The sequence below is a fragment of the Leptodactylus fuscus genome, chromosome 5, assembly GCF_031893055.1.
Source record: "Leptodactylus fuscus isolate aLepFus1 chromosome 5, aLepFus1.hap2, whole genome shotgun sequence".
Lineage (NCBI taxonomy): Eukaryota > Metazoa > Chordata > Amphibia > Anura > Leptodactylidae > Leptodactylus > Leptodactylus fuscus.
In genome coordinates this window covers 130,383,466-130,651,116 of record NC_134269.1, presented here as the reverse complement: position 1 = coordinate 130,651,116, position 267,651 = coordinate 130,383,466, and the positions used below count along the sequence as shown (strand labels likewise).

Sequence of the window (267,651 nt, the reverse complement as noted above, 5' to 3'; positions counted from 1 at the left end):
CACAACAAAAATGGGAGAGGCCTTTATAAAAGGGCATGGTTACATATATCCAGACCCCATATATTAATCTTAGACCCCAGCTTGTAAGTGGTTAATTAAAAAACAATTGCACCACTTTGATTTAAGCCATTTAGTGATCACTTTAAATAAAGCAAGCAGGACTTTTCACTACACATTTTTCAGGCAAAAACCCAACAGACCCCATTATAGTCTACAGTATGTGGTCTATGGGTAACTGCTTTGTCAAAAGTAGCCTATGTGTTAATCAAGGTTACAAACTATCTATGTGCCAAATTTCATCCAAATCTGTTCAGCTGCTTTTGCATGATCGAGTAACAAACATCCGAACTTACACATTATAATAATATTAGTTGGATTGGATGGATTAGTTGGATGGATTGGATTGGATTGTTGGATGGATTAGATTGGAATGGAATTGGAATATGTTATACAGTTATTGTATAATTAATTAGATACATAATGTCACAGATGGGGTCTTACACAAGATATATCTACTCATTGTATACTAATTCTATAGGGTATCAGTACACCTTACCACACACGTGATCATAAAAAGCGGTACTCCACTTCCACACTCCCTTCCTGCTCATCTGTCACAATAGGCTACACAGGGGTGACTCAATCTTCTACACACATCATCAAACAGAACTGCCAACACTCGGTAAATGAGACACCAATATAACCAAACCATGAACAACTGACAACCAAAAAGTAAACATGGCTAAGCAATATTTACTCTCTTCAGAATTATAGGGATGTTTAGAATCAAAGGACAATCTTATTAAATTTTAGCTTTAATATACACAAAAAGTACAGTGCTTTAACAATAAAAAGATGTAATTAGAGGCGTGGCCTAACCATAACCACGTGAAGATGCTCATTTCAGCAGCTCCCGGACCCCAGGCAGTTCCAACTTACCTTACGGTGGTTCTGCCTTCATCTGTACCCCTCTTCTGTGATGGTCCGATGCCTGAGCCGCAAGGGAATCGTCTCCTCCCGTGTTGAGCTGCAAATCGCACGGTTCCTGCTTTCCTGAGCCTCTTCTCCCATCACTGCCAGCAAATCCAAGATGGTGCCGGCACTTGCGAGTGCTGCTGCTGAAGAGCCGCCTCCCCTGCAACAGCCGGCGTGTCCTCTGCTCCCTGGCTCGGCTCCTGCCTCTGAACCCACACAGTCGGTACCTCCGCAGCTGCTGTCTGAGGGTGGAACGCCCCCCTCGCTTCAGGTACCGGTCTCCCTCCCTTCTACCTCTTAAGATGACGGCCAGCATGTGAGTGAGGTGCAGCATCCTTCCGCCTCAGCTAGCAACAGCTAGCACCTGCACAGCAGCCCTTCCACGCTCCCGCAGTGTCCCTGCCGGGAGGCAGTGCTGTTAACCCCCTGCTGACGGCTCCAGGTACCCTCTACCTCCTCAGCTTTGCTGTGCCACTCAGCTGCCCAGCCTCTGCCTATGAACTCCCTGTCCATATGGGGACTTCAATTTCTGGCCCCAGCAGCTTCCTACCTAATACCTAGCTCCCTCCTGCGGCCCTCCCTTGTCAACTTTGGGGGGGCCCTGGTGTGGTTCCTCCGGCCCCAACTTTAGTCCTGCAGTCTGGCCACCTCCAGCGCCCATTTCTGCCTGGCACCCCTGGTGTGACCTCTGCAAACATGGTCCAGGATTTCTCCTCCACCCCGGCAGCCCATCGTCCACCCCCCTCCTCTGACTTATCTGATGCCTCGGCGCAAGTCGCTACCTCACTGTCTCACAGTCAGTAGCGCCCCAAATTGGTGGATGCATTGGATTTACTTCGCACTATGCCTACCAAGTCTGACCTAGAGTTGATTGTCCGTAGAGTTGAGGAGAAGCAGGAGAGATTCATGTCCAAGTTTAAGTCCAAACTCCAATCCTTGTCCGCCCAAGTTACGGCTCAGTAACAACACTCCGCTTTCATTGATCAACGCCTCACTGCTGTGGAATGCTCCTTGGCCTCCCAACATGACCTCAACCGTCACATTCTCCTTCAGGTGGATGACCAGGAGAACCGGGGTCGGCGCAACAATATTAAACTAAGAAGCATCCCTGACTCAGTTCCTCCTGCTGAGCTCCGCACTGTCGTCTCCTCCATCTTTAACAATGTCCTCTCTCACCCCATGGATACTGAAATTACTCTGGATAGAGTGCGTGTGCTGGGCCCTCGCCGCTCGGCTACTACCGAGCCACGGGACGTCCTGTGTCGTGTCCATTCAAGCGGCATGGCGGCATGGGCCTGTCTCTTTCATGGACAATCCGGTGCAGTTGCTCCCTGACGTTTCCCGTCGAACATTGGCCATACGAAGACTACTCAAACCAGCCCCGCAGGCTATTCTGGACTCTGGAGTGACTTACAGATGGGGCCACCCCTTTCACCTCCAAATTCGGTACAATGGTGCGCCGTTTGTCCTGCATTCTCCTGACCAGGCTGCTTCCCTGGCACAGTTCGTGGATATACCTGACCTGACCCTGCCGGACTGGTGGGACTACCCGTTGCCCTCTACTCCTATGGCTGGGCGCTGCTCCTCCCCTCCTCTGCCATGCCAGGTGGAAGATTCCTCTTCTGCCCCCACCCAGGGTTGATATCCTTTTGCTGTAACCTTGTTGCTGGGACTTTGACCTGTTACTGGACTTTGCTGTGCCTTACTGTGTAGTGCTCCTGTTTTGACTTGTATTCTAAGTGTTCTGCCCTGTCGGTGGCGTTGCGGGCTTTGGCCTGCGGTGGCCCCTGGTAGTGTATGCCTCCCCCCCATCCCTGGTTTGGAGTACACCGTGGTGAGCTGCCCCTTTGTTTTTCTCCTCTCTGCTTCTGCTCTGAGGCGGTGGTAGAGAGCGGTTTTAGTGTTGCACGCTCTCTTATTTCAGTTTGCCGGCCGTGGTGTGGTCCACCTGGTTTATGCGAAGGGCCCTGGGCGTTTTGCTGGTTCCTGCTGGCTTCTGCTTGGAATTTCCCTTTGCCCACCCACTGTCTGTTCTTTACCTTTCTTCTTCCCACCCCCCCCTTTTTTTTTTTTTTCAGGCCCCAGAACCCGTCCACTGTCTCCTTTCATTCTGCTTCCATTGCTGACAACGGTCTCAATATTATGAAGGAACATTCCTCCCTGACCTGCCTGCTTCCTGGTCTACCCTCTTTCGGACCACCGCCCCTTTTTCCTGATATAGTGGGAATCGGACTTGAACCTTTCTTTCACAAACTTGCACTGTGCCAGATCTCTCTAGTTTGCTCTTAAACTCTGTATGCCCAGTAAGCCCCAGGAGGCAGGTTGCAAAATCTTGACACGGTGGTATCGAGCTCCGGCTTCATAGTGTAGGATCTTCACGTCCTCCTCCCTTCTTTGTTGGTGAGGGGCAGTCTTTGGACAATGGAACAGTCCTACATTTGCTCTCCTGGGCAGTGGTTTCGAGCTACCCCAACTCATCCATCTGTCTGCTCCCTGCTTCATCAACCAGCCCCCTCTCTTTGCTCCAGGTGTCCTGAGGGCAGGAGGTGCCATGTAGTGACGTTACTTACATTGCGCCTGTTACTCCTTAAAGACTCTGGGAACAGAGAGAGGCGTGAACAGGGAAAGGTGAATATTAATATTAAGGTTTGAAGTGCGTAGTATGGAGAACCTGTTGGATGGAGAGGAACCAAAAAAGAAGTCAACTTGAGGGTTCACCTCCTCCACAGGTACCATGGTACTCATTCATCCCATATTTACTTCCTTCATTAGACTTGTTCGGGGGCTCTTTAGCGACAGTCTCTGGGATCAGATTAGGGTGCTACTGGAAAATCCAGTCAGGTTGTCTGGAGAGCTAAGTAAGAAGGAAGGCATGCTATTAGCAACCTGCTTGTCTTCATCAACCCATAGACAAATCTGAAGATCTTTGACATACATGTTCGGGGCACAGCCACATGGGGACCCCATCTCACCAAATCATCATAGTCCCACATTTACACTTTCCTATACATTTTCCAGGCTGTGTGTCACAGCTAGAAGATCAGTTAGCCCTGAGCCCCTTAGGTTTGGTGGGTCACTCAAGGCATATTTATCATTTGCATCATCATAACAGTTATCATTACATGTTACAATTTCAGTCCACAGACAACTTTACATTTACAATTAGATTCAGTACAATCAGTAGGAGAACACAACAATTTATTATCATCTAGTTCTACTGAGGGGAAAGGTTCTTCAGCCACATATTGGTACACAAAATGTCCAAGATTAGTCCCCAGTAGGACTTTAGTGGAAATATCCTCTGACAACCCCACTTCAATTAGCCCCCACCCCATACCCCAATCAAGATACAACCGGGCCTTACGGGTAACTGTGAGGGTAAGTTCACACAGGTGTATTTTGGTCAGGATTTTGAGGCTGTATCCGCCTCAAAATCCTGACCAAAAAGATGACTTCCATTGAAATCAATGCTCATTCTTTCAGGTGGATTCGCCTCGCGACATCCGCCTGAAGACACTCCCTCCTGACTAGGCCCATTCATTTGGGCCTAATCCGGAGTGGAGTGCGTGACTGGATGCCGCTTCAGGTTCCGATCCAAAAAACCCCATGTGAACTTACCCTAAGGGTTTTTTCCACGATTATGTCCTCAGAAGTCACAAGTTCTGGACGGATCAGGGTTATCTGAGCACTGATAACGCTAAGCCCCCAAGTGACAGCATTGCCCATTGTAACAAAATGGAAATTGTCATTAGGTTTCACAGTCACCCACAATCTGTGCTGCTTGGGCCACATCGTTGGGCTCCTGATCCATTATTAAGTGTTGTACTTCCAAGGGCAGACCTGCAAAAACTTGATTATAAGGTCTCCCAAATCCTCAAAGGAAGTAATAGATAATCATCCGATCCACTGTAGTAGAAGGGTCCTGAGGGCATCAACTACATCCATGCAGCTGTTAGTAGGTCAGTGTTGTAGAGCCCAGAACCTTTTGCTATATACCACCATTGAGAGGTTGTGTTACCAGATTAATGCTTGTTAAGAGCATCATAATCCTCATCCTGGTATAGGGATACAGGTGAAAACACTTCCAGGGCCTTGCCTGTTAGACTTGGTATCAAGTAGCTAAGTAATTTGGACAGTCTGCAAGTCCTTCAAACCCTACAGGTTTAAGCCCAGGCGAGGTGAAAAAAAAAATAAAACGTTCATACTCTCCTTCCGTTACCTTTTTTTTTTTTTTTTTTTTGGTCTGCTTGTGACTGGTATTCTCCTGGTTACATTCGGCACTCTCCTTTGACATTTGAATGTTTTTTTGGGTTTTTTGGGGGGGGGGTTTCTCACACCTTCCATTGGCCTACACCTATGATACTCTCGGGCTCGAAGAGACCCTAGAATTTAATAATGTCAATTTTCAGTTTGATATAACTTCAGGTGTTTTTTTTTCCATTGAGAGCTAGAAATGGAATGGATAGATAGGTTCCTAGGAGACCTATGAGTATTCTACAGTATGTTTTAAACCAATTTAAGGTGTGTTTCTCACCATACTTGTTCGACTGAAAATGAATCAGGGACCTGGGCCTCTGAACCCGAACACTAGATGAATCTTGAGAGATTCACTCATCTCTTAGTTTAACGCATTCATAGAAGCCTGCTAATTGTGTTTGTTGACTCTTTTAATTATAAAATGGTAGAGCTCTTAAAGCAGAAAGCTACACAACTACATGAAGTATCATGCAGCAGTCTTGTTCTTTTCTTAGGCTCATGCCACAGATAAAGTAGTTAAAGGGGTTCTCTGAGTAAAACATCATAGAAATGTATCCTTAGGATAGGTCATCAACGTCAGAAGATAAGCTGTTCCCAGGAGCCAAAACATTGCTGATCTGATATTGATGACCTGCCTTAAGGGTAGGTCATCAGTTTACTTATCCCAGGAAAGCCCCTTTAAACAAGTAGTCCAACTAAAATAACCTGTTCAACCTATAACCTGTTCAATATCATGCGTCAGTATTTTTTGACAGTAAAAACAACAGAAACCTCAGCAGAATCTGAGGCCCTTCTATTGTCCATCATGCAACAATGCTGACAAATCCTATCTAAGTAGCATCCATAATACCGTAGTGAACAATCCCATCGCAATCATGATCTTTCAGTGTGAATTTTGGTTGAAGTTGGAATTGCTCATTTACTGGTACTTGGATCATACAAAGAAGCGAGTAAACTACTAATTCGGTGCATATTACAGACAACCATGGAAATCTGTCTTATTGACCTAAAAAGCTACTGTATATGCTTCTGAAACAAACAAAGTGCAGATCAGGGACCGTGACCAAGGAGATTTTCTGATTTAATACAGCACATTACTGTTTGTAATTAAGCTTTAGACCGTATCTCCAGTTTTGTAATAAAATATTCTGAGAAAATAGGTTATAGAAAATTACAAAACTACTCTATGGGCTCTGCTGTTGTAGATTTTCAGAATAATGATTCACTCTTCTGTATGTATTGAAATTTTAAAGCACCAGTAAGTACACTCAAAGCTTTGTTTGATGTAGCGTTGTTCCTGTTTTATCAGCAGTAAATTTGTCAAGGGTAAATTTAGTTTGGTTCCTAAAGTGGTTGTCTAGTTTAGAAAATGCATCTTCATATACGTTAGAGAATTTCCTTAGGTGAAGTCACCAATATTTCATCAGTGGGGGGTCTGACACCAAGAATTCCTGCAAATTAGTTGTTTAAAGAGGCCATGGAGCTCTTCGAGCATTGCAGCCTCTATTTATTGCTAATGATCTCACATTTATCTGTCACATGGTACAGCAGCAGCTTGATTCCATTCAAGTGTGGGGCTCAGCTGCAACACCAAGCACAGCCACTATGAAATGTATGGTGCTTTGTTTGGTATTCAGTGGAGAGGCTGTAGTGCTCATCCTGAACACTACAGTTTCTTCAACCAGCTGATCAGTGGGGATCCCGGGTGTTGAACCTACAACAATCACAAATTGAGGACCCATTCTAAGTCTCAGAAAACCCCTTTAATACAAGGGATAATCCTTTGTTCAGAAACTTTATTGCTTGAACAGATTGGTTAGCAAGAGTATCTCTTGCTCTAAAAGACCTCTTCTGTGCAGTCCTACAATGTACAACAACCTCTTGAATAAAATGAACTCTGTGCAATGTTCAATAAGCACAGAAGAATAATTGCTGGTCGGTACCAACAAGAGAATATTTTGTGATCAGCTTATTGTCGAAGAGAATACTCAAAAGGGACAACCCATTTAAAGAGATTTTTCCACCATAGTGTTTTATGCAATATCAAAAGAAGAGACCCCTAATGATCGAGAGTTATAAAAAAAACATGTCATTGACAACATGGTAGATCAACTCCTAGATCCTTTTTTTTTCCCAAGATGTCTATGAGCGGCTTTCTCTCCATGTGTTCTCGCAGCACTGGGGCGTCCCAAGTGCTGTGAGAGAACTCTCCAGCGACAGCTTCTCCTTCCTCTGGAACGCCATCTCTGCATCGTGTTCTTTGGTTTGCATCTTCTGGAAATTAAATGGGACACTTGTGCAGTGGGCTCTGCCATGCCTGCAGCCATTTTCTTGTGGCCGCTTACACGAGCGTACTGTGTAAGCGGCCACAAGAAAATAGCCGCAGGCATGACATAGGCGACCGTGCATGTGTCCCATTTAAAGCCAGAAGAAGCGATCCGAAGAACATGGCGCAGAGAGGGCGTTCCAGAGGAAGAAGAGGCCGTCACTGGAGAGTTCTCTCGCAGCACTGGGGACGCCCCCAGTGCTGTTTGAGCGCTGGGGATTGCCCCCAGTGCTGCGAGAAAACAAATTTGCATACCGATGAAAACCAGATATCTACAGAACGGCGGCACTGAGAAGACATCTAATGGTAGGAGAAGAATAGCCTTTCTTAAGCCTATTCCTTCTGTTATAAAAGTAGGAGAAGAATAGAATTTCTTAAAGCTATTCCTACATGTTAGTGAGAAAGTTTTAATGATAAAATCCCTTTAAGCAGTGCAGGCTTTATATCTGCTGGACACAGCAATCTATAAGTTTTTTTTGCCCACAGCACCCTACTAAACTGTCTAAGTAGAGAAGAATGGGGAAAGTGGAGTGCTTATTTAATTTTACAAGAAAAGTTTGATTGATGTACATTTTATGTTCTCTATCCTATTATTATTTATTTATAACGCACCATTAATTCCATGGTGCTGTACATTTGAGGGTTTAAATACAATACAAAAAAACACACAAAACAAGTACAATACTAACAGTGACCACTGGAACGGTGGGATAGAGGACCCTGCCCGCAAGGGCTTACAATCTATGAGGGAAAGAGGATAGAGACAGTAGGTGAGGATAGAAGCTGATCATATAATCTTTATGTGTATGGTATAACAATTTAACTAAAACTCTGGTAAACTGTGGAATCCAACCTCCATCTGTTGAGACATTGCCTCTTTTCCACAGTATTCAAGTCACAAGGGTTTCAATGCAAAAGGGTTCCTTCACGAAAATTTCTGAAATTAAAAGGGTTTTCTTGTCGTAGTGTATTTTCTTAAAAACCTATGTAAGGACAGGCATGACCATCTGGCATAGTTTTTAATACTTTATTTTTTGATCTTATCGTTCCTGTGTTTCCTTCTTACCTGTGTTTCCTCCTCAATGTTTCTGTCTATTACTGTTCTTCCTGGTTCACATGTAAAGATTACAACCTGCCCCCACATGACTGTTGCTATTACTTTTTCACACACTCTAGACAACCATTATAAGCCACTCTCTTATAGGGAAATAGGAACCCTGAAAATGTCTTCAGAGTCCGTGACCGTTTTGCTTATAAACTGCAGGTAATCTCCATTCATTCAACAATTAGCTTACTGATAACATGACATAGGCGACCGTGCATGTGTCCCATTTAAAGCCAGAAGAAGCGATCCGAAGAACATGGCGCAGAGAGGGCGTTCCAGAGGAAGAAGAGGCCGTCACTGGAGAGTTCTCTCGCAGGTAATCTCCATTCATTCAACAATTAGCTTACTGATAACATGTCTGGGACTATCTGCAGTGATCAGCAGATACTTTTATACTTCCTGTGCTTTGCATGGAGGAGATCTTTATCTTTTATGCATCACAGAGGCTGTGATAGCCCCTGACAATCACTGCAGACAGTCCCAGAGTATGTTAGATACTGTAACTAAATTAAGGGCCGGTTTTAGACAAGTTGGGCCCTGGACAAGTTTACAAATGAGGCCCTAAATTCTAAAAAAACACTCAGTGGCTGAACTACCACCATAGCAGTTGCTATAGGGCTTGTAACCATAGGGGACCTGGTAGGAACCTGTTGCTTTTGTTTTTTTTTTTAAATAGGTCATTAACTGCTGGAGTTACTCCAGCAAGTAAAGTGCCCTACTTACTTACTGACCCACACTCCAGCCCACGGCCTCCCCGTTTCCCCTTGAGCCCTCCAGGGGGCCCTGTGCATCCCATATCATGTTGCTGACACTGACAGCATCAGGACGTCACTGACCATGACGTAATATGGAATGCACTGGAACCATAAGTACAGGTGCGGTATTTGGTATTTGTTGGGCAAACCTTGCAAGATCTGTTTTGCGAGGTTTGTCTGGCAGTTTTGCTCCAACAAACTGCTATTATTATACTCTGGGGTCAGAAAAGATAATGTTCAGGTGCCCGGCAGAGGTTACTAAAAAAAAACTGTTCTACTTACCTCTCCTGTGCTCCAACTCAAATTCCTGCTGTCTTCAGCCCTCTTCAATGATGTCACAGATGGCACATGGGTCTGGCTAGCGGCATTGACACACAGTGACGCTGACGTAACCCACATCTATGATGTCATTGAAGAGATCTGGAAGTAGCACAGGAGAGGTAAGTAAGGCTAGGTTCAAACCTGCGCCTGCACTCCATCTGGGGATTTGGTTCCCCATTCCGCTTTAAAAAGGTGGAGAGAAAAGTCCTGTAAGCAGAGCTCTTCTCTACTCATTTTTCGGCCTTTGACTATAGGGTCCGTGGGTTTCTGCAGATAACCACTTTTTTAGGCAGATTAGGTTTCTATTTGGAGTATCCCCAAGCGGACCCCCCAAACAGAAACCCCCCTGAATGTGGGCCTCAGAACATTACACTCTGGGTTCTGAAAAGACCCCAGAGTATAATATTAGTTCATGTGTTGTGATCACCAAACATTTTTAGGTTCTGCTGAAATCAAAATTTTTGTAATACTCGCACCAAACATGGTAGGGGACATTATACTCTGTGAAGGGGGCACTATGGGACATTATTCTGTGTAGAGGGGCTTCTATGGGACATTATAGTGTGCGGAGGGGCCACTATAGGATATTATACTGTGCAAAAGGACCGTTATTGGATATTACACTGTCTGGAGGCCACTTTGAGACATTATAGTGTGGGTAAAAGTTGTGTTATGCTGTGTGGGGGACCAAGTCAAAAGTATGCTATCGGGCCCAGTGTTTGCTAGTTACGCCCCTGCCTCTGAGATATACTACCTGAGAACCACTGACTCATCTTTAAAATGATACCAATATCTTCATGATAGGCCTTACAAATCCTGAGCAATTCACAGCTGAAAACTCTATTCAGCATTAAGACCCCATTGCAGATCTCAATTCTTGACAGCATTTTTAACAGCAATTTTCTCTGAAACTTCAAATCAAATTTTTTTGTCCCTAACGCGTAGGAATAGCCTTAAGAAAGGCTATTCATCTCCTACCTTTAGATGTCTTCTCCACACCGCCGTTCCGTAGAATTCCCAGTTTTCGCCGGTATGCAAATGAGTTCTTTCGCAGCGCTGGGGGCGGGCCCCAACGCTCAAACAGCACTGGGGCGTCCCTAATGCTGCGAGAGAACTCTCCAGCGCCGCCTCCATCTTCAGGAACGTCCTCTTCACGCGTCTTCTTCTGGCGCAGACGGTGAAATATGTAGGCCTCCGATAGAGCCGACTGCGCATGCCCACAGGCCAGAAATAAATGGCCACTTACTTACTGTGTAAGCGGATATTTTTCTTGTGGCTGTGGGCATGTGCAATTGACTCTGCCCAATGCCTACAAGTTTCACTGCCTGCGACGGAAGAAGACGCATGAAGAGGACGTTCCTGAAGAAGATGGAGGCGGCGCTGGAGAGTTCTCTCGCAGCATTGGGGACGCCCCCAGTGCTGTGAGAGAACTCATTTGCATACAGGCTACAACTAAGAGGATCCATTATCCTCAAAACGCGTCAGCTGGTCGCTTTTCCCAGTACGATGGAATTACAGCAATAGCATCAGTACATGGACTTTTTGGATTTTAATCAGTGCAAATAAAGGCTAAGTTTTAAGGAGTTTGAAGCGGTGCTGGATTTTCCTTTGTTGTATTTTCTGGACATATCCCAAGCCGATGGGTACAATATCCTGGCATCCTTCTTCCTAATCAAACAGACATACACCTTGCATGGACTTTGTCTTTGGAAGGTCACGTAAGCGGGCTGTGATTTCCCTCTTCCCTTATCCTTTCATTTTGCTTAACCCCTTTAAAGAGGTTGTCTATAAATTGGAGTCACCACTTAGGCCACAAGGGAGATGTAAAAATTCAAAAAGAGTACACTCACCTGTTCCTAGCACCCCGGTGTTCCTGCTTGTGTCTGTTTAGTCTCATGGCAGTGCCTCATTTTTGGAAATCCTGTACCTAATTAGTCTAAGGGTCCATTCACACGGCGTAAACACGCGCTCACTTTGGCACAATACACATGTAAAGAATACACGTGTAAAAAGACTCCCATTGACTTCAATGATATTTTTTTTTATATGTGTAAAAAAATTGTCAATGGGAGTCTTATTTTTACACATCTATTCTTTACATGTGTATTGTCCCAAAAATGAGCGCGCATTTACTCAACAGTGAACTGAACAGTCACATGAGGTGCAGGACTTCCAGCACAAGACTGAATGGATACTGGCAAGAGAACGGCAGGAACAGGTGAGTATGCTTTTTTTTTTTTTTTTTATTATTTATTGTATACCTCTTGCTTGCCACATTTTAGGCCATGAACCGTAAAATAGCAGATTTGGTTATGTCTGAACACTTTCCCTTCCTTGTAGATGTTAGGGAGACATATTCAAAGGGTAGGGACTAGAGATGAGCGAACACTAAAATGTTCGAGGTTCGAAATTCGATTCGAACAGCCGCTCACTGTTCGAGTGTTCGAATGGGTTTCGAACCCCATTATAGTCTATGGGGAACATATACTCGTTAAGGGGGAAACCCAAATTCGTGTCTGGAGGGTCACCAAGTCCACTATGACACCCCAGGAAATGATACCAACACCCTGGAATGACACTGGGACAGCAGGGGAAGCATGTCTGGGGGCATAAAAGTCACTTTATTTCATGGAAATCCCTGTCAGCTTGCGATTTTCGCAAGCTAACTTTTCCCCATAGAAATGCATTGGCCAGTGCTGATTGGCCAGAGTACGGAACTCGACCAATCAGCGCTGGCTCTGCTGGAGGAGGCGGAGTCTAAGATCGCTCCACACCAGTCTCCATTCAGGTCCGACCTTAGACTCCGCCTCCTCCGGCAGAGCCAGCGCTGATTGGCCGAAGGCTGGCCAATGCATTCCTATGCGAATGCAGAGACTTAGCAGTGCTGAGTCAGTTTTGCTCAACTACACATCTGATGCACACTCGGCACTGCTACATCAGATGTAGCAATCTGATGTAGCAGAGCCGAGGGTGCACTAGAACCCCTGTGCAAACTCAGTTCACGCTAATAGAATGCATTGGCCAGCGCTGATTGGCCAATGCATTCTATTAGCCCGATGAAGTAGAGCTGAATGTGTGTGCTAAGCACACACATTCAGCACTGCTTCATCACGCCAATACAATGCATTAGCCAGTGCTGATTGGCCAGAGTACGGAACTCGACCAATCAGCGCTGGCTCTGCTGGAGGAGGCGGAGTCTAAGATCGCTCCACACCAGTCTCCATTCAGGTCCGACCTTAGACTCCGCCTCCTCCAGCAGAGCCAGCGCTGATTGGCCGAATTCCGTACTCTGGCCAATCAGCACTGGCTAATGCATTGTATTGGCGTGATGAAGCAGTGCTGAATGTGTGTGCTTAGCACACACATTCAGCTCTACTTCATCGGGCTAATAGAATGCATTGGCCAATCAGCGCTGGCCAATGCATTCTATTAGCTTGATGAAGCAGAGTGTGCACAAGGGTTCAAGCGCACCCTCGGCTCTGATGTAGCAGAGCCGAGGGTGCACAAGGGTTCAAGCGCACCCTCGGCTCTGATGTAGCAGAGCCGAGGCTGCACAAGGGTTCAAGTGCACCCTCGGCTCTGCTACATCAGAGCCGAGGGTGCGCTTGAACCCTTGTGCAGCCTCGGCTCTGCTACATCAGAGCCGAGGGTGCGCTTGAACCCTTGTGCACACTCTGCTTCATCAAGCTAATAGAATGCATTGGCCAGCGCTGATTGGCCAATGCATTCTATTAGCCCGATGAAGTAGAGCTGAATGTGTGTGCTAAGCACACACATTCAGCACTGCTTCATCACGCCAATACAATGCATTAGCCAGTGCTGATTGGCCAGAGTACGGAATTCGGCCAATCAGCGCTGGCTCTGCTGGAGGAGGCGGAGTCTAAGGTCGGACCTGAATGGAGACTGGTGTGGAGCGATCTTAGACTCTGCCTCCTCCAGCAGAGCCAGCGCTGATTGGTCGAGTTCCGTACTCTGGCCAATCAGCGCTGGCCAATGCATCCCTATGGGAAAAAGTTTATCTCACAAAAATCACAATTACACACCCGATAGAGCCCCAAAAAGTTATTTTTAATAACATTCCCCCCTAAATAAAGGTTATCCCTAGCTATCCCTGCCTGTACAGCTATCCCTGTCTCATAGTCACAAAGTTCACATTCTCATATGACCCGGATTTGAAATCCACTATTCGTCTAAAATGGAGGTCACCTGATTTCGGCAGCCAATGACTTTTTCCAATTTTTTTCAATGCCCCCGGTGTCGTAGTTCCTGTCCCACCTCCCCTGCACTGTTATTGGTGCAAAAAAGGCGCCAGGGAAGGTGGGAGGGGAATCGAATTTTGGCGCACTTTACCACGCGGTGTTCGATTCGAACATAGCGAACACCCTGATATCCGATCGAACATGTGTTCGATAGAACACTGTTCGCTCATCTCTAGTAGGGACCATCTATGTTGCTTTCCATCAATATTAGCGAATAGCTGATCCAGCATTGTTCTGGAATACCTTAGAGGACTTCTAATTTCTCATGTATCAGCACTGAAAAGTAGAAACTGAAACTCAGTGGCAACTTACGAGTGCACGACTCCGTGTAGCTCACACTAGTTTTCTGAACACTGCTAACCCTACTACCAGCAAGTCATGACAGTCTGCAAAAACTAACTATAACACTTGGTGTGAAAGAAATGCAGTTTTCCATTGATCATAGATGAAGTCCCTGCTCTTTCGTTATAGCAATAAGGCAGGTTTGCTGCTGGCCAGATTAGTCAGAAAGCCTTTTTCAGCCTCTCATATTATACAATTAGGCAAAACACAGGGCACACTCCATATCTTGCCCACAGATATTCTTCATATCTTGCATACATATTATTCTGACTTATGTACTACAGATTCTACTAATCCCACTTCTATCCCTGATGCTATGATGGGGATCCATCTGCCCCACCTGACAGTTAGCAAATATAAAGCTTCACTTTAACCAGTGTGCAGGGACTATGTGCAGCTGACAGTCTGCACAGAGAGTAGAAGTATGTTTTTATTCTCCTGCACCTGTCAATTCAGATGACTCCAGGGGAGGAGGTACCGTGGACTTTTGTTCATAATATCACTTCCTCCATTATCAATCAGAAAGCTTACTTACCATTTACCCCCTTAGGCCCCGTTCCCACGAAGTAACACGCCACTCATTTAGACATGTAAACACATGTCAGAGCGAGGTGCTTCAAACAGATCATAAAAGTATAAACTGCTGCATCTAGCCCACATATAAACTTGGATGCAGATTTACTGTGGTTGCACGGAGCAAGCCCCGGACTATATGAGGCTGATAAACATCCAGCATCCACAAAAATGCATCCAGCAAACCGACGTATAAAATATAACTTTCATTATTCAGATAAAAAAAGACATCTTACATATTCTAAGAACAAAGGAAGAAGATCAATGAGAGGTGTTATAACCCATTGATTTCAATGTGTAGCGTGCGTAAGCCAGCACCCATTGAAGTCAATGGGATCTGTTTTGAAGCACCTTGTTCTGACACGTGTTTACGTGTTTAAATGAGCGGCGCTTTACTCCGTGGGAACGGGGCCTAAGATGCTGCTGCAGAAAAACGTAAAAATAGACTTTTTTTTCCTTGTTAATGAAAAAAAATAACATAAAAACCACAATTGGTATCACCACATCTGTAATGAAACCTAGAATAAAATTAATACATTGTTTAATCTACTTGATAAAATGCCATAAACCTTAAAATTCATACGCCAAAATTCATGTTTTCTATTCATGTCACTTCTCAAAAAGAAAAGGTAATAAAAACTGATCAAAGAGTGTTATGTCTCCACATAATACAAGGTCTTGTAAATCTACATAGAAATAACATGCAAAGTTCAGAAAGCTGAAATGCTGAGGTATAAAATTTTAGTGGTCTAAGGCTAAAATACATTAAATCACTAAAGGGTTAAAATGTATATATGGCAACAATATTATTTGCCAGCTATATTTATTTCGGCTATAAATTCAAAATCTGAAATTAAAAACTGACATTTATGGGAGTGTCTTAATATGACAGGGGTAAAAATTGATCTTGCATTCCCACTATAAGAAATGAAATGAAACGATAATTAAAAGATACTATTTTAATTCTGTTTCCTTTGCTCCTTTTGGTAATTATACCACATTTTGTTATTCATACACAACATATTCTTAATCCTCTTTGATTATCTTTCTCTGTTTACTCATAGTTTTTGTTAACATATTCCCCTGTACATTATTTCTCATTACAAGACGTCATTTTGTGTACATGTAAATAACCATATTTATATTAATGTGAACAAAGAATGAGGCCACTACTTGGGTGTGTTAGAAAATACATAGGATGTATTTATTCCAGCATACTTGTAAGGATTGTGTTTACAAAAATAATAGTTTTTAAAAATTATGTTTCCATTAATGATTATTCATGAATATGTATACACAATATGCCATGTGTTAAGGTGTGTGCATGTTTCAGTAATTGTTAGTTACTAGCAATAAAGCCTGTTGTGTATAAAAAAAAAAATTCACTGGACTCTAGAAAACTCATCCTTCTAATGTGGCATGTAGTTGTGTCATTAATGTCACATGTATTCTATCTTAAATGAATAAACATAAGAGTGTGTGTATGTATGTATAAGCCAAGTTTTTTAGCGCAGTTTTTGTGCTGAAAAAGCCCCCCTCGGCTTATACTCAAGTCAATCAAAAAAATATATATATATATTATTGACAAGTTGCAATTGTAATGTATAGAATCTCCCATAAAATGGTGAAAAAAAGAAGCTTTAAAAAAATATAATAAAAAAATAAAATAAAAGTTCTAAATCACTCCTTTCCCTAGAATACATATAAAAGTAGAAAATTACTGTGAAACACATACACATTAGGCATCCCTGTGTCTGAAAGTGCCCGGTCTACTGAATATAGGGTGTCTGCAGTGTTCCTGTTCTGTTGGGAAGGGGTTAATAGGAGCACTGCAGATACCCTATATTCAGCCAGGCTGAATTCCAAGTGGGGGGGAAAAAAAACCCAGTCCTCAAGCTCAGGGAAGGGGCAGACAGACAACCAAAACACCCCGTCCCCTTCCCCAGCACCCAGAAACTACTGCACCCAAAAACTCCAACCATTTTAATTTTTGAATTTTCCAGTCCCTTCCCCCGGCTTTTACTCGAGTCCATACGTTTTCCCAGTTTTTTGTGGTAAAATTAGGGGCCTCGGCTTATATTCAGGTCAGCTTATACTTGAGTATATACAGTGTGTGTGTGTATATATGTGTGTGTGTGAATATATATATATATATATATATATATATATATATATATATACACACACACACACACACACAGAAAAAGTATAGCAGCACTCTGACACCGCACACAGGATGTAAAGAACAGAGCTAAAAACTGAATTTCTACTATTAGGCACATAAAAATGCTAACATGGTCTATAGACTAAATATATAAATTTAAGGTTGTTCGTTGTATATATTTGATCAAACAGTAGGAAGTACACCTGCCCCTACAAGGCAATCTCATTAAGGTAGGACCCTCCAGTAATACCTTTCTTGGACCCAAATATGAGTCTACAGTATGAACACAGGGCAATAAACATACTTCTCTTGGACCCAGAACAGGTCTACAGTGTGAACACAGGGGAAGCAGGATCCAGTGCATAGTCTCATAGATTGCAAGCCTTTATGGGCAAGGCCCTCTATCCCACTGTGCCAGTCGGTCGGTCTCTTTATATCCATTGTGCTGTGTCAGTGCTGCTATACTTTTTTTGTTGTTATGTATTTTACCACAGTAGCTTGCACCTGTTCACATTGGGAGGTGCTGTCTGAATTTTCTTGTATATAGGTAAACTTACACGTATATGCATTCATGTATCCGCATTGCCCATCACATAATACATATTATACATCATCAGAGAGTGTACTAAGCATGAATGAAAAACTGCTAGGAGGTGCAGTTTTCGGATGCTGAGAAGTGCTGCTTTCAAAAGCAGTGATATTCCAGGAAATGTAAACCAGGAAGCATCACAAGAGACTGAAAATATGAGTAATGGTAAAGATGGCTGAAATGCACATAAAGGTACCAGTTGTGTTTGTTCATTCGTATAACAAGCATTTCCTACATTTTGTCCAAATTTCTTAGTCCCGGATAACCCCTTTTAGGCCTTATAGTGTGTAGTATTTTGTGTCAGTTGGATAGACCGAGATGAGGGAGAAAATATAGGGAGGTGCAGCACCATGGAGAGTTTTGTGGATGAGGGTGATAAGTTTATATAGTGAATAGGCAACCAGTGCAGTCAGTGATGTTCCGGTAACTAAAGTCTCGTGGGCCCCAGTACAAACTTTTGTCCATGGTCCCCTATCCACTCCCTAGAGCAAATTCTTAATAGTGACGGGTAATTGAATGGGATACAGCTTTAGTAACCGCAACTGCAGTTATCAAGCATATGGTGAGTGAGCAGCAGCAGTAAATAATACTGGGACAGTGTAATATGCTCTACAGTGACCCACACCTAGTATAAAATGTTCCACAGTGGCCCCACACAGTATTATATGCTCTACAGTGGCACCCATACAGTATTATATGCTCCACAGTGGCTCCCACACAGTATCATATGCTGTACAGTGGCCCCTACACATAATTATAAACTCCACAGTGGCCCCCATACACAGTATGATATGGTCCCAAGAGGCCCCCCCCCCCCTGAAAATTTAGCATTTCCTACATAGATCACGCATGAGGAAAGTTGGATGACTGAAACATCCCATTACCAATTGATCTATCTTTCTACTTTACACATACCGTATACTCGATTATAAGCCGACCCGAATATAAGCCGACCCCCCCCTAATTTTACCACAAAAAACTGGGAAAACTTATTGACTCGAGTATAAGCCTAGGGGGGAAATGCAGCAGCTACTGGAAAAATTCAAAAATTAAAATGGTCGGAGTTTTTGGATGCAGTAGTTGCTGGGGAAGGGGAGGGGGTGTTTTGGTTGTCTGTCTGTCTGCCCCTTCCCTGAGCTTGAGGACTGTTTTTTTTTTCCCCCACTTGGAATTCAGCCTGCCTGAATATAGGGGATCTGCAGTGCTCTTATTAACCCCTTCACGATGGAATAGGAGCACTGCAGATCCCCTATATTCAGCCAGGCTGAATTCCAAGTGGGGGGAAAAAAAAAACAGTCTCAGGGAAGGGGCAGTTAGACAACTTTGTTTTCCAGCTACAGCGTTTACCATACACGAAAAATATTTTTATAGATTGGTAGAGCGGGCGTTTTCGGACACAGGGATACCTAATGTGTATATGTTTCACAGTATTAGTTTTATATGTGTTCTAGGGAAAGGGGGGGGGTGATTTGAATTTTTTATACTTTATTTATTTTTTTACTTTTTTTTTTGCATTTATTAGACCCCTAGGGGTATTGAACCCCAGGGGGTCTGATCACTAATGCAATGCATTACAATGCTAATGCATTGCAATACATTGCAAAAATCGTCATTTCTTTTGCAGGCTGCATAGAGCAGCCTGCAAAAGAAAAGCACTGCAGCTGGGGAGCCTTTACAGAGGAGCTGAGGGGAATCCCCGGACGCAGGCAGGAGCATGGACCTGAAGGAAGACCTCTGCCGCCGGACCTGAAGGGGAACTGTGGCCGGCCACCGGCAAAAGCGCTGAGGGGAATCCCCGGCAGACTCCGCTGCCTGGATTTCCCCTTAGCACTTCTGCCGACGGCCGGCTTTTCTTTTGCATGCCGAGGTCTTCAGGTATGTGCTCCTGCCGGGGATCTCTCCTTCAGCTCCGGCGGCCGAGGTACGCGCTCCTGCTGGCAGCCGGGGATCACCCCAGCGCTACAGGGCCGCATTTGAGAGAGCGGTCGCGTCCGCTCTCTCCAGGGGCATGGCGGCATCTCCACTGTAACTCCGCCATTACCACTGTAAGAGTTACAGTGGAGGTGCCGATTCTAATGGTGACTGCTCTGGAGCAGAGCGGTTGCCATTATAGCTACAGACTACGCAGCACAGACCCGGCATCCAGACACCGGGGCAGGTGTCAGGCCCGCAGCATCGCCACGCTCCTGGCAGCACAAACTACAGAAGTACTTACGGTACTTCTGCCAGGAGCGTGGCGATGCTGCGGCCCGGCACCAACCCCCATGTCTGTATGCCGGGTCTGTAACTACGGTATTACCGTAATGACCCGAATATAAGCCGAGGCAGACTTTTTCAGCCCAAAAACTGAGCTGAAAAACTCGGCTTATACTCGAGTATATACGGTATATGCCTTGTAAGGGTGTGAACCTAGAGGGCACTATAGAGCGGCCCAAAACAGGGTTAAAAAGGACTCTGACCACACCCATAGCTGAGAGAGGGGCTCCACTCCAGAGTGAGTGCACACAGCAAGACAGTCCTGTTATTGGCCTGCAGGGAGCAGGTGCACTGTGGACCAGTTGGAGACGGGCAGGTGGCCTGTGCCAAGAAGACTGGATTCCAGAAGGAGCCTAACTCCAGAGAGAGAGTACAGATTGTGACCTGCAGACACAGGTGGACCTTGGACCAGTTAGAGACAGACAGACGGTCTGTCCCAAGAGGACTGGATTTCAGAAAGGACTTTGAACCAGACTGGTGAGATGAAATCTCAGAGAGTATCTTGCCCTTGGTAGAATAGACCAAGGCATCTTTTTTAAATCACGTCTTTTTCCTTACTTTTGCACTATTTGTGTTGTGTACTATTCGTTTTTTATATTATGTAGAAATAAAGGATTAATATAAACTGAAGACCCTGGAGTGCTGCGAACTTCATTTCTCTCAAGTGTTTGCTTCTATTGCTGTATGCTCCCCACAAGTCCAGGGACGGAGTTTGGCACCTCCAGCAAAGGTCATTTTCAAGGGGTAAGAAACAGTCTGACTACTTTTTTTACTTATGGTATTCAAGAAGTGAGGTGTTGCCCTGTGTGTGGGCTCAGCTGTTTGTTGTTTTGTTCCTGTGTAAGCTGAATAAAGCCGCTTATTTTGGATTGTATCACCTGATCTGTTTATTTGGCACCCAGCGCCACCAACACCTCTGTAATCCCAGGAAAACCGCTTACCTTTGCTGCTAAATAACCCCAACTATCACAGCCTTTATGTCCATGGCGCATCAATTTTTGTTGTATCTACAATAAAAGACTGCAAAATTAGAGTGTGCAGCAGAATTTTCTTTTTGGATGTCGACAGGGGCGGAGGACCCTATTTTTGCTTGCACTTCCATTTCTACACGGGATTGTGTGGTATCATTGTTATTTTACATTCAGACGAAACTTACGGCTGACACCCACAAGGCAAAGTGTGCACACAGTTTATGTGTGTGTACTATGATGCAGCTGCTGTAATACTGCGGCGGTTTCCGGGAAGTCCTTTCCGGCAGCGCCATACTATTACGGCGGATGTCAGGAAGCGGTTAAACAATCCACAATCTGTAACACGTGAGGCAACAGAGCTATGTAGATACAAAAAAAATAAGACTGACACTAGTACAGATATGAACTCATGGAATTGGGAAAACTATAGTCTGGCATGAACCAAATTTAAGACTAAGGGGGCGTTCACACTACCGTCTGTCCGACAGGTAGTGTCTGCTCCTAGTGTCCGTTCAAAATCTCGCACGGACATTAGGAGCGGACACTAGCTGTGTCCGTGACACTTGTCATTCATTTAAATGGACATCGGGTGCGTTCTTTTGCACTCCGTGCCCTTCCTTCCCTGTCCGCATGTAAAGATGTCCGACTTTTCAAGCGGACAGAAAAAACCTACATGTCGGGTTTTTCTGTCTGCTTGAAAAATCGGACATCTTTACATGCGGACAGTGAAGGAAGGGCACGGAGTGCAAAAGAACGCACCCGATCGCTATTTAAATGAATGACAAGTGTCACGGACACAGCTAGTGTTCGCTCCTAATGTCCGTGCGAGATTTTGAACGGACACTAGGAGCGGACACTACCTGTCGGACACAGATGCTAGTGTGAACGCCCCCTAAGGCTTAATGGAATGCTATAATAGGGTTCCATAGATAGTAAAACAGAGTTTGGAGGGTATATGAAATATGACTGAGACAGGATGTATGTCCCCGCCTTCTTTTAATCACTGCACATGCGCCGGGGGCCCAATGACTTATCTCATTCAGGCCACTTCAGTGCTGAGTGCTGCCCACGAAAGTGGTAATCAAGTCTAATTTTCTAAATTGAAGGGGGGGCACAATTTCAATTCTTGCCTCAGACAGCAGAAAAGCCAGAAACTATTGGAAATGTTAATATCAACTCTTTTTGATTTCTATATGTGCAACTGATAACTAAAATGAAATAATGCCTATATGAGAAAACACAGATCAAAATCCAGAGTTTTGCTAATACATATACAGAGTTGGACTGGTCCTCCAGAGTACCAGAGGATCTATAGGCCCAGGCTCTAACTCAATAATGATCCAGCAGAATAGACCTAAATGTGAAGGGTACTATGGTCTATTTTCTGGTGGATGTTTATCTGGTAGTCCAAAGAAACCTCAATCAGACATTATCCATATCAAAATAAGATATATCCAGACATCCAGGGGAAGAATATCAAAGTAGTCAAGTGAACAGCTCCAATGCAATTAAATCCCATACCAGGAAAAGGGCAGACTCTCAGGAAAAAAAAAATAATCCATCAATCAAGACAATAGGAGGTTTATAAAACAGGAAAAGCATCATGAACAGAAGCCATCTTGGATAATTGTAACTAATTAAAACCACAACGTACTGTATATCAAAAAGGGAAGGAAACCAAGGACCAAAAGGACAAGGGCCCACCATCAGAGATAGTAAGTGAATATCTAAAATGAGAAAAGGTTAAAGAAATTGTAATTCCCGTTTTTTTTCCTTTGGTTTCAGGATGTTTGAGGAGCATTTTGGTGATATGCTTAATGTAATGGATTTGAGAAATAAGTAATTTGCCAGTAATGGAATTGCTGATTAACCAGTTTCCAAACACTCTGCAAGACCTGGCAGATCAAAGATAGCAAGCAGAACAAGTTATATATAATCTTAAACCAGTCTTGCTGATAGAGTCAAAGCTACCCCAAAGGACTTGACCAAAGCTAGCTGCAAGGTGTGATGCACTCAACCAACAGGATCCCAGGTTACCAGTTCAAGACTAGTGTAAGAAAATAAGTGCACTTGAAGACCAGACCAGCAAACCTACAGCACAGTAAAGCACACAAGCGAGGAGATCATAGTAGTATCCACATCTATAGCAGAAGATTAACTGTGTCCAAGCCAGGGTTGAGTCCAGGAGTTCACTGATAAGCCAATTGAATAAGAAAATGAATAACCATAAAAGCAAGTCAAAATCAGTAACCAAGGAGTCAGTAGATTAACAGAGGACACAAACCTAACTATGATCCATTACAGGCACCTGAGTAGTCTCAATAACGAATGCAAAGGGGTTTTCTGGTGCCAAATCAAATTCTCATAATGATAACCTATCCACAGAATAGGTCAACAGTAGGAATTGGTCATCATCAGTATTAACATTTACTTTGGGGACAGAAAACCTCTTTAAAGGGGTATTCCCACCTCACATACTCATCAGTCTTTACTGCTGTAAAATCTTCTTTCTTCCTGGTTTCTTGCATCATTTGGTGGGCGGGGTTTCACATGCAACCTGCCGTTTAGCCCCACCCCCAAATTCACGTGTAGCCCCGCCCACCCATATTGGACTATGAAGTACAGGCAGCAGCAACTCCATTCTGTGTTACATACAGAGACTGCCTGTCTCTGCCATAATGAACACAATTGAATTAGCTAGCCTGATTACTGGGAGAACAGAAGAAATGAAAGCAGCTCCTCTCCTCTATCTGATAGCAGGACCTAGGTCACGTGGTGTAGACACAGGAATAGCTAGAAACACAGGCTGGCTCCTGTTAACTTAGCCCCTCCTCTCTCTCCCCTGAGAGCAAGCAGATACATCACTTGACTCATGAGCAGCTAAGTCAGGGCTGTGTCCACAAAGAATTGAATAAAGTAAGATAGTGGACAAACAAAGAAGTTTTGCTGAAGCAATGTATTTAGGAAAAGTCTTACATCCACATTAACAAGCAGTATAGATAGGATCCTTGTGATGGGACAACCCCTTTAACTGCCCTGCCTCAGTTTAGGATTGGAGAATTTGGCAGCCTTCCGTTTGGCTCAGAGTCTCAGAGCTCTGACTGGCTTCTGACCCTACCAGAGTTTCTCTTTTAAGCAGAGCAACCTTAAACGATGACTGTGAGCAGTCTCAGCCTTCCAAATACCATAACTGTTATTTTTCAATTTACCAAGTTGTATGAGGGCTGAAAAGAATTCAGAATGGGGTGAAATTAGTGAAAAACTGTGCTTGCATTATTGCGACCTTTGTTTTTACAGAATTCACTGTGCAGCCAAAATGACATGTCTGTTTCATTACGGTGATACCAAATTTATATTGTTTTTGTTATGTTTTAATATCTAATATGTCGGGTAGGGTTTAATAGAAAAGAGACTCTAAAAAGTTCTCGGCAGCAATATTTTAAGGGTCAGTGCACACCTTTTTTTTTTTTACGCTTAATCTGCCTCAAAATCTGCCTCCAAAAAAGCCTCCCAATAGAACTACATTGAGAAAAATGCAGGAAATTCATTAAACCAATGTAGGAAATCATATGCAGGTATATTACAATACAATATACAATAAGCCCATAATGCAAACTTGCCAGGATAGCACGCGCCACAACTGGATTAATTTTGAGGTCTCAGCTTTTTTTGTTGCAGATTTTGCTGCAGTTTTTTTGACCCAAAGACAGGAGTTTATTGAACAGGAGGTAGAAGTATAAGTACTTCCTATATTTTCCTATAGATATTTTCCTCTGGTCGGCATTTTGTGGGTACCTTGAGGGGCACTATTGTATCTGTATATCTTTTTTTTTAGCCTCCCAAGCATTGATAATTTTGGTCGTTGCATCTAATAAATGAGTGGTCAAAAATATTGATACCGTTTATGAAAATGCATTTTCTGGTCATCTTTCCTGACATCTTTGAATACTATAATTCTTTTACTTTCTAGAAGAAAATATTTTCTCAGGTGTCTTTTTGTGGTGAAGTGATAAGGTTTAGCTTTTCAGTGGGTGCAGCACATTTATGTTTTCAAAATTCCAAATCTGTTCTTATTTTCCTCTGCAAAGATTGTGACGTGCTATCTTGCAAAGTTTTTCCAATTTTTAATTTTGTTTTTATTGTAATAATAGATACTGTATAAACAGTTTTCAAATGCTTGGACAGTTTTAAGACCTGAAATGCAGTTATGATCGTGGGCACAAATTAACCACATTAAATTCAAGAAGAATAATAGTTAGAAGTGATTTTGACAACTTGCATTAAGGTTAAGCCCCACACTGTGGGAACACTTTTTTTTATTTGAAATTTTGCAGAATTTTTTTTTTTTTTTTTTTAGCCAAATCCAAAAGTGGCTACAAAGGGAATGGGAAATATATATGAAGTTTCTTATACTTATATATATTCTTATACTTCTCCCTACTGCTCAATACACTCTTGAAGTTTGTCACAATAAACTGCCGCAAAATCTGTAATGGAAAAAAGCTGCGTTTCGGCAATATGGAGCCTCAGCCTGAAACAGTATTATAATATGTGTTTTACCTGCTTCCCATAACCTGCCACTTGACATTAGGATTTGCAAAGGTGGTGTATCTGCTCCCCTTTCAGAGTTGGAGTTCCTCCGCTCTCTCTCTCTCTCTCTCTCTCTCTCTCTCTCACTCACTCACTCACTTTACTCATGTACAGACCCAATAGTGAATAATGAGCACATACAGTTAACCCTTTAAATGCTGTTATCTCAAACAATTGCAGCATCTAAGCTGTTTCACAGTTGTACTGTCATCCCATCAGCCTCCCATGATGCAATCTTACGCTAGGTTGGCACCTATGTTCAGGCATCTGTTTGGGGGATCCGCATGGGGACTCTCTGAACGGACATCTAATCTGCTTTAAAAAAGCAGATACTCACAGATCCTATAGATTGTAATGGGGTCTGCCCGGTCACCAACCGGTTTCCGCCTGAAAGGGGCAAAAAATGCGGAGAGAAAAACGCTGCTTACAGGACTTTTCTCTCCACATTTTTTAAGTGGGTTCGAGCATGAAAACCCTGAACAGAGTTCAAGTGCTGGTGTAAACCTAGCCTTAAAATTGGGAGGCAGCGTCTAATAGGCTCTTTGTCAGTGTAAAACCAATAGCTGTTATACACTGCAATACAGAACTACAATTATATGTTTACATCTCCATATGGGACTAACAAGATTTTCTTAAAAATATCTTAATTATTTGAAGAGCTCAACGGAAAAATGGCCTAAGTCCACATTTTGTCATATTTCAAATTATTACCTAGAAAGCTTCTTTGTACCTCGTTCTATGCATTGGGTTTACAAGGTACCTAGGATTAATGACCTAAGTCCATATATTTCAATGCAGAAGAATTTACATTCAATGGAATAATGGCCTAAGTCCAATACAAACTTACTTACTTCACTCTCGTTGGTCATTTTTTCATTGAAATCGTGACTTCCGGTCTGTTGTTTATATTAGTGTAAAAACTTTTTCTTATTGTTTAAAAGGCTCTAACTTTTGCACATATTTAGCGCCGAAAAGGGAGGCAGGTAATTATTATTCTTCATCGTTTAATAATTTTTACGGTATATTTGACGATATTAGCATAAGATTGCACTTAAGCCGACTGCTGCGGCAACCATAAAGATACGTGTATATATATTAACGGTGTTCATTAGCTGATTACATTGGATAGATATATTCCACAATAATGCCCGTTTGCTTTAGGCTAAAACTTTAAATTTCGTTTTTCTCACAATATTGATTTTTGGACTTAGGCCATTTTTCCATTGAGCTCTTCATTTATTCTGGCAAAATAGAAAAGCTAGGTACAAATAATTTCTATCACCATACCCATAAAAACCTGAACTATACAATTATCATGATATTTAATCCTCACAGTGAATACATTAAATTAATAATAATAAAAAAAATCTATGCCAGAATTGCTTTCTTTTGTCCATTCCACCTAAAAAAACAAAACAACTGAATGATATATTGAAAATGTCAACTCACCCCTCCAAAATAACGGGAAAAAAGGCTCCATCATTGGAAAATATGGTTCTCAGAATATGGTGGTATAAAAAGAAATTATTTAAGATATTTAATTTTTTTTTTTTTTTTAAAGAGGACCTTTCATGGTTTGGGGCACAAGCAGTTCTATATACTGCTGGAAAGCCGACAGTGCGCTGAATTCAGCGCACTGTCGGCTTTCCCGATCTGTGCCCCAGGTAAAGAGCTTTCAGTCCCGGTACTGTAGTTCTTTACAGTCAGTAGGGCGTTCCTGACAGTCCGTCAGGTACGTCCTTCTTCAAAGCAGCGCCTTTCGCACTGTACTGTGTGAGCGGGGAGGAACGCCCCCTCCCCTCCTGATAATACTCGTCTATGGACGTTCCTCCCCACTCACACTGTACAGCGCGATAGGCGCTGCTGTAAAGAAGGACGTTCCTGACTGACACTAGGTTCACACCTGCGTTCTGGTCTCCGTTCTGTGCTTTCCGTCTTCTACATGCCAGAAGACGGAAAGCACAGACCGGGTCCGGCCGTGAGCGGCGGTAAGCGTTTTATGCTCGCCGCGAAACCGGATTTTAAAATCCGGACACAGAGTACTGCATGTCCGACTCTGTGTCTGGATTAAAAACCCGGTTTCGCGACGGAGAGCATAAAACGCTCACGGCCGGACAGCTTTCTCACCCATTCAAATGAATGAGTGAGAAAGACTCCTGCAGGTTTCCGTATCCTGCTCTGTTTTATGCAGGAAACGGAAACCTGCAGAATGGACACCTGGGCGCAGATGTGAACGAGCCCTGACAGTAGGTCAGAACACCCTTTTGACTGTAAAGAGCTACGATACTGGCACCGAAAGCTCTTTAACCGGGGCACAGATCGGGAAAGCAGACAGTGTGCTGAATTCAGCGCACTCTCGGCTTTCCAGCAGGGTATAGAGCTGCCTGTGCCCTAAACCATGAAAGGCCCTCTTTAAGGGAAAGGATTGAATCAGCCACAAAGATGCTGAGAGATTTGCATGTTACTTATTAATGTTATGTTGTAACCTTATTAACCTGAAGTATTAATTGTCACTGGAAAATAAATCAAATTCCCATAAAATAATGTACTGCATATTATAATTCAAGACAAATTCCAATACTACAAAGGCAAAAACAAGTTACATTTTAAATCCATTACTGATTAACAACAGCAGATGGCAGTACTGAGAGTGTTCATAGCTAAAGGAAACAATAAGAAATGAGTGAATGAAGTATTCTGACAGCATTAAGATTGCATGTACATGAGACTAAAGGAAATATCATTGTGCATCAGGGAGACACAACCTACAGTCTGCTACAAATGCAGCCCTGGATATAGACTCTGTACCATAGTAGCTCCAAAACAACAGTTTGGTGTCATTAGAGTGTAGCTTATGTATTTCTCTATAGGCAATACCCAGCAAAGCTGTGATTCCATAAAATTTAGCTTTTATTTCTTCAAACTGACATTATAAAATTCAAAAAAAGAACCTGTGATGTTTAAAAATTCCCCATATGTTGTTGAAAAAAACAGCTGACGCGTTCGGAGACGGTCTGTATGTCTTCTTATTCATAGCCATATTTAAGCCCTTGGTATAATATAGTATGACAGATTCATTAAGCTAAATACAATAGAATTCTGGCTCAATGTGCACCAAAACTGACATACCCTCTTTATACTAGTTTTAGATAAATTATGTGAACTTGACAAAGACTAAGGCTGAAACGAGTTTGGGGTTGTTGTAAGTGTTTGGCTATTTTTATCATGATTTCTTAAAGCTGGTATGTTTTATGGAATCTGGAAGTCTCTTTAAATCTTGGAATTGTTCTCTGGATTCATCCATGCACTGGTAACTTTTCTCTTTGAAAATAGTTTTTTTGTAACATTGAATGCGGTATTTAGTAGTTGTGACTTACAGTAGGCAATATTTTGATGGTCACTGTTCTTTCCTTGGTACTGTTTCCATCTGGTCCCAGCCTGGATTGAGTTCCCTGCACCGCTCTATTACAAGTCATGCCTTCTTATACTCTGGAACAGGTGAGCTGGTATTTGTATTTTATACATTTACTTGGACTAAATTTAAGACAGTATTAATGAATCTACTTCAGCATATCAATCCTACCCATACCTTTTCAAGGAGTATTTTCATTAGAGACATTTTTCTAAGTCAACAACATTTTATTAAAGGGTCAAAGAAAGGGCAGAAGACATCAAAAAATAGGTGGCCCCAAATAGAAGAGGTCCACCCAATACAACACAGATTGGAAACTGATACAAAAGCCATACCAGCCAGACAGGAGAGATTGTGTAACAATGTCAAGATAGACAGAAGAAAGACAAAAAAGGGGGGGACACCGAGCCGATCCTGAGAGTGAAATATTATAGACAGACAATAGTCTGCTCACCTGACGGGGTTGTGAGAGTGTCACAACAACCCAAAGCACAATCAATAACTGATCCTGGGAAGGTAAACCAGATGGAGGGCAGCAGCTGAAGGACATCACAGGGACGTATCATGTAGCAACAGGAAAGGACCAACCGACCGGATAGGTCAAGGACAGCGCTCACGCAATTATTAGGAACCTTCTTTAATGAACAACACTCAAAGGGAATGGCACAACGCGTTTTGGACCCATAGGTCCTTTATCAAGTGCAAATGTACTGGCCTGGGATGGCTTGGAACTTGAGCCATCCCAGGCCAGTACATTTGCACTTGATAAAGACCTATGGGTCTGAAACGCATTGTGCTATCCCCTTTGAGTGCTGTTCAATAAAGAAGGTTCTTAATAATTGGGTGAGCGCTGTCCTTGATCTATCCGGTCGGTTGGTCCTTTCCTGTTGCTACAAGATAGACAGAAGAACCACAAATGTGATAAAAATATATGAAATTTTATTTAAATTAACATATAAAATTTATAGATATATAAGACAGGGGATCAAAGCTTCAGAGATGTAGCTGGTGACAATGGTAATAATGACTACAATATGAACAAAGGGTCTATGGCGTAAATATCAATACGTCAAAAGACCCATAAAGCTGTGTTTGCATAAATAGGTGAACACCATACGGTTACAAACAGCAATATTGTCACAATATAACACATATAATATAGATATTAGCCAGGCCCTGAGTAAAAGTTTTATAATAACATGGACAACCTACCACCAGCAGACGCACCCCCCAGGAGAGATTGGTGTCAAATATCTGTAAAGAATAGGTCTGAACTAAAGTCAAAATGGCTACACGGAGAGAAAAACAAACAAGAGAAAGTAACAAGTAATGGACAAAACCAGCCTAGGCAAATTCTAAATAAAGAGCATATAAGAATGCCTCATGAAAAAGGAAACAAATTATACCAAATCATGGAAAAATAGTACACAGTAAACCATAAACAACCGGCGTGCCCCCCTTCCACCCACAGGACCACCCCTGGGAACGCCATACCAATATGCGCATACACTCATACCCATCCAAACAGAACCGTGGGACAAACACAAAGTATTTAGGCTGAGACAGGGTATGAGGGGAAACTATCCATTTGTCGCAGGCACCGTAGAATTTAGTCTCCCTATGCTTAAATATCCATTTTTTTAAGTGGAAAAGAGACATTCACACATCTGATCCATTCACGCAGCATTGGGGAGCAGGAGGATATCCAACGGTGGGCCAGAGTCTTATGAGCACAATACAAGGATTGATTAAGAAACATTCTCTCTGTGGTAGAACAGAAACTCTCCGGATCCACATAGAGTAGACATAGTTTGAGGTCATCTGGGACAGTTACCCCCATCTGATTGTGCAAGAACTTTCTTATTTGCTCCTGGAAACCCTGTACCACAGGGCAGGACCAAAGAAGATGATAGAACTTACCTCGCGACTCCTCACACTTGGGGCAAAGATCCCGAAAACCAGGCTGGAACCTGCTGACCTGAACAGTGCTCATATAAGCACAGTGCAGAATATATACCTGGGACATTGGTTCCCTAGGTTAGGACACATGAGCTTTGGAGTCTCAACTGCTAACTCCCACTCCTCATTAGTTAAACGTCCCACGATGAGGATGAGAGTTTGTTATACAACATGCTGCTCTCTTCATTGTAGTTTATGGGAGCTGGAAAAATGCCCAGTGTTTTAAAGCACCTAATTTTTTATCATAGGCTATCCCAGATGGGGAATATTTCTTACAGTTATTTTGAATCTTGGGAGAAGCATAATCAACGACAACGCAGCCATTAAACCAGAAAAGGTTGTGTGCCTTTGTTAAACAGTTTATGTATATCCATACAATCTCAAAAAATGGCCATTAGATGTTAACAAAATGGCTCTGCAGGACACAGTAGAACTTACATATGCCTGTGTGAGACCACCTGGGCATTACTTGTGCACAGCATCCATCACTAGAACCCCTACTAAAGTTGAGTATTTTTGACTAGTATCTAGTGTGTAGTAGAACTCCGTAGAACTATTTTTGTTCTGTTTTTGTGTAATTTGTGAACATGCATGTCAGTGTATTAGGGCTCCTTCACACGGAGTATACGCTCACTGATTCTGAATGTGTAAACGTTCTGAATCAGTGGCATTAAAACAGATCCCATTGCTTTCTATGGAAACCGGCATACATCCGCTCCCCATAGAAATGAATGGGCTGCTTTATTCTCTATAGCTTTCAATGTGATACGCGCGTAACCTCTTATATATCATGTGTACTTGACGTTTATAGCTCCTCTAATAAACTCTTTACTGCACCATAACAGCTTTGCATGTTATCATCTTCCTATCTGATATTGTACTAGGGAACATGTAGCAAACTGAGATCATTGGTATTAGAGATTAGGGTTTATCATTGGTGTTGTATTTAGAATTCTATAAATGCTTAGAATTCTAATAAAAATACACAGTTTTTTTCAGCCCCTGCTTTTTGTAGGCCATGTTTTCCTGAACAAGTGGTTATATTTATAGCATCAACAAATGAAAACCAGCGTTTTCATCATTTCAATGGTGTATGCAGTTGTTCCAAATTTGTTTACTACCCATTTATGAAAATTGCCTTTCACAAGCATCTCTAAACAATGTTTTGGTGGCCACCAATTCTGACAATATGTTTGTATCTGAAGAATTGTTATGATAGGTAACTAACTAGTCCATTTATTTACAAGTGTATTTTCCAAGTTTAGCTAAATACTTTACAAGGGTTAAGTGTTATATCTTTGATATATAAATCTGACTTTGTTTCCCCACAACTTTAAAGGAGTTATCCATTCCTAAATTTTGATGGTCTACCCTTAGAATAGGTTGTTGTCAATATTACATCTGCGACCCCTGCAGATCAGCTCCTCTGGGAGCTGTGCTTCTCATTCTCCATTCCAAGTGAAGCGGTGGCTTTAGGTACTACACCAGTTTCTCATAGACCTCAGAATTTCGGTGCTCCAGGACAGATGATCTGTGCTGGTACCAGTTATTGTACTCTCACAGCACCTATAAGGCAGCTCTATCCTTGGAAGCCTGGGGCCCAGACAGACTGCTTTAAAAATTTGTTGCGTGGCACCTGTCCTGGGTTGGTTTAGAAGTGTAGGCAGGGGAGGAGAGAGGTTGGTAGCCATGTGGAGACAGTGCTGTACCTGCAGCGTCCGATAATGTTTACTCACCTACCCAGGCCTAGTTTCTGTCTCTACTCCTGCCCATTTTTTTTTGCAAAGCAGTGATTGTAGAATAAAACCACTTAAAATTCACATTTCTTTTTTTTTTTTTTTTTTGCACACATGGCACTACCAAAATGTGGGACTTTCTGCCAATTGTCATACCAAATTGAACAAATATGCCATGTGGTATTACTCCTAAATTTTATATATTGCTGTTTTCTATGCCTAAAATCAACTTTATTGCTTGGAGGCTGATTTTGAGGAGGATTCAAATTGACCCTAAGTGGGCTATTATAGGGGAAATTATTATATAAGGACGGCTATTATAAGGTGAAATTATTATATATAAGGTGGACTATTATAAGGGAAAATTATTATATATAAGGAGGGCTATTATAAGGGGAAAATATTATATATAAGGAGGGCTATTATAAGGGGAAATTATTATATATAAGGAGGGTTATTATAAGGTGAGATTATTATATATAAGAAGGGCTATTATAAGGTGAAATTATTATATATAAGGAGGGTTATTATAAGGTGAAATTATTATATATAAGGAGGGTTATTATAAGGTGAAATTATTATATATAAGGAGGGTTATTATAAGGTGAAATTATTATATATAAGGAGGGCTATTATAAGGGGAAACATATTTATAGGGTGGCTATTATTAATAAGAGAGGAACTATTTCTAAGAGATATATAGATAGGTGGTCATTTGAATTGTTTGCGGGCATAAGGGGGGGTGTTTATTACTATTTTGGGGGGGCAGAAAGGGGGCATTATTAAAGGGGCTGCCACTGGAAGTGCTGCAGCCGCCTTCTGAATTCACTGGATTTTGCCCGGGGGCACAGTTTCCTGTGTGGCTTGTGTCATTTAGTCCTGTTCAAGTGACAGGATGAACTACAGTCATAGACAGTTGTTCTTAGCAACACAGCACTGTATCTGGGTAAATGATGAACAGTAGGTGGCCAAATTAATTAAATCCCCTGAAAATGCAATGTTCATGGGTACCTCTCCATAGTCTTAGATACTTGGAAAAATTACCAAACGTGCAGCAGCCTATGTACCTCTATCCTTTAATATAAATAGACATGCATATTTATGGGGAGGTCAATGGTGTGTCATTAAACTGCTATCATATCTGTATTTTTATCAATCATAGCCTGCTTGTTTTTGAAAGAAATGGAAAAGTGGAGTTGAAGATGTAAATGGAGAATAGCTTTTTAATAGGTGGTGACATCAACCATAACTACAGTTGGTACTAGAGATAGAAAATTTCAAGTGCCCTATAAATAGACAATACACTTTAGTATATATAGTTTGTTCATTCATAATAATTGACTCAGAATCAACAAGTATGTAGAAAAGACAATTATTGTGAAAGACTCTCAAGAACATATTGTCAGGAAAAAAAGATATAAGTGAATATAGTGTGGCCATCGATGCCATAGATAGATACATTTTGTAATATGATTTTTACCACATTTGCTTTTAGGAACATTACTATTCAATACGTAGGTAGACCCTGCAATAGCATAGCAAAAGTAGTGTGAATGAATGTGCAAAACAGTGCACATCCTATTGACCTGCCCACCATATTACAAAGGCAAACACATCATTTATTTTACAGCATAATGTATAAAGCTGATACTTGCCAAAATAAACAGTTATAGAGCTCATTCAACACTCCCAATCCAAAGCAGGTCAGCTGCCACATTACACATAAACAGCAATAAACTGTCCTAGGTCATCTGCTTGTGTAATGTTATGGGCATTGTGTGACCTGAGACCAGTTTGACCTTCTCACTTACCATAAGGTCCATTACCTTATGCTGATCCAAATACAATATGCCTTGGGTAATGAAATCTGATTATAATTGTTTGCAACACACCCCTTTCGTGTTACCTAAACAGAATGAGAGGGAGTGGAAGAAAGAGGGAGAAGAGGAGGAAGATATGAAGGACTGGGCTGCCTCCCTGCGCTTAGCTCTTCTTAACCTGGGCAGAGTCAAGGAGGCAGTGACATCAGCAGGCTAACAGAATAAGGTGGGTGAGCAGCAGCAGGCACAGAGTGGACTTACAGAGCCAGGACACAAGGCTGTGCCTGCAGCAGCCAGCAGCACCCAGTCACCATGCAGAGGTCCCCGCTGGAGAAAGCCAACATCTTCTCCAAGCTCTTCTTCAGGTATGTGTTCTAACCCTGAGTCTGGGAAGTAAGAGTGCATGGCAGCATTCCTGTATGTGCTGGCACTGCCTGCTGTCACAGGGCAGCACGGTGCAGGGACCTCAGACTTTACTTTCTAAACCACACTTATTTCTTTCACCACAAGCACTTATGAGAGTAAATGAACAGGAGACAAAAGCTATTTGGCAGTGAAAGCTTCTTTTCTGTCTTAGAAATGAGACTATACTGTAGAAAGCTTAGGTTGCACCTGCAACAACAGTAAAGCACAGGACAATGACAGGAGGCATGCTTCTCTGCATTCAGGCTAGCTTCATATAAACCTGGAACACCTTGTAAGTACTGCACATAGACGACCTTTGCTTTTTTTTACTTCTTCAACAGATCTTTATGATCTTTCAGGAATAAGAATAGATAATACGAGTTACAGAGAGAGGACAAAGCTTCTAGCTCTATCATTGTCTAAATGACAATACAAGTGTGTGCAGGCTTGTGATCTACTGTATAGAAAGGAAAATGGGAACTACAGTGCTCTAAGAGTCACATAGTGATATTAATGTGGATGAAAGGATAATCTTGTTATTAATCAGAATGTGTTTCCAGGGGTCATGTGCTGCCACTGCTGATACTAGTGTAGAACCAAGTGTAGGAGAGCAGCTCTCTCTGTGTATCTATAATGGTTAGTGCTTCTAAACACAGTGACATGAGTATCTACCTGAGTCTGATGGTTTACTGTCATAACACACAGCTGTATTTGGGAATATCTTTCTTTTGTTTCTTCTGTGATGTTAGTTAGTGTTTTATGATAATACAAGCTAGCAGCTTCCTTGTCTCTTTATTAATGACATTATTTGTTGTTGTTACTAGAGGTTATATAAATAGTAATAAGTATGTTGAATATAATCACAGAAGGACTTCCTTCCCATTAATTCACCTGTTCAGGCTCAACAATCCGGAAGAAAGTTTTGGTACACATGTATATATATATATATATATATATATATATATATATATATATATATATATGTGTGTGTGTGTGTGTGTGTGTGTGTGTGTGTGTGTGTGTGTGTGTGTGTGTATATATATACCTAAAAAATACATCCATTTGATGGGGTGGTAGTAATTAAATGAGTTTGTATACTCTTTGTATTCCCTAATACTGTCATGTGCATGGGGTATTACAGTCAGATCACTTTTGGCTCAAATGTGAAACCAGAGGTGCCCCAGGGCTGATAGCTCAGGTATAAACATAAGAGAATTTTTTATGTAACTTGTGCCAGTTTGCTAGTGTAAATGAATGGAGATATTTGTGACTTTTTTAATTTTTGTGCAACTCCTGAAACTTTTTAAAAACTGGACAGGGCTTAGAGAAACTGCCAACAGCTAGACAGATTTACTATAATATGAGCCAGAATATGGTGTAAATTATAGCTTGTAGCCGGCGTGATGCAGGGAACATGGAAAAAAATGCAACTAATTTATTAAGAGTCCTATAAATTTGTTACATCTTTACACAGTTTGGACTAAGGTCATCATCTGATATTTTGTTTGTTTCTGCTGATTTTCGTGACTTTTCATGAATGCATTGTAATATAATGTCATTCATATAGTATCCACATCTACATTGTAGACTCCACAATTCATTTAATTGGACAGCATAATATTAACAGCAATACTGCTGATCATTAAAGGGGTTGGCCACTTTCAGACCAATATTGACTATTGACAAAAAAATGTACAATAAAAAGATATACAATTTTCCAATATATTTTCTCTATCAATTCCTCCCGGTTTTCTAGATCTCGGCTTGCTTTCATTCATTCTGTTACTTCTAGAGGATAAAACTCTGACCATGGTCATGTGATTTACGGTCCATGGTCATGTGATGAGCACACAGGTGCTGCTCGTTATAGTCACAGCACAGTAATCAGACTTCTGCCTGGTAACGAGCTGTTCACCTGTGTGCTCATCACATGACCATGGACCGTAAATCACATGACCATGGTCAGAGTTTTATCCTCTAGAAGTAACAGAATGAATGACAGCAAGCCGAAATCTAGAAAACCGTGAGGAATTGATACAGAAAGTATATTGGAAAATTGTATATCTTTTTATTGTACATTTGTGTGTCATTATTGGTCTGAAAGTGGCCAACCCCTTTAACTGAACCATAAAGTACAGACTATAACCTTAATATTCGCTAAATATATATTATTATATTGCACATTCACTAAGCCAAGTTTCCTTCTGAAATAAGAAAGCATGTTTTTTAGAATGAAGTTGGCCTGAATTTTGTTAGGTTCCTGTAGGACTGGCCTCGCTGTTCCCTAAGCCTGGGTTCACATGGGGTTTTTGGTCTGACTTTTGACGTGTGAATCCACTTCAGAATCCGGTCCAAAAAACGCCTCCCTCAGCTAGCGCGTCCGTCGTGGCCTTCCGACAGTCGCAGCATTCACGTTCCGGATTTGACCCAAATCAAACGGCCTAGTCGGGAGGGAGTGTCACGCCACGAACGTCCGTGGCTGAATCTGCCGTGGAATCCATGACAAGAAAGGACAGCTTGCTTCTTTTTTCCGTGAGTGGGAAGAAACCACTTGTGGAAAAAGGAAGTGAATGGCTCCCATTGAAGTCAATGGGAGGCGGTTTTTTGAGCCAGATTCTGAGCCGGATTCTGTGTCAAAATCCGGTCCAAAAAACTCTGCATGAACTCAGTCTAAGGATCCTATCATTGCGGATGGATCTGCATGCAGCATTCCCTCAGCAATGTCCGCTACATGGAAATTACTGAGTTACCTGAAACCTGTTAAAATAATGTAATACATGATTGTATTGAGTCTGATGAAGTGGGAGCCTTTCTTTTCAGAAATTTCCCACTTAGAGTTATCAGAGGTTGTAATTCTGAAAGAACGTTTATAAATTTGCTGTGTCCTGAGCTACAGTAAAGTCTTTAAGATGTCTAACTATATTTTGTTTGGGAGGTCATATATATGCTATACACATACACATTAAAACAACATCCCTGATATTGTGTAGTTCCCCTTTTTGCCATCAAAATAGTTTCGACCTGTCTCTACAAGACCTCTGAAGGTGTCCAATGGTATCAAACACTAAGACATTAGCAACAGGTATTTTTTAAGTCCTTTAAGGTGTGAGGTAAATGAATCAGACTTTTTCTTAGTACATCCAATTGATACTCACATTGTGAGTTAGTGAATTTAGAGGCCAAGTCAACGCCTCTTTATCATACTCTAGTACAGAGAATGTCAAGTCAAAATGACAAAATTGCAATACTCAAATCAACCAGTCTGAAAAATATTATGTTCTGAGTACAAACGAGCCTGCAACCTGCTGTAAACATTTAAGAGGATGCAGCGTCTTCTAAAGGGGCATTCACACGATGTAATGCGGCGTTGATTCTGAAACAATAACTCGTGTCAGAATCAGCGCTGCAAAGCAGAATCCCATTGACCTCAATGGGTTCCGTTTAGCACGCGTAATGCATTGAAATCCATGGGAGGCTTCTTAACCCATTGCTTTCAATGTGTTACACGTGCTAAACGGAACCCATTGAAGTCAATGGGATTCTGTTTTACAGCGCTGAGTTATCGTATCAGAATCAACACCGCGTTACATCGTGTGAATGCCCCCTAACAGTTGATGAGAATTTCTCTTCATCCTTCAATATAATTTAATATTGGATATACATTAAAGGGGTTGTCCAGAGGACCAGAAGAACCAACAAACAGATGGCTAAAATAGCAGACACCAACGTAGCCCGACGGAAGACATTTACTATAATGGGGCCATCAGTTGTTTTAACTGAAAGCACTGGATGAAAAAGTAGTGCTTGCAGGAAGCCTCCAACACAGATGTGAACTCAGCCTTAGGGCTAGTTCACACGTGAACTGCCCGCGCGGGTTTTGACACAGAGAGAGACGTGGCGAGCCGCGTCTCTCTCTTGTCAAAACCCGCCCGCCGCGACCATCGCTGTCGCGGCTTAACCCTCTGCTGTCGGCTCAAATGAATGAGCCGACATAGGAGGGAGCTGCGGGGGGCGGAAGCCGCGCGACTGAGACAGCGCGGCTTCCGCCTGAAGAAAGGACATGTCCTTTCTTTTCTCCGCTAGCAGCAGCTCGCCGCTAGCGGAGAACAGAAGCCCGGCGGTCTCCATAGACCACCATTATAAGGGGAGGTTTTGGACGCGAAATCCGCTGTCAAAAACCTCCCCTTATACTCACGTGTGAACTAGCCCTTATCGTTATTAGATTGTTATAGGTGGGTTATTCATACAGGGATGGATTCTGATTACTATATGTAAAGTCAGAAAGGAAATGTTTCCCTAAGAAAAGAAAAACTGGCCTTTGCCTCATAGGGTTTTTTTTTTTTTTTTTTTGCTTTGCTCTGGATCAATATTTCACAATGGACTTATGCCTTTTTTCAGCCTTAAAACTTTGTTACTGTATTACTATAAAAAAATTATTTTCCAGATATTGTTTTTGCTCCAATGATTATACTTTAGGCTAAGAGCAATGTATTTAAAGATGACCTTTCACCATTTGGTGTACATGCGGTTTAATACACCGCTAGAAAACCAACAGTGCGCTGAATTCAGCGCACTATCAGCCTTCCCTTCCTGTGCTCCCGGTGAAGAGCTATCGGTGCCGGTACCGTAGCTCTTCACAGTCAGAAGGGCGTTTCTGACAGTCAGTCAGGAACGCCCTTCCTCACAGCAGTGTCACAGTAGCGTTGTACTGTGAGAGGGGGCGTTGCTTACCACCTAGCCATGATGCTGATAGGTGAGGAACACCCCCCTATCTCTCTTTTCACAGTACTTGTCCATAGACGAGTACTTGGGGTGGCGTCTGCTTTCTAGCGGTGTATTAAACCGCATGTGCACAAAATGGTGAAAGGTCCTCTTTAAGAGGATTTCTGGGCTCACCAAGAGAGTTGTATCTTTTTAAAAGGGCATATTCACATTCCCATACTTCCATTCACATTCCCATACACACCTTTCAAAAGACAGAAAGAGGGAGAGCATGTGGTGCTGTGTGTGCTGCAAAAATTTTTGCCCCATCCACTTACACTCAGTGCCATCCATTTCTATTTGTGCCCCCAGATAGTTTAATGCCCCTTCAGTCATATTAATATCATCTTCCTGGTGCCCCACAGTTTAATGTCCCCCTCCAGCCACCACACAGTTTATTGTCCCCTTCCAGTTGCCGCAATTTTAATTTCCGCATCCAGCTTCCCTGAGTTTAATGCCCCCCTCCATCTGCCTCCACAGTTTAATGTTCCTCTCCTGGTAACAAATATAAAAAAACCTAATACTGCCTAGCTCCAATTCCCTTCTCTGAAGTCTCTGCTCGCGCCATCACATTGCGCCTACAGCTCCTGGGACTGGAGCACACAGGAGCAGAGTGGTGAAGTGCAGAGTAGATGACTCAGATGATGCAGATGAGCTGAAGCCAGGACAGCAGGACAGGACCTAGAATCGGGAACAGTCCCACTGAATCTGGGATGGTTGGAAGGTATAACATACCAACTAGGCTCTTTTCCAGCATTGCAGCTATTGTGACTGCTACAGACAGTCACTGACCTCAGCGGTCACATGTGTAAGATTGTTGACAACACTACAGATAGGTCACCGGTCTTGTATGTGTGACCACTGAGGTCATAAGACTCAGGAAATTGAAACAGATGGAACAGGCTACATCCCTGGCATGCAATGTTGGAGGCAGGTGAGAATGTTTTTATTTTTCATTTACTCCTCTCACATACATGGGGCAAGTAATCAGAACAACAAAATGTTTCCTGTCACAGTGCTAAGAGTTCGGCATAGGCAGGGGAGTACAGCAGTTTGATTTACATTTCTCTTATGTTCATTCACTTAATTTAGTTAATTGACAAAAATAAAAGGTTTGCAGCAGACTTTCCATACCAGCCTTTTACACAACACTGTATTATATTGTATGTGAGAAGGTTACTGTCAAAGTGTTGGAGACCCGCTATATCAGCCCCAGATTCCTGAGGTTCAGTGCGGATCTGGAATAGGTTTCAGCCCCAGATGTGGGTCCTAAGGCTCGTTACTAACTCATAAAAGGTTGCAGAGCCTGCACTTCAGGGCAGATCCTGGAAGTGAGGAAGTGGCTGGGTCTGTTCTGTAACCCTGAGTCTGAGACCAAATTTTTTTTTTTTTTTTTTTTTTTTATGTAGATTGTGAGCCCCACACAGAGCTCACAATGTACATTTTTCCCTATCAGTATGTCTTTTTTGGAATATGGGATGGAAATCCATGCAAACACGGGGAGAACATACAAACTCAAAACTAATCAGAAAGATACATAGGTATTTGTACCTAAACTGTAAACCCACAAGCACTATATAAAGGTACAATAAAATATAACTTTTATTAATTATTATTAAAAGCTGATATAAACCGCCTAGATAATAAATAAAGTTTTAAAGTTTAAAGGGTAGAGTGTACTAGGTGATTGCATAAATAGCTCGTGAAGGTATACCAATAGGTGCAGTCTAGATAGTTATACTTCACTTCACTTCTGACATGCACCCAAAAAGGGTTAACAACCATACACTTGCTAAGACCAGTGGGGCACCGCTAAAACCCCAGCTGATCACTAAACTTGAGGGCTCCTTTTTGTCCCCCGACACTAAAGCTAACAATCACCTAAACAAATCATTCACACCAAGGAATAGGTCGCACATCAATTAAGATCCCTATATAGTCTGACGCGTTTCTGCTAGTATATCTTTCCTAGCTCATCAGAGACAAAGCGGGTAGACGCTTAGGAGCGGTGATGGTCCGACTCCCAGCTAGTACGACGATGTGATATGCATGCTAGCCGGCTGTAATGTATAGCCGCAATACTATACATCTTCAGCAATTGATGAATGTGCAGGATCTCCAAGTCCAAATGTAGATAAATGTGCTTCAGGATACGGAAGTTGTAAGCCTCCATGCCCAAACATGTCTCCCCTAGCCTAGAGGCAACCGAGCAAGTTACTAGAGTTGCTTTTAATTGTATACAGAGAACAGTGAAATTCAGTGAAGCTTTGCTTCGGCTATGTGTTGTGGGGACAGAAGGATGGAGAATGGAGAGGTGTCTGAGGTAGGTGTCTGCCTTAATTCTTCTCCATTTGCCACCGTCTCAAAAGGCCCTAATAATTAATTAGCCTCACATATTGTTTATGTAATATACATATATATTATTTATAAATGACTGGTGTATGAATATTTAGATGCTAAGACTGCATGGGCTATGGTGATGTGATATGGAGTAATGGTGGAAAGAAGAAAATGTAATAGAATAAAAATGTTATAAAGCTTTCCTCTGTCTGGTGTTGTTTGTTTGCAGGAGTATCAGTGCCAACTGAGTCTCTTAACAATCAGTTGACCTGCTTGGTACCTTGACAAACTCACGATCCATCAACAGTATGGATCCAACAAACTTGATTTTGTAATTTAGCCACAGTGTTATTAACAGGTATATGTAACTTCAGCTTAACATTTATCTCTTAACAAAAGAATCTCTACTAGCAGGTTTTCATATAGACTTATATTAAAATAATCAATCTACATTTCACATAACAGATAGCTATGTGACTTTAAGGTTACCTGACATTTAATTTGCCTTGTCAGGATAAGGTGTGTTCATGGGAAGTAACACTATTTCTGACCATTAAATGACTTAGAGTTTGCAATTTTTAGCACTTTTTAGCACTTTTCTAGGATCTATCTGTAGTTTTCAGTTTTATCTGAGTTGGTGAGTGGAGACTGGCTCCCATATATCAGAAACAGCCCAAAGACCATGCAGGACATATTTAAAAATGTATTGACATATATTGATGTCAATAAAGTATTTTGGTTGTGATGATCTTTTTCTGCTTCTGTCTTTCTTTTTTTCTCTCTATTAGAGATGAGCGAACAGTGTTCTATCGAACTCATGTTCGATCGGATATTAGGCTGTTCGGCATGTTCGAATCGAATCGAACACCGCGTGGTAAAGTGCGCCATTACTCGATTCCCCTCCCACCTTCCCTGGCGCCTTTTTTGCTCCAATAACAGCGCAGGGTAGGTGGGACAGGAACTACGACACCGGTGACGTTGAAAAAAGTAGGCAAAACCCATTGGCTGCCGAAAACATGTGACCTCTAATTTAAAAGAACAGCGCCGCCCAGCTTCGCGTCATTCTGAGCTTGCAATTCACCGAGGACGGAGGTTTCCGTCCAGCTAGCTAGGGCTTAGATTCTGGGTAGGCAGGGACAGGCTAGGATAGGAAGGAGAAGACAACCAACAGCTCTTGTAAGAGCTAAATTCCAGGGAGAAGCTTGTCAGTGTAACGTGGCACTGACGGGCTCAATCGCCGCAACCCAGCTTTCCCAGGATCCTGAATGGAATACACTGTCAGTGTATTCCCGTATACCCGATATATACCCCGATACCCGTTCCAACGGTGTGCCCCCCCACCTTCACCCCAGAAATACCCTGCAAGTCCCCTAGCAATAGAATTGGGGCTATATACACCCACAATTTTTACTACTGGTATACAGTGCCATTGTCTGACTGGGAATTCAAAGAATATATTGGGAATACAAATACCCTCATTTCTTGCTACTGCCATATAGTGCCAGTTTCTGACTGGTAATTCAAAGAATATATTGGGGTTACGTGCACCCACAATTTTTACTACTGGTATACAGTGCCATTGTCTGACTGGGAATTCAAAGAGTATATTGGGAATACAAATACCCTCATTTCTTGCTACTGCCATATAGTGCCAGTTTCTGACTGGGAATTCAAAGAATATATTGGGGTTACGTGCACCCACAATTTTTACTACTGGTATACAGTGCCATTGTCTGACTGGGAATTCAAAGAATATATTGGGGTTATAAATACCCTCATTTCTTGCTACTGCCATATAGTGCCAGTTTCTGACTGGTAATTCAAAGAATATATTGGGGTTACGTGCACCCACAATTTTTACTACTGGTATACAGTGCCATTGTCTGACTGGGAATTCAAAGAATATATTGGGAATACAAATACCCTCATTTCTTGCTACTGCCATATAGTGCCAGTTTCTGACTGGGAATTCAAAGAATATATTGGGGTTACGTGCACCCACAATTTTTACTACTGGTATACAGTGCCATTGTCTGACTGGGAATTCAAAGAATATATTGGGGTTATAAATACCCTCATTTCTTGCTACTGCCATATAGTGCCAGTTTCTGACTGGTAATTCAAAGAATATATTGGGGTTACGTGCACCCACAATTTTTACTACTGGTATACAGTGCCATTGTCTGACTGGGAATTCAAAGAATATATTGGGGTTATAAATACCCTCATTTCTTGCTACTGCCATATAGTGCCAGTTTCTGACTGGGAATTCAAAGAATATATTGGGGTTACGTGCACCCACAATTTTTACTACTGGTATACAGTGCCATTGTCTGACTGGGAATTCAAAGAATATATTGGGGTTATAAATACCCTCATTTCTTGCTACTGCCATATAGTGCCAGTTTCTGACTGGTAATTCAAAGAATATATTGGGGTTACGTGCACCCACAATTTTTACTACTGGTATACAGTGCCATTGTCTGACTGGGAATTCAAAGAGTATATTGGGAATACAAATACCCTCATTTCTTGCTACTGCCATATAGTGCCAGTTTCTGACTGGTAATTCAAAGAATATATTGGGGTTACGTGCACCCACAATTTTTACTACTGGTATACAGTGCCATTGTCTGACTGGGAATTCAAAGAATATATTGGGGTTATAAATACCCTCATTTCTTGCTACTGCCATATAGTGCCAGTTTCTGACTGGTAATTCAAAGAATATATTGGGGTTACGTGCACCCACAATTTTTACTACTGGTATACAGTGCCATTGTCTGACTGGGAATTCAAAGAGTATATTGGGAATACAAATACCCTCATTTCTTGCTACTGCCATATAGTGCCAGTGTCTGACTGGGAATTCAAAGAATATATTGGGGTTACGTGCACCCACAATTTTTACTACTGGTATACAGTGCCATTGTCTGACTGGGAATTCAAAGAATATATTGGGGTTATAAATACCCTCATTTCTTGCTACTGCCATATAGTGCCAGTTTCTGACTGGTAATTCAAAGAATATATTGGGGTTACGTGCACCCACAATTTTTACTACTGGTATACAGTGCCATTGTCTGACTGGGAATTCAAAGAGTATATTGGGAATACAAATACCCTCATTTCTTGCTACTGCCATATAGTGCCAGTTTCTGACTGGGAATTCAAAGAATATATTGGGGTTACGTGCACCCACAATTTTTACTACTGGTATACAGTGCCATTGTCTGACTGGGAATTCAAAGAATATATTGGGGTTATAAATACCCTCATTTCTTGCTACTGCCATATAGTGCCAGTTTCTGACTGGTAATTCAAAGAATATATTGGGGTTACGTGCACCCACAATTTTTACTACTGGTATACAGTGCCATTGTCTGACTGGGAATTCAAAGAGTATATTGGGAATACAAATACCCTCATTTCTTGCTACTGCCATATAGTGCCAGTTTCTGACTGGTAATTCAAAGAATATATTGGGGTTACGTGCACCCACAATTTTTACTACTGGTATACAGTGCCATTGTCTGACTGGGAATTCAAAGAGTATATTGGGAATACAAATACCCTCATTTCTTGCTACTGCCATATAGTGCCAGTGTCTGACTGGGAATTCAAAGAATATATTGGGGTTACGTGCACCCACAATTTTTACTACTGGTATACAGTGCCATTGTCTGACTGGGAATTCAAAGAATATATTGGGGTTATAAATACCCTCATTTCTTGCTACTGCCATATAGTGCCAGTTTCTGACTGGTAATTCAAAGAATATATTGGGGTTACGTGCACCCACAATTTTTACTACTGGTATACAGTGCCATTGTCTGACTGGGAATTCAAAGAATATATTGGGAATACAAATACCCTCATTTCTTGCTACTGCCATATAGTGCCAGTTTCTGACTGGGAATTCAAAGAATATATTGGGGTTACGTGCACCCACAATTTTTACTACTGGTATACAGTGCCATTGTCTGACTGGGAATTCAAAGAATATATTGGGGTTATAAATACCCTCATTTCTTGCTACTGCCATATAGTGCCAGTTTCTGACTGGTAATTCAAAGAATATATTGGGGTTACGTGCACCCACAATTTTTACTACTGGTATACAGTGCCATTGTCTGACTGGGAATTCAAAGAGTATATTGGGAATACAAATACCCTCATTTCTTGCTACTGCCATATAGTGCCAGTTTCTGACTGGGAATTCAAAGAATATATTGGGGTTACGTGCACCCACAATTTTTACTACTGGTATACAGTGCCATTGTCTGACTGGGAATTCAAAGAATATATTGGGGTTATAAATACCCTCATTTCTTGCTACTGCCATATAGTGCCAGTTTCTGACTGGTAATTCAAAGAATATATTGGGGTTACGTGCACCCACAATTTTTACTACTGGTATACAGTGCCATTGTCTGACTGGGAATTCAAAGAGTATATTGGGAATACAAATACCCTCATTTCTTGCTACTGCCATATAGTGCCAGTTTCTGACTGGTAATTCAAAGAATATATTGGGGTTACGTGCACCCACAATTTTTACTACTGGTATACAGTGCCATTGTCTGACTGGGAATTCAAAGAATATATTGGGGTTATAAATACCCTCATTTCTTGCTACTGCCATATAGTGCCAGTTTCTGACTGGTAATTCAAAGAATATATTGGGGTTACGTGCACCCACAATTTTTACTACTGGTATACAGTGCCATTGTCTGACTGGGAATTCAAAGAGTATATTGGGAATACAAATACCCTCATTTCTTGCTACTGCCATATAGTGCCAGTGTCTGACTGGGAATTCAAAGAATATATTGGGGTTACGTGCACCCACAATTTTTACTACTGGTATACAGTGCCATTGTCTGACTGGGAATTCAAAGAGTATATTGGGAATACAAATACCCTCATTTCTTGCTACTGCCATATAGTGCCAGTGTCTGACTGGGAATTCAAAGAATATATTGGGGTTACGTGCACCCACAATTTTTACTACTGGTATACAGTGCCATTGTCTGACTGGGAATTCAAAGAATATATTGGGGTTATAAATACCCTCATTTCTTGCTACTGCCATATAGTGCCAGTTTCTGACTGGTAATTCAAAGAATATATTGGGGTTACGTGCACCCACAATTTTTACTACTGGTATACAGTGCCATTGTCTGACTGGGAATTCAAAGAATATATTGGGAATACAAATACCCTCATTTCTTGCTACTGCCATATAGTGCCAGTTTCTGACTGGGAATTCAAAGAATATATTGGGGTTACGTGCACCCACAATTTTTACTACTGGTATACAGTGCCATTGTCTGACTGGGAATTCAAAGAATATATTGGGGTTATAAATACCCTCATTTCTTGCTACTGCCATATAGTGCCAGTTTCTGACTGGTAATTCAAAGAATATATTGGGGTTACGTGCACCCACAATTTTTACTACTGGTATACAGTGCCATTGTCTGACTGGGAATTCAAAGAGTATATTGGGAATACAAATACCCTCATTTCTTGCTACTGCCATATAGTGCCAGTTTCTGACTGGGAATTCAAAGAATATATTGGGGTTACGTGCACCCACAATTTTTACTACTGGTATACAGTGCCATTGTCTGACTGGGAATTCAAAGAATATATTGGGGTTATAAATACCCTCATTTCTTGCTACTGCCATATAGTGCCAGTTTCTGACTGGTAATTCAAAGAATATATTGGGGTTACGTGCACCCACAATTTTTACTACTGGTATACAGTGCCATTGTCTGACTGGGAATTCAAAGAGTATATTGGGAATACAAATACCCTCATTTCTTGCTACTGCCATATAGTGCCAGTTTCTGACTGGTAATTCAAAGAATATATTGGGGTTACGTGCACCCACAATTTTTACTACTGGTATACAGTGCCATTGTCTGACTGGGAATTCAAAGAATATATTGGGGTTATAAATACCCTCATTTCTTGCTACTGCCATATAGTGCCAGTTTCTGACTGGTAATTCAAAGAATATATTGGGGTTACGTGCACCCACAATTTTTACTACTGGTATACAGTGCCATTGTCTGACTGGGAATTCAAAGAGTATATTGGGAATACAAATACCCTCATTTCTTGCTACTGCCATATAGTGCCAGTGTCTGACTGGGAATTCAAAGAATATATTGGGGTTACGTGCACCCACAATTTTTACTACTGGTATACAGTGCCATTGTCTGACTGGGAATTCAAAGAGTATATTGGGAATACAAATACCCTCATTTCTTGCTACTGCCATATAGTGCCAGTGTCTGACTGGGAATTCAAAGAATATATTGGGGTTACGTGCACCCACAATTTTTACTACTGGTATACAGTGCCAATTTCTAACTAGGAATTCAAAATGCGCAAGGCTCCCGGAAAGGGACGTGGACGAGGCCGTGGGCGAGGTCGGGGGAATGGTTCTGGGGAGCAAGGTAGCAGTGAAGCCACAGGGCGTCCCGTGCCTACTCCTGTGGGGCAGCAAGCATTGCGCCACTCCACAGTGCCAGGGTTGCTTGCCACATTAACTAAACTGCAGGGTACAAACCTTAGTAGGCCCGAGAACCAGGAACAGGTCTTGCAATGGCTGTCAGAGAACGCTTACAGCACATTGTCCAGCAGCCAGTCAGACTCTGCCTCCTCTCCTCCTATTACCCAACAGTCTTGTCTTCCTTCCTCCCAAAATTCCGAAGCTTTACAGAACAATAACCCAAACTGTCCCTGCTCCCCAGAGCTGTTCTCCGCTCCTTTCATTGTCCCTCAACCTGCCTCTCCACGTCACGATTCCACGAACCTAACAGAGGAGCATCTGTGTCCAGATGCTCAAACACTAGAGTCTCCTCCATCTCCGTTCGATTTGGTGGTGGATGACCAGCAACCCACCCTCATCGACGATGATGTGACGCAGTTGCCGTCAGGGCATCCAGTTGACTGGCGCATTGTGCGGGAGGAGGAGATGAGACAGGAGTTGGAAGAGGAAGTGGTGGATGATGAGGACACTGACCCGACCTGGACAGGGGGGATGTCAAGCGGGGAAAGTAGTGTGGATGTTGAGGCAGGTGCAGCACCAAAAAGGGTAGCTAGAGGCAGAGGCAGAGGTCAGCAGCTTAGGCGAAGCCAGGCCACACCCGGAATCTCCCAAGATGTTCCAGTTCGTACCCAGCCCCGAAAAACTCCCACCTCGAGGGCACGTTTCTCGAAGGTGTGGAGTTTTTTCAAGGAATGCGCCGAGGACAGATATAGTGTTGTCTGCACAATTTGCCTCTCGAAATTGATTAGGGGCTCTGAGAAGAGCAACCTGTCCACCACTTCAATGCGCCGTCATTTGGAATCCAAGCACTGGAATCAGTGGCAGGCAGCAACGGCAGGACAAAGGCCGCCTGCCGTTCACGCCACTGCCACTGCCTCTGCCTCTGCCTCTGCCACTGCCACTGCTGACTGTGCTGGCGATGCACTCCAGAGGACGAGCCAGGACACCACTTCATCTGCCTCCGCCACTTTGTTGACTTCTACCTCATCCTCCCCTGGTCCTGTCTTATCTCCTTCTCCTGCACCATCAAAGGCACCATCAGGCGTTTCTTTACAACAACCCACCATCTCTCAGACATTGGAGCGGCGGCAGAAATACACTGCTAACCACCCACACGCGCAAGCCTTGAACGCCAACATCGCTAAACTGCTGGCCCAGGAGATGTTGGCGTTCCGGCTTGTTGAAACTCCCGCCTTCCTGGACCTGATGGCAACTGCGGCACCTCGCTATGCCGTCCCTAGCCGTCACTACTTCTCCCGGTGTGCCGTCCCCGCCTTGCACCAGCACGTGTCACTCAACATCAGGCGGGCCCTTAGTTCCGCGCTTTGCACAAAGGTCCACTTGACCACCGACGCGTGGACAAGTGCATGCGGACAGGGACGCTACATTTCACTGACGGCACACTGGGTAAATGTAGTTGAGGCTGGGACTGCTTCCCAAACTGGCCCGGTGTACCTCGTCTCCCCGCCTAACATTCCTGGCAGGGACACGAGAAGAACACCCCCCTCCTCCTCCTCCTCTACCGCCTCCTCCTCCGCCTCCTCCTCCGCCACCGCCTCCTCCTCCGCTGTTAGATTGACCCCAGCTACGAGTTGGAAACGTTGCAGCACTGGCGTTGGTAGACGTCAGCAGGCTGTGCTGAAGCTGATCAGCTTGGGGGACAGACAGCACACTGCCTCCGAGGTGAGGGATGCCCTCCTCGATGAGACGGCAATATGGTTTGAGCCGCTGCACCTGGGCCCAGGCATGGTCGTTTGTGATAACGGCCGGAACCTGGTAGCAGCTCTGGAGCTTGCCGGACTCCAACATGTTCCATGCCTGGCCCACGTCTTCAACCTAGTGGTGCAACGTTTCCTAAAGAGCTACCCCAATGTTCCAGAGCTACTGGTGAAAGTGCGGCGCATGTGCGCCCACTTTCGCAAGTCGACAGTAGCCGCTGCTAGCTTAAAATCTCTCCAGCAACGCCTGCATGTGCCACAACACCGGCTTTTGTGCGACGTCCCCACACGCTGGAACTCAACGTTTCAGATGTTGAATAGAGTGGTTGAGCAGCAGAGACCTTTGATGGAATACCAGCTACAAAACCCTAGGGTGCCACAAAGTCAGCTGCCTCAGTTTCACATCCATGAGTGGCCATGGATGAGAGACCTTTGTGACATCCTACGGGTCTTTGAGGAGTCCACAAGGAGGGTGAGCTCTGAGGATGCGATGGTGAGCCTTACAATCCCGCTCTTGTGTGTTCTGAGAGAATCCCTGATTGACATCAGGGATAACTCAGATCACACAGAGGAGTTAGGGATAGCATCCGATCCGTCACAGCTGGAGAGTAGGTCCACACATCTGTCCGCTTCACTGCGTTTAATGGAGGAGGAGGAGGAGGAGGAGGAGGAGGAGGAAGAAGAGTTGTCCGATGATGTGATGGTGATACAGGAGGCTTCCGGGCAACTTCGAATCGTCCCATTGTTGCAGCGCGGATGGGTAGACATGGAGGATGAGGAGGAAATGGAGATTGAACTTTCCGGTGGGGCCAGAGGAGTCATGCCAACTAACACTGTGGCAGACATGGCTGAGTTCATGTTGGGGTGCTTTACAACCGACAAGCGTATTGTCAAAATCATGGAGGACAACCAGTACTGGATCTTTGCTATCCTTGACCCCCGGTATAAAAACAACATCTCGTCTTTTATTCCGGTAGAGGGGAGGGCCAATCGCATCAATGCTTGCCACAGGCAATTGGTGCAGAATATGATGGAGATGTTTCCAGCATGTGACAGTGGCGGCAGGGAGGGCAGTTCCTCCAGTAGGCAACCAAGTTCTCACCGGTCCACACAAACGAGGGGCACACTGTCTAAGGTCTGGGACACCTTGATGGCACCCCCTCGCCAAAGTGCCGCCACGGAGGGTCCTAGTGTCACCAGGCGTGAGAAGTATAGGCGCATGTTGCGGGAATACCTTTCCGACCACAGCCCTGTCCTCTCCGACCCCTCTGCGCCCTACACGTATTGGGTGTCGAAGTTGGACCTGTGGCTTGAACTTGCCCTATATGCCTTGGAGGTGCTGTCCTGTCCTGCCGCCAGCGTCCTATCTGAGAGGGTGTTCAGTGCAGCCGGTGGCATCATCACTGACAAGCGCACCCGTCTGTCAGCTGAGAGTGCCGACCGGCTCACTTTGATAAAAATGAACCACCACTGGATAGAGCCTTCATTTTTGTGCCCACCTGTGTAAAGCACCCCAACATGAAACTCCATGTCTGTACTCAACCTCTCCAATTCCTCCGCATCCTCATACTCATCCACCATAAGCGTTGCACAATTCTGCTAATACTAGGCTCCCTCCAACATGATTTCCCCCAACTCTGCTGGTTAGAGGCTCCCTCCACCCTGATTTCCACCAACTCTGCTGGTTAGAGGCTCCCTCCACCCTGCTTTCCCACAACTCTGCTGGTTAGAGGCTCCTTCCACCATGAATTTGCCCAAACTGGGCTGTTTAGAGGCTCCCTCCACCATGAATTGGTCCAAACTGGGCTGGTTAGAGGCTCCCTCCACCATTAATTGGTCCAAACTGGGCTGGTTAGAGGCTCCCTCCACCATGAATTTGCCCAAACTGGGCTGTTTAGAGGCTCCCTCCACCATGAATTTGCCCAAACTGGGCTGTTTAGAGGCTCCCTCCACCATGAATTGGTCCAAACTGGGTTTTTTAGAGGCTCCCTCCACCATGAATTGGTCCAAACTGGGGTGGTTAGAGGCTCCCTCCACCATTAATTGGTCCAAACTGGGCTGGTTAGAGGCTCCCTCCACCATGAATTGGTCCAAACTGGGCTGGTTAGAGGCTCCCTCCACCATGAATTGGTCCAAACTGGGGTGGTTAGAGGCTCCCTCCACCATTAATTGGTCCAAACTGGGCTGGTTAGAGGCTCCCTCCACCATTAATTGGTCCAAACTGGGCTGGTTAGAGGCTCCCTCCACCATGAATTTGCCCAAACTGGGCTGTTTAGAGGCTCCCTCCACCATTAATTGGTCCAAACTGGGCTGGTTAGAGGCTCCCTCCACAATTAATTGGTCCAAACTGGGCTAATTAGAGGCTCCCTCCACCATGAATTGGTCCAAACTGGGTTTTTTAGAGGCTCCCTCCACCATGAATTTGCCCAAACTGGGCTGTTTAGAGGCTCCCTCCACCATGAATTGGTCCAAACTGGGCTGGTTAGAGGCTCCCTCCACCATGAATTTCCCAAAACTTGGCTGTTTAGAGGCTCCCTCCACCATTAATTGGTCCAAACTGGGCTGGTTAGAGGCTCCCTCCACCATGAATTGGTCCAAACTGGGGTTTTTAGAGGCTCCCTCCACCATGAATTGGTCCAAACTTGGCTGTTTAGAGGCTCCCTCCACCATGAATTTGCCCAAACTGGGCTGGTTAGAGGCTCCCTCCACCATGAATTGGTCCAAACTGGGTTTTTTAGAGGCTCCCTCCACCATGAATTTGCCCAAACTGGGCTGGTTAGAGGCTCCCTCCACCATGAATTGGTCCAAACTGGGCTGGTTAGAGGCTCCCTCCACCATGAATTTGCCCAAACTGGGCTGTTTAGAGGCTCCCTCCACCATTAATTGGTCCAAACTGGGCTGGTTAGAGGCTCCCTCCACCATGAATTTGCCCAAACTGGGCTGTTTAGAGGCTCCCTCCACCATGAATTGGTCCAAACTGGGTTTTTTAGAGGCTCCCTCCACCATGAATTGGTCCAAACTGGGCTGGTTAGAGGCTCCCTCCACCATGAATTTCCCAAAACTTGGCTGTTTAGAGGCTCCCTCCACCATGAATTGGTCCAAACTGGGCTGGTTAGAGGCTCCCTCCACCATGAATTTCCCAAAACTTGGCTGTTTAGAGGCTCCCTCCACCATGAATTGGTCCAAACTGGGCTGGTTAGAGGCTCCCTCCACCATTAATTGGTCCAAACTGGGCTGGTTAGAGGCTCCCTCCACCATGAATTGGTCCAAACTGGGTTTTTTAGAGGCTCCCTCCACCATGAATTTGCCCAAACTGGGCTGTTTAGAGGCTCCCTCCACCATGAATTGGTTCAAACTGGGCTGGTTAGAGGCTCCCTCCACCATTAATTGGTCCAAACTGGGCTGGTTAGAGGCTCCCTCCACCATTAATTGGTCCAAACTGGGCTGGTTAGAGGCTCCCTCCACCATGAATTTGCCCAAACTGGGCTGGTTAGAGGCTCCCTCCACCATGAATTGGTCCAAACTGGGTTTTTTAGAGGCTCCCTCCACCATGAATTTGCCCAAACTGGGCTGGTTAGAGGCTCCCTCCACCATGAATTGGTCCAAACTGGGGTTTTTAGAGGCTCCCTCCACCATGAATTTGCCCAAACTGGGGTGTTTAGAGGCTCCCTCCACCATGAATTTGCCCAAACTCTGCTGGTTAGAGGCTCAATCCACCCTGATTTTCAAAACAAATGTTGGTGCCAACCTCAACTTACTACAAGGGCCAAATTCACTGCTGGTGACAAGCTCTCCTCACTGCAAGTGCCAAATACACATGTTTCAAGGTGTTTTCCTACTGTCAGAGAGGTGGTATTGAGTGTGTAAAGTGTGTAGTTGTTAGGCTGTGATGTTGGGGTAATAGAGGGTCTTTGGTGTGTTAGATGCCCCCAGACATGCTTCCCCTGCTGTCCCAGTGTCATTCCAGAGGTGTTGGCATCATTTCCTGGGGTGTCATAGTGGACTTGGTGACCCTCCAGACACGGATTTGGGTTTCCCCCTTAACGAGTATCTGTTCCCCATAGACTATAATGGGGTTCGAAACCCGTTCGAACACACGAACATTGAGCGGCTGTTCGAATCGAATTTCGAACCTCGAACATTTTAGTGTTCGCTCATCTCTACTCTCTATCACTCTGCTTGTGCTTGAGATTTCCAGAGTGAAAGTTCAGCATAGAGAGGTTTAGAATGGAAACTGCCTGATAAAAGGAGAGAAAAGGCATTTTCTCTGATATATTATATGTTATAGGTAACTTTATAACATATAAGTTTTTTATAAGCTCTTTTGATGTATGTAAGGTTTGTTGAAATAACAGTGCTTATTTAAATTATAGAATTGTGAGGGGCACAAAAGTGTTATATGTGGAATGGTTTATCTTCATGTAAAATTCATTTAGATTATGCCTTATGAAGGACAGCTTTTCCCTTTTGAGAGTAAAAGAGAGAACAGGGCGCCGAGCCGACCCTAGTGTAGTAATTTCAGCAGAAGAAATGATTTAATACAGGCAGATTATAGCCGCTCACCTTAACAGGTTGTGTAGTTCACAACAACCCATAAGCATAAACATGTGTAGAATTCAAGGGGGTAGCAGTTGTAGTATCGTCAAAGGACGTAGAGAAATCAGCTAATGAGGACCTCACTCTTCAGAAAAGAATGCAAAAGGCAGCGCTCACCCAAAGACAGACTTTATTAAGCACGACGCGTTTCGGGCTTCTCAGGCCCTTTATCAAGTGCAACAAATTTCCTGTATGCATAGTCTTCTTTCAAGTCTCATATCCTGTGAATGGAGGGGAGTCCAGCAGCAAACCGCAACACTGTGTCCTCCTCTGCTGCTCGCCAGAACACGCAGCTCTCCAGTCACATCGAGCACACGGCGGTGTCCGGGGCCTAAGAGGCGGCGGCGATGATGGTGATGATGATGGTGGTGATGATGATGATGATGGTGAGCCGGTCTCCTCACACAGCCCTCCTGCTCAGCATCCCCAGCTCTCCCCGCCTGCCGCTGCTGCCACTGCCGCTCATAGCCCGGTGCAGAGATCCCACACAGTCCGCTGCTGCTACTGCCACTGGAGCTGCCACTGGGTGAGGAGGAGGCGGCAAGCCTGCTGCAGAACCAGCGTTGATTTTCCGCAGGCTCGTCTTTGCTAGCCGGGAGAGCTGGCAGTTTGCGGTTATGAGGAAACTGACTCTCTTTCTGCTAGGAATGAATTGACCAGCATTGATTGGCCAGTGTACAGCATTCAGCCAATCAACGCTGGTTCTGCCGGAGGCTCGTCTGTGAGGAGGCGGAGTCTAAAATTGGACCACAATGGAGTCTGCTGTGGTCCGATCTTAGACTCCGCCTCCTCACAGACGAGCCTCCAGCAGAACCAGCATTGATTGGCCGAATTCTGTACACTGGCCAATCAACGCTGGTCTATTCATTCCTATGAGAAAAAGTAAGCTCACCCGTAACAGCAAGCTGCCAGCTCTCCTGACTAGCAAGGACGAGCTTGCAGCAAATCAACGCTGATTCTGCAGCTGGCAGCTTGCTGTTATGAGGGAGCTGACTTTTTATTAGCACAACTGCAAGTGCTGTGCAGTTAAAGCGCACGGTCCCCATAGACTATAATGGGGTCCTTGCGCTTTAACTGCATAGCGCTCCTCCTAAACACTCTCCTCCTGCTATTCGTGGACTTGGTTACTCTCCTTTAGTCGAATAGTGGTTTCCCCTGAAACGAGCATTTTTCCCCATAGACTATAATGGGATTCGATATTCGATCGGGTAGTCAAATATTGAGGCTCTACTCGAAACGAATATCGAATCTCGAATATTTCACTGTTCGCTCATCTCTAATCCTATCCACACATTGTAGAAAAAAATCCACAACAGACTCACTGTGATTTAAAAAACCGTAGCATTTTTGTTAAACGCCAGAATGTAAATCATACCTGTGGAAATGCCTGCAGTTTTTGTATAGATATAATGAAAGCAGAAATTCCGCACAGGAAACTGCGGTTTTTGGCTGCAGCATGCTACATGGGGCCTTAGCCTTTTCCATGAACATAAATATATTTAAATTTGTAGCGAATTAAAAGTTAAACTTTTTTTTCTCTATCTATGTCAGTGGTGACGGTGTATTGTCTTCATTGTCTGCATTTGTTACATAACCAGCCATGATTTTCTTATTGTGGTCAGGTTATCTTCTCATACATGTAGTGTCCCTGTACGATATCCTGTCCTCAATAAGGAGATCATAGCTGGGTTTCTCACAAGTCCCAGAATATAGAAAGCTCCTTCATTAATGGTTGTATAATTTGGCAACTGATCGAGATAAGACTGTCACCACTAACATGGTTAGAGGAGATCTTTAAAAGTCTGTAAAATGTTTTTAGATTTGCAAAATTGATTAACTCTTTAATCCTCTATAAAACGTACTGCTGGATTTACCAACAATATTGTATTTTTCTGGATATCTTGGATATAACTGTTGCTAGCAAGAGATCCAATATACAGACAGTGACTATATGTTTATGCTATACTGTAGAAGGAAAATGCTTGACATTGTTCTTCTTATTATAGCAAATTATTTTTGAATAAAAAAAAAAATGGAGGTGAGATCAAGGTTCTAATTTAATTCATTTGCATTGATTGAAAGTTATTGCAATTCCTTTCATTCCATGTCCATTTACTAAGCTAAACATGGCAGAATCCTGCTTCAAATTATGGGAAAAATCTGGCATACATACTTTGCATCATTTTTATCATTTTATTAAAGCACTTATTTGGCCTCACTTTACAAAGTAAGTGTGAGTTAAAGTGTACTGATGTGCACCAAAATTGCACCACGATTGTGGAACAAAGTGAGCCAAAGTGTAGTGGAAGATGAATGCTACCAGAGGAGATTGTCATTGACTTTCTACACTCTCCCAGTTCAGAACACACGCACCATTTAAACATGAACGTGTAAAGGGAAGTTGGGCTAGATAGAGGTCGGAGGAACACACTATAGGACAATAACGGTCTATGACTTTAGTTCTGTCAAAATTTTAGACAATATTAGTGAAACTTTTCCATTATGTTTTTCTACATTTTTTTGTAAACTGTTTACTGCAAGCACCTAAAGCAATAAAATCTTGAAAATAATTTAGTATATTTATCTGAACATCCCTACATGGTTGCAATTAATAGAGGCAGCAAAATATCAGTTTAATTGAGCACCCAGTTTCTTAATGCTGACACTGTACAGTATGCCATGTGACCATTGTATGCATAGAAATATAATACATTTTGGTCATTCTACATGCAATAACAACCAATCTTTAGGAAGTTGTTTTTTTTCTAAGTATAGCAGGGACTATTGTGCAAGAAGCAACAGCAAGTTACCAAGGATTTAAAACTAAAAGTTTTAAAACCCATATAAAGGACAAGTCAAAATCTAGATTCACCTTTGGATGGAGAATGCTTGGTTATGGATAGATGGCCAGGCCTTGTTATGGGTAAAAACACTAGAATCCTAGTGCATGATCAGCAACACTAGTAATTCTGTGTAGTGTTATTATCAGCAATTACATAATTGTCAAAACAGTCCCATTGCGTTAACAATATTCCTTCATTTTAATCAGTTAGTTATGTGCCCACCATGCTCAAGCTGAGAGAATTGTATGTAAAGTAATGAAATATTTTTCTACAACAAGTGAAACATATGTGTTGAGAACACACACTGGGTTCCTAGCCGAGCTCTTCAAGACAAGGTCAGGGAGCAGTATTTGAGATGCTTTATGTTTTGAGTTGTCATTGAAGTTTAAGCACTTTCTATGAAGTTTATCAGGGTAGTAAAAACAATCACAGATCAACAGATCACAGTCAATAAACATAAAATCAATGGGTAGTAAAAGAAGGAAACCATTGCCATATTTATGTAACTATCAGATCTGCTCTCTCCAAAGCTTTTGTGTAAACACTGAAGACAATCTGACAGACTTACTTTTGTGGAATCCAGTAACATATTCATACATTGTGTTGCTATCAGAAAAAAATATTACCCTATTCAACAGTTGATTTACTGAAATCGAGAAACAAATAGTAAAAGTGCAGCCAAATTATTCTCAGGAAAATACACTTAGAGACTGTCTCACGTTGTGAAGAAATGCAGTGCAAAAAAAATACGCTGCATTTTATAGTACCTGCACAGTGAATGAGTTTCTGGCTAATCCCATCCACATATTGCAGCAAAGAATCCACTGCAGAAAAGCAGTGTCATCAAAAACACCTGTGTTTTTGAAAATCGCAGCATGTCAGTTTTGCCTGTGGAAAGACTGGTGTTTTCCCTGTAAGTTTAATTAGGGAGGAAAATCTTCTGGGAAAAACTCAGCGAAAACCCGAGAAAGGGTGCATTCACACTGAGTAAACGCTAGCTTATTCTGAACGTAAAACACGTTCAGAATAAGCGGCGTCTAAAGCAGCTCCATTCATTTCTATGGGAGCGGGGATACGAGCGCTCCCCATAGAAATGAATGGGCTGCTTCTTTCACTCCGTGCAGTCCCATTGAAGTGAATGGGGAGTGCCGGCGTATACGGCAAGCTCTGCTCATGCCGGAGCGTACACGCCGGCACTCCCCATTCACTTCAATGGGACTGCACGGAGTGAAAGAAGCAGCCCATTCATTTCTATGGGGAGCGCTCGTATCCCCGCTCCCATAGAAATGAATGGAGCTGCTTTAGACGCCGCTTATTCTGAACGTGTTTTACGTTCAGAATAAGCTAGCGTTTACTCAGTGTGAATGCACCCAAAGGCTGCAGAAAAAAAATCATAATTAATTTCCTCCATGTTTTTAATGGAGCGTTTTTTTAACTTTGTTTCACTATGTGGAGCCTTAGCCTGAGTTACATTATGCATTAAGATTGTGTACATTTATTACAGTTTGTGTAAACAGGACTTTCGGTAATGATAATTTGTAATGACTTGTGTTTGGCCAGTATTAGGATGTTAACTTATCTATTTTTATAATTCCCTACTTTGTCTGGAAACAAGTTGATCCCATCCATGGCATTAGACTTATGGATCCTTTAGCAAGTAATGTTAAGGCAGGCCTTTCATCACCTCCACCAACTCCGGTTCTTAGCTTCTGTTAATGGTCCAGCTCCACTGATTCTGGCACAACTGGATTTTTTTTCCCAACCTCACTAGCCTCACCAGTTCTGTTATTTATGGTGCTTGTTATGCTACTTACGCTGGGTTCACACCAGCGACCGATCTACGTTTTCAGGTTTCCGTCTTCTGAGACAGAAGACGGAAACCTGGCAGACTGTGTCCGGCCGTGAGCGCCGGTGAGCGTTTTGTGCTCTCTGCTGCAAAACCTTTTTTTTTTTAACCGGACACAAAGTCCTGCATGTCTGACTTTGTGTCCGGTTAAAAAAAATGGTTTTGCTGTGGAGAGCACAGAATGCTCACGGCCAGACACTTTCCAAACCCATTCAAATGAATGGGTTTGAAAAATTACTGCAGGTTTCCGTCTCCTGTCCATTTTCGGGCAGGAAACCTCCAAAACGGAGACCGGGGGCACAGATGTGAACGAGCCCTTAGGCTCTGTACTGTCAGGAGGGCAGTGTCAGGCAGAAGCAGACAAGGGATGTGATTCTGAGCTCTGACACTGGCTGCCTCTGATTGGAGCTCTGAATCACAGCCCTCTAACTGACACTGCCCTTCTGACATTACAGAGCCTAAATAGCACATCAGACACCAAAATGTACTATGCTTGTTGCTCAGGAATGTTGTGGACAAGAGAGAATATTGAATATCAGTCTAGACACTACAGCGATGCCTCCGGTCTGTGCCAGTCACTACATTGGCTTCCTATTCATTACAGAATACAATATAAAGTTATCGCCCTCATCCACAAGGCTCTCCATAATGCTGAACCTCCATACATTTCCACCCTCACCTCTGTCTACTGCCCAACCCATGCTCTACGTTCTCAATGACCCTTACAATGACCCACTCAATAACACTTACATCCTCTATTATCAGAACTTCCCAAGCTCTTATACAAGACTTCTCCTGAGTTGCACCACTTCTCTAGGTGCTCTATCCCAGACAATCAGATTAACTCACAATTTCTACAGCTTCAAGCACAAACTAAAGACACATCTTTTCAGACAGGTCTATCACAATTCTTAATGTAAACCCTTCTGTACTGTAATTAGAATCCCTAAAACAAACCCTCCAGGCACCATCCACATGTTAAAGGACACGACTGGTGATGGCTCATAAAGTTTTATGTTTGTGTAATGACTGTAACCTCTATTACAAAATTGTCTGACCACTGTATTATCAATGCCGCCCCTGCTACCTCTTGTGTCGCCCCCTCTACCTCATAGATTGTAAGCTCTTGCGAGCCCCTTCCCACCTCAGGCATTTTTCAATTTTCATTTTTGACTCACTGCCTTCAAAACCATAATTTCTTTATTTCTCTATTCACAGAGCCATGTTATGGCTTAATTTTTGCGGGACATATTGTACTTTGTAATAGTAGCATTTAATATAATGTATGATGTACTGGGAAGCTGGGGAAAAAAATTCCGAATGGAGTGGAACTGGAGAAAAACTGTGTATGATATTCTTTCGAGCTTTTTTTTTTTTTTTTTTTTTTTTTTTTTGGTGTTCACTGTACCAGCCAAAGACACCCATAAGAAATTTATATTTCCGTTTACGGGAATGCAAGGTGTCTTTTTTTGCCAACCCAGATGTACTTTTTAGTTATATGCTTGTAGTCTGGGTGTTTTTGGAGGCAGGTATGTATAATCTGTTTTTCTTTATTTTTATTTCAAGAACTATTTTATTAGTCCCCCACCTGCAGGGGGCTTGAACTTGCAATCTTTAATTATTGAGGTCTACGAGAGTTTTGTTGCATAGCTACTGAATCTGGTGGTTTCCTTGCAATTTTTCTTTCAGAGATACATTAAGGCTGAGTTCACACTGATTTTTTGGTCAGGAATTTGGTCAGGAATCTGCCTTCAAAATCAGCCTCCAAAAAAAAGCCTCCCAATAGAACTCTATTGGAAGACTTTTTTGGAGGCTGATTTTGAGGCAGATTCCTGAACAAAAAACTCTGTGTGAACTCAACCAAAGTCACCCACAAGACAAAAAGTAAAATATGAGATCTGTATAAAAAGTCCCTCAGGTGTAAGTGCATACCACAACTGATATTTGTTAGATACCATATATTTAATATATTAGATCATGATCCTTCATGACCAAGTGTGTTCAGTCTCTAGTGCCTACCATAAAAGTATTGCATCATACCCCCTCTTAGACTGACTTACAATATATGAGCTATTAACCATCCCTGACCTTGAGGAGCAAACATTCTAGCCACAGATCAACTCAAGCCGTAGATCTTGTCTAATAAAATAATGAAAGATGTGTAATCAAAGATCCATTACACCACAGGGAATATTAAGCAATATACTCTTTCCATTCACATGAGTGGTTGTATTTGTTATACAGGACAAGACACTCTTTATAATCAGTCTGCAATCTGGTCAAGATCTGAGGATCCTGAACAGAGAAGTCCTGTGTCAGAATTCACTAGGAGAACTTTGAATTAAAAAAAAAAAAGATTCACTAGGAGGGTTATTAAAATGGGTTTGTTTAACCAGACACCCCATTTAGGCTAAGGCCCCACGTAGCGGGCTGCAGCAAAAATGCGATGTGGCAGCAACACGTTGCAGTTTTTCCCAGAGCGCTTTTCAAAGAAAGTTCACAGACATTTCCTTTGCAAACTTACTTCTTCCATTATAACCACCGGCATTTCCTTAAGTATAATGGATATACTGCAATTTCCAAAACCACAATGTTTTTGGAGATTGCACCATATCTGCTGCACATATTTTTCCACAGGATGTTAATGGAATTTGCTAGATTTGCATCCACATTGCAGTGATTGTAAAAAGCTGTGTTTTTTTTCTGCTGCATTTTCACCTCATTTGCATCAGCCTTAACGTAGTTTATGGGCAATAAGTCATTTCAGCACCATGAAAAGATGCACACTGTTGTGTCAGAAATAAGAGCAGGTTAATCCTCAAGGATATACACTAAACAGTGTCAATGTACTGCTCAGCCTCCTTGAGGAGTGAAGGGATTATCTGTGCCTGGACGGGAAAAGTGTTGTGAAATATACCAATGTAGTCATTGTGCAAGAAAGTAATGTATGACAGCTGGCTATACACACAGATCTATATTATAATACAACCTCTAACAGGAGTTATCTCCCAATAAACACTTATCACTTATCTACTGCTGATTGTAGGGATTTTCACCGCTTGGATCCCCAATGATCATTAGAATGGGGGAACCAAGGCCCTCCCTGTTTCAATGATTTATTTATTTCTCTTACTTGTCTAACACCATCATATTAATACTGTTGCTGACATTCAATATCTATGGGTATATTGGATGTTGCCAAATGCTGTACTCCACCTCTTCTTCTTCTAGGTCCTAGGTCACTCTAGGTCAGCACTGATCTGTACATGTATGTGATCCCTTTCATTCAATGGGAACTGTCAACGTCAACAGTATTATCCCTGGGTAGCATTAGAGTATACCCTGGGGCAGTATGACGCTCTTCTTGAAATGACCCTCGTACCACAAGATTTTTTACTTTGATCTCATAATTATGTAAAGACCTGACTGTATTGTTTATCTGAGTTACCCCATACTTATGGCATTGACCTATACACTTCAGTGACCTTCATTAATGGTATGTCCTAGCTGGGCAGTGTGAAAACAGAAATACAGTCATTAGGGCTTGTAGTGTTATATTCATTGTATGAGTGATATCTGGAAAAGCTGTGTAACAACCAAAATAGCCCCATTGTAGCCCCCTTGGAATTGCCACCCAGCTTTCCAAGACCGCTGCCTATTTGTACAGTGACTCTTCTTCCCAGTCCAGGTGCACAGGTGTTAGGGGCACTGAGTAAGTCTGGGTTCACACACCATTGTTAATGTCCGTTACTGTGAGGCGTTGTGTGGTGCATCTCTGGCGTATTTGGGCTAGAATTTTCTGACATGCTTGACGTGGTTGTGGATTGTCAGAAAAAGGGATCGTGGTTTAAATGCACCACAATGCGCCAAAATAGTGTAAAAAAAAACTTCTGACAGAAAGTAAGCCAAGGTTGAAGTTTTCAGCTCCTGTTTATCTAGTGAGTTTTGTAAGGGTTACTTCATACAGGTTTTTTTGGATTGGATTTTGATACGGAATCCATCTCAGAATCCAGCTCCAAAAAACACCTCCCATTAACTTCAATGGGAGCCATGGCTTCTTTTTTTCCGCTAGCAGTTTTATGCCGCTTGTGGAAAAAATAAGTGAGCTGCCCTTTCTTGCCACGGATTCTGCGGCAGAATCTGCCACAGAGTCCACGGCGTGACACTCCCTCCTGACTAGGCCCATTCATTTGGGCCCAATCCGGAGCGGAATGCCACCACTGGATGCCGGTGCACTGCAGTGGCATCCAGTTGCGGCTAGAAGTTTTGTGGACCAGATTCTGAGGCGGCATCAAAATCCAGTCCAAGAAACCCTGTGTGAACTTACTTTAAATGTCAAGCAATTGAAGCAGCTGCTTCCCATTGAAATGAGTGGGTAGCAGAATTTTTGCAGTGGATCCGTTGTGAGAGTTCCACTCTGTGAATCTAGCCTAAGAATTAGGCCTCATTCACATCTGCTTCAGTAATCCGTTCAGGGGAGTCTGCATGGGGAACCCCACCCAAAAGGACTACCGAACGCATTGGCAAGCGGTGTACAAAGAAAGCACATGGACCCCATAGACTATAATGGGGTCCGTGTGCTTTCCACACTGTCTCTGCATGGAACATGCAGACAGAAAAGTAGTTCACGATGGAACTGTGAATAAACACAATGAAATCAATGTGTTCTCAAAATGGCCATGTGATGGCCATCACATCAGATTATTATACAGTACCTGAAGTATAGAGTACATTATTTAGAACACAAACCACCAGAGTAAGAGCTTATTCATACATAGTATGGCTGTGTGGCACCTGAGATGTGTGAAAATAGAATATGCACTATTTTTTTGCGGATTGGACTATCAGGATTGTTTTCAAGGACTTTACCTATTGATATGAATGGATCAGTGAAATAAATGGGTGATGCACAGATCCTGGACTGTACATTGCTGTACCTGCATTGTATTTGGTCAGTAAGGTGAATACAGGATTACCTATTATACAGTAAGTATTTCACATATTGACAATGAGAAATACAAGTGGATTTCAGTCCTATAAGTTAATTAGGAGGGTCACTCACTAATATCAGGAAGTACTAAAAGAATATAACTTTATTTAAATTCACAATAAAACTATTAACCTCAAATAACAGAACACCTTAGTAGAGAGAACAACTAATTTATCCCATGCCTTATCCAGTTCAAGACCCCATAGGACAAAAAAGCATTTATTAATGTCAGAAACCATCAATGTCCCATTAATGCTTAATTCCTAGATAGCAATTCCACTACAATAGGTCACTCCCTAGCCCCATTTAAAAACAGTAACACAAGTGCGCAGGGGCGCTTTATCTGAATTCTAGTAAAGCCTGCTTGCTAGTGACAGAGCCAAGCCATCCAGCAGTTACTCCCCACCGTAGGGACAGTGTATAGTCTTCTCAAAAAAAGACCTCACAGAGACACAATCACTCCCCAACGTTCAGTATAATCCTATTCCTGACATATACAACGCGTTTCTGATGTCGGAACACATATTCAGAGGTAAGTGTCTAAACTGAAAAGCTAAGTACCCGGTATGTTTTAGATTTCTTTTGTAGGCAACAACCTTCCCCAACATACACCCCAGCTCCTCCATCGGCACTGATACACATTTTTTAATACAAACTTTTAAACTTATATTCTTGATTGGCACATAACACCTTTGGATTTTTGTTCTGAAGCCTGCAAAGATCTATATACTTCTCTAGACCATAATTGAGACTATATTCAGGCTTAGTAAAAAAAAAATATATATATTGATTTAAAAATTGACTAGATAGATACTAAAATATAGGTTACATACAGTAAAGAAACTAAAATGATGTCCAAAATACCACCCCATAAGCAGACATTATTTACTCTACATTAGGCTACATGCAATATGAATGTGCTGCCCGGGCCCACAGAATTGTCTTGAGTTTTGCCCCAGCTTCACTGATAATGCAAGGGCATGAGTATGGGGGCATAGAGACAAATGGGTCAGTATACGACTTGTGAAAAACACAACTAGCACACTGCCAAAGTACATGGTTGTGTGAATAAAGCCTAAGATGTCTGTTTACAGTTCACAGTAGTAGGTAAATAGAAAAAAATGGAATGTATTAGGAGCGCCACTGAATGGAGTCCAAAGGAAGCCAAAAATAAAATAAATTATTCTTTTATTGGTTCCAAAAAGGCAGCTTCTCACCGCCCATTGCGTGGGTGTCCGGGTAGGAGCTGACATTGTATTCATCTCATCCTTTTCAAGGAATACCACTGGGGCACTGGGTATTTTTAGTTTTTTATTTACAGTTCACAGTTTTTTCCAAAATTGCTCAATTATTTCCTTCTAGCTTTTACATTGTCAAAAATCTTTCCTATTGGTTAGTTTATTTCCATACGTGCATTTCATTATTTCTTCACTCATAAACCTGTTCTACTATAAACTTCATTGGGTTTCAGATGATATTGTCTTGTACACTGTTGAGCAGTGTTGAAATCTGCCTGTGCTGATGAAAGTTGTTTCACAACTGACACAGCTCATAGGAAATGGTATGCATTGATTAAAAGTTATTGTGTGAATGTCATTGTGTAGCTGTAACGTGATGCTTAAAATAAAGTAATGAAGTAATCAATCTGCTGAACATAAGAGTATTAGGATCTATGCACTACAACAAAATCCATTCACTGCTCCATGTTAGTACACAGTTCACCACTACCTAAGAAGTATATATTTTCGCAATACAATGTGGAGCGGCTGAGCAGATTGAAATATAATTTTGTTGGAAAAGATTCGGTATAATGAGGGGAATTTAGTAAGACTGTTTCCTAGTCTTAATAAAGGCCCGACTGGTGCCAGGCATGCCTGAATTATCAAGGGGATCCTGCTTTTTAATAAATCAGGCACACACCCATGTGCCAAAATGGAAATCTACACCATTTAGTAACTGTTATACATTTCCTATGACTCCTGTTTTCTGGCATGAGTTATATGAAATATGTGGAGTCAAGGCATCTTCACCCCAATCTGCCACAAATTTTGCCCCACTCTGCCTACATTCGCCAATTGTGTTGAGCGACACATAGAATGGTATATGTGGTGTATTTTTGATGCAAGGAAAGATTGTATGCCAAAGATGCACCACATTATCACCCACCTACGCCAGAAAACAGTTGTAAATGGGTTGATAAATTTCACTTAAATTTATTCCTTTAAACACCTGAGCCTAGAGGATTAGGAGTCTACAGGGTGGTCCTATTCAGTGACTGACTGTGGATACAGAGATAACAGTCAGACTGGAAGTGCTTGAAATTTAACCTAAACCGAATACACATCAATATTTTTATTATTTCCATAAAAAACATATATTTTCTGAAGGACAATCTCTCACCCTATTAATAAACTGAACTATCAGTAACCTATGTACAAGCATCCACCCTGTGGCTTTCTTTGGCTATCAGCTGATGGGCTTGATAACTTTAATATACAACAAGATACAAGTTACAAATGATCTTTATTAGCGTTACCAAAGAATAAAACATTTGGTGTTGCCAAAGCAAGAAGGAGGTTGGGGTGGTGGAGGGGGGTTGGCACGGGGTTCGTGGGTTGGGGGTTTGTCCTTAGGGTCTCGTCGTTCTTGTTTGGGGCGTGAGGGTTTTGGTGAGTATGGGGAATCCCACTTTGGCTGGTCTGAGTAGGTCGCTGGGCCCCAAACCTCGCAGCCATAGAGAAGGATCGGAGCGATGACTGCATCAAATATCTTCAGCCAGACCCTCACTGGTGGTTTGAGGTGGTACAGTTGTCTTCTGATGGCGTAGAAGGTTCTGCAGGCTTTTGCTTTCAGGGTTTCTATTGCTGTTTTGAGGCTTCCTGATTGGCTGAGCTCCAGCCCCAGGTAGGTGTAGCTGTTGGTTTTCTCCAGTGTGGAGCCATTCAGTGTGAATGGTGGGGTGGGGGCTTTGTTGTGGCCCTTCTTCTGAAATACCATGACTTTGGTCTTCTTCTGGTTGATGGGTAGAGCCTATGTGGTGCTGAATTTTCCCAGCACTGACAGGCTTTCTTGGAGGTCTTTCTCAGTTGGGGACAAGAGTAGGAGGTTGGTGGCGTATAGCAGGAACTTCATTTTACGGTCATTCAGGGTAATGCCTGCTGTTAGTGAGGCCTCCAGGACTGTAGCCAGTTCATTGATGTAGATGTTGAAGAGCGTTGGGCTCAGGCTACAGCCTTGTCTGACCCCTCGGGCCTGTTGGAAGTATACTGTCCTTTTCCCATTCACTTTCACACTGCATTGGTTTCCGATGTAGGAGCTCTTGATGACATCATACGTTCTTCCTCCTATTTCACTCTCTAGGAGTTTTAGGAGCAGACCTGGGTGCCATACTGAGTTGAATGCCTTCTTAAAGTCCACAAAACAGGCAAATATCTTGCCTCTTCTGGTGTTGTGGACATGGGTCTTGATGAGGCTGTGCGGGGTGTAGATATGGTCTGTGGTGCGGTGGTTTGGCATGAACCCTGCTAGGCTCTTGCTGAGGACCCCGTGTTGTGTGAGGAAGGTGAGGATTCTGTTATTGATGATGCTGTTGAACAATATCAACAGCATATTCTTCTCATCATTAACTCATATGTATTACAATCTACCTTCTGCACATTTAAAAAAAGGGAACAGTTAGGGAATTGCATGCTACAAATCATATACATAGAAAGATTGTTGTAAAGAGTACGCATGAAACTTTCTAACATATATAACAGTCCTAAATGTAAACTAAGTCTATATATCTTATCTTGTATTATAAAATCCATGAATGTTTAACTGTGTTTGATGACATTGTCAACAGAACCAATGACTGTTTTAGGCATTTTCATGACATGAAAACATTTCAAAATTTTGTTTCATTCCAGTTGGACTAAGCCAATTTTAAAGAAAGGATACAGGCAGCGATTGGAATTGTCAGATATTTATCAAATTCCTACTGAGGACTCTGCAGATAATCTGTCTGAACGACTTGAAAGGTACCTAGATGAGCAATTTAGTAATTTTTAAAGGGGATGCCAACTCAAAAAAAATAAATTCTAAAAGTATTTTACCCAAATGAGTCTACAAGTTTTGGCTTTAAGTTGTCCCATGTTCCTCTGTCAGGAACCAGGAAGACCTTCCTGTGATGGCATGGGGTCCCATCTGCTGATCACATGGGTTACTGTCCTGTAAGTCACACCACCTCAAATGGTACTGCAAGCAGCACTTTTCTTTCCACATAATTTGTGCGGACACCGTGTGGAAAACACATGGACCTCATTACAGTCTATGGAGTCCGCGTGGTTTCTTAACTAACTACTTTTTAATATATTTGGTATTCCGTTTGGGGGGTCCTCAAGCAAACTCCCCAAACGGAATAACAAACACAGATGTGAACCAGGCCTAACTGTCATAAGAGGCAGGGCAATCATGAGAGTAACACAAATATTACCTTGAGGGGGAAGTGTCCTGCCATCGGAGGGATGAGACCACATGACAAAAACAAAGTGGTGCTTCCTGCTACTTTCCTGTTAGTCCTGACCCCTTAAAACTTTAACCCTGAGAGGGTAGGGCTTTCAGAAGATATAAACCCATGCAATTGCCAGATTAAATGTCATACCGTCATAAGAAGTTGTGGTTTATTCCTGTCACTATTTAGGGGAACAATGCAGAACTTAATGCCAAAATTTGAAATAGATGCCTATGCCTGAGTCTACCATCATTGGGAGAAGCCACCAAAGACAAGAATCCATGTAGCAATGACCATGATGGGTGTTAGGGGTCATTCACACGATGTAACGCGACGTTGATTCTGACACGTAAACTCATGTCAGAATCAGTGCTGCAAAACAGAATCCCATTGACTTCAATGGGTTCCGTTTAGTGCGCGTAACACATTGAAATCAATGGTAGGCTTTACGCGCGCTGAACGGAAGTGAGATTCACACTATGTATGACTGTGACTTTCTCCCCTTTCTTCATTCAGAATACATACACATACACACATACATAGAGATAAACCATATAAATAAATATGTTTGCCTATTCTTAAGCCGGGTGATCAGCATTAGGCTATCAGGGTCAGAAATGAAATTCATCTGTTTTTCAAGGACCCTTAGACATTAAAAATTTAGAAACATAAACTAAAAAAATGAATGGACTTGAACAGCGGATCACACCACTTGCAAATGAACATGGTTGGTACTTTCCGTGAAAAATACCTAAGGCAGGGAAATTTACACTTCTGGTTCTGACCAAATCCAACTTTTGGTCAAACCTAACTTACCCCAAATTTTAACACAATGTGAAAGGGTCCCTCAACTGTACTCCCTTTATTACCCATATAATGCACATATAGTTAGTTGTCTCATAAAGACTCTTCCTGAGTGTGCACATATTTTTTTGCACGTACTGTTTACAGATATTTTTGGGCACACATGTTTTTCTAGCTTTCCCGTACATTTTACCTAAGGTACTGTATGTGCTGACAGGTTTGAGGAATGCTGCTTCCTTTATCTATATCATCTGGAACTATGTGCTAGTTTATGCCATCTGTCACAATATAAAGATGTTTCACATTGAGAAACATAGTCACAATAAGAACGTAAGAAAAGTTCTGATTTGCCTCATGTCTACATGGATAGATAAGATGTTATTCTGTCAACAAGTCAGTATTGTCTGTATTGTTACCAGTTAGAATAGTCTGTCTTTGTTTCCATGTCGCTGAGTACTGGATGAACTCCAAAAACTTTATTTGTCTATTATTTTGCATTGGTCGTCAGATGGTTGGCAGTTTTTTAGGCATAGAATGTGACCTTTACATGAATTAACTCCCTACCATGAGATATATAGTCAGGTACCTAAATCTGTCAAACACATGAATGAACTGTCCCAGCACTTATGTTTTCCTGGTCATGAATAATAGATGCTCTGGTATTCCAAAGCTTTATTTTTATTGCCATCTTGACTTGACCTTAATGAGTTTCCCTGGAAATACCTGGAAATAAGGAGGAATGTTACAAGTGCAAACGGCGGCATTTGATAGATAACTATCTTGTTTTGTGCTTTCTTTCAGAGAATGGGACAGGGAATTGGCAACCTCAAAGACCAATCCCAAATTAATCAATGCACTGAAACGTTGTTTTTTCTGGAAATTTCTTTTCTATGGTATCCTACTATATCTTGGGGTAAGAAGATTCTAAATATATAGATATCTGTGCATCGTACAGTATTTATGAGTCTGTACAGGATCAAACTATTGACATTTTTGATGTCTATTTGTTAATGTACTGAAACATGCTATCAATGACTCGCTAGCCAAGTATTTTTTTTCTACCAACTTTTGACATTTGCAATTATTTTCATCACTATACTGTATACCACAGGATTTAATAATAGGCATTGCTCCAATACTACAACAGAGCACTATAGGCAGTTGTCTATATTCAACATCACATCCTTTGTCTTCCTGTTTGTCATATATATATATATATATATATATATATATATATATATATATATATATGACAAACAGGAAGACAAAGGATGTGATGTTGAATATATGTACTGTATATATTTTACTTCTGGGAGATTCAGTGTGTAGGGAAGCAATAAAGTACTATAGGATCCTTTAGGCTCCGGCTCTGACACCATAATGGGCCTCCAAAAAATCTACAATAGACAACCTCATATGGAACTAACCTTTACAGCTGTTTCTTATTGGTTGATACACTTACTATTAAAAGTAAATATGCATAGATCTTTTTGACAGATTAAGAATGGGTCCTCAAAACTATTATGTTAGGTACGTCTATGGAACCATGGTCTGACACTGACTATGCTCATTGGCCATGAGGGGAATGGGATTATCAAGTATACTAGATATATTCAGGATCAGGAGGTGGCTGTCAACAATCAGACACATTAAACAATGACATGCTAAGTCCTAGAATACTGTACTCTACAACATATATACCATAAAGGCCATGAGTCTTCTATACCAGGCTTGAGTACCACTTTAAGCATGTTCCATTCTTCTACAGGAAGGAGTCATGTAACTGAGTCACTGAGCAAGTTGTCTACTGGCCACCATCCAACTCATCTTTCCATAAATGAAAGTCATTAAGTAAAACTGGGCAGTAGAACAAGAACCAGAAAATGACGGCCAGAGAGTAGCTACAACAGAGAGTATATCATCTTACTCTCCTATACAATGGCATAACCTTCTTGCAATGTCTGTATGCTTTATCTCAGGAAAACAATTACTTATAACTCATAATGAAGAACTACCTCATGTTATCTAATTTAGTGAATATTAACTAATATGGTGTGAATATGAAAAAGATAATATTAATAATGCACTTCTTATCAACTTTGTTCTCAGGAAGTCACCAAAGCTGTGCAACCACTTCTTCTTGGAAGAATCATAGCATCCTATGATGAAAGTAACACTCATGAACGATCCATAGCTTATTACTTAGCAATTGGCCTGTCTCTGTTATTTGCTGTGCGAATGCTGCTTCTACACCCTGCCATATTTGGCCTCCATCATATAGGAATGCAAATGAGGATAGCAATGTTCAGTTTAATTTATAAAAAAGTAAGAATCCTTTATTCCCCATCATTTGCTTATGTATAGCATATAATTACATTCATATATTCCTTACCTTCTTTGGTTACAAAAAAATCTATATTTATTTTGCCTTTTTGTTCCTACAGACCTTAAAACTATCAAGCAAAGTATTAGATAAAATAAGCACTGGACAACTTGTAAGCCTTCTCTCAAACAACCTTAACAAATTTGATGAGGTAAGATATCACGTTGCGTCTATTTAGTAAGTAAGATTCTCTTTACATAGGCAGATTTTCTGCCAGTAACAAAAATGATTGCTGCTCATTTAGCCACATTATGGGTGACACATGATGTATCTCGATGTGGCTATTTTGTCCCTGGCCGCTGGTGTAAGTGGAACACCAATCAATTAACTAACTTAATCTAATTTAATTAGTGAAATATGGTGGACACATAGACTGAGTTTCATGGGTGAAACTGGTTTGTCTGAATCTAGCCTGGGATAAAAACACAAAATGCAAAGTAAAGACTCGTTTACCATTTACCTTGTAGTAACTGCAAGTGTGGATACTTTTGTTTCTTCTTTATAACCTTGAGGTTCGTCTCCTTTTCTATTCAGCCTCTTTATTTTGGGAAAATCATGGCTAAATATGACAATAAATATTAAACACAGCTGCTGGAGAAAAACATTGCCACTGTTTCCTTCTTGCCTAGTAGTATTAATTGTAAACCATGGAGAATAACAGCAGGTTATTTCTATATGCAAGTCTTAAAAGCAGTTTTATTTATTTTCTATAAAATGTGTTTCATTTTAAAATTAAAAAATCAAGTCATGCAGTGCATTATACTAGTGTGGCCAAATATTCACGTAGAAATGCAGTGAATCACTGGGGTTATAATAAAACACATAGGTGGAGAAACAATCATGTCCTGATACAATCCTAATATAGCCTCAGATTGTGACACTTAAATGATAACAATAGGCATAATAAGCAACTATCACATAAATGAGGATGGCCGTATGATACAAGAAGGGTATTATCTTGCATATGCCACAACACACTGAGGTGAATAGTCCAAAAGTATCACATATTCCCCACAAAAATCCTATGTACACAAGAAAAAAGTCCTGGCGTGTTTCCCCATGTACTTGGTTCTTCATAGGACAACAGGATGTACATGCCAAAGGCAAAAATTATGTCAGAATGACTTCATAACTTCAGACTCAGGTCGCACATTACAGAAATGCAACATTTTGTTTGTTGCAGAATTTGCTGCGGTTTTGTGAGCTACAGATAGGAGTGGATTGAGCAGTATAGTTTATACATAGTGCCAGTACTTGTTTCTATGAGTTTCAATACACATGCCTAGAATTTTCTCTGAATAGAATGATTTGGATGTTGATTCATACAACACTCATGCTGAAAATTTAGATGTCAGCTGACTACTTATTGTATAATATGAAATATAACAGCCTGGGGAATAGTATGGCAGATTATCTGTGTTCCATACTGCAGACTATACAGACTACAAAAGAACAGTTCAGCATTTTAACATATTTACTACGGTAAGTTTATCTACAGTTTCCTCTTCCCTAAGAACGTCATTGAACCAGTTACTGACAATTTACATGGATGATAATGATGTACTCTGTTGTTTTGGGTGAATTGATAAGGGTAAATTGTACGCAAACTGCAGATTTATGAATTGTCATAAAAATGTCAACCTGTAATGTCCCATGTCACTAGAAATACTCTCCATGATGTATGGTGGATTATGTCTTTTATGGTCCACAACTCTCTGACCCACTAACATACAGGTAGTATTTCACAACAGCAATACAGTCGTTCTGTTGTTCTCTACCACGTCTAACATTCTCTTAGGCAATCACCGTATGTAAATAATGATGGGAATAGTTTGTTCATCCTTTTTCTTTGTTATATTGGCTGTATATGATGTCTATTAGCAGTTACCACTGAACCAACAGGATGTCGTGACTGCCTACCCCTTGTCCTTCCTTATTCTAGATAAAAACAATCTGTGTGCAATATATGTCCTAGAGAGAGTAAAGCTGGGAGAGTCAAAGGTAGGGAATGACCTGGGTGTACTTGTAGATCATAGATTAAATTACATCATGCTATGCCAATCTGTTGCTTCTAAGGCCAGCAGGATACTTTCTCGTATTATTTTATATTTATACTATTGTATTATTGACTCACGGGACGCGGATATAATATTATCATTTTATAAATCACTGATGCATGCCCATCTGGATTATTCAGTTCAGTTCTGGACATAGGAAGGATGTCATAGAGTTAGAAAAGGTTCAATGGAGGGCCATAAAATTGACAAGGGGCATGAGAAGAGATTAAAGGAGATAAAGATTTAAAACAATGGCAACTGATGCATGAAGCTCACTTGATATGTATCAGTACTAGATTATATTGTTCAGTGTATACATCATTAGTCAATATAGTGTTTATACATGTGTCATCAATATACTACATTGGTATCTGTGTTGCGGTTAATTCTTGGGACTGGTGAAGAGTGAGGTCTTTCCTTCCTGTGAGCACAGGACCAGACTTCCTGCTGTTTTATTACCGAGTCTGGCAGCAAGTTCTTTGAAGTAATAAAGGCCAGGCAGCTTCATGGGTTATCAATGCTATGTCACTGCCATACTCACTCTCACCTAAGAGAGGAGGGAAGTTGTGACTGCAGTTAACCACAGAGGCCACCAGGGATACGGCTTTCCAAGATGGAGAAAGAACAATTAATGCCCTAACTTTTCCAGGAGCAGATGAATTAACTCATCCCTCACCTCAGGGAGTAGGAGGAGTAGAGCACTCTGGCAGGAGGCATGGTTAAGGACAAGCTAGGTGATTTGCCTTACAAAGGATTGGGAATACCTTGGGATTTTTGGCACTTTTTGGTGCCAGCGACAAAGCTGGATGCAGGGGTGAACCTGCCCCTTTCGGTGCCCGAGGCGAACGACAGAAATCCGCCCCCCCCGGAGGAGGGGGAAGAGCGAAGGGGAGGAATGAAGTGAAGGGGGCGGGGCTTAGCGGTGTTCACAGGCAGAGAGCAGGCAGGGAGAGGACCCTGGGACGTGAGGGGAGGCCCCTGGAGCAGCGCTTCTCCAGCATTCTCCCCAATCCACCGCTTGGTGCTAAGCCAATCCAGGACAGCTTGTCCTAGACTGGTTTAGGTAAGCAAAAATGCCGCCCTCCCTGGGGCCCTGGCATAGCGCCGCCTGAAGCGGTCGCTTCAGGTCGCCTCATGGGAGGTGCGGCGCTGGCTGGATGTGCCCAGTTCATCAGAAAAGATCCTCCAAGCTCCATGGAACTAAAAGGACTTTAGGTTATTAAGTTTATTCTGTTTGTTTTCCCAGTTATTTTAAAACTATTTATTTGTCTTGTTATCTCTAATCTTTTTCATATATAGCACTGAACCCTTTGAGTATTATATCATTAAATTTAATTATACTTTGTGTTTGCTCTATGAACCCATTACCTTTTTGAAGTGTGCTTGCATCGGACTGCTGGGAGCAATAACTCGTGTCCGGCATTCCTATTGATCCTGATTCTGAATACAATAGGTTGTGGCGGAGTGTATTTGAGATATGAGGACTGTTTAGAGGTGTCATTTACTCTCAGTTTGTAGCCTAAGTAAAGGGTGAATGCAAGATTGAATGAGTGGAATTGACCCCTGACAGCCCTACCCACATTACTCTAGCATAGCCCATACGTGACAGAAACAAAAGCTTCTCTTGAATACTTTACGCTATAGATAGTTCATAAATCATTACAGAAGATATTTAGATTACTTAATATTATACCAGCAAGGTAATAATTGTTACCAAAAGTATATAGCGATATATGATTTATTTATTTTTATCTAAATCATAAAAGCATTAAATTATCAGGTCTTATCAAATGCTTTCAATATTTATTTCCTTGTATTAATCCGTAGTATTTACCTTACCATTGCTGATAAAAGGATACAGATTACCAAAGTAAATGTGAAAAAAGGAAACATGAAATAAGACCTTAGCAGCGTTTCCAACTAGTGACTTTGGGCCACATCTTCTATTGGCTCCTTAGCATGTAGTTCTCAGATTGGTAGCATCTGTAGCTGTGGATGAAGACATGTTCTGTGCAGTCTTTTAGTAGTGTTAGCACTGGACACTTAACAGCATTCAAGGAACTATGACTAGACCAATACCACTAAATATAATACTAAATATAATGCTAACAACTATTTTATTGACAGCTCTTTTGTAAGTAGCTGGTTTTCAATTGGCTCTATATTTAGCACCAAAAGACTAGACCTTTTTTCTAATACAGTGTAAGTGTCTTTACATGCATTTTAAAGCACAACATTTAGTTCACTTTTTGACTTGATTGGGTATAAATTTTTGATTCATTTGATTTTGACCAGTACGGTCAAAACATTAAATATCTGTAGCAGAATTTGTATTTTTTTTTCCCCTGCAGGTGTTTTCCCACATTTACCACCTACAGTATCCACAGTAGGATCCTCACTGCTTTTTTACTAGGTAACGTATGTCCGGGAATGGCCCCTATTAACTTACCTATCCCCACTCCTGCTCACTGCAGTCTCCAGGAAGCCCCTATGTACCGCACATTATGTCACCATGACATGATGTGTGGTGCACAGGGCCCATTGAAGGCTTAAAAGGGAAGGGGAATTTGTGACCAGGAGCAGGGATAGGTAAGTAAATGCAGCTTGTTCTCTGCAGTTCTGCCGATGCAGCTGTTAAAAATACAACTAAATTGCAGAAGCAGGAAGAAGGGGCTTCCCAATCTGTTTCTGCTACTAGTAAATTAGGAAGTCACATGCTTCGACATGTAGGCCACAGGCCACATTAAGTCTGTGGCCTGCATGCTGAGTACCAATACTTACCTGTCTGCTCTCCAGACAGGTAAGACATCGCTCTTTTGTGATGTTATATGCCCAAAACAAGAAAAAGTGAGACTGGGGAGCAGACAGGTAAATAATGAGCTAATACTGTTGTAAAGGGGACCATTCAAGGGGCCACTGTATGCCCCATACAGTGACCCCTTCACTATTCTCCCCCATACTGTAGCTCCTTCACTATTTCTCCCACCCTACATGCTGGCCACTTTACTAGTCCCCCCCCCCATATAGTGGTTTCTTCACTGGTCCCCCATACTGTATAGGGAAAGGTGATGGAGCCATTACATTTTGTGGAAGCAGTGATGGGGGATAATGTCCTGGGGGGAACAATAAAGTGTTTGTGTGGCATTAGGATGAACAGTAAAGAGATTTGTTCCTGGCTTTACTCTCTTCAGGCTATCCTCAGGATATCCCATCAGCTGTATGGAGCCACTTCTAGCCCTCATCCTATACACAATACTGGGCCGCAAGCAGAAAATTCAATCAAAGTAGAGAGCACCTTCACTTCATCCCAGCACTTATTGAAGTCAGTGGGAGCTGAGCTGCAGTGCCTTCACATGACCACTATACAGTGGCTATAATTAAAATGAGTCCTGAACAACCCCTTTAATATTCCCCCCTAATGTATCACCCCACAGGATATTAGCTCCTATCACTGCCACGCCTCAATATAATGGCCCCATCACAGGTCCCCAGTATGGGTGGCCATAAAAAAAATTAGGCCCAAACAACACCTTTGAAGAGGTTGTCCATAAATTGGAGCAACCTCTGTGGTGGCCAGAGATGTGTAAAATTAAAAAAATAAATAAAATCATACTCACCTGTCCCAGTACCTCATTGGCCTCACCAGTGTCTGTTCGGTCTCATGGCAGTGCCTCATTTTTGGAAATCCGGTACCTCCTGTACCTAATTGGTCTCATCGGTCACATGAGGTGCAGGATTCCCAGCAAGAAGGCTTTGGCACAAGACTGAATGGACAGGCACTGGGGCAGGGGAGTATGTTTTTCTTTTTTTTTTTTTTTTTTACACCTCTTCGTTCTGACACATGGGTTGCTCAATTTCCTGGACAACCTCTTTAAAGGGTTTATTCACCTTTGTAATATTGATGGCTTGTTCTTAGGATAGGCCATCAATATTACATCTACAGGGTCTGACAGCCAGGACCTCTGCATATCAGCTTTTTCAGGACAGGTAATGGTTTCAGGAGCCATGCTGCTTGCTTGCCGTACAGAGTGTAGCGGTGGGTTTAGGTAGTGCACCGGTGTGCATTGTACGGTGGATGAGCAGCTTGGCTCCAGACATATTACTACCTGTCGCTGTGCTTTCTTGGTACAGTTGATCTGCAGGGGTTTTGGCTGTGAGTGATAGACCCTGTAAGCCGATGGCTGGTCAGGTAATGGAGAGGGTGTACATCTCACCCAGACTACTCAGGTGGGTGAGATGAGAAAACTCCAGAAAGAACATTTCTCCACAGATAACTGTTGTCTGCTGAGGGTTATTTCAAAGTTCCAGTTACTGGGCTGGATTTTTAGGAATGGCAGTTAGGATTGGTAGTGGGACCTTTCATTCCACCCCCCCTCCAGAGAGTCTCCCCCCCTCCAGAGAGTCCCTCCTCCAGCAGTAACACTTTGGCAGAGTTTGGCTGGAGAGCCAAAGAGAAAGGTCATATTTTTGGAGCTGTGTCCTGAATGATTCTACTGGCTTTTGGATTTCTGTTACTCTAGAAACTGGACTTGTGTGTCTATGCTACCCCACCTAGCAACCCCAGACCCTGACAACCCCTAGAAATAATTCCACTGAAGGGTCCAGTTTGACACTGCTACTAGGGACTCCACTGCTTGAAACCTCAAGTAAATCACTAGAATGAGTGTCCCAAGCTCACTATATCTCCTTACTGTAAGATCATAATACAGAGATTTATGAATAGAGCGCTAGTCATGCATGTGCCCTTCCACTGAGTTTAGTAAATTGGGGGCTGACGAAAACAGTTGAGCACTCACGCAATGTCTGACAATCTAATATATGCCTATTACACAATGAGTACTTTATAACCAAGCCAAGTGTGACTTGTTAAATGCAATAATACATTCTGTTTCATGTAATCCTGTTCTGTTTCATTCAGCTTGTAATGTTAGAATGTTATGTTGACTGGAACAATGGTAACTAAGGGCACAGCATAATTACCCATCAAACAGTGCCCAAGTGATAAGAACTCCAACAGGCTCAAATGTGCACAAATAAAAGTGGAGTGAGACTTATTGAAACAGCTAATGCATCATGTTATAGGATTTGCTAGTTAGTGAAACTTGTTATTGAAAATTATACTGTTTCCTTGCTGTCTGGTTTTAGAGTTGTTGTTTCTAGTAGATATTACAGTTTTGCTATATTAAGATATGTAGTCTGAGATTAAAGATTTAAAATGAATGTATCTGAATATAATATTCATTACAAACCTTATATAAACCCTTCCTGCAGGTGACATTTTTCGATTTTGGATTTGACTCCCCACCTTCCAAACTCCATGACTTTTTTTTTTTTTTTTTCTGTTCACTGACCCATATGAGGACTTCATGTTTGCGGGATAAATTGTTCTTCATAATGGTATCATTTTTTGTTTTGTTTAATGTACTGGGAATCTGGAAAAAATTCTGAATGGGGTGGAATTGGAAAAAAGTCCTTTTGTGCGAGTTTTGTACAGGCTTTTTTTATAGCATTCACTATGCGGCCATATTGACATATCACTTGTATTATATGTTTCAGTATGATTCCAGGGATTCAAAATTCATGTAGTTTTATTTACATTTTAATTCCTCAACAAACTTAAAACTTTGCAAAAAACATTTTTTCTAAAAGTCGCCATACCCTGACACCCGTAACTTTTTTATATTTCTGTGTCCACATACATATGACATCTTATTTGCAGACCAGGTATACGTTTTAGTCAGGGCTCGTTCACATCTGCGCCCGGTCTCGGTTCTGCAGGTTTCCGTTTCCTGCACAAAACAGAGGCAGGAGACGGAAACCTGCAGGACTATTTCATACCCATTCATTTGAAGGGGTTTGAAAGATGTCCGGCCGTGAGCGGCGGTGAGCGTTTTATGCTCTCCGCCGCAAAACTGTTTTTTTTTCAAACCAGACACAGAGTCGGACATGCAGTACTCTGTGTCCGATTTTTAAAAAACGGTTTTGCGGCGGAGAGCATAAAACACTCACGGCTGGACCTGATTTGACAGGTTTCCATCTTCTAAATGCAGAAGAAGGAAACCATAGAACGGAGTCCCGAACGCTAGTGTGAACCTAGCATCACTGCTTTGGGGAATGTCTTTTCCTTTGATCACTTTTTATTAAAATTTTTAGCAGAGGCGAAACTGCAAATAAATGGTGGTTCAGCACTTTTTTTTTGCTACTACAGCGTTTACCATACAGGAAAAATATTTGTAGAAAATCGTAGATTGTCCATTTTTGAACACAGGGATACTTAAAGTGTATATATTTCACTGTTATTTTTAACTTTTATATGTATTTTTGGGAAAGGAGTGGTGATTTGAATTGTTAATTCTTTTTTTTTTTTTTTTAATTCTCTTAACTTTTTTTTTATATTTGAAAATATTAGACCCCCTATGGATATGGTCGCTTATCAAGGGCACTGATCGCGGACATTAGTGCCGGGTCTCTGCTGTTTAATACTACTGTATATAATGCCATAATAAATAGTTATGTTATTCACGAATGAACAGGAAAATATCACAAGCTTAACTTGTATTTTCATAGAGAATAGAAAATTTCTATACCATATATTTCTATATATTTTTATATATTTCTATACCATGTATTCTTTTTAGTAGCACACTGTGCCAATTGATAGGAGCAACAGTATACAAAAGAAAAGCCTATAAATAAAAAAAGACAATTAAACGTAAAAAGAAAGGCCAATATTTTCAAGAAAACTGGGGAAGGACAGCTGATGGGAAGAGGCAAGAGGGATAGGGTGTCACTTGAAGTGGTACCAAATATCTGTCTAGAAAAAGTAGAAAGAAAAGTATTACAATAACTAGGTATAACTTATCACCAAATATCAATCAAGATAAAACAGTTTGAGACTCGGGTTTCTTTTTTTTTTTGTATGCAGATTGTGAGCCCCATACAAGGCGCACAATGTACATTTTTTTTCCCTATCAGTATGTCTTTGGAGTATGGGAGGAAATTAACGCAAACACAGGAGAACATACAAACTGCTTGCAGATGTAGTCCTTGTAAGGATTTGAAACCGGGACTCCAGCGCTGCACGGCTGCAGTGCTGACCACTGAGCCACTGTGTTTTGGATAAATGAAATGAATGGAAATTTTAATGGGTTACTGATGGTTCAGCTACTGTCCATTGCTAAAATCATGTAATAGACAATAGCTACGGACACTGCTGATGGTTACCAATGGTAGTGTGAACGTCCCCTTTACTGGCTGTTGTTTTTCGGGTTTTTTATATTTTTTTTTAAACTAGTCTCATAATGGTGGGTGGGAGGAGATTTTTTTTTTTTTTTTTTTGGGGGGGGGTGCTTTCTTTAATTGTATATTTGTTTATTTTTCTATATATTAAATGTTTTAATAAAGAAAATTAAAGTAAAAGTAAAATTAAAGTAGAAGAAAACTTTCTGCTGTTAAATGAAGCCAATCAGTTATATTAATTGATTCTAGTAATAAAAAATAAATGACCTAATTTCTATTTCACAGTTTCCATATACTATAAATAAACATGCGTTCAAAGATTAGCTAATGCCTTTGCAGCATGTTTTATACTTTTTTAGTGTCCACATTAAAAAATTATAAACGGAAATGAAGCTGCAAAGTACAAATACTGAGAGGACCTTTATAAGAGCAACTTGTGACTTGTACACCATGAACCAATTGTATCTAGTGTGTGGAATTTAGAGACACATTGCTGGTGCTGCTCTACGCTTGCATCTATATTCAGTGCTAATTGAAACATTGATCTTATGTTGACATTGTTCTCATAAATTCTACACTATGTTACAAATATAAAATGCACCAGACAGTAGCTTGGAATACAGGAGATGGAGGATAACATACACTAGAGCTGTTACCATTTGATATTCTACACATTTATAATATTTTTCCGAAATCTTAGGCCTTATTCACACGGGGGTACTGGTCATGTGTTCATTTTGGTATTTATGTAGCAATTCTGTTAAACTAAAGTACAACGGTATCCTAGCCTTTAGTATAGTCACATGGATCCAGGTGCAACATGTGGAATAAAGATAGCTAAATATGTGTAGGTCTATCTCAATTGCAAAAGTTTTGGATATTAATACAACTTAAAGGGAATGTGTCACCTGTTGTGGGTATTTTCTGCAATGTGTGGATGGGATTCTCTATGGCCAAACCGCAGCATTTATGTGGGACCTCAGCCTAACTCCTGCAATTTTTACTCTGACCTAGTAATCTTGACTCTAGTAATGATATTAAAGAGCTACAAATTGCAATAATTGCTGACAGATTTGTAAACTTTACATTTGTGTATAGAGATTGGCATTATATTCTTTATTCTGTTACTCCATTAAGCTCTCTATATTTCATAGGGTTTGGCCCTGGCACACTTTGTATGGATTGCTCCTCTTCAAGTGATTCTTTTGATGGGTCTCATTTGGGACTTACTCCAAGCCTCTGCTTTCTGTGGTCTGGGCTTCCTTGTTATTCTGGCATTGTTTCAGGCATGGTTGGGCCGACGGATGATGAAGTATAGGTAAGTTCTTGTTGTCTTTTCTAATGTATTAATTATACTGTCATTAAAATATAGCACAAAAGCTTTGTGCTAGTTCTGAGCTGAATGTCTTGCAAATATGGTACATGTGACATACAGTATCACCCAACTCAAACACTGGCACACTGCTAAAGTAAGTATTTCCACTGTTGCAGTTGGTGTGTGGCTCCACCACTGTCAGGGATACTTGAGTGCAGCTCTCTTCCTCCTCGGTGTTTGCATATGAACATCTTATTATAGGTAGATGAATGGCTTGCTGCAGCACCTGTATATGTATCACGAGACATACTTGTAAGATTGATATAGTAGATTAATATAATATTGTATGTATAGTTATGGATTCATATATTACATTTTTTATTGTTTGTGTCAATATCTTATAGAGACAGAAGAGCAGGCAAGATCAATGAACGGCTTGTGATCACTTCAGAAATCATTGACAATATACAGTCAGTAAAAGCCTACTGTTGGGAAGATGCAATGGAGAAAATAATTCAGACGCTCAGACAGTAAGTGTAGTGTGCACTAATGGTCATTGATATCAGTGTTTAAAGGGATTCTCTAATTAAAAACATGTTTTAAACTAAAAGCACGTCGGCTGGATGCTAATTGTGCTCAGAAAAACTGGGGCGTTCACCATATGCTCAACCCAGAAAGCACAGGGGACGTTCCATCGGCTATTTTGCGGTGGTCCCCTGTTAGGAAAGGAGGACAATGGACTAAGGAACAGAAGAAAGGTGGTGCTGGAAGGATGACAACGCTATGCTCAGTGCACAGGGGGGACGCCCCTGTGCTTTCTGAACACAATTAGCATCCATCCAGCGCCACCTTTCTTCTGCTCCATCGTCCATTCTCCTCCTCTTCTAACAGGAGACCACCGCAAAATAGCCGATGGAACGTCCCCTGTGCTTTCTGGGTTGAGCATAGGATGAACGCCCCCTGTTTTTTCTGAGCACAATTAGCATCCAGGAGACCACCGCAAAAGGGCCGATAGAACAGCCGACTGCACTTGTTCTGTCACCATTTTGTGGTGGTCTCCTGTGCTTTTTGAGCACATTTAGCATAAAGAAAAAAAAATAAGAGAAATTCCAAAATGGCAGCACAGACCTTCCATATAAAGGTAAGAGATGAATAGTGTTTATGAAGGCTATTCCTACGTGCTTTTAGTTTAAGACCTGTTTTTTAATGATAGAATCCCTTTAATTTCTAACCATATGGTAACATATAATGTTAAGCATTTGTATTACTATGCTAATAGCTAAGGTTGTAACATATACAGTTTTGTATCAGTCATAAACATGCAAGTATAACAAGTTTATGAGTTTAGAGTGCTGTATATTTTTAGAAGCCAGTAGGTCAGCTCACCCTTGCTGTGTAAGTTTCTCACATGTCCACCCCATACACTGAATAGTGTGAGTTAGACTTCCCACGATACAAGCAGTAACAATACATCCAGCAAAGAAGTATGGCAGAGCGATCAAACAACTTTCACTCTTTTGTAACATATTAAATACCACTGTCTCCAATGGGGTTAAAAAACAGACCTTGCTTAACGTTTCAGTAATAGCATATAAAAATACTGTGGAAAAGAAAGCTCTGACTGGGTACAATTTTGTCTCCAAGCAATATGCTATATATTAGTATTGAGAGAGGTATGGGACCAAGATCAGGTAGATAAGAAATTTCATAAGTACTTTGCATAATTTTTAATATGCTATGAGTATCAAACATGTAAGCAAGGTGTATATTTTATCTCATTGACTACTGTGGTTTTCTCAATGTTGCAATGAATTTAAAGCTGTTTTCCCACACTGCCGCATGCGTTTGAATGATCTGTTGTTACTGCTTGCACTGTATATTTTTGGAAACTTTGTATTTATTTATGTACCTGTACTGTATAGCTATTACCTCAAAAAGTAAAGCTCAATCTAACATCATGGTACCTCCAGACAAGCACAGAAGTTCCCTACCCACCTTTTCTGGTACAGCATGTTCCCTTCATAAATATTTCATGTGAAAATTGACCGTTTGCTCATAAAAATCAGCTAGGAAAAATATTGTTTTTCTTTTTTGTCTGGTATTGGTTCCTATTGAAAAAGACAGCTGCAAAACAATGTGGTTATTTTGGTGGTAAACCCCTGTATTAGTGAGGTTGATGCACTCATTGGCTAGTAGCGCCCTCTGCACTGCAGTACTATATGTTTTGTACTGTTTTCTTTGCACACCAGGTAAGGGGATCTCATCTTGTGAAGAGGTGATAAATTGTAATGTTGCTACAACCCCTTTAAGGGGCTACTCGTATATATAATAATGTTGACTTGAAACTCACAGCTTGGTTTGCTTTTACACAGGACTGAACTGAAGCTTACCAGAAAAGCTGCCTATGTGAGATATTTCAACAGTTCAGCCTTCTTCTTCTCTGGATTCTTTGTGGTGTTTCTTTCTATTCTTCCACATTTACTAACAGATGGGATTACTGTCCGAAAGATTTTCACCACTATTTCATTCTGCATTGTTTTACGTATGACTGTTACACGCCAGTTTCCATGGGCTGTGCAGACCTGGTATGATTCTCTGGGAGTTATAAATAAAATACAGGTATGTATGTCTATGTGCGGAACAAAAGGATAAAAACACTAGGAGTGAGTGTGAAAGATTAAAGGATAAGATAATGAACCTCTTTATTTACATAATTTTTACATAATATTTACATATTTACATGTATAGCACAGCATACTAAATAATCAGTGGTTTCACTAGGTACCGGGATTTTTCATGTTCAGGTGGATTTTTCCAATGTTGCTTTACATTTTATATAACATTAGTATGCTTGTAACAATGCTAGAAAAGGAGTACGTAAGTATGAAAGTTAAAAAGTAAATGGAGTATACCACAAAAAAAAAAAAAATGAAATAGGTAATCCATCTCACCAACTTTAATTTGCTTCTTCCAGATTCCCTTCAGCATGTATTCACTGACAGTCAACTTGGTCCAATGCGTAAAAATATAAACACTGCCTCAACATATAATAGCCTCCTCAGGGCCTCCATCCACAGTGATACTTTAGGGGTGATTATTAAGCTGCATTCAGTAATTAGCATTCTGCTCCATGTTTCCTCTCTGCTCCAGGACTTGCTGTGACATCAGCACTTGGCACCCGAGGCAGAGAGAAAGTAAGGAGCAGAGTGATTATTAATCATTGCAGGTTAATACTCACCCCTAAAATATCACTGTGGAAGGGGACACTGTTGAGGCCATTATATTTGGAGGTGCCAAATGCAGCTTGCCTCTCGCTCCCTTGAGTGCCGGTAAGGAACGCCTTCATTGGCACACATGGAAGCATTCATTGCACTTGTAAAGTGGCCTTGCACAGAATTCACTTTTGGGAGAGGTGGGACAGTGGCTCTCACCGCTGCACGTCCTGGGAATATTGGGAGTACTCCTGGGGGTATGCGTCTTGCAGGGTAAGGACATCTGATCTAGTTTTTAAAATCAATGTTACTTAATATAATTAATTATATTTAACAGGATTTTTTACAAAAAGAAGAGTATAAAACACTAGAGTACAATCTGACAACCACAGATGTAGCCATGGAGAATGTAACTGCTTCCTGGGATGAGGTCTGTATGTAGTTTATTTGTGGGTATATGATTGCGCATATAGGTTTTTTTTACGTTTTTGGTAATGATTTTGTATTAAGTGGCAGAAAGATAATTTTAACAAGAATGTCATTCTTTCATCACTTGTCATGTTTCTGTACGTGATATTATTACGATGTAGTGAGCAGGTGACTGTTAGTTTGTATCTATCCGTATATCTTACAGATGGAATGCTGCCCTGCATGCAGCATTCTTTATTCATAGTCAGTGCGCTATAAGCAAACATCCTGCATGTGCAAGGAATACAAGCTGAAAATATGGTTGTATTTTATTCTGGGGGGTCTTGTTTTGTATTTGTATACCAGTCACAGAAAAAAATGACTTCTTATCATTAAAATCTTTGTTTCTTGCATTATTTCCATATAGGGGATTGGAGAAGCCTTTGGAAAAGCCATGCTTGAAAATGGAGGCAGTGCTTCTAATGAAGACCCCAATCTGTTTTTTAGTAACCTTACATTGCAACTCACTCCTGTACTTTCTAACATCAGTCTTACTCTGGAAAAGGGACAACTGTTGGCAGTTGCAGGTTCTACTGGATCTGGAAAGGTATTCAGTGTTTGTTATTTTATATTTGTATGTTACTTATCACCAAAAATCAATTCTGACAGCTTCTGTTCACATTATGTTTTTAGCCTGAAGTCCCTTTCACATGTCTCTATATGTGGCGAGAAATATGTTCCATGTGTCGCCAATATTTCTCAGCCTCACTATGGCTCCTGTGAAATGAGCTTACAGTATCATAGTCATTTATAATGCTGTGAGCTTTAGGAATACCCTTGCTTTACAGTCCTGGACTCACAGCACCATGTAACTTCAGGACAGTAGTGCAGGTGTAATTCTTAACCTCACAGTATCATAAGTCAATATGATTCTTAAGTTCAGTTCACAAGAGCTGCGGTCAGGAAAGGAATACGGTCAGTACATGGATCATATTTTTCAATCGGAAGGGCCCTAAATTAGACCTATATGTCTGTGTAATATAAAAACCTGTACAAGCAAATACTTTACAGTACCCATAGGTTTATTGTCTGCAAACATGAGCCACAAGAGTATGGTTTAGTAATTTGTTTTCTGTTGCTTATGCAGTTACAACATTGACCACTGTTATTTTTGCAAAAAACTGCGCGGAAAAAAACACATGGTTTTCGCCTCCCATTCACTTCTATTGCTTTCTTCAGGCGGAAAATGCCTGAAGAAAGGTCATGTCGCTTATTTTTCTGCTAGCAGAAAAAAAAGCTAGCAGAAAAAAAAAAGCTAACTGTTCACATAGGGCTCCATTGTAAAGGGGCTGATTTTGAAGCGAAATTCGCTGTCAAAATCAGCCTTTTTGCCCACGTGTGAACTAGCCCTAAGGGAAAGCACCTGTGACCCCAGAACTGAGTGCAGTTATAACTACATCCAGGTACATAACATGGCTCCCCTATAAATGTATTGTTAATGTGAAATCATAGTCCGCACAAGTAGTTGTTAGAGGCAACAACCATTTTCAGTCACTTCTGTTGAGAAACTGTCTCTTTACATTTTACAAGAAGACATTTCACGTAAGCGTCTGAACTCATTTGTGCGTACATGTGATATGTGACGGTATTTTATGGTGTCTGGAATTGAGGATAATTGTTTTCCAAAATGATTTACAATTTTCTCTTACGCCAAAACCCCTGGCTTACTGCTGACCTCATAAAGGAAACCAGTGATAAGGCTGGCACTAAACTGATAAATGTAGCACCTTCCCTGCATTTCTCAACTCCTAGCTTTGATGAAGGTTGTTGTCTACTTATTAACTAGGAAATTACAGCAGCTTTCAGCATGGGAGCTGTCCAGATTATCTGTGATGTGACATCTGGGAATATGATCCTACAAGCTGATATGTGGAGCCATTTGTCACAGCGCTAGGCATTCACGGTTGACAAGGGCAGTACAGAGATTTTCTCACGTGGCATTGTATACCTGTAATTATGTCATATTTCACACACTATACAATGGACTGTTCAGTTAAAACACATTTTGGACAGTGTGATATAACATATTTCATCACAAGAATTAATAGCCCTTCTTTGCCCGTTTTTTGACATTGATTGGTGTAAATCTGGGGTATCTTTGATGTATGGTCCAAAGATGTGCCACATTGTTCGGTTGTGCACACCTAACTAGACACATTTTCACTGCAGAAAACTGGTGTGAGTTATACCTGAGAACAACTTCAGTTCCTGACCGGCAAATATTTCAATTCTGGCACACAGTTACCCCCGTCCCATTTTAAAATAAAACTATAAAAACATATAGGTAAATCATACCTGAACGTGCACCGACGTCAACTTCTGGCACGTCAACCTCTTCTTTCAGCGACGCCCTCCGATCCTGGCTCTTCCCGGCTTCATCTTTATCTTCTTCCAGCGGTTCAAATCCGATTGGTTGAAATCCGGCGCGTGCGCAGTAGTGCTCCCTCCAGAGCTAATGCGCACACTCTGGTGGCACTGCCATTGAGAAAAATGGCACCGGAGTGTGTGCAGTAGCTCCGGAGGGAGCGCTACTGCGCACGCGCCGGATTTCAACCAATCGGATTTGAACCGCCAGAGGAAGATAAAGATGAAGCCGGGAAGAGCCAGGACCGGAAGGCATTACCGAAAGAAGAAGGAAGAAGAGGTAGGCGTGCCAGAAGATGACGTCGTATCGCGCATGACTGCCCCTTGTGCATGCAAAAGTATGATTTACATATATGTTTTTATAGTTTTACTTTAAAACGGGACGGGGTTTAAAATAAGATTAGCGGTGCCTGAATAGCCTTTTTAAAGGCTATTCACGCATATGTGGGGCTCATACGGCAAAATTTTGCTGATAGAGCCCCTTTAATAACTCAAATGTATCACACACATGCCAGTCTTTATAAATTCCCCCCATTGTGATTGGGAATATATAATAGACCAGTATTAGCAGAGCCTATTGAAACGCCTATAGTGGGTGAACAGCCAAATCTTCTAGATGAGACTGATCTGCTATACCAGACACAATCCATGCTCAAGCAGCTGGGGGGGAAGGGGCACTTGCAAACCCTAGCTGTCCATGAGATGTCATATGTCTTGTGCACTTTCGAAGCACAAGGTGGATTTATTCAATTTTTTTCATTGATTGGATATTATTGTGAAATGTAGGGATCTGCTTGGCTGTCTCCTATTCACTGACTATATGATGTCTAATCAAACTGTTGCTTGATATCATACAGGCCTCAAGAGCGGTCTGCATTCATCATTTGCATTCATCATTCCGCTTAACTACAAATCTTGCTATTTGGATATCTAACCTTAGTACTACAAACTGCAGTGTGAGATTATATCTCTAATAACTCCAACCCTCATATATAGTGAAATTATTTTAGAAAGACCAATTATTTGAACATATGATCCATATAAAGGGGTGGTCTTCTTAAAGAGGTGGTCTTTTAGAAAGGTTTTACTGTATTTGTTAACTCCTCAAATGACTACCTGTCAGATGATCCTGTGTTACTCATTCTCATGGGTTTCTGTTTCGATTAGTTCTGTTCACAACTTTTATAATGCTTTAGTAATATCCATAGGAATTTCATGATCTGATTTTGAGATTTGCTTGCCTGTCTACTTAATAACTTTGACACGTATGCTTAATTGGAATGCGTGTCTAAACACTTAGTGTGTGATAGCATAGTTATGTTGTGTTGTCCGCTGCTGCAGGCTCTAGAATGGCAGGGCCCTTCATCTATAGAGTGTTAACATATCCTGGACTTTCCATTATATGTAAGAACTCTGATCGCCAACTCAATTCTTGATCCTGACCTGATTCTCCTATTTTTCTTTTATTTTGAATATTGAATCCAAGCCATCTATTTCTCTTTATGATATGGATAGTATAGGCTGCTGTAAATGACTCATGATGGACTTATAGTACAAAGACAATGAGTCTATATTCCTTATATTTGAGTTCAAGAAAGTATTATGGTGAATTCACATACCACAGATTTGTTGTCAACTTTCCTGTGGCTGTCCATTTATCTCATTGATGCTTCTAGAAAAGCATGTGTTTGCCACCAAGACAACTTGATTCAAATCAATATAAAGGATTATTAGTTGCAAACGTTTTTGCAACAAATGTGTGAATATACCCTTACAGTAATACTTGTTCAACTATTGAGAAATTCTCTTTTGTACTTTATATATTCATGAGAGTGGCTCCTGTTCTGGCAAACTCAACTCTGGAAGACTTATTTATCGTAAAGACAGCCCCTTTATGATTTTAAATCTCCTATACTTACCTACACTTGGGCCATACAAATGAAAGCATATGCTGATTTGGTGGCTTAAAAGTTATGTCAGTACCTATGCTCATGCCTTCCTATATATTTTCTTAGTTCCCTAATTGGTTTGTGACTACAGTGTAGCTACGGTGCCTATAGGAGTCTGTGGTTGTCTGAGAAACATTAGTTCATGATGCAGCCTCTTCCTCCAGTTCTCCACATCTCTTCCTCTTCCGATTGTCTTCTTTGTAGAAATATTTAACAGAAAGTCTGAACATACTGAAAAGTTATATATTACAACAAGTACAGAATGATTCTAACCTACAAATTACTAAATTGCCATAAGACACTACTACAATGTACCAAGTCCTTAGCTTCTTATTATACATGTCACTGGAGATATGGCAATGTATGTTTTCTTAAAGATTTTTCAGTGTATATAGATTACTTGTTTAGTCATTATTTCCAGAAATCGCATATGTCAGAGTAAGTAACAATCTAATATTTGACAAATATTTCATACTATACAAATGTACCTTCTTATCTAACTTATGATGATACACCCTTGTCAGAACTCCAGAATTCAATTAGAATTTCTGCTTGCTGACACTGAAATATTATTACAGAATATTTACTCACAGGTCTGAGCTATATGTACTGTATGAATTGTCAAGTCCTTTGTAATGATTGAAGTAAGACCGGCAACATAGTCGTGTATCAATATGAGAGTAAAGCTGTTGATAATACCACTTTAGACTTTGATGGTATATGCCCCATCTGTGGAACTTGCACCTGTCTCTTGGTGTCCTGGCTCCCATGCAGCCTAATGAAGTAGCTAACAAATGGAGGCAATAAAAGCCCCTGCATGTCATGTGTGTGCCTGTCTCTATGCACTCCCATTAGAGTTATGGAAACAGCAAATCAAGCATGCTGTTCTGCAGATATGCCCTAAATGTATTATGTATATTCATAATAAAGTAAGACTAACCCTTCATTTTACACACATCATAACCTATCTTCATCACTATGCTTAAATTCTTTGTCAGATTTTATCGTAAGTTACTTTCTTTATTGGCCAGAATTTTTCTGGATAAATAATTCACGTTATACAAATATATTTCTGGATTTATATAAAAATGTACAGTGTACATAAAGAGAGTCATATGAAGAATGTCTGAGAAATATAATATTGTTACTAAAAACCACACCCTAAAACATTGACACAAGGACATTGTAATTAGGCTCTGACGTCACAAAGTGTAACTTGTGTGTATGTATTATTATAGGTGTTATTAGGTGGCAGATTATTAGAGCCTACTAAGTTTACACAATATTAAGTTGCACAAAAAAGATTATATATATATATATATGTGATTAATACATATTGAACATTATATATGTGTGTTTGTACATAGACATGCGATTAATACATGTTGTGCATTATATATGTGTGTATGATGCCTTTATTATGTTATTACAGTCATCTCTATTAATGATGATCATGGGAGAATTAGAGCCATCATCAGGAAAAATAAAACACAGTGGAAGGATTTCATTTTCTCCCCAAGTCTCCTGGATCATGCCTGGTACCATCAAGGAGAATATAGTGTTTGGAGTATCTTATGACCAATACAGATATCTAAGTGTCATCAAAGCCTGCCAGCTGGAAGAGGTCTGCATTTTATGTCTATTCTTATTGATGTTTATTGGTTGGTTCAGACAGTATATAGTAATGTAGATTTAATACGCTAATAATAAAAACATTGATTTCCCAAATTGTGAGGTAGGCTTCACCCGTGAGACACTCTTTACCACGGAGGTGTGGCAAACAGGCAATTTTGACAGAAGTGATCAAATGTTGCTGACCTTCTGTACTTGCACCAGTCCTGGGCTCAGTTTATCATCAACTGGGTCTAAAAAAGACATTTAGGTAACTTTTAAACCTTTGGGAATGTACTACAGCCAGTGGTGACATCCAAGAGATCCATAAGTCTTAGCAAATACTCCAGTAGAAAATGATTGACAAGCCCTGTTACTCGTCTCAGTGTTTCAATGTTACTTGAAACCTTTCCATGCTTTACATCATTGATGAATGTCCAGAACATTTTCAGAAACCTATAAGAATATTACATAATCAGAAAGGTTGTTATTTTAATAAAGTAGTGTAAAGTGACACAACAGGTAAACAGGGGAAAATGCCAAGTGCTATTACCATTGGCTCGGTGGTGTGGTGGTAGGTAGAAGGAAGGATGGTTTTAATCTTTAATATTTCTTCTAATCTATACTATATACACTATTTAAAATCATACTTATATCAAAGGGATTGTCCAGGATTTGGAAAAAACCTATCAGGAAGCCAGGGGAGGTGTATAATAATAAAATTAAAACAAACTCACCTGTTCCCCCAGCCTACTGACAGGTTGTACCACTACTTGGAAACCAATAATAATAATAATAATAATAATAAATATGACATAGTAATATTCATTTACTTCTTTGACCACTTCTGCGACATACTACATAACTGAGCTGACCTACAATTCTCTTTCTTAGTGTATGTTCACATTGAGTTTTTTGAGAAGTATTTTGGCTTGTTTTCTACATTGAAATTCTCGTCAAGAAACATCCACACTGAAATCCAGTTATTTCTGATGGGAATTGTTGATGGATACTGATGAAAAAGAAACATCATACCCTATCTTTCTTTGGCTTGAGGGCTGAAAACAATGGCCCTACTCTGCATGTTGACTTACAGTAGAAACAGTAGAGGTTTATTAAAGCCTGGAATACATCTAGCCAATGCTAATCTTAGAGCTATGTAGAGCAAAGAATTTGGGTGTTGTGATCTGTTGACCATGGATATAGTTATGGTGGTTTACCACGATATAAGGATAGGGTGTTTGAGTGGAGCACTAACAATTTATTGTGCCTTAGCCAGGGATTGGGATACAGGGCAAGGACAGCAAACTGAATCTTTGCTCTGTAAATGAGTCTAGTGCGGACTCTGTATTGGACCATCAGTATTCTGTAATTTACATAAGGTTCTTGGCATAATGAGTTAACAACATGAACAGATGTCCATTTTGTTTTGGGGCGTTTTTATTTTGGAAATGTTCTACAAATACCTGGGAGGACACTTGGCATAGACACAACATTCTTTAAGAAAAGTAAGCCCTTATTATCAGATAAAATACGTCAAAGATTTCACATTTCAAGCACTATGATGACATAACGGTATGTGAAAAGTTTCTCATATGATAAGCAAATGTGGTAAATAAGGTTGCTTTCACACTGTTATTTTTTATTTTTATTTTTAAGTTTCATGTATCCGTTTTTATACATATACAGTGAAATTGGTGCCTGTAACTGATACATAGGCTTGTATAGAAAAAAAAACATTTCTTTCTAAAAGCTTGATCAGTTATGCCTGATACGGTAAAAAAAAAAAAAAAGATCCATGCATTAGCATCAGGTTCCATGTGTTTAAAAAAAATCTATCTATCTATCTATCTATCTATCTATCTAAATCTTTTATATACTGGATGGAAAGGCACAAAAATCTGGGCTTTTTCCCATCCATGTTAAAAATGAACTAAAAATCAAAATATCAAAAATTCATGCACTTCTGAGATCTGTTTTTGTATAGAAACCTGAAGCAAAGGCAATTGTGTGAAAGCTGACTAAGGCTGGGGCCCCACGTTGCGTTTTGTTGCATTTTTTTGAGCCAAAGCCAGGACTAGATTGAGCAGAAGTTAGAAGTTTAAGAGCTTTCTATATATTTATGATTCCATTTGTAGCCATTTTTGGCTTTGACTCAAAAAAACGCAACAAAATCTGCTAGAAAAAAAGCTCTGTTTTCGCAATGTGGGGCCTTAGCCTAAGTAGTACACCATGGAAATTTCAGTACATCGGCATCTCAGTATATTGTAAATTATGGTACCTGAGATAACATTTTAAACTAGCTATACACAATTACTATGTGTCAGCTAAATATTCTATTCACAGACAGGTTTCCGTCCACAAACAGGTATACTAGATACTGTACTTTACCCTAAATGACTTATTCTAATGGAAAAAACTCACAGGAACACAACATGCCACAAGAATAGGTATATAAAGAGCCCTGTGATTCCTGTGAGTTCTGTGATTCCTGTATAAATGATTTGTGCACCAGTCCATTGATTTAATTAAGGTTCAATTTCTTTGTATTACTTGTCTTACACTGAAAAATTATAGATTTGTAATTGGAAATGCTAAAGTCATTGTTACAAAGAAGATGGATTTTCCATACCTAGTATTTGTACATTGTAATATTAGCATTCCCTAAATAGAATCTTTTTGTTTTTCTGCTGTATTTTGAGATACACCTTGTCATTCATGATGTACTGTGTGTAGTAATGATACAGTTGTGTTATTGGAATAATACAACTGATGTGTCATAACAAACAGCGTTACTGGAAAATCACCTTGCACAGAAAAAATAATCCAATTTGTATGGAGTATCTTACTGCTGCCAGTTTTTGTAGGTTGTGTTCGCAACTTTTATTCGTCATGGAATTTATAACATTACGTGGTAAAAAGGACAAATAATTTTAAATGAAAATAGGCATGTTCTGTTTGAGTTTTGGATCAGTGTGCTTACGTTCTTAGGCCTTGCTCCAATTAATCAATCAACCAACCTGTCTATCTATCTATCTATCTATCTATCTATCTATCTATCTATCTATCTATCTTGTTGTTTTTGGGTTTTTTTTTAATCTCTGACCTGATAGAAACTGGTAGTAGAAACTAGTACTTAAACTGATCCCATTGTATTCTATGGGACCATTTTTTGGTATGTGGTACATAACTTTTAATGGCAGATAGCTTCTTGTGCCACAAAGAAAATTGTATTGTACATAAAATTGCAGCATTTTTATATACAGCTGTTTTTGCATATGGGTACTTGACTGGTGCACAGCAATGTTGTGTCTGGCTACGTGTTGTGATGGCTAAGGATAGGCTATCAATTATAGAAAGTGGATAACCCCTTTAAGGGTATGCTCACCTGGCAGAAAGTGAACAAGAATTTCAGGTGAACCTTGGGGCAACACAGTGGCTCAGTGGTTAGCACTGCAGCCTTGCAGCTCTGGAGACCTGGGTTCGAATCCCACCAGGAAAAACATCTGCAAGGAGTTTGTATGTTCTCGCCGTGTTTGCTTGGAATTCCACCTAAACTACAAAGACATACTAATAGATTAAAGAAAAAAGTACATTGTGATTCCTATATGGGGCTCACAATCTACATTAAAAAAAAAGAATTTGAGGCGAACCTCCAACTTTCTTCCATGCTTTTGAATGGGGCTATTCAGCGGAGTGCCACAGTTTCTACTGCTTATTTCTTCAGCATCTTGCTTCAATCTCTGATTCCCATTGAAAACACTTGGAGACAAATTCAGGGTGGAAATTTTCAGATGAAATCTGCCTTACAAATAAGCAGCAAATTACATTGTATGAAAACACCCAATGGCTGGGTTTACACCTCACTTTTTTGCGGAATAACAATATGTGGTTTTTAACTTTATGGGTAGCACATGTTACTATGCATGTCACTTGTATGTTAAAGGGGTTCTACTGTTATGGACACTTATCCCCTATACACAGGACAGGAAATAAGTGTCTGACCAAAAGTCCCCCTTAAAGCCTCCTTGAGAATGGAGCGACAGTGCACATTAATGACCAGCGCTCCATTCAGTGGGGCTGTCTGGACTATAATCTCCAGCAGTGACTGCAGCCCCATACAAGTGAATAGAGTGCTGGTCACACAAGTGTGCTGCTGCTCCATTCACAAGCAGACTTTAGGGGTCCTGATCACTGGGAACCTGGAATGTGGGACCCCAGCAATCTGACACGTATTCCTTCTCCTGTGGATAAAGGATAAGTGCCCATACCCCTTTAACAGTCATTAAACTGAAAACCTCAGGTTTTGTCGTCATTGGCATAAAAGTGAAACAAATAGTAACATAAAATCCACATGCAATTCTTCAGCAGAAAGTGTTGTGTAAACCTATTCTAAGACATTAGGGAAAACTGTGGTATCTTCAGGCTTTCAACAAGTTGATTGTTAAACTTTTATTAAATTACTGAAGACAATAGCAAAGTCTCAGACCGGAATAATAAATTGTTCTAATCAGTTGTTATAAAACCGGAATAATAAAATCTGATTTACAACTCATAAAGTGACCTGTTATCTTCTGCTGTGCAATACTTGTGTGCCGAGCGCAAATATTTACTGTTATTCATTAAACTTCCCCAATCTGCTCATAAAGCAAATTATTTGTTGTTGGCAAATCCATGTACTATATTAGTGTAGTGTATGATAGAAATCATGGCAAAATATGATTTAGACACTGTACTATCACCTTTGGCACCTCTGCCTTCTTTTGATGTCGGTGTCATTAGCCTGATAGTGCATTTACTATGTAATTCCGTTCTCTCAGTTTTGAAGTTTCTGCGGCCTAGCATGTGATGGCTTTATGCCAGTATTTAAGAAGGAGCAACATATTTTATGGGCAAAACAAACGTGACACCCTGACCTGTTGGACACTTAATTTAGCTTAATAAGGATCTTGTTCTATACATTACATGATCTATATTTCATGTCTGCAAGTTCATAGATCTTAACACATACAGTCCTATGAAAAAGTTTGGGCACCCCTATTAATCTTAATCATTTTTAGTTCTAAATATTTTGGTATTTGCAACAGCCATTTCAGTTTGATATATCTAATAACTGATGGACACAGTAATATTTCAGGATTGAAATGAGGTTTATTGTACTAACAGAAAATGTGCAATATGCATTAAACCAAAATTTGACCGGTGCAAAAGTATGGGCACCTCAACAGAAAAGTGACATTAATATTTAGTAGATCCTCCTTTTGCAAAGATAACAGCCTCTAGTCGCTTCCTGTAGCTTTTAATCAGTTCCTGAATCCTGGATAAAGGTATTTTGGACAAACAATTCAAGTTCAGTTAAGTTAGATGGTCGCCGAGCATGGACAGCCCGCTTCAAATCATCCCACAGATGTTCAATGATATTCAGGTCTGGGGACTGGGATGGCCATTCCAGAACATTGTAATTGTTCCTCTGCATGAATGCCTGAGTTGATTTGGAGCAGTGTTTTGGATCATTGTCTTGCTGAAATATCCATCCCCGGCGTAACTTCAACTTCGTCACTGATTCTTGAACATTATTCTCAAGAATCTGCTGATACTGAGTGGAATCCATGCGACCCTCAACTTTAACAAGATTCCCGGTGCTGGCATTGGCCACACAGCCCCAAAGCATGATGGAACCTCCACCAAATTTTACAGTGGGTAGCAAGTGTTTTTCTTGGAATGCTGTTTCTTTTTGGACGCCATGCATAACGCCTTTTTTTTATAACCAAACAACTCAATCTTTGTTTCCAAAATGAAGTTGGCTTCTCCAAATGTGCTTTTGCATACCTCAGGCAACTCTATTTGTGGCGTACGTGCAGAAACGGCTTCTTTCTCATCACTCTCCCATACAGCTTCTCCTTGTGCAAAGTGCGCTGTATAGTTGACCGATGCACAGTGACACCATCTGCAGCAAGATGATGCTGCAGCTCTTTGGAGGTGGTCTGTGGATTGTCCTTGACTGTTCTCACCATTCTTCTTCTCTGCCTTTCTGATATTTTTCTTGGCCTGCCACTTCTGGGCTTAACAAGAACTGTCCCTGTGGTCTTCCATTTCCTTACTATGTTCCTCACAGTGGAAACTGACAGGTTAAATCTCTGAGACAACGTTTTGTATCCTTCCCCTGAACAACTATGTTGAACAATCTTTGTTTTCAGATCATTTGAGAGCGGGCTGTCCATGTTCGGCGACCATCAAACTTAACTGAACTTGAATTGTTTTGTAGAAAGAAATGGTCCAAAATACCTTCATCCAGGATCCAGGAACTGATTAAAAGCTACAGGAAGCGACTAGAGGCTGTTATCTTTGCAAAAGGAGGATGTACTAAATATTAATGTCACTTTTCTGTTGAGGTGCCCATACTTTTGCACTGGCTAAATTTTGGTTTAATGCATATTGCGCATTTTCTGTTAGTACAATAAACCTCATTTCAATCCTGAAATATTACTGTGTCCATCAGTTATTAGATATAGCAAACTGAAATGGCTGTTGCAAACACCAAAATATTTAGAACTAAAAATGATTAAGATTAATAGGGGTGCCCAAACTTTTTCATAGGACTGTACCTATCCTTTTAAGAAAATTTTCATAAATCAGTAGTACAGCCTGTGTAACACTATATGCAGAGGACGAGTAAGGGTCCATTCACACGGAGTAAATGTGCGCTCATTTTGGTAAAGAATACTCGTGTAAAAATAAGACTCCCTCCCATTGACTTCAATTACATTTTTTACACATGTAAAAAAACGCGCCAAAAAAGCGACTTTTTTAACGTGGTTTTTTTACTCGTGTAAAAAAATGTCATTGATGTCAATGGGAGGGAGTCTTATTTTTACACACGAATTCTTTATACGTGTATTTTGCCAAAATGAGCTCGCATTTACTGAATGGACCCTAACACTAAATGTGGGCAAATCGGCTTTACAGGTTCATTATATAATTATCAAAGAATGACTATAATCATATCAGAATATGATCAAATAAAAAGAAAAGCGATAATACCTAGCTGCAGTTACAGGGGCTACAGATGAGTATGAGTAGTTTTTCCTACAATTAAATGGGCAAACCTGTCTGTTTCATGATGACCAAAGGTTGCTGGTCATGTCCCACCTGAGGCTAACTAGATGTAATATGCTATAGATCTTTATACTACCTTTGGGTGGGGTGAGGGGCTGAGCTGGACATTATCTTAGGCTGGTGGCCTTACATAGCGTAAATGATGTGGTTTGGCCATGGTGGAAATGCCGCAGAAAAAATATGCACCATTTTACAGTCACTATGTAGTGGATGCGATTCTAGTGAATCCCATCCTTAGTGCAGGAAAATACGTGCTGCGGACATGCTGCATTTTCCAAAAATGTTGCAGTTATGGAAATCGCAGGATGTCAATTATAGCTACGGAAACGCCAACGGTATCCCTATATGTATAGTTGAATCTGACCTGTGAAAAGCGCTGCGGGAAAAAGTGCATTGCGTTGCCTCTGTGGTTTTTCCCACAGCATTTTTGTCTGTGGTGCCTTGGCCTCGTATTGGAAACAAAGAAACTGAAGGAATGTATATTAACTGGTCAGTAACAGAATTGAACCCTATTGCCCATATAAGGATAGCTATGAAATGCATAGAAATTGATCAGTAACAGAAGTTAACCCTGTCAGGCTGAATTCACACCTGAGCTTGTTCCTGTTCGGGCATTCTGACATTATTCAGCTTAAAAAATGCAAGACTTTTTCTATCTGCATTTTTCTGCATATTTCGGTCAGAAATAGGGTGGAAACCCAACAAATTATAGTCTATGGGGTCCATCAGTTTGCATGGATAATCACTTTATTAATCGGATTAGGTTTCCCCAAACGAACCTCACAAACAGAAACCCAAACTGAGGTGTCAACCTAGCATCATAGCACATCAATAAGACAATTCAATTTTTTGAAAAAAATATGTCCACATATTTGGTGATATAATATATCACCCATATATATAATGACTTATATTATTTCTTAATAATATGACTTATGATATAATATGACTTATATTATATCTTATTATATCATATACTTAAACCAAAGGGGTGAAATGATAGGAAAAAGTTATTGACTTGCTGAGGTACTAAATATGTCCTATAAAGTACTTTTAAAGAGGACTCCATAAGGGTGACCTGCCAACTGCCTTTGCCAATTGATGCACAGCAGTCAACCCATTGGGCCGGGGTCAGGATAGTTACTCCCAGGCCATCATGAAGTCAAGCTTACCATCAGGGTATGGGGAATTTAACAAGCCATATGCACACAAGCACATAAAATTTACATTTTTAGGAGCATAACATTAACTATGAAGTCGCATTACAAGAATCTGCATAACTAATCATATGCTAAATAGTTGTAAGTCAAGTTTATGTATGAGATAGCCAAGATAATTGTCTACTCTGTGAATTACAAAATTACGCTAGTCTCACATTCCAAGCTGAAGTGGATGGTGAGATGTGAAGCTTGAAAGTCAAAATTTCTGAACATTGTTACCCTTTTGCTTGTCAGCATATATCTGTAGTATGCATTCCACTCTGAGCTGGTGCAAGGAGACTAGCAGACATACACTGCGCACAGTAAGTAGAGGAGAATCTGCCATATAATGGCCTCTCTCACTCAGAAAAAGTCCCAGAAACATGCAGCACATATACAGGCAAGTGCTAACCTATACAGATGTGAATAAAGTGTATTGATTGTGATAGAAAGTTTCTATTTTGCTCCAGCATCAAACTAAGTATGCCTTTATTCTCTTATCTACTGCAAGTCCTGCTAATTTCTCTCCACCATAGACTTCTTTAGACATGTGCAATCTGAATAATGTGAACTGTAGTCCCTCTTGAGAAGGCTATAGCAGGGATTTTATTTAGTAAAAGTCTGATAGAGGATTGTGGGGAAGAGAAACAGCCTGATAAGAAGAAAGTAAGAAAGAAGGAGACATTTTCCTCCAATAATATATATTACAAATAAGTCATTGAGCAGTTGTAAACAATACCCCTAAATAAAAGGAATACATTAAGTATATACTCTATGCTTGAGTTGTTCTTTTTTACTACATCTATAAATTGTGTATGAAAAAAATAGTAGATTCAGCTCACCATATCCATACGAATAAACTTCTCCTGGAGAGCCCGGTATACAGGTGAACTTTGCCTGCTAGAAACGTACGTGATGTATTCTTCTAGTAACGTATTCTTCTCAGCTGAGGAGAAGGGAAGAGACGTTCCCGAAACGCATCGCTTTGTAGACTGGTTAACTTTGTACCCGTTATAGTTACTATGTAACTCTTTTTAAATGATCAAATAAAAGTTACATTTTAAACTACTGCGAAGATCTTTCAACTACATCCTGGAGACAGCTGGTTAATTTATTTATTGGACACATATAAATTGTGTAGTTGCATTTGTCTGTTTCTGCGACGGCTGGATGAAGATTGCGGTTGCATTTCCTACAGAGCTTGTCACCAGCTTCTAAAAGCTCCTTAAGGTCAGGGCCACATGTGATGTAAACTGTAGCATAAACGTTGAAGAAAAAAACTTTTACAGTCACTTCAGAGTGGAGGGGATTCTAGCGAATCTCTTTCACACATTGCAGAAAAATATGTGCAGCAGACACACTGTCATTTCCAAAAATGTAGCAGTTTTGGAAATCGCAGAATGTAAATTATACCTACTGAAACGCCGGCGGTTTCCCTATAGGTAAAATGAAAGCAGACAGTATGCAGAGGAAGCCTCTACGCACTTTCTGTGAAAAGTGCTGCGGGGAAAAATTGTGATACTTTGATGCTGCTTTTTTTTCCCACTCCACTTTTTTGCTGCAGCCTACTATGTGAGGCCTTAGCCTAATTGCTGTTTTTCTTAGATAGTGCTAGATAGATTTGCTGAAAAGGCCCACATACACATAAGAGAAAAGGTGTTCAAATTTGCAGATTTTTTTCAAGGCCATCTATCTAATGTGTATGGGGACTTCTCAAATCTCCTCTGACATATGACATCAGAGAAATGAAGGATTAGGCATGCTGAATGTCAACACCAGATCCTTTTGTTCTTAGTGGAGGTAAGGTTTAATTCCGTCTCCCCACCAACAATATACGCACACTCTGCCAAATTTTGTCTACATGTGTATGTGTCAGTCAGGAGAAATAGCTGTTGGCCTTTGGTAGGTTTATTAGCTACTGTTTCTTTATGTATTTGTTTGTATCCCTCTATTTCTAATCTTGCTGCACAATCGGTGTAGGTTTTCTGTTCCCACATAACTCAGAGCATTACATGAACTCTTATGAAACATTTTACTAACTCCGTATACTCACATTAGTCATCCAGATGAAGTGTTAATGAATGTCATTCTTATTCTTTGGGAATGCGCTCATGTGTTTACTCAGGTATAGGAGTATAATAAATTAGATCAGATGCTACCATTGAGTTTGATTAAAGACAAGTACATCAGCTATTAGTCTCTTAAGGCGAAGGGCAAGTCGACCTTTATGTTCTGTAGAACAATAGTGAAATGAATAGGTATTTAAGGCATGGAGTGGCCGGCATCTGGCAAGTATTGCTCTTGTGTAATGGATATTTTGTAATTTTCACATGCTGCTAAAGTAATGTAAAGTAACTATTATGTATTGTCTCACTTGTGACTTTCTTCTTGGATTGTACAAAACCTGTGATTTTATATTACAAAATGCACATTTTTACAAATATAGTGCTGCCTGTCTTTTCATAGTCATATTGTAATTGATTTACCATCCTCTGTAGTGGTAGAAATATCCTATCTAGAGCTTTAGAGTTAGATGTTCTTTCTGTGATTAATAAACATGGAGTTTGCATGCACAGATACTTTATTACATTAGAGATGAGCGAACCAGTTTATAATACAATCTGAGGCTAAGGCTCCACGTTAGTGAGCCGCATCCAAAAATCACGTTTTTTTTCCACAGTGCTATTCACGGAAAGTCTGCAGAGCTGTCCCTATTATACCTATATGGAAACCACCAGCATTTCCATAGGTATAATTGACATGCTGCAATTTACAAAAACACAATGGTTTTTAAAATCACATCATTTCCACTTTGGATATATTTCTGCAATGTGTGGATCGGATTAGACAGAATCCCATCGATTATTCAGTTAATTTAAAACACCACTTACTTTGCAGCAGTGTTTCCACCTTTGCCAATGGGATAACTTGCAGATCTATGAGGGTCTCAAATCTGAGAACCTCACTGATCTGTAGCCCAGAGGAGTTTTGTTCACTATTCTCAATGCAGATGTGGATCGGCCGGATGTGCATGTCTCCACTTATTTCAACCAGATTGCTGAAGATAGAGCCCCATTGAAATTAATGTAATGGAGTGCTTATATCCTGACCACCATTAAATTCAGGGGACAGGGGCCATAAAACCTCTGTTGTCTTGATCCAGGGGGGTCTTAGTGGTCAGACGTCCACTCATCTGTAAGTTATCCCCAATCCTATTGATATGGGATAACATCTGAAGATAGGAATTCCCCATTAGCCCCTTCTTACCATGGAGAATTTTTCAATTTTGTTTTTTCATCCCCCATCTTCCAAAAGCCATAACATTTGTATAACCTTTGCATTTTCACAGTCCATTCAGAGCCTTCATTGCAATTACCATCAAAAATCATGGATACAAATTTCTCACATGCTGGAGTTTTTCTTTCAGCAGAGTGATGGAAACTATAACAGAAATCTCACAGGCTCCATACATCTGGATCTATTTGTAATGTGATGGATCTGTCCCTACAGAAATGTCATGATTTTTGTTCTGATAATAATAGAGAAGATGTTCTAGCTGGGGTGAATAACCTATCAAAGCTATGGTAGGATGCGGATGAATAAAGTCAGTAAAATTAGTGTGAAAATGGTCCTTTATGTTTCATTGGTTCATAGAAGCTTTAGGTAAAATGCTAGGAAAATTTCTAGAATAGATAAAATGACCGAGGTAACTCAGTTCCACATATTCTTCCTCTCTGGTCCTTATAATGTAAGAAATTGTTAAAAGATTCTAAGTACACTGTAGATCCTTAAATGTCATCCTGTCTATTTGCTGTTGTAGGACATTGCAAAGTTTCCGGAAAAAGATAATACTGTTCTAGGGGAAGGAGGAATAACACTTAGTGGAGGTCAGCGGGCAAGAATATCTCTAGCAAGGTAAGGCCAAGGTTGTTTATTTTTTTAGCTTCCAGTACCATATCTTATAACAGCATTACCTTGCTTTGAATAAATGTCACACAGCAAATCCACTTTAACAGTAAAGGTACTTCCTGTGGTGCTAGTAATCCTCCTGCTTATGTCATTTCTGCTAGTAGCTGGCAGTCTTCTAAAAGGTCACTTTGGTTTCTGGCGGCTATAGATACCATAGAACATCTTGTCTATAGAAGGCATAAAAGTATGTCCTTTCTGCTTGTTTTGTACTTGAGGTCTTAAAGGGGTATTCCCATGAACAGAACTATTTTCAAATTTGGAGATAATTAAAACATTTTTGCAAATATAAGTAATGAAACATTTTGCAGGGTTTTAAAGATTTTCTCTAAATATCTTGTGGTCACAGTCTGTTGTCTTGATCGGTTGCCATATTTGCAGGTTTTTGCTATGATGGCATTATAGTATCAATTAATGCATAGTTTTTTAATATTCGGCCAGAAGTATTATTTACAGATTTCAGAAGCATCTGTGTATGCTAAATACTGACCTGCTTATGCAGTGCATATTTAATATAACAAATCCATTTTTACATGACATCACGTGGTACGACCCCTTCATAGATGATGCCATCATCATCTATACTTTGGATGCGGCGACTGTACCACAGTTCATGGAATAATGTAATTCTAACAATAGCAAACTTTGATTTACACCATCAGAACCCCATTTCTGGATTTTAGTCTGGTGATTTAATACATAAAAGTCAATTAAATCGTAACCACTTCTAGCAATGAATATCATAAAATTACAGGCATCAACAAAAAACATCTACCAATACTACAAATGTCCTGTATAACATATTGAAAGATGGTTGCAACTTTTTACACAGAACCTCATACATATGGGGAGTTTTTATCACCAGTATGGTCAGGTCTGAACATACACCTAATACATGGCCTTATATGAAGGGCTTCTACAGGTGCGGTAATCCTATATGGACAAGCTGCAGACATGCAAATATAAGAGATTTATTGATAACACTTACATCTATATCATGAAACCTGTACTGTACAACCTTGGCTGCATCATCACAAAGTTTAAAATTACAATGCATAACCCTATGAGAGACTTGGGTAATCCAGGGTCATTGAGATGGTTAATCATCCATTGCAGAGAAGAGATTGGAGGTGAGCTCTCCTCAGGGTGGCATGTTGGATATTCATGCTGAATACCACCAACCTCTGAGGCCTGAACTACTTTACTGACCTCATCTTGCATTATGAAGTATAAGTGAGGTTTTGTCTCGTTTTTTTTTTTTCCATATATTTTTATATATGTTTTCTTAAAATTTTGCACAGGGCAGAGTTATACCCAGGTGCAAGCAGTATGTGTAAGGATTGGAGTCAGGGTCAGGCAGTGCAAAGTGACACAGCTGGGAAAGCAACACTGTGCAACTAATGACAAAAGGGGTCGTAGGCCCTGCAGCTATAACTATGCTGTAATATCTGAGATGAAGCAGACCAATGCACTTCCTAATTGAAGTGCGCCTACCACGACTCCTTACGCTTCTATCCCGGCGGCTAGGATAAGGGAAGAGGAGGCCCTGAAAGTCCTAGGGACTGGAGTCATGGGGGTCACACCTAAACAGAAAGCACAGTGTAACTGCAATGCAAAACAAAAGACTAAACAGCATGGAACCAGGGAGGACCACAAGTCCCAGCAAGACACAGAAGAGAAGGCGAGGTCAGACGAGCAAGAGGTCAAGCCAGGAGATATAATAAAAGGTACCAAATCAAAAGACAAGGGATAGTCAAAAATACAAGCCGGGTATATAACCAAGGAACAGACCAAATACAAACAGACAGGGAAACAGACTGAGCAGGGGGACCAGGAAACCCAAAGTGAATGGCTGGCAAGGATCCATGCCTGGGTGGGGTTTAAATAGCAGCAGAGAACACACCTGATGGCTAACGGCATGGAGACTGAGAGCAAGGAAAAGATTAACCCTTAATGACCTAAGCACACCCAATAGAACTCCTAACACGTCTCCCAGGGAGACGCCGCGCAGCAAGGCGGCGCTTTCTGTTGGCGAAATTTACTTGATTAGCCTGGGCTTTTCTCAGTGATGCCAGGCTTTCAGCCCATACAGTACAGAGAGATTTAGCAACGTCCTCTACTGAGGAAAAGACAAATTCATTGCCTGTTCCTGAGGAGAATCTGGGGTGAAAACCATAGTTAATGTGGAAAGGAGACGACCGAGTCGAGGAGTTGACATGATTATTTAGTGCAAATTCAGCCATGGGCAAATATTCATTCCATTTATCTTGGCAATCAGACACAAAGCACCTCAAATACTGTTCCAAAGATTGATTCAATCTCTCTGTTTGACCGTTAATCTCTGGGTGAAAGGCTGAGGAAAAAGAAAGCGAGACTCCCAACCTGTTACAAAAGGCTTTCCAAAACCTGGACACAAACTGTACGCCCCTGTCCGACACCACATTTGAAGGAATACCATGCAAACGTAAAATGTGGCGGATAAACAACCAGGCCAACAATTTAGCTGAAGGCAATTTTTTCAAGGCAACAAAGTGGGACATCTTAGAAAAACGATCTACTACAACCCAAATTACCGATTTCCCTTTAGAGGACGGGAGATCAGTAATAAAATCCATGGAGATGTGTGACCAGGGTCGATTGGGTAGCGGGAGTGGATGTAAAAGACCCGCTGGAAGTTCATGGGGCACCTTAGATCTGGCACAGGTCTCGCAAGAATGAACAAAATTTTTAACATCTCGTTGCCAAGATGGCCACCAATACGTTCGTGATAACAGATTCCCAGTACCAGCAATGCCTGGATGACCCGCCAGAACAGAGGAGTGGATCTCCTCTAAGAGCTCCAAGCGGAGGTGGCTAGGGACAAACAATTTACCTGGTGGTAGCGCACTAGGGGCAGCATCCTGAGTGTTGAGAATACGGGTTTCAAGATCCGAGGTCAAAACTGCCACTACCACCCCAGGAGCAAGTATATTTTCAGGTTCCCCATCAGAACTACCACTAAGACCAAAACTTCTAGACAAGGCATCTGCTTTAGTATTCTTTGAGCCGGGACGGTAGGTAATTACAAAGTGGAACCTAGTGAAAAATAGAGCCCACCTGGCTTGACGGGGATTTAATCTTTTTGCCTTGTCTAAATATAATAAGTTTTTGTGGTCAGTTAGTACAGTAATTTTATGTCTGGCCCCCTCCAGGAAGTGTCTCCACTCTTCAAAGGCCCACTTAATCGCCAGAAGCTCTCTATTGCCAACATCATAATTGGCCTCGGTAGTGGAGAACCTCCTGGAAAAGTAGGCGATAGGTTGGAGGTTGGTAAATGGTTCAGTGCCCTGAGACAGGACCGCTCCTACACCTACTTCTGAAGCATCAACCTCTACAATAAAGGGCAATTCAGGATCAGGATGGACCAGGACTGGGGCAGAAGTAAAAAGTTGTTTTAAGGTGGCGAACGCTACCTCCGTCTCTGGTGTCCAGGAGGCAGGATCCGCCCCCTTTTTGGTCAAATCAGTGAGAGGTTTAACAATAGAAGAAAAATTTCGGATAAATTTTCGGTAATAGTTGGCGAAACCTAGAAACCTTTGAACTTCTTTTAAGGTAGTAGGTTTCTCCCATTCAAGTACTGCAGATACCTTTCTGGGATCCATACCAATGGTACCAGGAGTAAGGATGTATCCCAAAAAACCTATCTCCTGGACTCCAAATTGACACTTGGATAACTTAGCACAGAGGTGGTTTTGACGTAGCCTAAGAAGAACCTCTTTTACATGTTGCTGATGTGACTCCCAGTCCGGTGAGAATATGAGGATGTCATCTAAATAAATTACTAGATATCTACCTAACAGATCCCTAAAAATGTCATTCACAAAACGTTGAAATACCGCCGGAGCATTGCTCAAACCAAAAGGCATAACTAGGTATTCAAAATGACCTTCCGGGGTATTAAATGCGGTTTTCCACTCATCCCCGTCTCTTATCCGAATCAAGTTGTAAGCTCCGCGGAGGTCAATTTTAGAAAACCACCGAGCCCCCACCACCTGGTTAAAAAGATCCGGGATGAGTGGCAGAGGATGTTGGTCTTTGACCGTAATTTTATTCAATTCCCTGTAGTCAATACAAGGTCGGAGGCCACCATCTTTTTTTTCAACGAAGAAAAACCCCGCCCCCACAGGAGAAACTGAAGGTTGGATATGTCCTTTAGATAGGCTCTCTTTAATGTACTGGCGCATGGACTCGTGCTCTGGAGCTGAAAGGTTAAAAATGCGACCTTTGGGTAGTTTAGCTCCAGGAACCAAATCAATTGCACAGTCATAAGGTCGATGTGGAGGCAAGGCCTCCGCACTGAGCTCGTCAAAGACGTCTTTGAACTCGGTAATAAATTCCGGAATTTTGATATCATTTTTGATAGTACAAATAGTATTAATATGAGAAGTACAGGAATCTCCCCATCTAACCAACTCCGAAGTTTCCCAATCAAACACTGGATTATATACACGCAACCAGGGTAAACCAAGAATAACGTCTGCAGCCAGTTTTTTCATAACAAAAAATGACACTTTTTCAACATGTAAACTGCCGACAAAAAACTGCACCTCAGCAGTACGGGCTAAGATTTTCCCTTTAGACAAAGGGGTTAGATCTGCTCCAGATACCTGAAATGGGTATTTCAAGGGAATTAATTCAATTCCTAGAGCTTGCGCCACCACTTCATGGATGAAGTTCATGGCGGCACCTGAATCCACCATCGCCTGACATGCAAAAGTTTTATTACCATTAACAAGAATAGCAGGGAGTAAACATTTCTCAATATTATTAGGAGGTACCTGTGTGCCTGAGTGACCCTCCCGGCAATCACTCAGGCATTGTCGTTTTCCCGGCGGTGGTTTAGGTCTGGTTGGACAGTTTCTCAGGATATGTCCAGGTTTGCCGCAATACAGACACAGAGCGTTTTCTAGGCAATACTTTCTCCTGGAGGCGGATGTGGACCCCAATATCATTGGTTCTTCTTCAGGAATAGAACAAGAGGTAGGGACAGCAGAAGGAGGTATAGGTTCCGAAAGGACAGAGCAGGATTTAGCTGAGGACCCAGGTTTGCTTAATTTCTCTCTACGCTTTTCCCTAAGCCTCCTATCAATAGAAATAGCCAAGGACATAAAGTCTCCTAGATTTTCAGGGACTGGATGACTTACTAGAGCATCTTTTACAGAATCAGATAAGCCTTGTCTAAAAAGGGTTAACAAAGGTCTGTCTGTCCACCCTGACTGTGAGCTCCACTGACGAAACTCCGTACAATAGTCCTCGGCAGTTCTAACTCCCTGCTGAATAGACAACAGATGGGACTCGGCCAAGGCAACTCTATTAGGGTCATCATAAATCTGACCTAATGTTTGAAAAAACTTATTTAATGAATTCCATTCAGGAGCTCCAGCAGGTAGAGCCAAGGCCCAGTCTTGTGGTGACCCTCGTAGAAGGGACACCACCAGTGCCACCTGCTCTGCTTCAGAAGAAAGGAAATTAAAACGAAAAAATAAATGGCAAGATTCCCGAAATGTTCGGAATCTGTCTGGTTTACCGTCAAAACGGTCAGGCAAGAGCATTTTAGGATCCTGACGGGTATTCAATATAGGAAGAACTGGCGTTTGAATAGAAGAACCTGCAGCAGCTGATGCTGGATCAGGCAAAGCATCCAGACGCTGCGAGACTTGGTTAATTAACCCAGCCATGCCCTGCACCTGCCTTGACAGTTCGTCCAGGCGGTCAGTTATGGAGTGTTCGGCATCCATACTAAACCGCCGGGCGGCCTGTCTAGGGTAAGGGCCAGGCATTATGTAAGGGTTGGAGTCAGGGTCAGGCAGTGCAAAGTGACACAGCTGGGAAAGCAACACTGTGCAACTAATGACAAAAGGGGTCGTAGGCCCTGCAGCTATAACTATGCTGTAATATCTGAGATGAGGCAGACCAATGCACTTCCTAATTGAAGTGCGCCTACCACGACTCCTTACGCTTCTATCCCGGCGGCTAGGATAAGGGAAGAGGAGGCCCTGAAAGTCCTAGGGACTAGAGTCACGGGGGTCACACCTAAACAGAAAGCACAGTGTAACTGCAATGCAAAACAAAAGACTAAACAGTATGGAACCAGGGAGGACCACAAGTCCCAGCAAGACACAGAAGAGAAGGCGAGGTCAGACGAGCAAGAGGTCAAGCCAGGAGATATAATAAAAGGTACCAAATCAAAAGATAAGGGATAGTCAAAAATACAAGCCGGGTATATAACCAAGGAACAGACCAAATACAAACAGACAGGGAAACAGACTGAGCAGGGGGACCAGGAAACCCAAAGTGAATGGCTGGCAAGGATCCATGCCTGGGTGGGGTTTAAATAGCAGCAGAGAACACACCTGATGGCTAATGACATGGAGACTGAAGGTAAGGAAAAGATTAACCCTTAATGACCTAAGCACACCCAATAGAACTCCTAATACGTCTCCCAGGGAGACGCCGCGCAGCAAGGAGACCGCGGCGACTCCGTACCCTGACAGTATGGTTTATACTTGCCTCTGGTATATCTCCTTCTTGCCCTTGTAGGCATGGTTATGTCTAAAGACCAGTAGGTCTGAAACGCGTAGACCACTGCATGGATTGTGCCAGTCCACTTCTATACATGGATTTTAATGGTTCACTAATAAAATGATAGACCTTTAACTATATGCTGGATTGCTGCTGTCTTAGGATAGATGAAACTCTAAGGGTAGACTGAAAATGATCTATTTCATCTCTAAAAACAAGACTGTGACATAGGCTGAAGTTAGACTGCTACTTGTTCAGACTTAATATTAAACTGTGTCCGAGTTTCAGTCCTGCAGCCTTTTCTGGATAAAATAATATTCAGTTAAAGTTAATATAACTGGAAACGGTTACAGAATTGAAGACATCTCTAAAAGTTTTTAGTGCAACTTGAGTTGTGCCAAAATTATTCATTATTATGATAAGGAAAAGGAACAGCAACACACACTGAATTGTAGTCGGGGGACTCATTTACTGTATGTGTATCGGAACCATTGCCCTTCAGGATGATGATGGCACATAATGACACACTCATGGTTTTGTGTATTTCCCTTCTTCCAGAGCCGTCTACAAAGATGCCGACCTCTATTTACTGGACTCTCCTTTCAGTTATCTTGACTTGTTTACAGAAAAGGAAATCTTTGAAAAGTATGTAATATGGACATTTTACTGCGAATATTATACATGGAAATATATTAAAATGTTAGCAATATATTAAAATTTTAAAATTATTTATTTTCTTATCAAGAGCAATGTAGATTTAAATGTTTTATACCACAAAAATGATCTGTCCTCTAGTCTAGTTTACTCCCATACTCCAAAGACCTACTGATAAAGAATTTAGATTGTGAGCCCCATATGGTACGGTGACTGACAATGTCCGTAAAGTGCTACGGAACATATTGGTGCTATACAAATAAGAGCAACAAATACATGATCATGCATAGGATAAAGCGTAACTCACTGATGGGTGGATTTACCCCAATTTAGAATGTAGCTTCAGAGGATATAGGTGTGTCCATTGGGCTCCCATTGAATAGAATGGAGCAGAGACACATCTGTGTCCACCATGGCTTCAGTGTCAATGGTAAAGCGTAAAACTAAGTCTTATGAATAGAGGATCAATATTTTTTGTGGCATAACCTACAACCTACATTCACAACATTCAACCTACATTCACAACATTCACAGTTACTCAGTGAGAGGCAAAAGAAGAAAAGAAAGGAATAAAGAGGCAGAAAGGAGACAAAATGTGTTTAATAAACTACATTATAAAATTTATTCCTGACATAAATACTGCCAGAAAATCTAAAGTTGCCTGAAAGTTTAGTTACACTTTAACAACTTTCAAACCAAAATATTAAATTAGATATGATGTATTTTAGAATGTAGACAAATTCTTTTAAAAAAACCCAAAGTTTTAATGTGAAAGGTTGGTATTATTTTGTCATTCAAAACCTTCCTCGTTGGCACAATATATCATAGCCATGTATTAATGACCCAGTTGCCAAAGTGGATCAAGAGACAAATGGTACTTTTTATGTTACATGGAATATTTCAATTATTGAGTCAGTCTGAATAAGTTATGGTTGTAGCACATTATTAGTCTTCATTTGATCAATTAAAAAACAGAACTTAGTTCCATTTTACTTTCTAAGACAATTTCCATTTATATTAGAAACTATTTGTATAGAGTTGTATGCAATTTCTCGTATCTACATTAATAATGCATGCAAATTCCTGTTGTTGAGGCAGATTTGTGATGCTCATACCTGCTACATAATTCAACATCAGGATGATGTGCTGTGTCTATGCTTTTAAAGACAAAAGACAAATGTGGATAAAAATGAGTTTAAGACTAAGGCTCCACGTAGTGAATCGCAGCTAAAAAGTGCTGAGGGAAAAACCGCAGCAGAAACGCGTCACAGTTTTTCTGTATCATGTAGTGTTATTCTTGCTCTTAAAGTGAAGGAAACCTCAGTAGAAATCTGATAGACTCCTTGAAATGTTTGGGGTTTGGTAACTGTTTGAGTCTGCCACAAGAAGGACTCTGTACTGAGTTATGGCTTTTGTTATGAACATGACGCATGACAAACATTTTTTTAATATCTTAATCTGTTTTGTAGCTCTCAACTAGTTCTGAACAATGACTAAATAAGTCACATAAATGTATTTGTTCTAATTACGAAATATATATAATATAATACATGTGAACATTTGATTTTCTTTCACCAGTTTTAATAGATTTCTGTGTCTTTTAGTTGCATCTGTAAACTAATGGCCAACAAAACCAGAATTCTTGTTACCTCTAAATTAGAGCAGCTTAAGAAAGCTGACAAAATTCTTATTCTGCATGACGGCAGCTGTTATTTCTATGGAACATTTGCAGAACTTCAAGATCAGCGTCCTGACTTCAGTTCCCAGATAATGGGATTTGATGCTTTTGATAACTTTAGTGCTGAAAGGAGAAACTCCATATTAACAGAGACTTTGAGGCGATTCTCCATTGACAGTGACCCAGTGGTTGTTAGAAATGAAGTAAAAAATAAGTCATTCAAGCAAGCGGCTGAAATTTTGGAAAAGCGAAAGAATTCCATTATTAATGCTAGGAAATCAAGTCGAAAGTTTTCTATCATGCAAAAATCTCAACCACAAATGGGCGGAATAGAAGAAGAGTCTCCCATTGAGCCAGAGGAAAGAAAACTTTCTTTAGTTCCAGATTCAGAGCAAGGAGAGGCAATCCTACCAAGAAGCAACATTCTTCATGCTGGCCCAACTTTTCAAGGTCGAAGGAGGCAATCTGTGTTGAATTTAATGACGGGCACACCAGTTTCAAGTGGAGGTGCATTTGGAAGGGTGACATCTGTTAGGAAGGTGTCCGTGATCCCTCAATCCAAATTATCACCCGAATTAGACATTTACAGCAGACGTTCTTCACAAGACAGTGTCTTGGAAATAACTGAAGAAATAAATGAGGAAGATTTGAAGGTACCAATAAATTTTACTTTAAATTCAGTGTGGGTATCACAGTAAGCAGCAAGTGACCGATCACATATTGATGACTTGTCCTAGGGATAGGTTATCAATATGTAAGTACCGGAAAACTTCTTGAATTTCTGCATGAAAAAAAAAAAACATTAAAGCAAACCCGTGTCAGATCTGTTCACGCAGAATGGTTTGAAATGGATTTGTCTTCTTTGTATGTTGTGCACTACACGTTTATGATTGGGTTGTCAGGTGACAGTCCCAGGGTCAGGTTATTCAGGCTCAATGCCAGACATGACGACATTTAAAACTTGTCATTCATTTCCAAAAATGAAAACAATTGTATCTGAATAGCAAGTTTGTTGGTACGGCGATTCAGGTTTAAAGGGGCTCTACCACTGGGAAAAGTCATTTTTATCTAATCACATGCTTGCACAGGCTTTAGAAATGCTACTTCACACTTACCTTTTGTATGTAGATTGCTTCAGGGGTGTCTGAATAAGTTCGTTTTTATTCATATGCTAATGAGCCTCCAGTCAGTACAGGAAGTTCCCAGCAGCCTCCTCTCTCCCATTATCTTCTATGTGTGTGAAGCAAACAGGAAGCGAGTCAGCAGCAGCAGCAGTCTCCCATAGAAAACAGCAGAGAGAGGTGTGCACCTTCTATCGTGCACTAGTCTAATTAGCATATGAATATAAACGGACTTATTCAGAAACCACTGAGGCAATCTACATACAAAAGGTAGGTGTGAAATAGACTTTCTAAAGGCTATGCAAAGGTGTGATTAGTAAAAAATGACTTTTCCTAGTGATAGAGCCCCTTTAAGAGCATAGAAAAACAATAATAAAGTAGAAAAATGCCAGCCTTATCTGATAATTATAAGCTCCACAGTGAGATATAATAAAGAGCTATAGAACATAGAGAAAAAATGGTGAAATCTAGTTATAGCATTATCCATATTAAAAACTAACCTTAAAGAGGTAAATTGGCGTAAAAAGCCAATCTTAAATACTACAAGGGATTTAATATATTAGTGAATTATGAAAGAGGGAGCTCTCTATTCCTATAAACTGGAGCAGATTGCATCTTCGAGGAAATGACAAGCACAGTTGTGTAATATTTTAGTTAACCAATTATTGGCACTATGAAGAATTCAAACACTTGCTGCCATGTTGCCCAGTATATTACAGCTGATCGCTATGGGTCCCGTCAACACCATTTCATCTGCTTATTATTTGGACACTATCCTAACAAAATAGGGCTTGTTCAAAGCAGAAAACGCCTTTATATAGTCTATGTCCATGCACATATTTATGGAGATTTATCTCACTAGTCAGACAAAGTCAGGCTTTAGGGTGGTATCACATGTATTTGGGTGAATTTATTTATCTACACCAGTTTACTGTAATAGATGAGTGAAGAAGTGGTACTTCTTTTTTGCACCAAAGACGCACTACATTGTTGGTTCTACACCCCTTTGTCACGTTTTACACAAGTAGGCATTGCGGCATAAAAACCCAGATGGACATAGTGGGTACATCTCAACCAGACAAATTCACTATAACTTATTCTTATTCTAAAACTGGTGTAAGTTCTACCTAAAAACTATGCCAGCTCCTGGTTAACATCAATGTAATTCCTAGCCAAAGCCTCTTAATAATTCAGGCACATCTCACACCAGCAGGGAATTTATTAAGGCTGGTATAGGAAAGGACAGTCATAAATTCTACCCATTGGGTTTAAAGCGTAACTAAACTTTTAGACAACTTTTTATGTTCTGATATTATTTGTGTCATAAATAAATTTTGTAATATAATTTATTAACAATTTTTGGATCATTTCTATGAAATCCTGCAACTCTTTATTCTTTCCCTTGTTTCTGTATTGAGAGTTGTTTCTGCCTCTTACTGAATGTTACGGTATACAGGAGTAGGGGGCGGTCTAGCACGTAGAGAAAATGAAGGTGGGGAGGTCCATTTCAATCAGTTATATCTAGTACATTATAAAATGTATACACTTGCTTTTGGTGTCATATGAAAGAGAAGATTCTTGGGATTAGGATATTTACATGCAGTTGTATAATATATAAAAGAAATAAAATCCCAATCCCATCTGTGTTTTCAACCAGTGATATCTCTGGAAATAATTTAGATAGCACTGCAACCTTAATATGAAACGAAAGAAGAGAATCTCCTCTTTCAAAAGACACAGCAAGTTTGTGTGTTTTATAATGTCTGAGATATAACTGAAATGACCCACTCTTACCCACATTTCTGCACAGTAACCGTATTCTGCTTTCAATACAGAAATGATCCAAAATTTTTAAATAAATTATATTATAAAATATATAAATTATTATAAAATGTATTAATGACATAAATACTGCCAGAAAATCAAAAGTTGTTTGAAAGTTTAGTTAGGGCCCGTTCACAATGGTGGTCTATGGAGACCACCAGGCTTCTTTTTTGCCTCTCACGGAAAAAAGAAGCGACATGACCTTTCTTGAGGTGGATTCCGCCTCATGAAGTCAATAGAAGTGAATGGAAGGCAGAAACCGCGACGCGGTTCTTTGCCAAAAATCACGTTGAGTTTTCTGGCACATTTTCTGGCAAAACCGTGACCAAAGACCGCGACGCAGTTTTTTACGGTCCATTCACTGTCTGAGAAGGAAAAACCGCCTGGCGTTTTCTGAAGTTTTACTTTTGGTAAAAACCGCTCCAGAAAACGCTCCAAAAAACGCCTCAAGGTCCAAAAACCGCTTCCTAATTAGGAAGCATTTTTTTCCAGACCAAATTACGCCACATGTAATTCACTTGTGAACTTAGCCTTTCGCTTTAAGAGTTTTTTTTTGTGCAGCCTAATATTTTAATATAGTTGTTGGGAACTATGAAACTTGCTATTTAGTGGCTTTTTATTTTTTGTCAAATCTTTTTTCAGAACATAGGATTTTTTAATGGGTTTTTCCCATAGAACTGCCGAAAATCACGAGAATGTAATGGTGGTTGAAAGTACACAGCCTCTTTCTTTTCATTTCAGTGGAACTGTCATACATAGTTGAGAGCTATTTGTCCCAAATGTTTTACTTCTGTGACCAACACTGCAGAAAAACCAATAAATGATGCTAAGCTTGATGATCATCACTTTGGTTGTCTAATGTAGCTGTATAAGATTTCCTAACTAGTCGATTGACATTCCTCTTAGACTTTAATGATCACATGTATTCCAAAGAGCTGCCTTTATAGCATAGGTTTTGTCATTATATGCAGGTATTTTGCATCCACAGCACTATTAAAAAACACAGTTTACTAAGGTTTTAGTTATACCCAGGGGTGAACCTGCCCCTTTCGCCGCCCAAGGCAAACGACAGAAAGCTGCCCCCCCCCCAGGAGGAGGAGGCGGAGCGGAGGGGGTGTGGCAGAGCAAAGGGGCGGGGCGAAGCAAGGGGGCGGGGCGAAGCGGCGTTCGCAAGCAGAGACCAGGCAGGGAGAGGACCTGCTCTCTGCCTGAGCGTGAGGGGAGGCCACTGGAGCAGCGCTCCTCCAGCGGCCTCCCCAATCCACCGCTCGGTGCTAAGCCAGTCCAGGACAGCTTGTCCTGGACTGGCTTAGGTAAGCAAAAATGCCGCCCTCCCTGGGGCCCTGACATAGCGCCGCCTGAAGCGGTCGCTTCAGGTCGCCTCATGGGAGGTGTGGCGCTGGTTATACCCCATATTTAATGACAATCTATGGCAGATGTATAAAGACTTACAGGCAACACTTGCATAAATCTAGCCATACGTTAGCTCAGGCCAAGTGGTCACCCCCATGATCATGTTCAGAAAATAGAATTAAAACATCTAAAATTAGAAAATAAGAGCGATGAGAAGAAAATAATGTTTTTACTCTGTCTCAATTATTAAAAATATATAGGTGATACATTCTTTAGCTATAATCTAGAAGGTTGTACTTGTCGTGTACGTATCTGAGAAGTAATTGTGCAATTTCATTCTTACTGTACAGGAGTGCTTCTTTGATGATACAGACAGCGCATCACCAACTACTACTTGGAACACGTATTTCAGATACGTAACTGCACATAAGAGTCTGATCTTCATACTTATCCTTGTCCTAGTCATTTTTTTAGCAGAGGTATGTAACGTTTATGCACAAGTGAATGTCTGGTTATATGGATTACAAATCGGTATTTTGAGTGGTATTACTAGTTAAACAAGGAAAACACATATTGCTGCCCAATATGCTTGGAGTCATATTGCCTTGGTCACATAGAATATTACCTATATGTAACAACCTTGCCTTTTATCCCTAGCAAATGATTAACTTTTTCCAAGTTAATAACCACTAATGTTTTCTTATTATTTTAGAATATCTCAGCTTACAGCCATTGGATGATAGGTGGGCTGTGTCCCAGCCAGGGATGTAGGGCCTTTACCCAATACTTTTTTAAGAATGTGTGCAGTGTCCATAAGTGCAATCTTCTGCACCACCTTCTGCATTGTTATGGTCTGGAAGCTCTCAATTTTTTTTTTCCAGATCCTTTTTTTGATGGTACTTAAAATTCAGACCATCACACCACTACTTTGATCTCAAGATTTTTGTATTATATGAGTTTCTGTGCTTCTTTCAGAGTGTTCTGATCACAACATCTACAAATAAGCAGTATTTTTTTGTTTGTTTTTTATCATGAAGCACAATGAACTACGAATATATATCTTTGGAGCCTTTCTGGAACCCACTAATACATGAACAGTTCTCATGTGCAAGTATTGTCCCTTAAGGATACCTTTCCTCAAGGGCTCTCAGGGAAAACGGTCCCATGTGAGTAAGTTGTTCATAGCAGTGGGTTTTCTATGGTGGACTTAGTGATGTTCACCTCATTTATCTCAGAGGTGAAAAATAACCCAACATTGTTGATATTTAGGGCTTGGACAAAATCAGAGAAATCCTATGGTGTCTAATTCCATAACATAAGGACATCGTCTGTGTACCTCAGCCATAATGATGTGGCTGAGGTCCATTTCTTGATGTCCTCCTGGAAAACCACCTCGGTCTCCCACCAGTCCAGGAAGAGCTTGGCGGCAGTGGGTGCACATGGGCTACCCATCCCCAGTGTTTAATCGGGACGTTCATATTCTTTTGATAATGTCAAGCACAAATAATTATATACAACCTGGCAGCAAGTTCTTGTTCAACTGCTGTGATTTTATAACTAAACAGACTTGGCAATAGTATTCCCACACAATCTTCTTCTTTGTCTTTTCATTCTAAATCCTATTGGTTTCCTTGACACTAAGATATTTTTAGACATCATTATAATAAAGGCTCTGTATTACTGTTTTTCATCACCTGGGTATTTTGTCTCTTATTTTATCAATAATAATAATAATAATAATAATAATATTAATTGTTTTTAGATTTAAAGAATTCCCATTATTTTAGATAATGGAAATGTGTACACAAAACAGTTCCAGAAGTTCAACCCTGAACAATGTAGCTTTTAATAATTTAGATGACCGTGTGAAAAGCAAGTTTTGCTTACTTTATGTACTACTTACGTACTACCACTTAGTTTTTCGTTCTTCGGGTCCTCTTTGACAATTTGAATAACGGAAACCTAATCCTCTTGAAAAGTCTATAGACTATAATAGGGTCTGCCAGGTTTATGCCCAGTCTCAGCCTGAAAAATGTGTAAAAATGCAGAGAGAAAAGTCCTGCTTGCATTTTTTGCATTTTTCAAGTGGATTTCGCATTTCACATTTTTCAAGTAGATTCAGGAACGTAAACTCCAAATGTGAAGCAGATACAGGTGTGAACCCAGTCTTATTGGTTACATTTCAAGATGTATGTCTAAATGTTATCTAAACAATACATGTAATCAGAACAATAATAAGCCTATTGTCTTCTATAGGTTGCTGCTTCCTTGGCTGGTCTGTTGTTGATCAAACTGTAAGTAAATTATTTTTCTAAAAAGATCCATAACAATTCATTACATTAATGACAGGAATTGTGTTCATTATAGTCAAGGATAGTCCCTTTTTTTCTCTCCTCAATTTTATAATAATCTCCTGAATTTTTAACAATATCTTAAGAACCAATGACAAGCATGTCATGAGCTGTGGGCAGTTGAGTATACTCATCATGGTGAATGTGAGGGCACTATCATTATGCCTGTACATTCAGGAGAGGAGAAATATATTAAACCCTTAGAATGCTGCAGATCTTCATTTGATCATATCACAGGGAATATCTTTAAAGGGATTCTACCATTAAAAATCTTTTTTTACTAGTTAACATATCGGAATAGCCTTTAGAAAGGTTATTCATCTCTTACCTTTAGAAGTTGTCTCCGGCCTGCCATTAGGTAGAAATACTGGTTTTCACCGGTATGCAAATGAGCTCTCTCGCAGCACTGGGGGCATCCCCAATGCTGCCAGAGAACTCTCTCCAGCGACGCCTCCATCTTCAACAGCAACTGTGTCTTCTTCCGGTTGTGGTCAATCTCCGCTCTTGCGCGCATGCGCAGTACATTCCTGTAGTTCCTGTAGTTCTATGAAGAACTACAGGAGCATACTGCGCATGCGTGCAAGAGCAGAGTGTGACCCCAGCTGGAAGAAGATGACAGAAGAGGCAGTTGCTGTTGAAGATGGAGGTGTCACTGGAGAGAGTTCTCTGGCAGCATTGGGGGCACCTCCAGTGTTGTTTGAGTGCTGGGGTCCGTCCCCAGTGCTGCAAGAGAACTCATTGGCATACCGGTGAAAACCAGTATTTCTATCGAACGGCAGGCCGGAGATGACTTCTAAAGGTAAGAGACAAATAACCTTTCTAAAGGCTATTCCGACGTGTTAACTAGAAAAAAAAAGATTTTTAATGGTAGAATCCCTTTAATGAAAATGGATAGGTAGGGTAGGGTAGGATGGGTAGGATTGAAGGACTCTAGGACTGTCTGATCATATTCTTTGTTGTAAGGCTACTTTACGTAATAGCTGTCTGTGTACTGTCATATTAGTGCACAGGGTAAAGTACATTATTGTCAAAAAATTTATATTTAATTTTTATAGCCACCTACGCAATTTATTTAATAAAACATCTTCAAATGAAATTTAGAAAATAAATATTTACAATAAATATACTTTATTAAATAGATGTCCCAAAATGTAAAATAATATACACATATTTGATATTGTCACAATCATAACAACTGCACATTAAAGTTATAGTATGTGGCGTTTGTGGAATTTGCTGCTGATATTGAGTTACCAAAAACTTGCACCTACTAAATACAACTTGGCCAGCACACAAAAAAAGACTTATACAGCTATAGCGAAGCAAAATATCAACATTATGTCTCTGATTTACCAAGACCCAACACCAGTTGGCTTTGCAAATTTTTCAAATGCTTCTTGTGACAAAAATTACTGTGCCTGGTGTTCTCACACTGACCTTTATTCTTCCTGAAAGGGAAAGTGGCAAGGGAGTGCAGTGGGCAGGAGCAACCCTACCAGATTTGTCATCATTTGTTCTCATTGGTGTAAATGATGACTGAAATTTCAGTCACTGCTAGATTTCAGTATCAGACTGCTGTAGGTTGCATCTAATTTATAAGGCATATAGTATCCTCTACCAGCATAGAGCATATCAAAACCAGTATCAGAATGCAAATGTCCTTTGAGTCCAAAACTGAGTTCTTCTTCAGAGAAATTATTAGATTAATATTTGGTTCAGTTGTAAAAGGATGTTTTTGTTTCCACTTTTGTCACTGGGGAAATTGTGAGTTTTCTTTTTTTTTTTTTTTTTTTATAAATCCAGCCAAAGATTAGGTATTTCACATGCCAATTGCCATTCATGATTAGTCTGGCCATTTTTTTTGTTGTGTTGAAATGGGCACATTTTTTTATATAAAGTACTCACAATGCTATCACGTTGGAATGAAGGTTATTTTCTAATATAACAATCTAATATAATTAGAATACAGATGTTTGTAGTGATTATTAATTAGTACAGACGATGTAATTTGCTGCATTCACTTTAATTGCAGTTTTTCTAAAATATTTATGTTTTTCTGTCATTCAGAACCAATTCTGAAAATAATCAAACAACTAATGGAAATGAAACATCTAAGGCACCAGTAATTTTAACTTCGACTAGCTCTTACTATGTGTTTTACATATATGTTGGTGTGGCTGACTCCCTGCTGGCAATGGGAATATTCCGTGGTTTACCACTGGTGCATGGTCTTATATCCGTCTCTAAGATGTTACATCAGAAAATGTTAAATGCCATTCTTCATGCTCCAATGTCGACGTTCAATACAATGAGACCTGGTATGTCCATAGACTGCTGAAGAGTGGTCATGAAACTCTTTTATGCTTAGTATTCCTTATGACTCTATGGTTCTTTCTTTTTTTCTTTTCCTCTCTTGGGAAACAATCTGTCCTCTGGCCTATGGAAACTTCTGCTTTATCCTTTATTTATTATGGGAAAGCCTTGTAAACCTTCAGGTATTGTTTGCATTCTTTCATTCATTTATTACATGTGCTGAATAAATTATGTATTGGAGATACTTGTACTTTTAAAGAACACTATAGGAATTGTATGTCAACGTTTTTTTATTCAGAGTCCCAGACTTTTTCTTAGATCCTGTTGACTTTTCAAAATCTTGAAATAGTTTACCTTTATCCAAGGCTGATACTAAAAACAAATAAGCCAAGTAGATGGAAAGGAATCTTTTCGCTTCAGTTGCTTCTTACATTTTTTTTTTTAATTAATTGAGAGTGATTTTCTGTAGGGAAAACATTACATATAATGAGGGAATGTAATATGGCTTGTCTGATTTGGCTGTTTATTCCATAAATTACAGGGCGGATCCTTAACAGGTTTTCAAAGGATATAGCTATCTTAGATGATCTGCTGCCTCTGACCGTGTTTGACTTTATCCAGGTAAGTCAAATAGAAAGCCTTATCAAATGTGGAAATTGGATGAAATACTTATTGGATACCATAATTCTGTTTAGTTTTGCTTTTTATGGCTTTTTATGGCTTTTAACAGTGAGTAATTTCAAGTTATTTCTTTTTTGGTTACTCTCAATACAATGTGGCAAATTTATTAAGACTGACGTATTATACACCATGCGATGGCACTTATTACCAGATTCATGACGAGAAATAGACCTCATCATAAAGCAGGTGTATTCTCTAGAAATTTACGCTAGTCACAAGCTGTCATATATTTCTGTGATTATTTAAGGAAGAATAGTGGTATCTCTATTGTCTTATTTGCCTATTAGGTTTTTATACACCACATTCCAAATTATAATGCAAATCAAATTTAAGTGTCATAAAGATTTATTTTTTTTGTTTTCAATTAAACTCCTGAATCTTTAAACTCAGACATCAGTGATAATTAGTTTGCTAGGTGAGCACAATTAAAGGAAACCACATTTTTAAGCATTCCAAAAGTTTCAAGCAATATTGTAAAGAAAAAGGATCTCTCTGCTGCTGAAAAGCATCAAATAGTGCAATGCCTTGGACAAGATATGAAAACATTAGATATTGCACAAAATAAGTGTGACCATCGTATTGTAAAGAGATTTGAGACTGATTTGAAGCATAGAGTGGTTTGTGCAGATAAGGGTATAATGTGGAAGGTTTCTGCCAGACAAATCCATTGGATTAAGAAAGCAGTTGCTAAAATACGATTACAAAGGAGCCTCTGAAGTTCCACATGTATAGGACCCTCCAGAGGTTGCAATTGTACATAAACCTTCTATTCGGCCATCATTAAACAATGTTCACAAGCATAAACAGTTGTAGTGGGTCCAGATATAAATGAAGACTAATTTTGAAACAGTCTCGTTTACTGTTGAGTGCTGTACAACCCTGGATGGTCCAGATGAATGTAGTAATTAATGGCTGTTGTATAGCCACCATGTCCCAACAAGCCTGCCATATCAGTAAGTTGGTAGTGAAGAAATGTTTTGGGTTGGAATTATTGGGAGAGAGCTGGTAGGCCCCTTTAGGAGCTCCGAAGGTGTGAAAATGACCTCTGCAAAGTATATAGAATTACTGCCTTCCATAGCAAAATCATCTTCCTGCATGAGAATGTACTACCTCATGCAGCAAAGAATCCCTCTGAGTCATTGGCTGCAATGGGCATAAAAGGAGAGAAACTCAGGGTGTGGTCACCATCCTCCCCTCACCCCAGTGTTATTGAGAACCTTTGGAGCATCCTCAAGCAAAAGATCTATGAGGGTGGGAGGCAGTTCACATAATAACAGCAGCTCTGGGAGGCTATTGTAAAATCCTGAAAAGCAGAAACCATTCAAAAAAAATCACATATGTCAACGAGAAAAAAATTGTGTTTTATTGGTAGAATCCCTTTAAATAAACATATGAAAATTAGAATGGGTAATTAAGGAGTCATGTTCTGTGGTTAGTGCCCCACCAGCACATATATCTTCCCTGCCACTGATCAATGTCAATCTGTTTTACCTTTTTATCTTACAGTTGGTGCTCATTGTTGTCGGGGCAATCACAGTGGTTTCCATTATGGAACCTTACATCTTCTTGGCCACTGTCCCTGTGATTGTTGCTTTTATTATACTAAGATCATATTTTCTGCACACCTCCCAGCAACTAAAACAGTTAGAATCTGAAGGTAAGGGCAACAGAGACACATTATTTGAAATGCAAATATAACTTTCTGGGTGACACAGTATTATCTAGTCCTCTTCCAACAATCATTTATTCCTCCTAATATACATATTGATTCAGGTTGATCACATGGAATGCAGGGAGGAGTGTGTTTTAATGCTGATGTCAACAGATGAGGATTGACAGAACAATTGTTCATAGCGGCCCACACCCTAAATTCTTCTGTGTTCACAGACTTCACAACCTATGTGTGAAATGTGCCAGTTAAGTTTATACAGGTAGCTAGGAGGCCAGTAAGTAAAATTCACCTTATCTGCAGGAACATTGACATTATTAAAGGGGGAGTTCACACGATGTAACGTGCAGCGTGATCTGGCACGTATACGGCAAGTCAGAGTTTGCGCGCTGTAAAAGCTCCCATTGATTTCAATGGGAGATAGGATCGTATACTCCACGTTATTTTGCGCCTGTGATTTTGCTGCCGCAAAATAACGCAGCGTATACGATCCTAACTCCCATTGAAATCAATGGGAGCTTTTACGGCGTGCAAACTCTCACATGCCGTATACGTGCCAGATCATGCTGCACGTTACATTGTGTGAACTCCCCCTTACAGTAATGCTGACTTTAGAGGTATCCTATATTGTTGACAAGTGTAAAATAAAGGGAGCGTCACAACAGGAGTAAAAGAAAAGTGCAGCAGTCTACAACAGAGCTTACAGAAATGGGGGCTTGTATCTGGTTGGTTGGGCAGCTCTTCATTATACTTTTGCATCATCTTTGAGAAATCTCCCCCAATGCTTCATGAAATCCTCGCTATAAGGAGCTACTTATAACCCTTGGTATTATTCTGCCGTTCTGCCCATTAGTAAAACCTAAGGACACATTAATTGTTACTCATTGAACAATTGCCGCATACCACATAGAGACTGTCATGTAAAAAGAATGAAACCTCTCACTCCTTCTCGTATGATGTTTGCTGAGTGTATACTGGGTAGATCTCTTACATGGGACATTGTGTAATTCCATTACAGAGAGGATGACACTACACTTAAACATCATATAGACTATACAATGATCACCTAAGGAAAGACTGGTACCAATAAGAACCTTGTAGAATCTACATTTCAGAATGTTAAGGCTTTATTCACACATCTGACACAGATGACATTAATTTGTCACTGACCTACAAAATATAGAAAATGAAACAATAAAGTTGATTTGCCTTTCACAGACATGAAAAGTGGATCAACCGCGGACAGCACACTGGTATAAGCAAGGTGAGGTGCTGTCCGGGTATAGCATGGACTGCCACAGACGTGTGAATAAGGCCTACATTTGTAAATGTGTCTGCAGACCTGCAGAATAGCCAGACACATGTACAGAAGACATTGATCAGTGTATGTAGCGTAACAAGATGTTGTACAAGATTCAGTATAAAGATATTATGTCTCACTAGAAAACAAAAAAATGTTTGTCAGTAATAAGTTTGCATTAAAATAAGTAAGAATTACTGAAAAACTTTTTTTTATTTCGTTATGCTGCATCTTGTACAATATCTTTATACACTACATACACCGACCAATGTTTTTCTTCAACTTGCATGAAAATACTAAAATTATAATTTCTACAATGTTAGTATAATTCAATCATTTGCATTGTCACACTAAAAATTAGCAGTATGACAGATCCTGAAACATGTCCAATAAATTTTCCCACAAATGTAACAGATTTCTTTGTCATTAACACTTATATTATGGGTGGTACCAGCGTCTATGGCCATCTCAATGGGTGTAAGATTAGATTTTCTGTGACTATGAAATAATGAACATCAGTAAATCTATTCCTTTTCTTTTTACAGCACGCAGTCCGATTTTCACTCACCTGATAACAAGTTTAAAGGGTTTGTGGACTCTAAGAGCTTTTGGACGGCAGCCATATTTTGAAACCCTTTTTCATAAGGCACTAAATTTACATACAGCAAACTGGTTCCTCTACCTGTCCACGCTTCGATGGTTCCAAATGACTATTGAAATGATTTTTGTCATCTTTTTCTGTGCTGTTGCATTCATCTCTATTGCAACATCAGGTACAGTACACCAATTTCCTTTTTTTACAGTATATAGTAATAGTAACCAATATTAGTGCCAGTTTTATCTTAAAATATCTCTGATTAATTAATTCCTCTTCTGAAAAGGTCTTATTTTTCCAGTCGTATTTTCCAACCAATGCATCTGCTGTCCAGGGATCCATTGCCTATTTTTTGTATAATTTGACTAATTTGTCATTGGGAGTTTGAGGAAATGTAACTGACTAGCCTAATGGACACAAAACTGGTCATTGTCCATCTTTCTAGGAAACCTCTATAATCGAATAAGATTAGGACTGAATGCTAATTGTACGCATCTATAAAATTATGTAATTCCAAGGAAAATAATGTTCCTACTTTGTCAAGTATCTATTCCATTTACTGTCTTATTGAAAAACCTTCATGGCCATTTAATGCCTTTCAGGTGCTGGACGAGAAAAAGTTGGAATTGTTTTGACTCTGGCCATGAATATCATGAATACTCTACAATGGGCAGTAAATTCAAGTATTGATGTGGACAGTTTGGTGAGTAAACAGAAGGATGAACTTGAAGACATTTTTGAATTTGGGGAGAGTGATATTTCATTTACATGTAGAGTGCCTTCAAAGTCAAACATGGTAACACAGTAATATAGTAGGATAGAAGAGGACACAGGCCATTGAGTCCAACCTATAACTCTACAGTGCTGGTCTAGAGGAGGTCAAACAAAAAAACCTCATGAGACTGGTGCCAATTGTTTAATGTCATGATGAAAAAATGTCTTCCTGACTCCAAATGCAGCAACTTTTCATCTTCAAAAATCTCATACCTGTACCTAACTTTTGTAATGTTTTTCTTGAACGCATACAATGAATCCACCGTTACAACATCCCATGGCAGTAAGTTCCATAGTCCCTATGGTCTTACAGTACCGAATTCCCTGCTGGTGAAATGTTCCTTCCTCTCGGTGTAAAGAATGTCCCTTTGCCGATAACATCTATGTCTCTTTTAATCCAACCCATAATTTTATGCGCATTGGCTTACTATTCACTAAAATCTCCAAGTATTTTTCGGTGGTAGTCTTACCCAGTAATTTGCTATTAACTACATAACCCATAACTAGAGATGGGCAAAATTCACAAGATTCACTTCAATGAATATTTCCGTGGTTCAATCCTCTGATTCATTTGTTTGGCCTGAACTAGACGTGCTGTTATTGTACTCTGGGTTCTCTTCAGACCTCTGAGTATAATAAGTGAAGGCCAGAAGAGGTGAGTAAACAAAACAAAGAGTTATATTCACTTTGCCTCACCCCATCCAGTCACCATTGAGGCCCATGATTGGGTGTCAGCTATCACATTGGTGCACTGACACCTTCACGCTATAGATTTTCAGAGAATTTTCATAACATAGACTAAAACCCAACGCGGCAAATCATTGAAAAAAAATGCTGCCGAAAAGAATGTTTCTCACAGAAAGTCCACAGAGTTTTTCTCTGCAGACTTTCTACCTCTATTGTACCAACATGGAAAACGCCGGCATTTCCGTAGGTATAATTGACATTCTGTGATTTACAAAAACACTCACATTTTTGAAATGAGCATTTTCTCTGTAGATTTTTTTTCTGCAATGTGTGGATGGGATTAGCCAGAATCCCATCCACTTTGTAATAATGTAGAACGCAGCGTTTTGTGTGGGGCCCCAGCCATAGAATGTTTAGATTTGCATTTATCACTTAAACAAGTCTGTACTACCAACAGTCATTAGCTATGTGCACTGTGAAGATGGTTTGCCTCAGATATTTGGGTGGTAAGAAAGTCGTCATTCTGCTTAATAACGTTTTCTGTGCTTTTTTACATCATCATCTGATTATAATGTTGTATTTAATTTCACATCTCTAATTCAGATTTTTCTTTTTTTTTTTTAAGATGCGCTCAGTCAGCAGAATCTTTAAGTTTATTGATCTTCCGAGAGAAGATATGTCTACCAACAATAATAAGAAAGATAATTTATCAGAGGTCCTTATAATTGAGAATGAATATACAAAGAAAAATCCAGATTGGCCATCTGGGGGTCAGATGACTGTTAAAAACCTGTCTGCAAAGTATGTCGAAGGCGGTCATGCTGTTTTAGAAAATATCTCATTCTCTGTTAGTCCTGGCCAAAGGGTAAGATCAATACTGAGTTAATATATAATTGATCCATTATTGTAATGCTATCATCTTCTTTTACACATACAGTATGTATGCAACAAATTCAGATTTTTTCAAATGAAATATTTGGCTAGCACATATATTTATGTTAACAATTTAATCTCAGATTTTTTAAAACAAATCTTATATATATATATATATATATATATATATATATATATATATATATATATAAAACTGTTTACATGGATTGTATAGCAGCAGATATAGCCTTGAGATGAATACATTAGCGGGCGTTCACACTACCTTTGGCGACCGTCAGTAGTGTCCACTGCTTTTGTCTGATACAAGATTTTAGCAACGGACACTAGCTGAACTGTCACAAATCTGTAAAAATTTCCACTGATTTCAATGGGATTTTATCTTGTGACTGTTAGTGTCTGTTTTCCACCCAATCCGCCACATGTCTGTTTTTTTGTGAACAAAAATTCCAATTTGGAGGACTTTTACGTCCATTTAAAAAAAACGGATTCATGACGGACGTCAGACATTATTCTATAAAATTGAAGTCTATGGGTAACGGGCTTATAACGGACTGTAGCTGATAGCCATCAGTTAGGGGGCGTTCACACTACCGTCGGTGTCCGACAGGTAGTGTCCACTGTTAATGTCCGTGCAAAATCTTGTGTGGATATTAGCATCGGACACTAGTTGTGTCCGTGACATTTTGCATTGATTTAAATGGACATCGGGTGCGTTCTTTTACTGTCCGTGTCTGACCTTAACTGTCCGTTCCCAAAGATGTCTGTCTTTTCAAGCGGACAGCAAAACCCGACATGTAGGTTTTTGCTGTCCGCTTGAAAAGTTGGACATCTTTGGGAACAGACAGTTAAGGACAGACACGGACTGTAAAAGAACGCACCTGATGTCCATTTAAATCAATGCAAAACGTAACAGACACAGCTAGTGTCCGCTGCTAATGTCCGCGCAAGATTTTGCGCTGACACTAGCTGTCGGACACCGACGGTAGTGTGAACGCTCCCTTACTGTCCATTATTTTGTGTCCGTTTTTTTTCTGTGCATTCTCCATCAAATAGATAAGTTAAAAAAAACAGACACATTGACATCAGTTAGTGTCCGTTAATGTCTATTATGATAAGTGTCTGTATTTTTTATTTTTTTTTAACGGACCCCTTCATAACAGAATCCAATGGTAGTTTGAACCTTGCCTTAGCTGTACTATAAGAAGAATATATGGTAATGAACTGCAAGGAACAACAATGGGAGAGTATTATCAATCCCTCTACACCAGTTTTCTGGCATAGAGGAGTGATAATGTGGCACACATTTGGCACAGGGCTCTGTCCTTTGCCAAACATGCATCACAGCCCCTGTTCTGCGCATTACTCACAATATTGTGAGAATGTAAGCAGAACAACAATGCCAAAGACCAGACATAATCATTAAAACTCACAACATTTTTCTCGAGTGAGTCTGGCATAGATCTCCATTCTGGAGCTGGGATGTGGAGCTGATCTATGAAGAGGCCTAAATCTCTCATTCTTTGTGCCATTCGGGGCCTTTATTTATACCAGCATACAATACGCCTTCCTTATTAAACCCCCCTCAATTTTTTTAGTATTTTGTACTCAAATTATATTTTTGAGTGCCAATATGAAAATTCTTTATTTTAGGGCCTAAACCTACAATAACCCTCCCAGAATAGTTCTGCTGTGTGTTTCATTCCTTCTCATTCAGCCATACTGCATACGTTACTCTTCTCTAAGCTTTAATATGTTGAGCTTTTATCTTATTCACTCAATTTATATTACTGTATTATAATAAAGGTACAGTATGTTTGCCATAAATGCACATTATACATTCCATCAGAGTATATTGCCATTAACAAGAGATTACCACATATAGCCTGTGATAGTCACTTTTATGAATGGTTTTACTATTTCATGGTAATGATATGCCAGGTTCAGCTACTTCTTTGTGCTTTCTATTTGAGCTTGTACATTTTACCTCTTCAACTCTACACTCTTTGAGGTATAGTGCTCCTTAAAGCACATGCTTTACATTCATGTCTTAAATATCAAACATTCCAGGTTGGCTTATTGGGAAGAACTGGTTCAGGAAAAAGCACTTTGTTGTCTGCCTTTTTGAGGTTATTGTCCACTCAAGGAGAAATTCTGATTGATGGGGTTTCTTGGCAGACATTACCTCTTCAGAAATGGAGAAAAGCTTTTGGAGTTATCCCACAGGTATGTTTCCACTATCCCACTATCTGTATATCTATGTTTAGAATAATAAGAATGTTCTGAGTGCCTAGAGATTTCCACATTCATCGGCAAAAAGAAACAGGTAAACAAAATCACTTGGCGCCCAATTCACTGCTTCCCATTCGCCACTACCAACTTCCTTGGTGTTCCTTACTTTCATGTCCAAAGTTCTAGTGCTGTGGTAAAGTGTCTCAGAAATCTTCTGATGTCTAGTAGTTTATGCCACCAGTTAACACCTGATATCCTTTGTTTTCGTATCCCAGGCAGTAACAGGCACAGAATCTAAAGTTTTATAGGCTGGGAGAGACCTTGCTATTCTCCAATTCATATTGTCTAATGGTTTGTGTGTTCTCTAGGTGCACTGTGGTTTGCTTTCCAAGTATAGGCCATCTAATGGTACCTATTTATAACACACATATACAGTATGGTTCCCTCTACTACAGGGACAGCATATGACAAATGGAAAATGTGTAATTCATCACATGGCATCTTTTTAAATCCATAAGTGACCATAAAATATTTACAAGCATAGAAGATTTGTGATTTTAGTAAGGTTTAATAGGACTATAGATAGTGGTTTCTCAGTTTGGATCAACCCTAAAGGCAGATTGGGAACATAAAATGGTCCCGGAAATAAATCTAAAAGAGGACCCATTTGGGGGGGGGGGGTTAAATTGGCAGAAGAAGGGACCAACATAAATTGATATGTAAAGGTGTGCTTTGGGTAAAATGTCTTCAACCATGAACCACATGGGATACTTTTAAAATTCTATAAAGCCACTTTTCACTGCATAATACTAGATTGACTTGGTTTGGTTCGTCTCGGTTCAGATAAAATGTAGTTGTTTTTTTTACTGCAGAAAGTACTTGCTTTATGTAGCTTTTGTGAAAGCAGTTGAAACGAGCTGAGGTAATCTGGTATCATGCAGTGGAAAAAGAATTTAAAGGGGTTGTCCGGGATAACTGGAAATCCCTACACTAATTGACGCTGGGTTCACACTAGTGCCCGGACTCCATCCTGAGCTTTCCATCTTCTGCATGCAGAAGACGGAAAGCTGTCAGACCGGGTCCGGCCGTGAGCGCTGTTGAGCATTTTATGCTCTCCACCGCGAAACCATTTTTTTAAAACCGGACACAGAGTACTGCATGTCCAACTCTGTGTCTGTATAAAAAAAAACAAAACGGTTTTGCCGCGAAGAGCATAAAACGCTCACTGGTGCTCACAGCCGGACACCTTTCAAACCCATTCAGCTTTCCGTCCCCTGCTCTGATTTGTGCAGGAAACGGAAACCTGTATGAACGGATACCGGGCGCAGATGTGAACGAGCCCTTAGGTCATGTAACCGCCCCAGGAACATTTGCTGGTTATCCGGTGACGATCTGTTTCCCCCTTTTTGGAAACAGATCGTCACTACTACTCCCCACCTCATGCACTCCATTATAGTTACCTTCCAGGCCTCCTCCTGGGGGATGGCTCCTCCTTTTTTTCTGATTGCTGGTGCTTGTCCCACTGCTGTTCTGCGCATTACTACTGGTAATCCACCTCTACTGCATAGCTCCCATGCATGCGTTGTAGAGGTGGATCGTCACACCAAGTAGGACTGGAAGAAGAGCGTGCCCTGGAATCAGAAAAGAAGGAGGGGCCATCCTACAGGAAGAAGCCTGTAAGGAAGGAAGATAGGTAAGTATATAATGGGGTTGGGGGTTAGGTTGAGTTGGTTGGGAAAAGCTAGTAGTGGATGGGATAGCTAGAGAGACAGGGAGTGGGTGTACAGAAAAGAGGGAGGTGAGAGGGTTTAGTGTGGAAGTTACATAGCAGGAAGCTGAACGTCTAAACAAATGCAGGAGATACCAGGAGTTCCCCGAGATACCCAGAAATCAATCAAAACACTGATAAAGGTATATGGATGCATTTATTTACCCATATAGCACCAGCAGACCTTTAAACAAAAAAATTGCCCAGAAAACCTCTTTGAGTGCTGCTGACCAGCCAGCTTAGCAGTTCTTGGACATGTGACTGTCTAAGCCACTTTGACTCACTTAGTACTTAGCTGAAAGCAGATGACAGAAAATACATGGTACCAGGTACCTTGAGGTACTTTTTTGTAGTAGAAAACCCATGAAAAGCTGCACAAGGTGATCTGAGGCAATCCAGTTCCATGCAGTGGAAAATGGGATTCAGAGACTGTAACCATCACACTATATTCCCGCACTTAGTGACTAGTGAATTGTGTTACCATTAAACGTTGCACCTCCTGTTGAAGTAAAATGTAAAGTTACAGCTGGGTATTTTCTGCAGTCTGCAAGAGAAAAAAATAGGGTGGGATTGTGTGAGTGCGGCTTCACTATGTGTGATTTTTTCATACGTTGGTGTTGAAATCATTATTATGATAGTTACCTATGGTGACGCAAGTCCGGGTCAGTGAAAACCTCAGTGTAATCTGAATATGGTGACCAAAATGATGGTGCTTAAATGTGGCATTATTACTATTACTTTTTATACTGTTCACTAATCCATGAGAAAAAATCCATTACAAAGCAATGAATTAAAGACTACAATAGAATCCACATATCTCCATCTTTCTTTCACTGTATATAGATATAACAGTGCCCCATTTATTCTTAGTCTATGTAATACAGGATACATGTAGAGACTCCGATGTCACATGTCTACATATATAGATGTTCAGTTCAGTTGGCACCATAGGGAAAGGTATATTACAAATATTACAGAAACTGAGGTCATTTATTCTGTCAAATTAAGATGTCTAAATAATAAACATACAAAAGATAATTGATTTCACACCTTCAAGCGTCTCTTCCCCACAACCTCAGCAAAACTCACCAAAGGCCAGATTTTAAGGTGGAAGTGTCTAAAAGCAGCCGCGTGAAGGCTAAGGTGTATCCTTAGGACAGGTAGGGCTGCTGTCTCTGGAGGAGGTCATTGGGGGTCAAAGGGCATAGAGAGCAAAGTACTTATCTTGATTATAAACATTTATATGGACAGAGGTTGGAATTGCTTGACACTAACATGTCAGTGAACCAGCTCATTACTGGCTCAGAATATAGGCTCATTGACCTCTACTCATAGCTTGAAATCCTATAAATGTCATTTGGGAGAGACTAGTACAGTGACTTACTAGAACATGTATGCCCTGCTACAATTCTAGGTAAGGAATACAAATAAGACTTCCTTGGTGAAAAAGAGGAATTTTCTTCTAGTGCCACCTATTGGAATGTAGTTCCCTATAGAGTAATACCTGGTTTTCTGATAAATCTAAGGAGAATATTATTATTATTATTATTATTCTGAGAATAATAGCCAATCCAATATAACTCCTCCAGATAGAAGAGGTTCCCATCTGCAGACATCTGTTTCAATGTTTTTGCTTCTCTTCATTGAGTAGGGTACCATCTGGCTGTGTGACAGGTCTAGATGTGCACCAAAAGGGTTAACACCTTTCATTAGGCAGAGACTGGTACTGAGACTTATTAGACCATACATGCCTTATACATGAGGTTAAAAGGCAGGTTAGAAAGTCCAACCTGTGATCACAAGGGGCAGCCTACTGGGAATGTTTCTGGTAAAGTATATGGCCAGTCCACCTCTGATCACTGTTTGTTTCCCATGGAAAATAATAAGGTCAGTGAATGTGTAATACTATGACTGGCTACTGTAATGTATGACACTATTTCTTCACTTGTGCCAGTATATAGATAGAGAAGACACTTTATGGTTAACTTAACGAAAACGTCACAATACAGTTTTTGTTTTGTTGTGCTACAGAATTAAATCCTATAATGTTTTGCCAATTCCTTGTGGATTTTCTGCCTCCCATTGACTGCGTTGTTTTTTGCAGGCGAAATCTGCCTGAAGGAAGCTTTTTTTTCAGCTAGTGGAAAAAAATCCGCTAGCGGAAAAAAAAAGCTAGCAGAACCCATAGAACTCTATGCGGAGGCGTTTTTTTCTACGTGGATTCTCACACAGATTCAGAGCCAAAATCCTCACCAAAAAACTCAGTGTAAATGGACCCAAGGGGTTTTCCCACCGCCCTCTAACCAGTTTGCCTGCTGTCTCTTCTTCTCACTTTCTGTATTCTTCCACAAGCTTGTGGACTGGCTTTGTCTGTTTGATGAATAGGATAGTTTGAAGTACCTCACTAGCTATAGAAATTGCCTTTATCATGATTATTTATTATAATTACGAGAAATCTAATATAAATGCAGATGAAATAATATGCACAGTAAATGTATATTATATTACGTAGGTTTGGAATTTAAAAAAATTATACATACCAGAACTGGCAAGGGAAGATAAATTGACAACTTTCAATAAACTCAGTTATCTTTGTATTGACATAGAGAGTTAAATACACTGTCCAAGCCTTTAACAGCAAACCTCAATTAGCAGCAGATAACCGTTCTGAGAGCAGAGTGTAATCTAGAGAACTCTGCCCCCTTCCCCTCATAGAACTGTGAGTCACATCATCTGACCTATAATGCTAGATAAGGAGAGATACAGGCCAGGGACCAAGGAAATGATGGGCAATCATTTGGGGGGGAATACTTTCACATATCAGGTAAACAAAGCAGCCTTTCTAAAGCAATGTATTTAGGCAAACTCTTGAAATGACATAAATTACCCTGTTTCCCCGAAAATAAGTCATCCCCCGAAAGTAAGACATAGAAGAGGTTTTGTTGAATTACCTAAAATAAGGCACCCCCGAAAGTAAGACATCCCCCAAAATCATAATCTTTATGTGCAAAGATTGTATGAAGAAAAACATTGCAGCCTGCTGAACACTGTGCGCGATGTTACGTGTGCACAGGTATGCTGGCTTATGCGTTGTATCCACTGTTCCTGCTGCTGTAGGATGAGCTGGGAGATGCCTGCTGTGCATACACTGCTGCTTTTTTCTTTTACTCCATTTCCCCTGAAGAACCAGTGATATCATGCTGGGGAAGAGAATAGCAGTATGATAGCCTACACAATGTACCTAGAAACTACTAATCTAATAGTACAGAATGGAGATATTAGCGGTCAGAGACTGAGTGTGTCTCATTAAACGCTCTTGTAAAAGGCATCTTGTAGTGTTTGCTGCAATATCTGAGTGGGGGTAATTCTTATAGGGATAAGCAGCATTAGTACTTTAAAGGGTGTAATCAAGGCCTGATAATAGTCTGTGTGTGAGGACTGGGAAGGGTGGCACCACACTGACAGAGCTGACCTGTCCAAACTGAATCTACAGAGCAGGTACTGTGCCACCCGTTGTTGTTGCCAAGGTGAGAGTCTGGTAGCCAGGCTTCTGTATAGACAGGGAAAAGTTTGCTTGTGTTTAGTTTAGTTCTCAGCTGAGAAGGTTTTTGTTTTTGGTTATTTTGTGCCTTTGCATAGGCAGTTAATGCACTGCAAGTGAATAAAACCTGAACTTGTGTGCAACCCAGTGTCTATGTCCCTGTTTCCTGCACTGCTACTGAGCAGGGGATACTAAAGAGAGCTACCCTACAATTCATTTATAGGGATGGACTAAGACAATCTTTAGCACCTAAGGCTCCGTTCTCACGGAGTAACACGCCACTCATTTAGACACATATACATGTGTCAGAGCGCGGCGCTTCAAAACAGATGCCATTGATTTCAATGGGTGTCGGCTTACACGCGCTACACATTGAAATCAATGGGAGGCTTTTTATTAAACAAGACAAAGAATTAGAAGACTGTTATTGATTGAAACTGCAGCTTATCACAGTAAAACTAAGTGTTGTATGTTTCTTCCTTATCTTAGACTACTTCTGGGTAAATGGTTCTCAGGTTTGTATACAAGACTGGTTGGTTCAGTTTAACTTTTTTAGATTGTGACACAGAAAACAGACTAGCTCTTTCATTAGTTTACTTTTAGCATCAGTCAAAAGCAAACACCATTATACAAACGTTCCTGTTCTCTTCTCTGCATCTGCAGCCAATTTTCTGCAACATATTTGGCAAGCACAGTTAGTATCAGACACACTATGGCTGCGTTAGACCCGACTATTATATATGTATATTTGTATAGCAAGCTTACTTTTGTTTCTTTCACTGGAGTTAAATATTTCTTCCACCGAAGTCAGAAGAGAAAACCTATGTACAGCCCAAAGTTTGGAGACTGAAACAAATTTTGAGTTTTACAAAGTTTGCTGCTCCAATGTTTTCGGATCTATTAGTCAGATATGTCTATGGTATAATGAAGTATAATTATAAGAATTTCATAATTTTTACACTTTTATTGACCAATATATCGAGTTTCTGCAAAGACTCCATATTTACGGTATTGACCCTTATTATGAGAATTTGACTACAGGTGTTCAGTGGGATTGGGATCTGAGAAGTTTCCTGACCATGTAGTAAACATGTTAATGAAGTGCTTAGTTTATGACTTGTGACTTGGTGCGCCATCATGCTGGAAAAAGCATTGAGAATCTGTGGGCAATCCTCAAAAAGTGGTGGACAAATAAAAACACAGAAATTGTGATAAACTTGGAGCACTGATTTGGCAAGATTTGGTTGCCACCAGTATGAAGAGATCAGTAATTTGTGGGTGGTAAACCCCAAAATTTGAGTTTGGGTGAACACAAAATTTTTGGAAAATTTGTAACAAGAACCAACAGATTCATCTCTATGTACATGAGATTTTTTTTTCATTGGTCGTTCTGGAATATTGCACTGAAGGGGCTACTCTGAGACATTATAATATGTGGAGGACCATTAAGGGACATTATACTGTATGGAGGCCATTATTGAAGATTATACAAACCTGTAGTTTTTTTTAAGTATTGTGAGCGTTTTCACATTATCTTTTTTACTACTTTTAATTTATTTATTTCTGTATATGCATTTTTTTTGTCATTTTTGTTAGACATGCTAACCCCTTACTGCTCTGCTCTGTACTGTTATGTCATGTTAACCATATAGTTACTGCTCAACACTATAATAGTACAGTGCTATAATGTTGTTCTCACGGTATTACTTCCACCATTCAGCTAAGTGATATAGCCGAGGCCCCAGACTAGCGGAGTAAGAAGATGGAGATTAAGGCACCCAGTGTGCTCAGAGGCATGATTGCCACCCCAGTGATCCCCCGATAACATTGCATGATGCAAGGGGTTCCATTGCAGTCAGGGGGCTGAGCAATGACCTCCTAACTGCCTATGCACATTATACATAGGGAACCTATGTGGGATGTGCTGCAATACTATGTGCAGTACAATACACTGGGGATCAGAGATCCCAGGTTCAAGGTCCCTTGTGGGACAATAAAAAGCTTTAACCCTTTTGCTGCCAGGCACGTACACTGTACGTGCTCCCAAGGTGGCACTTCAGTAGCGGAGGACGTACTTAGTACGTCCTCCCTGCTAATGCCGATATCTCTGGACTGCATCAACATATCTTGATGCTTTAAAATGCATTTTAAAGAAGAGACTCTCATCTTTAAAATGATACCAGGGACTTGATGATTATGCTTACAGTTTTGGAGTGATTCACTGTTGAAAACACTATTTGACATTGAGATCCAACTGCAGATCTCAATTCCCGACAGTGTTTCAACAATGAATTTCTCCAAAACTGTACATCCAATCATCGAGTTCTTGATATCATTTTAAAGATGAAATTCTCTTCTTTAAAATGCAATTGAAAGCATCAAGATATGTTGATACAGTCCAAAGATATAGAGCTCCAAAGTGTCCCTCCCCCTCCTGTCTAAGCAAGCAATTTGCGATCTAACAAGAAAGGAAGAGGGACATGGAGCAGCCCAGCAGAGACAGAGAGACACAGAAAAGATCTCTCTCTCTCTGCATAACTTGTATGTGACAGCAGGAGGGGGGTGGCAGGGACTCTATTGTCCCTATTAACCCTTCTCCTGCCAATCAGAGAACATACTATACATTTGTCTCTGATTGTCACATACAGTTATAATGTAATTCCCCCCTGAGCTTTTCTAGTGGGGTATTCTTATGTTATACCTCCTGAACATAACCAGGAAGTTTGTTGGCACTGTGACCCAGACGTTTACCATTGTCCAGGCTGCAGAGCCAAAAAAAAAAGTCGCACCAAACACTTACACAACATATACATAAAGTCGCAAATAAAGTTTACATTTCACCCAATCCCTGTCCTGTCTATACCTGAGCTTTCTACAGTAAAATACGTCTCTAGTGATGTCCGTTACACACTAAAATAATAGTAATAACGATCACTAGAGATGAACGTATAGATTGCTAAAATTATTATAGGGGGATGGAAAATAACATTTTTATGTAAAGTCCTATTTAATTTGCATGCACAAAATGGGATGGCGCATTTCTGTGATTTTGGCGATTCTTTAACACCCGCCCCTGTAAATATATACATATGTGGTATGTATGAACTCCTCAAATATTGCAGTTTTATGGACAGTACATTATGTTTGCAGAAAGGGATTTCTTGAGCCGCACTTTAGTGGCAAATTTGAATTTTTGCGCAATTTTTGCTAGCAATCTCTGTTTGCGGCAAAGTTGAATGAAGGTGGTTGTATATATGAACTATTAAATTGTGTTTTTATATACGGTGTGCTGTGTACTCTGAAAAAAGTTAGATTTTGGTATCACAGTCACAGTTTGGTAGGTGCAGTATAGCTTTTTAATATATTAGTGAACAACAGCAAAATCCTGCTTGTCTTCTGTATTCGTGTTTTTGGGAGTCCGAGCTCTTGTTGTAGTTGATATTTGCGGTACATATAGTATATATACACATTGTATACACCATAAGCTATTATTTTAAAAGTATTTTGTATATGAATGTGAGATTGAACATGAGTTTTAGGTGCAAATATGTGTTTTAGCGTATTTTTTCAAAAAATTATTTGTGTTGGTCGCAAAGTTGCATGAAGGTGGATGTGGCTATCGATGACCCATTAAGACATTTGTAATCTTCAGATTGTCTACTTTCAAAAAATATATAGGGTTTAGGGGTTCACTTACTTTTCATTGTGTGTAATCCCTAGATTTTATAGGATGATACTTTTTTAGCATTTCCAGCTTCAAAGCAGAATTTTGTTCCTTCCAGTTCTAGCGATTTTCTGAAGACACGTGCATGCGGGTTCAGGCCATAGTGATATGTATGAACTCTGCACATGTTGAACTCTTATTTTTAGGAGGTTTGGTGCATTTAATTTTTTGTTTGGTTTCCGCTTTTAACAATTAATATACATTTATTTGCATTTTTTCATAAAACATTCACTTTAAATGAAAATTGCATGAATGTGCCTGTTCGTATACAGTACCAAGTGGCATTCTGACAATGCTGCAGGTGTCTACTTTAAGAAAATATATAGGTATGGGGGGGTTGGATGCTTTTTTAATGTTGCAATTTAGGTTTGATTTGTCCATCTCAAAACTGTGAAAATTGCTCTGGCTACTGGAGGTGCAAAATTTCCAGAGACCCTTGGCAGCGAAAAGGTTAATAAATAAATAAATAAATAAATAAAAAGTTTAAAGTAAAGAATAACAAAATAAACAAAAAGCTAAAAAAAAACACCTTTACATTTAGAAAACACAAAACATAAACAAAAAAAACTAAACAAACCTGTTAGGTATACCCCACTATCCACAAATTTTGGTCAATTTGCTTCCTCAAAAAATAGCATTAAAAATGAATACATGGCAGAATTTGGTGCCAATAAAAAGTACAATTTGCCCCACAAACAGTGGCATAACTAAAGTCTTATGGGCTCTGGTGCAAACTTTTTGTCCTGGACCCCCTCCCTACAGCAAATTCTTCATGGTGCCAGTTATCAGTAGTGCATACTGCAGTAGCATCTCAGATTTTTTCTCTTTATCTCAGATAACATGTCGCTAGGCCCCTTTCCAATAGTTACCAGCACAGGGGAGGTAAAAATAAGACATACTCACCTCTCCTGGGCTTCTAACAATTCTCAGCCTCCTCTCCAGGGCTCTTCCGGTCTGTGACCCCAGAGTATAATAAGTAGAGGCCCACCTTGCCTCTCCTCTCCTGGTAATCCTTGCTCTATCTCTTCTCCATCCTGTTCAGTCCTCTTCTACCTGCAACTGAGGTGAGATGCCGCAGATGTCATTGCTGGGGCCTGTGATTGCGCTTCAGCGGTCACATGGGGCGTGCTGAAATCACTATGCCAGGGCCCCATGTGACCACTGAGGCCCAATCACAGGCCCCAGCAATGACATCTGCGGCATCTCACCTCAGTTGCAGGTAGAAGAGGACTGAACAGGATGGAGAAGAGATAGAGCAAGGATTACCAGGAGAGGAGAGGCAAGGTGGGCCTCTACTTATTATACTCTGGGGTCACAGACCGGAAGAGCCCTGGAGAGGAGGCTGAGAATTGTTAGAAGCCCAGGAGAGGTGAGTATGTCTTATTTTTACCTCCCCTGTGCTGGTAACTATTGGAAAGGGGCCTAGCGACATGTTCGGCCCCTTTACCTGACCGCTATCACGGCGGTCCAGGGCCATGGCCATCTCCAGCTGGCCATGAGTCCGTACTCAACCAGGCCCGGTTGCAGTTGCATCTCTTGCAAATTTACTGCTGACAGACTCTCTTGAAAGGTGTTGTACCAAGATTTGAAGTTATTTAATTTAAGGGTCCGACTCCTACGACAACCTAATGGAGGGACTGACTGAGCATGCAATCTGCTGCTCTATTCATTTTCAATGGAGCACTGGAGATAGCTGAGTACAATGGAGTAGCAGGATGCATAGTCAGCCTAATGCTCCATAAAGATGGGAGAACCTGAGCCTCATTCTAAGGATTGGTGGAAGTCCCAACAGTCAGACCCTCACTGTTAACTAAGTTATCTCCTATCCTATTGATAAGGAATAACTTTGTATCTTGGGACAATCCCCTTTATTAAAAAAAAAAATAATAATAATAACGTTGAAAAAAAAAAGAAAAAATATTATTTAACTGAAAGAAAACGAATGGTGTAAAAAAAGTATGTAGAGTCATATGTTTTATAAACCTGCATCATGCTATATAATCTGCCCTGTGTAAAGAGTGTTGTAAAATCCCTTTCACTTGCATTGTATTTTACATTGTTTTAGATTTTATGTGCAGAATATTCAAATAATACAATTCACATAAAATCTACCACATCTGAACATGGCCTAAGAACTAGAGATGAGCAAACAGTAAAATATTCGGTATTCGATACTCGTTTCGAATAGCCCCTCAATATTCAACTATTCGAACGAATATCGAACCCCATTTTAGTCTATGGGGAAAAAAAAACTTGTTTCAGGGGATCCCACTCTTCGACTCAGGAGAGTCACTAAGTCCACTATCACACCCCAGGAAATGATGCCTACACCCTGGAATGCAACTGGGACAGCAGGGGAAGCATGTCTGGGGGCAACTAACATGCCCAAGTCACTGTATTACGTCGGGATCCCTGTCAGCTTGCGATATGCGCAAGCTGACTTTTTCTCATAGGAATGCGTTGACCAGCGTTGATTGACCGAATGCCATACAGGGTACAGCATTCGGCCAATCAACGCTGGTTCTTCCGGAGGCTCGTCTGTGAGGAGGCAGAGTCTAAGATCGGACCAGAATGGAGACTGCTGTGGACCGATCTTAGACTCCGCCTCCTCCGGCAGAACCAGGGTTGATTGGCCGAATGCTGTACTCTGTATGGCATTCGGCCAATCAACGCTGGTCAATGCATTCCTATGCCGAGGAATGCATTGGTAATCCCTAGCTAACCCTGCCTGTAGATCTATCCCTGTCTCACAGTCACATAGTTCACAGTCTCAAATTAATTGAATGTTAAATCCACCATTTGTATGAAGTGGAGGTCACCTGATTTAGCCAGCCAATTCCTTTTTCAGATTTTTTGTCGATGCCTCCGTTGTCGTAGTTCCTGTCCCACCTCCCCTGCGCAGTTATTGGTGCAAAAAAAGCGCCAGGGAAGGTGGCAGGGGATATGAATTTTTAGTGCGTTTGCCTCGTGGTATTCGATTGGAATCGAATACCTCGAATGGCCTGATATTCGATCGAATATCTATTCGATCGAACAGTGTTTGCTCGTCTCTACTAAGTACGCTACTCATTGATTTCCACTATGTTTTTTTTTCTGCAACACTTTCCTCCTAGATCTGCAGCATTAATGGGAGGATTATATCTGTTCTCAGCAACACTTCCTATTGTTTGCTTTAGAGCCAGTTTTATTTGCTGTAATGAAGCATGAAATGTTTGTTTTCACATTTATGACTCATATTTGCAAACATAGAAGTTACACAAAAGCATAATGCGCATTCTTATACATGTGTCAAATACATACATTGGAAAAGCACTTGATAAAGAGCTATTTCAGTCTTACAGATTATAGAACTATCCTTAGGATGGGTTATAAATGTAAGATGCAGGACCTCCACTGATCAGCTTTTTGAAGAGATAGCGACGTTGGGGTAAGCACTGTGGTCTCTTCATTGAAAACCAAGCACAGCACTGTACATTGTATGGCAGCTGCACGTGGTTTTGCTGTCAGACCCCGACTAATCTTCCACTGCTGATGTTTCCCAAGGATAAGTCATCAATCATGAAAGCCTAGAAAACCCCTTTAGGCTAAAGCCCCATGGGCCGTATCCGCAGCACTAAAGCGCTGCGGGAAGAGCCACTGCATGATCGCATTGCGGTTCTTTCCACAGTGCTTTTAAGAGAAAGTTCACAGAGTTTTCCTCTGTGGACTTTCTCTTAACATTATATCTACGGGAAATAATAGATATAATTGACATGCTGCAATTTGCAAAGCCGCAACGGCTTTGCAAATCGCAGCGTGTCTGCGCTGTGATCTTTTCCACAAAGTGGGGATGGGCTTTGCATGAATCCCATCCAGTTTGCCTGCACTGTACAACGCCGTGATATTTTCCGCAGCATCTCTGCTGCGGGCAAATCGCAGCATTTACGTCCTGTGGGCCCCGGCCTTAAGCTAAGGCTCCACATAGTAAGCTGAAGCCAAAAAGTGCGGATTTCACAGAAAGTCCACAAAGTTTTCCTCTGTCGACTTTCTGTCCCTATTATACCTATATGGAAAACATCAGTTTTTTCATAAGTATAATTGATATGCTGCGATTTACACAGATGCAATGGATTTTGAAATCACAGAATTTCCACTGCAAATATTTTTCTGCAATGTCTGGATAGGATTAGACAGAATCCCATCTACTTTGCTGATACTGTAAAGTTCAGTGTTTTTTACTGTGGTATTTTCGCAACATGGGGCCCAGGCCTTAGGCTGACCCCACATTGAGGAAACACTGCTTTTTTGTTGCATATTTTACTGCATTTTATTGAGCAAAACCTAGTAGTGCCTACAAAAGGAATGGGAAATATCCAGAAAGCTCCTGTACTTCTGTCCTTCTGCTCAATCACCTCCCAGCTTTGGCTAAAAGAGCCATAGCAAAATTTACAACAAAAAAGCAGCTTTTCATAATGTGAGGCTGTAAACCTAAGGGGGCATTCACACTGAGTATTTTGGCACGGATTCTGACGCGATATCCGTGCAGAAAAAAAGCCTCCGGTTCCGTTTTCCGCGCGGAATCCATTAAAATCAATGGGAGGTTTTTTCACATTGATTTCAAAGGGTTCTGTGTAGAAAACGGAACCCATTGAAATCAATGAGAGGCTTTATTTCCTTGCGGACTCTGACGCGAATTCAGTGTCAGAATCAGCGCACGGAAACTCATTGTGAATGCCCCTTAAAAGGACAGGATGGTGCCAACTGCTAGGACTGCAGTGCTTCATTTACTTTTATGGCGCTATTAGAGATCACCGTCCGCACTGATACTTTTCCCCTCTCCCGCTTAAAAAGATGCCAAAATGATAAGTTATTGTATGCAGGACCTAGTTACCAATCTACTGGTTCTCAGTGCGGATATTAAGTTATATCCCTGTTCACACATAGTCTAGCTTGGTAAAGTTCAGAACTGCAGCACCAGCATACTAAGCAATGTGCCAACATGTTAGCTTAGCAAATGTTTGTTTAGCAAACACCACTAAATAAACCACTGTGTTTGTACAGATATTCCAGTCTTCCTAAAGATAAAATCTGTTCAAAGCTTTTGTGCCTTATAAAATTCCTTACAAAATTAAAAAATGGCTCCTAATTGCTAAGTGTGAAGCCAACATTAAAATAACACTAAATGCTGAACTAGTACACTGGTCCTAGTGTAGGATCTACACGGGGTGGGCATAGTACAGAGATAAAAAGAACAATAAGAAAATACCTGTGTTACACTTAGGCTGGGGCCCCACGAGCCGGAAATGCCACGATTTGGCTGCGGCGGAAACGCTGCAGGAAAAATTGCGGCGTTTTACAGCACTTGCAAAACCGTTGTGGTTTTGAAAATCGCAGCATGCCAATTATATCTACGGAAACGTCGGCGGCTTTCCCATAGATATAATTGTAACAGGAAGTCCGCAGAGGAAAACTCTGTGAACTTTCTGTTCAAAGCGCTGCAGGAAGAACCGCAATGTGTTCATGCCACGGTTTTTCCCGCAGTGCTTTAGCGCTGCAGTCCCGGCCCATGGGTCCTTAGCCTGAGGCCCCAGGTTGTGGAAACACAGCTTTTTTTTGTTGCAGTTTTTGTTGCAGTTTTTTTTTTTATGAGCCAAAAATGAATACAAATGGAATGGAAAATAAATAAGAAGTTCTTATACTCCTAGCTTCTGCTCAATCCACTCCTGGCTTTGGCTCAAAAAACGCAACAAAATCTACAACAAAAAATCTGCTTTTCCACAATGTGGGGCCTTAGCCTTATACACTTATACACTACCCATATCCTGCACATCTGCAGCAATAGCAATACCTGCAAACCTGCGCTTGTGTGGGGTCAGTGGTGAAATGCCACAGACTGCGCATAGATCATAGCCATTTGCTGTCTCCATAGACTCATTGATTTCCTTTTGTGAGTCTGGGCCACATGGCAGGTATAGGACCTGTTTTAAGTTTTGCCCTGTGTTTACAACCCCGTACACAGACGCATGATAAGGCAAAGGTGTCTGTATGGGGTCACAGAATATAATGGTGTAGGAACTTTGCCCTGAGCTCTAGGCCCAAACAAGTACTCATGATAAGACATGATTAAAACATGGCTAGAACATGGACATAGCACATGTTTGTGTGCATAGAGCCTTCCTTTTGTTTTACTATATTGCAATATAAATGGTTAAACCTGTGGCAAAAGCCATATACTTTTCTGTAGTTCTGCTGCATGTAACATCTTATCACTTCAAATGAATGGGATTTAAAACCGACAATCGGGAAGCCATCCCATAGACAGTTTCTCTGGGGCTTAGGACGGAATCCTGGCGGACTGACACAGGGTGCACAGAGGCGCAAGTGTGAACGCCCCCTTTCCTGCATGTAACATCTTTTTCCTCCATTTCTGAGATATTTATTTATTTCACAATATGCAAATAAGTAGTAAAGCAGCAAGGGCGGATACCTTACTCCAAGCTGCTATAGTCTACACGATTCTAATGTGCCCTCATGTTCATGGTGGCATATTAGAGCAGTATAGGGCATAGCAGTTTGGAGCAACGTCTCTTCCTTTGTGATCTGAAAAGGCTCACAGCTGTATTATACAGCAGCAATATCTACAATCAGTGCAGGCACAGATCGCAGGCATTAACCTCTCCTAATGCTTCGGTCAAAGTTGACTGATGTTCATGGGTGTCACCATTTTGAAGTGGATTGCTGGCCCCCGAAATGAGATGTGGGGACTGTGATCCATTGTTATGACAGTCAGGAGCCTATTGAAGGCCCCAAGGTTAGTAATTTTTTTAGTTCTAGAAGAAACTGTGCTAAGCACCACAACTGTGTGCTTTGTAGAGCACTGTATTTGTGGTCAGACCCCCTAGGGTTCACAATCCCTATTGGGTCTAACAATTACAGTAAAAAAAAAAAAATACAAATCATCCCCTTTTATATAGAAAACATAAAAAAGTACATACATAAAGCCAAACACATACAAGTTAAGAATCCTTGTGTCCTAATACAGGAGGTCTACAACGTTATAATGTTTTATCAAATGGTGAACTGTGTAGCGTGAGAAACAAAATCAAACGAACCAAACCGCCGATTCGGCCATCATAAAATTTATTATTTTAAAGAAGTTAAAATGTAAAACAAAATTATACAAATCTAAATTTTGTATTGACAAAATTGTACCGATCCACAGAATGTAACTGACATGGTATTTTGGCTGCACAATGAACACTGTAAAAAACTAAACCTGGAAGAAAGTTGTGCATTTGCAGTTTTTCTCCCATTCCACCTCATTCTGAATTTTTTTCTAGTTCTTCAGTACATTGTACTGAATATTATGGTACCGGTACAAAGTACAATTTTTCCAGCAAAAATTAAGCCCTCATAAGAGTTTTTGGAAGGTGGGGAGTCAAAAACGAAAATCAAAAAAAGGCTGCAGCTGAAAGGAGTTAAAGGTGTTGTCCAATACCAGAAAATTCTCTCCGTTGTTTTACGAATGGAAAGTAAATAAACCTACCAATATATAAAATTTTTTGAAAATGGTCTTGGGAGTGGAGCTTCTCCTATCAGATCTGCTGTTCCCGACACAACCTAATATGGTGTGGGTTTCTCCATCTTTATGTGCTGGTGATATGTACGAGGGTGCTAGCTGTATGGCTAAGACCACCTTGAGAACCATGTGACAGCGAGTGAAATTAGGGCATCCATTTACTTTTAGAAATTAAAGTTTCTTTATTTTACGTTCATTATTTGTCATTTACAAAACAACAAAGATTTCTTTTTCTGGGGATGAACACCCCTTTTAAAATGAAGGATTATTTCTTGTGAAACACTCTTTATTAACTTCTCTGAATAGTTTTCATTGCACTAAAACACAAAGGTGGAATTGATCAAACTCTGTACTGCAGAATTCTGATTTAAAAAGTCGTAAAGATATGGGATTGAGGTCATTTGCCCAAAAATTGCAAAATTTAGTATTCTTACGCTGAAATTGTGCTTTTCACATCTGGTTAATGGATGCAAAAAGCAGACGTAAATGGGTTTGAAAATTGGGTGGGAAAAAGGTGTAGTTAGCTGTTCTAGCTGTCAGTACATTGGACATAGGTTGAGACTTTTTTAAAAGGTGCAACATTGTCCCATCTCACTCCACTGAGTGGATGGTGTATAGAGTGGAGTGTCATCTCAGGACACAGGTCTTAGTCATATCTTGTGACATTTAATCAATTTGATGTCAATTTACATCAACGTACACTCCAGTAAATCTGACTTTAAAAATTCCCCTTAAGGCTGAGGCCCCACGTTGCAGAAACGCAGCTTTTTTGTTGCAGATTTTGTTGTGGTTTTTTGAGCCAAAGTCAGGAGTGGACTGAGTAGAAGTATAACAACTTTTTATAGAGTTCCCATTTCTTTTGTAACTATCCTTGGCTTTGGCTTATAAAACTGCAACAAATGAAGCGGCGTTTCTGCAACGTGGGGCTTTAGACTAAACCTTTGCACTGAGCCAACCAATGTGTTAAAACGGCCATGCTGCTTTCTCTCTTTCTTTGTTTACTTCCAGTGGATGAAAATCAGCCCATGGTCATGTGATGTACGAACTATGGTGATGTCATGGGCTCATAGATGCACAGCTCGTTACAGTCACAGCACAGTAATCACACATCTGCCTGGTGACGAACTGTGCACCTACTGTATGTGCTCATCACATGATCATGGACTGATTTCTATCCACTGAGTGTAAGCAGAATGAATGACAGCAAGCAGGGATCTAGGAAACCATGAGGAATTGATAAGAAAGTATATTGTGTGTATATTGTTAACATTTCCTAAAACTGGACAATCCCTTAAATAAAGTATATAAGCAATCACTTCATGGACGCCATTTCTAATGAAGCGCTTAACAGTACTGTTCATTGAAGCCCAGGAAGGAGCACAATTCAGTTTATTGTAAGATGTGTTGGCTCACCTTCTATTACATTACACAAGGAAGTTAAATGGTCTGCCCTACCAAGAATGAGAATTCTGCCGAGATGCTTAAAAATTCACGCCAATGATTATTGACCCTATTAATTCTTATCTCTCCTACAGAAAGTTTTCATATTTTCTGGGACATTTCGGAAAAACCTTGATCCTTATGAAAAGCACAGTGATGAAGAAATCTGGAAAGTAACTGAAGAGGTAATGGAACTGGCCTTATGTGCGTGACAAGGATTACAAAATTCTTAGTGCTGACAATGGGCTGTATTGTGAGCATCCTGACAAAGTGACAGACAAATAACAAAGGCTGTTTGCTGGATGTGTGCTTCCATTTCCTCTACATGTTAAAGGACTCAGTTAAGGATAATCAAATGTTTCTTTGTTAGGCTTAGGTCAGGATTAGATTTTTCATACAGTGTTGCCACCTTGTGGTTGGACACAGTGATTACATGTCTGAGAACAAAAACACAAATGTAAGGTTACAGGTGCCATTTTATTTAACTCAGTGTTAACAGGAAAATATAGAAAACTCGTCTTAATCTATTATTCACATGAGGATATTTCTGAGTAAAGGAGTGATTTAGTGTCATTGTAAACCCTTGTCTAAAAAAAAAAATTGTGCGGTTTTCTGAAGTGCAGTTCTGAGAGAATATTATTAAATATACTTGGGGAATTTATTAAACCCCACACTTCAGAATTATGGTGTAAAAAGTCACAACATAGGCATATGGTTGGCCTGTGTATCTGTCTGTGTGACTAGGAATGTCCATGGCAGATAATAGCCCTGAATATTGGCCTGTCTTAAAGCTTTAAGATACTCCAGGTGTCTTATCCAGGATAGTCATTGGACCCCCCTGAATGGAAACTTATATGCATAGAAAAGTGGTTACCTGGGAAAAAACGCAGACCCCGTAGACTGTAATGGGATCCGTGTGGTTTTTGTTCAATTTCTGCACAAAATGTGTGGAGAAAAAAGTGTTGCTTGCATTTTTCGGCTTGGAAGCCAAGCATAAACCACACGGATCCCATTACAGTCTACGGGGTCCACGTGTTATCCCAGGTAACTGCTTTTCTATGCGTATAGGTTTCCATTCGGGGGGGTCCACAAACGGACTCACCGAACGAAAACCTGAACACAGATGGGAACCAAGCCTTACACGGTAGTTGCAGTGTCTAACTATTAGGAAATCTGGGCCATTTTGTTTCATCTGTTTTGTCAGGTTGGCCTGAAGTCAATCATTGAACAGTTTCCCGGTCAGCTGGACTTTGTGCTTCTGGATGGTGGATGTGTTCTAAGTCATGGTCACAAGCAACTTGTGTGTTTGGCCAGATCAGTTCTAAGTAAAGCCAAGATACTCCTGTTGGATGAACCAAGCGCTCATTTAGATCCAATGTAAGTCTTTAAATTGTTATTTAAATAATACATGAGAAAACATATACACTTTCAGGATATCAATAAATTTGTCTTTATTTTATTACAGAACATTTCAGATTATTAGGAAGACTCTGAAGCATGCATTTGCAAATTGTACAGTCATCTTGTCTGAACACAGACTAGAAGCCATGCTTGAATGTCAATTCTTCCTGGTAGGTTCCATATATTTACACAACCAACAACATTATTGTAAAATACATATACCAAAGTTTATTATTGTAAAATACATATACAAAAGATTACATAAAGGGCGCTGAATCAAAACAGCACCTTCAATACCTTACCCTCTCCTTCTTGTGAGATATCACTGGATGATATAATATAATATAATATGATATAATTTAGCAATAGTGACCGCCTGTCGAGGAATATGGTCTAGTAACTAAGCACTGACAGCTGAACACAAAAGGATTTAGGAAATCAATGACACGGAAAGCAAAAGTGCTCTGACTTCTCTGACACTAACTCAAGTGTCACTTGCGTCACAAAATTCAAGGTGGCTTGATAAATAGTATTTGTTTAAAAACAAAATTTTCACTAAAAGTATCCCAGAAAATGGCATCATTGCATGGTGTGGGAAGTCCTGGTGATTTAGATATGTATGGCTACAATTTTTCTTGCAACCCCAGTCTAAGTTCATCAATGTCCTAATGTTGCTCTTTCAACATTGTAACACACTAACTAGAAATATTTACTGAAATCTCAGTGTGAGTTCCTTGTAGTCTTGTACAATCCATACGCCAGACTTTAGATTATATCAGTGTTGCTCAAGCTTTTGTTAGTTGTGAAAGTAAGCCATTGTTCCGCAATCCCAAAGGTCAGTGTGCCATTGCTCTTTGAACCTTAGGAATGGTGAACAATTGTTCTACTACCCTATCTTGTGTAGATAACTTCACAGTGTGCTCAGTTATGGAAACAATAACAAATACCTGCATACAAGACCATTACTCAGAAGAGGAAGTTTTCTTTGATATCACTCATGAAAGTGAAATATGATGTTTACTTTTCAGCAGAACAGCAGTGCATATAGTGTTAGTCATTAAAGGGATTTTCCCATAACCAGAAACAGATTTAAATTAGTAGTCAATTAAAAGTTAAAATATTTTACAAATTTAAGTAGTTAAAAATTTCGCAGAGTTTTAAAGATTTTCTTTGATCATCTTAGTGGTGACCGTCTGTTGTCCTGATTGCCAATGGATACGACCATGAATGTGGGCACTTTCTATGACCTGGCCTTATTGTAGCCAGATTATATTCACATGTATTTGGTGGCCATGTCCTGTCCACAATAAGGAAATCATGGATGGGTTTCTGACAAGTGCCAGTCCAAAGAAAGTTCTTGAATTCATGGTAGTTTCTATAGTCAACCGATGAAGATAAAAGACTCTCACCGCTAAAATGGTTAGAATTTTTTTTAAAGTTCTGCTAAATTTTGAATTAGCTATATTTGCAAATACATAACAAAGTGGTAATAGAAAAAAAAATAGGGGCACTCACCTATTTTTAATTAAAAACATCCTTTATTTAAAAAAAAAAAAAAAAAAAAGCAGGAAAGAGGATCAGACTACGTGGTAACGTTGCCAAGATGCTGGACTGATCCTCTCTCTTGCATTGCTGCTTTTTTGAATAAAGGAGGTTTTTTTAAATGAAAACTACAATTGGTGAGTGCCCCCTGCTTTTCCTCTATTACAACTTTGTTATGCATTTATTTGCAAATATTGTAAATAATTGCTAGTTTTTCTAAGGGGAAAAATTATATATAGGTTCCCTCCTGTGTTGGATTCCTTACAATCTTTGCAGCAGATTTCAATGCAGCGCCACAGTTTTTCTTATGATCCCAATATTTGCAAATATGTTTATCTTTTTATATTCTACAGATATAATTATGGTTATGTTCATGGGAAAACCCTTTTAAGGATAAGGCCCCATGTAGTGAGCAGCAGCCATAAAGCGCAGCGGTAAAGACAGCAGCAGGCATGCATTGCGTTTTTTTCCACAGCACCTTTCACAGAAAGTTCTTGTCAATAAGACCAATGTTACAGATAAAAATGATGAATCGCCATTTACACCTAGGTTCAAAACTTTGGTAGAACCAACATGGGGCTTACACATCAAAAAATTCTAAATATGTATAGGCTGATGTGCCCATAGACACATGTGTCTCACGTGTCTCAGATAAAACAAGGTGGAGATAGTAATAATAAATTTATTTATATAGTGGCAAGATATAACACAGCTCTATAGAAATCACAGGGTATCTGAGCAGGCAATATCAGACATTTCAACAATAGGTAGGGCCCTACTTGCAAGCTTTTTCACTCTATGAGGAAATAAGAGTGACACAAGAGCTAAGGGTGCTTGTTTGTTATAGTGGTCCAGCCATCTTTTAATAAATAAGGTAATATAAATGAAGTCATGTGACCAGGTAGTGTGATAATATGCGTTCTTATGGCACATTTGGAACTGGAGATGTTGGGTAATAATCTGATAATTGTCCAGGATTGTATTTTATGGTGTATAGGCAACCATTGCAGCAAGTGGCACAAGGTAGATTTGCAGCAACCCAGAGATTGTCATGGTAGTTGTGAAACGCAAAAAGCCAAGCCCACATCTCCTCTCTGCTGGGCTGTACAGAACTGAGGGGGTCCGCTGTGTATCTGATGGTGGTGATGGTAGTGTCTCCCCCTGATGTGAGTTGGAGTGCTCATGATGGTATTTCAGGAACAAGACTCAGAGTGCTGGGAAACTGGTAACATATAAATTTACTTGAAATCTGGTAGTAAGGCAAATGACTGATCTAGTAATGGAGGTACAATCTTTGAGTATGGGTGAGTCAGTAGATGGTACTACACAGCCCACGCTTGTTTCTCAATTAATATACACAGTAGCGCAACTAGGAATGGCGGGGCCCCGTGACGAACTTTTGACATGGGGCCCCCCGGCCGACACCGAAGACTTCGATCGACCCCCTCCTCCGCATTCCTGCACGCTCTATTATGTTCCTTAGTGGCCCCTGCACACAGTATTATGTCTCTCAGTGACCCCTGCACACAGTATTATGTCTCTCAGTGGCCCCTGCACACAGTATTATGTCCCTCAGTGGCCCCTGCACACAGTATTATGTCCCACTGTAGACACCCATAAACAATTATTATACTCTGGGGTCTTTTCAGACCCCAGAGTATAATAAACGGAGAACTTTTCTGTCTCTTATTCATATTCCAGCAGAGATTCACTTGGATTTCCTGCCCATCCTGTGTTTTAGGTCATTGCTCTGAGGCCCTTGTTCAGTTTATCCTCAGACTACAGGAATGGCACTCTCTTTTGTGCTCCTTTCAAGTCTCTTTATCCAGCCTTTCTTTTCCAGACTCTATCCTGCAGCATGGCAATGGAAGATTATATAGATAATCTGTTTTCCCTTAGCCCAAACAGCAGCACAAGATGGGGTATTCCTGCCCCTGTGTACTGTTAGGACAGGTGGAACTTTTAATAAACTAACAAGTTCCCTCCCATAAAAGGCCCAGGAGACCTCCCCCTCCCTGTGTTAGTCTCCAAGTACCATATAGCATAAGACCGCATATAATTTTAACAAGCCAAGGGAGGGAGCTTTGTGCTGCTGTTTGGGCTAAGGGAAAACAGATTATCTATATAATCTTCCATTCCCCCTACGCCCAAACAGCAGCACAAGATGGGGATTTAACAAGTAATACCCCTTCTAGGGAGGGCGATCCTGACAGGCCGAGGTCAGGATTGAGTAACCAAAGGACTTCGCCTTGGAGGTATGCCAGTCCAATCTATAGTGCCTGGCGAAAGTCAAGTGGGAAGACCAAGATGCAGCCGCACAGATCTGGTCTACTGAGAGGGACTGCCTCTCTGCTCAAGACGCCGCTACCGCCCTGGTAGCATGGGCTCGCAAAAATTCTGGAACCGGTAGCCCCTGTGACTGAAGGGCCACTGAGATGGCTTCTCTGATCCACCTTGACAGAGTAGTCTTGGACGCCTTATTACCCCTGTTGTGACCAAAAAAATTGACAAGTAGGTTTTCTGACCTGCGGAATGGACCTGTCCGGTCCAGGTATATCCGCAGAGTTCGCACCAGATCCAAACTATGCATTTTCTGTTCCCACTCCGAGGAAGGAGAGGGGAAGAAGGTAGGTAAGGTTATAACCTGGTTTATGTTTTCCACTGAGGGAACTTTAGGCAGAAAACCTTGAATAAACCTAAGCTGGACTCGGTCCGGAAAAAAGGTCGTATATGGCTCTGATGCCGCCAAAGCCTGGAGCTCTCCTACTCGCTTGGCAGATGTGATTGCCAGAAGAAAGGTTACTTTCCATGAGAGGTATTTGAGCTCCACCTCTGTCAAGGGTTCAAATGGAGGGCCGCATAGTCCTTGTAGGACCGCAGCTAGGTCCCATTGGGGGGCCGGGGGCCGTACCGGGGGTCGGAGCCTAGAGGCCCCTTTCTGGAATTGCCTTATGAGAGGATTCTGAGACAATCTAGTCCCCAATAGAGCGGATAGCGCCGAGACATGCACTCTCAAGGTGGCCGGGGACAATCCCTTGTCCAACCCTTCTTGTAAGAACTCCAGGACTGATTCAATGGACGATGTATCACACTGTCTCCTGGCCCCCAGTCCTTAAATACTCGAGCGATCCTCTGGTAACTGCGATTGGTTGAGTCCGCTCTAGAGTGGGCCAATGTTTTTAAGACGGCCTGGGACAATCCTCTGTCTCCACGTACGGTGCGGTCAACCTCCAGGCAGTGAGGTTGAACCTGTCCAGATCCTGGCAGAGCTGACTGTTTAGAGTTACCAGGTTTTGGACACACGGAAGCCTCCAGTAGGTCCCTCGACTCATTACCATGAGGTGGGTAAACCATGCCCTTTTCGGCCAGAACGGCATGATGACAATGGCCGAAGTCTGGTCCTGCCTGAGTTTCGCCAACACCCTGGGAATCATTGGAATCGGAGGGAAAACGTATACTAGTTTGAAGCTCCAGGGTATTGACAGGGCATCGATCGCCAAGGGATTGCCGTCCCGATACAGGGAGCAGAATTGTCCCACCTTGGCGTTGTGTTGGGTGGCCATCAGATCCACCTCAGGGAGACCCCACATCCTGGTGAGTTGTTTGAAAACTTCCGGGGACAGAGACCATTCGGCTGTTGTTATTAGTCCCCTGCTTAACTGGTCTGCCAGGACGTTGAGGTGGCCTTTGATATGCACCGCTGACAGCAGGGACAAGTTCTTCTCCGCCCAGGAGAATATCAGGTTGGTTACCCTCATCAGGGAGGGAGACCTGGTGCCTCCCTGTTTGTTGATATATTGGACGGCCATTGAATTGTCTGTCCTTATTCTGACAGCCTTCCCCTGAAGGTGGGGAGTCAGAGTCCGTAGTGCCAGATAAATTGCCGTAAGCTCTCGCCAGTTGGAGGAGCGAGTTTTCTCTTGTTGGTTCCAGGTTCCTCGTATTAGGGTTTCCCCCAGATGCGCTCCCCAGCCTGTAAGGGAGGCATCTGTGGTCAACAGGGTCCAGGAAGTCTGGACCGTGGACCTCCCGTCCTTGAGTTGAGACCACCATTCCAGTGATCGACGGGTACTGATGGAAAGCTGGATAGGCTTCTGAAGTCCCGAAGGACTGTGGTTCCATACTCTCAGGATCTCGAGTTGTAAGGGGCGCATATGCCATAGTGCCCAAGGAACTGCCTCGATGGTTGCGGACATGAGACCTAGGACCTTCATCGCTGTCCTGATTGTAACCTTCCTGGTTCGGGATAGGTAGTGAACCGCTCGACCAATCTTCTCCTTCCGAGGAGAGGGCAGGGAGATCATCATACTGAGAGAATCCAAGTTGAACCCCAGGAACTGAATCCGGGTTGATGGAACCACTACCGACTTTTGCCAGTTTACCAGCCAGCCCAGCTCGCTCACGAAGGCCACTGTGATACCCAACTGTGTGGCCAAGACCTCCCTTGACTGAGCTTTTATCAGCCAGTCGTCCAAATAAGGGACAATAAATATCCCCTGGAGGCGCAGGGTGGCTATGACCGGGGCCACTACCTTTGTGAAGGTGTGGGGGGCTGAGGATATACCGAACGGGAGAGCTGTAAACTGGAAGTGATGTAATCTTCCGTTTAAATACGTGGCAATCCTTAAGTACTTCCTGTGTGGAGGATAAATGGGGATATGGAGGTATGCGTCCCTCAGATCCAAGGTGACGAATAGTTCTCCTGGCTGCAGAAAGGGGAGAACCGATCTTATGGTCTCCATAGGGAACCGGACCTTGCGGATGAATTGATTTACATACCTCAGGTCGATAATCATGCGCCACCCTCCGGTGGACTTTGGTACTAGAAACACGGGTGAATAAACGCCTTGACCCTGTTCGTCTAGAGGGACGGGTTCCAACGCAGACTTGTCCACATACTCCAGCACGGATCTTTGAAGATGAAGCTGTTTGGTGCCCTGAAGAGGGCGGGTCCTCCTGTATCTGTCTGGAGGGGGGGATAGGAAGCTTATTTTGTAGCCTTCCCGTAAAAGCTGGAGAACCCATGGATCCTGGATATGATGGTGCCAGGCGGCTAGATGTAAGGAAAGCCGACCCCCCACCTTGGCCCTGCAGGCGAGGGAATCGTGATAGTCAGAAGGTGGATCTTTTCCCACCACCACGGGAGGAACCTCGACCGCCTCTTGGGCCAGAGGGGCGCCCTCGAAACTGGCCTCTTGACATGCCTCTCGCGGGGGCGTAGCCACGAAAGGATCGTTGCCTGGATCCTGTTGACTGAGGCAGGTTCTTACCTTTCGAATCGGCCAACCCCTCCATTATCCGGTCAAGTTCACTCCCGAATAGCCTGCCTGGCTCAAAGGGCAGGGCGCATAAATTGAATTTTGAGGCGTTATCTGCCTTCCAGGGCTTGAGCCAGAGGGGGCGCCTCGCAGCGGTAGACAATGCCATGGTTCTCGCTGCCAGCTTGGTCTGATAAAAAGCGGTCTCAGAGAGGTAGTCGGACATGAGGCTAATGGTTGTCATAGCCTTTAACAGATCGTCCCGATGGACACCGGAGTCGATGTCCCTCTCCAGATTTGAGACCTCCGATCGCAGTTTAGCGACTACCTCACTAGCCGTGATGCCCACCGAAGCTTGAGCTGAGGAAGAGGCGTAAATACGCCTCAGGGACTCCTCCGCCCTGCGATCCATCACATCCTGGAGGTTAGAGCCATCCTCCGCTGGCACTACCGTGCGTTTAGATAGTTTGGAGACCGCTATGTCGACCTTGGGCGGGGGGCCCCAGGAGCTGGACTGGGCCTCGGCCAAGGGAAAGAGCGCCCTAAAGCGCCTAGAAGCATTGAATGGACGTTCTGGAAATCTCCATTCAGCTTCAAATCTCTTGACCATATCAGGGTTGGCCTTAAAGGTTTTGAGGGAGGTAGACGGAGTCTCCTCCGTAGCCTCCTCTACGTCCTTGGCCTGTAAGACCCTAAGCAACTTAGGCATCCTATCCACCGGGAAGACCGGCTTGGTTGGGTCCAGGTTGTCCTCTTCTGAGGAAACCTCATCCAAAATTTGCAGCGCCTCCATAGGTGGAAGCGAAGGGGGTGATGACGAAATGCGCGGTCTCTTAGACAGCTGAGAGATTGAGACTTTCATCTCTCTCATTGACTCCTCAACGAATTCTCTCACCCAACCAACCACGTCACGGACAGAAGTGTCTTCTGAAGGGGGACCTCGGCATCCGCGACAACACTGGTAGGCATAGCCGTCCGGTAAAGGCACCTCACACTTAACACACGCAAGGTGACGCCGTTTGCTAGAAGCTTTCCTCCTAGGATTCTCCGCAACAGAGGAGGACGATGACATCTAAAGAGAAATATATTGCTCATTATTCCTCTTACCTTAAAGCTTCTACCCTCAGGCCCCACCAGGGGGCATACATCACCTTGGATATAGTTCAGAAAATCTCCAACGTAGGGGAAATTCAGCCTTCTGGTTCTGGTTGCCCAGGAACAGTAGGAACCTGCAAGCTAGAGCTGACAGGCAACCTACACTGGGCAAACCAGAGCTAAATAAGGGAGAAAGGGGGGGGGGCGGAGTTATGTTAGCTCCGCCCTCTACCCCTTCCTTGCCCCCTACAATGGCTGGGGATTGCAAACTTTCCCCCAGCCCAACCTAATTACAGATTTAAGGCAGGGGGGGGGGGACCTGTCCCCCTGAAACAGCCTTCTAAGAAGGCACTGAGCACAGCGACGAAGCGCCCTGGACTGCGCATGCGCGAGCCGGCAAAGCCGCGCATGCGTGAAGCAAATTCCCCCGTGCATGCGTGGAGAAGCGGAAGTCCGCGGCGCACCAGATAGTGCCCGCGGCAGAAACTTGTAGAGCGCCGCAAGGTTCCTCTTCCCCTGGCCGCCGGCGCCTCTGCACATCCAGGCGGCTGGGGAAGCGCGGCGGGACAGGGACCGCAGACACAGTCCGAACATCAAGGATGCGCCGCAAGCCTTACTCCCCCCCCCGGCCGCCGGAGCATCATTACCCAGGCGGCGGGGGAGCCGAAAGCGAGCGGAGCCGCAAGGGATCCCCCCACCCCAGGTAAGACCCAGAGGGGGAGGGGGAAACCTATAATCCAAAAGGAAGGAAATCTTTTTTAAAATTGTGGGAGAGGGAAGAAGACCTCTCCCTCCACCTGTCCTGGTCCACAGGACAGAAAAAAACACAGGGAGGGGGAGGTCTCCTGGGCCTTTTATGGGAGGGAACTTGTTAGTTTATTAAAAGTTCCACCTGTCCTAACAGTACACAGGGGCAGGAATACCCCATCTTGTGCTGCTGTTTGGGCGTAGGGGGAATAATCTGTCTCTCCTCCATTTCTCTGTACAACCTTCCACTCCTGCTCTCTTTCCACATTCCAGAACTATCTGCCTGGAACTTGCTAAAATTCTACCCCCCTGTCCACAATGCTGGAGCCATTTAAAGATGAAAACACTGTTGCGTACAAACTATGTACACAATAACATAAGAACATGCTATACATATTCCATCACATAATACATGGTTTTGCTGTGTCCAGTGGGATGCATCCATGTAGTAGATAAACAGAGTATGGTGACTTCATTCAACACAGATTGTAGAGGGGAGAGTTTAGTAAGTGATAGACCAGTTAGCAGAGAACAGGAATAGTCAAGACTAGAATGAATCAGATCAACAAGTGGTTTTGATGTTTCCACAATGAGAATAAGGATACAACATCCTCCATTAACCAGATGGGTCACAACTTCCATTGTTTTCAAAATGTTCAAAGTATAGCAAAGGGACTTTACAAATTTGTCATCGTAATGGAAATTTTCATTTATCTAAAAAAAAAACCCCAGAACAGTTATCTGTGTAGATTTGAGAAATCCCCCACATTGTGCCAGAGGCGAGACTAAAACACTTCAATAATATAAAGATAAAACCTTGATAGGAATGATCAGAATGTTTTTTCACTGGCTAATATGTCTTCACATCCTTCTCATCAGGTGATAGAAGAGAATACAGTGCGGCAATATGATTCCATACAGAAACTCATGAATGAGAAGAGTTTCTTCAAACAGGCCATGAGTCAGTCTGATCGCTTAAAACTATTTCCCTTACACCGCCGAAACTCCAGTAAGAGAAAATCCAGACCCAAGATCACTGCCCTACAGGAAGAAACAGAGGAAGAAGTGCAAGAGACAAGACTGTGATGACGCACAATGCAAAATATCTCCAACAAAGTTTTTATATCTTAATAGACAGTTCAGGTGCCAATAAGAATAGAAAATGCAACAGTTATGATAGCATTTCTTAAAGGGAACCTGTCAGTTCCATTTCATCACTCCAACTGCTATTACTACCTAACTTTTATTCAATATGCTAATGAGTTCTTTTGTATAAAAAAAGGCAGAATGCTAAGGCCAAAGTTCAAGCTCTTTCCACCTGTGTCCTGCCTCCTTCTATTTTGGACACCCCCTGCCTGTTTTCACAACCACCTCTAGCCTAGCAAATAGGAGAACTTGACTAATAATGTTACACCCCTACCCCATAACTTCGAAAGAGCTGCTTAACCTAAAAAGAACTTTTATCCAATATGATTAGGCCCCACATAGTGAGCTGCTGCTGAAAACCCTCGGCAGAAGCACCATGTTTTTTCCTGCAGAGTTTTTTTTTTACAGAAAGTCTGCAGAATTTTCCTCTGCATGCTCTCTGCTTCTATTATACAGATACGGAAAACGCCAGCATATCTGCAGATTTTTTTCTGCAGTGTGTGCCTGGGATTAGCCAGATTTCCATCCACTTTGCAGTTAATGTAAACCATAGCGTTTTCACAATGTGGAGCCCTGGCGTTACATGGATTGTAGCATTGGACAAGTGTTATCTCATGAGATAAGACAACCTGTAGGGCAATTATAGCAATAAAATAAAGATGACAGGTTCCATTTAAGTAATAGTTTGTGTTTTTTGCCAGGTTTCCCTTATGGGTATTCAAACTTTACTTGCTCCATAGTGGTTGGAAGTTTGTTGCTAAAGAACTAAGGAAATTTTACTTTAAACATGGCAACACCTTAAAAAAAGCAGGGGTATACATCATAAGTTTATTTGTAGTAATATACTGCAGTTATCAGGCTTGGTACAAAAGCCATGTCATATCTTTGCAGACTGCGATGCATTCCATTAATACATGTATTATACCCAGCATTACAGTCAACAATTCATAGGTCATATATTAGGACATAATACTATCAGGACCACTTGTACGGGCTAGTAATAGCAAAGCATATCTATGAGATTAGTTGGTGGAATATGAAATATTTTATAGCTTTCAATTTATTATATTATTATATTTTCTATTTTTACATGCAATTGTGAATAAAACAAGGGACCAAATTTGTTGGAATATTAAAAAAAAAGAAAAGAAAAATGGTTAAAAGTGTAGCAAAAATGTAATAATGTATACAATATAAGAATAGCAAGACCATAAGAATATAGATAATGTATAAATAACTTGTAGTAAACAGATAATATATACAGTCTTGCTATTCTACAGCAAAACAATGTACGGATAGTTCACTGGTGGATACACCTTAAATAGTCGTAAAGAAGCCAAGGTAATGTTGCTTGAAGATTTCTGTGAACCCCTTTGAGTCCTTTTCATTTTTACTGCCATTTTTTCTTAGAATTATACATTTTTTTTAAATCCTTTTTTTAGTTCTGTATTTTAAAGGGAATCTATATAGTTATAAAAAATGTCAACAGCATCTGTATATGGCTAAAAGAGAAAAACGTACACAAGTTTCTATGTGCAGAACATTTATGCTGTCAAGAACTTACTTGATCCTTATCAGTGTATTACAGCATATTATACATTGTATTGTCATGTTGTTTGATGCAGGGCAGCAGCATTGTTCTTTTTACACATTTCCAGTAATCAGCTGAAGTCTAGCACACTGTGACATTAGCACTAGTATAGACCCACCATGCTTCTGAGAATGGGCTATTTTAGAAGGGAATACAGTCATAGTGATTGATAGCAGGCAGCCATGAATAACTCAGGTATCACTAGTAGAAGTGACAGATGAATCTCACCATGGAAAAAACACTATCTATCTATCATTAATTGCATGAAATCTGTATAAATGAAGCTTGCGTGTAAAAAGCTTTGTTGGGCCCTATAGGGAATTTGCCAAAATGGAAACCCCAGTCCCAAATCCTCTATAATGGCTAGATAGGTGAAAAAGATGAAAATTGCAAATATGTACTTTTTGTACTCCGTCAATTACCCAAGCCTCAAAAGGGTCCATGAGGTTTATGCTATTCCATAGCGGGGACTAAAAGTCATCTCTCTATTTTTATCTATGATCTTCAGTGTTTTCACTAACTTTGGGTTGACTCATTGGAGGGAGATGGCAGTGTGTATATATATATATATATATATATATATATATATATATATATATATATATATATACATATACACAAAACTCCACATGCAAAGCTATATTTCTATAATGTAATGAACTACATATTTAACTATAGATCATCTTATGTAATAGACTTCCGTAATTTACTTGCCTAAAAGGTGCGTTTATATGGACATAAGTTATACCTTTATATAGCAAAACTATGGGTTTGTTATGTTAATTTTAGGAAAATGTAGTTTAATTCTCAGGTAACAACTATTGCGGTCATGACCATAAAAAGTAAATAGGAGTATTCTGTAGTTACAATTTGCCTGTCTAGGTCAGAGCCTATCTTATTTAGACACATCTCTACAAAGATACAGGATTGAGCCCATACATTTGGTATCTTCTGTGTAATGAAAGATTCTCTCCTAGCATTAGATACATTCAAGTTGTTTTATACGTTTTATTAATATAGGCTGCAAAATACATACATAGTTCAATAGCAACATTGCTTATTTATTTTTAAGGGGTAATTGCACTTTGTAAATGACAATTATGCAAAAGTACACTAATATATAGACATTGTTTTATATACTACAATTTTGCTGGTTGCAACACATTTTCTTGACAATTTAGTATTTATTTAATTTTTTTTAAAAATATATTTAAATGATTCAATAGTGCACTATATTAAGTAATATATTTCTGTGAATTAAAATGTAATATATTCACATTATGCCACACTATAGATGCATAAATTCATTTTGTGTCCCATTATTCATTTATGTTAGACAAAAAAACGAATCAATGCTTTTTATTTAATAAGCTGGATTGAAAGTATTACAATTGTAACGACTGCCAAATTATTTTTTCAAGTTTGCCAATGATGAAAATGTATGATATACTCAGTGAAAACACTGCCTTTCCAGATTGTTATTTTTAGATGTATATTTGGTATTTATGGACATTTTAAAGAATTGTGTTAATAAAGAGATATGTACTTTGTGTACTTGTTATGGTGGTCCTTCAATCCATTCTGAAATCAGAACTCAATTATTAGTAATTGTACAGACTGTGCGCTTTAGAAACAAATAGAATAGATGTGGATATATTAGTACTGGGCTCATGCACAGAAATAGAATATGGGTGCCTTTTTATTCCATATATTAGAGAGCTACCTTTATGTTTCTCTAACAATGTATTAGTAATTGATTGCTTATAAATTATATATTGATTTTAATATATGTGAACAGATTGCAATTACATCAGTTACTATATAACAAATTGCATGTAATGTAAATAGTGAAGGGGTCACGGTGCTCACACAAATGCCACAGTCCCTTTAAGGAACTGATTAGCTGGATCCCAGGTGTTAGACCCTCACTTATCCCTTACTGATGACCTATACTAAGTATAGGTCATCAATACAAAGGAATTGGGATCAGTCTTAAAAGGGGTTCTCTACCTTTTTGACGGCTTATCATTTAGATAGGCCATCACGTTTAGTTTGGAGAGGACCCACACAAATCACATATTTCCCACAGGACGCACCTCCCAGCATTGTTTACATGGCACACACTATAATGCTCACTCACAGTATTTTTGATAGCTGTAGTTGTGGGTATAGATAGATCCCTTTCAAGTTCTTGTGATACAGCTACAGTACAACACCCATAACCGCCACTATGAAGAATATGCAGTAGTGATGGGGTAGGTGGCCCTGGTCAAAGTTTGCACAGGAGCCCACAAGACTAAGACAAAGGTGCAGACAGTAGCATAACCAAACCACCCTGGTTTAGGTTTATGAGCTTTTTATATACTCACTGGTATGCTGGTGATGAACCTACATTTTAGTGAACCGATCCTAAGCAATTTTGACCGATCTATTTTCAGTATATGCAAATAGTAATTTAATGTGCATACAATGATCAGATGCCTGCAAAAGAGGTCTATCTGATCTTTGTATGTGGTTTTGAAGGAGGTTGACTGAACTTTGGGAGGTGGAATTGCATTTGGGCGAGTTTGTAGATTCTGTTAAGTACTTACAATTTTAGATTATTATTATTATCTTAATGTAGTTCTCCACCAAAAGCACTTCCTTTAATTGGACAGAGTTCTTCTTTAAGCAAAGAAACAGTGAGAGTGCTTGAAGCTTTGGAAAGTTAGAGGCTATGTGAACTACCATCTTTTTGTAGATCAACATGATGAATTTCCTTCAGTAAGCAAGCAGGATTATAGCAGAATAAAGTAAACATCACCATTAGAATACAACCATAGCAAACACGGTCACGGTTATTCCATTAACTTATTAGAGGTCACACGGGGATTACCTAAACTTGATTTTCTGGAGAGGTCTTAAAATAAAGGCCAGGTTCCAGACACGTACATTATAGCAGTACACAAAGAAGGTTCTTTGTTCATAGTTCCATCTTATTATCCAAATATGAGCACGGAATGAACACAAACAAAGACTGTCTGGTGGTTGTCATGTCTGTCACACTAGTAGTGTCCCCTAAATACAGGGAAAGGGTTCTAGTGTAGAGGATTGCACTGACCAAACAAATCATTGTAGAATTCAAGCTGGAAAATGAGGAAAATTCCTCAGATGTCTAAGAAGACCTGGTAAACATTAGACCGTAAGATATAGTGTTAATATCTCCAACAAAAACATAGGATAATGCAACCCAATCCAAAAATATCAAATCACAAAATAAAGTGATGCATGATCCGTCATTTTTTTTGTAAAATTCATGTTTTTTCTGTTTGCATAACTCAGTGGATCTTCCAGGATGCAGACATCTGCTATGGACATTAATATAACATATATGCTCACATATGGCATCCCCAGTTCTCTGAAATTATTTAGGACAACTACATATCGTATGATGGAACTTATCAGATCACATTTTGATGAAATTCTTCTCACACAAGTTAAAAGGCAATGATCCCCATGTGATTGGATATACCATCTAGGTATCGTTCCATCCATGGTGGTACAAATGGTTTTTCCTTAATATGTGTACGGATTGTATTTAGTACAAAGCTGTAAGCTTACTACATTATTGTTGCCTACCAAGTCACATAAACCTTCTCTCCAGTGTTTTATGGATACATTCCATTTACCATAATTTTCTCTTCACATGGATCATCAGTCTGTCAATGGATCCATAGTGATCCCCTGCATGTGATAGGGAACAATATGCTGGTCAATAAACTTGCTCATGTGGACACTTCTTCCCAGTGAAGTGATATAGAAAAACTGTGTCATACTATGAATGTAACTATTTATTTCCACTGTGTGATTCAGTATAAGACACGGCCAATCCACACAACCAAGTACAAGTTTGGACTGGAAACACTACTAGACAAGAAATATTGTGTTTATTGCAATAAGATCCGTCTTTCTACAGAAGTAATGAAGCAACAAAGTGGACAGAGCAAGCAAAAAAAACAAAACAGCAATAAATGCATTAAACAAGATGCAGTGTGACCTTTAGGCTGAATAAAATAAACAGTCAACATATTGTCTATGGCTTGTGTAAAAAGGTGCATTGATAAAATCAGTGGGTCTTCATTATTGCCACGCTGCATTGGGTTTGCGAGTACAGAAATTAATATTAAAAATAGATATACAGTAGAAGGAAATGTAGATTCCATGTGAGCCAGAACTGTGCATAATACAACACAGGATTCAGATTCTCCTGCCTGTGGTCTCTTGTAATACCTCTGTCATAAACACTTTATACATTTGGCAAATTAACCCTTTTGTTCATTTCTTAAAAATAATATTAACATCAATAATGAATCTGTAGAACAGCCAAGCTTCCCAACACTTCAATATACCACGGAAACAACTCACATGAACACATTATAAACATATATACATATTAAGTATCTGTGGCCCCATTTACAATCTATAATACAGGGAGGTATTATGTACATCAATCCTATTACTTTATACAAGAAATAGTTATCCTGATATAGCTAGGCAAGTCTTCAATACATTACAACAAAGCAATATATTTCAGGTTGCTTCTGCACATCAAGGGTTAAATACACAAAAGGTATACATTTCTGGTAGCCGGCTTCAGAATTCCTATTTCGAGTCTTTAGAAATGGCTATATGCCTTGTATTGCTGCTGCTTCTTCTGTTACTTCTCGGTATAGGAAGCAATGATTTGACTTTTGTACTGCCAGGTTCTAATTTTGGTTTCGGAACTTTGTAGTCTGACATCTGACTGCTGCTAAGAGGACAAGTCCCATTCTGTGAAAAGAAAGTCATTTGGCAAGTTAACATTTCAGTTATAATGTAAGAAAAAAATGATACCCCGATGATTGGTAACTGTGGCTGCAGAGGGTCAATGCACCTAAAATATATTGGTGTCAAATACTAATATCTATGCAACCCTTTTAGGTATGTGCTATCTGAAATGGAACAAATGAAGGAAAAGCAGGAGGATATGACAAAAGCCTTGAAATAGGTTTCCAAGGTGACACTATTGATGATCTATCCTTAGCATAAGTCAACAACATCAGATCTCTGGGAGTATGTCTCCTGGTACCTCCACCGATCAGTTATAGGAAGGAGACACTGGCGTGGTAGGTAAAGAGGATGTGTGGGGGTTTTTTTTTGTTTGTTTTTTTTTAAACGGGCCGGGTCAGGTTAAAAAAAAATAAAAAAAAAATTATATATATATATATATATATATATATATATATATATATATATATATATATATATATTTTTTTTTTCCAGATAGATAGATTATGAAATAGAAGTGAAACCCTTTGCCAGTTGTGCCTTCCCGAATTTCTTCCGCTGATTGGCCTCAGTGACCACTATGGCCAAACAGCAGCCACAGGAAGGGACCTGGGACATCACATGTCATTCGCAGAGGCCACTGATTGGCCTCAGCAGTCACTTGCTGCAAGGACTTCCGCCAGAAGTCAACAATGGACCGGCAGGCCTGGACCACGTAGGGACCCCGAAAGACGGAAAGCCTGTCTGCTTAAAAAGCAGTTACCTGAGGAGAACCGCGGACCCCATAGACTATAATTGCAGGACTTTTCTCTATGACGATTTTAAGTGGAATATGTGGCAGCGTCTCATACGGAATCTCCAACGCAGATGTGAGCCTAAACTACATGTGCCATATAGCACAGAAACAACAAAAGTACAATGTCTCAAGGCTAGATGTGAATTATCCATAGAATATGTAAACACTGAACACCGTTTTACAAATTCACAAGCGTTAAATGTGGCCTTTTATCTCCATTTAAAGTGCAAAAATACATATCTAAAAAAAATTACTGTGAAGTAGTATTGCCCACAAATAAAACATGCATAAAGAACCCGGGAGGGCTGGCTGCCATATCTACAAAAACGCAAAGATTCTTTCCATGAAATGTACGGAATACAATACAGTGTAATATATGATCTGATATATATATGATATGATATATGTGTTGCACTTTGCACGTTATACATTTCTTAACCAATTAATAGAAGGGAAGAGACATCCAAGATTTCCCTTATACTTCCATTCTCCTTAGACACCATTACTGGTGTAGGTGGAAAAACTGCATCAAAACTATGAAATGTGACCCTTCAAAGCAAGTTACTTACTTTATGGAGCTTTTGAGAAGGCAGTTTGTTGACTGTTGCTGAACTCTGGTCATTTGATGGACTTTTAAAAATCACCAGACAGTTATCCAGGTCTGCGATCTGCAGGGATAAAAGTTGATAGTATTATAATGTTATGTATAGAATTATTCATGTTGTAGGGCAATGTACTGTAAAAAATGGAAAATGTCATGGAGCAGTTTTTGAATATTAAACAGGCACTGCAACAAACTAAATTCTGCATAAATGAATGGTACAGGTGGTTATAGGAAACTTTGCAATATGCCTCTGCAGAGAGAACTCCCTCTTTCTGCTCATATTAGGCTATCACGCTGTTTCCCTGCCCCCTCCCTATGATAAAAATTGAAAGAAGATGAAAATTCTGCTATATCTATCTCAAGACTGCAAGTCACATGACTCAGATTACACAAGTCTAAAAAATTGTATGGAAAGGAATGGGAGGAATTGTTAGAAAGCTCAGGAGATAAGAGAAGAAACATAGGATTAGTGTGATGTTGGAGCAAAACAGAAGATCTCTATCACAAAGTGTTTAATTTTATTAGTTCTGTATTTAGATATTGCATGGTCCTGAGGGGCATTTACTGAGTGAGAGAGAGTGTCATGGAGCAGATTCTTTTTTTATCCATTGTGTGCAGTGTATGGCAGCTATTCCACATCCACCAGCTCTGAGAGAACTGCAAAGTACAGAACATAGAAGTCATATAATGACCAGAAATGGTGTTCGTCCTCATGCACACAAGTAACAGATAGCAACTTAGACCCAATACCTTGCTCCTTAAAAAAATCTTCTTTGTTAACATTACCTTGGTAATGTCTGGCTCTGACTTGCTGGAACACATTGAGCGCAATTCTTTCACAAGGTCAGTCTCATCATCAGAACTGGTTGACAGTCTCTGCTCTATGTGGAGAGACCTAGGATGATCACCACCCAGAGATCTGCAGAAATGACAATGAAAATATTGTCTTCAAAACATGTGTAACATATTAAATTCTACTTTTATTTATTTGTTTTTAATTTGAGGCTTTGCCAAGAAATTGTATGTATGTGTGAGTATTACATTGAAGAAGTTTGTTTTCTATTTTCAGGTAGGTAATGGTTGATAAACAAGCTCTTCGCTATAAGTCTAATATATCTATATTACTGCAATAGGAAATCAGAGGAATAAAAGAACACCACAATAGCTGCATATAAGAGAATTTGCACAAAGTCCATAACTACTCATTGATGGCAAAGCAAGATATTTTGCTGGTTTGAGTCATGCACCTTTTGACATTAGAAGCACTATATGGGCTATCTGTGGATAAAACAAGTTTACCAGAGCATTCTTCTAATATATAGGCAGGTTCCCCTGCGCCTCAATGTTTACCTTTGAAGAGGATAGCAGGGTGCCATGAAGTGAAGTGTGTGCATGGTGCCTTCTCTGCTGCAATGCCAACTTTCTACAACATCACAGACTCCCATATACTCTAGAAGCCAGCCAATATGGCGACAGAAAGTCAGAGTGTAAACAGGCAGAGGAACAAGACTTCTCTCCTTCCTAGCTGTACTCTGCAAAGGTAATAAATGGAAATCTGGGGACCTGCATATGTATTTGTAATAAAGCTTATCCAGTGCAGGGAAAGAGCTGGGAAGTATTATTTGTCCCAGGATAACACAGTTTAGATCCATTATTATTATTACTATTAGGTTTTCTTGTATAGCGCCATCATATTTCGCAGCACTTTACAGACATTGACAGTCACTGTCCCATATAGAGCTCACAATCTACATTCCCTATCAGTATGTCTTTGGCATTTGGGAGGAAACCGGAGTACCCGGAGGAAACCCAAGCAAACAGTTAACATCCATTTAATATCAATATTTTTTTTACAGTGCTGAAATTTGATATCACACAATTTAGTGTGCAGGGTCAGACTGGCCCACAAAAGTACAAGAGGATTCTCCAGTGGCCTCAGAGTCGGACATAATAATAGACCAAAAGGAGAAGGCTTCTTTGGAGAAGACTTTGTAGTCAATCACATGCCACTGGGGTCTATCTATACCTGGGTATTCCTTCGGTTTGATTCGCAAATTATCTTTTTTAACCCCGCTGATGATAATCTTGTGTGCGCGCATTAACAACAACAAAGCGCAATAAACACGTAAGCTGGTCATACTTTTTTTTGTTCCATGAAGAATTGTTTCCATTCTGTATCGCATTTCTTGATGAGTCCCCTGCAATGAAGCAGAAAGCATTTCTGAGGACTTACATTAAAGGACATGACACTTGAATTGTTAGATACGTTGCTATTTACACATTTCACCAGGACAGTGCAGTGGTTGCCCTATTATATCACAGATGTAACGTTCTCTAACAGTAGTTTCGCAATAATAAAGCTTGAAAACAACTGTAACAATAAGGGTGCATTCACACGATGTAACGTTGAGCGTGATCTGGCACGTATACATGTGCCGGCAGATGATGCGCTCAAAATGCTCCCATTCATTTCAATGGGAGTTAGGAGCGTATACGCTGCGTTATTTTGCGCCCCGTATACGCTGCTAACTCCCATTGAAATGAATGGGAGCATTTTGAGCGCATCATCTGCTGGCACATGTATACGTGCCAGATCACGCTTAATGTTACATCGTGTGAATGCACCCTAAAAATGAAGATAGAATTGGAGGCAAGTAAGGAGAACCAGGATAAAAATTAGGAGGCTCCATCCTTCCATGTTATGATCTGTCTTGAGTCAAATCTACTTCTGTGTTGCAACAGTGCCACAGTTTACAATGTTTTCTTGTTCCATTATACAGTATAAAGGACACTTTCCGCATCCAGAAGCTATTTAATGTGACATTATAAACATGCACACTGGGTTTGGTCAAACGTACAAGTTTATTTCAATGGCGAGATGGGAGAAAACATAGGGCTACATCAGCATGTGGGATCCTTATTGCTAGAAACCCCACCTGCAAAAATACCTTTGGGTTAAATGTACAATAGATTTGAATAATATTCATTACTCAAAATACCTTTTTTTCTCTCTTCTGTAGAGTTCCATGAGGCATTTAGGTTAGACGTTTTACGAGGGCTTGTACTGACTTTTCTCCAGGCTCCATTTTCTCCCTTTTTCTTTCCGCCACACTTATATGAAGAGCTCATTGATAAAGTAAAGCTTCCTCCTTTAAAATCTGCCATATACTGTTCTATATCTGAAATATCAGATGGTCAAAATTAATAAAATATATTTCCCCCTCTCTCTGTATATACATATTTATTATACCCTCCTACACACAACAAAAAACATTGTGATCACTTAAAAACATACCTATCTTGCTCTATACTACTCTACTCATGTAGGATGATAACCAAGATGGATGCTGGAGCATGCACTGTCGGCTCTGCCCGAACCTGAAGTGGCAGAGCTGACAACACATGCGTGAGATTGCGATCTCACTGAAGACTGATGCTGCTGATGATGTAGCAGAAGAGGAGGCAGAACAAGGGAGTTCATCATCGTGGAGGGCGTGAATACAATGGGCAGTCGGAGGGAGCGAACACACTGAAGGCTATGACACTGCTGTGTTCGGAACACAAGGGGCGGGGGACGCCCCCTGTCTCCCTGATCTTTATTTGCATATCTGCAAAAAAAACCAATTTACACAAAAACCACTGTCTAGAAAACAGAAACAAAGGTAGGAATAGAATAGCCTTTATAAAGGCGATTCCAATGTAGGGTTAGTGAAAAATGTGTTCTCTGAATGATAGAGTCCCTTTAAACAGATTACATTCTTTCAGATTAATGTTGTAATTTTCATTTCTTTCAATTTATATATAAGAATTTGGGATTCTTCATGCAAAACCTCTAATCCAGAAAAGCCATATCTGTACAGGTTACACCACGTATTAGGCTTCCAAATCTTTCAGTAATCACGCTTAAACATCTGAGACTATGGTATACAAGGTGAAAGTAAACGGTAAGAAATGCTACCTCTTTTGTCACCCCCTCTACCTAACAGATTGTAAACTCTTGCGAGCAGGGTCCCCAATCCCATTTTGTGAACTCGCTATTATTCTGTAATGTCTCATTTTGTCTGTACTTGAATCCTACAATTTATAAAGAGAAGCGGGATATGTTGGCACTATATAAATAAAAAGTACTATTAGTGGTTCTGCTGTGCTAATCATCATCATTTCGGAATACATTGTTGGCCACTAGGAGGCATAAAGAAACCATTTTCATTCCTACATGCAAGTCAGTTTTTAGAGAATTTGACCAACATGGAGAACATTATGTGCTAACAACATTAATAATAATTTTGCATAATCAGATCACTGTAAATAAAAATATTTGGCCCCCAAAATTATAGTAACCAGACAGACACAAAAAAAAAAAAAAAAAAAAAAAAATCACTTTGTCTTCACATATAAAGTTCAAATGCAATATCTGAATTTACTGCCAAACACAACATCTTATACCACCTAGCGCTAGGGCCTTGTGTCATGGGTTTGACCTCCTTTACAATGTAGGTCATCTTAGCTGTTCAGAGGAGACCACTTGCTACTTAGGGTTAGTTCACACAGGCACAGGGGGGCCAAATTATGGCACGTAATCCACGTCATAATCCACCCCCTCACAATGGTAGTCTATGGAGACCGCCAGGCTCACGGAAAAAAGAAGCAGGTTGCCCTTTCTTCAGGTGGATTCCGCGGCTTGCTGAGTCGCGGCAGCAACCTCTGGACTCGGCCCATTCATTTGAGCCTACTCCGGAGAGGGAAGCCGCGACAGTTGTGGCAGACGGGTTTTGACCAGAGAGTGACGCGGTTCCCTGCGTCACTCTCGGTGCCAAGATCCGCACTTCCGCTCCCCGTGTGAACTAACCCTAAGGGTCCTAAACAACTGCTTGGTGACTTCCCCCTGCTGTAAGAAGGATTTTATTGCATCAACAGTATTTCCAACAGCCGAATACATTTTAAAGAAGACTGAATGGAAAAATGATTAACTTGTTAAAGACTCAGTATATTAATAAGATTACTTTAAAATCAAGTCTTTCCTTCTAAATATTATTCCTAACTATGTTACAGACAATTCTTACCATTTTTTGGAACAGGACAGCCATGCAGAATAGCTTTATTAAGCAGAATGCTGAGAGCAGCCTTAACAATCGCCTGTTGTCCTTGGCTTGGAGCTTTTGTGGCTGTAACATGTCCAAAAACAGAGGACCTTTTTGATGTGGCAATGGATAGGATTGCTTCTTGGACTTTTGGAACAATCACTGCGTTCCACAATTTTGACATCCACCTACAAATACACATAACGCTTCATGTAAAAGGGATACAAACTACTGCAACCCATTAAAGGGGTTGCCCAACTTAAACACATTGCTGATTTATCGATAGGCTGTTTTTCGTAATGTTTGTTTTAGTATGGAAATGGAAGAGAAAAGGAAACAAAAAACCCCCCAAAAACTGTAAAAATAGCAATGTGTTTAAAGAGGACCTTTCATCAAATCGGGCACATGAAGTTTTATATACTGCTGGAAAGCTGACAGTGTGCTGAATTCACCACACTGTCGGCTTTCCCAATCCGTGCCCGGTGTAAAGCGCTATCGGTCCCGGTACCGTAGTGCTCTATGGTCAGAAGGGCGTTTCTGACCATTAGCCAGAGACGTCCTTCTGCCTCGCGGCGCCTATCGCGCTGTGCTGTGGAGCCGGGAGGAACTCCCCCTCCCTCTGCTCACACAGCTCATCCATAGACGAGTATTATCAGGAGCGGGAGGGGGGAGTTCCTCCCCGCTCCACAGTACAGCGCGATAGGCGCCGCGAGGCAGAAGGACGTTCCTGGCTAACTGTCAGAAACGCCCTTCTGACACTAAAGCGCTACGCTCCTGGGACTGATAGCGCTTTACAGCGGGCACGGATCGGGAAAGCCGACAGTGCGCTGAATTCAGCACACTGTCAGCTTTCCAGCAGTATATAAAACTGCATGTGCCCGATTTGATGAAAGGTCCTCTTTAAAGGAATAAAAACAAAGCTCAATTCACCTTTCTGTTCCTACACGGGTGCCCCAGTTATCACTGCCACAGTTCTGCTGTTTCTGACCTCTACACAAACAGCAAGTGACTGACTGGCCTCAGCAATAACAAGCTGCTTGTGCTGAGGTCCCAGCTGAAACATGTGATTAAGGGCAGATTACTAGACAACAGAAATACTGAAGTTGTGGCAGTGATAACTGGGGACCAGCTTGGGAACAGAAGAGTGAGATAAGCATTTTTTTAAAAAAAAAAATTTCTTAAAGGGGTTGTCCAGGAATTACAACAATTGGGCAGAGGCTGGGGAAGGTGAGAATAAAAAAAAACATATTCACCTGTTCCCAGAGCTCTGGTGTCCCCAAGTCCCTGACGGTCCAGCTCGCACCAAAGCTTGTGCCAGCAGAAATTCTGAGGCTACACGAGGCTAACCGGTGAGTAAGATTTTTTTTTTTATGTTTCACCTTCCCTGGCCTTCAGTCCAAATACTGTAATTCCTGGACAACCACTTTAAAGGGAGTCCAGCTAACTTGAAAACAGCAATATGTTTAAAGGGAGTCTGTCAGTAATAAACTGGTTATACATCTAAAGTAAACAAACTGACAACCTGTTTTCAAGTTACAACCACTTTAGGCTCAATCTACTTCAAGGCATTATATCAGACATGGAAATTAAAAGAAATATATTTAACAACTTAATACATATCAATAAAACATTATCATGACTATATACAAGAATAACAATAACTATGCTGTCATCTCTAAAATATCCTTATAAGCTGATCAAGAAATATTAACTGCTGAATTTCAGTTTAGATGGATGATATTACAAGGCAGCATTGGTCATATATATGTCATTTAAAAAAAAAAAAAGATACAGTATAAAAGAACAGACATGTGAACTCACTTCACCATTACATGAAGATTTCCGGGTACTATTGGACAAGATATAAATGGCAGGGGGCCGATGAGGGCCTCTGGTGTGCCTAAGCGGGACAAGCAGGAGTTCAGCTGGTGCCAAACCATATATATCCAGTCAGCGCCTCTACATAAAGGATCACTGGGTGAAGGCATTTTACCTTTGAACTAAGAGATATAACAAATGTGATTTTTTTCTTTTTATGATATACAATATAAAAATGCTGAAATCTAAAATAGAAGAAAGCGGCCTCATTGCACATATGCTGCTTAACTGTGCTCATGAAATTAATGAAAACATCAATTTCAGTAAAACCTCTGCATGACTTTTGGTCATAGACAGTTGAGCTACTGGTATAAAATGGTGCATGCCTTGTGCAAGCATGTGCAAGGAAAGGATGGTATGAAAAGAACAATATAATGCAGCGTTTCCCAAGTCTGATCTCAAGGAACCCCAACAATACAATTGAATAAACTCATTAAATATTGATGCATTTAAAGTAATTAAATCACCTATGCATTATTAAGAATAGACTCAATATCTGACCCACAATGGGATGTTATTAGTTTATCATAACCATAACAACGATAAGCATAGACTTCTTCTGCTCATTACATTGATATTGTGATGTATGGTCACAACTGCCCTAGTGAATTAGTAGGTTCCCATAAACCAAAACTAGTATATTTTGCACAGATAATTTGTGCTTCTCTGCTTACTGTCATTTCATTTAGGTGCACAACTTAAATGCATACTGCCTACAATCCAAGCCGGGGGAAATTACGCTAGGTTCACACTAGTGTGCGGGTTTATGTCCTTTGGGTTCGCATGGGGACTTGAAAGACAGAAACCCTATCCACTTAAAAAGCAGTTACAAACTGAAACCCGCAGGACCCTATAAACTAGAATGGGGTCCACTGGGTTTCTGACGACTTTATACTGAAATCAGCGGAGACACTACAGCAGGGACTTTAATGCCAGTTTTCTGCCATAAATAAGTCATAAACTGGAAGGCTGTGGCTTTTTAAATTGCACCTTGACAAAATTTGCAACAAGTGACATTTTAACGTCACCCTCACCACTTTCTGAAAAAGGCAGTGCTAGTGTTACCTGGTCTAGATTTATCATTGTATACCCCTTTATTTTATTACTGTGATAAGCTGTACACACACACACAATACAATTTTGTACAGAACCCCTTACAAAATCCAAAGCACTGATAGTGTTAACTATAATGTGTTTGATGGCCTATTATAAGTAAAGTTATACAGTACCTTCTGTAAAACCTTCTTCTTCAAAACCTTCTGGAGTAAACTGTGCATCGGCTCTCCATCCCATCTTAACTGCACCCAACGGAAATGCTGCTGAACTAGTAGTTCAGATCCTTGTAGGCGAGCTCTTCCCACTGTACCCATCAAAAAGCAATCTTCATGGAAGTAGTATGCCTCAGATGCTCCATTTGCTTCAACAGTAAACATGTGAAATGTGACAATGATAACCACTTAAGAATAAATTAGCACAAACTCTGCACTTCACTTACCTCTCTGAACACAAAATGGATTTTCCAAGCCTCGATTTTCTAACGAAGACATTAAATCTCCAAGCAATTCCAACATGGAGACTGTCTCCAACTTTTTTAGAACAATAATGGTTTTCTTCTTAGATGGAGGGGTATCAGTAACTGGAATCAGGCAACCTGAAAACAAAAAGTAATAACAATGATCAGTTAAAAAAAGCATGCAACAAGGCGAACCATGTCTATAGCAAAGAAGGTATTTTTTGTATCAAAATCCATAGAAATCAAAATGGATTTGTGGGGCCAAGTAGAGGAGTTCACTACATAGATACAGCATCAGATCTAAGCCTAGGGCATAGATACAGTAATGGAGAAAAGCCTACTACTTAGATGAATTAAAATATCCAAACCAGTAAAAATTGGTAATTGTCAGAATCAAACCTAGATTAAAGTATATAGATATACACATGAAGTATGCCTGGGCAGACAAGAAACAGAGTGCACAAGACTATATTTACTGTAGAATCAAGGTTAAAAAAAAAAAAGAAAAATATAATTTTACTGTAAGTTAGGGAAGATGATGCCATAAGAGAGATGTTTTTGGGCCAGTTGGTACAGATTATACTTTGTTCTGGAAAGAGGGAATAGGTCGTCATTTCTTAGGCCACTAACCTGAATTGATGAATATGTCTACAAGTTGCTGTTTAGATAACTCAGACTCCGCCTCAACCTTTACGATATCACAGCTAAAGCCAGTAGCCTCTTCTTTGTGCTGGTAGGAAAAAAAAAAGACATTTACTAGCATTTTAGTGCTGTACATATGTGGTATGACCTAACAACAAGCCACAGTATGATACCTTGATGCAACATGATAACTGATCCACAATATATTCCTGTAGACTTCCTTCTGGACCTTGGAAGATAATATTGTGATATTGTTCAACCTGCAAGAACAATTTTAACATTAGAACCCTTCAATATACACATAAAATATATAAAATGAGATACAGAAAGGATGATCAAATATTGTAAAAGTGATACTAAATATCTTCTACATTCATACATTAAAGGGGTTGCACCAAGTTTGTTATCCTCTATCGAAAGGACCGACAATAATTTCATGAACGGTGGAGGTCTGACTGCTGGGACCCCCACTGATTCTGACAGGAGGAAGCAGCAGGTCAAGTATGCTCTATAACCTTCCGGGAGCACCATGGATAGCCAAAGTACAGCGCTCGCTTATCTCAAGCACTTCCAAAGAGAATGAATGGAAGGAGCAACAGGGTGAAATGAATGAGGTCATACTCGTTTTTGTATCTCAGGGCAACTGGATGACTTTAACTGAAAGAACTGGAGGAGGGAGCTTTGGTGAAGGAGATGGTTCTCGTTATTACATGATAAGTAATCCAAATATGTGATAGGTCTATACCATATAATTAGCATCATGTTTTTACTTAGGTTATTAAGGTTGTAGTGGTATAGTATGGAGGCAAGTGTTGTGGATTGCACAAGCAACAGTGTGTGACCATTACAAATGAGGCAGATTTCATTTGAAAACTCAGACAATCTCACGTCAGTGTATTTTTCAGATGCATGACAGTGATTCCATGGTAAGGCTGCCTTCACACGGAGTAACGCCGGGCTCAATTTGAGATCATTTTTATAGGTGTAGAAATCTGAGGGTCACGTTAACGTTGCATTTACGCGGCTTTTTTTTTTTTACTATGAGCGCATACACGGCGTTTTTTTCTCACGTACACGCTCCGCGTTTTTTAATGGAGCATGTACACGAGCAAAAAACACCGCGCATGCGCTCATAGTAAAAAAAACGCAGCATAAATGCAATGTTAACGCGACCCTCGGATTTCTACGCCTGTAAAAATAAGCTCAAATTGAGCCTGGCGTTACTCCGTGTGAAGGCAGCCTAATAGATGAAACTCCAAAAACCAAACGGGTATCACCATAATCCTACTGACCTACAGAATAAACAAGTCGTTCTTACAGCATACTAAAGTTGTAAAAACAAAACAAAACAGTGGCAAAATGGAGTATATTTTCATTCCACCCCGAAATTTTTGTTTTACAGTTTCTCAATATAAAATTTGAAATATGTAATAGCGCCACAACAAAATAAAGCTTGTACTGCTAAAAAGCGAGCCCTCATATGGTTATGTTAATAAAAATTGGTTGAAGTATGTTGAGAGGAATTTACTGTAATGTTTTAATTAAGGTAATTTTTATGAATATTACTAGTTGCAGGAGAATGAGGGTTTGGGGTGGGGAAACACCATTTGTAATATCTGCTTAGGGCAAAACAATTCCATTTACCAGATCTACTAACAATTAATATATACAGTGGGGCAAAAAAGTATTTAGTCAGTCACCAATAGTGCAAGTTCCACCACTTAAAAAGATGAGAGGCGTCTGTAATTTACATCATAGGTAGACCTCAACTATGAGAGACAAAATGAGAAAACAAATCCAGAAAATCACATTGTCTGATTTTGTAAGAATTTATTTTCAAATTATGGTGGAAAATAAGTATTTGGTCAGTAACAAAATTTCATCTCAATACTTTGTTATATATCCTTTGTTGGCAATGACAGAGGTCAAACGTTTTCTGTAAGTCTTCACAAGGTTGGCACACACTGTTGTTGGTATGTTGGCCCATTCCTCCATGCAGATCTCCTCTAGAGCAGTGATGTTTTGGGGCTGTCGCTTGGCAACATGGATTTTCAACTCCCTTCAAAGGTTTTCTATGGGGTTGAGATCTGGAGACTGGCTAGGCCACTCCAGGACCTTGAAATGCTTCTTACAAAGCCACTTCTTCGTTGCCCTGGCAGTGTGCTTTGGATCATTGTCATGTTGAAAGACCCAGCCACATTTCATCTTCAATGCCCTTGCTGATGGAAGGAGGTTTGCAATCAAAATCTCTCAATACATGGCCCCATTCATTCTTTCATGTACCCGGATCAGTCGTCCTGGCCCCTTTGCAGAGAAACAGCCCCAAAGCATGATGTTTCCACCCCCATGCTTTACAGTAGGTATGGTGTTTGATGGATGCAACTCAGTATTCTTTTTCCTCCAAACACAAAAAGTTGTGTTTCTACCAAACAGTTCCAGTTTGGTTTCATCAGACCATAGGACATTCTCCCAATACTCTTCTGGATCATCCAAATGCTCTCTAGCAAACTTCAGACGGGCCCGGACATGTACTGGCTTAAGCAGTGGGACACGTCTGGCACTGCAGGATCTGAGTCCCTGGCGGCGTAGTGTGTTACTGATGATAGGCTTTGTTACATTGGTCCCAGCTCTCTGCAGTTCATTCACTAGGTCCCCCCGCGTGGTTCTGGGATTTTTGCTCACCGTTCTTGTGATCATTTTGACCCCACGGGGTGAGATTTTGCGTGGAGCCCCAGATCGAGGGAGATTATCAGTGGTCTTGTATGTCTTCCATTTTCTAATTATTGCTCCCACAGTTGATTTCTTCAATCCAAGCTGGTTGCCTATTGCAGATTCAGTCTTCCCAGCCTGGTGCAGGGCTACAATTTTGTTTCTGGTGTCCTTTGACAGCTCTTTGGTCTTCACCATAGTGGAGTTTGGAGTCTGACTGTTTGAGGGTGTGCACAGGTGTCTTTTTATACTGATAACAAGTTTAAACAGGTGCCATTACTACAGGTAATGAGTGGAGGAAAGATGAGACTCTTAAAGAAGTTACAGGTCTGTGAGAGCCAGAAATCTTGATTGCTTGTAGGTGACCAAATACTTATTTTCCAACATAATTTGCAAATAAATTCTTAATGTGATTTTCTGGATTTGTTTTCTCATTTTGTCTCTCATAGTTGAGGTCTACCTATGATGTAAATTACAGACGCCTCTCATCTTTTTAAGTGGTGGAACTTGCACTATTGGTGACTGACTAAATACTTTTTTGCCCCACTGTAACTGGGCCACATGGTGGCTCAGTGGTTAGCGCTGGAGTCCTGGGTTTGAATCCTGCCAAGGACAAAATCTGCAAGGAGTTTGTATGTTCTCCCCGTGTTTGCGTGGATTTCCTCCCATTCTACAAAGACATACTGATAGGGAAAAATTTACATTGTGAGCCCAAACAAAAAAGGCTTAGTAAAAAGAGTCAAAGATATTTCATCTACTGTAATAAATAAATAAATAAATAAATGTATAATTCCCCTCAGGCTGTGCTTCTGCCTAAGTATATAGTAGCTTAAAGAGGACCTTTCACCGATTTGGGCACAGGCAGTTCTATATACTGCTGGAAAGCGGACAGTGCGCTGAATTCAGCACAATGTCGGCTTTCCCGATCTGTGCCCCGGGTAAAGCGCTATCGGTACCGTAGCGCTTTAGTGTCAGAAGGGCGTTTCTGACACTTAGCCAGGGATGCCCTTCTGCCCAGCAGCGCCTATCGCGTTGTACTGTGGAGCGGGGAGGAACACCCCCCTCCCTCTATGGACGAGCACTGTGAGCAGAGGGAGGGGGCGTTCCTTCCCGCTCCACAGCACAGCGCGATAGGTGCTGCTGGGCAGAAGGGCATCCCTGGCTAAGTGTCAGAAACGCCCTTCTGACACTAAAGCGCTACGGTACCGATAGCGCTTTACCCGAGGCACAGATCAGGAAAGCCAACAGTGCGCTGAATTCAGCGCACTGTCAGCTTTCTAGCAGTATATAGAACTGCCTGTGCCCAATCTGATGAAAGGTCCTCTTTAAGAAGGGAGATAATAATTAGAGATGAGCGAACAGTAAAATGTTCGAGATTCGATATTCGTTTCGAGTAGCCCCTCAATATTCGACTACTCAAATCGAATATCGCACCCTATTATACTCTATGGGGGGAAAATGCTTGTTTCAGGGGTAGGCAACGTTCGATCAAATTATACTTACCAAGTCCACGAGTGAGGGTCGGGCTGGTTCCTCCGAGAATTCTTCTCCTTGCAGCGTTCCCGCGGTATCTTCCGGCTCTGAATTCACTCTGCCAGGCATCAGGCCTGGGCAGAGCCGACTGCGCATGCCCGCACTACAAGCGGACATGCACAGTCGGCTCTGCCCAGGCCCGATGCCTGGCAGAGTGAATGAAGAGCCGGAAGACGCCGCGGGGAAGCTGCACGGAGAAGACTTCTAAAGGTAGGAGAAGAACCAGCGTTGATTGGCCAACTGTATAGCATTTGGCCAATCAAAGCTGGTTCTGCATCGAACTTTTACATTCCAATAGCGAGTGGTACTCGATCGAGTACAAGTATTTCGAATACCATAGTATTCGATCGAATACCTACTCGATCGAGTACTACTTGCTCATCTCTAATAATAATCAATGTGTCACTCATTATTATAGTAGAACCATTCCTCTGTGAATTCCTGTGAAACAAAGTATTGCAGAACATTTGATCCCTCAGTTCTTGTGGTGGTCCACCACTGGTGGTGGTCCCAGCTGTCAGACCCACAGTGATCAGGAAATGGTGGCACATGCTAGCCATAAGCCACTGTTAATACCCTAAAACAGCATCATCTACATCAATTATTTACAATATAACTTACCAAACGGAGAAAGTTTTGCAGTGTCTGGAGTGGGATCATTGATGCATAAGCCACACTATTAAGACATCCAACCTTCGGACCTGAAATAACAAACATAAAATATTAAATACATATAAAGAACAGAAAATTCTACAAAAGTAGTGGCAGAAAGTTGTCTTTTCTAAATGGTGAAATAACTGCTAGGCAACCAGACCATGTTTTCCTCTAAAACAAAACAAAACAAAAACAATACATTTGCCCTTCATTGACCTAATATGATACATACAGTATATTAATCTAATCCAAAATATAACACCATTTTCCAAATAATGCAAGGAGCAAACCTTAGTTGACAGTGAACAAGTGATAATAAGGACACAGTCCATCAATTCCTCATAGTGTAACTAGTAATTTAAAGAATGTTGTCAATACTTTCTGCAGTAGATGGTACTGCTAAGGTCACGTATCTAGGCAACAGACCTATAGCATACTCTACTCAGGTCAATAAGGTTATTGATTTTGACCATGAATGTACTGGATTCAATTTAACTATGGAACTATATTAAGCTTGAAACAAATTTCTAAAATACACTTAAACCCATGGATGACTAAAATATGAACTCTAAAAACTTTATTTTTCTGAGCCTTAAATATTGATGGCCTATCTTAAGAAGAGGGTCTGACAATGGGAACCCTCATCAACTATCTGTTTGAAGATCCTATAGTGCTGAGAACTATGGTTCAACTATAGCTCATCCCCATTTACTTGTAATACCAAACACAGTCCTCATACAATGTACAACAAAGTGCCTGGTATTCAGTGAAAAGGTCGCTGCACCCTCCTGAAAGGGTACAGTATCATCAAAGAGCTGATCTGTGAGGGTCCCAGGTATCTGCCCCCCCCCCCCCCCTCCAATGGTCACATACTGATGACCAGGTTATCAATATGTAAATCCTGAAAAACTGCTTTCACTGGGCATATACTGTATTATACCACATTGGTACAACAGATACAACATGTTATTTGGCATGGCATTGTTTGGTATATGCTCACAAGGTTCTCCCACACAGATGGGATAAGCTTGTTATACATTACACAAAAGTTCTAGTGTATGATGCCTAGGATATATATATCTGTTAAAGGGGTTATTCACTTTTGGGATCTGTGGGGTCCTGGGTGGCAGACTCCCACAAATCTAATATTGATAGCCTATTCTAATGCCATGTCATCAATTAAAGAAAGTGGATAACCCCTTTGATACAAAAACACAATTAAAGGAGTTGTCTGGGATAAACTATGAATTTACCCTTAGACTAAACCCCTCCCCCTCGCCTAACTTCTAATTTACGAAAAACTACAATTACCCATATCCCTGGGGCGGTCATGTGACTGCCCCAGGAACACTTTCTGATAATTCAGTGACGTTCTATTTCACTGCTTCTGAAACAGAACAACACCAGTACTCCCATCCCCCATCAATACTTACCAGTCTTCCTGTCCCAGGAATGGCTCCTACCCTCTTCAAGCGCTTGCTGAAGACTGGAGATGCTGCATTTGCAAGACATGCGCAGTAGAGATGGGGCTCTCTCTCTACTGCATAGGCCTCACATGTACTTCCGATTTGTGTGCAGCGACTCCAGCCTGGGCACAGTGAAGAAGAAAGGAGGAGCCGTCTCCCAGATCGGAAGATAGCTAAGTATGATACGCTGTGGGGGGAGGGGCTTGCTTAGTTAGTTAGTTGCGAAGGGCTAGTACTGGGCAGATAACTTAGCTAGGGAGACAGCGAGGGAGGTGTAATGGATTGAGAGACGAGGAGGGAGCAGTGACTGGGATATAGCATGGAAGGTACACAGGAAACTACATACAGGATGCTACCACCACAAACAAATGCAGGAGGTGCCAGGAGCTCCCACAAGTATCCAGAAATTACTCAAAACACTGCTAAAAGTATATGGGTGTACTTTTAACTCATTAATGGCACCAACAGACCTTTTAAAAAAAATAAATAAAAATTTTGCCCGAAAATATCGGAATTGCGTTGTTTTTTTTCCAGTTTGCCTACAAATATATATATTTTTTTTACTGTTAGACACTAGATTGTATAAAACATTAAATAGTCTCATTAAAAATTGCAACTCGTACTGCAGAAAACAAATCATATGGCTTTCTGATCAGAAATAAAAGCTATTACTTTTTAAAGACAAGAAAAAACAAAAAATAAAAAATATTAAAAAAATATGAAAAGGTTTGTCAGGACCGTAATAGCTATAAAAATGAGATATATATATATATATATATATACATACTAATCAGTATACTGTTGCTACAGATTTGTCTCGGTTGCTAATATAGCTGTCAGAATGAGGATGCAGAGCAAATTTTAAGAAAAAAAAAAAAGTTTATTTTTTCGTAAGTAGTATAGAAAAAAAAAACCTATAGAAATTTGCAGGATGGAAAAAATGAAAATTGATGATGTGATGGTTGATGACATATCAAATAATATAAAACTGTTTCTCATATTGCCAAGGGGCAGAATGGGACAATAGTTATAAAGATGGCGTACACACACATACAGTATACATTTGCAATTTAGTTATTTTTGCCGCTGATATAGCTAAAACAGCATTCCTGTTAAATTCAGCTTTTGCCTAAATGCACCCTAACATGTCTTGTGTCTCACGTGAATACCTGTGTGTCAAAAGAATTATTTTGCTGACCTTCAATCTGAAATGACAAGCAGAAGCCCTGACACATGAATTCCTCCAGACACAATCTCTTACACAGCACTATTTCACCTGTACAGCTAGCTGAGAGATGCATCACCAGATTGTTATTCTTCAGCACTACTTCTTCCTTGTGTCAAATGGGCAGATGTCTCAGCAATATCAATGAGATATCTATCATCAAAACCCTTCTATGTATTAAGTCACAAAGTTAGATATGTACAAATGTAGCAAGGTTTAATAATAATGTATTAACTAAACGATGACACAGTGTCAACTCATTTATTTTAACAGAGTTCAATAGATTCTGTTATCTCCTGTGACAAGATAACATGGTGCAACACATTATCATGGTAATGTTAAACGTCCGTGTATCAGTCAGTCTTCTGCATGCAGAAGACAGAAACCTGTCATGTCGAGTCTGGCCGTGAGCGCCGGGTGTGCGTTTTATGCTCTCTGCGGCGAAACCGTTTTTTTTTAAACCGGACACAGAGTGCTGCATGTCCGACACTGTGTCCGGTTTAAAAAAAACAGTTTCGCCGCGACGAGCATAAAGCCCTCTCCGGCGCTCATGGCCGGACACTTTTCAAACCCATTCATTTGAAAGATGCCTGCAGGTCTCCGTCTCCTGCCCAGTTTTGAACGGAGTCCTGGGCGCAGATGTGAACAAGCCCTTACTAAGAACAGCAGTGCATAGATTTTACATATTACAGGAGAAGTAGCCATTTTACTCTTGTGGTATATTACTGTAACTAGTGACAGATTTACACAGGACAAAGACAGAATACAACTAAAATCCAGAATACTACTACAGAAACTATTAACTAATAAAACCCCTTACCTGTCATGAAAACCGATACTTGAGCCACCTTGCTCATTCTGAGGAATTCCCATGGCGACTGTAGGAAAATCTGACCAACAGACCAGGTAGTATTTCCTAAAAAAAAAAACATGGAATATGGGCAATGTTTTTTTGGGGGGTAATATGAACATAGTTTCACCTTTCAATTTATCAGAGAATGTTTTTCTAGCTAAAATCAGATACTAATACATATTCTTTTTACAGCAACCACACAGGGATCATATGAACCTTATTATGAACCTGACTCACTGATATATATGGGAAAGTATTTTACGCTTGCTCTGTAATCTGTGCTGAGGTCACTGTTCAGGTAGGGGGATGAGGTTAGCCATCACATATGTTTAAATATAAAAATAAACTTGAATTAAATAGAATGTGTTTTCAAAAAATGACCTATATTTTTAATCGAGTTATATGTTTAACAAATTTTAAAATGATTTTTGTTGAGTTTTTGTTTTATTCTGTGTTATCATCTTGATGTTAAAAAATCCTAAAAATCCTGTAGTTCTTACTCTGACCACTGGTGCAAATAATATGCTGAAACTTTCCGTTTTAGTAGAAAATTTCTTTGCAGAAGACCCCTAACTTATTAAGACAATGATGATCACAGCTATCATGTGTGTGTAGATAACACAGAAACCACCAGTCCCAAAAGGTGCTTTCACAGTTTATGTACTCCCCTCTCCGTGCAATGACCTCTGCAAAGTTCACATAAAATGCTTAGAAAATACTCATATAGGAGTCACTAAGGTCTGCTTCAGACCATTGTTTCTATGACCCATGCTCTATCACCAGGAAACAAGAAGTAAAACTATTTTAGGCCTAGTGGCAATTGCTGGAGTTGTAAGATTTTGAGGATTGATTTAAATATACAGTAGATAATACCATGGGAAATTAAAAACAACATTGCCAAAAATTCTTAACGAATATATTTGATATAAAAAAATGTGAATTAAACAATAGGTCATTTCCTGGTGACAATTTCCTGTTAAGCAATAGGACATTTTTCCATTGACTGACTTTGGCAGCTCTGCCTGGATGGCTGTAACCAATTAAAAATAAATAATAAATAAGCTGCTTGTAGTCTACATTCAATTCAATACCCAAACAGAAGACACTAAAGCTGTAAGGAAAGCATGCGTTTGTTTATATTTACATGTATATATCCATGTGTGGCTCGACTACAATGTAAGCAATGCATTCACAGACACTGTGCTGTTTGGACATGCTTCTTTGAACACACACTATCCATGCAGATGTGGTCTTATAGAGCTTAGGACAAGAATGAAACTAAATCTACATCTTCAGAATGTTCAGAGGTGAATCAAAGAAGAGCTACCTATGTTTTTATATGATAATGCCTTTGACCTTAAGTTGATGCCAATACTGCTTGAACTGCATCTACATTTTCATCATCTTTAAAATTCTAATTCAAGCTTTATGGAAAACCTAAAACTGATAGGACTCGGTTCACATAGCGCCTTTGCTCCATATATTCTGTTTTCTTCCTTCATTTTTTCCTTCAGTATTACTACAATCTGATATATTACAGAGGATTAGTGAAATCCTGCAACTAGTTACATATTATATACTTAATATGCGCCCTCACACACTAACACAAATGAGTACAGCCCAATGAAATTCTTAGCAGCAAAGCTAAAAAGTTTAGACTATAGAATTCTAATTAACAATTCAACCAAATTATTAATTAAAATAGTGTTCAGCAGACAGTTGACTATAAAAGGGCGTTACTTAAAGAAAAACACGTCACATTATTTTTTCATTACATAATACGACTTACACTGCAGAGGAATGACATGCATGAGTGTCATCCATGAAGGAAGCCTCTATTAAATCCCATACATGAAAAAACCCAACCCATGCTGAAAAGGTGAAGAATACTGGGACTGGAGTGATAAGACCAAGATAAATGTTTTTGGAAAGGATTACCATACTTCAAAACTATATGGCGTTGAAAAGGTGAGGAGCACAAATAAAAATGCATGGTGCCTACAGTGAAATATGGTGGTGTCCTTATGTGTGGTTGGTACTTCGGATGTTGGGAAGTAACATTTCATTGATGGTATGATGAATTCACAGATGTACTGCTGTATTGAAAGAGAAGATGTTATCATCACTCCATCGCCTTGGCTGTCATGCATATTAACAACATGACAGTGCCCAAAACACACATCTAAGGCACATCTAAGGTTTGTGTTCTGATTTGAAGAATGGAAAAAGATGCTGCAATATATCACAAACTTGTTCCTTCCATGCCTAGTAAACCTGGTGTGGTCACTATATATCAAGGAGGTCAAACAAACAAAATAAGTAATGTCTGTAAAACTGAAGATTTTGTTATCTAAGTTAAATTATTAATCTTACTTTCATGTTATGGGTTATGAATGACTAAGTCAAAATTTTGGAAATAGGTTTTTGTTTTTTTCAGCAGTGAGATATTGAATAAAATCCTATTTTTCAAAGGGAGTGTACTCATTTATGCCAAGTATGTACGTACACACACTATACTCAGTATTACCATCTCAATCACACAGTCATGACACCACAGCCATGCAGGCAACATATCTTATACAAGGATCCAGTACCTAGCTTGAATGACAGGTCAGTGATTGCGCCAAGTCCAAGGTTGGATTCTGTCAAGTTATTAAATGTCAAGGCTTCTTGGCTTTCCCATCCATCAGCTAGAATAACACTGAAATGGTTCAATACAGCACGACTCACGGCCGTTGAGAAGTCATCCCATGTTGTTTGTTTGAGAACACGCAGGTAGGAGATGCCTTCACTCTCAAAATCACTTGGGCTGTCGCTTATGAGAACATTATCATCCAGAAAAATCTTAATAGGAATCTTGAGTCCATCTGTAAATACATTTACATCCACTGCAATTACTGTGTATTATTATTAATGTGTCCTGATTTATGACAAAGTATTGCAACTAAGATGATTGGTTTCAAGATTTTGTAGATATTCAGTTAACCAATGAAGTGTAAAGGGTTACGGTACTTATATATGTATCATGAAGTTAAATGTGGAATGGCTAGATTGTTGCCAAGCATTCGTCTCTGCCTCTGTTGTCAGCGCTAGATTAGTAATACTTTAACCTAGATAGAATTATTCTAGCTGTTTGGTTACTAAGGAACAACTGCTGCCTACCAACCATAGTCTTCTCTAAGGGGTTATTAAGCAACATGTTCTAGAAATTAATATTACATTAGTTTGGTCTTCTAGTCAAGTCAGAATTGATAGTGAAACCTGAAAAGGGGTGATAAAGGTCAGCATGACCGAAACATACAACATAATACTGTAAGATATTAAAGAATTACATTATTAAGGAAGGAATACAAGCGATGTGTCTCTTAGTGAATCTTCTAATAGTTATGGCTTTTTTCATTGCTGGGTGTAGTTAGGAGATTGTTCCTTTGTGTAATTGTTTGCACTAGGTCTAAGTGTTTCCTGCATACAGTTATAATGATGTGCAATCCACAGCTCAGGCTATAGTGGTCAAACAAGTCTCAGGCACTAATTCAGTTGTGGTCACTCTAATTACTAAGTCATGTGCTGAGTGTAGCAGACGTTACTACTCCGAATCATCTGACAGCATTGCTCATCTAAGCTCTGGATTCTGAACAAGGCAAAACTATGACATCACAGGTGGGAGGTTACAGGAAGGGAGTAGAGCAATTGACTTCTTGTTCAGATTTTGCAGATACAGGGTACCTGTTGGTTCTGCCCATCTACTTCTGCCTGTGCTCCCTGCCACACTTTAAAACAGGTCTGTATGTTATTCCCATTTTATTTGATATTGTTTGAATGTGTATGTTTTTTTTGTTCAATCTTGTTGTTTGTTAAGCACCATATTTTTATGTATATTACATCTAAAATGTAATAAGATTGCCCTTGGCTCTAAACATACGCACAAGTTCGAAGCTTAGGCTTGTTACCTTTTTTATGTGCTGTTTGTGAGTGGTTTAGGTATACCAGTGTCTCACCTACCATAAGTGGCAAGTGATGGCAGCTATTTGTGTTGATGTGTAGGGGTCGCCTCACTCCTGTGTAGCCTAGGATGATAGGTGAGATGCACAGGAGTTTGGAAGCAGAGTTCCCCTATGATAAGTGGATATATTTTGTGTGATAGCTTGATCCATGATGACATCCACTATCTGTAACAGAATTATTGATGCCACCTGCAGTAATACCTGGATTTTGAGACTTTGAGTACCTTTAAAGAGGCATTCTCTTGGTTTAATGCTATGGTATATGAGTAGGATGAGCTATAATATTCTGATCTGTGGGAGTCCCTTATAGGTTTCCTCCTGCATAGTAGTACTTCTGCGCACTCTCTGGGCAGGGGACCACAATACAGCTGAAGGGATACCCTAAGAAGTAGCTAGCATTGGGGCCCACACATTCTAAGGACTGAAAGAGACCCTGGCAGTTGTACAGTCTCACCAGTCAGTAAGCAATGGCATATACTAGGGATGTGCCATCATTTACTATGATCTGATACCCCATTTAACAATAAACAGATATTATAAACATGAACATGACAAAATTTAATATAATTTCTGATTACCAGGCACATACAAGAAGCCACTTTGATCTCCCCTGAAATGGATGTATTACACAGAGAAAACAACCTCAAGTAATACTATTCAGTCATGCAAAAACTATATAGGTATAGGACACAATATGTCTATCCACAGCATAGTATATTGCATGCTACACCCTTACAACATATGTATTTGTATCTATACAAAGGGTGAAGATTTAGTAGAAAATCCATTACGTAAAATATTACAACCGCTGATCACATAGTATTAGGATTTTAAATGCAGATGATATTATATTCCTTAGATGTTTTCTGAAATTGTGTCTTGTGAAGATAAATAGATGTAACGTGATAATCTTTCTTCACAGACTGTAATAGGATTATGCGGTAAGGCTTTCTGACTATGTGCGATCTATGCAGCTTAAATGTTGAGCCACCAGAATGACATGACAAATAAAGAGTAAAGTTCACTCACTAAGATTCTCCAGGAGCTGTTTGCAGTCATCTGTTGCCACATCATGTACTGTCCTGCCACAATTATCTTTCTTTTCTGGCTCCAGCCCAGAATGACTGCATAGGATTTCTAAGCAATCCTGGAAAAATCAGATTAGTTTGAAGAGGATTAGGGACAAAACATATCACGGGCAGATAAACTCATCAATACAATTTCTTGCACTATATTAAATATAGTTAGCAGCTGGGAAAATGTTCACGTAATAGGTAGAATATAACACGTATTTGACATTTACTTTGTGTTGCCAAGCCATATGATGTTTAAGTCACCCAATTGACTCCATTGAAGTTCTCCTGCCGCAATTGCGGCTATTGCAGGTCATCTTCAGACTGAACTGTATCACCTGCTAATGGATGTAACTGCAGAATGGAAGTCAATGGAATTTAATGTCTTAGTCAAGTCAAAGGCTCTAAAAATGGAAACCATGATGGACTGCACAAAAGATACTTATAATGGGAACTGTTGGTTTCCATTGCTTTGACAGAAATAATAGTGTGGTTGGGCCAACATGGTGGCTCAGTGGTTAGCACCAGAGTCCTGGGTTCTAATCCGCCAGGAACAACATCTGCAAGGAGTTTTATGTTCTCCACGTGTTTGCTTTGATTTCCTCCCATACTACAAAGACATACTTAAAAAAAAAAAAAAAAGAAAAAAAAAAAAAAAAAAGTACATTGTGATCCCTATATGGAGCTCACAATCTACATAAAAAAAAGAATGATAGTGTGGCATGGAATCTGTGATAAAGAGTCCTGTTTAACATAAAGACTCTTGTATTAACATATACTTAATGTATTAAGGTAGCCACACCTGAGAAAGCTGTTGGCCAAAAACTTGCCTTGCTGACAACTATTGAGCACAACATCTTGTACACTTGCATTCGCAGCTCAAGTGTGCATATGTTCTAAAGCAGACATCTCTTGCAGCAGCTTATCCTCCATAACAACAAAGAATCTGACATGTTGAAATCCAACATGCCTGATCCTATTTTACCTGACAAGATGGAGGTCAGTCTTTTTATTTATTTGCTTACTTGTATAGCGCCATCATATTCTGCAGCGCTTTACAGACATTGTTACAGACAATCTGCATTCCCTATCAGTATGTCTTTGGAGTGTGGTATTAAATCAGAGTACCCGGTGGAAACCCACACAAACACTGGGAGAACATACAAACTCCTTGCAGATGTTGCTCTCGGCAGGATTCGAACCCAGGACTCCATCGTTGTCTTGCTTAAATCTAAAGGTTAAGTTGACATATGACTAATATGTTTGGTTGCATTTTACTGCTATCGAGCAGCTATACATTGTTATGTGTTCTATAACGTGATCACATGAATTCCGATTGCAAAAGTTTCTATGTTAAAGCTGACCACAAGTGCAAGGGGGAGTGCAGTGGGGGAGACCAAACAAGGAAAATATGCCAGAATGCATGCGGAATTTGCACCAAAAAACTGCCTAACAAGTTATGCACCACATTTATCAAGTGTTGTAGACGCTTTTATAAAACTTTTACAAACAAAGGTGTGGATTAATGGAAAGGAGCACAGCTTTCTGCAGGCATTGCCTTTGCTGTACCACGGTTTGCATTATTTTGGTGCATTTTCTTCACTTAAAATACGCCAGCAGTTTTGATCATTATATAATCTCAACGATGGACTCAAATCAGCCTCTGTCCTTAATGGGGATCACAACCTAATTTTCTATATCAGACATATGTACATTACAACCGATTTCTCAAAAAGATAACTTTTTATGAATATGGGATCGATACATGCAGATCGGATTTGAGGCCAGTACACCAGTGCTGCAAGGCACCAGTGCAACTCATACATATCACAGTTAGTACAATAGGTATTCCAAATAAACACCCAATGGTAAATGGTAAGAACACCATGCAATGACATCACTTGTCATTAGTGTATATGATAGCACTTTCAGACACTGGCACCACAGAAGCTATTATACCATGGTGCCTTCTAGCTAAAAATGGCTTGACAGTCAAATGCTGGGAAACTGCATCTGCTGTTAAATATAATAGATACAGTAAATCGCCTATAATACTTAAGTATTAAAAAGCATTTACAGAGAAAACATTAACAATAATGCATTTAACTATTAGAACAAAATGCTGCTTAGTAAAGCAGATGAGAAATAAAGAAAATCTCTGAAGAATACACAATAGATGGAGCCAATGACTAGCTGCATTCATTTATTGCTTTTGGCTAGCAAACATAAAATCTCTCCAGCAGAAGAAATCTATTATTCATACATGAACAGTGCTGAGGCAGATCATAAATAAAAAATCATAAACCAGCCATCATTCATGCCAACGATTCGCATTTAAAGGGATAATAAATCCAAACTTAAGACAATTTGTTATATATAAACACAACACCAGGGGTGTAACTACCAGGGTAGCAGTGGTAGTGGCTGCCACAGGGCTCGGGACATTAGGGTGCCTGGTGGCAGCCGCTTTTTTTTTTCAATAGTCCGTTACCTGGGAGTGCGCCGGAGTCAGGGAGAGGTAAGTAATAGTGTTTTTTTATGTTTGTATCCTCCCCTTGGTCTCCGATTAGAATACTCTGAGGTCTTTTCAGGCCTCAGAGTATAATAATTGTTCATGGGTGGTCCACAATTGGCACAATACTGTGTGCAGGGTCCACTATGGGGCATAGTACTGTGTGGAGGGACCACTATGCCTCTGCACACAGTATTATTCCACATAGTGGCCCCTGAGCACAGTATGATGCCCATAGTGGCCCCTGAACACAGTATGATGCCCTATAGTGACTATGGGGCATAATACTATGTACCGGAGCCACTATGGGGCACAATAATACTGTGTCAGGGTCTTCGGGGGGTGGGGGCATGTCAAAAGTTTGCCACAGGGCCCCGCCATTCCTAGTGATGCCACTGCACAACACACTTGCTTTAGAATAACTTTATGCCCATTCTTAAGTGTTTGATTTGCCCTTGTATCAAATACTACGTTTTGTCAGTGTCTGCTTGGTTGACCAGTCACTTTATTATTCCTTAAACTGGCCCATTAAACTGCACAACAGATTAATGTTAGTCAAAATCCACACTTTCTGCATGCCTACTTGACATTTAATGTATATCGGGGCCTCCTAACTCCTCCCAATGGCAGTCATCGGGAGAGCAAAAAATAGCCAATTGGATTTCATTATACTAGGTTGTTTTCAGGGAAGATGAACCACTACTAGAGAAGTTTAGTATCGGCTCAATCTACTATTGAGAACACATGCATGCTTAGTCAAACTGTGTGTGCATGTGTATGAGGGGTTGGGGAAATAGTTATTGGACATATTGCCACAAAGTTTATGGCCAGCTTTAGTTCCAAACAGCGGATATCTTCAGTAAGACAATCACAAGCTGACAAAGGCTGACATGTGCACTTGCCACTTAGAGTGCAATGTGATATGACCACAGTATGTTCAGTGCGCATGCGCCCTAAGCACTTAAGAAGTTGAAATATATTCGCTGTGTGTTCAAATCGCACTTATCCTACATTACATAGAAGGGAAATTGTGGCAGTAGTTATATACCAACTGTAAAGAGACAGAAGTTCTTTCAGGGTAACCATAGGTAATTTTAAAAGCTAAGAAGAAAAATATTTTTTTTAAAAAAGGGAACAAAAAAGTAATTATAAGAGATTATAATTACAGAGCAGGATGAGAATAAAACTAGAAATAAATATGGAAAGAAAGAGGTGAATATGAATATTACTTTATGAATAGTGTTATTTATTAACTGGTTATATTGATGATATTCCTTCATGTCTCATATTAGAGAGTATTTGTCAATAAATTAATATTTGTTAGAATGTCAAAATGTTCCCGTGGTTCAACAGCTCACTGTGCTACAACTATGGTTAATGGTTTGGCAGCATTTTCAACAAAAACTCTCATGGATAACTGAATTAGTAAGTGTGTTAATAGTATTTCAGACTTTAAACTAAATAATAGATTGATAATATGTACCAGTAATTGGATAAAATGGACAAAATTCTATTATGTGTGGAATTGTAGGTGCTTATAAAGTAGTGTTGGAAATCGTTTGATTTTATCAGGTCCTTTGGGATTAGGCAATCAGCTTATTTCAGACTCCTCACTCTAGTATGTGCTGCAAGTCAAGCTTTTAGGATACTATATGTGTCTTGAAACCATTTCAGAATGACTTTACTCTGGATTTCAAAGTCTATATTATCTGTATACTTTCACTCAATTCTCCGAAGTTGGCCAAATGGGACACTGTCCCTCCATTTTCTATGATGGAAACTGCGATAGTTGAGAAGACTATTACAGTCCACAGTTTTAAGGTATGTTTTTGTGTGGACTTAGTTCTGATGGCCAGTTCTTAGTTCTGAAGACTAGTTCAAGATATGAAAAGAAGATCGTCAATATACGTTGTATAATAAACTATATTATTAGAGATGAGCGAACACTAAAATGTTCGAGGTTCGAAATTCGATTCGAACAGCCGCTCAATGTTCGTGTGTTCGAACGGGTTTCGAACCCCATTATAGTCTATGGGGAACAGATACTCGTTAAGGGGGAAACCCAAATCCGTGTCTGGAGGGTCACCAAGTCCACTATGACACCCCAGGAAATGATGCCAACACCTCTGGAATGACACTGGGACAGCAGGGGAAGCATGTCTGGGGGCATCTAACACACCAAAGACCCTCTATTACCCCAACATCACTGCCTAACAACTACACACTTTCCACATTCAAAAAAACCTCTATCAAAGTGGGAAAATACCTGGAAACCTTCTTTACTCCCCAAATGGATGGACACAAACCCCAATTTAAGCTCAACAAACAGTAACAACCACCCCTTTAAATCACGTTCCCCATGACAACCACAAATGGAATAGGCAATGGGAATTCCAAAAGCCCTCACCCTTAACTGTCATTTTGAGTGTGTGTGTGTGTGTGTGTGTGTGTGTGTGTGTGTGTGTGATGTGGTAAGACCTTCCAAAATTCACTTTTCTAGCCCTTAACATGAGCCCTTCCAAACAAAGTTACATGACCTTAAGCTGAGCTACCAGCAGAGATTGAGGCCCTTGGCATGAGTAGAGCCTTGCACCAGCAGTGTTTTTGGCACTTAGGGTGAGTTGAGCCTTGTACCAGCGTGTGTCCCTTAACATCAGGCGGGCCCTAAGTTCTGCGCTTTGCACAAAAGTTCCACATTAACTAGGCTGAATGGTACAAAGATTAGTAGGCCCGAGAACCAGGAACAGGTCTTGCAATGGCTGTCGGATAACGCTTAAAGCACATTGTCCACCAGCCAGTCAGCCTCTACCTCCTCTTACCCAACAGTCTTGTCCTCCTTCCACCCAAAATTCCCAATCTTCCCAGAACAATAACCCCAACTGTCCCTGCTCCCCAGAGCTGTTCTCCCTTCCTTTGACTGTACCGCAACCTGCCCCTCCATTTCGCGATTCCACGGACCTAACAGACGAGTATCTGTGTCCAGATGCTCAAACACTAGAGTCTCCTCCATTCCATCTCCGGTCGATTTGGTGGCGGATGACCAGCAACCCACCCTCATCGACGACGATGAGACGCAGTTGCTGTCAGGGCAGCCAGTTGACATGCGCATTGTGCAGGAGGAGGAGGCGAGACAGGAGTTGGAAGAGGAGGTGGTGGACGACGAGGACACCGACCCCACCTGGACAAGGCAGATGTCAAGCTGGGAAAGTAGTGTGGATGTTGAGGCAGGTGCAGCACCAAAAAGGGTAGCTAGAGGCAGAGACATGTCCAGAGGCAGAGGTCAGCTGCTTTGCCGAAGCCAGGCCAGACCCGGAATGTCCGAAGATGTTCCCTTTTGTACCCAGCCCAGAAAAACTCCCCCATCGAGGGCACGTTTCTTGAAGGTGTAGAGTTTTTTCAAGGAATGCGCCGAGGACAGATATAGTGTCGTCTACACAATTTGCCTCTCGAAATCGAGTAGGGGCCCTGAGAAGAGCAACCTGTCCACCACTTCAATGCACCGTCATTTGGAATCCAAGCAATGGAATCAGTGGCAGGCAGCAACGGCAGGACAAACGTCGCCCGCCGTTCATGCCACTGCCTCTGCTCACAGTGCTGGCGATGCACTCCAGAGGACGAGCCAGGACATCACTTCATCTGCCTCCGCCACTTTGTTGACTTCTCCCTCATCCTCCCCTGTTTCTGTCTTATCTCCTTCTCCTGCACCATCAAAGGCACCATCAGGCGCTTCTTTACAACAACCCACCATCTCTCAGACATTGGAGCGCCGGCAGAAATACACCGCTAACCACCCACCCACGCAAGCCTAGAACGCCAACATCGCTAAACTGCTGGCCCAGGAGAGGTTGGCGTTCCGGCTTGTTGAAACTCCCGCCTTCCCGGACCTGATGGCAACTGTGGCACCTCACTATGCCGTCCCTAGCCGTCTCAACTTCTCCCGGTGTGGCGTCCCCGCCTTGCACCAGCACGTGTCACTCAACATCAGGTGGGCCCTTAGTTCCGCGCTTTGCTGCAAGGTCCACTTGACCACCGACACTTGGACAAGCGCCTGTGGTCAGGGATGCTGCAGTGCTTATCTTTAATGACAGGCAGGGTGAATGTGGTGGAGTCTGTTCCCCGGGTGCAAACTGGGGTGGCCTATCTCCTCTCCCAGGCCAAAATTCATGGCAGGAGTAGACTGAAACCCTACGACGCTGCAACCTCCACCACAGCTACTAGCGGCAAACGCTAAAACACTGGTGTGGGGAGACGTCAGCAGGCGGTGCTGAAGCTCATCAGCTTGGGGGACAGACAGCACAGTGCCTCCGAGGTCAGGGATGCCATCCTGGCTGAGATGGCATTTTTTTTTCCCTGCTACACCTGGGGCCTGGCATTTTTACGCCTGTGATAATGGCTGGAACCTGGTAGCGGCTCTGGAGCTTGCCAGCCTCCAACACGTTCCATGTTTGGCCCACGTCTAACCTAGTGGTGCAAAGTTTTTTAAAAACATACCCAAATGTACCGAAGCTACTGTTGAAAATGCGGCGCTTGTGCGCCCACTTTTGCAAGTGCACAGGAGTCGCTGCTAGCCTAAAAACACTCTAGCAAGGCCTACATCTGTCCAAACACAGGCTGTTGTCCGTCATTCACACACGCTGAAACCCTACAATACCATATCTTGAGCAGGGTGTGTGAGCTGCACAGACCTTTGATGGAGTTCCATCTACAAAACCCAAGGGTTCCTCAAAGTCAGCAACCAAAGTTTCTGCACCATGAGTTTCCAGGGGTGGCAGAGTTATGGCTAGGGGAAGAGGCATGGATAGGGATGATGTCTAGGGGCAAAAGCAGTGTGGATGTGGAGGCAAGCTAAGCAGGAAAAACTGGGGGTACAAGCTAAGGCATGGACTGGGGTGATGTCTAGGGGCAAAAGCAGTGTGGATGTGGAGGCAAGCTAAGCAGGAAAAACTGGGGGTACAAGCTAAGGCATGGACTGGGGTGATGTCTAGGGGCAAAAGCAGTGTGGATGTGGAGGCAAGCTAAGCAGGAAAAACTGGGGGTACAAGCTAAGGCATGGACTGGGGTGATGTCTAGGGGCAAAAGCAGTGTGGATGTGGAGGCAAGCTAAGCAGGAAAAACTGGGGGTACAAGCTAAGGCATGGACTGGGGTGATGTCTAGGGGCAAAAGCAGTGTGGATGTGGAGGCAAGCAAAGCAGGGAAAATGGTGGCTAGAGGCAAAGGGATGTCCATAGGCAGCAAGGGCAAAGATGCAAAACTCTCCCGTTTCAAGAATTTTCCTGACTTGTTTCCCCACAAAACATTCCTGGGAGGAGGGCTGAAACACCACCCTCCTCCTCCTCCGCTGTTAGATTGACCCCAGCTACGAGCTGAAAACGCTGCAACACTGGTGTGGGGAGACGTCAGCAGGCTGGGCTGAAGCTCATCAGCTTGGGAGACGGACAGCACATTGCCTCTGAGGTCAGGGATGCCATCCTGGATGAGATGGCAATTTGTTTATCCCCGCTGCCCCTGGGGCCAGGTTTTTTAGCTTGTTGGAGGGCTCTGGAGCTTGCCAGCCTCCAACACGTTCCATGCCTGGCCCACATGTTCAATGTAGTGGTGCAATGATTTTTAAAAACATACCCCAAATTAGCTGAGCTAAGGGTGAAAGTGCGGCACTTGGACACCCACTTTCCCAAGTCTACAGTACCTGGAGCTAGCCGCAATACACTCCAGCAAGGCCTACATCTGCCTGAAGCACCTACTGTTGTGCGAGGTCACCACACGCTCTAACCCTAGATACCGTATGTTCAGCAGGGTGTGTGAGCAGCAGAGACCTTTGATGGAGTACCAGCTACAAAACCCAAGGGTTCCTCAGAGTCAGCTCCCTCACTTTCTGCACCATGAGTTTCCATGGGTGGCAGACTTATGGCTAGAGGCACAGGCATGGATAGGGGTGATGTGTAGGGGCAAAAGCAGTGTGGATGTGGAGGCAAGCTAAGCAGCAAAAACTGGGGGTACAAGCAGCCGGTGACATCATCACTGACAAGCACAGCTGTCTGTCAGCTGACAGGCTGACTTTCACCAAAATGAACAGACAATGGATAGACTCATCATATACATGTCAGTTACATGACAAATTTAGTGCAATTTGCAAGTCCAAGATGGTTTGGAGATCTGCGGAGAGGAATCTCACCACCTCTTGCGGGTGCCATCATTTGGAAGGCAAGCCCTGGGCTCAGTGGGTGAGAGCAAGCGCAGGATAATCGTCGTTTGGCCTGGCGGCCACTGCCTCTTCCACTGTTGACAGGGCTGGCGCTGCAGTCCAGACCAGGAGCCAGGACACCCCACATCTGCCTCTGACACTTTGGGGAGTTCACCCTTATCCTCACCTTTTCCTGCCATTTCTCCTTTTGCCCGCGCCATCATGCGCCTCTTCCCAGCAACTCCCCATCTCCCAAGCCTTTCATTTCATGCTAAAGTACAGCGCAACCCACCCACATGCCCAAGGCTTCAACGGCCTCATCTCAAGAAATCTGGCCCAGGAGATGTTGGAATCCCGGCTGGGGGACACTCTGCCCTTTTTGGGCAGAGTGTCTACTGCGCCACCGCACTGTGCCGTCCACACCAGCACTTTCCCCCAAACATGAGGCGGTCCCTAAATTCAGCGCTTAGCCCTAAAGTTCCATGTGACCAGTTACGAATGGACAAGTGCATGCGGACAGGGACGCTAACTTTCAATTTGGGCACAGTGGTTGAATGTAGTTGAGGCGTGGACCGGGTCGCAAAATGTGGTGGCCTGACTTGTCTCCCCACACAACATTCCTGGGAGGAGGGCTGAAACACCACCCTCCTCCGCTGTTAAATTGACCCCAGCTACGAGCTGGAAACGCTGCAACACTGGTGTGGGGAGACGTCAGCGGGCCGTGCTGAAGCTCATCAGCTTGGGGGCCAGACAGCACACTGCCTACAAAGTGAGTCATGCCATCCTCGATGAGACGGCAATGTGGTTTTTGCCACTGCACCTGGGCCCAGGCATGTTGTCATGTGTGATAATGGCCGTAACCTGGGATTGGCTCTGTAGCTTGGCAGCCTGCAACATATTCCATGCCTGGGCCACGTTTTTAACTCATTGCTGCTAATCTTTTGAAAAAGGTACCCCAATGTTCCTGAGCTACTGGTGAAAGTGTGGTGCTTGTGCGGATAGTTTTTAAAGTGTATAGTTGCCGCTGCTAGCCTCTATGCACTCCTACAACGCCTGTACCTGCTGGAACAACGGCTGTTGTGCGACGTCTCCACACTGCTGGCACTAAACATATCATGTGTTGAGCAGAGTGTGTGAGCAGCACAGACCTTTGATGTAGTTCCAACTCCAAAACCCTCGGGTTCGTCAAAGTCAACTCCCTCAGTTGCTCAACCATGAGTGGCCATGGGTGGCAGACTTATGTGAAATCCCATCCCATCCATTGCACTGGACACGAAACATTAGCATGCGCTCAGCACAACTTCGGATATGGCAGATGCGTTAAGCAGGGTGCAGGGTACAACACAGACCAGGCCCGAGCACCAGGAACAGGTGTTAGAAATACTGCAGCATCTGCCATTTCCTTCCAATTTTGGGGTTTTGGACCCGCCACCGACTTGTCTGGACCTAAGTGGGGATCATGAGACACAGTTGCCATCAAGGCAAGCTGTGGTCATGTGCGGTTTGCAGTAAGGGGGCAGTGCGCAATTGGAAGAGGAGTTGGTGGATGACGAGGCCACCGACCCCACATGGACAGGGGTGATGTCTAGGGGCTAAAGCAGTGTAGATGTAGAGGGAAGCTAAATCAACAAAAAACCTGGGTAGAAGCAAAGGCATAAACTGGGGTGATGTTTAGGGGTGAAAGCAGAGTAGATGTGGAGGGAAGCTAAGCAGCAAAAACAGTGGGTAGAAGCAAAGGCATGCAAAACTCTACCCTGTTGGAAGACTTATTCCTAGGTCTGGAACACGTTAATGGCCCCCCTGGACAAATTACTGCCACTCAGGGGCCTAGTGTCACCAGGAGGGACAAGTATAGGCGCATGTTGTGGGAATACCTGGCCGACACCAGCTCTGTCCTCTCCGATCCCTCTGTGCTCTACAGCCTAAACTTATTTTCTCATCTTTTTTTCTGAACTGCACATCTCTTGCCTGCTTCCTTTGGGATCTTAGAAATGGTGGTCCACTTCCACAGATGGTAACTTCAATAGACAGTGTAACGGGAGTAGCTGAGGGATCGCTGTCTTAACCACTTTTTGGCACAAAATTAACTTCCAAAGCCAAATATGGTGCAAGTATATGATGCAAGGACACCTACACACCTATCTCTGACACATTGGGGAGTTCACCCTCATGCGCCCTTTTGGTCTGCACCATCATGCGCCTCTTCCCAGCCACTCCACATTTCCCAAGCTTTTCATTGCAGGCAGAAGTACAATACAACCCACCCCCATGCCCAAGCCTGTAACAGCCTCATCGATAAACTGCTGGCCCTGGAGATGTTGGTGTTTGTTTATGCTTCTGGAGACCCAGGCCTTCCGTCAGCAGATGGCAGCTGGGGCACCTCCCTATGCTGGGCCTAGCCGTTACTACTTCTCTTGGTGTGCTGTCTCTGCCTTGCGCCTGCATGTGTCCCATAACATCAGTCGGGCCCAGAGCTCTGCGCTTTGCTGCAAGGTCCACTTGACCACCGACACATGGACAAGCGCCTGTGGTCAGGGATGCTGCAGTGCTTATCTTTAATGACAGGCAGGGTGAATGTGGTGGAGTCTGTTCCCCGGGTGCAAACTGGGGTGGCCTATCTCCTCTCCCAGGCCAAAATTCATGGCAGGAGTAGACTGAAACCCTACGAAGCTGCAACCTCCACCCCAGCTACTAGCGGAAAACACTGTAACACTGGCATGGGGAGATGTCAGCAGGCCGTGCTGAAACTGATCAGCTTGGGGGACAGACAGCACAGTGCCTCCGAGGTCAGGGATGCCATCCTGGCTGAGATGGCATTTTTTTTTCCCTGCTACACCTGGGGCCTGGCATTTTTGCGCCTGTGATAATGGCTGGAACCTGGTAGCAGATCTGGAGCTTGCCAGACTCAAACACGGTCCACGCATGGCCCACGTTTTCCAACTTGTTGGTGCCATGTTTCTTTGAAACCTACACCATTGTGCCTGATATACAGGTCAAAGTGGGGCCATTTTCGTAAGTGAGAACTAGCCTCTGCTAGGCAGAAAACATTCAGAGCACACTCCTCTCATCTTCGCACCGTTGGCTGGCGGAGGAAGACGAGGGGGTTGGAGTGGCATCTGATGTCCCTATCCCACACGAGGCTAGAGGGTGCACTTCAGTGCAACCCATTGCTTCACCACAAATGGTGTGAAGGGGAGTGGAAAATGGAGGAAATGGAGAGTGACCCTTACAGTTGGGGCCAGCAAAGGCATGCCAAGTAACACACTGGCACACATGGCTGACTTCATCTTGGGTTGCTTTTCAACACATATTTCACATCATGAAGAACAAATAATACTGGATTTTTTCAAGCCTCGAACCCCGGTCTAGGTCTAATGTCTGTTCCTTTCTTATATTAGGGGAGAGGGAAAAAAAATTACTTCAGTGATACGTTTAGCGTACATAGACTGACTATTAATGTGTATCCCACTTAGTGTTGTTAGGGTTACACACCGTCACAACCTGGCTAAAGCTTCTATAGCTGTTAATAAAGTCAAAATAACTTTACGGTATCCAAAAAGACAGCTGGTACCGACAGAGAGCAAGACAAATGTCACCCAAAGCTGTGAGCTCTGAACACCCACAGTGACTTTGGCGTCATCATCATTATAAGGGAGCGGGTGGTAATAAATAACTTGGCAGTGCCTAAAACCCAAAAAGCTTATACAACTATATTTACATTAAGATACACAAATGAAACTTTTCAGTAGCATGTCATGAGACAAGCTGATAAGCTCTTCCTTTGTGCAGTGCTATTTGAAAGTTAAACGCTGCCTTTATTTTAATTCTGGAGAAGGTGCAGACATTAGATTTAGAACATGTTGTCTTCATTGTCCAAATCCTCTATATAGGTAACGTGTTTTTCGGGCCGAGCTGTCTGGGAACGAGCTGGTGCAGCACTGACAACCTGGGTGAATATGGCAAGAGCCTGAGATGTAGGGTGAATGAATCCCCAAATTATTTGTGGAATTCCCAGTGAGACAATGGCACTGTATACCAGTAGCAAAAATTGTGGGTGCACGTAACCCCCATATATTCTTTGAATTCCCAGTCAGACAATGGCACTATATACCAGTAGTAAAAATTGTGGGTGCACATAACCCCCATATATTCTTTGAATTCCCAGTCAGACAATGGCACTATATACCAGTAGTAAAAATTGTGGGTGCACATAACCCCCATATATTCTTTGAATTCCCAGTCAGACAATGGCACTATATACCAGTAGTAAAAATTGTGGGTGCACATAACCCCCATATATTCTTTGAATTCCCAGTCAGACAATGGCACTGTATACCAGTATTAAAAATTGTGGGTGCACATAACCCCCATATATTCTTTGAATTCCCAGTCAGACAATGGAACTGTATAGCAGTAGCAAAAATTGTGGGTGCACGTAACCCCCATATATTCTTTGAATTCCCAGTCAGACAATGGCACTGTATACCAGTAGTAAAAATTGTGGGTGCACATAACCCCAATATATTCTTTGAATTCCCAGTCAGACAATGGCACTGTATACCAGTATTAAAAATTGTGGGTGCACATAACCCCCATATATTCTTTGAATTCCCAGTCAGACAATGGCACTGTATACCAGTAGTAAAAATTGTGGGTGCACATAACCCCCATATATTCTTTGAATTCCCAGTCAGACAATGGCACTATATACCAGTAGTAAAAATTGTGGGTGCACATAACCCCCATATATTCTTTGAATTCCCAGTCAGACAATAGCACTGTATAGCAGTAGCAAAAATTGTGGTTGCACGTAACCCCCATATATTCTTTGAATTCCCAGTCAGACAATGGCACTGTATACCAGTAGTAAAAATTGTGGGTGCACATAACCCCCATATATTCTTTGAATTCCCAGTCAGACAATGGCACTGTATACCAGTATTAAAAATTGTGGGTGCACATAACCCCCATATATTCTTTGAATTCCCAGTCAGACAATGGCACTATATACCAGTAGTAAAAATTGTGGGTGCACATAACCCCCATATATTCTTTGAATTCCCAGTCAGACAATGGCACTGTATACCAGTATTAAAAATTGTGGGTGCACATAACCCCCATATATTCTTTGAATTCCCAGTCAGACAATGGAACTGTATAGCAGTAGCAAAAATTGTGGGTGCACGTAACCCCCATATATTCTTTGAATTCCCAGTCAGACAATGGCACTGTATACCAGTATTAAAAATTGTGGGTGCACATAACCCCCATATATTCTTTGAATTCCCAGTCAGACAATGGCACTGTATACCAGTATTAAAAATTGTGGGTGCACATAACCCCCATATATTCTTTGAATTCCCAGTCAGACAATGGCACTATATACCAGTAGTAAAAATTGTGGGTGCACATAACCCCCATATATTCTTTGAATTCCCAGTCAGACAATGGCACTGTATACCAGTATTAAAAATTGTGGGTGCACATAACCCCCATATATTCTTTGAATTCCCAGTGAGACAATGGAACTGTATAGCAGTAGCAAAAATTGTGGGTGCACGTAACCCCCATATATTCTTTGAATTCCCAGTCAGACAATGGCACTGTATACCAGTAGTAAAAATTGTGGGTGCACATAACCCCCATATATTCTTTGAATTCCCAGTCAGACAATGGCACTGTATACCAGTAGTAAAAATTGTGGGTGCACATAACCCCCATATATTCTTTGAATTCCCAGTCAGACAATGGCACTGTATACCAGTATTAAAAATTGTGGGTGCACATAACCCCCATATATTCTTTGAATTCCCAGTCAGACAATGGCACTGTATACCAGTATTAAAAATTGTGGGTGCACATAACCCCCATATATTCTTTGAATTCCCAGTCAGACAATGGCACTGTATACCAGTATTAAAAATTGTGGGTGCACATAACCCCCATATATTCTTTGAATTCCCAGTCAGACAATGGCACTGTATACCAGTATTAAAAATTGTGGGTGCACATAACCCCCATATATTCTTTGAATTCCCAGTCAGACAATGGCACTGTATACCAGTAGTAAAAATTGTGGGTGCACATAACCCCCATATATTCTTTGAATTCCCAGTCAGACAATGGCACTGTATACCAGTATTAAAAATTGTGGGTGCACATAACCCCCATATATTCTTTGAATTCCCAGTCAGACAATGGCACTATATACCAGTAGCAAAAATTGTGGGTGTATATAGCCCCAATTCTATTGCTAGGGGACTTGCAGGGTATTTCTGAGGTGAAGGTGGGGGAGCACACCGTTGGAACGGGGATTTGGGGTGTATATATGGGGTATACGGGAATACACTGTCAGTGTGTTCCATTCAGGATCCTGGGAAAGCTGGGTTGCGGCGATTGAGCCCGTCAGTGCCACGTTACACTGACAAGCTTCTCCCTGGAATTGAAGTTATATGTAAGCCCAATATATTCTTTGAATTCCCAGTGAGACAATGGCACTATATGGCAGTAGCAAAAATAGTGGGTGTATATAGCCCCAATCCTATTGCTAGGGGACTTGCAGGGTATTTCTGGGGTGAAGGTGGGGGAGCACACCGTTGGAACGGGTATCGGGGTATATATCGGGTATACGGGAATACACTGACAGTGTATTCCATTCAGGATCCTGGGAAAGCTGGGTTGCGGCGATTGAGCCCGTCAGTGCCACGTTACACTGACAAGCTTCTCCCTGGAATTTAGCTCTTATAAGAGCTGTTGGTTGTCTTCTCCTTCCTATCTAGCCTGTCCCTGCCTACCCAGAATCTAACCCCTAGCTAACTGGACGGAAACCTCCGTCCCCGGTGAATTGCAAGCTCAGAATGACGCGAAGCTGGGCGGCGCTGTTCTTTTAAATTAGAGGTCACATGTTTTCGGCAGCCAATGGGTTTTGCCTACTTTTTTCAACGTCACCGGTGTCGTAGTTCCTGTCCCACCTACCCTGCGCTGTTATTGGAGCAAAAAAGGCGCCAGGGAAGGTGGGAGGGGAATCGAGTAATGGCGCACTTTACCACGCGGTGTTCGATTCGATTCGAACATGCCGAACAGCCTAATATCCGATCGAACATGAGTTCGATAGAACACTGTTCGCTCATCTCTATATATTATGTATCCATGGATCTCTTTATTATAGATAAAAAAAATTCCCTCTGCTCCTATAAAGTTATTTGCATAACTAGGTTACTTCCACAATAGGTTATATGTGGAAGTAACCTAATTTGGTTATACTTCCACATTTTTGGAGATACATTTTAGAGTTGAAATGGAATGTGTTCCTTTTGTAAGGGTGGCATGGAAAAGTCTGTTTCTAATATCTCAGCTACTATGATATGAATAATATCAAATCAGGGGAAAAGGGCAGGGAAAAAGCTTAGGGAAGTTGGGAACCTCTGTAACAGTGTACTGAAAATAGAACAAAAACAAAATCTACAATCAGAAAATAAAAACATTAAAAAAAAGGACCATTACTGCCATATATAATGGACAAAGTCAGTAGTATTCATTTTATTTTCACATAACAACAACTGGTGCTCTTCCCATGACTCAACATTTGTCTTTTCCAAGCTACTTGATTCCACCTCACAATAAAAAAAGAGCTTCTGTGAAACATGCTTAAAAGAAGCCAAACCAAAACCAATGTAAAAAATACATCAGCTGTCATCAGGCTTTTTCACAAATTTCTGCTCCAAAGTCATCAGTTACCATCATCAATTGTCATTAGTTCTTTTTACTAGAATGGTTTGTTCAAATCTGCACTGCAGTCGCCAACAAGACTTGCAGTGTCTGACTGAAAATCAGTGTTTTCTGTTTAAAAAAAAAAACGTACCCCATTATAGTTGACGGGGTCCACAGGGCTTTCTGTGTTACCACTGTTTTAGTGGTCTGTCTCTCCTTTGTTTGGGTCTGTGATGGACCTGAACAACAGAGAGGTGACAATATTGTGAACCTAGCATTAGGGAGTTACAGAAATGGTGTTTGGAAAGGCCGGATTCTGAAGATGTTTTTGGAGGTGGAGATGACATGAGCGGGCGAGTGATTGGGTATGGGGGGAGGGGGTGAAGGAAAGTCTGCGTCAAACATAACCCAGAGGCAGCGAACATACCGCCTAGGAGTTATGGTAAGACCAGAGACTGAAATGGAGATATCAGGGTTAGGTCTGTTAGATCATGGAAACAGCTGTAGTTCAGTCTTTGAGAGATTCAATTTCAGATAAGGCGAAGACATGATATTTGAGACAGCAGAGAGATATAAGAAAAATTTAATCTTTGTACCGTATTAGCCAGTGGATATGAAATGTAAAAATTGAGAGTCCTCAGTAGTTGATACCTTTTTTAATGGTTAACAAAAATTGATGACAGATTGACAATTGATGACAAATTTCATGATATAAATGTGCTTGCCTTCAGATAGTGTGTTATACCAGCCTGATGAAGGAACCTTAGCAGTCCCGAAAGCTGGCAATCTGTCATCAATTTTTGTTAGCCATTAAAAAAGGTATCAACTACTGAGCAGAGAGATAGTCACTGGTGTTCTGTATTAGTGCAGGGGTGATATCATGGGATGAGGTATATAGTTGGGTGTCCTTAGGTATCAGAAGCCAAATCTAGTGATGATTTTGTCCAATAGGGGCTGTGTTGAAAGAGATGAGCAGGGGTGCTAGGACCAAGGCCTAAGTAACCCCAACAGCAAGGGGAAGAGGGAAAGAGACACTGAAAGTGAAGTCAGAGATATGAGGAGAACCAAGAGAGTGTAGTATATGTGAGGCCGTCAGAGCGGAACATAGTGAGGAGGAGTTGGTGGTCAACAGTGTTAAATGCTGTGGAGAGATCCAGAAGAATTAGAAGAAACTAATTACCATTAAATTTAGCTGTCAAGAGATTATTGGAGACTTATGTAAGGGCTGTTTCAGTAGAGTGCAGAAGCCGGATTGTAAGTGGTCTAGAAGAGAGCAGATTAAATGCGAACAGAACAAACATTCCAAGACTTTGCAGATGGAGGGGAGGTTAGAGACAGATTGATAGTTAGAAGTTGGACTTTTCATTCTGTGAAGTCCCTATCCTCCCAAATTTCATGATATGGGTCAGAAAGGGATTTTCACGCTGAGCCTATTAATAAGTCAAAGTGTTTGTCATTATCTCACCCTCTAAGTTTTGAAGTCTTTTGGTACAAAGTGAGAGCAGTTGCATGAATTGGAAATCTTGTCGGCTAGGAATTCCAAGTTTCTAAGCCAGCTCTCCAGATGTTTTGAGACTGGATTCTGAAGGATTCAGGAGCTGTCCAAATAGCTGGATCCCTTTAATTAATTTTGCCAGCTCAGAACGCGGTATGCTCCTTTAGAGGTCAGTAACGCTGGAAAGAGAGTTTAAATCTATTTATGAGTATTTTCCAAGTCATTATTGTGTTCCTTAAAGGCAAAGATTCCTTTGCCACCCAGGGTAGACTTGAGTGTATATTGTGTAAGGTTGCAACAAAATTCTGTGGGGCCAGTAATGCCGATTCTAGATGAAGATTAGAAAAATGTGTATTGTTGTGGAGCAGGTCAATAACATGAAGAATAAGGCAGCCCAGAGAAAACGTATGAAGGTGCTATGTAGGTCCTAATACCCTTCTGATTGAGTAATAATGGAAGAGTTTGTAGGGGATAGAGTATTTTGGAAAAACGTATTTTAATTAGTTGGACTCCATCCTTCAAGTTAATGGGTAACGTCTACCATCTTTTCAATTCTCCAATTATTTTGCTTATTAAGGGTGGAGGTTTTAGAGCATATAGGTATTCATATAGGTAAACCCTCTCATCTCTAAGTACTTGATGTGAGTTGCATTAGTCCATAGTTCCAGTGTCGGTATAAAAGTTATATCCAAAATTGTTAGGGGGTCAAAGGTAGGTATTTTGCATTTGGTCGGGTTTAATCAAAACCCAGAGACTTTCCCAAATTGCACAATATGGTTGAAGATCTCAGGTAGTAGAAATTTTGTGGTATTGCTGACAAACAGCAAAATGTTGTCCACAAAAAGTGTAACCTTGAGGGCAAGGTCTCCTATAGGTATGCTCTGGAATATAGGGGATGTCCTAGGGTGAAAGCTAAAGGTTCGACTGCCAAAACAAATAGGAGTGGTGACAGTGGTAACCCCTGAAATTGTATGGAGACAATTTGAGGCAATGCACTGGCAGGGAATGACTCTGGAAGACCCAGCAGGGGCAGGTTACTCTGTCTGTCGATTTTCCAAATTGTCTATTCTGTCGAGTAGTTTTGTTTGAGTTTGAGACAAGTCTTTGATAGGGGTGATCGTTTCCACCAGATCGTCTTCCAGAGCTGAAATTCGCTTTCCTGGTGTGCAAAGATATCTCTCTATAAATAGACTTCAGAGTGTCGGCTACAGCATCTTGGATGCCGAGGGTGATTTTTTTTTGCCATTTTCCTGGCTAGTTTCTTTTAGCCAAGCTGTAGCTTCTGAGAACAGGCATCAACCTCTCCCAACTCACCCTCTAAGAGGTCGTCCTGCACTTGTGCTGCTGCCATCTTTTTCACCGTTTATGCATTATTGCCACAAAGACATCTGCAGAGCCTTGTTGGGTTTATGATCGGTGCCACGGTGTCAACACTGCCTTATCACGCACAGTTTCTCTCAGTGTTTACAGCTTTCTTTTCATGCAATTCCAAATTAGATAAAAGCAATCATTTAAGAAAGAATAAATTCTATCTGCATTAGAAAAAAAAAAAAAAAACTAAACAAAAGCCCTCAAAAAAAGCTCAGAAACAATACATCTGCACTTTGGGAAGTATTTTTCACCATTGTCACCCATGACTGTGATTTAACTTCCCCCACTGAGATAAAAGTAGTGAACTGCAAAGTGAGAACAAAAGAAAAGCCGAACACTAAAGACAGCACTAAGGAAGTCATTACTATTTTAATGGTATACATAGAAACTACTCAGTTGAATTAACCCTCAAATGTAGTGACTCCAAGTCACAGTAATGGTTCTCTAGGAGCTACCAAGTTCCTTTAAATCTTGTACAGAGAAACTATTTAAACAATCCATTTAGGAAAAAAATGTAAATGTTACAAAAGCTAAATTAATTGCCAGAAATCTCCATTTCACAATAACTATAACCCATTTACTTATAAAATGAAGCAGATCTGTGTGTATTATTATTAACGTCATCTATATGCTGACATTTCTAATGGTCCTTTTACAAGCACAGGTCATCATTTGGAGCTCTTTAACCACTTCAGTACTGGGCAAATTTATGGTCCAGGACCAGATATCTTTTAGGGTTTTTTTTGTATGTGTGGTTTTGAGCGCTGTAACATTTTTATCATGTGTTATTCAACTAATTTCTGCATTTTTATTTATATGTTGTTTGTATTTTTTGCATGTGTTTGAATTTTTTTTTTATATTCGGGAAAATATAAACAAAATGGGAGGTAAATCGAGCCTGTTTTTCACTTTTTTTTAAATTTAATAACACAAAGATGTACTGAAAAACTTTATAAAATAGTTTTTCCTCTCTGTTATGGTAACTTTTATTTTGTATGGTGTCTTCGGGGGTGGGGCTATAATCTTTAATAATGTTGTTTTTTTTATTGGCGTATTAATTTATTTATTTTTTACATTATTTTATTTACATTTTTTAAATGTTCTATTCTATTTTTACATTATGTCCCCATAAGGTCATAATAGAGCTTTGGGGGACATCTGATCACTGTTTTTGTGTTGGAGGCTGATTTCCCCTGCAACTGGGACTGGTACATTTAGCCCCAGTTGCAGGAGGAATCCAGCTGCTATGTTCTGCTTGGACGTACCAGTATGTCTTTGCAGAACAAGGCAACCACCTTCTGGATGTATATACCCAATGGGTGGTACGGAAGGACACAAAAACCTCTGAAGCCAATCAGCGCTCATACTTACTTTTATTTTCACTGTACAAAATCGGGAAGCCTCTTGTCTCAATTATATTACAAAATGTGCTGCCAAGTTTTGAATCATTTCATGGTAGAGCTTATGCTCATACAAAGATACATTCAAGGCTGGGTTCACACCAGTGCTAGAACTCGCCTTTTCGCTTTTCAGGTGGAAACCCAGCAGACCCCATTACAGTCTAGGGCAGGGGTGCTCACACTTTTTCAGCATGTGAGCTACTTTATAAACTGAACAAGGCAAAAGATCTACTACCCACTTCTTGTGGGCGGGGCCGGGGCAGGCCTGTGGGCGGGGGGTGTATGTGGGTGGGGCAAGGCATGTGGGCGGAGTCGGGCAGAGCGTGAGAGCAGGAGACAGAGGCGTTCTGTGGCCGCCCAGGGATCCCCGGTGTCTGCTTGTTCACAGCGCAGGCTGAGAGTTATCTCTGGACACTGGCAGGCTGGGGCTGCGGCAGCCCTGCCTTCCAGTGTACGGAGATGACTCTCACAGCCTGCGCTGTGAACAAGTAGCACCCCGGCTCCCTCCATCCCTAAGAGTGGAGAGCGTCATCCCCCGGAGCTGCTGCTGCCCAGCCTGCAAGTGTCCGGAGTGCTTGTTCACAGCGCAGGCTGAGAGTCGACTCTCAGCCTGCACTGTGAACAAGCAGACACTGCATCCCGCAATCGACCCATACGTCCTTTGCGATCGACCGGTAGATCGCGATCGACATATTGGGCACCCCTGGTCTAGGGGTTCAACGGGTTTCCACGGGTAACCGCTTTTTTAAGTGGAATAGGTTTCTGTTCGGGGGGGATGGTGAATGGAAATCTGAACGCAGATGTGAACCTAGCCGGGTGGAAGGAAAAGTCATTTGAACGACGATCTACAAAATCTAACATTATAATTACAAAATAAAATAAAAGCTTTTAAGAGCATACCTTAAAGCCTCTTGATGCTGCAATATGTGCAGCTGTCCATCCCTCACTGTCTGAACTATTGATCAGTGTTGCCGAAATGACAGGTTCGAGATTACCACTGTCATTATTCTTTAAATCATAAAGTCTCACATCAAATTCCTTGCGAGAATCACAATGGCTTTGACTTCCATAATACATGAGGAGCGTCAGACAATCTGTATTTCCAGAATCTGCTGCAGCATGAAATGGTGTCCAGCCAGTCTAGAAAAGCAGAAATCATTGCATTTATGTTACTAAGGACTATTCCAAATCAATATAGACATTACCAGAGCTTAATGTGGAAAATAAAGATCTCGACACTCAGCAAAATAAATTGCAAAGTAAATCTCAGATCATCTTTCAAATGCAGCATAAATCTGAATAGATGGCTTTCAAAGTTAGAAAAAAAAGCAATCTATCCACACTTCTAAGGCTAGGTTCACATCTGTTCACGGGTCTCCGTTGTTCGGGTCTGCTGGGGGACCCATAAGAGACAGCTGGACCGCTAAGGGGCATTCACACGGAGTAAAGTGTCTCACGGCAGAATCAGCGCTGATAAAACGACTCCCATTGAGTCTTCTGTGCGGAACCCATTGAACTCAAAGGGAGTCTTTTTATCAGCACCACTTTACTCCGTGTGAATGCCCCCTAAGACAGCGATTACCTGCGGACCCCATAGTCTTTGCGGACTTGGCACAGATGTGAACCTGACCTAAACCACTTGCTTTTCATATAACATGTATACGAAGTTATGCACCAGCGTGTTCATTACATGGGCAAGACAAATTTTTAGTCATTGAAAGGTTCTCACTGACTGCAAGAAATTATCTTGAAAACGGCAAAGAACTCAAAAAGTACATTGTAAAGTAGTGTAACACAAGCCACTTAGCAAGATCATAAAGGTAAAAATACACATTGCTTGCAGACTAATAGAACACAGCGACTACATTCTCCTAAGTTATACATAATCAGAATATTATTAACTGAAGCCACGTTTCCACTACATAGTACCAGATTGACTTGGTTTGGTTTATCTTGACTTGACTCTACTTAGGTGCCATGTAGTTTGTTTTCTGCAGCAGAAAGACGTGGTCCCAATTTGGACCGCTTTTTTAAAAGGAGTCTAGCACCACCAAGATAGCTACTAGTTTACTTATATACTGGTAAAGGGATGGTTGGTGAACATATTTTGTTTGTGTCAAAGTTCAGTCTTGCTGCCGAGAAAATCGTCTTTCAATCTGTATACAAATGAGGTGTTCAGTGCACCCAGGGTGTGACCAGCTTGCTAGAACATCCATTTTCACCTGGGGTTGCCACCCTGCACCACTATGTAATATAAAAGGTTGGCAGTTCCCAGTATGTGGTGACCTCAGAGAAACACGGGTGGTTCTGAGAGATGAGGCTATGCTCTGGGCGTCCCTAACAGATAATTTGCATACTACAGCAAGATTACACTTCCAGAAAAAGGTTTGTGCGCTAGGCCACTAAAAGCATTGCGCTTATTTAGAAACAATATTGGTGTGGTAGACTCCCATTCAGGTAACGTGCAAGGAAACTGAACACAGACAAAGACTTGTATTCAGCAATCTTTTACTAGAGCCATAGCCTAGTATACATTCATACAACCTTAGAATTACATTATCTATCTATCTATCTATCTATCTATCTATCTATCTATCTATCTATCTATCTATCTATCTATCCACACATATATTATAGGTATATATATCTCGACATACTATTGGCTATTTAGGCATTCTATTTGGGAGGTTTTACAAAGTCATACTCACATTTGTCATAATATTTCGATTGGCACCAGAGTCCAGTAAAAGTTTAACGGTTTCACAGTTTCCATTTTTACAAGCTAGATATAATGGGGTTTGTCCTCCACCAACAGCGTTGATGTCAGCATTGTATGCAAGCAATTCCTCTGCACATCTAAAGAAAATACCAGAGCAAGGATTAGATTAAATGTGTTACATTTTATGCCTATACATTTAGAGTGCCAGGATTTATTGTGTGTCATCTTTGCATCATACTATATAAATTCATAAAATGAAGATCAAAGTCCTCAAAGCTTAACATAGTTTTTGAAATAGACATTAGACATCACAGTGTGACAAAACAATTAAACAATAGAAGTGAGGTCATTGGGGCTTGCAAGAGCCTACAGCCTATAAGGAAAAAGACAAAACAAAAAAACTGAGCATGGAGACCAAGCAGTGAGCTGGTGTGTGGGTATAACATCTAATAGCTGTGCCCCTTGTGTCTTTCTGATTGAGTCCCATTAGCTAGTCACAAGAGTACACACTAAATACAGTGATAATGTCCAAAATGACTGAGCACTTGGCAGATGAAGTTTAATGTAGACAAATGTAAGGTTCTGCATTTCAGTTGAGGAAATAAAATGTATGATTATGTACTTAATAGTAAATTACTGGGTAAGATTGAAAAAAAAGACTTGGGGATTTTAGTGAACAGCAAGCTTAGTTTTAGTGACCAGTGCCAGGCAGCTGCTGCCAAGGGAAATAAAATTATGGGATGCATCAAAAGAGGTATAGATTCTCATGACAAGGACATAGTTATCCCTTTGTACAAATCATTGGTATGGCCACACAGACTATTGATTTCAATAATGGGCTCCAGTGTACAAGGAGGACATAATTGAAATAGAGAGAGTACAGAGGAGGGCTACCAAGTTTATTGAATGAATGGGTGGATTGGAGTACAAGAATAGATTAACAAATTTGGGATTATTCCCTTTAGAAAAAAGACATTTACAGACAGACCCAATAATGTACAAATACATGAAGGGACAGCACAAAGAACTATTTTTTTTTTTTACTCCTACGCGGGTGACTGTGACAAGGTGACATCCTCTGCATCTAAAGGAAAGAAAATTTGAACAGAAACATAGATGAGGATTCTTTACTGTAAGAGCAGTGAGGCTATAGAACTCACTGCCACAGTATGTAGAGATGGTGGAATCATTGTGCAAGTTCAAAGAGGGCCTGGATACAATGTAATGTACAATGTACCATGTAATGGAAAAATATTACGTTATGGGTTTTGGGGTTTATTTTATTTCTTCTGGATCAATTTGGACTTGATGTACCTGTGTCTTCATCTAACCTCATCTACTCTCTAACCATGTATCTTAACGTGCTTCCTCTTAATTCCTGATCGTGAGATTTAATAATTTTCCAATACACTTTCTGTATCAATTCCTCATGGTTCTCTAGATCTCTGCTTGCTGCCATTCATTTTGATTACATCCAGTGGATAAAAATCAGTCCATGGTCATGTGATATACATTCTATGGTCATGTGATGAACACACGTGTGCACAGTTCATTAAGAGGCACCTAACTAGTAACGAGCTGTGCACCTGTATATATATCACATGACCATGGACTAATTTTTATACACTGGGAGTTAGCAGAACGAATGACAGCAAGCAGACATCTAGGAAAGTCTGAGGAGCAGATACTGAAGCATACTGGAAAACTGTAGAACTTTTCATTATACAAACAATAACATTAGTCACTCAATATTTGTCTGAAACTGGACAATCCCTTTTACGATGTATTGAACATACCACAAAAAAAAAAAAAAAAAAATATGACATAAGAAATAAAGGCTCCACTTGCACAGTGATCTGCTCCTTACTTTGAATGTCCCTGAGCAGCTGCTGTGCATAAGGCAGTGAAGCCATTTGAAACAGTAGCATCTACTCGTGCTCCTGACGTCAGCAGCAACTTTACACAGTCTGCAAGTGAACAAAAATAGAGCATGAGAATGCAAATAAAAGAAGAAAAGTACATGGAATGTGTTGTGGGGGCAGAAGTGGATAGAATACCTGCTATAAAGATATCCACACTATATACATGAATATAGAGAAAACTATTCACAAAATATGACCAACTTGCGCTGCAGTTCAAGCTAATAAATAAATGAATGCAAATTTATGTAACAAAACAGAGTAACAGAATTAATAATACATTGTATTTGTATTAAATTTGATTTGTGTATTGATAATTGGACGTTACTACATTACATTACAATTATAATGCTACATTATAATTTTCATTTGGTATTAATAAAGTCTTTTTATCATATTCTATTCTAATTTGCAGCTACCCATGACATTCCCATTCATGAGATTTCTCAATGTCATTGAAAAGGTAGGAATTATGTATAAAATAAAGCACAACAATATTGTAAGGCTGTGTTCACATTTGCATTAGCAGTCCTGCACATAGCCATCATTGTAGACTCCATTAAATGTGAGGGGAAAATAGCGCACCAAGCATCTCTATTCTTCCTGTCAAATTAATGGAAACCAAAATGGATTGCATTAAAGATCAATGGCACTGCGGGTAACTGTCATGTCACTGAGTTGTGGTTTTATTATAATCAGAGACCATTGCAGATGTGAACCCAGGCATCAATAGACTTAAGATAGCTCTTGGTCAAACCATTGATCACCGGACAGCTATTACTCAAAATTGCCCCATACACATGCACACCTGGCTGGGGAGAAGGGATAAAACAGAGTCTGCATATGAAACACAACTCCCTGATCCTTATCTCTCCAGATATCTAAGGATTACTGAGTTTTGTTTATCAGAGGAAAACATTCTGAGGACCCAAACCCAAGGCTAAGCTTAAGACATAATGGTCATTATCTCCAGGTAACATAATATACGGTCTTGTTTCTTACCTGTATGTCCATTGGCAGCAGCAGAATACAAGGCAGTATGGCCATCTTTACATAAGTTATTTATATCCAGTCCTTCTTCATTAAGCAGCATTGACAATAAAGTGACATTTCCCTGGGCAGCAGCTTGGTGAAGAAGGGTGGACCTGTCTGCCAGGGGAACAGGACCACCGCTTGTTAACAAAGGAGTTAAGGAGGGTGACCAGCCTGTGAGTCAAAGTAATAGATGATAAGGGGAATACAGATATAAGTATCAGGAAACAACACAGGTTAATTGTAACAGTAGGATCTGGAATTAACTCAAGCACTCGAATTATGAGGGATTCCAAAGACTGTCTTATTAGAAATTATATTAATTTATTGGTTCACACACAGCAAAGGTAGGTTAGATTCACAGAAACATAAATGCACAGTAAATGGTTTGGTTTAGGAAGATTATTACGGATTTATATTGTGTATATGGTAGGCTTTTTCGCCCGCTGGGCTAGATTTACTTGACACGGCTACATGTTTGCCAGTACTTATGTGATTGAGAATAACATCACCAGTACACCAAATTGAAATTAGTTACTGCTTTGTGAATACACACTGCTTTGGCTGCAGCAAAAAAAAAAACAAAAAAAAAAAACTCTGTATATTGCAGTACCTGGAAAGTGGATGGGATTCTAGCTTATCCATCCAGTTTGATGAAAATAAAAATTGGAAACAGAAATGCTGAGATTAGGAAAAAAAAAAAAGTTGTTTATGTGAATCACAGCATATCACTTATACCTATAGAAACGGTGGTTTCTGCATAAGTAAAATAGGGACAAAGTCTGCAGAGGAAAACTCGTGGACTTTCTGTGAAGCGCGCCTCAGTGATTTCCCGCTCACTACGTGGGGCCTTAGCATTGAGATTATCATTCAAGTAGAGCAGGGTATACACGTTACCTGCACATTTTTCACCCCATACCTTTTAGTTGTGATATATTTAATTTACAATACTGTACATGTAGCAATCGCAAGCGTATACCTTTTACTATTGCAGCTGTTGCATATTAAAATGTCATTGTGAAGTTAATGCATCTCAATAGAACAAGCATACCGACAAATCTTAATTTGACAGTATATATGTTATTATGAACTGTCCCGATTGGTAACGTTTTACCTGCAATACGTGTGCTGAAATAAACATAGGCATAGCTGAATATTGTCCTGTGACAAAATATAGCTAAGGAAATATAGCGAAAAATCACATGATCGTATTATGAAGCAGCTTGCACTGACAAAGAAAAAGAGATGAACTGTAGAAGTTATAAATTTTAAGCTGGATAACTTCTTTAATAAATTGTGTAATATACTTTAAGAGATTTTTATTCCCTCCCCAAAATCCTACTCTGAAATCCACTTTTTATTCTTTCCTCTGTTTCTCAGCAGTTTGTGTGGGCTTATAAATAATACAGAGGAGCTGAGGCTGAGTCACTTCAAACAATTATATCTTGGGCATTAGAAAACTCAGCGGATCTTGTGTCATATGAAAGATAAGAATCTTAGATCCTCAACAAGACTGTAGTCTTACCCCTCATTCACATATGTGTTTGGTAATCTGTTCGGGAAGTCCACATGGGGACCCCCCCATTCCCCAACGGACTACCGAACGCATTAGCAAGCGGTGTGCAGTGAAAGCACACGGACCCCATAGACTATAATGGGGTCCGTGTACTTTCCACGTGCTACCCGCACGAATCATGCGGACATGAAAGTAGATCACGAAGTACTTTTCTGTCCGTATGTTCCGTGCGGACAGTGCACGGAGAGTACACGGACCCCATTATAGTCTATGGGGTCCGTGTGCTTTCACTGCACACCGCTTGGCAATGTGTTTGGTATTCCATTTGGAGGGGGGGTTCCCAAGCAGACTCCCTAAACGGATTACCAAATGCAAATGTGAACGACGTGAACTTGTACCTGTATATTGTTTAGAGATGTCACCTGTAAGAACTAATGGCTCTATCTTATGGGCAGGTGACAAATGGTTACTAAAGTGTACAGCAAAATTTACAGCTATAAAATACAGCTGCAGTATGTGCAAACTAACTAAAATGGTACATGGACTTTAAGTTTAATAAAAGTTTAAGATTAATGCAGTAAATAAACTTTCTATAAAAATAAAGATAAAAAAGCATAGAAAACCAACAAAATGTGCGGCCATTTAGTAAATCTAACCCATTAAGCCATTTTAAAAGTTTTATGGGGAATTTGGTGGAATCCAACAAATTTGCTAAGGAAACCTCTGAACATTTTGTTAACTCTGCCACTGCCAAAAGACTGGGAAAACAAATAAAAAAAGAGATTTGTAATAAACAGTACAGGATAAGAAGACTGATGTAACATATAGTATTGTTTGCTGTGCAAAACACTTTGTACATAGTCTGTTGGGGAAAAGAGCAAAAAAGTGAATGCAATAAACACATAAGAAATTTTGCCATTCTAGCAAAAATTTTCTTACCATTTACATGTCTAATTTACTTTTCAAGGAAGGTACAAATCATTTAAGAAGCAAAAGAAAAATGTGTCATACAAAAGAAGCCAACAAGTGAAGCATTTGCTTAAGCCGGAAAAACATGCAGTAATGGAAAAGGGAGTAGGGATAGAAGAACAGCTTCTGGCATCAGCTTCAGAATGTGGAGATGGTTAATTTGAGAGCCAAAATCAATATTTCAATCTTTTTGCCCTACTTCCAAGCCAAATCCCATTCATTTGAAAAATTATTGCATCTTAAGGAGGTGAAGACAGTGATTTCACAATTTGAAGAAAAATAATTGCAGTTTAAATACAAAATAAATATCATGGGGTATGAAAATCTATGAGCTTAAAATTAACCAATAACTCAAATGCATCATGCTGGAAATAATAAAAAATGAGTCATCCAAAAGCAAACTATAGTCAAAAGGGCTGCATGTCTTTTATAGCTGCTGCAATTTGCCAAAAAGAAAGATAGATGTATATAAATATATGTATATTTATTATTGTTTAGATGTATTGTTGTTTGTCATTTACCTGCTGTTATACACCTTTAAAAAATCTAAAAGACTAGTGCACCTAAAACACATTCCTATTAAAGAACCAACCAACCAACCAACCACTAAAGTGCAAATAAGGGAGTATATGACCAAAATACAATAGCTACGCTCAATAGTCCGCACATACCAAACGCAGAGAGTGCAGACAGCCACAAGGTCCAGAAATATATACCTAAGCTTTATTAGTATGGTAACATGAAAGCCAACTGGACCACTGGAGATCCAGGCATAATACTACACAATATATATTTGGTAACTTGTGGCGGCAAGCACTTGCTTTCTGTGCTTGCGATGTATTCTTATTAAAGAGCTACTAACAGGGATAATACATGTGCAAGAAATCTCATCACATGCTTTTACAAGCTATCAGGTATAAACTACTGGCCTCCATGAAAAAGGATCTTTTAGCTGACCACAAAGAACCAGATTATTCTTTAAGGGTAAGTTCACACAGGGTTTTTTGGTCAGGAACCTGAGGAGGAGGCCGCCTCAGGTTCCTGACCAAAATACGGAAAACTGCAACTGGATGCCGCTGCAGTGCACCAGCATCTAGTCGCACACTCTGCTCTGGATTAGGCCCAAATGAATGGGCCTAGTCGGGAGGGAGTGTCTTCAGGCGGATGTCGTGAGGCTAAGCCTGAAAGAATGAGCAAATTGTTCATGCTACATAAAGCAATAGTCTTAGTTCCACCTGAGAAGCACAACTGTCTTAAAACAAAAATGCCTGACCCTGCTCACTATGAAGAGATGGCATTTCAGTGGCTGTGATTAGGAAAAGAACACTGGGCTACTTCTCTCACCCCATATCACTTCTATGGGAGCTATGGAAAGCACAGCAAGCTTGGCAGTTTTGCTTGATGCACGGTTTTCGTAACACTTTCCCCTCTGCACTCAATAGCAGCCTAGTTGCAGTGGCCAGAGGTTGCTTAAGGGTTTATTCATACAGAGGAAAATAGTGAGGAATTTGGTGCGGAATTTCAGTGCTGAAAAAAAGCCTCCCATTGACTTCAATGGGTTCCTTTTCCCTCTAGCAGAAAAAGGAACCCATTCAAGTTAACGGGAGGCTTTTTTTTTCAGCGCTGAAATTCCACACCAAATTCCTCACCATTTTTCTCCATGTGAATAGACCCTTACATGGTGGGATGGGATCAGGGGACCTCTAGAAATAGATGCAGGTCTCAGAGCTGAGACCCAAATCTATCATTCATGACAAGTCTGTTGTACAACATTTGACCATTTCTAGAGCTTCATACACTTTAAATATGACTGAACAACTTTTACATAGAGCTGGTTTATACTCTGGGGCCTTATATCAACAGATATTAGCGTTATGTTAGTAGCTCTTTATAAATATCAACTAGTATTTTAGGTTTGCTGGTTCTTTTGATTATTCTACCTTCCATTATAAGGGGTTATACAAACTTATGGCACTGGTGCCAAATGTGCTGACAGCTTAACATCATGCCAAGATCCTGTCCTCAGTACAATATTTTGTAAGCCCCTGTAATATCCGGTTTTTCATTTTAAAGGGACCAGCAAAATCCCAAACCATTTATATCTTGTTATAGGGTCAGTTAGTGACATAGGGCAATCCTGCTGCAGAGAAAATAAACTCGAAGGCCGGGGCCCCACTTAGTGTAATCGCAGCAGAGAAAACACTGTAGCAAAAACCGCGGCGTTTTACAGTCCCGTTACATTGCAGAAAAATAACTGCAGCAGAAAGGCTGCCATTTCCAAAACCATCGTGTTTTTGAAAGTCACAGCTGGTCAATTATATGTAAGAAATGCTGGCATTGTAATTGAAGCAGAAAGTCCTCAAAGGCTTTTTCTCTGCATTACATGGGGCCTTAGCCTAAATCCGTATACTAAGGAGCAGTTTGATGTTCCTGCTACCAAATCACTGGCACATCATGACCTGTCAACCTTTAAGTTAGGTAACATTGTTGTGTGGTGCCACCATATCCTGTGTGCAACGAGATACATATGCATACTGGTTAAGGTCGTAGTGTAAATGGCACAATTTTGCTGTGGCGGAAATGCTGTGACAAAAACTGCGGCATTTTACAGTACCTACAAAATGGATGGGTTTCTGGCTAATTCCATCCATACATTGCAGAAAAATATCCGCAGACTTTCTATGCAAAACTGATGCAGTAAAAACTGTGATTTTTAGGCTTCTGACTCACTACATGGGGCTTTAGCCTAAAATTTGATTTCCTTGGTAACAGGATTACACTGTGACACAAAGAGTAGGTTTATTATGCGTACAGCAACATATAAGTGGTTTAGAAGTGATCTTGCTGGTGTACAGCACGGAGTAAAGTGGCGCTGATTCTGCCACAATAACTTGCGGCAGAATCAGTGCTGTTAAAAGACTCCCATTGACTTCAATGGGTTCCGTTTTCTGTGCGGAACACATTGAAATCAATGGGAGGTTTTTTAACCCATTGATTTCAATGTGTTCCACACAGAAAACGGAACCCATTGAAGTCAATGGGAGTCTTTTAACAGCACTGATTCTGCCGCAAGTTATTGTGGCAGAATCAGCGCCACTTTAGTCAGTGTGAATGCCCCCTTAGAAGAGAATCTGTCACCAAGTACAAAATGCTAAATGATATACACCATGCCATGCTGTGCTCTTGTACAATTTGTACAGACCATTATGTACACAGCGAACCCATATAAACTAGAATATCAAAGACTAAGCAAAGCAAGGCAATCTTACAGCCTCAGTTCCCAAGTTTCAAGATCATGGTCAGAATTCCAAGATGATTTAAACTGCAAACTGAGAGCACAGAGAGCGCTAGGTTGCAAGAATAACTTCATAAATCTCTAGAACCCCTGAAATATAGAGCTGTTAACAGTCACAGGTTTAAGAAGTGTGATAAAACATATTCCTAAGCAAACAGAGAAGAAATACTAGGAATTATGGCAAGAGGCTCCACAGAGTCTCTGATAAAGTCAGTTTTGGCAATATTACATTAAGAAAGTGGTTACAGTTACTGACCTAACTTCTATCAAGGCAAACGCTTGTGAATTTTTATGTGAAGCTGGGCCTCCTAATTGGCAGAATGTTCTGCTTTTTTCAAAACTGCATGAACAAGTGCAGAGCACAGTAAGCCAAGACTGTTTGATGGAAAATGGCAAATCTAGGAATAAGAAGAAAAGGCAACTTTAGTCCAAACACAATTTATATGTAGCTTAAATGTCATGAGCAGCTCATCCACACTTATACAGAGACTGCCACCATATGTCAATGGGATCCGTCATACTGGCTACTTAAAAGCACAACAGAACATCACAAGATATATACATTCAAGTGCTTGACGAGAATGCAAAATTACAGGAGCAGGACCCCTGTAATAGCCACAGAACAGCTATGTATAACTGCCAATTATTTCACTTTCTAGGCCAGATCAAGATTTTCATAAAAATACTGTGAATTGCAGGACTGTATAAGAATATATATCTCACCCTGCAGTAACACTATGGGGGTGGGGGGAGTCAAAGTAATGATTTGCTGTCATATAAAAGCTGGCATTGTGAAGTATGAAAGTAACCTTACACATTGTTCAGTTCTGTGAGTATAACGTGTTCCATTTACCATAATGGAAATGGACAGCTACAGCAATACTGAAAGAGCCTATGAGAATGCGACAACTGGAGCCATAATACAATATCTGGTCTAACAAAATACATAAATATCTATATGCCCATTTCGCAACTTTTACAGATTATAAATGTCCTCCAACAATAACCCCGGGCTAGCGCACATACTTTTGACTTGCAGTTCACACTATGATTTTTTTTCTTCCAGGTTACACACTCACACGTATTGTTGACTTCCTTTCAGAATCATTTTTCTTCTAAGTAGAAGGTGAATAACACTTTGAAAAATCAGTTCAGAAAAGGAAGTGAAGGAGTGCAAGCTGTATGAATATTATAATATAACAGATTCTCATACCCCATGTATGAAAAGAGAACACAATGTGCTATGAAAAGGCTGTATTGAAGAATGAAAGGTAAGAAACAGGAAATCACAGACTGATATCATTGGCAGAGTAAACGGTGCAAAGCTGATATCCCATTACCTGATGCTGTTACCAGGAGGCTGTCTGAATCACATGGTCTACAGGATGAGGCACTAACAGGGTGTATGGAGGAGTTACAGGCAATGGTTGTGGGAATGACAAGGGAACTTTCTGAACATGCAGGTTCGGTCCATCCAGGGGACTGGGAAGGCCAAGCACCCACCTGTGATGTGCCTATGGCTGGTATGACACAGCCTGCAGATGCCACAGGTATATCTATAGATGGTTTTGGTGGCAGCTGAGGTGAAGACTTAGATACAGTTTCCTCGTTTACCCTGAATCCATGAGCTGAAGTGGTAGGAGCAGATGTAATGGGCTTATGCTCACTTTTCACCCCAATATTTGGTGGTGTCTTTAATGGAGGATGTGGTGCAGATGGAGTCTGGGACAGTCCAGGTTTTTTTGGAGGAATAGGTGGAGGATTTCCTCTATCTACTCTTGAAACTGAAGTAGATTTTAATGCCAGCGATGGATGTCCAGTTCGTCCAGCAACTGGTGGATATGTACCGGTTTCCATTGCATGTGAGAACCCAGGTCTCAGTTGTGTGTTCCCCTGAGGAGTAGTAAACCTAGAAAGGACTTGGGTCACAGTATTTCTAGCCATTTGTTTTGCAACCATAGTTTCACGGCTGTTGGGAGATAATTCTCTTGTCTGAGGATTTTGAGTCGTGTTTCCATTTTGGTCATGCTCATTGGCATTTGCCTGAAACTTAAACTTGGCAGCCTGGATACGAGGACTAAGACCTGAATTTATAGTTGTGTTAGGACTAGGTGAATGTAAACTCTGCATAGACTGAGACAGGTAGCTCGGTGAAGCTGGTGTGGTGCAAAATGGAATGTTAGGGTGAGCAGAGGAACTCGTCTGTTCTGATGAGCAGCCATTCTCTTCTGTCCGGCCAAAACTTGTAGATACTCCATGGTTTGAAGGAAGACCTGTTAATGTATCATTTGTATGTCTATCTGTAATAGGTTTTGTAAATGCAGAATTTGTGCAAACATTAACCTTTGCATTGCCTGCTATAACATGATTAACTATAGATGGCTTGGCTGGTATACTCAATGGAGACTTCTTTACACTTTCAGTGTCACCATCTACCACTAATGTATTTGTCTGGCAAGAAACAGAGCGTGATCCAGGACCTGCAGGTAGAGTATGCTTATCTTTATTCTTACGAAGAAGAGATATATTTGCTTTATTATCTTCTTCTCTAGACAATTTAAGCTGCTCAATGATTTTCTTCATCCTGTCGATTTCATCTTGAAGTTCTTTGGTGTGTGCTTCTTCTTGTGAGAGCTTGGCACGGAGATGCTCTCTTTCAGTATCAAATTCTGAAAGTTGTTTTTCAATTTGAGCCTCCATCTGTGCTTCCATTTGGGACCTGATCTGTTTTTCAGCAGCTAGAGCTTCTTCTAGCTCAGAGCCCCTCTTCTTTTCCAATTCTAGTTTTGACACTACATCGTCAAATTTTTGAGCTTCTTCCACTAGTTTATTAGACAAAAGTTTACATTCTTTAACTAGGATCAGTACAACATGTTTGTTTTTGGCACGTTCTTCCTCTAGACGAGACAATAGCTTTTTGTGCTCTTGCTCTATAGCTTGAAGCTGACTTTTCTCTGCCTCGAGCTGCATTAAAAAAAGAAAAAAAGCATTATTTTAATGCTAGAAAAATAATATTCTTACATTCAGAAGTTATCTTCAACTTGATATTCAAGTGATATTTTCTATGTCCTTTAATCCCCTAGTATTATCCACTGAATATTGCACACAAGGTAAAAGTAAAGGCATATGTTAAAAACCTTTTAGACCAGGGGTCCTCAAACTGCGGCCCGCGGGCCACATGCGGCCCACCAAGCACTTCTGTCTGGCTCCGCCGACAACGCCGGTAGGCGTGCATTTATAATGAAGCTCCTGGGGAGCTCAGGCCAGGCCATGGAGCGCACTTCACTTTACCTATTGGAGGGCACCGCTCCTGATGTCTGTGCAACCTGCTCTGCCTCCGGCCCACTGTTTGAAAAGTTTGAGGACCCCTGTTTTAGACCATCCACAAAATGCGAAAGGCTTTGTTTACATGAGTATCATGGTTTTTGTTACATGCAACAGATCTAAAGAGACAATTCAGAACCACTATTACAGACTATATAACATTTAGGTTAACGGGATGCAGCAAAAAAGCAGTGGGGTAAAAAATGTTTTATCTCACAGTGTTTTTCACAAAGTCTGCAGAGGTTTCCTCTGTGGGCTTTCTGCTTCGATTATAACTTAAGGGAAACTGCCAGTGTTTCCGTAGGTATAATTGACATGCTGCGATCTCTAAAACCGCAACTGTTTTCAAAATCGCAGCGTTTCCACTACTTACATTTTTCCGCAATGCGTGCATGGGATTCACTAGAATCCCATCCACTTTGCAGGGACGGTAAAACAAAGCGGTTTTGACCGTGGTGTTTATACCACGTGGGGCCCCCGCTTTAAAGAGACTGAGTTTATCAGGTAGTACAAAACATAAATCAGTATTATAAACAACACACAAAAAGTTAGGATAATGAGGCAGGCTATGGCCCAAGACTCACATTGTGGTAGTGTAATGGCCTCCCTGTAAACCTAGCGCTAATATGTGTGCATCAACATCTGAGATATGGGCATTAGATTATAAGCCTCAATGGCAACAGACTAATATATATTCTTTTTTCTAGAATGTATTGCTGTGTAAACAAGAGGTCTCTCTTTGCTCCTATGGTATATACCATTGAAAACTACCATGTAACTTCAAAATCATCAATATCTCGGCTCCCTCTGTTCCTGCCCTAGCTCTTCTGCATCCCTACTCCTCCTCGGCCTCCTAAATAATCATCTCTCTATAGCCTCCTCTCTCACATACTGACCCCATTTCTAACAATCTGATCAGCATACCCCCATTAAATTATCCAGCGTTAATCGACAGCAGTTTGTGCATCCTTCAAGATCTGTGGTCACATCATCTTCATAGTTTAAGATCATGGGAGGTACACATTATTATGATCTCTATATTGTTTTGCAGAAATAGGAAATTGATAAGGGAACAGCTAGTAGACATGGGTGAACGTGGTAGAAATGGGTGCCAGCATCATCAATAGCAGATTTTGAATCTACATTGATGACAACCTTGCATAGCTAAAAAATAAAAAATGCTGGAGTGTTACTTTAACTGCACAGGAATTCATATATTGTTTTAGTGCACAGTCATTGTACTTGTGCATAGAGAAAACAATATCATGTTATTATATTATGGCCAGTAATCTCTATAACAGAGTAGCAAAACACTAACATTAGCTTCCTTTGAGTTTATTGGTAAATTAGTAACTTGGGACAAAAAGATGTTAGAATTGCTAAAATATTACTATGCACAGCTATGATAATTTTACATTTATCCCATAGATAAATCCATGAGAATATCATAAGTAATTGGTTTTGTATAAATGACCTTACAGAGTACAAGTTCAATCTTTCTTTGGTTTGTGCTACTGAATTAACAGAGCATGTGGTTAATCTACTGGTTAATAATTTATTTACTAGGAAAACAACAAACTAATCTCTAAGTTAAAAACCAACACAACAGAGCAGATGCTGCCGATAATACATTCCTCTTCTCTTTGTCATAGTCTAAGTTTATCTGTTGTGTGCTTATACTGTCCTACTATGCAAACAGTGTTCCGATAACACCCCATGTTTTATACTATGGACCTGGTTACATTTTGTCCTAAAGCAGGAAAAGTTAAATCTACACATGAATCATTTGTAGGTTCTCTTCCTGTGGTTTTATGTAACTAGATTATCCAGTGATGAAGTCTTATAGGTATCATTGCTTGGGATGACTAGCCTAGAAGCTTAGATTTGCTATAAATTCTCTATGGAAGGTGCCATAATCCTGTGAATCTGCAATCATGTATAGCATAAGCCCACCAATATGTTTGCCAATGCAGGTTGTAGCTCTTATTGGTTCAGTCCACATGTTGCGGGGTTGTGTATGTTCTCCATGTTTGCCTGGGTTTCCAATCTCTTCCCACACATACTGATAGGGAATTCAGATTGAGAGACCTTTATATGGACAGTGTAAAGAGCTCCAGAATATGTTGGTGCTTTGGCTGGTAAGAGAATTAAATGTTCTGTACCCTGCTCCTTAGGCTACCTGCACACAACCACGTGGATGTAACTGGGCCGTGATTGCCATGGACAGCACATTTATGACATCCATGTGCGGCCCCATTTTCTGCAAGAGCAAGTGCAAGCCACAAAATGGAGAGGAATAGGACATGTCTTGATTTTAACATATTTTAAAATATTAAAGCGTTCCTTGCATTTCATTTGACTTTTCAGGATAGGTTATTATGCCTGTGTAGATGAAGAGTAACACAATTTTTGGACTTTATATGATGTATATTCTGAAGCTTATACCCTCTGCATGATGAATACGGAAACCATGCTTCTCACTAAACTAGTTGGTGGAGACCAGAAACCATACACTGCATGCAAGGAGACGTTGTTCTAGAACAGCCCTTACTACTCACTCAGAAATAGGCCCAGGACATATGCAGAGAAGAAGTGACATGTACTGATATGTATATAATGAATATAATGATATGAATATAATGTTTTGGTTGTTTCTATTCAGCTAACACATCAGACTAAGCCGGGGTTCCTTCTGCTATCTCCTCACCATAGATTTCTATAGACATGAGTCATCTGAGTGATGTGACCTGCACTCCAGCTCCAGGCAGATAGAGAAGTGATTTTCAGACAGTATTATAGCAGAAGGAGGCAGAACAGTGAAAAAAGATGATAATAGCAGAAAGAGGCATTTCTTTCTGATAAGATATATTACAGATTTTCTTATAATCGGCTGTACTATTCATCTGGAAAAAGATTGTTGAGACGACAGTGCCTATTTAAATAAGATGCAAAATTGTGGGTAATACTTGTAACCACTTTTATAAAGCAGAACTAATTTTATAAATATGATACTTGACCCATGCAATTTAGATAGATTTACTGTTAAACATATTGACAGATTTTATTATCTTTTGCATTTGGTTACCAATATCAGCACCTTTGATCGAGTGGCACGGTTGCAGTGAACATTGAATTATAGAACAGTAAATGAAAGGGGCTATGCAAGGAGTACTAATTTACTTAGGGCTCGTTCACATCTGCGCCCGGTCTCCATTCATACAGGTTTCCGTTTCCTGCACAAAACTGAGCAGGAGACGGAAACCTGCAGGACTCTTTCATACCCATTCATTTGAATGGGTTTGAAAAATGTCCGACTGTGAGCGCTGGTGAGCGTTTTATGCTCTCCACCGCGAAACAGTTTTTTAAAAAAATTGGACACAGAGTCGGACATGCAGTACTCTGTGTCAGATTTTAAAAAACTGGTTTCACAGCAGAGCGCATAAAACGCTCACTGGTGCTCACGGCCGGAACCAGTTTGACAGCTTTCCGTCTTCTGCATGCAGAAGACAGAAAGCTGAGAACGGACTCCGGGCGCTGGTGTGAACCTAGTGTAACCTGCTTCTGGGAATGCTGGTGAGAAGACCAAGGGTTCTGAAGAGTCAAGAACCTGGGGTCATGTGACCAATGTTCAGGTCCCGCCATCCCCTCCCCAATCCTACATACCTGCGCTATGGAGGTTGGCGTTACTATAGTCAGACCTCATAACAGGAAATTTATGGGAACCTTTAAAATGTATCTATTCTGTTATAGAACAGGAGGAGCTGAGCAGATTGATGTATAGGTTGTTTTTGGTTTTTTTAAAGGAAAGGATTCAGTAGAACCTGTCATTTATAACATTTATGTCTCTGTTCTCTCTATGCTTGGATGAAGCAACTGAATCCAGTGGGAAGTCCTAACAATGACTGAACATACAAAAGAGAGCTGTCAGACACTGAATCTTCTCCCACAAAACTATATACCAATTTGCTCAACTTTTGCTGCTCTATAAGATGCCAACTGCAGATTACACAGGATTTTCAAGGTAACGGGTTCCCCTTTAATTACCTGTAAGATTGGGGAAAGGGGGGGGGGGGGTTCCACCAACAGCATTTCTTGGACCAGGTAAGTAAATTAATACTCCCCAGACAACCCTCTTTAAGAATAGTCATCGTTGTGCTTAGTAAATTAACATAAATACCATATGTTCACAGGAAGAGAATAGGCGATCACCTGACAGGACTGGCAGGGGTTTATATCACATGGAAATCAAGCACTGGGTATACTGAATACCTATATGATGACTACTTCTTTCCAAGTCATCATATAGGTATACTGAATACCTATATGATGACTACTTCTTTCCAACCTGATACACTGTAGGCTGATATAAGGAAAGCCAAGAGGTCTCCATATACATTAAAATATCATCTGATTTCTGCAAAACCTCTGTGTCTCTGTGTGTGGATGATTTATCTCCTTTGTACTGTCAAAAGACAGTGTTAGCCCTGTTTTTACTAGAAGTAATAAGCATAGAGATTTGATGCTCCTTTCTTTTCGATCATATTTACTTAGAGTCCTAAAGTTATATAATTCTATAGAGAATAATAGTATATGTTACCGAGAGAGTGGTTTTGTAAAAAAAAGATTTTTTAATTCATAAAAACATTGGTCTTTTAGGAACTGCCAGAGCGGAGTTAAAATACTAACAGATGCCAGGAGGAGGAGTATAACTAGCATTTAACAGGTGTCAGGCAACATGCCAGCCATTTAGCAAGAAAATTCTTACTCTTTTCAGTAAATGGTGTAACTTAAATGTGTCTGATAGGAAAAAAAAACCCTTTATTACACTGAATGGTAACATGAAAACCAACTTGAGAAATATGGGCATATTCCTCCGTGAATAAAGCTGACCATACACATTAGATCTCTATCTGTCAGATCACTGGCAGATCCATTTTATTCTAGCAGCATCTGCTATTAGTTGTATACTATTAAATTCTCAGCAGCTTTCACCAAATTTAGCTGAAAAATGTCTTCAGATAAATCAGTTTTGTGTATGGCCAACTTAAATAATCTTCCTGACCTTTGGGTGATCTGGTTCACATAAATGCCACTTCTCCATACTGGAAATACTAATTGAATATTTAAAGTTTCTGATAGAAAGCATTATAATATATAGGATGCGGGTTAGCAGTTGCTATATGTGACCTTATACACTAGTTGGTTCCTGGCTCGATCATCATATTGGTCCACGTGTACACTATTTTAGTCAAACAGACAGAAAGATGGACAGACATTGTGAAGGTGTTTTGCTTAGGCTATAAATTAAGGAAATATAGAAACACTTGCCTTTCTTTGCCTCCTTTCAGCAGCAGCAAGTTGAGCAGTCATCCTCTCTTGCATCTTCCTGCAATGTGCCATGACAGCTTCTAAGATCGTAAGAGGGTTGCTACAAATTGGTTTCCTCGCTTTGTCAAAAGCACCTGTTTCACAGTCTCTTTGAAGAGCAAGGAACGGGTCTCCAAGATTGAATCTTCCATATCTTTCTTGCACAAAAACTTCTTTTCTTCGTGCCTTAAAAATAGAATACACGGCATTAAATTAAATCCTGTATATCATATATATTTAAAAGTACAACCAGTCTTTAGTTTATGGAAACAGATTTCTGTAAAAGCATCATTAGTCAAGTCCTTTAGTCTGCGTTTGCCTCCACCTCATTCAGATGGACATCCAGTTACTTAACCAATGGTCTAGGTTTTGCATTTTACCATACTGTTAAGATAACAATGAGATACCAACCAAAGTGAGGTCCTCACATTCCTAGTTCACCCTACACTGATACAGACTCTGCGATCACTTAGTCAGCCATTTTGTTTGGTAAGAGATTCCAGTTTAGTATTATAGAAAAGGGTTTATATTACTTTATACTCAGAATCATATCCTAATAGCAACATATTTAGTTTTTAGCTCATTCAGTTAGGAAACGACTAATGAAAAGTAAAGCGCATCTGTCACCAAAATCATGTTTTTCTGTGCGCTCTGGAACATTCTTTATAGAATCACAACATAAATATATTCCGTATTATGTGACTCATGGTGGGAAGAGTGATATATTTTCAATTCTGCCAATCTTTCTGCAGAATATAGCGTGGTACGGCTGCTACATAGAGGATTTCATTATTATCTGGATATCTGATCTAGCAGTTGTGCCACTCTTCACATAATACATTAATGCCAATTCTTTAGATTAATCAAAGGTCCTTTCTGGATCTAATTTTGGAGGGAGAATTGTCACAGGTGCCATTTTCATACAGCCATATAGGAAACCCACAGCACATACAATACAGTGTAGTATACTGGCACCCAGTGCACACTGTCAGTGGGAGGACTAACATGCAAACATAACTGCTCTACAGACATAGATTTTCAACACGAACAAGAGCCATTTACAAGATTACATACGCAACGGTATCCAAATTGGACATTACATAAAGCAGATGTTAGAAGAAAAACAAACACACTCAGTTTATTTCCCCCAGTCCATCAAAGTATTATGATGAACCTAATAAACCCTTTTTGTAAATTCTTATAGCAGAGAATATAATACAGTCAATGAAATTCTTAACAGATATCTGCCAGTATTATTACAAGATGATATTTTTTGTGTTCTAATACGAGAGGGATATCATTTTTCCACATGTAAGCATTCCAATCCTGGGCAGTATTTTGTACTGTAAATTCTCCGACACATGGTCTGACAACCATGGTCTCGGTCACTAAATATGCACATGTTGTCAATATGTTAAAGGGGTTGTCCAGGATAAATAGATATTTATAATCTAAGCCATAACATCCCTCCACCCACCTTCTAAATTACTTAGGTTACCAAAAATCTATATTTATCTAGATCACTGGGGCAGTCACAGGCATGTTTTCTGATTTTACGGTGATGTTCCATTTCTGGAAGGGAGGAAATGAAACATCCCCTATACTAACCCCACCCCATCATACTTACCTGTCCGGTTCAGGGCAAACTGTTGCAGAATGTGTTCGTGCCATTTAAAGTTTATTTTTTGCCAATTTAGAATGTCTAAAAATGATACAATTTCACAATTTCTGCAGTTATGTAAAAAACAGTGGGACACTACAGTTTTAAATTTGTTACAAATTTCCCTGGAGAGAGAGAGAGAGAGAGAGAAAAGTTTTGCTGGTAATAACCAGAGCTGAAAATTAACCTGAAACAGACATTGACTGACAAACTTCACATCACCTTCACTGAGAATTTGAATTGCCTTGTGTATCAATATAGTCTCAGAGAACAGGAAATGACACATTGTTGTCTATAGCAAACATTTATTGGCAACATTTCCAGTGTATTCCAGAAAATGCAAGATTAAGCGTATATTCCCTTCACAGAAAGTCAATGTACATTGCTTTAGTATACTTTTTGACTGGTGGAAATTTCACTGCCAGGAACACACCCAGTGCAGAACTTGGCAAGGTCTCCTGCCAACAGGTTGTGATTGAAAAGCCACTGTAAGGCTAGGTTCACATCTGCGTCAGAGTCTCTGTTGGAGACTCAGCAGAGAAAAGAGTCCTGCATGGAGGACTTTTGTCAGTTTAAGTATAGAAAACAGTGGAAACCCAACGGACATCTGGTGGGACCCATTATACCAGCTGACCCCAAAGACGGAGAGCCCTTTGCAAGTGTGAACCTGGCCTAAATTACATTGATTGCTCCCTTCTCTAGGGCAGGTTCAATACATAAAGCCTGATGTTAGGTCTGGCGAGTTTATGGAAATTAAAAAATAAAGCTTTCCACATGGATCATTCTAATTGTTCTGTGAAATGATGAACAGACTCCTTATAGAACACAGTACTCTGTGTGAACTCAGTTCTTCATATATTAGATTTTATCTATTGACTAGTTACTAATGAAAAAGATAAAATAATGATTAGTCACCCATATGACATGAAGTACTGCCTCGAGTTACCACCAAGGCACTCTGCTGGAATTCTGTATAACTTATATTTCTGCTTTCAGGTACAAATGAATTGCCTTATCCAGTATTCCAGCAAGAGTAATAGAGAGTGTCACGATTCATGTCTAGTACTAATTAAATGTCTTTTTTATTTAGGAATACATTCATGTTTTCTGCTGATCCAAACCTTTAGGGAGCATTCACACAGAGGAGGTTGGCGCTAATTCTGGCATGATAACTCATGTTAAAATTGGCATGGAAATAAAGCCTCCCATTGACTTCAATGGGTTCCTTTTTCGTGCGTAACCCATTGAACTCAATGGGGAAAAAAAGCCTCCCAAAGATTTCAATAGGTTCTGCATGGAATACAGAACCCACTGAAACTCCTTTGTCTCCATTGATTTTTTCTGAAAAACATAAATCTTCATGAACTCTGAGAGAATGCTATAAAATATGCAAAGCTTGTTTCAATGAATACTTATGAAACTAAAGTAAAAAGAAAAAAAATACAAAAATAAATGACAACCAAGCCGCTCACATCTGGACTCAATCAAAACCAGTTAGCTACAGAAAGATTAATCAAGACAGCGCTGCATAATCTTCCCCAGCACACAATGCTTGCCACAAGGAATAAGATCTGAAAGTTCCAAGCAGCTATGCGGACTGTACATGGAAGACAAGACAAAACTATATACGCTACCTCCTCTACAGACCCTCACATACAACCATATTTGGCTTTGTGGAATTGCTATATTCCTAAATATAAACACTGAGGCCAAGACTCTGCAGCTCTCAAAACTGTGCAAGCACAAGTTAGACATTCAGATCCCAAAAACCAAAATTATTCAGTTTAATGTAACAGAGGAGATTAGGGACTATTATAGAAGATGTAGCTGCTGTTGTCACAGCTGGCTCCGAAGCCTGAGGGGGCTAAAATGGAACACTTGTAATAAAATTTGAAGAGCCTGTTACAGAATTTGTACTGGGGCCCTTTTAGTTATGCATCAAAAAGTGATGAACAAAAAGATCCATGTTGCTACATGAAAGGTGTAGTTTATCTACAAGGGAAAAAGAGAAAACAGTTGCTATGGTGCCAGCAGCTTTATGAAACCCCATTTTGTATGGAAATCATATTCTGACTAGTTTCGTGAACCTGTAGTTCTTCATCTAGTGCTTTTTATAACTATATGCTAAAAAACCTGGTAAGAAACAGACAGAAATGTGATTTTAGAACTGGTGTATTTAAATAGAATCTCAGCTTCAGCACAACACCAGAACCACTGTGCTAAGTTGTATAAAACCGGAGATACAGTTATTTAAAGTGAATCCCACCTCTTTGGCAACTGCTACATCTATACATAATGGCAATGCACATTGTGTACTGAGAATAGAGAGAACTTTAGGCCAAGGCCCCACGTTGCAGAACTGGTGCTGAGATGCTGGAACAATCCCAGGCACAGTGCAAGAACCAAGTTCAGCGGCAGGCCAGCTTGAGAGCTGCCAAAATGTCGGAGCAATGCCAACAACACGCTCATTATATGGCGTCCCAGTGCCCAATGCCAACAACACGCTCATTATATGGCGACCCAGTGAGCTACTGAGATGCCGGAACAATAACAGGCACGGTGTGAGGAACAAGTTCAGCAGCAGGACAGCTTAACAGCAGCCGAAATGCCGGAATAGGCAAACCATTGACGGTAGCAATTTGCTAAATATAGGCGGATCATCAACGCCAACAACCCGCAGACGAAGTCGCGGGCAGAGGCTAGTCAGTATCTAATCTGTGGAGGTTCAACACCAAGACCCCCCGACAGATCAGCTGATCTTGCTGCCTCCATGCATTGAAAGGTACAGCAGTGGATGGATAGCAGAAGCAGTCTGCTACTATTCAAGCAATCTGAATAGAGCTGCCATTCCCTGACACCACCTCTATACAGACAATTACACATAAAAAATAAACTCATATTGATGTGAAATATTACTAAAATACTATAGTCTTCTTTAAGGAGAATAAGCAATGCTATTCCCAGAACCATTCTGGAAGAAATTTTAGTATTGTGTATCCTCCAGGAGAGGGGAAAGTTTCACTTAAAGCCGTACCTGATAGATGGATTGCATGCAATTCCAACACTATTGTAGGTCAGACCCCTGCTGCAAATCAGATGGAAGGCAGAGTGATTAAGCGAGAAGATTTCTCTCTCAGGGAACTGGCAAGGCCGATAGAGAAGATGCTGGATATGGAAGCAGGTTTTAGAGCAACACCAGACAGCTATTGCCAGATGCGAGTGGCCCGTCTCCGGCAGAGAGGCAGATGGTGGAGTGCAGTAGCTCATCCAGTTCAGTTTAATGCAGGGAAGATAGGTGGGTGGGGAGGGTCACGTCAAACATTTACATCTCCAGCATTATAAAACATAGAAACGTGTCTGTGTCGTATGAAAGAGGAGATTATCAAGCTGCAGTTATTTCCATTATTTCTAGACATATCATCACTTGAAAACACAATTGGAATTGTGCCATTTACTTACATGCAGTTGCTTTCAGTCCTATTAGAGATGAGCGAGTTCTGTTCGGATCAGCCAATCCGAACAGCACGCTCCATAGAAATGAATGGATGCACCTGGTACTTTTGGTTTGACGGCAGCCGGCCACTTTTAACCCCCTGCATGCCGGCTACGTCCATTCATTTCTATGCGAGCGTGCTGTTCGGATTGGCTGTTTCGAACAGTACTCGCTCATCTCTACTGACTATATGCTCAGTCAGCGATGTCTCTGGAAATAATCTAAGTCATACTAAAACATTATTTCTTCTTTCATGCAACACCAGAAGCATGTAAGCACTCTGGCTACGTACCTCGACCTCTCCTTCCATAACTCGCTCCTGTTCTTTTCTGCTATCTCCACTGCTGACCCTGATTAGTCAGTTACTCTTTGTATGGTGAGTTGTTTGGAATTCTGCTTTCTGGCTTCTACTTGCGGCTAAGCAATTTGTGGCACATTCCTCTGTGTTGTCAACTCTGCCAAGCCCATCTCCTCCAGTAGGCGCTCTGGTGCAAACGTCCTGAGACTGGCTTTGGCTTATATTGGGTGTGTAACAGTTTGGTTACGGTTTCTCCGCTAGCGGTCGTCAGGTTCAGTTCTGATGCTTCTCTCTATTCTGACCATTCTGGACCTTGTACTTGAATCTGAGCTCCTAGCAATAATGGTTTAAAGTGTCCCTTCCCACCTTACAGCTCTCAAAAAAGAAGCAAGGGAAAGAATAAAGATATGAAGGATTTCACAGAAAAGAACCAAAATGTGTTTGTTCACCCTTTCCCGACAACCGCCGTAATAGTATGGCGTATGCAGGGTGTGTAACTATGGCGGCCGCCCAGTGTCTACTGCGTTACGCAGTACACAACCGGCTTTAATGTCTCCGATCGGTCCCCGGACCGATCGGAGGTATTAGCTCCTCCGGCGCTGCCATGAATGGCGCCGGAGCCGCCATTTTCCTGGCGGCACATGGGCACCGCTATTTTGCTGGTGATCACTGGCACCAGGAGCAAGCTCCAGGGCCGATGTCACGTTTCCATGACAGCTGGGAGCCTTGTAAAAGCTCCCTGGCCGGTCTGCATTCACTTTCTTTTGCAGGCTGGTCTATGCAGCCTGCAAAAGAAATGATGATTTTTTTGCATTGTAATGCATTGCATTAGTGATCAGACCCCCTGGGGTCTAATAAATGCAAAAACATTAAAAAAAAAAAAAAAAGTAAAAAAAAAATATAAATTTTTTAAAAAAGTATTAAAAATTTAAATCACCCCCCTTTCCCTAGAACACATATAAAAGTAGTTAAATACTGTGAAACACATACATGTTAGGTATCCCTGTGTCCGAAATCGCCCGCTCTACAAATCTCTAAAAATATATTTTTCCTGTATGGTAAACGCCGTAGCGGGAAAAATAGTCAAAAGTGCCAAACCACCATTTTTTCACTGTTTTGATTCTGATAAAAATTTGAATAAAAAGTGATCAAAGCAATAGCATTTCCCAAAAATGGTAGAACTAAAAAGTACACCCAGCCCCGCAAAAAAAGACGCCCTATGCATCCCCGTACATGGACATATAAAAAAAAAGTTACGGCTGTCAGGATATATATGACTTTTAGAAAAAAAAAAAATTTAACACAGTTTTGGATTTTTTTTTAAAGGGGTTAAAATGTAAATAAAACCATATAAATTTAGTATCCCCGGAATCTTAACGAAACACAGAATACAGGGGACATGTAATTTTGGCTGCACAGCGAACGCCGTAACCAAAGCCCGTAAGAATGTCTCTGAAAGGAGGGGAAACAAAAACGAAAATCAAAAAATGCCATCGGCGGGAAGGGGTTAATAAGGTATATTACAAAATTTATTAAATAACCCAAATGCTACCAGAAATCCAAATGTTGTTCTAAAGTTTAGTTATGTTTCAAGTTTGAAACCAAGGCAATTTAAAAAAACAAAAAAAAAAAACGACAAATTATTTCTTTTTATGTTTAAGCTTTTATGGGCAGGAACAGTCTCCTTTTGTCTCATATTTTATTAATTTGCTTTGAATATTTGTTAGAGAGGCAGATGATGGAGTTCACTAACTCAGCCATCTTCAGAAGTGCAGAAAGAAATGAGTGGTCAAAAATCTGTGACTTCCTGTGCCATCTGGATGAAGCTTTCATACATAAAAGACCCTAGATGTTGGTGATACATGGCTCTCTCTCTCCAATACTTGCATTTCCCTATAATATAACTATTAGAGATGAGCGAACACTGTTCGGACCAACCGTTCCGAACAGCACACTCCCATAGAAATGAATGGAAGCACCTGGCACAGCGACCGGCCGCCAGCAAAGTGTACGTGCCAGGTGCTTCCATTCATTTCTATGGGAGCGTGCTGTTCGGAACGGCTGATCCGAACAGTGTTCGCTCATCTCTAAAAATCCTGGAACTTCTATTTCTCCTAGAAACTCACGACTAAATTGACACCTGGGTGTTACCAATTGAAGATATGCCCTTAAATAGTCTAGCACTGTTCAGCCGTTCAATAAAACAAATTTGAGTCCTTTGAGTAGTACAATTTTTCTAGATTTCCATGCAGAATAGAACAGCAATCACACCATGCAGAATTAAATAAAGAGTAAAGATGCCACAGAATTGTTCTTGAATGGGGAACCCATAAGCTAATTGAGAATATTCAACATTTCCAGTTGCCTACATAGTTTTTACTAACAGATCAGTGACATTTACAAGCATCTTATCAATGCTATGGTATAACATTACTATTATACATTCAGGATAAAGAAATCCAGTTGAACACGTGCTTTGCTTTTTGGTTATATCTTGGTTCTACTCTTGGGCCTCATACACATGACTGTGTGCATATACAGTAATGTACATGTTTTCAAGGCTAGCACATTGACCCATTCATTTCTATGATCCCATACACATGACCGTGTATTTTCATGGTAGTGTATATGGGGGTGTGAGTAAAAACCAGGACAAGTCTTATTTCTGTCCGTGCTCACTGATCTCCATAAATAGGGCTATAGAGGCCCGGCAACACGCTCGGTCAGGTTTATGTCACCTTACTTGCTTCATTGCAGTTATTATTATCAATCCTCAGTCAAATAAGTTTGATGCTATAATTGTGTTACATTAAGTTTTATGAAGTGATCATAAGCTCTTGTATGTATTTATAACCTAACTTGCTTACCACTTACTTAAGAAGAAACACAACCCTAAATGTCAGTGGATTAATGATGACAGTTCTAAAGAGGCCTCCAAAGATGTGTGATAACTGTAAATGGATGAAGAATTATCTAGCTGAGAAGTATCATCACAACGTGTCCTTAAGAGTGTCTGCAAGTAAAAAAAATAATAAACTGCATCAAACACCAAATGCAACAAATTCAAGAACTGCAGAATTTGTGTAATGTTTTCCATCCTAGACTCTCATCTTTCCTTATTGACCCTGCTTTCAGCCAAGCTGCTGATGTAAAACTCAAAGCCTTAGAGTGTTCTGTTACCATGATAACATGATCATTCTGTATAAAGATATTCATGCGGCTGAAAGCAAATCATGCCAATATGTCACCTAAGCCTCATCCCTTATACACAGATAGCACATAGCTCATATTGTTGTTGCCTCCATTTGCATGTTTTCACCTTGGACAACTGTTCACTTGGTATGGTGAAAGCTAAAATGAAACAGCTCTCGAAGATGGAGATGTTATGTAATTTGTAATTCATAGAATTATTAGTGACCATTTGTATCAAAATGGTCACCATTCAGACAGCAAAGCAGACACTTCATCCTGCAAAACACATTAAGTACAAAATGCAACAAATTCTGTACCAGTATAAGGCTGCTTACACTATTCTTTATGTGTGGAGAATAAAATGGATTGGTTAGCTTTTTCAAACTACTTAACCAGTTAAAAAAAGGTCTTGTGAAAGTACTTCAGGAGGAGAACCCTGTCATATCACAGCCATCTTTCAGAGCCAGTAGTCTCAAATATCAGAGCATATGATCATTGACCAACATGTAATATATTTCATTATAAAAAGTACATTTTATCTGCCTGAAATAACTCCCTAAACTTTCTGCCACTAGGAATCTCCCTACAAGATAATTTGCTGCCCACTCCCCATTACTAGGGAAGGTCCTTCTTTAGAAACCAACAGGCTCAGGATGGATCACAGGAAGTGGAGGGGGGGGTATGTCTATCTTCACAGACTCTTCATGCCGCTTTCCCAATTGTACTCAGATCTTTCTTTTTCTGTGTGAGGGATTTTTTTTTTCCCTTAGGAGCTATATATATATATATATATATATATATATATATATATATATATATATGTACAGGTTCTCCATTTTTTTAAGTAGTCTCCAGTAGAAGTAGAAACATTTATCTTAGAAATGCCACATAACAGGGCCATGCATAACACGTGAATAAAAAGGGTGCAGTCACTAAATAATTCTTGGCACAAGTTTAAAAAAAACATAGGTATTAACAATGCAGGTCAACACCCTTCTGCTACAAGCCAACTAGAAGGCCAGCTTGTTTTCCCTATACAGTTAAACCTTGTTTTTACTTATAATGAAAACATTCTTACAAGGCAACTTACATTTTTGGCTACCAATCTCAGGCCTGGTTGACATCTGCATTCAGTATTCCATTCGAGGAGCACGCTTGGGGACCCCCTGAACGGAATACCCAATGCATTCAAAAGCGGTTAGCTAAGAAACCACACGGATCCCATAGACTATAATGGGGTCCATGTGTTTTCCACATGAATCAAGCGGAGAGAAAAGTGATGCTTGCAATGTGGTTTTTGGTTCATGCAGACACCGCGCGGAAAACATACTGACCACATTACAGTGTATGGGGTCCAAGTGGTTTCTTCAATAACCGCTTTTTCATGCGTTCAGTATTCCATTTGGGGGGGTCCCCAAGCGGACTCAACGGAATACCGAACACAGATATAAACTAGGCCTAAGAATGTTACTGAGAACATCAGTTTACATACCTTTAAATCTAGATTCACCTGTGGATGTCTAGAATATAGCATTTAAGTGCAATGGGTAATTTTTTTACTTTTATAAAAATATGAAGTTGTTGCAAATTTGATGCACCACAATGAGAAGATCCGTGGATCTGTGTAATGAAATTCAACCCAGTTCATTGTGATTTTAACTATGTCCTTCTGGACTACTGCAAAAACTTGAGTAGGACTGGCTCTGCTCCATTACATGGGCATTATTTATGTGTTAAGCTTTGGAAATTGCCCACTTGAGCTTGTCACCATACTTTACAAACTGTCTGTGGTTTTAGATGATCCCAAAATAGTGACAAATAAGTTGTGAAATTCACAATAGATCTTCGATAGGCATAGCTTGTAATTCCTCTGTTCTAAGAAGATGGCTCTCACCAGGAAAAGTGTTCACTTTTACAGACCTAACCGAAATGATTCAGAGGGTGATGATAGGGTTTCTAAAAGAAGATTAAAATCCCAGATTTATACTCAGTTGTATGTTTGTGAGGGGGAAAGAATTCTCTTCCTTGGTCAAGGGCAGCCTTGTAAAAAGATCAAATAACATCAAACTGCTCGGCTTCAAAAACCCCCGGGAAGAAGCAGCTCTGCAGATATTCTCTTACTAGTACAAAGTCCCTGAAAGATTGCTTCCTGCAGTGTGAATGTCTTGTATATTTAAGATAATAAAGTCATGGATTATTAATAGCCTCCCACTAGTCTTAAACAAGGGACAGGAAGAAGCAGACACCATGGGCACAATGAGGCCTGAAGGCTAGTTCAAGCTTTGCACATTCTGAATCATTCTATAAATGACTTTTTTCAGATAAAAATATTGTATTGGGTATATAATAGCTATACATTTGTATAACTGAAGTCGTTTATAGTTTATCTATAATTGCCTACAAACATATTAGAGTTGTTCAGAAGTGCAGAACACAAAAAGCATGCTAGACCTAAAGATGACGGAAACAGTGACAAGAAGATAGAATGTTGGCACTTAACCACTTTCCAGGGAAATAAGAAAATACAGACCTAAATCCAAAAATGTTGGTATACTGTGTGAAATGTAAAGAAAACAAGGATGCAATGATTTGGAAATCTCATAACCATTATCCTATTCACAATAGAACACATATCAGAAGTTGAAAATTAAGACATTTTGCCATTTTTCTTTAAATTATCTCATTTACAAATCGATGGTAGAAACACATCTCAAAGTTAGGATAGGGTTAACCAAAAGCCAGAATAGTTGGTGGTACTAAAGGAAATACCAGCTGGACTGTCAATTTTCAACTAAGTCACACAACTGTGTGTAAAAAGAACTTTGAATATACCAATATCCACAGTACTAATATAAAATTCTGAGAATCTGAAAAAATCCATGTGTAAAAGGAACAAGGCTGACAGCCAAAATTTGATGCTGCATTCAAAACAGGCCTGAATTGATAATCCAAATCAGTGCATGGGCTCAGCAATATTTTCAGAAATCATTGTGAACACAGTTTATCGTGTAGTCCACAAATGCAAGTTAAAGCTGTATCATTGAAAGAAGCAGATAAATATTAACATAATCCAGAAACATTGCTGTCTTCTCTGGGTTAAAGCTCATTTAAAATGGAGTCAAAATAGAAAACTGTTCTGTGGTCAGATGAATCAAAATTTGAAATTCGTTATGAAAACCAAGTCCTGTAAACGCAAAAAGAGAGGAACCATCCAACTGACCACCACACAGTTCAAAAACCAGCATTTCTGATGGTACGCAGTTACATTAGTGCCTATGGGATGAGAAATGTATATATTTTGAAAGGTACCATCCATGCTGAGCAGAATGTCTCTTTCAGGGAAAGCCCACGGGACTGTGAAACATAATGAAGGTATGATATGTATGCAGGTCACAGAGCCGATCCCGCATGGTGTTAGTGAAACCAACTACATATTCAACGCTGCTGTTGGTGGCAGCAGCTACGTGTGGTTCTGTCCGATGTGGAATTTTTTTTTGCACATGACCAAATGACTAACTCATTGCACTGTGCAAGATCTGCAAGCAGAGAATTTGCTCTGGCCATACAGAAACAAATGTAGGAACTACATCTCTGTGCATTCACATGAACAGAGATTACCAGCTGATTTCAGAAAATAGAATTGGCAGTTGTACTGGCAGAGAAAGTGAGAAAACACCATCTGACTACTTCTCCCTGTGATCTTCTTCATAATTTGGTTATATCCACACCTAGCACATGGTTGTCATTATTATCATCACTGTCTGCTTCCCTCCTTCACCATTCCATCAGGCATGCATAGAGATGCATGTCCTGGAAACAGGAATATGTGTCCAGCCATCCAGCCGTTATAACTTTCACCCGGCCAAGTTGTTGTTGGTGCTGTCCTTGTTGTGCCATACCACTTGTGAATTACACTGCTTTTCGCCCACTGATGGCTCAGCCTCATTGGAGGGTACCAAGCTGTTACCGTTTCTCTATGAAAGCGTTCCCAGTTTATACAGTGATTTGTAGACCTCTCCTTCAATGTGTAACCGTGGGAAAAAGTGCATGCCACTGACGACATGTGGAGCAGAAAATATAGACAGGGATAATACATGGTATTCAAGGCCTACTGGGTCACTGTTTTGAGGACACAGAGTGGAAAAGCAACAAGGCCAGGTAGTAGCACTGACACCACCCCAGTTGTGAAGGCCCAGTTGCAACATCAGGTAGGGCCCATGTGCCTCCTCTGATTTCTCCTCACTGGACCCCTTCCCACCCCCAGATTCAGAAAGGCAAACTATTGATCCCACTCCTCATTCTTCGGGAGTAAGGTGAATCGTACATGGAGCTGCACATGCCAGAGTGTCTTTGTGAGCAGGAGGAGGCAGTAAAGTTGGAGGCCATCAAAACTGTCAGCAGGGATAACTAGATCTTCAGTGAGGTCATCCCTTTAACATATATACTATAGGAAACAAACTCATGCAGTAACGGATGGAAGAAGAACAACTTTCACCACTTGGTCAAAGTCATTACCCTGGCGTGGGGCAAGAGGAATTTGAGGAGAATGAAGAACAGCATCTGGGTCATTGTGGTAGAGGCCCCAGGACTCCTATATTAGAGATCAAGAAAGAGGAGAAGGCTAACCCTTATTTACTTTAAGATAATGATGATCATGATGATGACAAGGATCACAAAGGCTAACAGGGCCAAAAATGACAAGTCCCTGGGTCTGTGCACACCCTGTATGCTTTGTTGCTCACATAGTAGCAAGCATATTTTTGGATTTCTGTACTTTTATAATGTTTATAATGTCAAAATGTCTCCATGGTTTCCAAGGAGAGACAGAATTGGCATATTATTGAGACAGACTCTGTACACAGCTTGACTGACATTGTGCCACAGATATTTCATGAAATTCTGTAAGTGTCACTCCTCCAACACAAAGTTTATTTAAAAGCCTATTGTTCTCTTTCCATCTGGCAGGCAGTTCAGGTATGCTGACAATTTGCTACAAATCTGTAGCTGCCCATGCCATAATAACAAAATAAAACAAAAAAAAATCCCCACTATTGCTTCTCCCAATAATGGAAAGAATATGCAAATCTGTCTCCCAAGATGTAAACAGGGAGACAGTGCCTCTGTTATGCTGCCCTCTGTCTCCCTGTTTACATCTTGGGAGACAGATTTGCATATTCTTCCCATGTTCCTTTGCAGTGGAGCAACTATGGCTATAAGTCTCCACACACCTGAGAAGGTGGTCTCTCCCTAAGGAGTGACGTTATCCCCACAATCTGTTCTCCCAATAAGAAAGCCAAGTTGGTGCAGCATTCTGCTTCCATAAAGGGAACATTTTTTTTTTTTTTTTTTTTTTTGGAAAGTCACTTCTTTTTCACTTTTTAACCAGGCACACTGCCACAAATTTTTCTTCAAAATAAGAAACCTGTTGCATTAAACTAGCTAATGTTTGTATAAAATATAACCGCCATGTGTATGAAAAGAAAAACAAAAACAAAGAACAGGCAAACATCATTCCGCAAAACTAACAGCTAATTTTTGGAGTGTTTCAAATGTTACAAAGTGTAAAAAAGTGGCAGGGCAGTGGATGGCTAAACTAACAGTTTGTATCCACTGATATGTCGCTGTCCCTTTGACATAACTTCAGTTGTATTTGCCCTAGAGAGCTAGAAATGGGTTAGAGTCCTAGGAACCCTGTGTGTCATACATTGTGTCACAAATCAGAGTTTAAATTGGCTTATAAAAAACTAATTCGACCCAAAACAAATCTTTGAATCGAACCACCCAAACTCGAAACTAAACAAATCTTCAAAGGTTCACCCATCTCTACTTGCAATTGTTGGTAGACTCCCTCCCCATTGAGGGATTATCTGATGTATTTAAGGTAGTGCTTTATGTTTGCCACCCCATTGTCATCAAAATATTAGATAAAAGGAGCAGGGCTCTTATAAATGTTCGTGGACAAGGTCCAGCATTGCCTGTTGCAGCCCCTGTGGTCAATAAGAAACAAACACAAAACCATCAATGTGTTAGTAACTAGGATGCAAAAGAAAATAAGTGAGGGGGGCTCCCTAGTGCAGAAATCACAGGAATGCATACAAATATGGACGGACACATACCAACACAATGCGTTACTTAGTAACATTAGTAATTGTCAATTCTGACATTTCGTAAAGTAGCATCTAACAAATTTTCGACTTGCTACTCTCATTAAAATGTGTAGTGAATTATTAAAAATAAGAGAACATGAGAAATAAAACTTACCCTTAAGGCTTCTATCACGAGGTCCCTTGCTTCTAGCTCTCCTTCTAATATACTTAAAAGGAAACGCAGTTCCGGCTTGCTCAAATTTTCCATATTAAAATCTTTCGTCTAGAAATTAAAGAAAGAAGTTGTTATGAAAACAGCTTATTAGTCGCTTCTGTCTGGCATGTTTTGAACAAAGGAAGATTTATCAAAACTGGGAAAAGTGGAGGAGTCGCTTACTGAACCAAATTAAGTGTGAGAACTGGGATATCATTAGTTACCAATCTCAATCAAAGCAAATGTTCAGCTTGTATAATATCACATTGTTCTGTGACTATTCCTATATGTATTCAGTAAGTAACTAAAGATACTGCACTGATTCATGCCTTCTATAGCACAATATATTAAGACTAGAGGTATGGGCTGAAAATACCATCTGCGTGACAGTAAGGCAAAAGTGGCTACTGATGCTGTTATGAGACGGACGTCTGTATGTAGCTCAGCCTAAAACAAAGTGTAGTACTAGTCAAATGCACTAACTTCAGCAAATACATCTGAATAGCAACTTCATAAAAATATTACATCACATCAGCAGACATTGTTAAATCGTCACTATCAGCAAGACCCCACACATATTTCAACTTTTAATTAAATCAGGTATCGGTTAAGGCTAAGTTCACTTGACTGTCCTTAGAGTCTGTTGCTCTCCTTCTTGTCATAGGAGGACAGCAATAGACTTATACAGCAATAAATGTATGAGAGTATGACAACTAGGAGTAAGGTTAGGTTCACATCTGCGCCACAGAGTCTGCCAAAAATCGTCGGAGGACTTTTTTTCTCCACTGTTTTCAGTTTCAACATGACAGACACGCAATAGACCTCATTATAGTCAACGGATCTGCCCGACCCCATTCAAACCACTGTAGTGGTCCATCGCACTGCGTTTGGGTCCCTCTACAGACTCAAACAACAGAGAGCCAGTCCTAGTGTGAACCTAACATAACTCACCTTTGGTTTGTTGGGCCATAAATGTGTATTAACACCTTTAGGAATCATGTTGAGTGCAAAGAAATCTGTATTGCTATAGACATTATAAGCCTCCATAACGATTGTCAGATTATTAACAATTGGTCAGGTTATGTGTGGGATGGAACAAATGTGTTTTCAGAAGTTGTAAAGGGGAAGGGAGTCCCATGCCTCTGCACACCACATCTACGTTTCTTTTTGTATAAAGCATGCTGGCTACCTGGGCTGCATGCTGTGGGTGGGAACCCTATGGCGTATGGTCTGTGTTGAAGAAGCATAGGGAAAGTGCACAGAGGGACATAATAATTTTGGATATAATTTACGTGAGGAGTTGCAAGTTTGCTCTGGGGTCCATTAGGCTCTGGTTACATCACTAAAGATTATTTTTTAGTAATGAAAGATCTGCAATATATGTACTGTATATCTTAAAGGTGACACCTAGAACTCCCACTGATCAGGTGTTTAAAGAGACCACAGCATTTGGGTGAGCACCGTCTCTTCACTGAACACAAAGCACATTACTACACAGTGTTGGGGCTGTACTTGGTATTGAAGTTCAGCCCCAATAACTTAAATAGGGTATGAGCGGCAAACAGGCCTTCTGACACATGAACTGATATACCATCACTGGCTGATGAAGTAGAAGTACAGCTGTCACTTCGATCAGTTGAAACCCCTACAAGCAGATATTGATTATTGATGACCTAACTGAAGCATAGGTCATCAGCAACTATTTCATTTTATACAGTTTCCCTATGGGGGGTCTCAGGTGTTGGCATCCCTAAGCAGGAATTGATGACCTAAGGGTGCATTCACACTGAGTAAACGCTAGCTTATTCTGAACGTAAAACACGTTCAGAATAAGCGGCGTCTAAAGCAGCTCCATTCATCTCTATGGGAGCCGGCATACGAGCGCTCCCCAAAGAAATGAATGGGCTGCTTCTTTCACTCCGAGCAGTCCCATTGAAGTGAATGGGAAGTGCTGGCGTATACGGCAAGCTCTGCTCATGCCGAGCAGTACACGGCGGCACTTCCCATTCACTTCAATGGGACTGCTCGCAGTGAAAGAAGCAGCCCATTCATTTCTATGGGGAGCGCTCGTATGCCGGCTCCCATAGAAATGAATGGAGCTGCTTTATACGCCGCTTATTCTGAACGTGTTTTACATTCAGAATGAGCTGCCGTAAACGTAGTGTGAATGCACCCTAAGGGCTCGTTCACACGGAGTAAATGCGCCACGCAATGTGGCGCGTTTACAGCGCGTGTACGCCGCGTTTTTTTACGGTGAGTGATTACGCCGCGTTTACGCGTCGTTAACGCGGCGTAATCGCGCACCGTAAAAAAAACGCGCCGTACACGCGCTGTAAACACGCCACATTGCGCGGCGCATTTACTCCGTGTGAACGAGCCCTTAGGGTGCATTCACACTACGTTTACGGCAGCTCATTCTGAATGTAAAACACGTTCAGAATAAGCGGCGTCTAAAGCAGCTCCATTCATCTCTATGGGAGCTGGCATACGAGCGCTCCCCATAGAAATGAATGGGCTGCTTCTTTCATTGCGAGCAGTCCCATTGAAGTGAATGGGAAGTGCCGGCGTGTACGGCTCGGCATGAGCAGAGCTTGCCGTATACGCCAGCACTTCCCATTCACTTCAATGGGACTGCTTGGAGTGAAAGAAGCAGCCCATTCATTTCTATGGGGAGCGCTCGTATGCCGGCTCCCATAGAGATGAATGGAGCTGCATTAGACGCCGCTTATTCTGAACGTGTTTTACGTTCAGAATAAGCTAGCGTTTACTCAGTGTGAATGCACCCTAACATAGGAATAGGTCATCCATATGCAATTATTTCTTGCATCAAACCCCAAAATCTTATGTACAACTAGAGGATTTATAATGTGCGTGTCAAAACCATATTTTGTAGCATCTGTTTATCTTTAGAAAAAAACTAACTTAATATGAATAATAAAATCACATTTAATAACAAGTTTACAGAGCTGGAAAAGATCTCGCAAGAGGCCTAATTCTACAGCAAATAGCATGAAAATTGTGAAAATGTTACATGTGTATGGACAGCAGTAGCGAATCATGGAAACAGCTTATTGACTTTCTTTTCTGCTTAAAGGACCAACATAACCTCATGTTTAAATATTGACATTTCACTGCAGTCATCACAATTATTCACCGCATCGCACGCTTCTCCTGATACTATCCAAGCCCTACATCTACACATTCTGTATATATTAAAATATTGGCTGTGTTCCCAAGAATAGCAAGCACCAACCTTCCAAACACTTCTCTTTCAGACAAGATGCTGTAGTGATCCAGCCTTAAAGATGTATAACCCAAACACAGCTTCATTATTATTTGACAGGCATTAGAGGAAGTATGCATTTGTCTACAGAAACTTAGAAAAATAAATCTTCCCAATGTTCCTGCTTGAAAGAGCAGTTTTTTCATCTCTACGGCATCTTGCCATTAAGAGTCGATAGTCAGCTTTTTGCTGTGCTGTAAAACAGTGTACTGAATACTAGTAGGCTGCAGATCAATCTGTAATCTGAATATCTGATACACTACAGGTATATACTAGTGGAATAATAACCACAAGGAAATGACTGTTTGCTTCCATTGTTTTCTTTAACTGCCCAACCGTCATCCCTGGCTCAGGATTAGAGAGGTCACATGACAATTAGAAAATAATGACTGTACTGGGAGAGTGTATTGTTACAGGAAATAAAGGGGATGAAGTCATCTGGATTTCCCCACAATAATAATTATATATAATGAAATATTCTGAATCATGAATCAGCAATGCTTAGTAAACAGTCTGCAGCTTATTACACTTACAATAAGTATCACACCAAACACAGTACTTTGCATGGCTGCTTCTACACTTTCCAAAGATGCCTTTCTTATCCTGCATTGCAGACTTCAAAAGCCTGCAAAGTGGAACCTCGAGCATTGCGTCAAATAGATGATGGTCACAGATGCCGAGTGTTAGACCTGTACTGGGCTCATATTGTTAATCTATATGCTATAATAAGTCATCTGAATTTTAGCCCCGGAAAACCTCCTTGGCCAAGGCCTCACATAGCGGGCCTCAGAAAAAAAGCACTGTGGAAAAAAATGCAGTGGCAACGCATCACGTTTTTTCCCCCAGCGCTTTTCACAGAAAGTCCAGAGAGGTTTCCTCTGCATTTGCACCTGTGGGTAATCTGTTTTCACAAATCCCTCAGACATGAGTCTATTGAAGGATCTGTGAAATTGGCACAAAAATATCAAGTAATTTTCTTGGATCATTCACATGAACAGTTAAAATAATGGTTGTGTGAATTGATTCATAAAGGGATTGTTGAATCCTGTTGTGTGACTGAACCTTGAGGGTAAGTTCACACCGGATTTTTCGGACCGGAGGCCGCCTCAGGTTCTGGTCCAAAAGCGGGGTAGCCACGACTGAAAGCCGATGCAGTGCAATGGCATCCAGCCGTGCACTCCGCTCCGGATAAGGCCCAATGAATGGGCCTAGTCCGGAGGAGGGAGTGTCTTCAGGCCGAATCGCGAGGCGGCCTAAAGAATGAAAATCTCGCTTCTTTTTTCTGGGAGCCGGAAGAAACTCCTGAGCGGATCCCATTGATTTCAATGTAGTAGTCTTTAATAGGACATGTTGCGATTTTAAAAAAAACCGTTGCGTTGTTGTAAATCAAAGCATGTCAAATATACCTATGGAAACACTGGTGTTTTCCCTATAGGTATAATTGAAGCAGAAGTGCACAGAGGAAAAGTCTACAGACTCTTTGTGAAAAGCACGTTTCCGCCATAGTTTTTTCTGCCGTACATATTGGCTCTCTACAAAAGGCTTTAGCCTAATAAGGGACGAAAATACGCAGAGATAAACTCAGGGTCTAACCCAGGGGTCTCAAACTCAACTCAGCATGTGGGCTGCAGAGCAAGATCCCAGCCAGTCGGCGGGCCGCACTGTGGCAAATTTAGCTCCACCCACTTTTATATTGACTCCGCTCATTCATTTTTCATGTGCCCCCACACTGTATAATCCTCCTACAGTCACCCGTAAACTATATGTCCCCCCCTCCATCTTTCCCCCAGTTACATATATACCCTTCATCTGCCCCCAGATTCATGTCCCCCCATCTCTGCCCCCAGATTCATGTCCCCCCATCTCTGCCCCCAGATTCATGTCCCCCCATCTCTGCCCCCAGATTCATGTCCCCCCATCTCTGCCCCCAGATTCATGTCCCCCCATCTCTGCCCCCAGATTCATGTCCCCCCATCTCTGCCTCCAGATTCATGTCCCCCCATCTCTGCCCCCAGATTCATGTCCCCCCCATCTCTGCCCCCAGATTCATGTCCCCCCATCTCTGCCCACAGATTCATGTCCCCCCATCTCTTCCCCCAGATTCATGTCCCTCCATCTCTTCCCCCAGATTCATGTCCCTCCATTTCTGCCCCAGTGTCATGCCGTTCTCCCCTCTCCCTTCGTCTAGCCCCAGTGTCATGAGCCCCTTCATTCCACCTCAATGTTTAAAGAGGACCTTTCACCATTTTGCCCACAGGCAGTTCTATATACTGCCGGAAAGCTGACAGTGCGCTGAGTTCAGCACACTGTCGGCTTTCCCGATGTGGGCCCGGTGTGAAGAGCTTACGGTCCGGTACCGTAGCTCTTCTATGGTCAGAAGGGCGTTTCTGACAGTCAGTCAGAGACGTCCTTCTTCACAGCACAGCCAATCGCGCTGTACTGTGAGAGCCGGGAGGAACGCCCCCTCCCTCTGCTCGCAGTGCTCGTCCATAGACGAGCATTATCACGGAGGGAGGGGGGCATTCCTCCCCGCTCCACAGTACAGCGCGATTGGCTGTGCTGTGAAGAAGGACGTCTCTGGCTAAGTGTCAGAAACGCCCTTCTGACCATAGAAGAGCTACGGTACCGGACCGTAAGCTCTTCACACTGGGCCCACATCGGGAAAGCCGACAGTGTGCTGAACTCAGCGCACTGTCAGCTTTCCGGCAGTATATAAAACTGCCTGTGGGCAAAATGGTGAAAGGTCCTCTTTAACACACAAAAAAACACTTATACTCACCATCCAACGCTCCCCTGCCGCACTCTGCAGTTTCACTAATAGACCTGTAGGCGCGATGTGATGATGTGACGTCATCACATTGCGCCTATATGTCCACTAGCCGGAACGTAGCGGCTAGTGGATATAATCATCTCGCAATGTATTCAACTCGGATCCGGCGTCCCTAGGCTTGTGCGGGCCGCACATAATTGTTCAGGGGGCCGCATGCGGGCCGCGAGTTTGAGACCCCTGGTCTAACCTGTGTTCAACAATGTGGGGTCTTAGGCAGCATTCACACTGAGTAACGCTGCCATTTTTTGTGCTTATTTTGGCACGTAGCGCCACGTAGACGCTGTGTTTGCGCCGTGCTATTTTGCGGTCGCGTTGTACGGCGCAAACGTGGCGTTTACGCGGCGCTACGTGCCAAAATAAGCACAAAAAACGCCAGCGTTACTCAGTGTGAATGCTGCCTTAGACTAAGGATGACTTTGCACAGAGTAGCTGGTTGCAAATAATACTGCATGCATTTTCTATGTCCTTGTTATGCTGGGTTCACACCAACGCTTTTACTAAATTAGGGAATTCCTTTCCCCTTTCCGCATGAAAAATGCAGAGAGAAAAGAGCTTCAAGCCCTTTTAGGGCGGAAACCACAAGGACCCCATTATAGTCTATTAGGTCTGCGGGTTTCCTTAAACTGAGTTCACACAGAGTTTTTCGGATAGGATTTTGATGCAGGAATCCGCCTCAAAATCCGCTCCAAAAAATCCGCTCCAGATTAGACTCAAATGAATGGGCCTAGTTGGGAGGGAGTGTCATGCCATGGAATCCGCGGCAAGATAGGGCAGCTTGCTTCTTTTTTCCGTGAGCAGGAAAAAAACGCTACTGGAAAAATAAGTGAATGGCTCCCATTGAAGTAATTGGGAGGTGTTTTTTGGAGCCAGATTCCACATCAAAATCCGGACCAAAAATCTCAGTGTGAACTCAGGTTTAAAGCAACTGCTGTTTTTTGCGGATTAGGTTTCTGTTTCGGGGATCCCAAAGCGGACTCCCTCAAATGGAAACCTGAACGCAGAACCGAGCCTTAGCAATGTTTCTTAAATAAATGCATTTTATGCTAGGTTCACACCTGCGTTCTTCTTTCCGTTCTGTGCTTTCCGTCTTCTGCATGCCAGAAGACGCAAAGCACAGACCGGGTCCGGCGGTGAGCATTTTATGCTCTCCGCCGCGAAACCGGATTTTTTAATCCGGACACAGAGTACTGCATGTCCGACTGTGTCCAGATTATAAAACCCGGTTTCGCGGCGGAGAGCGCAAAACGCTCACCGCCGCTCACGGCCGGACATCTCTCTCACCCATTCAAATGAATGGGTGAGAGACTCCTGCAGGTTTCCGTATCCTGCTCTGTTTTATGCAGGAAACAGAAACCTGCACAACGGAGAGGGCAACGCAGATGTGAACGAGCCCTTACTTGTAAAATGAACATTTCACCTGTTAAAGGAAAAAAAAAAAAACGCACAAAAAACAGCATCAAAACTGCATACGTTTTTTCTGACACAGTTTAGATGCAGTTCTGCTTCCAAATGCACCCTAACTTTCCAAATACGTGCCACATTAGAGGACGTGCTATGAATGTACAATAACAATAAGTGTCAATAACACTGTACTTTCTATTAGCAAACAAAAGGCAGCATCCTTGCAATGTGCATCTCCTATAGGTGCTGAGATCAGTAACATATGTACCATCTAAAGGGTTAAATAACCAGGTAAAGCCCTATTGATGAATCATGCAATGGAGTGTAACGGGCAATCACATTTGCTTAACCCCTTATGCAGCTGCACGTACTTGTAAGTCCAAAGGTGGTTATGGTAAACAATTGACTATTAGAAAAGTAAAAAAAACAAAAAACAAAACAGCATTCTTTGCAAAAGTAGACTGGAATGTTACGCTACCACTCTGCTATTCTTGACTTAGGCCTATGTGACACTGCCATAAATATGGACAGTGCTAGTCAGCACAGTCACTTTACTTTCAGATCTATTTCCATATACACATTCCTATGTTTACAATCAATATCATAGGCCTCAGCTTAGAGATCACTACTTAAAGGGGTTGTCCCATCACAAGGATCCTAGCAGGCAGCTACATCACTTGACAAATGAGCAAATAATCCCAAGGGCCATAGAAACGGAGTGTAAACAATGAAGTGAATAAATTAAGATAGTGGCCAAACAAAGCAGTTTTGATAAAGCAATGTTTATGTGGATTTAAGACTTTTCCTAAATACATTGCTTTATCAAAACTGCTTTGTTTGGCCGCTATCTTAATTTATTCACTTCATTGTTTACACTCCGTTTCTATGGCCCTTGGGATTATTTGCTCATTTGTCAAGTGATGTAGCTGCCTGCTCTCAGGGGGAGAGGGAAGGGATGGGAGCAGCTCTGAGCTGTTTGTGTCTTTTAAGTAGCGGAGCTTCTCAGATAGGGGAGGTGAGAGCTCCGGGATTTCTGAACTCTTATCAGTCGGTTTAATTGAATGATAAGGGCTGAGACAAGGAGTTACCTCTGTATGTAATGCAAACTGACTCAAATCCAGCTCTGCTACATCAGCTTCACAGTGTGGTAATTCAGTTACAACCAATCCCGTGCAAGTGAAACCCCGCCCACCTATGTGCCGAGTAAAGCAGGAAGTGAAAAGAGCACAACAGCCTGCAGGTTAGTGAACAAGCGTCATGGGAATACCCCTTTAAGGATCCATAAGTAAATTAGCTTTTTATTGGCAATGGGTATTTAGTAGGCTAAATATTATCCCCTTACAGGCCAAGTTAATTTTCGTTTTTGCGTATCTCTTTTTTCCTCCCCATTTTCCAAGAGTCATTTTTTTACATTTTTTTCCAGTTCACAGACTCACATGATGGCTTACTATTTGCGGCACAAAATGCACTTTGTAATGGCACCATTCAATATCCTGTACAATGTACAGGGAAGCTGGGGAAATAAAATCAGAATGAGGTGGAATTGGAAAAAAACTAAACAAAAAACACATTTGTATCAATTTCTTATGGGTTTAATTTTTACGGTTTTAACTGAGCGATAAATATGGCATGTTACCTGTATTCTGAGAGTCAGTGTGATCACAGCGATAGTATTTGTAATTTTTTGATACCTTTTAAAAGATTAAAAACTTTGCAAACTTAGCTTTTCTGATACTTATAATTTTTTCATATTGACATGTATGGAGCTGGGTAAGGAGTCTTTTTATGCATGACAAGATGTCATTTTGATTGATACCATTTAGCCATTTTGACTTTTTTTCTAGCTACAACATTCATTGTGTGCAATAAATATTTTGATATTTTAATAATTTGAACATTTTAGAGCCTAAATGGTTTATATTTATTGTTGTTAATTTATTTTTATATGTAATCTAAGTAAAGGGAAGTGAATTTTTGCATTTTTTTTTTAATACTTTTAACAATATTGTTTGACCTTGAACCTTAGGGAGTCTGATCACTTATACAAAACACTGCAATACTAATGTATCAAAGTGCATAGTATTAATTCCATAGACTTCCATTACACGCTGCCTATGGCTCCCAATAGGCTCCTGGCTGTCATGGCAACCGGTCACCAATCTCTGATGACAGAGGCAATAGGTAGAAGATGGAGGCGCCTGTGCACTTTAGATGCCACGGTAGTGGTTAACTGGAGCATCTAAAGTGTTAACAGGTGCAATAGATGTTGGGACCTGAGCCCTTTCCATACAGCCCCTTGTGACCAATGACGAACAAGTAGGTCATTGGTCAGTAAAGCGTTAAATATATATTTAGTATATATATATATATATATATATATATATATATATATATATATATATACATACACACACACACCCACACCTACAAATATAAGACTGCACCGCAATCACACAGCTTCCATTTGGCTCTTTCAGTATATTTTTCCTGTTGCTTATATATTCTGCAGTGATGTACAGAGATAGCCCCTGTACACCCTGGAGCTCACAATCTAAGTTTCCTATCTCTAACATTCACATACTAGGGCTAAATTTATAGAATGCCAATTAACTTGTCCGTATTCTTTTTCAGAGAGTGGGAGGAAACGCCGCGCAGATGTTGCCCTTGGTTGGTTTCTAATCTAGGACTGAAGGCAAGTACTTGTTACCAGGCTAATAACTGAGCCACTCTTGCTCCTATGATAGAACTGATTGCCCTATTTTTCATTTGACTCACAACATATGTGCATGCCTTATCCATGCTGAACCCTTTAGGGAATGAATGATTTTGCAATAAGAACAAATTGAGACATTATCTAGCAGTGTCACTTAGTCATGTCACCTTACCAATCTACGATAACCATGTTGCCTAGCAACACATTAGCATATAAGAAGCAGAAAGCCTATAACTAAGGCATATCAATGCTTTGAAACCCACCCCCTAACATACTGTATGGACATAATGCACAATTATTCATTTAGTAATTCCCCTCTTCCAGCTTGAAACTGTACACCCAAAGGTATCCATTACATTCTCTGTTCTGTGCTGGAGAAGGGCCACCCTGTAAAGGTCACCACGGACTTGATCTCACTGAAAATCCTACACTAGTCCGGTAGCCTAATAGGGGAAATTCATTATGTAAGCAAGTCTGTGGGAGTATTCTCTATAAGGCAGCCAACAATCACATCAACACTGCAATGGATATGTCTGCTTAAGTTATTTACCAAGCAAATTCAATAAGAAAACAGGAACAACTGGTTATTACTTTCCCAAATCCAAATATTATCCTCTAGCCTATTTATGAAATAGTAGGTGTGTATCTGTCTACATACCACATATCACTGCACCAGGACATCAATGAATTCATTGTAAATAATGCAACACTACATGCCTTGGCCTAATCTAGCCTGAGAAGCCAGGTTGTATATGATCATGAATAAACGGCACAGGATGTCATCAGTGCGCTACCCCTTTCATTCAATAAATCGGAGTCGCAGAAGCAGGGCGACAAGATTGGACAGGAATAGGACTTGCACCATGCATGGTCATTTGTACAGGCCCATAAAAATGAATGGGCCAGTGTGTCATCCAGGAAAAACCCAGATAGAACACTGACCTTTCATATGGTCATCTGCAAGGGGCTTAAAGAGGAGCTTTCATGTCCTCAGGCACATGCGGTTTTATATACCGCTAGAAAGTTGACAGTGCACTGAATTCAGCGCACTGTCGGTTTTCCCGTTATGTGCCCTGAAGTTGGAGATATTGGTGTTGTTATAACGGCACCAATCTTTGCCCACTGTCAGAAGGGCATTCCTGACATTCTAGCTGGGCTGTGAGGTACTGTCAGAGAGGGCATTCCTTACCGCCCATGGATGGCGCTAAGCTGTGAGGACTGCCCTCCCTGACTGTACTCATCTACTGATTTTTACTGGTGGGTGTTCTTCACAGCGCAGCGTTATCGCTGGGCGGTAAGGAACGCCCCCTCTGACAGTACAGGACTATGGATGAGCACCGTCAGGGGGGTGTTCCTCACAGCCCAGCTAGACTGTCAGGAATGCCCTCCTATAATGGCACTGATATCTTCACAGCCCTAGGGCACATAACGGGAAAGCTTTCTATCAGTATATAAAACCGCATGTGCAGAGGACATGTAAAGGTACTCTTTAATTGTTACATCCACTTTTATACTCTACAGATTACAAAAGTCAACAATATTATAGTTCACTCTCTACAGAATTGAAGGCTAATATAAGAAAATACAAAATTTAACAGACAACACACATAGGGGCAGATAGACAGACCCCAACAACACAACATTATCATACTTATACCTTTATTATATAAATGGTAGTGCTAAGAGGCCAGCTTCTCTATTATGTGAGCTGGGGACACTGGCTGTGGGGACATAATGCTGTGTTCATTTGTAATTAGGGTGTGACAACACTTTTTTAGTACATATGAGGCCCCATGTAGTACATGTCAATTTTTGTGAGATGTATATCGTTCTATGGCATACATCACTACTGTATATTTAGTGGATATGTCAGGTGAAGTTAAAATGTGCTATGAACAAAGTCAAATTATTGGGCCACAAGTGATGAGGTTGTATGGCATAAGGTTCCACAGGCTTCACAAAGCCGAAACATTAAGTAATAACAATGGCCACAGCTCAGAAACTTTGGAATCCAATATGTGCATGACTCATTTCTCTTTCACAGCAGACAAACTACAAGTACTGTGTGTTTCACGAAGCAGACTCACAGTTTGGCTAAAATGGCAGAAGCAGCTGATACAGAAAATAATGCAATCTCTAAACTACATATCAATGGAACGCACTCAGCTGTTTATCTATATTGCATCTTTCATACAGCATAATGGAGAGTTCCCACACAGGCATCTGGGAATGGAGTGCCCCATTCTAAGTAGTAGAGAGGGTTCTACTTGTCAGACCCCCACCAATCCAACATTTATGGCATATCTTATGGTTTAAAAAAAACTTGTTAAGGCACATGGATAGAATAGACAGGGGTATTAGTCCTACACTCAGGATAGGCTATTATTATACTAGGATTGCACCTGCGTTTGGGTTTCTGTTCGAAGGGGTCTGCTTGGGGACCCCTCGAACGGAAACCGAATCCGCAAAGTGATTACCCTTGGAAACTGCCTTTCTGCCCACAAACTGCAGAGAGAAAAGTGCTGCTTTCAAGACTTTTCTCTTCGCATTTTTAAAGTGGAGTGGGGAACAGAATCAGAAGCAGAGACCGGGCACAGGCGTGTACCCAACCTTAGTCAGAATAGAGCACAGAGTTGCCACAACTTGTGGCTGTCCCTAAAGAGAACCAGACGTGTTCCCACTGAAGGCGCCTTGTGAAGACTTCTTTAAGAAAACATCTCCTCAATGATGCTAGTTTCTGTATGGAGACATGCACCCCAGAAGGGGCTGGGCAAACTCTTTAAAGAACAGATTTTCATATCAATGACATGAAAGAAAATGAAAAAATGTCAACTTTCTGGTGCTAGAGTATGGAAAAATGAAGACTTAAATCAGGTTTCTATTGGCAAGCAGAACACCTTCTCTGAGACAGTTCTGCTAAATGTCACCTTATAAATTTACTACAGAATGGTGATATTGATCTTCATTGCTACAGCCACAAAATCAGGGTATTTCCCATTGAAATCCATAAAATGCAGTTTGTGGGTGAATGGAATATAGATGTTCCAGAATTACTGCCATGGACACGTGTAAGGCCGGGGCCCCACAGGCTGGAAACGCTGCGATTCGGCCGCAGCAGAAACGCTGCAGGAAAAATTGTGACGTGTTAGGGCTAGTTCACATGGGGCAAGAGAGGGCGGATTTTGGTGCGGAATCCACCTCAAAATCTGCCCCCTCACAATAGAGGTCTATGTAGACCGCTAGTGATCTTTTTCCGCTAGCGGTTTGTTCCCGTTAGCGGAAAAAAGAAGTGACCTGCCCTTTCTTGAGTGCGGACACGCAGTGCGTCCGCGTCAAGACAATCCTTCCATTCATTTGGGCCTACTCCGGAGCGGGAAGCCACGGCAGGCACATTTTGGTCCTGATTCTGACGCGCTTCCCGCATCAAAATCAGGGCCAAAATATGTAGTCACTAGCCCCGTGTGAACTAGCCCTTATAGTACTTTCATGGGATTCATGCAAATCCCATGCCCACTTTGCAGAAATAAATTGCATCGCAAACACCCTGCGACTTCCAAAACAGTCACGTTTTTGAAAATCGCAGCATGTCAATTATATCTACGGAAACGCCGGTGGCTTTCCCATAGATATAATTGTAACAGAAAGTCCGTGGAGGAAAACTCCGTGAACTTTCTGTTCAAAGCGCTGCAGGAGGAAGCCGCAATGCATTCATGCCACGGTTGTTCCTGCAGCGCTTTAGCGCGGGTTAGGCCCATGGGGCCCCGGCCTAAAAGTGTTTTTTTCATGTGTATTTTCCCACACCAAAATCCACATGTGCACGTGAACTATGTTCTAGATTTTTATGCCAATTTCACCCAGTTGAAATTGAAAAAGATGAGATCTCTGCAGAAAATTTAAAATCCACACTATGGGTAAGGATTTGTTAAGACAGGCGTTCTGTACGCCCATACTCCAGAACTGGTTTCAAGGATAACTCACACCAGCCTTCTACTGTAAGTTAGAGTCATTCAGTCCCTTCCCACGTTCATAACAACCATCAAGCGGAGCACAGAATGATCAATTTGGCACATATTTGTGCAAAAAAAGGGCCGTGCACCAAGAGATGCGCCACATTTAATCCTTCTACACTGTAGATAGTGTTAATATATTACCCCTCTCATATGTCCATTTCCAGGCAAAAAATCTGCATTGTGTACATGTGAGTAAGAAGATCTTATTGACTTAAATGCTACTGTATTATGCTGCAGATTTTCTTCCCTAAAATCCATGCAAACAATCTGCAACGTTATGTCTGAAGCCTCTTCAGACACCTGCAATGTGGACTTATTCTGTATCGACTGCAAGTCAAATCACTTAAACTAGTAACATTATAGGAATCTATGCTGTTGAAAGTTGGAGTCATTAGACCTGCGGTCAAGATGGGATTTCCGGATGTATTATGGACTGTAAAATACATCTGTATTACAGCCATCTGCATTAGTCCTTAGTGAAAGAATAGCAATAATTAGATGCACATCTGAAATTCCTGCCTGCATGATGCATAGAAAATATACTCTTCCAGTTTATAGCAGCCTAAATGCCAATATTCTCAAAAAGCTTGTTGTTATGCTGGATGCACACTTTCAATTTTTGCAGGTTTTTTCTCTGGTACACTGAGGCTCCTTACCATGTTTACTGGCTTTATCTGAAGGATAGATTTGGATAGAACAAAAATATCCAAATGTATAATGATGGCTATCATGTGCCTAAGGGTCAAATATGTGCCTTTTTGGCATTCATTTTTCTTTGAGGTAACAGACTGCTACTGCATTCAATACAGCAAATAAATGTATGTGTTACAGTGTATTTTTCTATTCAACTACAAGTCAATAGGAGACGTATACTACACAATTGCATGTTTCTTTCCCAAAGCACGGTATGATTGTCACTGGAAAAAAACACAAAAAAAACATACTGCAAAAAATGTAAGTGTGAACCAAGCGCCTGTGTCAGCAGTCTACGGAGAGAGAATAGGCTGCTGGAATGTGTATTCTGCTGATGGTTCCTGCAGATCAACAACATGGCAAATAAAGACCCTGCAAACCTGCACATTGATTATTGGATGACTCCTGCTGGAAAAGGAATAATGGCATTATACGCTATTGCAGGATAGCACTGGACGGTATTAGGGAATAATATTTTACAGTACTACTGAACAATATTATGTAGTATTAGAGAGTATTACACATCGTACTAGGAAATAATATTAGATAGTGTCAGGGAATTAGAGAAAAATATTACACAACATACTAGAGACTAGGAAACTTCAGATTTACACAGGTCCACAAAGCAGCCTCAAACTGGAGCTTCCTTTAGCAAACCTGCGCAGTATATACATATAACAAAAGTGTATTTATATCTAAGCAGCTCATCATGACCAGCTAACATATATAGATCTATACATGACCTTGTGATCACGTATTAGTTCCTAGACATAAGGAATTATCAGAGATCAGTGCTAACCATCTATGTGCCTGACATCTGCACATAGCACTGAAGCACTTCTGTTTCCCAATACAACAATGCAGGATTCTTGGTGACATGAATGCAGGCGATGTCCCAGTAGTGGTTCATGTCAGTAATGCAGAGCTGACAGCTACAGTATCTCTGATAGAAGAGATGTCATAAGAAGCCCAGTGTCAGGACAGAGCTCTCAGACCAGACCTCCAAACCCTGGCACATGTCCACTATTTATACTCCAGCGGCACGCCATTTACTGACTGCCTGCCTGCCTTTCATGAACTACTATGTAGAAATGTAGCAGAGCTCAGAATGTCGCTATCGCCTGGGGGCTGCGTCGTCTTAGCACGATGCCCTGATTCAAGGCAAAAACCACTAGGCTTATCTGCAGACCTATGTAAAAATCCACAGATAAGAAACACATCATATGAGGTCACAATTCGCTATGTGCAATGACAAAGTCAGCACAACTACATGTGCATTTATCTATTAGACCTAGAGCATTCTCAAATACCAGTCACCAGCCCAAGCAATTCTGCACAATATTCTAGCACTGGAGGAATAGAGGAGACCCTGTCACTGACAGCCCTGACACCAAGCACTGACTGATGGATGGGAGCACTGCAGGAGCACAGGACAGGAGGTGACCTGAGACTAGTCACAGTGGTCACTGCGGTCATGGCCAGCCTTGTACAGCTGTATGGAGCTGACAGGCAGTGCTGCACTGCACATAGCACACACTGCAGAGCACTGCAGACCCATTCATCATCAGCAGCACAGCCCACATGCGCGGCCCCCTCACCACAGCCTCCTTACATTGTCCGTCTCCCCATGCTCTGAGGAAAACGACTGCTCCCCGCTCTCTCCAACTGTCGCCATCTTCGTGCTGTAACAGACTGAGAGTGTATAGAGTGAGGAGAGCAGAGACAGTGGAGGACAGCCCCCACAACTAGCATACCATTACCCACAGCCTGCTGCTCCTCCCCTACCTGCTGCCTGCCATAGCTCTGTTAACTCTGTGTGGACCTGCTGCATGGAATGGCTGCTAACCCTTTCCTGCCTGTGGCCACATACTGTACATAGCCATAGGGGAATCAGCTTTCTGTGACTGAGCTGGAGGGAACATGGCAGTACCACAGCCCTGAGCTCTGGAGCCTTGTGGACGCTTCCACAGGGACACCCTAAAGGCAATGGCAGTGCAAATATCTATAAAGATAGAGTTGTATGAATAATACATCAACTAGATCCCCTATACCGGAGTGTCGCCTTGTCTTTGTAGGAAATGGAAACGAAACTGTATTATTTTACATGGTAAATCCACTGCTTGTTCACCAAATCTCCCCCAGACCACATTGGATGCTTTGTGTGTGGACTCCCTATTCCTGACTTTTACAGCCTTCCTGAAATGATTTGGAATGGCAAATTGTTGCTTTTCTGTATCTTTGGCTGGTCACAATAGAAAATCACATGATATTACAGTATTCCTCACTATACTAATGCATCTTTCCCCCCATACATGCATCTGTCCTAGATTGTATCTAGCTGAAACAGTTACTCTTCATGAATATTCGTGATGCTCTCTACCCCCAGCCAACCCTCTAAACAGCTTTCTGCCGCAGCAATTTTTGGATTTTTGTTTTCTTACACCCGCCTTCCAAAAGCCATAACTTTATTTTACTTTCTCATTCACAGAGCCATACAAGGACTACATTTTTGCAGGACTAATTATACTTCACTAGCTTCTGCCCGTGACTTCGTTTGCGTGCTGTTGGCGTCAATGATCCGCCTATATTCAGCTCCGGTGTTTCGGCAGCTCTCAAGCTGTCCTGCTGCTGAACTTGTTCCTCACGCCATGCTTGTGATTGTTCTGGCATCTCAGCAGTTCGCTCGGTTGCCATATAATAAGTGTTTTGTTGGCGTTGATGATCCGCCTGCGCCAGTATTTCGGCAGCTGTCAAGCTGGCCTGCCGCTGAACTTGTTCCTTGCACTGTGCCTGTGAACGAGTGTTTTGTTGGCATCGATGATCCCCTTGAGCTTCACTTCAGGAGAAGTCTGTTGACGTCTGGCAATCCTCATACTTCATTGTTTTAGAATTTTGCGACAAATTAGATTTTCTTTTTCCTGGTACATTTAAAATGATCAAACTGCCAATTTGGATTGAAGGTGTTTTCCCATTCAGTGGGTCAGCACTGCCTGGAGCAGATCAGATAATATGCAAATGAGTGTATACAATGGACTGAGGGTCAGCTGTGTGTTTACATAAAAGAGATAACAGACCTGGCTTTATCAGCCTGCTGCCAAGAGCAGTTTAATATAGTATGTGAACATAAATTCATAACAGTTGTGAAGCCATGTGATTTACCGGGATAAAAAGTAGCCTATGTGTTAATTGAGGTTACTAACTATCTACAGTATGTGCCAAACTTCATTCAAATCCGTTCAGCCGTTTTTGCATGATTGAGTAACAAACATCCAAACCCACAAACTTTCACATTTATAATATTAGTAAGAATATCGTACCATTTGATATTCTGTATGATATCCTGGCAAACTGGAAAAAATTTCAGGTCTGACCAAGCCATCAGAACAGTTAAAGAAGTTGTCCCATAATGGACAATTATCCCTTATCCACAGGGAGTGGTTCGGAGAGAAAAAACACAAATACGTTTGCGCTCCTGTTGGGTCACTAGTAAATTGTTCAAAACAGTAGCTCCATCCAACCCTCCAAGTTAGACTGGAAGATAGCCGTCGTCCCAAATCTGGGGAGTCCACAGTCCAATGAAGAGACGTATTAGTCTGAAATGAAGGTCGCAAACACCCCTGGCGAACCAACTGGCAGACTGAAGTCATGGGTAGATGGTGGTGCAGAGCTGAAGAGTACACTGGGGCACAGTGATGAAAAAACAGGTGGCGCTCTCCTTAATGGCACAAACACAGATGAAGGATGCAAGACACTTTATTGGATAATGCATTTCGGGGTTTGGCGAAATAATAACGCACCCCTTCGTCAGATCTCTGGATATGTGGTGTAGCAGATTCCTATGTAGAAAACACAATATGCTTTTGGCGCCAAGGGAAACAGCATATATAGCGTTGATATTGTGCATTCTCCCACAGGGGATATATGAGGATGGGAGACTGAAAATCCCCCTACGGCTTGTGAATGGAGCACCAATGCACTTGCGTGACCTGTGCTCCATTCACTCATATGGCGCTACAGACTACAGTTTTTGAACCCACAGTAGGTCAGTTTCTTGCTTCATATCCAGCGCGGTTTTCTGTAAAGGCTTTTGTCTTGGATGGGTCCATTGTATTATATCCCATTGCAGTTATCGCTCAATGTGACCACTGTGTGTGGCCCAGACCTTGAGGCTAAGGCCCCACGGCCTTAGCGCTGCGGAAAAACCATGGCGGGAACGCATCGCAGTTCTTCCCGTAGTGCTTTAAACAGAAAGTTTGCGGCGTTTTCCTCCACAGACTTTCTGTTACAGTTATATCTACGGAGAAGCCACTGGTGTTTCCGTAAATATAATTGACATGCTGCAATTTCCAAAACCACACCAGTCTTGGAAATCACAGCGTGTCCGCGCTGCAGTTTTTACCACACAGTTGGCAAGAATCCCATCCACTTTGCAGTTGCTACAAAACGACGCGATTTTCACTTATAGCTAAATGGAAATATTACCTGCCCCCTTGCTTTAGAATAGGGTCCCCTTAGCTCTGTGAGCAAGATGATTGATGGAGGCAGGCAGGGCCGCCATCAGGAATTTTGGGGCCCCATACAGCCTAAGTGTCTGCCCCCCCCCCCCGCCATTTTAAAACTACTTTATTTTGCGACATACCCATTATGTATTACATTTCCCTTTATTTAGCAGCGTTACAAGGCTTAATTATATGTAAATTATATGTCCCCCCTCTATCTCTCCCCCACCTTCATATACACCCTTCATCTTCCCCCAGTTTCATGTCCCCCCCTCCATCGCTGCCCCCAGTTTCATGTCCCCTTCATGTCTGTCTCCAGATTCATGTCCCCCCCATCTCTTCTATTTGCAGGTATAATCTGCTACGTGTGACAGCCCCTATAGAGAGCCAACACCATCTATAAGAGCCCTCTTAATAAATCCTCAGGGCTTTTTCACATTGCGTTTTTGGCCTCCCTTGCCGGGATACGTTGGTAACCTGTCAGAATCAGCTGTCAACTTATCCCTGCACGAAGAACTGGCCATTAAAAAAAAGGGGGGCCTGCAGTTCTCCATGCAGGGATAAGTGGGTAGCTGATTCTGACTGGTTACCAACGTATCCCGGCAAGGGAGGCCAAAAACGCAATGTGAACACTCCTTTAAAGTGAAAGTCCCACCCCCAAACAGGCTGCTATGCTAGTAGCATAGCCACCTACATCATTATTAATACAAAGCACACATACCTTTGGAGGTATTGTATGCCTTGTAGTTCTCCAGCTAAAAACTTATATATTATATATTATTGCCCCAGTTCCCTCTCCACAGTGCCGCACACCCGATGCCCCCCCAATCCCCAATCCCCCCCCCGTACACCTTCTAACATCTTTCCATTGCCCCCTGTACCCATACCTCCCAACTTTTGAAGAACCAAAAGAGGGACAAAATGTGCGGCGTGCTCTGCGTGCCGCGGCAAATTTAGCCCTGCCCACTTTTATGTTGACTCCGCCCATCCTCATTCATTTTTCATGTGCCCGCACACAGTATAATCCTCCTACAGTCGCCCGTAAATTATATGTCCCCCCTCTATCTCTCCCCCAGCTTCATATACACCCTTCATCTTCCCCCAGTTTCATGTCCCCCCCTCCATCGCTGCCCCCAGTTTCATGTCCCCTTCATGTCTGTCTCCAGATTCATGTCCCCCCCATCTCTGCCCCCAGATTCATGTCCCCTCCATCTCTGCCCCCAGATTCATGTCTCCCCCATCTCTTCCCCCAGATTCATGTCTCCCCCATCTCTGCCCCCAGATTCATGTCTCCCCCATCTCTGCCCCCAGATTCATGTCCTCTCCATCTCTGCCCCCAGATTCATGTCCTCTCTATCTCTGCCCCCAGATTCATGTCTCCACATCTCTGCCCCCAGATTCATGTCCTCTCCATCTCTTCCCCCAGATTCGTCCCCCCATCTCTGCCCCCAGATTCATGTCCCCCCCATCTCTGCCCCCAGATT

At 41.0% G+C, this 267,651-nt stretch overlaps 2 protein-coding genes across 2 annotated transcripts; one reads left to right on the top strand and one right to left on the bottom strand.

Moving 5' to 3' along the window:
• Nucleotides 1-34,613: 34,613 nt before the first annotated feature.
• On the top strand, nucleotides 34,614-160,496 carry CFTR (CF transmembrane conductance regulator). Its single transcript, XM_075274207.1, has 27 exons — nucleotides 34,614-34,775; nucleotides 68,386-68,496; nucleotides 70,575-70,686; nucleotides 71,883-72,098; nucleotides 72,218-72,307; nucleotides 82,607-82,770; nucleotides 83,172-83,297; nucleotides 85,140-85,386; nucleotides 86,317-86,409; nucleotides 86,815-86,994; nucleotides 92,193-92,384; nucleotides 104,507-104,601; nucleotides 111,772-111,858; nucleotides 113,472-114,198; nucleotides 118,194-118,322; nucleotides 120,100-120,137; nucleotides 122,262-122,512; nucleotides 123,049-123,128; nucleotides 124,695-124,845; nucleotides 126,703-126,930; nucleotides 127,355-127,455; nucleotides 128,839-129,078; nucleotides 131,175-131,330; nucleotides 149,463-149,552; nucleotides 150,572-150,744; nucleotides 150,833-150,938; nucleotides 160,290-160,496. Exons 1-27 carry the CDS (start codon nucleotides 34,723-34,725, stop codon nucleotides 160,494-160,496), a joined length of 4,443 nt encoding a protein of 1,480 aa, XP_075130308.1. The 5' UTR covers nucleotides 34,614-34,722.
• Nucleotides 160,497-165,435: 4,939 nt separating this feature from the next.
• CTTNBP2 (cortactin binding protein 2) lies at nucleotides 165,436-263,419 on the bottom strand. The gene is made up of 23 exons (XM_075274206.1): nucleotides 263,281-263,419; nucleotides 246,700-246,807; nucleotides 231,757-231,981; nucleotides 224,445-226,068; nucleotides 217,295-217,498; nucleotides 216,241-216,340; nucleotides 214,363-214,510; nucleotides 212,555-212,794; nucleotides 190,941-191,058; nucleotides 188,502-188,774; nucleotides 185,875-185,970; nucleotides 182,331-182,410; nucleotides 177,641-177,727; nucleotides 177,456-177,555; nucleotides 176,808-176,963; nucleotides 176,542-176,729; nucleotides 175,256-175,434; nucleotides 173,417-173,622; nucleotides 171,353-171,532; nucleotides 170,494-170,551; nucleotides 169,140-169,272; nucleotides 168,319-168,417; nucleotides 165,436-166,956 (listed from the first exon to the last, which is right to left on the bottom strand). The coding sequence occupies exons 1-23, from the start codon at nucleotides 263,341-263,343 to the stop codon at nucleotides 166,789-166,791; spliced, it is 4,833 nt and encodes a 1,610-aa protein (XP_075130307.1). The 5' UTR covers nucleotides 263,344-263,419; the 3' UTR covers nucleotides 165,436-166,788.
• Between the last annotated feature and the right edge of the window lie 4,232 nt (nucleotides 263,420-267,651).

What these genes read in the sequence shown, in the direction of transcription:
- CFTR (XM_075274207.1), top strand. Translation starts at nt 34,723, where the DNA reads ATGCAGAGGTCCCCGCTGGAGAAAGCCAACATCTTCTCCAAGCTCTTC. An exon ending in AAGCCTGCCAGCTGGAAGAG is followed by an intron (nt 92,385 to 104,506) that starts GTCTGCATTTTA and finishes TTGCTGTTGTAG; the next exon opens with GACATTGCAAAGTTTCCGGA. An exon ending in TTGAATGTCAATTCTTCCTG is followed by an intron (nt 150,939 to 160,289) that starts GTAGGTTCCATA and finishes CCTTCTCATCAG; the next exon opens with GTGATAGAAGAGAATACAGT.
- CTTNBP2 (XM_075274206.1), bottom strand. Translation starts at nt 263,343, where the DNA reads ATGGCGACAGTTGGAGAGAGCGGGGAGCAGTCGTTTTCCTCAGAGCAT. An exon ending in TGCTGCCAATGGACATACAG is followed by an intron (nt 216,341 to 217,294) that starts GTAAGAAACAAG and finishes GTTCACTTGCAG; the next exon opens with ACTGTGTAAAGTTGCTGCTG. An exon ending in TCCATTTTGTGTTCAGAGAG is followed by an intron (nt 176,730 to 176,807) that starts GTAAGTGAAGTG and finishes TTACTGTTGAAG; the next exon opens with CAAATGGAGCATCTGAGGCA.